Genomic DNA, 231,850 nt, shown 5'->3' with positions numbered 1-231,850 from the left:
GATGTGAGTAACATGTTTTGTACTAAATCACTAAAGTAATTAACCTTTTTGATGATATGGTACGTTATTAAGCTGCATCAAAGCAGGTCCCAGAGCACAAATAATGTTTTCTCTTAAACCACAAGATGGCGCTGTTTAATAACTTTAATAAAGTTTCCTGCTTCAGCAACCAAATGGACCATGTGAGAAAGGCTCTTTATAGTGTTATGAGGTTGGCTCAGTCAATATAAGTCAAATAAATAAAAATTAAAATAGAGTGCATTATTTGATCTACCATGGCATTTTAACAATTTAAATCTCTTAAAATGTTGTTTTGCTAACAATGGTTATCCTTTGATTGGCAGCTAATATCCAGTAAGTGTTTTTGATATCCTCTGGTATGTGGAAAAAGGTGCCCTGAGAGCCTAAGTGAATTAAGGAGGTATATAGTGCTGTTTCTCCCTGTGTTCGTTTTTGACACACTTAAATATCATAAAATAAATGTTAACATTAGACACATGTAACCTGGGTAAATACAAGTATCAGGTTTCAAATCATTTCATTCAATAAATTGGAAAAAGTATCAAAACCAACACGGAGCTGAGAGAAATGTAGACAATGGAGGTCCAAAAGTTACCAGACCTGAGAACATCACTTACATGAAATTGATTAACATATCTCAAGACGCAACACAACAACCCCCGATCTAAGGAAGATCAAAAACAAATAAAGTAATTGACATCCACGAGTTTGGAACAGGTTACAGAGCGCTATCTAAAGCTTTGGGAATCTAACAAACCAAAGGCATTATCAATAAAATGAAAAACCATAGAACAATGGTGAACCTTCCCAGCAGGGGTGGGGATACCCAATTTACTCCAAGAGTGCATTATGCAGGAGGTCAGAAAACAATCCACAACAGCATCTGAAGCATTGTAGATCTCAGTAGCCTCAGTTAAGATTTCATGATGCAAGCAGAAGAGACGGGGTAAAAACTGTATCAATAGGGGAATTCCAAGGCCAAAACCACTGCTGATCAAAAAATATCACAAAAGCCTGTTTCACATTTATCAAACACATCTTGATGGTGTCCAAAACTTTTGGGGAAATATTCTGTGGACTGACAAGAAATCTAACGGAGCATCTGACGGAGCATTTCAGAAAAAAAATGACATACAGACAGTTAAACACGGGTCATGGTGGAGTTTCTTCAGGACATGGGCGACTTGTAACCGATTGAAGCATAAACCTTCCTAAAAGGTGCAGCAATAATCCAGCACACACCACCAAGTCACCCTCTAAATGGCTCACAAAACTAAATGAATGAAACATAATGAAGGTACTGAAGTGGCCTAACCAAAGTCTGATCTTAAATACAATTGAAATGCTGCGGGATGAGCTTAAACGCATCACGTTCCCCAGGTGTTTTGCTTATTGATAGTTTAGGTTCCATGGTATCATGCAATCTTGTCAGTCTTTCACAATTTTAGTATTGTTTATTTGTCTGTAGATAATCTTCCTCCCTCCTTTCCTTTCCTTTCATTATTCAATATTCTGCCCATTATGGATTTAGTTAGTTCTTGTTTCGGTTAGATTTCTATTTTCCTGCTTGTCTTCAGTTCTGTTAGTGAGTTGATTTTGTCAGTGTCTGTTTATTTCATTGTGATGTTTATATCATTGTTAGGTTCTGTTTTCCTACCTACCTCATTGCTCTCCCTCTCCTTCAGCTCATATCTGTCATTTCATCCACCTAAGCTAATTACTTTCACCTCTCTGTTCTCCTCTCATATTTATACTGCAGTTTTTCCCTCAGTCCTTCTCAGAACCTCCGGTATGCTCCCTTTGTTTCTGGTTTTTGCCATTGTCTTGTCCGTAACTTTTGTTATCACCTTCAATATATTGTCATTACTCATTATGACACTATGACAAAACAGGCTGATCCTGCTCATAAACCTTCCAACATGACTGAAATACAATAATACTGCAAAAATACGTTCAAAATTTCTCCAAAGCAATGTAAGATAGTCACTGCCGGCTTTTCCAAACGCCTGTTGTAGCCAAGGATGGCACAGCAGGTGTACACTTACTTTTTTTCACAGGCCATGCTGGTTTGCAGAACTTCTTTGCCTTAATAAATGAAAACATCATTCAAAACTCAAGTTTACGTAGATTATGTTTGCCTGATGCAACCATTTGTTTAATGATCTGCATCATTCAGACATGAAAAAAAAAAAACAGATGTAAGCTGTAAGGGTTTGAATACCTTTTCTCTGTAATGGTAAGTCCTGTTCTAAAGTACTCAGACAAAAAAAAAAGACTTTATCATGTAAACGACAGAGTCCCAAAGTTATTCCACATCCAAGTGTTGTTTCCTGCTTCCCCCACAGGACTCCAGTAACTTCAGTAGGAATTTTGTGGCGAGTGAAGAAGACATTTTAAGTCATTTTCCTAATGACGTTTTCTGAAGGCCAGCATTAAGTGGTGTCAAATAAATAACTGTGTCATGACTTGGAGGTCTCTGGTTATGGTTTTGATTTAGATTCATGTTTTTCTTGTCCTATATTATGTTCAATAGGTCTTGCTATACTCAGTTATTAGTTTTGCCATATTTTTACTTCTTTACGCTTATATTTATTAGATGTTCTATGTTTAGATTTGTTAGATGTTTGTTCTGTGTTTATGTAGTTCTTCACATTTAGTTTCCTAGTTTGTTCTTGTGTTCATTTTTACTTGGAGTCTTGTGCTTGTATTCTTCGTTAGATTTTGTCAAGTTCTAGTCATGTTTTTTGTTCCTAGCATGCCACCATAATTAGTGTCATTCAGTTCACCTGTTTATCCCTATCACTCTCCTTGTTTTCATATCACCTAGCCAAATTTATTCTGGTCAGTTCTATTCACTTCTTATGGGGGAATTATGTTTTGTTCATGCCATGCCATGCCAAGTCTTTTTGTAGTTGTGGTTGATTTGTATCACTGCTGTTTTAAAGCTATAGTTGGTGTTCAGAAACACTTTTTTACAATGTTCCATTGACAATTTCTCAAACATCTAGAGAAGCCTTGAGATCAGAACACAAGCAGATATTAATAAAGGCTAGACAACTGTTTTGAAACTTTGGGATTGGTATTTGCAAGGTTTTTTTCTCAAGCAACAAATAAGGCAAGGCTGGGCAAGTTTTCTATGCAGAACCATTCATAAACAAGGCAATCCAAAGTGCTTTACAGCATATCAGGACAACATAACTACATTTGGACAGAGGTGGTAGAGCAAAGAGGACAAAAATCTTGAAGACAAGCATGAAGTTAGCTTAATATATAAGGTACATCCGAAGGACACTAGACACCAGAGTGCAAAAATAACCTAAGTTGTTCCAACGCCAGAGGGGGTTTGAGGTTTCTCCATTGAGTTCTGGCTCTACCTAAAGCTCTCACCCTGTGAAGTTTTTCTGGAAAACCTACAATGAATTATCTAAGCAAGATGTGCCATTGGCTTTCAAACCCCAAAACACATTAGGGTTAAAACCCCAAAGATCCAGTCCCTCGGCACAATCAGAGTTATGTTGTGTATGCTGTTAAGTGCCAGAAGGACTGTGACCAGTTATGCATCAGGAAAACAAAAGCAGCCTCTGGTCAAAAGGATGGCCTAACACAGAAACAACACCATTGCAACACCACATGGCCTCCGTTAACCGGACCTGCAATCGTACATGGCTGATGTGAGTGGACACGTTAATATTAAATTTTTTGGGAATTTACGGTGCCGTGACAGTGTCTGCACTGTATTCGGTGTGACTCAGGGCTCACACTGACTACAGTGCGGGTTGTGGCCCTGATCCATTTCCAATATGCCACAAACCCCAACTCGCATTGCCCCTAGTGAAACAGCGGCTAGCTGTGACTTCAGCTGCGGGAACGGGGTTCATGAGAACAGAAATTCATATGATCCCTTCAGTAGCTATCCCTCATAGATGATTAAAAAACAGCTATAATTTGAGGGTTTTTTCTTTTCTAATAAAACCCATTATCAGTGCGTATAAATATCTCATCCTCCAAAAGCTCCTCTGTTTCCTCAGGTTTCTGTGTCTCCGTCATGTTTCCACTAGTCAAGTTAGCGTAAAATGGTGGAGTGATTTTATTTTCAAATTCACCAGAACTATATTCTGTATAGTCGCCTCACGTTTCCTGTTTGGTTGGTGAAATTTGGGAGCTTGATTCGGGGTACGCTGCACGCCTTCATCCTCTTCCATAGTCCATAGCATTGATAAGTTGAATATATTGCAAATGATTAGCATGTTGATAATGGTGCAGAATTTGGATGGATTTTAAGCATTTGTATTTAAAAAAAAGACAGCATGAAGATTGTGACACAGAGCTCAGTTCAATATAGGGGTAACACCATTATCAAAATCAGACATACAGACATACTTTAATAATCCCAGAGGGAAATTACTTTTGTTACACGTTCCAGATATACAAACATTTATTTTTATTAATTTTTATTTATATATATATATATATATATATATATATATATATATATATATATATATATATATGTGTGTGTGTGTGTGTGTGTGTGTGTGTGTGTGTGTGTGTGTGTGTGTGTGTGTAACTATAGATCCAAATAAAGTGATTATAGATCTAAATAAAGTGATATTCATCTTTTGCATATTGTTTAGCTAAAAGTTATTTGAATTCTCCTCTCAGTTGCACAATTAAATGTAATTCAACTCGTTTTGATTTCTATAATGCCAATTTACAACAGAGGTCATCTCAAGGCACTTTAATCAAATCATACAGACAGATTGGTCAAAAAGTTTTCTATCTAAGCAAACCCAGCAGATTACATTGAGTGACTAACAAGCAGCATTCACAAAAAGTGTGTAGTGGGTGTCTGCATCATCATTTGGCTGTGCAGCAATCCCTCATTCCGAGCATGCATGCAGCGACAATGGAACCCTTTCACCTAACAATCCCAGCTACATGTTCCAAAAACACAGACAGACCAACAATCTCACCAGTTCAACAGAAATGATGGGACGGAATAAAATGATATGCAAAAGGGGTTTCATGGTTGTGTGTTTATTGCCAAACTACAATCTGAACGGGGCTTATGAAATACTTGGCCAACTCTAGCATTGTTTACGTATAAACACCCCATTCAGACTATTCACAACTTTCTCCATGTCTGGCATGGAGATGGACTCTCTTTTGATAAAACCCAAGTAGATTTTGCCTTTGGCTGTGACACAGAATACTGCATCTTCTTACACATCTAAGTGTTAAAACCTTTAGAGGACATGAAAGAGTCGACATTCTTTTTTGGCACGTTGGGACATGGCACAGAGACAGAACGGAGAGGGGTGGAGGAGGATAATAAATGTAATACCTCCAGAAAAAAAACACTTAGCTACTGACAAGCTGTGACAACATACAGTGGTATATTTCTGTTTTTTTACTGCTTCTATGAAAACTGGAATGTATTTGATGAGTGATTCAACAAGTTCAAATAACCATGAGTATTACTTATCTTTTGTTGCCCAGTAAGGAAAACTGCAACAAGATTGTTAAAACAAACACTCTTCACCAATATTTTGTAATGGCACTCTTGTTGTTTAACAGGTTTTTCAACCTATTCATAGGCATTCATAACTGCACAAAGATATTCTAACCATATCAAAAGTGTATGTCTCTGGGAAACACATTTCACTACTTTTTAAAACTGAATTTAATGTTTGCAGAGCTGTACATTAACAGAAAAAAACACTTTTTGACATAAGGTTTGTTTTCATGGACAAGATCAAACCAAATATATAGGATTGAAATGCAATTATCAATGTATATAGTAGGTCATTTGTGGTCTGGAACAACTGTTAAATAGCTAAAGCAGTCTCATGTGCAGTCTCATGTGCCACCAAAGCAAGGACTGCCAGTGATTGGAATGATTAATTAATTTCCAATACGGAGATGTAGATCATCTCTAGCAGTTTACCTAGAACTAAGTAGGGTTCAATACTAACTAGTAATGTTAGTAGTTCTAACAAATTTGTAGATCAAATAAGCTGGAAACATTTTACCCAGACAGTACAGAGACAGAAAGACAGAACTACACAAGAACATAGACACAGAGGAAGTCATGTCTTTGATTAAATTAAAATTTAATAAGTCACCCTAAGGATTTTTTTGAGACAATAAACCTAAAACATGGCACTTCCTGTTTGAAAACAAGAGCAAAAAATCCTAATCAACAAAGTAAGAAAAATAAATGTTGAAGTGAATTTGAATGTGGTTTGGTTGCTGGTGCTGAAAGAGAAAATATCCAGTGAGTGGCAGTTTTGTGGACAAAAAATATGAGGTCAGAAGAGAATAAGCCACCTTGTTTAAAATGATTTTAAGGCAACAGTGGCTCAAATAATGCCTTGTTTCAACCAAGGTACGCAGAATAACATCTCTGGATGCACAATGCACCCAGCCTTCAAGCATGAGCAGCAGCAGGAGACAACATCAAGTGCCATTTGTGCCAGGATAGAACAGGGAAGTGAGGCTACAGTTCACACACAGGGTCACCAACGTTGGACAATAATAGATGGGAAATGTGTTTACACTTCAATGTCTAGATGGTGGCATCATAATCTTTGTGCAAACCACATTAAAGCATGGATTTATGCTGCTTTGTATCAATGGTCAGGTTAGCTGTGGTGGTGAAACCGTGTGGAGTATATTTTCTTGGAACACTTTAGATCCTTTATCAAGTTATCATTGTTTAAGCCCCATGGCCTATGCTGACCTTTTCCACTCTTCTATGACCACAGCGTACCCACTGGCTACTTCCAATAGAAGTACCTTGCAAAGATTAAATCTATTTAAGTGGGTTTCTTGAACATGACGATGACATTTCCGTACACCAGTGGCATCCAGAGTTTTTCATATGATCCAAAAAAGACATTTTCTCGGATGTGATGAAACGGGAGATTTGCATCCTTAATGTGCAGTAAAGAACTCTGCTGCAAATGTGTGATGCTATCATGTCAATATGGATCAAAATCATATATATATATATATATATATATATATATATATATATATATATATATATATATATATATATAGATATATAATATATAGATATATATATATATATATGATATATATATATATGATATATATGATATATATATGATATATATATGATAATATATATATATATATATATATATATATATATCTATATATATATATATATATATATATATATATATATATATATATATATATATTCATATATATTTCTCAACTTTTATTAAATCTATGCCCCAAAGAATTAAGAAACTTCTAAAGGCAAAATGGGCACCCACCTCCTGGAAAGTGTAAAAGGTGGATATTAATTTACATTTACTTTAAATGCTAAAAATAAATATCAATCAGAGAAAATGTAAAACCAACTATCAGCAGTTTCCCTAGCTAAACTATGTCTGAAGCATTGTTTCTAATTTCTACCCATGAACCTTTTCTTTGAAAGCTAGTCATGGCTCATTTAGCCAGGGTGGGTCCTTTCCCTCTACATTGGACTTTCCAAATGCATATTTAGAGCTATATTTATGTACCAATTTCTCACTCGCAGAACAATCCCCAGCTCTATCTACCTTGCCTCCCTGTGCAGACCAAGATGATGTTTGGACGGCCAGAACACCGAAATACAATATGCAAGAACGCCAACTTTGGATTAAAGTAACAACCTGCTTAAAGAGTCGGTTATTGTTATTTGTCTGTGAGGCTGATGTATTGTCTTTCATTATTTTAACGAGCTGCTTGAAAACTTGTCAAACCCTCAGTGAAAAGAATGCAAATTGCTCACAGACGGTTTGGCTCCACATCAGAAACAGGTCCGCTGCCCAGCCGCCTCTCAGCTGGTAGCTCAGAATCAAAAGCAGCTGGTTTCGTTTGTCTTTCTTCTGTCCTTTACTTTCACATTTACTTTCATCATTTGTAAGGCTAAGTGAGGATTTTACAGAGAGCTAATGTTGCATTTGAACACTTGAAGCATCATATTGGCATAACAGTTCCTTTGTGTTTGTGGACAAATGAAGACAAGGGTGCAGAGGAAGTGAAAGAATTGTGAAATTCTGCCTCGATGGTATGTTTGGTCCCTGACTTGAAATGTTGCAAGTGAGATAGTGTCTGCAATATACTGCCACCGTGTGCAATGTCTATGCTTTATGTAACACTTGGCATTTGTTCCTTTATAAAAAGCTAAATGTTCCTGTCTACCTTCATCCCTCCTCTCATCTTCCCTCCTGTTAGCCAAAATGTTTCGTCATAAGCAGCAAAGGTGAGCCAAAAGGAAATAGCTGCAGCATGGCATGCGTCCAGACTTTCTAAAAGCTGCTGCAGAGCGACCCGCCTTCCTACAAAAAACAAAACAAAAGGCTATAAAAAAGGCAGCACTTTTGTACCAGTAGTACTACAATAAGTTGGATAAATATTGTTCTGCCTTACCAGACTGAAACAGAGGCACACAAGCCACAGCGTTTTGACTTGAAGAGAATGAAAACATTTGCACACCATGTTTCAGTGTTCAATATAATGGAAGTTAATTTTACCCTGAATAATAAAATCCATCCCATTTTGTGACATAATTATATATTTTAATAATATATGTAAATAAAAAAAACTATTCTACTTTAAATATTATAATAATGCTAATTATCTTTATTTATCATTGTAACTTTGTACATTTCAATAAAATTTGTATTCTGCATTTAACACATCGCTTATGGTACAGTGGACTGCCCCTGTGTGGCACCCAGGGCACATTTTGGGGTTAGGAGTCTTGCTCATGGACCCAGAGGGCATTATGTGAGATTCAAACCAGGGAATCTGGTAACTCTGGAAACTTCCCAGGACTCAGCGCCCTGCTCTTACCACTACGCCCCCACTCCTCCACTGCTGCTGTTGGTTTCTGTTATGATTTCTGTACACCTTTATCAGTTTCTTACATTGCTGTGTTAGTGTTCTGGCTAATCTTTTTAAAATACTGTTTTACTGGTTTATTTCTGCACCTTTCTGGAGATCAATCATAACATTCCTATGAGGTTGAAGTCTGTATTTGATTTTTCAGGAAAATGTTCAGAGATTATAAGTCATGTTTCCATAGTACTTTTAGAGTGGTGATGTTTTCCAATTTAAACAAAGTGTTTTTCATATTGTACAATATAAACTATATATCTAACATTGCTCAAGCTAGCCTGAGATGGAGATCTTAGTTTTTGCCAGACCCTGATCTTAATACAGTTTGACCTAGGGTTTAAGAAGTCAGCTCCTTTAAAATGTTTATACATATTCTGTACACTTGTGAATAATATTTCTCATTGTGTAATGATATACTTATAATGCTATTATAACCATTAACAATTAACATTATAACAATTGCTTCTCGAAAGCATGTTTAGTAAATCATGACCAAGTGGAATCTGTTGTGCGTCTTTGTGCAGCTGCGATTAGACGTAAATAACCTTAGACCCTGATAAGGTTTATGTTATTTTTATCATGTCCTGGTACTACGAATCTTATAATTAAACAGGGTATTCTTTACTATTCCCATGACTGGCAAGTCAACTGCATTATTGAACCTAAATAAGTCCTTTTCATTCAAATCTACATTGTGAATTTAAGCTTTTCATTAATAATGAAAGAAAAGTGTTGGAAAACAATAACCCTGAACTCATTAAAATTATATTTGGAAGAGCTTCCTAAACCAAATACTCACCAAAACAGGCTCCATCTTCCTACGTTTAATTCCTCTCACTGCCTGTAGGTGGCAGACTTTCCTGGCAGATGGTCTGACTAACGTGTGTGGTTCAGTAGGTAGACTTGTGGCTTTGGCCCACTGTCTGTTGTGTATGAGGCCATTGTACGAAAGAGGTAAAGATAGCATCTCTCAGTAGACATCACCTTTATAGGCACAAAGAACCCAATGTTCTCGTCCAGCAGCCCATGAATAAAATCACTGCGACTGGCTGTTGATTCGAGTCCCTCTCTCTGTCTGTTTGTTTTCTCATCTTTTTTCCTCCCTTGCCTAATTTCTTCCTCTGTTGCAGTGTTTCTGGCCTTATTACCCCCAAACCACTGACCTCAGCACAATTAGTGCCTCATCATCAAACTGCCCCTAGTGATTTATTTTTCCCCCATATGCATGTGAAGTGTGCACAAATACTACTGGTAATAAACAAAGTAATACAAAAGGAAAATAGTGCAATTTGAAAATCAGCTGAAGGTTCATTTGATTAAACAATGTTTGTTCTATGTTGTACTGTTACTGATTTTTTGTATTGTTTCTTTCCACAGTGCAAAGACATGCAGGTGATTCTAAACTGGCCTAAACTATAGGTGTGCTTGCCTGTATATAGGATATCTTTGTTACTCTAGTAACGTGAAAAATGTGAACCTTGCTTGTTGACCAACATGGTGAACATGGTAAAAATGGTGAATGGTTTAAAAGTGCTAATATTTTTTGTTGCTCTGCCAGTATCTAAACCCTTGACATTGATATCCATTTGCTTCCATGGTAACCTCCACCAGTCGGCTGAAGGTCAAATCAGGTGTCTATTAATTTATCATCACATATTGATGGGATCTGATGAGGTTGCCGCAGGTCGTAAGCGATGACTGACAGGTAATTGTCTCTGGCAGACTGAGAGAGACAATCATCCACATCCAGTAAAGTGCACTGTGCAGATATGTCCCCAGCCAGCCACTTACAGTATGCAAATAAGCTGCATAATAAATAAGTATGTCAACAGAAATATTCTGCATACAGCCTGCACTACACAGTCCATTTGTTTCCTTGTATGTTGTAAATTTTCTTGGGATGCTGTTCCCTCCAAACTTAAAGCTCTGAGAGAAAAAGATCAAACACTGTCTGTGGGAGCACACATATAGTAAATCCTGAAACCAAGCCAAACTGCGTTTTAACCTCTTTCATTTCCATCTTAACACACTCAAATTATTGCATTCCTTACCCCATAACCTGCTTTTTAGAGTTTGAATGGGAAGGGAAAGGATGTCTGAGACAAACAGTTTTTTCGAACAAGCTGTGCATGGAAAATACCCAAACATAAATAAAAGATAAGTGTTTCAGTTGACACATACAAATTATGTTCTTCTGTATAGTGTATTCTTATGTTTTTCCACAGTATAGTTGAGAACAGCTGAATGCTGAAAACAGATTAAATGTTTTTAGAAAAGAATATACAATATATTTTTATCAGCATAAATAAGCTCATAGATGCTCTGGAGTACTTCCTGTTGTAGTTGCACACAGCTACAAGTGGTAAAAATCAATGGACAAGCGAATATCAACATTTTCACACACCAATTAAACATGTTGTGGACATAAAATAATACAAGACTGACAAGTTGTTGGTTTACTTCCAGAACCATCCATTTTGCTGCTAAAGCACTATTTGGAGCATTACTATGTAAAAGAAAAAAAGTTCACCCGTTTTCATTTCTCCAGGATTTCGCACAATTACAGCATCTCTTTGATACATTAACTATACTAATGTTGTTATCCTCAGTTGATCACTTTTATCTTACATCCAAATAAAACTAAGACACTTTTTTTATTAAAAACCAACAATCCTGGCCTTCAACTTCTTCCAGCGCTGTAGGGAACTCCCCAGGATAGAAAAGCGAAGAGACAAATATCTTCCCCTCAGGAAACAGGATGTCCAGACACAGACTAGTGCCCATAGAAAACTTAGACCCCCCTAAACATAATAAGACTTTTTCCAAAACACAATATGGGCCAATCGGAAGCTCAGAGGCCACCCAAACATCTTTTTCCCTTTTGATCATCATCCCATCTTTGTCTTTCATATTACTATAAAAGCAAATGTGTTGCCAATGTAAACAGGCTTTCATCAAGCTCATTCACAAGAGAGAGATTGTGCTTTGATTAAAACAAAATGTAGATTTTGAACTATCTCCTGATTAAACTTGGCCAGGATGTATAGGCCTTTGATGGAGATTTGTAGCCAAATGTGTCACACAAGTAGAAACACAAATTGTTTGGACTGCACAGGTATGGAAAGCTAAAAAGGTCACAATTAACAGTTAACTAATAAAATGTCATGAAAATGTACATTTATGCAGGTGAAAGTTTCATTAAAGCTTGAGATGCACATTTCAAGTAATAAAAATGACAAGGTGGACTGAACTTAAAGGGGAAGAAACAGAGAAAAACAATGGGTGGATAATTAGGTACAGGTGAACTGAGTGAAACAATCAGCTGCAGGAAAAAAGGGGCAATGGACTGGCTGGAGCAGAGGAAAAACTGAATTTGCAAACCGAAGGAGAATAAGAAAATGGCTTTGACATGGGGGAAGGTATCTAAAGTCGGGCGTACACTGTACGAGTTTTTCAGTCGTGGTACTTATATACATCTCAAACTGTGCGACGGAACCGCGGGGTTTAAAAAGTTCACCGCTCACGATCTGTGCGGCGCGACGCTCGGACGAGACCGGACTGCTCACACTGTACGTCGTGTCCCCTCTGGGACCGCTCGCTGTGGTGGCAGAGGCAGGCGAGCGACGGTAGGTGACAGGGACCCAGAGCAGGGGTTCGAGCCCAGCTCTGGCGAGGCCCGCAGGAGGCACCGGGCGTCGGGGGAACGGAGGGGAGAGAGGAGGGACGAGACGCATCGGCGGCCGCGCGGCACGGCAGGTCGCCTGGCCCGCAACCCCCCCCCCAGAAAGCGGAGGAGTGCCGAAACAGGCGGCCAGCGCGTTGCGCGGACCGCGGAGGAGTGCCGAAACAGGTGGCCAGCGCATTGCGCGGACCGGACGGCTCGCCCTCCCCAACACCGGCCGGAGGTTGCTTCAGGGACGCCCGCTTCCCTCCCTCCGCTGGCGGGGACGGAGAGGAGGGGAGGGCGCCCCCTCGTAGCTCTGCTTGAACAGCAGGATGCGCTCACGAAAACCTCACGACAGCCGACTGAATTTCAAACATGTTTGATTTTCACCGATCGTCCGATTCCTGATCGGGAGGTAGTCGTGAGAAGCCAGTCCCCCCTCCTCCCCCCCTCTACGATCAAGCTGGATTCGGCCCGATTCAAAAAATGCTCGCACGACTGAAGAATCGGCCCGAAAAGGGGAAAAACTCGTACAGTGTACGCCCGGCTTTACTAACTAAGAAGTAACACCTCTAACAGATAAAAAAAAACTAACAACAGAAATGAACTAAAACAGGAGTTGAACCTAATCATAGGAATGTCCCAAGCATAATTCTGAACAGGAACTAAACTAAAGGAAGGCAAGTATAAAATAAGGATCTAACAGAAACCGGATCCAACAGATATCAGAATCTAATAATCTTAAACCCTGAACAGAAAATTAAACAGGTAACACATGTGAGGACCTAGGAATGGACAATACACAAATACAGACTGCAGGATCCTCCGGGAACTTCCATAAGTAATCACACCCCTAGGGATCCTGACAAAAAGTATATTTAAAGAAGCTAACACAGGTGTTTTATCTTAAAATTAAGGCCATTAAGTCTGGGTTATACTTGTATTGAACTTTAGAAATGAACGACGTGATCAAGTTTAAATTGTTAAACTGTTAAAATTGTTTAAAACCTTGAAAAAAATTAGAAAAACGAAGAAGGACAAAGTAAAGAGCTTGGGGGGGGGGGAAGTAAAGCAGAATCACTGTTCTATAGCATTCCATTAAAATACATCTCATTATTAGAACAATACTGTGTTTTCTCAAATTAGAGTGAAAATTACCAACAATGAACTCCCATTTAATAACTTAAGACCGATTCAGGGCTTTTAGTACAACCTGAACTTTTTATAAAACGCATCCCATTTAGTTGAAAAGTTAAACTATTGGGAGGATTAAAAATAATTTCCAAATCTTTATCCAATGCTTAGAAAATGTATTATAATTTAAAAATGTGTTGGGAATTATCATTCAATGCACTTCATGGCATTGTACGAGTAATTATTTCTTCTGTGACTTTTGAGTTCCTCTCCCTGGGCTGCAACCTTATTATGATGGAGGGGTTTGAGTGTCCCAATGACCCTAGGAGCTATGCCGTCAGGGGCTTTATGCCCCTAGAAGGGTCACCCAAGTCAGACAGGTCCTAGGTGAGGGACCAGACAAAGAGCAGCCCAAAACCCCCTTATTTTGAGTACAATTAATGGATGTCGTGTTCCCTTGCCCGGACGCAGGTTACTGGGGTGGGTAAGGAGCCTGAGCTAGTGCGCGAGGTTGAGAGGTTCCGACTAGAGATAGTCGGACTTACCTCGATGCATGACTCTGGTTCTGGAACCAGTCTCCTTGAGAGGGGGTGGACATTCTTCCACTCTGGAGGAGCTCTCATCCGACCACTAACTGGTGGTGAGTTGGCTCGGATGGCGGGCGAGGAAGCCGGTCAGACCTGGTAGGCCCTAACGTTTTGTAAGGGTGTGCTGGGAACGTCTGGCAGAGTCCCCAGTGAGACAGAGCTTTAACTCCCACCTCCAGGAGAGCTCTGAACAAGTCCCAAGGGAGGCGGTGGACATTGAGTCTGAGTGGACCATGTTCCGTGCCTCTATTGTTGAGGCAGCTAGTCGAAGCTGTGGCCGCAAGGTTGTCGGTGCATGTCGCGGCAGCAAGCCTCGAACATGCTGGTGGACACCAGCAGTGAGGGAAGCTGCCAAGCTGAAGAAGGAGTCCTATTGGGCTTTATTGGCCTGTGGGACTCCGGAAGCAGCTAATGTGTACCGGCAGTCAAAGCGGGAGGCAGCTCAGCTGGTCGCTGAGGCAAAAACTCGGGCATGGGAAGAGTTCAGAGAGGCCATGGAGAAAGACTTCCGTATGGCTTCGAAGCGATTCTGGTCAATTATCCGGCGTCTCAAGAGAGGGAAGCAGTGCAGTACCAACACTGTTTATAGTGGGGGTGGTGTGCTGCTGACCTCGACTCAGGAAGTCGTGTGTCAGTGGGCGGAATACTTCGAAGACCTCCTTAATCCCACCAACACATCTTCCATTGAGGAAGCAGAGCCTGAGGACTCTGGTTCGGGTTCTCCCATCTCTGGTGCTGAGGTCACCAGGGTGGTTAAAAAGCTCCTCGGTGGCAAGGCTCCGGGGGTGGATGAGATTCGCCCTGAGTACCTTAAGGCTCTGGATGTTGTGGGGCTGTGTTGGTTAACACGACTCTGCAGCATTGCATGGACATCGGAGTCAGTTCCCCTGGATTGGCAGACTGGGGTGGTGGTCCCCCTCTTTAAAAAGGGGGACCGGAGGGTGTGTTCCAACTACAGAGGAATCACACTCTTAAGCCTCTCTGGTAAGGTCTATTCAGGGGTTCTGGAAAGGAGGGTCCATCGGATAGTTGAATCTTGGATTCAGGAACAGCAGTGTGGTTTTCGTTCTGGCCGTGGAACACTGGATCAGCTCTACACCCTCAGCAGGATCCTGGAGGGTGCATGGGAGTTTGCTGAACCAGTCTACATGTGTTTTGTGGATCTGGAGAAGGCATTCGACCGTGTCCCTCGAGGGGTCCTGTGGGGGGTACTCCGGAAGTATGGAGTACTGGATCCTTTAACAAGGGCTGTTAGGTCTCTGTATGACCGGTGTCAGAGTCTGGTCCGCATTGCCGGCAGTAAGTCGGACTCGATTCCGTTGAGAGTTGGACTCCGCTAAGGATGCCCTTTGTCGCTGATTCTGTTTATAACTTTTATTCTGCTGAAAAGTGTCAGTATGAACCTAACCTGAAGAGGGCAAGCCAGCTTTTTAAAGCACAAAGGCACATCACAGGCTTGGTTATATTGGGGTTTCAAGTTGTTTTAATAATAATGAAAATCTTATACTACTAACTAGTCATTGCGGTGTCTAATTTATGTTGTGCCAAACTCTACATTTTGGAAACAAGTCACAGATTTTTTTTGAAGTTACAGTGGAGATCAAGATATCTTTTAACTTGTTGGATTTAAAGATTAGCATTGCTTTAGCCTGTCTTTTAACATTGGTTTTAATAATACCATCTGTTTGAATAATTTATGTAGATAATATAATTATCTAAGATAATTTATGTAAATATCTTTTTCCTCACTGCCAGACAAGTTACCTGTAGTATACAACATCTATTCAAGTAATTTTACAAAGATCTGCAAAACATACTGTAAATTTGTAAACTAATCATTCAGACACACAGTTGGCAATATTGTAGTGTCAAGGGACCAGAGTTGAGCACTGGTCCCCCTTGTTCAATTTCTACATACTCCTCACCCTATGGAGAAATAAATTGTGGCCTTTTATATCCTCCATATAGTTCTGTGGTCTGCAAATTCATGGCTACTTTTGCCTGTGTGAATATTTGAATGTGCTTAACAACAAGCAGGTCTTAATCCACAGCGGTAGAGATATCACCCTGTGTGTTGTCTTAGCAGATCTGCCCATGGCTCTGATTTCAGTGTTTAATAAGAAAATGTTCTACTCTAAGAAGGAGAATGAATGGTAGCTTTGTTAAAGGACCTCCATGTCAACTTGGTTAGGTCATTGAGTTTTTTTTATAATCTCCACTGAATACCTTGCAAAAATGAGAATGATAATTGTATACTTCTCTTTTAAATGTAAATGAGTAAATCAGTTAAAGGATGTGTCTTTTATTCAATTGTTTCCAAATCACAGGAAGAAAAAACTGCAGGGGAGGACAAATTAACCTTTGATCCAGATGGGACGGTCTGAAAGCATGAGTAAGACCCAAGCGTCTGATTCAACAAGGATCCTCAGTGCTGCAGGCCGGATCTACTTTTTTGATTCACAAAACAAATGAGTCCCTGATTTATTCTCTTATGAATGAACTTTAGTGCATTCTTTATTGAGAAACACCCACCTAATTTTCCACCGCTTTAGCTTCAAATTGACGACTGTGTTTTGTTTGTTTTTTTGCCATTTGTGCTATTTTATTTTATTTTAGGGTGTCGATCTCCTGTTGCATAAATCACACATTGTTATAATATGCATGCTAGGACAAGTTTGCTGTCACCACTTGCATGCCCAAGCCTCTGCCATTTCCAACTTAACACCTGAGCGCAATAAATACTTTGCCACCATATTTTGACACTGCAAATGCAGGTTAAGAAAGATTAAAACTACCAAGTCCAAAACACTGTCTCGAAAATACTATGCTTATATTTTGGGTAATTTTCAGTCTCTAGTCTTGACATTAGTAAGTGCTAATTTTCAAAATAACAAGTGAAAAAAGAAGACCAATTTTTTTAACACATTACATACTTGAGTCACTTTCTGAAAAGCCATTATTGGTCAGAGAGGTCCCTGATGTTGACCTCTAGTTGTGGGAGGGCTGGTTTCCAGGGAAACTGCTCAAAGAAACATGACGGGTGGTGAGAAAGGTTAGAAGGAAACAAACAGAGCTGAGGTTTAGTTTGTTTGAGATTCTTGAGTTGAGAAAGCAGTTAACAAAGCCTTTCTAATGGGAACCAACTGAGCGCTAATAAACCTATAGCCAGGCTTGGGCTGAAGGACTGAGGCTGGAGCAAGGGCTTTGCATTTGTTGTGGACATTTAGATCAAGTCTTCTGTTTATTGTGCTTTATTCTCCCAAGTTGAACTGGGGTACATGGGATATATATATATATATATATATATATATATATATATATATATATATATATATATATTAGGGCTGGGCAACGATTACAATTTTTAACCGCGATTAATCGCATAATTTGCCCGATTAATCATGATTAATCGCATTGTATGCCCAAACTCCAAGAATGAATTCAAAAGTAGTGTAAAGAGCACTTTTATTTTAATGTTCTGCTGCCATATGAACAAAAGTGTTGTAACATTTGTAGCACTTATTTTATACTGGATATTTTCAACCCATCTATTGAATTTAGTGCACTAGTTGATCTTTTCTTCATAAGAGAACAGCAAGCACTGCAGCCAAAATATGGCCTTTTTTGACCTGCTGTACATTAGCCGGTCCCTAAGCTTGATGTATCATGAAACTGTTGACCTTTCGGGTTTTGTGTTTTTTATTTTATTATTACAATTAAATAATAATAATAATAATAATAATAATAACAATAATAATAATAATAATAATAATAATAATAATAATAATATAATAATAATAATGTTATGTTCAGTGTTTTTTCGCTAATCCACCTCTTATATATTTCAATCCTTATCTAATTTTGTCTGTGTTGTGTGCACCTGCCTGTTGCTTTAATCCTATAAATTTCCCCGTCGTGGGATAAAAAAAGGATTACCTAATGTTATCTTATCTTAAATAACACTTTTTAATATATGTACTGGGTTCTTTCAAGGTCTTAATTACATGTTATGTGTGGGCTCCAGTAACATATGATAGATAATATCTACTTTGAAAGTTAACATGAACTGCTGCTGAAGATGACCACTGATCTACCTGGATGTTCCATGGAGGACTGAAACGCCTCAGTCAGAGACGTCTGTGGGTCTGTCGGGGCAATGAAAGAAGTTTCGTCTCCTCTCTCCGTTTCTGTGGCTCGACGTTTTCATGTTTTTGCACGTGCTTAGATAAATTTGTTGTGTTTCCACTGAAATTAACCGGCTTTTTACAAAACATACAGCTTGATTTCATTTACGGTATTAAAATAAAGGTGCTACTTCCCCTGTTCACGTTTTTTCGCTGCTGCGGTCTCTCTCAGCTGTTTGTGTGTTAAGTTTGTGTGAGAGCTGAGTGGGCGGGCCAGGCTGAGCCTGCGTGCTGATTGGCTGGCGCCGCTGAGCCATGTACGAGAGGGGAGGGGGAGCACCAGAGTGCTGCCGTGACAGCGTGCTGCAGTCAGCGCGCGTGCTGACTGACACTGACTGAAAGCATGTGAGCAACATGCGTTAATGCACGATAAAATAAATATCGGCGTTAATAGTCTAATGAATTAACGCGAAATTAACGCGTTAACTTGCCCAGCCCTAATGTATATATATATATATATATATATATATATATATATATATATATATATATATATATATATATATATATATATATATATATATTTATATATATCGAGCAAATGATTGCTACAGCGCCCTCTAGCTAACCGGAGGAATATTTATATGAATAAAATCAAGCATCCTAAAGGTTACCGTATTTTTCGGACTATAAGGCACACTTAAAATCCTTACATTTTCTCAAAAATTTATGGTGTGCCTTATAATCCGGTGCGTCTTATATGTGATCACCGTTGTGCTTACCTCTTCATGCGGTACAATGTGCTCAGAAGTCTGTTAAAATGTGTAAGTGCAACTTTGGTTAGCAATGAAGCCGCCCCACTCAATGGATATTCGGACTGATCGGACCCCTGAGCTGTCTACAAGACTGCCTGACTATAATGTCTAAACTACAAGTGCATTTATGTAAGGCATCCCTCGCCCAGAGTACGCCCCAGCAACAATAAATCCAAGTAAGGTAATTCAATATAAAACGTTTGTTTTGGCTACATGCTATACTACTCTGTCCTCCCAACAAAGAAGGATAGCTCTCCCTTTCAGGAGAGAGCTGTGTACGCGGAGGGACGGAGTGATATTACACCCTTGGGAAGAATATTTAATGCGGTGCGGCTTATGTGTGAACAAAGACACACATAGACGTGTTAATTCACAGTGCACCTTATAATCAGGTGCGCCTTATGGTCCAAAATCTGAGCAAATCATTCTTTAAAAATTTATTTTCTCAAATAATCTTTTTTTTAACTCAGTATTTGCATTGTGAATGTGTTGAAACACATACCAAATGTTTTAAATTAGATAAATTATTTTAACCTCATTCCACGTTCTTTAAGTTTAACTTTGGTTCTCTATCTTAGATCTGCAATGAACCAGGACCACTGAATCATTAAGATGATGGTTTTCAACCATTTTAGTTGTCTTTTTTCTTTTGCACATAGTTCCTTAGCTTTTATTTATCTTAATTTTGCTTAGTAGTTTTAGTTCAGTTTCACTAGCCGCATAGAGAGGATTTGTTAATTGAAATATATTGTTTATTCAGAAAAACAGCATTCTATAGTTGTCTTCTCTGGATGTTCATTTTATTTCTGTTAATAAATTCTTGAACTTGAAGAGAATTTGTTACTCCTTTATTCTATATGTGTGCAGAGTTTGCTGTTAAAAGAATGCCAGTGCTCAAATCACTCTTTCAACTATTGTACTAATGTCAGCTGTTTGAGCTGATGTTCACCATACAATACCTAACAGATCGAGAGTTATTTATTAAAACATTAAATAACTTAAAACAGTGTCTAAACGCATAGCATTGTGGACACAGGTCTGAGATGTGTCCAAGAAATGGTTGGGTCCACATTTTATTTTAAAAGGCTTCCACAAACACAAAGTACAGAAAGTGTTGTTTGATCAGCTATCGGTGGAGAAATTATGTAAATCAGCTTTCAGTGATAATTGACTTGCTCTACCTGCTTACCGCTCTAAGGTCGTTAAAGTCAACAAGTTCATATGGAAAGTTGATATGGCAATCACGTTCAATGTGCACTTCTTAAACCTACTTTCAAATTTTTGTTTTCCTTATGAAAGGTTTCAAGGAATACAGAGAGCTACAGCTAACTGGTGAAGCAATCTGCTGGATATCTCAAATGTAATCATAGAAAACAAGTGAAAAAAATTTGTTTACATTTTAAGCAGATGACAAAAAGAGTGCAATTGAATGTGATTGAGTATCATAAGGGTAATAGAATAGAATAGAATAGAATAGAATAGAATAGAATAGAATAGAAAATATCAATTATTGTCCCACAGTGGGGAAATTCAGGTATAACTGCATATAATAGGCATATGGAAGCATGAAGATATACACAACTGTAAAAAACATAAAAACAAATAAATCAGAATATGGGACCATAAGGGCAAATTTACAATATAAAATTGTGTACTCAGATTAAAGAAAGGTGCAACTGAGTGGGGTGATTTTAAAAATGTACAAAGCTTGCATGTATATTTGTGCATAAAAACACTGACAGACTGTTTACAAGAATGAAAGAATTTGGGGGGGCAAGGAGGTAAATACTTATTTGTCATGAATCCTAGGTGTATGACTGTGTTTTTTTCTCCCCTGTTCTTCCTTTTCCTATTGTTTATATTTTTTAGTTGTGGTTTCTTAATTTATGCTTGTGTTAATGCTCATTTTGAGCTATTTCTGTAGGATCTAAGTTAGATTTTTCACAGTTTTTTCTCTTCTTCTCCATTCTGTGTTAATTAGTCTCCCTCCCTCAGCTCTTACCTTTTAGAAGCTAGTTTTCACCTGATTGTTCCCACCTGCTTACTATGATGTTTGTCATTCTTCCCTCAGTATTTAAGCTCTTTGGCTCACAGTACTCAGCACTGGATTCTTCCATTGGACAACCAGATATTCTGTTCCATTGCCAAAACCATATTTCCCCATCATATTCCTGTCTCCATTATACTCCATGTCCTGTTCCTTTTGAGTGGTTCTGTACATTTTTCCTTCATTAATATTAAATATTTTTAACTTTTCAACTCTGGTTTCCGTTTACATATAGACATTATTTCAAACCCGCCATGCCACTTATTGAGTTTATTGGGATCACTGATTGTTATAAAGTCTGACAGCTGCTGGGAGAAAGGATCTGTGATACTGCTCCTTTGTGCACTTAGGATCCCTGAATGAGCTCTCCACCTCTGCAACAGATTATTTCATGGGTTGGGAGACACTGTGCAACAGTGATGTTATTTTTGCTAGTCCTTCTGTGTCCAAACACCTGCAGTGGGCACACCATAAAATTAAATATATGTTTTAAATAAGAAGGTTGTTGGCTGTAAAGTAAAGGTAATGGACTAAACTGTCTAACAGTAAAAGCAAATTTAAGGCAAAAAAAAACAAAAAAACCCAAACACTAAATACGTCAATGAACCCTGGTTTATTTAAATTAAGGATTTCCTGAATGTGCACCACTATTGGTGTTCAAAAACATGCTAATAGCCAATGGTCAGCAGTGACTTTGTTTTACTTTGAGGCTACAGGTAAATCGTGAAAGATCCATCATAAAATTTAAATTACATATAAGGAAAACTTTATTTATATAAATTGGACCAACACTTTTTATTTAAACCTTTCAGTAAAAACATATGTTTCAAAGAAGTCTTCAAAAACTTGAGATCTATGTAGGGGGGTAATGTAGGAGTAACGTAAATGTGCAGTCCCATATTAAACTAACAAACCCCAAGTACCTCCCTCTGTCAATGTTTTTACAGCAAACAAACAGCATGAATTCGCCTGCGTTCTCAAACTATGTGCAGGGGGGACTTCAGCCTTTTTCATACTTGCACTGTGAAAATACAAAGAATCTTTCAGGTATTTTGTAGCCAACAACATAGAAAAACTAATTTTTTCAACTTCTCTGCAAATTTTAAGTCAATTTCCCCCCAGGACAGTTTTATTTACATATCTGGCAGCATATACTTTAAAGTTTTATAAAATTATTTTCTTCTTTCAAAATATTCTGTATTTTATCCATATCAGCAGAGCTTACTCAAAAGGACATTCTTCCAGATTGATTCAAGTTCATTTAATAAAAAATAAGCTTTTAAGATTGGACATTTCTCTCCATGTTCTCAGAGTATACCAACAATTTGTTTTGTATCCAAACTTGCTGGGAGATAAAATAATCACAACTGCCACCCCAACAGAGTTAATCAGCTTCTTCCTTTTTCCCTTCATTGTTTAGAACAAAAACAAGGGGTGGATATTTAGTTTAGCTCTCCTCAAGGTTTCCTCTTCCTCCCTTTAATGAAATGTGAAAATTACCCAAATAAAACTGATGGGATGATACCTACTTACACAGTAGTTGCAAAACATTATGCCTTTTAAGGCTGAGATGACCATATGTTCAGTCCAACTGATAAATATATTTTCCCAATATGAAGATTCTCACAATATTCTACTAAACTGTCCATCCATTGTCTTCAGATTATGTGGGAATGGTTCAAAGAGGTAACTGGTCCAATGAGGAAAGACAGCCATTCCTTGTTTCTACACATACTTTCCAGCTCCTCTTCTATCCCAAGTAATTATCAGGCCTGAAGGGACCAAGAATCAAGAAGAATCAACAACCAAGAGTCTTTATTGTCATTATGTAGCCATAAATACATTTCTGGAGAGACACCGGCTCAGAAGTCACATATAATACACAGACACAAACCAAAAGACATCCATGCAAAAACAAAGAATGAACATTCATGGACAAGACCCTCAACAAAACGCAAGAACACAATATTAAAACTGTTAATTTTAAAGGTAAGCTGCACAGCAGAAAAGATGAAGAGTCATTGGCCTCTATTAGGAAACACGGGAGCACCTCAATGCACTTAAGACAAGGCAAATTTATTTATATAGCACTTTTCAGTAACAAGATGATTCGAAGTGCTGTGAAAACAACTTTCCAAAGTTCAAACTGAGCATCAGAATGGAGAAGAAAGGGTTTTAAAGTGATCTACAAACATGGCATGATTGATGTAAGCATTTTAGAAACTGCTGGTCTACTGGGATTTGTTTCATGCACATCCTCCTGTCAGGAATGCACCAATCGGTTGGAGAAGATAGAAAGTCAGCAGTAGCCACTCTTTACAATGAAGGCATGCCCAGTATCCTCTTTTGTGTACCACAAATAAAACATTAAAGCAGTTGGGATTCAGTATCATAAGACTGCGGACAGGGAAGCATGGCTGTCAGCAGTAAGAACAAAACACTAAGTTGCATTTTGCAAAGGCTCACAAAGATTGGACAGATTGGAAAAATGGTTGGTGGTCAAATGAGTCTCAGTGTTCTGCTGCATTATACAGACGGTGGGGCCAACATTTGATATTAACAAGATGAAAGTGCGGATTCATCGCGGCCTTTATCAGTGGTTCTGGTTGTGGTGTAATGATGTGAGGGATTTACCATAGTACACTTTGTGCCACTTTTGTGATATTTGAGTGTCTTTTAAATACCACAGCCTCTTGGATTGTTATGTTCCAATTTTTATCAAAAGGTACAGCTTAATCATGTAAACGTGCAGGTGTAACAACCCTAAAAAGGGGGATATTGAATAAGTGAGACACTTGTAATGTGCTCAGACCTGTATTGACTGAGTTAGTGCAACTTGGTTACATACAGAATGGTGATCACATCCATAAACACAAGTTCAATTGTCCCACCAACCGTCACAGCACACAAATATGTCAATTACAAATAACATAACATAACAACACAAAATTAGCCAACATACTGTAATATTTTAGATGAACAATAATAATTTAAGTTACAGCAAAATGTTCCAGACTGACAACAGCTGGCCAGGGGAGTTATTCAACTTTAAGGAGGTATTTCCCGAACTTCTGCCACATTTTGGTAAAAGCATCCTGAAAATGAATTAACCAATAAGGAAATGTGCTGTACTATCACAACAAAAAGGTTTAAAGATGCAGCTATACTTTGCAATTTGTTAGAGATTCATAAATATATTTGTCTAAAACTGTTGTAGTGACATGAAAGAGTCGTTAAAACACAAAGTCTACATAGTTAAGATAGCATCCTGGAAACATGATCTATTTCAGTCATGTTGTTTTAAAATGATTCAATAAATGATACATTACCTTAGTCTGTGAGTAGGAAAAGTAACGGTTATTTTTAACCAGATGTATAGTAAGAGCACAGTCTTTATTCCATGGCCAACAGTTCCATTTATGATGCTTTGTCTTGATAAAAGTTAAAATTGCTGATTAATTACACTTAATTGCACTGTGTAATTTGCTTAGAAGACTTCTTTTTCCTGCCAAGCAGTATAATAAACCTTTTTTCAACAGCAAAAGCTTTTGCAGTTTCACACGCTTCCATATAGTGTATTTAATACTGCTGCCATTTATGAAAGCATGTTAAATGTACACACACACATTTTTTGTTTACACACACATGGGGTTTATTCAGGTGGATTTGAGTTGAATTCTTTTACTTGAACACACAACATGATCATTCTTCAACACAACAAAATATAACACCAGGTCTCTTGTTTTTCCACACCTCACCTTCAAGTTTCTGTAAAAATATTTTGGGTTATCATAACCATATGTACGGTACATTAACTCAAACCTGTCCAGGACACTGATCTTTTGTCTACTAATGCAGGTACCCATCTAAGATGGCCCAGTCACCTGTTTGCTTAAAGTTATATTGCTTTGAAAGAACATATTCGCTCTTTACGACAGCATTGCTGTTATTAGTAGCAAAATGAAAAGAAACGTGTGAAGTGATGTTCCTGCCATGTCAGTTAGATAAACATATAATGTCTGCAAACAACAAACAAGGCAGCAGCATTGTTTCTTCTCTCTCTTGTAATTTATTTATTTGTTGCCGGTTTTTTTGTGTTTACCCAACAATTTTCACTTTCGCTAGAGAGGACTTCTAAACATCAGACAGTCCTGTCTAAGCAGTTTTTCTTTATTTTTCATTGACCCTAACTTCACCGAGCTCTCGGGTGGCGACGCAGCCAACAATCCACCTGGCTAATCTTCGTACTATGCCTAACAAAATCAGCAAAATTTTGCTTCTCAACTCTAAAAACTCAGACTTCTGTGGATCTGCTGACCTGTGTTTCACAGAAACCTGGCTCAACTGGCACACCCTGGGCAGCACATTTTGGATGCCAGGCTTCCTTCTGTTTTATGTCTATTTACCTTTTTTGTATATAGTTCTAAAAATGCCTTCAGTGAGAGCAAAGTAGAACCAAAGTCAAATTCCTTGTTGTATGGAGGATGAATCGTCCCACCTAAGGGAGACACTTTCCTCCCTACAGGGAAAGTAGTGGGAAAGTAAAGAGCTAAGAACTTTTTCTGTTTATTTTAACAAATTCAAATGAAAAGTGTATAAATCCCAAAGAGAAATTACGTGTTGTTATAACTCACAATATGCCAGTTTCTTCAAAAAGTTGTTGTAGATACTGATGGCAGTGGGAAGGAAGGATCTTCAGCAGCAGCTGTCTGTCTTAGCAGATTTAAAGAAGCATCTGACTGAAAATACTCTGCATGACAGTCTGACAAAGTTTGCTTCTACTGTTCTTCATTTTATGAAGAATCCTTTTTGCACATTCTCCAGCGGTTCGAGAGGAGTCTCCAGGAGTATGTTATTTTGTACTTGATTCACATCTTATGAATGATATAAGACAAAGTTATTCTTTTCATCAAGAGCTTTAATCAAAATCTGAGGGAAAGTTTCAAATTCGGTGGTTAAGTTACAATCTCTATGGATGAGTACTTTCTCAAAGTTCACTATGTCTTCATGATGCTAAACCTATTAAATAGTCCATTGATTAAAAAATACAAATTGTTTCTTTCCTCTTAGCCAAGACATGATGTCTGATTTAAATAGTTTATCATTCAACACTTTAAGACAAAAAAACACAGAAAACAAATACAATATGATCAATTAGGCAGAGTGCAATAGGCACATTTAGTGTTTTTATGCCTTTTTTTGTTCTTTTTTTACCCAGGGGCATTTATTTACATTATTTAATTACAGTGTTCAGCTGAAGTAAAGTTAAAATACATCAAAAACCGAAGAAAAAAAGAAGAAAAAAAACATGCATGAGTTTATTAAACACAACTTAAAGACAGGAATGGGTTCAAAGAAAGCAAAAAAGAGAAACCCAAAGTCCAAACCTGGAATTTACAGTGGTTGTTCTGAGTTTTAACCAGCTGCAGCTTTATATGACGGGGTATATTATTAGTAAATATTCTTCATCATCAACTTTACCTTTTTAATCCATATCTTTTACCTACTAAGGTTTTCTTCCATGCTTTCCTCCCCAACATCCATCGTTCCCTTCTCTTTTCCACAGCACTGACATCTCCCAGCATTCCTGAAGTACACCACACAGAGCTCCTTTGTGTCAGAGCATCAAGGAGGGAGCACAGAGTCCGGCTTCTTACCGCGTGCTGCTGCAGGAGCTCACCTTAGGACACCACAGAATACTGTGCAACCTTTTCACAAACGTACATGCACACCTTCTGCCCCTTTCTGCTTTAATTTCCTTCCTCCCCCTCTTCCACCAGCCATCTACTTATTCATACCTCTGCTCATTTTTTTTCTTCACCCCCAGTCCCACTGCTTTTGGAAAGTGACCACATTCAACAGTTTTGACTTTCTTCTTTTAAACCTGTGTTTATACAAAAATAGACCCAATCAAAAGGCTATTGATGAGACTCTGAGGTTGCAAAGCAGGAGTTCCAGCAGCAGCAGTGGAGCAGAAGGGATGAAAGGAAAGAGGAATGAGGAGGTGTAGTTTGAAGGGCTGTGCTGTCCTACATGAAATACCTGAGCTGCCAGAATACAGACCTCCACCCTGTTCCCTCACTCTGGTCTTTAACCAGGAGGAATGAGCCCAACCAATGCTGTCAAACAGTTCAGGTTTCAGACATGAAAAACTGATTTCTATGGGAAAGGTGCTACATTTTTATACTCAGTAAAATAAATATAAAAAACAATAAAAATTTCAAAAATGTTTGTTTTATTTTGTTTTTGTTCACAAAAACATGCTGTAACTCTTTTCCACAGAGTATGTCTCATAAAAAAATGCCTCAAATTATTCCATCTAAATATAACATGATTACAGTGTATTAATGTTGTGCAAATAGTTTATTGGATTTAGTGAATCTGGAGTCAGTCACTTTCTAAAGATAAAGAATCACTCAAAGCCACACAGGCACACTAAGAGTAAGAGAAAGGCTAGAATAAAGAGCCTCATAAAAGCACCGACACATCAGTATGTTGTAAAAATGGGAGCCCAAAGGTATAGCACAAAAGTCAGAAAGGCAGAGAAGTGTTGCAGAAAACGACTGGAGATTGAAAATTGTGTTGAACCTCTTTAAGTAAGGACTGTGCACAGTTGTTTGCACTGCTCACTTGCACCAAAAAGTTCCTGGGTTTGAATCCAGGCCGGAGTGTTTCTGCAACAAGTTTGCATGATATACACAGGCATGGGGTCTGTCGGGATACTCCAGCTTTCTCCCACAGTCCGAAAATGTCACATTGAGTTAAAGCTATAGTTGGTAATCCTATTCAGACACATTTTTTTTTGTTATACTGGGTAAAACCGTCTTTCCATCCTGAAAGTAGTCAATACATTATGTATTCAGAAAAAGGATTTTTAAAAAAAAAAAAGATCCCTGTGGGAGCTGCAGGCCTGTAAAAACTCTGACCAACCACTGCCATTCGCACTGAAGAACAGGAATTTGTCATCGTTTTGTCCCTGTTCTCACTCTCCTCTGTCCCTCATGTTCCGGGGGTATCACCTTATCTATTGGTTGCCACACGTCAATCATTCTTACGCGAACATGTAACACCAATGTGCGCGCACATTCCTTGTTAGTTTCTGCTTGCTGGTTGCACATGTGCGTTTCTAGTGTTAATGTATCCAGTTAGCTTAGCGGTTAACTTCGGTGTTAACCGTACAATGTAGCTCTGCTGCTCACACCGTAGACTTTGAACATGGCTGAGAGAGACAAGAAGTAAACTGTGTACAAGTTTATGAGAAGAGGAAGATCTCGGTAGACAGAAGAGCAAGGTAGGCAGTCTGGCACATGTGCAAAAAGGGACTTGGGGAAACTTCTGAAAAAAATCGCTGACCCTATCTTTAACTGGTCACTCCAAATTGCCGTCAGATGTGAACGTATAATAAATTAGACCAATAACAATAAATACAATTTATTTTAAACAGTTGATCAAAGAAGCTAGAAATTAATTCAATCTTATTATCCTGGTTTATGGGTTCATTTCATGCTTTGTCAAGATTCCTCTTGGTGTCCATGGTTGACATTCGTGCTATGAACATTATAGTTACTTGATTCATGTTTCACTTTGCAAACATTTCCCCTCCATAACCAAAGTCAACTTTACTTCCTGTTTTTCTCTTTCACCCGGTTACCTGCTTGCATGGCGTTTGTGTCTTTAAATGATACGTTCATCCGTCACACTACAGCAGCAGTAATGCTGTTAAGATCCTAATATTAGAGAAAGCTTCATGTTGAATGTTTTTACAGACGACATGACTAAACTGCTGACAAAACACACAAAAACAGACTTTATGTTGGTAAATTCAAGTAAAGGAGGCTCAAAATATATTTTTTGTCTCCATTAAGTTGACTTGCTTGTTATTTTTCACACAATGCGCTGAATGTCTGTTCACGTGTTCAGTGGTGTAAGATAGAAATGACCCATTTTATTGGCCTCTGGGTTAATGAGTTCAGCAGGACCCATTTGTGAAATTATCACGTGTAACTCAGAGCCACGATTCTGTAAGACTCTGAGGGACCAAAAGGGAGTAGAGTTTGGATAAAAATGTTGTTTGTCACTCAAGACAAGTCCCTATATTGCATTATATGCAGTCAGCATTATTGGTTAACTTACACTTTTAAAGAGGAATGCTGATGTCTGTTTGCCTGTTGTTCTCTGTTGTTAAAGAACTTCTTCACCTAATTGGACTGCACACTATCATAGCATTTGGCTCATTCCCATAACAGAAACCCTACTCGGGCAGACACAAGACGAGGCACAACATCTAATGCTGCACATGCACACTCTGCACACGTAGTCTGAGTCTGAGAGTTCAGCATTCCTCAGAGGCTTAGATCCCGGCTGAAAAGAATGAGTAGCCACACAGAGGGATCTCCTCACGAGATCGAGAGCCATGTGGCCTGATTTCAGCCAGATTACAGAGCCAGCTAGAGCACTGACCGTGACCTGAAGACTGGGTGGAACGAGCTGAAAGAGAAATAAACTGGCACCACTTCTAAAAACAGGCAGATTGGGGTGCAGAGTTAAACTATGTTATTGTTCATATCTGCTGTATAATCCTTACTGTATTTTGGTATTTCAGCACCAGAAACTGAAAGAAACATGCACTATTCCTTTGAATTGATGGAATAGCGCTTTTAGTAGCTTTTACAGATTAGCAGCAGTCCTGTGTTGAAACAAAAGATAAGACATGTAAATTAAAAAAACAAAAACATGCAGCAAAAAAAAATTAAAATATTTTTTAATCATTAAGTCTAGGTTAAACTCCTTATTAGTTCATTTGAGGCACACTTGTGGAGTTTTTTGGGCAACACCCTAAACATACCACCCTGTTGTGTAGCATTATATGAAAATCAAATAAAACCAAACAGTATACCAGGAAGAAAACGGTAGACTCTCCCACAAGTCTCCAGAAGCCTCAGGGTGCTACTTCATCTGTTCAAACAATTATGTGTTGCAACCCTTGGTCTCATCTGACCATGAGTGAGTGACTCAAGTATAAGTTAAAATGCCTTATAAAGTCCCCCACATTTAAATGCCCAGTACCAGCCTGTAATTGGTTGTGTTTCAGGCTAACACGTTCTGCTGCTTTACACTGCCTGCCGCTGCTGATTGCCCCTGTGAACTAAAATCAGGTCTGACTTTTAACCAACACAAGCAATTACCCCAGTTTTAATCTATTTACATTGGCTATCAGTATGTTTTAGAGTTCATTTTAAAATTTTGGTCTTTACTTTTAGAGCCCTGAGTGCCCAAGCTCCACTTTATATTACCAACCTTTTATAACCATGTTCCCTTTCTGACAGTTCGAGATCCTCCAGCCAAAGGCTGTTAATGGTTCCAGGAACTAATTTCAGGACCAGAGAGGATCGGCCTTTTAAAGCTGTGGCCCCCAGACTGTGCAATGTGTTGCCTATATATTTACGCTGTCTTGACTCTGTTCATTCTTTTAAGAAGCAGCTGAAGACCCACTTGTTCGAACTGGCTTTTTACTAGTTTCTAACTAGTTTTATGGTATGATGTTGCATTTATGTTGTTTTATATTTTTGTATTTTTATTTTGTGTGGTTTTATGGTTGTTTTTACTGTGAAGCTCTTTGTGTTTTTTATCCCGTGATAGGTGCTCAATAAATAAAGATTATTTACTTACTTACTTGCTTACTTACTTACTTACTTACCTGCTTACTTACTTACTTACTTACCTGCTTACTTACTTACTTACTTACTTGCTTACTTACTTACTTACTTACTTACTTACTTACTTACTTGCTTACTTACTTACTTACTTACTTACTTACTTACTTGTGCTCGCCTGATGATCATCTGCCTAACATCCTAAGCTAGTATGCTGAAAGTGACTGTGAATTGATGAAAGCATTGAACCTCTGTGTCTGTCATTCGGTACTTAAATGAATGCTTGTTTTAGAGACTGCCCTTGATTAGACACTTGTTTAAACTGGATTTGGAGAGGCAGTAATGTGCAGTCTGGCACAAAGAGGAAGAAAAAAAGTTCTATAAAACCTAAATAAAAAATAGAAATCCACCTCCTCTTTTGAGTTGGAGTTTAACATCAATTATACTTCAAGTTTTACAGTCTGCAGATGGGTTTAGACCAATTATATCTCCATCAAATATGGTAAGGTTGTAAGGGATATGAATGGCTGGAGTCATTTAAGAAAGTCGTATGCGTAATAAGGCTGACGTGTAAGAGGGCACGGGTCCGAGGAAGCAGCCGAGGAATTCCTTTGGGTGTGAGGAATGTTTGTGTTTGGGAATGGTCTGGTGTCTTGTATGTGTGAGAGCGTAGCGGTGTCTGTATGTCTGTCCCTGACTATGACTAAGCATATATTTGTGTGCGTGTGTGAGAGAGAGCATGTTGGTGAGTGGGCAGGGGTCAGGAGTGCATCATTGTGACAGTGCAGGCTTATATTGATTCAGCTGTGGCAAGTTAGCTGCAACCAGCTTGTGTTGTGAAGGACTTCTGCAACATAATTCACTGCAAGTCTCAATGCTATTCAGGCCAGTACCACGGACTGTGGGGGAACCAGAAGGGACAACCAAAAAAGCAATGAGTAATTTCTGTACTAGGCATATATGGGCAAATTTTGCTCCTGACCTGAAGTTGTGAACCCTTGATTTTTGGTTCATTTGTCTTACTTTCATTTCTCAGTTTGTCACAATTTATATAAAATATCCATATGTCCTAAAATGAGAAAATAAACTCCCAAATTACTGCATAAATTGTTTATAACAGTCTGAAACATCTCTTAACATTTGCACACCTTAGATATTTTTCTCAATTTAAACTAGTGTTGCGCCGATGCCATTTTTTGGCCCCGATACCGATACCATCTGTTTGAAATTGATGTGTGTCTTTATATATGAAGAACTGCATACTACTTAGGGTAGTAGAACTTTTTATTGCCTACCTGGAATGGGTGACAATAGTTGAATAAACTTTCAGTATCGGTGCAACACTAATTTGAACTGAAATTGAGTTGGATATTGCTTAATTGTCTTAAATAGAAATGTTTTGTAAAGGAAACAAAATGAATAAATAAAAAGGATTTTTTTTTTTTATTCTATCAATTTAAGACTGTTTTATCTTGTCCAGACAACTGAGTGAAAAAGAAATCATTTCAGATTTAGATTTATTTTCTGGGTCTCATGTTAATACGCCCCACTTAATTTTTCATGGCCCACTTTAAGGTCCTGCTCCCAACTTGGACAATTACTGATACTGCAATGTGGTCTGTTATAAATATCCATTTTTACTTTAAATAATTCCATCTGGTATAATTTTAAACAACTTTAACAAGTGCATGACACTTTTTTTTACTATTTTTGAGTCCTTTCTGGAGCTAATCTGAAGCAACCCCAGACCTTTTGCCTTTTAAAATTTTTTTTCACGTATTGGTTGCTTTGTCTTTTGTTGTTTTTCTCAGGCCTGCAGGGTTACTGCAGCTGTGCTGACAGCAGCAGACTGTGGACCGCCTTAGCTGGTCTTATTTTAAGAGAATGACTCCAGATGGACTCGAAGACGAGCTGAGGTGGGGAGAGACTTTAAAACCTTTAATGGAGAATGACAGCCTCGAGTACCCCGTCAGTTTTAAAAAGGTGGTGTTTCAAATTCAGAAACATAATCATTGTTGTTACTGATGATAAAGTATAGAGAACCAAGTTCAGCAAGATTTAAGAGGTACAAAAAGGACAAAAAGCAGCTGTTCTGCTTTAAATTAACATTTGAGGTTACCTTTTTTTTCTATCTCACATTGGAGACACAGGAAAACCGTTTGTTTTTCCAGGGTTTAAGCACACCACTCAATGTGTCTTTGTTTTCCAAAGCAAAACTGTCCTCTTTTCCCTTCTGCTGAGCTGAGGATCTGTTTCTTTGGAGACCCTCAGTATAAAACTCCTTAGAGAATCAAAGCTGGCGTGGATGAATATTGTGCCAGAAGTTCTTCTGTTTTCCATAACACCTGTCCTTTTCTGCTAGATTCTCTTCCCTCTCTTTCCTCTTGGATGTATGTGACTCTCATGATTCATTGTTTTTGGCCAAGCAATAACAGTGAATAGGTTCCATTTTCACAAAGGCATTTTTGCCATGAAATGACAGAACTCTACAGTTATCCTAAAAACCTTTTACAGAGAAAAACAATGACTTTGGGGATCCTCAAAAATTTATCAATTCACACTTTTTGGCGCATGTGTTTGTGAGTTTTCTGCACGTGGACAAAACTTTGTAAAAATGCTTCTGTAGCTCAGGGGAGAGCTGTGAAGAGTGATAAATTACCTTCTTGCTTTGGATAGTGTGGTCTGTTTAGAATTTAGAAATGGTTGAAGATCCACATGTTTGCTTGAGGCGAGCAACTTGAGAATGGTTGTTTTTTTAACCTACTACTCATATTGTAAGAAAGGAATTCAGTGTGTTTCCTCAAATTGTCAGATAAACAATTAAAAACCTGTCTTGTAAATGTAATGACTGTGTAAATAATCTATAAAATGGGTTACACTTTGTGAAATGAGTTACTGGAATAAATAAGCTCCTCAAAAATATTCCCATTTATTTAACCATGACAGTACTTTGGGACTGGGCATTAGATCGGAACAGAAACTCTTTCTTCAAAAGAATTTAGCTTTTCAAAAATCCTTGAAATATAACAAGGATCTGTTTAATTCCTAGGTTTCAAGAAGAATATCATTTTGTATGTTCTGTTCAGGAGCTTATGTAATATGAATGAAACATTTAGGACAGTGCAAAAGGATTTGAGGGAATGGGAGCCTCTCAAAAGTGCCAAAGAATCTGCCCATATTCACTTTCTAAGTGCAACCTAGGTACTAATATAATCTGCTCAATGCACCAGCATCATCACTATGGATGGCTTACAAACATACCTGTAGAAAGGTCATCCCTATTAAATGAGACCATAGAAGTCATTTTTGTCAGGACTGTGGTGGTGATCTCTTTTGCAATGGGCTTGGATGTCTGGAGGTCCTGCACTTTCGACTTGGAGTCGGTTTATAAACGCGAAGAGAGGACACCCTCTTTCTGTTGGCTTAAATCTATGTCAGAGATATAGAGAAACAATAACAACAACAAAAAGCATTGGTATATCATTGAGCTTTACTGAAAAATAAACAACCTAGTGCAGCATATATGGCAGCCAGAGTCCACAGGGTTATGAGTTCTAGTTGATCTGGTTGGATCCAGCTCTTTCGTTCAGCAGCAACTTTCTTCTGATTTCAGTTACAAGGAGATTTCTTGAGCAGTACTTGTATTGACTTTGTCAACCAGCAACAATAATATTTAATTTTATTTAATTTTAATAGGATGATGACCTCTCATGACCTGTGATTATGTTATGGTTATAGGACACCAAACTCTGGCATCAATTCAACAGCACAATGGCCACCCAAGATGAAAGTATAAATAGCAGGTCTTTAGCTCAAACCGGAGTTCATGTGGTGACTTGTCCAGTGAAAAGGGGAAAGTCAGGGGAAAATCTATTGTTTTTGTTTGACAAATTATTGGACCAGCACCATACCCAGACAATTAAACCTCTGGTGAGCCATTCATCACAACCCAGATTTTCATTACAGGGCTGGTAGTTGTGTTGCTTCTCTTTAAATAACATTTTGATTTCTTGGTTGGATGTCACTGACATGAAATGATCCACATATATGGATTTGTGTAACATGTTTAGATATGCACCAGTTTATTGTGTGTTGCAGCAAGATACAATAAACTGCAAGCTGTTTTCAAAGCAATTTGTCAGAAGCGTGAAAAGAGAGGACAGGTTAATTCAGGTTTGCTTCACCATTTGTGGGTTTCCAAACAAAGCAAGACAGAAAAGGTTTGGTTTTGGGGGGGGTTATTAAGGCAAGTAATTATAATAATAACATTCGACCATGTGCTAAACAAATACTTTCATTCAGACATATTTCTTGCTTGCTTTCTTCTCTATAGAGGCTGCAGGAGGGTGAAAGAGGGTTGATGGACAGGTCTTGCCTCCATCCAAGCCAACACAGATACACACAACTACATGCTCTAAAACTTTAAGGGCAATTTAGAGCTGCAAATTAACCTAATATGCATTGTTTTAAAGTGTGAGCCTAAACTGTATGATGCAATCTCCACACTCCAAGGCCTCTGTCAAAATTTCACAGAGAACAGATTTCACGATTAAATTAAAACTTACTTGACAGTGCAAACGCACAGGGACCAGGTAGAAAACAACAGGTAACAGGTACGGAACCATGGAAGAGTAATGAGGAACAGCAGAAGAATCCAGCAACGGAGAAAGAGAAGCCAGAAACTTAAATACAACTGGGAAATAATCAACTGGATAAAAATTATTTGGGTAAAAATCAACAAAAGACTAGTCCTCTGGAAGTCCACAAGTCAGGGAACCAACAAAGGTGTCACGATTTGTTTATGATTTTTGGACTGATTGACTGTTTCTCCCCATCCTCTAGTCCACTCTTGTCAGCCACCGCTCAGATCACCCTACTTAGATCACCTGTTCCTCTGCTTATTTATACCTGCCTTAGATCGTCTCACCTGCACTACCTGTATGCAGCTCCTGGTGCCTGTGTGCTCAGCCTGCCAAACCTTTCATTCATATATTCGACCTGCCCTCTGGTTTCTCTGCCAGTGTCTGTGCGCATCGTTGTTTTGCTGTGCCTTCCTGTGAGGTTCTGTTGCCTGCACTGGTGAGCCATCGTCCTGCTAACTCTGGTCGTATTTCAAACTGTTCCTCTTGCCATTTCAGCCACCATCAGCACTGCTCAGTCACCTCCAACCTGTTATGTCTGTCACCATCTCCTCAGTTACAATAAACCTTGTGAGCGCAAAACCGTGTCTGGTTCAAATATCGGGTTCCCAGTGTACCAAGCATAACAGGAAGGCACAAAAACAGAGAATCTATATAAAAAGAAATAAGAACACAAATAACTGTGAATCATGACAGATTTTGGCTTGTCTTCTTCTAGTTATGAAGACACAGTATTGATTGCCAAATGTATCTTAATGTTGTTACTTTGTAAACATATCTTTGTACATATAGAAAGAGCACTGCTGAAAATGAATTATCCAAGAATTGCTATTTACCTCAGCGATCAGTCATTTTTTTCATTGTTGTTATAACTTTATTTATTATACAGTAACACACACATTGTACCATTTTGCACGATCTCCTTCACCCTAATTACCATTCCTGTATTTTTGCTCCAGCAGCTATGATCTAATGATAGTAGTTTACATTAAATTATCAGCTGTCAGGCTTGGGAGTAAGCGACTCCATGAAAAGAAACATGGATGGGTACAAAATTATCATATCTCAGGATGACGTTTGGGTATTACGTTCGGGGTTAAGCTGTCGAAGGAACTAAATGTGACATTTTTAAAGGCAAAATGGAGAAGGAATAACTGGCTGCAGATGTAAAAATTGTTAGTCCTGGCATTTTTGATTGTTCAGGTTGACAATTTTTAACCTAAACTATTTATCCTTACCTTTAGTCAGTAAGTAACATTTATTTATAACACGCCCTTCACAGACACAAATGTGAGTAAATTTTCCATTTAGCAAGTAGATTTCAGAAGGCTAGCTGCCACATGGCGAGTAAATGTTTGTACCAAATAAATCGTGTTTTTCAGTCATCATTTGGGTGGATGCTTCTTTCAGCTCAATGACAACAAACGCGCACGTACACAAACACTCGCATATGTGACATGAGAATGGCAGCAACTGCGTCATGTGTCGTTTGCTAACAACAAGCGTTTAGCTCAGGCAGGATTATGTGGAGGTATTTAGCAGGAGTCAGTCAGACTTACTTTGGCCGGTAAAAAATATGCTTGGCCGGTTAATTTTTACATCTACTGGCCAACTTGGCCAGTGAATCAGGGAGTTAATTTTGAACACTGAGTGCAGGTATAGACATACTATAGTCTCTAAATAAGATGATGCCAGCAATGAGAAAACACTCCCCATCTCAAATAGATTAAAAATAAAATCTTGTTTTTAAGTCTTGTTAATGGTAGACGTATAGAGTTTTGCAATAACACTCAATGTTTTTAGTCAATAGCATGCATTTTTGAAATAATGGAAAATACCATTATAAAAGTTAAAGATTGTACAAATAAAGCAAGTAAAAGCTATTACCCTACTTGGTGTAAATAAATGTGATGGCAAAATGTTCTCCCTACTCAAATTAAATATTGGTATCGCTTTGTATTTTAAAGTCTTCTTCATTTAACCTTTTGTAAGATCAAAACTTAATTCTGTTTAAATAATCTTTGTTGATCTCCTGATTTCTTTGTTTTTCTTTGAATTTCTTCTCCAGTGGCTGATTTAAAAACATTTTCAGAAATTTGCAAGGCTGAACAGAAATGTTCACTCTCATCTTCATACTTAAGAATAAAAGATCATTTTATCCAGCAGTTTACTTTTGTTTTTGACATCTTTGAATTTCCACATACTTCTTTCATCTGCAAGGACCTCTGAAGCCTCAAAGAAGTGTATTCATGGGCCCAGCTTCAACTGATCTCCTGCAGGAAATTAGCTCCATACGTACAAGCCACACCACAGTAGTCTGCTGTCAGATATGGCCTCCAATGTTTTCACTGTGTCACGGTCATCAATTATAAGATGCACGAGGTCCAGGACATGGTTTTAAATGTGCTAAGCTTTGTTTATTGCTGCACAGCCATGATGAAATGTTATCTGATAGAGGAAGTGGAAGCTCGGGTGTAGTGGTGAGAAACTTTCTTTTTAAAAAAAATACTCTGCCCTCTATATGGGTTTATGTGGCTAAACAAAGAATAGATTTTCTTCTGTGAGAATCTTGACAGAAACACTTGAAAACTTACATTTAGCTTTGTGGTGATAAATAAATAAATACAAATGGGCAGGATATTTCACTGAATCCTTTTTGAACTCTTGTAAGATTAATAACAGCATTTAAAACGAATGAGAATGTATACAAAAAAAAAGGAGCTCCTTAAGAGGAAATGTGTTTGAACAATAAATGGACTTCCAGTCATGCGTTTCAGTCATAGCACGAGAATTTACATGGGCCTACATGTCTGTAGGTATGTAACGCGTCTTTGTGTTCTGGTTGTTTGTTTTACTGATTAGAACAGAAACCAGATAACTTTCCTGAGATTTCCCTAACTGGACCTAAAACCTGGTGTAGATGTTCACAGTTTGGACAGTGTTCATACCTGAAGAACCTCAGCTAAACCATTCCTGGAACAGGCAACGACTTTGCATTACAGCGTTTTAATCACTGTTGCTTTACTTTGTTCAGAACATGCTTGCACCATGTTTTGAATGAGTGGAGATACTGCTTTATGAGGAAGAGAGGAGAAAAGCATAAGAGGACACAGCAAGCTGTGTTTCAGAACTGTTCTCACACTTATCTGTTTGGTTTTGTCAGGGGATGTACCAATCAGGATTTGTACCTAAGTCCCAACCCATTGCATTCAAGATTGCCTTAATTCTTAGCAGTTTAGATTTAAAAAGATGTTGCAAACATTCATCAGAGATTTTGGTCCAAAATGTATATTATTGCTGCAGATTTGCTAGCTGCCCGACAAATTCTGCGTCAATTAACGAGACATTTTTTTCCAGTCTGTCTGAAGCCATTTTTTTCTTTCAACCTGTGTGTGTTTAAACCTTGGAGTGGCACTCAGTCTGGTCTTACACTGCTGCAGTCAATCAGTTTCAAGATTTGACACGTTGTGACTTTAGATATGTTTTTCTCCACGCCTTTACTTATAATAGGTCATTTTAGCCAGAGTTGCCTTGCTATCATCTCAAACCAGTCTGCCCATTCTTATCTGACCTCTGGCATCTAGAGGCATTTTCATCCCCGCTGCTGGCACTCACTGCATAGCCAGCAGATTGTCAGTGTCTGAAACGCACAGACCAGCCTGTTTGGAACCACCAACTATCCTGCTTTCAGCCCCATTCTGATACTCGGTTTTAACTTCAACAAGCTGCCTGTACCATGTCTAGATGCTAAAAATCCTTGAGTTGCACCATTTGATTGAATAACCTGTTGTTTGTGTTGTAAAACTGAACAGGTGTACATTAAAAACTGGTTTGCATGTGCTCTAGCAGTGAAAAAGCACTACATTTCATCAGCATTATATGATCTACAGTACCATTGTAATTGTGTCCCACTAACTGATCCATGATGCTGCCCTTTCTCTAAACCATTTTCTCTGCAGCAGCAACAAAATAAATTTCACAAACCGAGTTTCTGCAGGTCAGCCATAAAAGCCTTCTCAAACACAAGGTTAACTTGGCTAAGAAAAGTTCAATGATATATACAATATTTACAGCTCCATCATTTGTTTCTAAATATATATCTTTAGAATATCTTTAGAGTAGTTTGCTAATGTGCCGGGCTAAAGACTGGGGGTTGAATCTCTGTTTTGATGCTAGTTGTTGATAAACTGCTGACAAATTAACACCAAGATTTCTTCTTTTTTGCAAATTTTACATCTTACCATAAAATTTTATGATAGACACTAATCCGTCAGCTGCACAGCTCTCCAACACGCAGGTAGTATTCTGAGATATCCGAACAAAACTAAGAATAGAGTATCTGCCTGACACATTCAAAGAAGAAGCTGCAGCAGCCAATATTGTCTCACCTTCTCTGCAATATATTGAAGACTGAATATTACAAGGGTAAAATCCAAACTTGCTGCATTGTAAAACAATATGTGCACAGCCTGTAATTCCTGTTTGATAGTTATGCACACGAACAAATGCAATGATCCTCAACATTGGAATAGAATAGAATTGCCATTATTGTCCACAATGGGTAAATTTGGACGTGACAATGACGAAAACAAGTAGACAGAAGACACCAGATTTATCTATATGACAACAATGCTACATTTAAAGTTAAGTTGTATAGCAGAAAAGAAAGACTTATCAGAAGGGGGACAATACTATGCAATTATTAATAGATAATAAGCCTTCACAAAAAAGTATTGAAGAGGATTATAATGAACCAGGACATTGCTGTTTTCATTACATTGGAGGATGTTTTCTCCCACCCATTGCCTCTCAGTGGTCTTTTGTTTTATTCAAAATACACAGCTGAACAGAAATGTAAAAAGGTATCTTAAAATAAATTCTTAAATGTGTCTTTTTCTCAAAGGTTTTAGTATTTTAGGAGGTACTATCTGAAGGATAACTCTCTGACTTAAAGGAAAATGTTAGCTAGTGGTTAGTTTACAGTTCAGCTAAATGCCAACTCTTCAACTGTTGTGAAACTCAAATAGGCATGGGAAACAGATGAAAGCGTTCGGCATAGCTATTAGAAAATGGGGCATTTTCTCTATAGTGCATCAAACCAGTAAATCAGCCAGAAAATTACACATCTAGAAACAGTATCCAGAATACAGTAAAGGTTATATACATATACATTTTATTGATGACTTCAAGAAACAAATTAAACGCTATGAAACACTCTCAAAGGTGATTTTATTTCATAAAATATCAGTGCGTAAGTCAAATTAAAGAAATGTGGTCTTTGGAAAGCTTAACTCACAGCCCTGTTAAATGTTGAACCCGACTGGGATGTGGGAACACTGATCACACTGATAGACAAACCAGACAGTTGCAAGAGAAAGGGGGAAAAAATACAGAAAACGAGTGGCATTGACATAACAGATGCTTGGCAATATAAGCAATTATAAAAAGGTAATAATTTATTGTATTGTTAAACCGCTTTTTTCCCCTCAAAATTAAGGTATTCCAGGTTTCTCTCAGCTAACAAGTTAACATATGAACACATATGAAACAAATTAAGTGTTTACATCATACTTTTCAATTTGCTGGGATTTCCTCTGCTAAAATACTCAAAAAATATGCACGAGTTCAGGGAAATATGCAAAGCATTTCAGCTATCTCTACGCAAGCATTTAAAATGCGCATGAATTTTCCACTTCTCCCTCCTCTCTCCCCTTATTTCTCCTCATCATCATTGCTCCCCTCTCTCTCTCTCTCTCTTTCTCTGACTCTCACTGAGGATTCTCAGAACACATGCTTCCACCAGTAAAACCAAACTCTTCCAGAGATTTGGATTACTCCACAACTTCCCCACCCCCAACCACTTCAAGAGATTTCCACAGGTTGTGCCACAGCTTTTCCCTATTTTTCATCAGTTTTTGATTGCCTTTTAACCCCCACTTTCCAGCTGTTCTGACTTTTACTATAAAAGCCATAAAACATACTGTTGTTTATGTCACCCTGTTGGGGTCCATTGCAAGAATTAATATTTTTGTTTCCTTTTCCTAAACAGACATTTTTGAAGTAAAGGCTCGGTAGAGTACTTAGCACTTATGGGCATTCAGTATCTTACTCGATTCAATTCAATTAAATTTTATTTACATAGCGCCTATTCATGATACATGTCATCTCAACGCACTTTACAAAGTCAAATTCAATGAAATTATACCGATTGGTCAAAAAGTTTTACAGCAGATGCAGTTTTATTTAAAGAATCAAGACAACTGCGACTCAGATCACACCAGATTTCATCAGAAAACAATTGCAGTAGTTGTTCAAATGTAAAAGGGTGAAGATAGCAGATTTTTAAGATAGCAGATGATCAGCCTGAGATCATTTTTGGTGACATTAGATTTCACAAATTTCCTCTTGAATCATCTGATTTCTAAGAAATGATTTGTAGCACTGCAGGTAAGATACTGAAAACTTACTAGTACTCACTCAACCTCACTTAAAAACATCTAGGCCATGGCTTTAAGGTAGCTTCACGCTTTGATGTCAGCTGCTGCTAATTCAGACGGATCTGTGTGAGACAGCAGGCAGCCTCTGTAAACATCAATGTTCTGCGTTGTTGACAAATGAGCTCCAAGTCAGACAGAGGACTGTCTCTGAGTCTGAATCATGAACTGAGCTATCCATTCAAACTAACACAAACAAACAAGACTGAGAAAATGGGATATAGGGATCCAACAGTTTACCTCAAGATTCTGCTTTATTCTACTGTGTTGGTTTTAGAATAAAAAGAAACACATTGAAGCCAAAGGGGAAGCATATTACTACAACATTTAAGTTAAATAATTCAATAGTTGTTTTCTTCAAAAAACAAACATTTCTTACTTCTACATATGAAAAAGTTTACTGGCACTATATCTAAATTAAAGTGCCCTTTTTAGCATCCTGTTTCAAACAGGAAAATGCCAATTACTCATAACAGAAACAACTGGGCTTAGAAAACATACTTAACAAATTGAGTTAATTATTTTCACAGCGATGTAAAACATCAATGGACCACACTGTGTTTAGCTGATACAGATTATTTGGTCAGGGTGGAAACACATTTGTCTACAAGTTCCCAGCCTCTTTTCCAGTCCCATTTATAAACATTCAAGTCTATGTGACAAGACGGCAGATTTCATTGCTCTTGATTAAAACTGGTGGGGCAAAAATGTACTCACTTGTATATAAGTCTTTTGATGTTCTCCAATATTCTTATGGTCACGGTGTTCCGTTGAAAAACAAACACTGAAAAGGGTGCCTTTGATCCAGATTACGCTGTTTTTTTACTGCTTTTGATTAATTGATTCAAAGTATTCCTTAATTTGCTGCCTAAAACAAATGCCTAACACTTAACTTTAAACTATTAAAAGACATTTCATATTTTGGGGAACATTTTAATTGACTCTGTATTAACTTTATATTAGAAGGTAAATAGGTAACAAGTGAGTTGGTTCTGGATGATCCCCCATGGAAGCAACAGAGCCATTGGATGTAATGTTATTGTGCCTAAAGGTCATTTTTCAGTGCCAACCCAGCTGCTGATGTCACGACTTTATTTTTTTCTGCAGCAGTCTCACGTGGCCTCAGTTAAAGTCCTCTGCGCCTGTGGATCTCATCCTCCTTCCAACTCCTAGTGTCCCACCTTCTCTCCTTTTTCTGCTGTCTCTTCCCTCACTTTTTTTCTGCATTCCAACTTTCCCACCCACCTTACATTTGACTCTCTCCCAATTTTTTAACAATTCTGCACCTCCCTTCACTGTCTGGCTCACTTTTTTCTCTTTAACTCTGCTTTTCTTTTTCCCAAACTTTCTGATTGTCTTTCCAGACAGACTTCATTCCTAAACAGCAACAGAGTCTCACTGATCTCAAAATTTTCTGCTTCTTTGAAGCAGCTCAGGATTGCTTTTTGTGTTTTCTTTAGTTTTTTTTTTTGCTCTCCAAACAATGTCTGAAAGGATTCAGGTGATCATTCCTGATAATGCTTGTGTCATGTGTTTTCTTTTCTCATCTCCTCAAAACGAGGAGCCTCGTTTCATCACTGCCTAGTTTATCACTGCCTTTAATACATCACTTTAGAGCAGACACGTCTGTTAATTCGGGTTTTTTCAAAAAGTTAAAACGCATTTTAACATACAGAGCCCCCCATAACTACTAGTATTCCATTTAAAGATGTGTAATAATCCATACAATAAATTTATAATTTATTGGAAAAGCATAATTTCTTAAATGCTCAAATTTTGATTGGAATGCATTATTCTGAGAAGTAAAAAAAAAAAAAAAACATTGTTACAAAAATATGTGTTGATCTTTATAAATAAGGAATTGGCTTCAGGAAAATAGTATCTTACCCAAACTAATAAATCAATATTTTTAAAGGTGCATGTTGCAAGTTTTTAAATTAAGTTTATTTTCTTTCCCATGCATGCTCTTAGAATTGACCGCCATGCAAAATGAGCCTCTATAGGCTGGATATTCAGTTCACGAGAGTGTGATTCGAGCCGAATACAGTAACATATAACAGTAATCCTATTTTTTTTTTTTTTCAACTAATGAGTAAAGTAAGGGATGTATGTTGCAAAAACATTGATTAGATTACTGTTACTTTCCTGACAGTAGGCTGCGTTACTAGACCATGATTTTGTTTGTGTCTCATGACAATCACGCATGAGCAGTGCGACATCAGTGGTAACAGACACATATAGCACAAAGATCACAGGACAATGCAGCATTTAATGCTTGGAAGTATTAACATTGAACTTGATTTGGTAAAAGTGACAAAACATTAGAGTCTGACACACACAGAACATGGAAAGATCATATTATTGACACACATGGTAAATTAGGCAAAGGTTTTACACTGGATGCCCTTCTTGACACAACCCTCTACATTTATCCGGACTTGGGACAGGCACAAATAAGACACAGGACACTCTGCTGTTGTACCATTCATAGCATAAATATTATTTTCCCATTTTTCATTAATTGGTATTAAATTTAATTTCTGAAAAGGATTCTCAAGACCCAACATTTTTTGATTCCCAATATAGGTTCCTGATCAAACAGTGGGAACCACTGCATAGTGTATCTACATGCCTGTTGTTTGGAGAACTACCCCCCCCCCCCCAAAAAAAACTTTTGTGTTTTACTATAAAGAAGAATTATATGAGATTAAGCATTTCAGCTACAAATGCTCCAAGTGGAACACAAAGTAGGAATATGTGAAAAAGGCACATTATCCCTACTCTTAAGTATAGTTTAGCCTCTGTGATGCTCTGGGCCTGCATCTCTTCCAGAGGCCCTTGATAGAGTGCATGACACCATGAAATCTTTCAAATGACAGGTGACTTTTTTAAGCAAAAATGTATGTCTTCTACCAGATAACTGAACATAGACTGTGGGTCATATTTTGTCTTTCAGAGGGATATTAATCCAAACCATAAAGTGACAGAAATAATGTACAAGGTACAAAATTAATATTCTTCCAAGTACATTCAATTCCTCAGACCTAAATCCTGTGGAAAACCTGTGAGCCAAAAAAGTGATGCAATAGGATCTGGTACTCTAAAATAGGAAAACTGCACAGACAGGAATACTAAAAGATCACCTTTCTGTATTAGTGAACCTTTTGTAAGTTCATGTACACAAAACTGTGTCAATAATACTACAGAATGCTGCATATGGAAAGCAAAGCAATGCCCATAATGTACCCTTTACATAAGTGACATCATCTCACCTGTTTAAACCTTGAAATTATGAAGCAAACCTAAAGTGTAATATTGTCAAACTGGGTGCAGGTTGCCACAGTGTAGAAAAGGATGACAAGCCATTCTGCAACAATAACTACACAGAACACTAGGCAAGGCAAGGCAAGGCAAATTTATTTGTAAAGTACATTTCAGTACAGATACAATGCAAAGTATACAATGCAAAGTGCTTTACATGATTTAAATACAAGAAAAAAAAACAGTTGGACTACAAAGTTGAACTAATGATGTTTCAGTAAAACAGTTTAACTAGAACAGTCGAAGGCAATCCTAGACAAATATGTTTTTGTTTTCTGCCTCCAGTCTATGAATAGATAATTGTCAGTTTAGCAACGTTTTGCCTTTGATCCCTTTGTTACAAAGGGTTTGAAATCCAACTACAAGATCCCCAACATGCCTCGGACATGTTTTATAGTCTCAGGAGAGCAGTTTATGCCCGACAATCTGCCGAAACATGGCAGAAAATACACACAATTACAAGTTTTGCTTATTCAGGCCAGTTTGTAAAGATGTCAAAAAATTATTTAAAAAAATGAAGAACACATTGTTGCATTTGAAGACGGAAATAACATTACTCAGCTTCACTTTTAATCCTCTATCTAAATATTTAAGTGTTTTTAGCCTAGAAATGTTTCTCTTCAGTTCTGTTGATGCACATGCAAACCACTCGAAATGTTGCATTAAATAAAATAACTCGCTAAACATTTATCCAGCCCAGGCGATGACCACTGTTCTCAGCTCAGCATCAGCCAGTCCCGTTGCATTCTCAGGACAAACCAACTGCTCCTGGCTCCAACAAAGTGTGTGTGTGTGTGTGTGTGTGGGGGGGGGGGGGGGGGGGGGTGTCAAACGTCAAAGCTCAAAGGTCATAACCTGCAAAGAACTGAAGTCTCTTGATGATGCAACTAAGTTGTCATCTGCTGTTCCCGAATGGCTTTTGGGGGAATCTCAGTGTCTGGTGGGACAGGTGAAGGCTTGAACAGGTCAAACTGCAGGCCCGTTTTATGGGACTGATGGGAAAATCCAGGCTGTTCCAGAAGACCATATGCCGTTCTCAGAGGAAGGAATCCAAGACTTTACCACCTCCAACAGTCAGGTATTTCTGCTGTAATGATAACATCTCAAATTTAGAATAAGATTTTTTTCTACTAGACAACCAGCTGTTCATTCTACATTTCAAAATCAGGATACTTCATTAAAGTGCAACACATTTATATTTTGTTAGTAAAAAAATTGCACAGACTTAGATTAGTACCGCAGTATACATCTGGGATTATATTTTGTACTCTGAAAGGTATTTCTTACTGGTTAACTGTATCACACTGGTTTATTTTGGCAGGTTGTAAATTGAGAGAGAGAAAAAAAATCGCATCCCTAAACTTTTAAATAAAGCTCCCCCTGTTTGTTTGTTTGCTTAGTTCACTGGATACTTTTTTTTTGTCTGGACAAATTAATACAGCTTTCTCTTGGAATTTCATTCCTTTTCATTTTCAAGTTTTTAAACTCATTTATAATAAATTGCATGGTTTAAGTCAAAACAGCATTTGGTTCTGATTCAATCTTGGATTTGTGCGTAAAGTATCACTTGGTTACCTATTTGTCTCCCAATCTTTTTATTCCTTGCTTTTTTTCCATTAACATTCATAAATCAGGAAGAGTAAAAACTACTGAAAGCTAGCTTAATATGACAGCTTGATTAAAACCCAAAGCAAGCTGTAGACAGTTGGGAAACTCATCAGAGCCATGACTTAATGCCATGAAGGGAAAACGAGTAAACAGAATGCAAGTCTTTTCAATAGCATCTCTCCTGAAATCAAAGTAATGACCTACTAGGAGCTATTCAGCTACATTTTTTGGGAAATAAAAATATTCAGTTAGAACTATGTGGACACTTGCATACTGTGGACCTTTATTCTTACACTTTGCTTTAGATAACAGATCACACTCTTCACTTTAATGAGCTGAACAGCTTTCCGCTTCTAAAAGAGTTGTGTTCAAACAACTTTAAGTCTGTTAACTGTGTCAGAAATATGGAAATGTTTCGTCAGAGGTAAAATTAAATCTGCTATTGTCTACTTGCTATTTTTCTCAGCGATTAAAAAGATAAAATTGCAACGACAAAAAAATAAAAAGAATAAATCAAATGCAATAACAAGTTCCCATTTATTGAAGTAAAATGAGAAGACCACGGCACAACCGCAAACCTACCAAGACATGGTCCTCCACTTAAACCTGGGGAGTCCAGCTCCAGTCCTCCAAAGCTGTTGTGCTGCATGCCTTTGATGGGCCACAGCTCCAACACATCCAAATCAAACTGAATCACAACCTCATCATGTCACTGAGTTCGTCTCAACTTCCAGTAACTGTAGTAATGAACCATTCATTTCATATGTGTTGAGGCGGGAGAAGATGAAAAACATGCAGGGCTCCGGCCTTTGAGGTCTGAGTTTGAACACCACTGACCTCTGTTCAGAAACACTGTTTATAAGCCCTATACAGGTGCTTCTCAACGAAGTAGAATGTCATTAAAACGTATTTTTCATTTCAATAATCACAATGTAAACAGTGAAACCCATACACTACATATAGCCATTACAAGCGCTGTCTTAAGACGCTGAGCTATGGAGGAATTACTGGAGAGAGCTTGTCTCGTCGAGGAAGGGTTTGTAGACGGGGCTTTGTGCGGCGTCGAAACTACCCGAAGAGTTTCAACCTCGGATGCCTTGTTACAAAGTCACAACACAGGAGCACGAGGAGGGTAAGTGACAACGACAACGTTTCTGACAGGAAAGTTCTGAGAGGTATCTGGGTTGTGCTCTACCCTGAAGGCTAAGCATCAGGCACAGAAGGGTCTACCAGCAGCAGGATAAATCCCCAGCAGCTGATGAGGAAATTACAGCCAGGTGTGTGAAGCTGTGGTCAGCCGCCACACGCTCCAGCAAAGATCGTCTACGGTGAGAGCCTCACACAACTCACACTCACAACAACAGAGCTGTCTCTTCACTGAACTCTAATCCTCACCGATAGACTCTCCTCTCCCTCCTCACACCTACCTCCACTTTGTTATTCTGTTATTTACAAGACTGTAATGTTCACCTGCACTCCTGACTGTTACTATTGTAACAACTATTTAAATGCATCTTGCACTACTCAACTTGACTGAATATTGATTTGCACGGCCGACTGTTTAATCACAGTACCAATTGTTTACATATACATTTGCAATACCGTACTTTAACTGTAATATGCAATTACCTTCCACTGCACTTTAATTTAGATAGCTTCTGTCCGAACTTTATCTATTCATTTTATAGTAATGGCTACCTGTATATCATGCTCACAACTCTGCCTATAGTAATAGCCATCTGTACATATATTCATAGCACATGTAAACTCTGTTATAATAACAACCATCTGTATATTATGCTATTGTACATATCTGTAAAACTCTACTCATGGTAATATCCACCTGTATATTATATTCAGTACATATCCAGCTGTAAATTTAGTTCACAATACTAGTTATCTATATATTATATTCATAGGACAAATATTTCAGTAAAATTCTGTTTATAATAGTATCCATCTCTATATTTATTCAGTTAATAACCAATGACCTGTACTTATGGGACCATTATTTATCCTGCACTTGCTGCTATTGCACTTTTGGTTAGACCTAAACTGCATTTCATTGCCTTGTACCTGTACCTGTGTAATGACAATAAAGTTGAATCTAATCTAATCTAATCTAAAAACACACAGACTTGCCAGGATCATGAGAGGTCAGGCTTCCGTCGTTATCTCTGGTTGTTGAGTTGCTTAAATCAAATACATTTATGGCCCATGTTCAGGACACGTCTGTACCATCTAAATCTTTTAAATCAAACTCTTGAATGAGCTTTGCTTAGTAATATCCTTCTCCACATTGCCGTTATCCTTCTTGCTTGCACACCTTCCTGCCACACTTTTTCCTTTCACTTAACTTATCATTGATAAATATACATCACTATGGGAACACCCCGCTTCTTTAGAAACCTTAGTAGCTTGAGCCTTTTTTTCTGGAAAGCTGTCTAGTCTGTAGTTTTCTCAATGATTGTTCAGTTCTCAACATCATTATAACATACAATCTCTTCATATACTTTTTTTTTTTACCAGTCTTATGTGATATTCAGCTTTTCTGAGAACTTGAAATGTGGATTCTTATCAGCTGTAAGACATGATCAACAAAGTAATGAATACATCTATATGATGTACAGTATTCACTGTTTAATATTCATTTGTGAACCTAAATAATAATTGAGAATATTATAATTTACAGGGGTGCACGGAATCACAACAGGCTGGTATTTTTCAGAGCAAAAAGAGTTGCTCATGATAGGTTTACAGTGAGTGCTTGTGAAGTTTTAGTCAGGTTAAATGCCAAAGAGTTGCCTTAACCTACAGCACCTAAACCATGCTGAGAATTTCCCGATGATTAAGGTGGAGGTGAAACTGGATACACACAGAAAGAGGGGGAAAAAAAAAGTTTGCTTCTTTTTTGGGCTCCTGTCAGCACGTGAGGAGAGGAGTGGTCTGGAACCGGGATAATGGAACCTGGGAGACCAACCGGGAGGGGGAAAAAAGTAAGGGGGGAGTCAGATTTCAGCCTGACAGGGGGTAAAAGAGGGCCGGGCTGATATTTGGGGATATACGAAGATTCATTGAAAGCAACGGGGGCATAAAACCAAAGCGTCTGGCCTGGAGCAGTCGGTGCTGAATTTGTGCTGCAGGTCCGGGTCCTGCCGCTGGATTCCCTCATTGACTATCATCTGGGAAGGGTAAAAGTCAGATGGTCCGTCTTTTGTAACTGGGACACAAAACACTAAACGTACTGGGAGAAGCTTTCGCACCCTTCTCTCTCCTCACTGCATGTCTAATATTTAGACATGTTGAGGTTTTTGGATTCCAGGACTGTACTGCTTCTTGTAGCATCCCAAGTTTGTCTTTTAGCCGTTGTGAGATGTCAGCTGGAAGATGACCGTAAGTGACTGAAATGTATAACTTTATCACAAAGTTCAAGTAGAGCTTTTCCTCTATGCAGCTTTATCCTTACGCACAGAACCTGAAATATTTCTGGGTTTATTCTTAATGTATGTGAGAGTTTTATTGTGTTTTATTGTGCAAAATGTTGTAGGATTATAGGTGCAAAGGTAATAGAGGAAAAGTTTGTCAATATTTGATGATAAAATCTACAGGTGCATGCGCAAAAGACAGATGGAGATCTTTGGAGTCGGAGTGTTATCTTAGCCCTTTGAATTTTATTTATAAGATTTAGCTGTTATTCTGTGTGATAAAAGTTCTATTAATCGTTTTTCGCTTAATGACAGAATAAAAAAGATAAGAGTGGCATATATTACCCTGCACTTTTTCCTAAGGACTTGGCTTTCTTTTCTGAAAGTTAAACTGCATGACACCTGCGGGTGTTTTAGGGGCCTTGGCAGATTCTCCTTAAAACTGCAGATTCACTTAATAAAGAGGGGGGATGGGGGGGAAAAAAGAGTGAAAGGTGGTCGGGCTTAAGGGCCTTTGGTAAAATGTCTTCACATTCCATCCCTGTCAGAGGGCATTCAGGCGAATCCTGGCGTGTTGAGGCGCAAAGGTGATCCTGCCTCTAAAAGTACTCTACAAAACACTTATAGCAATGTCAATTTGAAGTTATCCTCACTGAAACTAAAAAAATATATATCATTATTAAATAATTCCTTATATTCCCCATTTGAGTAAAACTAGAGTGGAATTTACTTGCAACATTGTTTAAATTTAGTATTCCTAAAATAGAGGCAACAACAGGTCATGAGTGCTGTTCCATTTGATTTTAGTTGCTGCCACCTGAAAGATTAATCTGTGACTCTTTGACCAAAAATTAAGAGAGAGAGATTGAACCAATAGGGCATAGAGATGATTGGTAAATATAAGACAAGGACTTCAGACTGATTTTGAAAAGCAAAGTATTCTGCAAAAATCAAACCCGCTGAGCTTTTAAAGCAAACAAAAGGTGTATTTTCTCAGACGAAAGAGGGGAAAAAAAGGAGAGTTGCTATGCCAAAGTAATTTCAAGTGTCAAATTACCCTCTCAGAGAAATACGAGTCTTAATATGAATCAAACATTCTTGTGGAACTGAAGGAGGAGTTTTTCTGGAGGAAAAGTAAAAATCTCTTATTCTGCCACACACACAGTAGCTGACTTTAACTGTGATTCATGGTAGTCAGGTGTATAAACGTAGAACTTTTAAGTACAGATTAAACTTTTATGAGATTAGGAGAACACCATGGTTTCTGTTGCAAGTGTTCATTTTATTCCCATAGAAATAGCCCTTGGAAGCCGTTTCTTTCCTATTTATCATCCATATCTTCTCAGCTACATAGAGGAGCCCTTGTATTAAATATTCCATCTCAGGATAATTGTTTATATGTGAGCCAGTGAGAGGGCAGGTGCAGGCTTTGATAGTATCTTGCCCTGTAAAATTAAACAGCATAACCTCAAGGAATGCACATGAAAGCCACTATTTTCCTCCCTCTAATGGGTTTGAACTGACATCTGACGCAGCCTTGGCCTCCGTAGGGGGGTTAAAACGCTCCCTGTGTTTATACAAACCAATACTCAGTCAGTTGTCCGCTGTGTCCCTTTCCAGAAAGACCCCATTCATTGCTGCTGGGGTCCGTTAGGTTACCTAGACTTAAGTATTGCTCGAAGGTGAATATAGCTACTGTGCTCGCTCCTTCTCCTCTCACCCTCTCTTACCGGTTCATACCTTTAGGCAAATCTTTTGCTGTACCTCTCTGGCTCCAGTCAGAGAATTTCTCCCAGCAGGTGTTCCTGCCAGTCTCTATCAGTCTGGAAAATTTACCTACAGCTCTGTCTATTGTCAGAATTTCGTTTTTGATCTAATTTGGATCATTTGCAGTAGTTGCTTGTCAAAACATTCTTCACATCCCCCTGTGTCCTCCTTGGCAGGTTGTGGTCTAAAGGCAAACAGTTTCCTTTCTTGAATGCAACACTGGTCTCTTATGCTGCCATTTTTTCCCCCTCAATGTAAACTAGTTCTATATTTAGCATCTCAGGGCCTTCTGCTCGTGAAGATACTGAAGTTACTTATTGGAGGTTTCCTGCAAGTATTGCTGAACCTAAATTTGAGTCTGTGGTGTTACACCGCCACCCGGTGGCTACTGTAGAGGTTGCATGTATAGATTAATCACCTGACTAAGAATTGGTAAAAATGGATTGCTTAATTGAAGAACAGTGGAGCTGCAACAGCCATTCCTATAATTTATTAATCAAACTGTAAACTGTTACAAACTAATTCATGCCTGCTTTAATATAAGATATATGTAAAAAAGCCATACCAAATATTTGTCTATACTTTTCCAAGCTGAACTTCCAGAGTTCTTGATCAATGTTTGGCCCATTTTTAAGTGTTGAATTTATAGGTTTATTGTGATTTAATTGGATATAGTTTTAAAATGATGGATGGATGGATGGATGGATGGATGGATGGATGGATGGATGGATGGATGGATGGATGGATGGATGGATGGATGGATGGATGGATGGATGGATGGATGGAGGCTTGGTCAAATGGATGGATGGATGGATAGAACGTTTAGACAATTGAAACTGAAAATAGAATAAAGTTTATAAATTTAAATATTCCCCATAGCTGTCCAGACCTAAGAAAGTAAAATTCTACACTTTTCTGGACTGTGAGGGAGCAAAAACAGGCCTGTCCATTCAGTTTTTTCTATTTTATATTTGAATAAACCTAATTTTGCAATTTAATCTCTAAATATATGCCAAAAAATAAAAACATACAAAAGAAAAACACACAACACCTAACAATCTATTATGATTAGGAGATTTAATGACTTACAAGCTGTTAGTTCTAGTTTTATATATATGCTGCATTCAAATTTTCTTGACGAAAGACACTCAATATCATTAAAGTACGTTCTCTGATGGTTTTCGTTTACAATGTATTGCACTTCAGTGTATTTTTCCTGATTCAGCGTTGATAAGAGAAATTTACTATCCACCAGTGAATTATCTATTTAAATTCATAAAGCAAGCATTTTTTTTGTACTGAACTATCTACTAAAGATCTTTAGTTACAACTATAGAGAAGTGATTGTGGAGAGAAACAGCAAATGTTGTGACTTTCAGTTAATGTCAGCTGTTATTGTGGGTTAATTGCTTTTTTTTTTCTTTTTTACCTGCACCATGCTCTCTGTGCCCTTGACTGGGATCTCTAACACAGAAGTGGAGGATTTTGTCTGTATACATGAAGGAGAGATTCATAAAGACAAGGATATATGGAAACCAGAGCCTTGTCGCATCTGTGTGTGTGACACGGGAACAGTCCTTTGTGATGACATTATCTGCGAGGAGCTAAAAGACTGCCCCACGCCCGAAATCCCATTTGGAGAGTGTTGCCCCATCTGCTCTGCTGACCAGCCGCCACTTTTTGGTTGTAATTTATTTATCTTACACATCTCATAAATAAATTACTGTATGGAATCGTGCTGTTTGCTTTGGTGGGGTGGGAAAGGGAACATTTTAGTGCACTTTTCTGTCCCCGGAGCAAACAGATGATGAGAAATACGCAGCAACAGTGACACATCTAACAGGTTTTCAGTGAAATGCTTAATCTCCCCGTTGTTTTTCCATAGCTGGTGCACCTTGGCCTCGTCTTGTTTAAATACGCCCCTTCCCTGAGTATCATGAAAACATGTGGCAGTGATTAAGGAAATACCTCCGTCAAACAGACACAGCCTCACATTTCTGCTCTATATCCTCTCTGTGGATTTCTGCAGATCTGATGGCAAGAAAATAGCCCGACTCTCTACTGAGAGTTCAGAGTATATGAAGGAGGCCATTCAGGCTGCTCACCTCCAAACTGCCACGGCTTCCTGATAAACAAAGGCCTTAGTATCCCCACACCGGTGGCCAGCTTTGGAAATGTAAATAAAATCGGCTGAAGAGCATCAGTGAAACCTGAGGTGTCACTGTTTGCAATGCATGCTTGTGGGTTTTACTGCTAGAAAAATATAGCACATTTCAAGGCAAAAATTGTTGCTTTTTTATAAGTATGTAACATAGAGAATAATTTATCGCCAGCATACCAGAAATAAGGCTGGTTATTGAAATTCAATGCATGTGGCCAAAAGGCTTAACAGGTATGTTTGGATTTGGACTGATGATGGGATAAATTGAAACCTGTTACATTGATAATGCAAGCATAACCAGCCCTATTTTAAATCAGCTCAAGTTACTTACCATCACTAAGCACCTTTCCAAGCTTTAGTGTTACTAACTTGTTGCAGATTAGCTGTAAAATACTAAATTTCTTTTTTGAAATGCTATAAATTCAAGCTCTTTATGGGACAGTAGATCTACTGAAGCTGTCGTGCTTTCTGCTGTTCCCATTTTTTTTTAAATGCACCTGTTTTGCTTTGCCTTTGAGCTTTTGTAAGATGGTGAGGCAACTTGTCGTAATGGGCTTTTTTTTGTAACAACATGAAAGATTTGGTGGTGGTCTTTAGGATAGTTTATTTCAGGAAATTACAAACCCGTTTCATTCCTTCCCTGTGCACTTTTTTTTCTGTGGGATGCTGGTTTGATCTTGTGAGTTGGTGTTTATGGTTGAACCTGTTCACTAACTGTGATCTGTTTCCGTCTCCAACGTGGGTGAACACCTAACAGGAGTACCGAGAGCTAAGGTGAGACACTTAAAATAACTGTGTTTGTGATCATGACTGTCTGTGTCTGTGAAGTCAAGCCTCTGCCTCTCCCTGAATAGTGGGCAGGGAAGAACCAGTAGTTTAAGGATTTAGATGTGTCTTTGATGTAAAAGAGCGTTGCCAGATGAGTAATACTTATTTCCTGTGCACGCTGTGCCACAGTTAGGCACTCAAACAGAGGCTGTATTTTGCACCTAGAATAAAAATGCAAATTTTTCTTCAAAATGTGATTACAGAGCGAATATAAACCGCCTTAATCATTGTGTTTCTGCTTTACTTTTCTTTTATCAGGGTCAGAAGGGTGAACCTGGAGACATTACAGATGTAAGTTGATACCGCACGGTGTGACAAAGTTAGCTTTTGATTTGGAAATGCTGACCTGATAGCAAAGGCTCTCACATAAAACACGGGTGGTGTAGGAAGAAAGAGCTTTGCTGGGAGAGTCTGAGGCTCAGTGGGTGTAGTACTTCTCTTGTGATCAAAAAGTTCAGGGTTCAAGTCCAGCTTCTGTCTCTCACATGTTGATCTTGCCTGGCCAAGGCACTCAACCCAAAATTGCTCCAGCGTATAAATTCAGTCCATTTACCAGATGTGCACATTCCTGTAACATCTTAAGCATATTGTAAGATTAGGAGAGATGCACCAATCAAATGGTCAGAAGTGGCTAAAGGCCTGATGGGTCCTTTTCTAGAGAGTAGTATATTTAACCTTCTTAGTTGTTTAATCCTAAGAGAAACTGGTGTAAAGCCATCCGCTGGGAAGATGCAAGCTTACAATGCAAATACCCGACTACCCTTAAAACACCCTTCAGATTTTTGGGTGTGAATTTAAAATCTCGGACAGTGACTTAATGGTAAGTCATAAAACTGCTTGCAAAAGAAAGACGAGCGAGAAAGTCGAGGAAGAGGGTGGCTGTAGCAGCCAAGTCCAATAAGACCTCCGTACAATTATCCTAAAGCTCCTTACAGACGACAGAGCGAACCCGCCCCTGTTGCTGCTGCACCTGGAAGCGCTTTGCCCCTCTGAGGGAGCAGAAGTTCATAGCAGGAAATAAACGGCCATTGTTTACTGTAGGTTTCTCCCCATGCTTTGCCTGGAGAAATAAACAATTAAAGGGTCTGTTTCTGATTGGATATAGATAACGTTATTCTTTTTTACTTTGCCTCTTGAGAGAAAATACATCCGGTAAATGCAAACCTTAAGCAGAACCAGTGAAATTACAGTTGTTATTTTATACAAATAAGCTATTTGTTTGATGTTATTTTTCTTTCTTTCTCCAACATAGGTTGTAGGACCAAGAGGACCGGCCGGCCCAATGGTATGTATTATGTCTGCATTTTAAAGTGTTTTCTTTTCCTTTTTTATAGTTTGCTTTGTAAATAGCAGGGTTTCTATTTAGTTATGAAAAGTCCGGAAAAGAACAGAAAAATGTTTATGGAAGAGTTATCAATGTCTGGATAAGTATGGAAAAATGGCTATAGACCAGATTCCTTCCTAATTAAATGTCTGAAATTGCCTGAATTAGTTGAATTAAACAGTTTGCATCCACTTTGGACCCAAAAAGTCTTGATCTACCATGCAAGTCTTTACATTAAAGTTTTAGACATGACTTCCTTGTAAAACCATAAGTGCATTCCTGCACCTGCAGATGTTTTATGGAAAGAGGTTGTTTTTAGACCAAAAACTCTTGAGGAAATAAACAGAGAAAAGTTAATTCTTCTCTTATTTGCTGTCTTATTGCATCTGATGTTTAAGTTTGAATATTTAAATCTCAACCACTGCAGAGCTACTTGTAGTAAATTTGGATTTAATTAATGTTGTGATTTGTCAAAAGGGGTGGATAATTTACCAAGAAAATGAAAATTTTGATTCTGGAAAAGTTTTAAATTTCCAAAGGAAAAACTCATGGGTGCCCCTGAGTTTAAACAGATGATTTAATACCAGTTGCATTGACTGAAAAGTGACACCACAAGAGTTTAAATTCTGCGACGGCTTCTTCATGTCGCCTTTATGGAAATAAATGCTAACGTTACTGCCATCCATCTTGTGCTCATCCAGGGCCCACCGGGAGAGCAGGGACCCCGCGGGCCGAGAGGAGACAAAGGAGAGAAGGTTAGTTTCATATACGTCAAAAATGAGACAATCTTCCGCAGGCTTATGAAGAAAGAACTACTCTCCTTCCCTGCTCTGTTAACAAGTACAGTATGTCCGATTGAATCTGATAGCTGAGGCTCCTGGAGGGCGTGTGTGTTTCATAGCTTGCAGGTTCAGATAATGGTAGCCTTTCATTGAGTACCACAGTCTAACTAGTCATGTGTCGTTTCCATTAGGCTCTGTGGTCTGGGTTGTTTAACAGATGTGAGACTGTTGGGAGACTCGCAATGTAAACGGCGGCGTCACTCAGAGGCCTCGCAGCCGCTAGCTGTGGGAAATCTGCATCCGCTTTGATCGCCTCATTAATGTAACAACACGGATGTTGTAGTAGGCCGCAGGCGAGCGGTTTATGTTGTGTAGTTATCTTGTTTATGCAGATTTAAACATGAGCTGGATTTGTTTTTGGCGAGCAGAAGCTCAGCAGCCTTTTTAGATGTTAAGCACATTTTTTTTTTCTTTGGTTTTGGATCAGCTTGCTGGGTGATTTGTCACTACTTGCACAGAGGTATGCAGTCATGACCTGATACATCACAAGTATGCAACACAACCTGTAGTGAAAGCATTTAAAATTGTTGTTTAAACTTCGAATGTTGTGTCTTGTTGAGTCTAAATGGCATATTTCACTCCCGGTTCGTCGTCGTTGGAACTAGACGAGTCAAGTCATTTCATGTTAACCTGTCTGAGGGCAGTTCAAATGAGGCGTGGGCTGCTGTCAACAGCAGCTTAACGAACACTGTCTGCCAGCAGCCATGAAGATTATACATCCAAGCAGCTCATAGTACCTGACAATTAATGAGTGTTTGATCATAAATACTGTTCTTTAAGACTTTTATTTACTTATATTAGAAGATGGAGACATTAGAGATATCCCTTGCGACTTATTTATCCATTTTACATCAAATGAATTATCACAGTTTTCTGAAATCTTTGTTTACTTGCTGATCAACTTTCCTTTTGCAATATTTTTTATTATTTGCATTCTTAATCATTTAATTTATTCCTAAAGTTTATGTTATAATAATTATCATTTATATTTTATAAAATACTTGAAAATGTTTTGAAGAACCCAGTGTTAGACCATATAATTTATTTTCTATCTATCTCATATTTGCTTTAACTCTGCCCATCTTCTTTAGGGAAGCCCTGGTCCTCGTGGCAGGGATGGCGAACCTGGCACCCCTGGAAACCCCGGACCCCCTGGTCCTCCAGGGCCGAACGGACCCCCTGGCCTTGGTGGAGTAAGTATCTCATGTTTTGGCTGGCAGCCTTGATGTCTGTTAGAACGTAGCAGCTCAACACGAACCCAAGGCAGAGGGTAGAGTAGATGTGACTGGCTGGAATAAGGAGAAAGATAGTCCAAAAAGGACAAAGGATGTGTGAAACTTCAGGACATGGGAGGGGCAGAGAGACACAACGGCATGGAGGCTGTGGGAGAATGGACAAAATGCTTCTCATTCTTCGCAGGAAAAGGAGAGAGAGGAGACTGAAGGGGGGGTGAGTGGCTGAGACAGACCTAAAGAGGGGAAGGGAAGGAGGTTTTTCAGTCCAGGGGTGAGAAGGGTCTTTGTGAAAAATGTTCACATGCCCTCTGTCTCTCCTTTGTCTGCATCAGGATTCACATGATACCCTGAAGCTGACAATCTCTTTAAAGCTGATTCCCGCTGCTGCCAAGATGATGCAAAAAAAAAAAAACTAAATTCAAGGAAGAAACAGGCAACAGAGATAATGACATTGTAAAGAAGTTACTGTTAAGTTTTAAGTTTGGTTGATTTATCTCTGAGTCTACTGAAGCTGAATGTTATGGGATGGATCATTAAGCATGCATGAAGTATCATCAATGTATCATGGCAATCCTTTTAATTAGATTTTTCTCATTTTATGAGCACTCCAGAACCTTTGGAAGTATATTTAAACCATCTTAAAGTCAGACAGACAGGCAGGCAGGCAGATTTTGTTAAAATGTGTGTTTTCTACGTTCCTTAAAGCCCTTATTGTGTTGTATGAAAAGTGCCTCGTAAATAAAGTTTGATTGGCTGATTAGTTGTTGACAGTCTCTCTTTTTGCCCGCTCCAGAACTTTGCTGCTCAGATGGCGGGTGGTTTCGATGAGAAGGCCGGCGGTGCGCAGATGGGTGTGATGCAAGGACCGATGGTGAGAAAGAGGCCACACTGACCCCTGGCACAGCAGCCATGTTGTTCCTTTATGGTCTAACTGAGTGCGTACTGATGCTGCACAGATTGTAAAAAAAAAATCCAGAGAAATATCCAAAGAGTCATTCAAAGCTGGGGACCACGATCATCTCCATACTTTTGGAATTACTGTTTATCTCCATTGAGGTTATTATAAAAAACTGTCTTTGGTGCTGAAACTAACGAAACTAACTAATGAAAATGTTGGTAATTTGTGTTATTTTTCTTGTAATTAGATGTTTCTCTGGTAAACTGAAGTTCAGTCGTAATAATTCATGCATTTTAAAGACTTTTATATATAAAATAACATCACAGCTATTCAAAGTGTCAGTAAGTTCACTGTAGGAGTAATATTTGGATGCTTTTTTGATTATGAACCCAATATTTGAATCAATGCGTCACAAAGTTATTGCTTTTGCATTGGGACTTAGTGGTCCTAAGAGGTGGAGACACCAGTTGCTTCAATTTGTGGGAGACGTTTTTATCCCATTCATTATTCATGGAAGTGTTTACAGGCAAACCGTGGCTGAGGGCACTACCTCTAAAAAAAAAAAAAAAAAAAAAAGGCAACCCCACACATCAGGATGTTCCACCATCAGCACAATGCAGGATTTATGTTAGTGTTCATTGTTTATTCTTCAAGACAGTCCTTTACTACACATTCCACTCTGAAAGGGTTCATCAGAGAAAATAACTGTGACCTAGTCCTCTGCAGTCCAGTCCAGGTACAGTGTGCAGTGGTTCAGGTTGTTCTTAATGATCTTTGTGGATTCTCTCTGCTCCCCTTCTTGACAGCAGAGCAATGTTAAAAAAAAAAAGTTAACATTCACATCTGGCTGTTGCCATTCATGAACAAGTGCTGCCCTTAGTTGAATCCTCTGCAGGAAACACTCCTAGCTCTTGCTGGACTTTCATGGGCACCCTGAAGCTTCACAGCAGCCGGACCTCACTCCCCGAAGTCCTTGATGCTTTGTTAATTGGTTTAATAAGGTACACTATCAGGAGAAATATTCTTCCCTGGAAAGCTCTTTTTATGTAAAAGCCAGCAGGGACAACATATTTTTCCTCGAAGTAACCATGGTCGACAAAAGAAGAGTAATTTGAAGCAGCTTTTAACGCAACCATTCTTCTTCTCTAATTCCGTTAGAAGGACAGATAATGAAAAATGGTGCTTGCAACTCCTTTTCGGATGTGACAAATGAAAACAAAGAATGTTTTTGTGATTGGGTTAGTTTTTATCAACTTTAACTTTGCGGTTTACATTGAATCTAGGCTGGTTTAAAGAATGACCACATAAAATGCAGCCGTAAAAACTAAAACAGGGAATTTATAGAAAAAAAATAAAAAAAAATAAAAGAACTCTGTCAGTCAAAGATTTTCCCTACATTTTCAGCTGAATATTCCCATGGGTAGAAATTAGGTGTTGGAAGGTGAACACATGATCATCATTTTCCTTGTCAGGTTTAAATTCAGCAAAGAACAGACGAAACAACAATGAATTATTTTGAAATGATTTGGGGATTTGGTTAAGATGTAAAAGTGAGTGATTTAACCCATTGATGTTTGACAACGCTTCAGAAGAAGAGTTGTTGCTGAAAACTGGGAAAACAACTATTGACCATTACAGCGACTGTAGCTCAGTGGGTAGAGTCGTCGCTTTGCAATCAATCAGAAATGTTATGGGTTATTGGTTCCAACTTCGTCCGGTCATATGTCAATGTGCCCCTGAGCAAGGCACTTAACCCCAAGTGTCCTACTTAGTGGTCAGGATGACTTGAAAAGCGCTAAATACATTTTGTTACATTTACCTTCTCGACTGGGTCCGAGCCCAGCTTTGGGGGGTGTGGCGGGAGGGAAGGAGGGTGACTAGCGTGGATCAGATGCCCAGTTTTCACTTTCTCACTTTTCACTCCTGATGCTCTCGCCACATGTCTGTCTGACAGTTCTCGACGATACTCTGTCCTTGTTCCGCCAATTCACATTTACTTTGGCACTTTTTCAGCCCCCCGGAGGGAGGACAGCTAATCTGGTCTGATGTTTTATGGAGCCAAAAAATCCTTTACTTCAGCATCAATCCTGCATATATACATACCAAACATTCTAATAGTATTTTTAGTCCAGAGCAGACACACTCAAACACATATCCAGAAATCCTGAGCATAGAAGGCCCCATTGATAAGCTTTTGCTCACTAGGAGCGCAGGCTTCCCATACCCACTGAAAGGTGACTTTCATTCACTTATAAGGGCCACTGTACAGTTCTGTGACATTTACCTTGGCCAGATTCCAGCGTTTTTGATTGAGGGTTCATAAGCAAACCACTAATGAAGGGGAACGGCTGTTAAAGTATAGGTCGGGGTCTTTTTTGGGGTTTTTGTTGTAATAAGAACTTAGTTTTTGAAAGAACTCTAACACAAAGTTGCTGCTGTCTGATGTCTTTTTCTCTTTTGTATATCAGACAGAAAAGCCATTAGGAGCGTCACATATCATCGCCTCAGAATGTAATTCTCTCCTGCTGAGCACTGATGCATGAAGTTAAAGAAAAAAAAATGATTTTGGCGTGTGAATCCAGGCAGAAACTCACACTGAGCAGATTAAGCTTCGCTCAGACAGATCCGAGTTTCCAATGGATATTTAACCCTCGGTTTTCCACCCCAAATTCTCTTTACAACAGACAAATATAGTGGGATTAGTCATTTTTTATCCTTTTGGGAAAAGATAAGCACATCTAATCGGCTTTAAATGCGTAGAAACTCACCTCAAGTAGAAACAAAGCTAAAAGAGGATCAGGTTGTGTGTTTAAAAGAGGTGAAAAGAAGGACGTGTACGAAGAGAAGCTCTGAATGCCAGTGAGGAATTTCCAACAATTTATAGCCTTGACAGGTAGAGCTGTTGAGTATTATGTAGCTTTAGGGTAAAGCAGGTGATATGTCTTTAAAGCTGGGAACTGATTCAAGCGGATAAACATGTAGGTTATATTTCCCTCCAATCTCACTCGGACAGAAATAAGACGTTAAATCTAATTGTTTTTCAGTCTAAATTATGTGTTTGTGTTGCAGCGGTTTTACTGATAGCATTTTGCTTCTCTGATTTCCTCTCTTTCCCTCAGGGCCCCATGGGACCCAGAGGACCACCTGGCCCCACAGGATCACCTGTAAGTACTTGCTTTACTCTGAGCACGCCACACTGATTACCACAGCATACTGATGCTAAGGTGTTTTATCAGTAAAGTGCATGCTGCACTGCACATGCTTCTCTTGAGCCACCTCCTATAGAACATTAAACAGCTGCGTAGACCTTCATAGGACCACGTAGTTTTCAGACTCCAGGAAGCATATTGCATATCACAAGCTGTCAGAGATGAATGTTTACACTCAGCCCTCCTTTAAATCAGACTGTGGGCTATTTTTTTTTTTTTCCGGCACCAGGCAGCTCTCAGAAAAGGCGTTCGTCTCCCAGCTGCAGCCTGCTGAGCTTTTTCCTGTGCCACAACCCAGACAGATTGTTGAACACCTGACAATTTACCTTTCATACTGCCCAGTGGGCTTACAGCCCCCCCCCCCCACACACACACACACACACACACATACATATGCAAACAAACACACCTTTCCTCTTTCCACTGCAACCACACTTTAGCTCTTTCAGCCCTTCCTTCCAGCCTGTAGACAGCGCCACCTGCCCCGCCTCTGTCCTTTGGTATAATCACAGTGATGAGCTCAAAGTCAGAGGTTTGTCGCCTTAACATAGGATGCACATATATAGTGGACTCTTTTTTAAGGATTGCATTACTTTTTTTTCTTTACTGACAACTGTTCTTAATGTAGTGAGCGACTTAAAAAATTTTTTGTTGTTGCTTGTATCTTTTTAGAATTCTTGCTAGTACTTAAACTTGCAATGCAGCTTAGGTTTTCCGGGGTCATTGATGTAGTGTTGTTTGAATTTAAAAAAGGAATACATTTAAATAACAATTTCAATAACAATATGACGTATCACTTTCCAAGTTGATCTTATCCGAGCGGAAAAACTTTTGGAGTATTTGCGGTCATTGATATAGTTCTGCTTCTTAATGAATTAAAGTTTAACGGATGTTGTTTTTCTCATAGATTAAAACAGATTTTGCTCTTATCAGATCACCTTTTTCCTCTCTCAACCTCTCAGGGCCCACAAGGTTTCCAAGGAAGCCCGGGAGAGGCGGGAGAGCCCGGACAAGCTGTAAGTATCCTGCGGTGAAATGTTCCTTCTCCTGGAAGAGCTCTGCAGGGTTTAATACTTTCTAATAAGAAAGTCTCCTGTGTAACCTTCTATCTGCTTTTTAACCTCCTTTGGTGAGAAATCATGTTGTTTTTTGTTTCCTGTTCATGTAAAGGTTATTGGCTTTTATATTTCTTACAAAATAAAAATTACTGTTGTTAACAAGTTTTTTTTTTCTCAATACTACATGTTAGAATGAGTCTCCTGGCCATTCCAAATCTTAGGCCCCTTAGGTCAGCACTCCTGCTTGGAAGATACAGCTTAATTTTCTTCTTGCACACATAAAAGTCCTAAAAAAAACATAAACTCCTGGTTTCTATCATATTAAACTTATAGTGATCTCTAGTTGGTAGTGTGGAATAGAATGGAGAAAGGTTTATTGTTATTAGCCTGAACTGTTAAATTAATCAGCCGCACATCAAACTGTTTTTTACAATTTCAACTAAAACAGATCTGTGTTCAGGCTTGCAATGTGAACTGAAAGCAGCACAATCTCTTGTCTGCATCACATTGTTTGCCACCTGCTGTGTATCTATCTTGTGCCCATGCAGTTGTTACATTTTAAATGCCTCAGATACTCTTTGGCGATCTGGTGATGTTCCTAGTTTGGGCCTCGTATTCTGTGACCCAAACCTGTCATCTAAACGGGGAAAGGCTGGCTCAAATCAGTCCTTGAGTTGCTTTCTGTTTTGCTTTCTTCTTAAAGGGGATCAGTGGGTTTTTCTTCAGTAAGTTCTTTTTAATTTTTTTATTAGCTTTCTCTTCTTTTCCGCTGGAGCCAATCACTGCCCCAACACTTCTTAAGGTCATGGTATCCACCTCTCCCATCCTCCCTATTCCTCTCAGCAGGTTGACAGGATATGGTCTGCCCACTGCTGTGATAATCTGCTGATGTTGAGCTCACACAGACATGCTTTCTCCTTTTAAAATGTGCCAGCACATCATTAAGTGTGATTAGAATCAAAAATCAGCTCCTGAAAATAGTTTGAGGAGTCCCAGTGTTGGCAGTGTGCATTCCTGTGGAAGGTTTAGTTGTGAATGTGAATGTTTTTTCTTTGTGTTTCCTGTCAGGATATATCATTGTAAAATCATTTTGCTTCATTAGCTTGAAAAGATCATTGATCAAAAAGAGGAAAACACATTTGTAATAACAATATGGGGTGCCCTAAATAAGAACCACCTTTACAGTTTGATCTCTAATCTTAGACAAATTAGCAAATCAAAAATAACAGCAGGGATGTAACATGATGGAAAAACAATTGATAATGAAGATTAAAAGTCAAACTATAAAATGTGAAATGTCAAAAAAAGCAAACTAAACTTTGAGGACTTTAGTTTGCATTTTTATATTAGTGTTTTAAGCATTAAAACCTTAATATAAGTAAGGTACGTATTTTGTCTTTTGAGATTTTTCTTAATTTTACACATATTAAATGTAAGAGTCAGACCTTTAAATTTGACTTTGATCTCTATTGAAGTCTTTTTTACATTTATATGTGTTTTATTTTGATCTTCTGTTTTTATCTGATCACTGAAAGGCAGCCACAGATCACAAATTAGCTAAACATTTAGACTGTTTGCTGTTGTCCTCTGCTGGCTACAAATGCAGCTTTAGCGAAAATTCAGACTGAAGAAACACTATTGCCTACCTCCATCAATCAGGGACTCATCCGCCTCCGACGCAAGCCAATCAGCTTTGAACTGCTCCTCCTCAAAGCCAATCAGCATCCTGGGTTCATCTTAAAAAGAACTCCACATCCTCATCTCGGCCTTGTCCTCAGCGAGCAAGCAGTGGCTGCGCGTGTCCGGTTTGGACTCTGTCGACCGGTTTCAACCCACCTCCATCCCCTTCTCCACCATCGTACCAAGCTTCGCCTGGCTTTCCTACGGTGCTCCTTCAACCTCGTTCCTATCAGAGTGTAATTCCTGCTGGACTCTCATGGAATTCCCAGCCACTCATTAAAACGGTCCGGCAGAAGACCGCCATGCTGAGCCTGGTTCTGCCAGAGGTTTCTTCCCAAGGGGGAGTTTTTCTCTCCACAGTCGCTTCATGCTTGCTCATCATGGACAGTTCATGCAAACCTGTGTTTATCAAGTTGGACATCAAGCTCAAACAGATCATCATATGGACTCAACAAACTTTGCTTATCTCCACTCCACCACCAGTTTCAGGCCTGGGGGGAAATATACCTATTCTCATACGCCTGCTAATGCATATTCAAGTATAATTCAGCGTGAATTTTTCCTGCCGAGGTCTGAGCGCCAAACTCTTAAAATATTATATCAATAAAATTCTTCTAATTGCCTTTTCTTTCTGTGTGAGTTTTTCAGATTGAAATAGGAACTGTAACTCATCTTTGATTTCTTTACCCCCCCACTACCCCCCACCCCCTGACTCCATCCCCCTATACAAACAGGGTCCCATGGGTCCCCGTGGCCCCTCTGGCCCTCCCGGAAAACCAGGAGAGGATGTAAGTGTTATTGATTTTTTTTTTTTAAAAAACGTCTTCAATTGCATTTGAATGAAAAAATATTAACAATGGTTTAATATTTAATAGAGCTGAACAATGAATCATATTTGCATCTTTATCATCTTTATCTACAGGCCATTTTTCTTGCTTCTGGTTAATGCAGAGAAAAGTCAACTATGGTTGAAATATCTCGCAATTTAGATTTTTGGCAAAATCATACAGCCCTAATTTTCAATGGATGGTTTAATTGAGAACCTGTTAATTAGAGCATATTATCAGAGTAACAAGATCTGAAACCTTTTTTTTTTTTTGGCAACAACAAAATATAATTTGTGAAAATGTGTGAAATGTGCACTTTCACTCAACATTTATTCATAGAAGCTGTCATCTTTATGAAATTAATCTCTTTCAGTTTCATATTTCTTTTAAATTAGTTTATTCAAATTATTCTTCCTACACTATGTATGTTTTTTTTCTTTTGGTCACTTCAGTCTCAGCAAAACATTTTGACAACCCATCAGTGCAAATATTCTACAATTTAAGAGGCAAAGTGTCCCAGTCTTCCTACGCCCTTTAAAAAAAATTATTAGAGTGCTCATTGCTCACTAAACTATAATCTGTAAATATTCTCAATTTTACTTCGTAATGACTTAAATAAGAACAGAAAGCATTGCTAAAGTGCTTTATTTTATCTTGGCAGATCACACAGCTTATGAAACTGGTCTCCTTGGGCTTATATAAAAAAATATAAATCTAATTTTGCCAGAATATTGCTAAGTAAATCATTCATCTTTGTGATAATGTTACGTAACAAAGACACTCGTTTGACTTTTGAAGTGTGATTCCCGTTTTTGTCCTCATGGTGGCAGCAAACGTGACATTTCATGTTGCGTCCACTAGGAGAGCTCATTGCAGCTGACAACGTTTGCAAAAACAAAACAAAGGCCCGCTAAAAGACTACGCGTACATTTTATATGGTTTATATGATCATATAATATGACATTTTAAATGATTGGCTCTTGTGTGATTGACTTGATTTTTCTCTGTCTTAGGGTGAAGCAGGTAAACCAGGAAAACCAGGTGACCGCGGACCCACTGGACCTCAGGCGAGTTCCTTCAATTTGTTGACTTTTACCAAATCCGTTTGCGTGTACAGGAACCTCAAATAAAACATTTTCACTCAGGAAATGCTACAGTGTGAATTGACTATTGCAAGGAATTTTCTTTTGGGGCAGTTTGTCACTCTAACTCATGTGTCACAACACATGAAATACTTATGTAAAATATGATATAAATATAAATGTAAAACAAATTAAAAGTATTTTTACATTTCACAATGAGTGTATCCAACTAATATATAATTTCACAGAATAAATTATTTTTCTGATTAAGATCTTTATCATCAGTGAGTTACTTGTTTTCCAGTATGTATAAATTACAAGCTGGACCTACTGTAAATTAGCATGCTCGATTGTGTGAAATGAAAGGCACTGGTTTTGCCCTCTTTCCTTCCACTGTAGTGATCTCCAATATTCTTTCTCTCGTTGCACAGGGAGCTCGTGGTTTCCCAGGAACTCCTGGTCTGCCGGGCATTAAGGGACACAGAGTGAGTTTGTCCTTCAAAGTTGTTCTCCCCGAACACGAGCCTCATAATTATCCGATTATTGACTGTAGCTTTTCTGCATCATCACCTTTCCAGGGATATCCAGGACTTGACGGTGCCAAGGGAGAGACTGGTGCTGTTGGTGCTAAGGTGGGATTTGGTTTCTATGTTAGATCCACATGCCTCTCAGTTAGGTTGGACTTTGCTTGGTCAACACTGTGTTTAACATGCGATCATACTGTCAGGACATTTTAAAACATCACTACAACATGAGTCTTTTCTGTAAGTTGTGTTTTGTTATAAATGAAAAGCAAACAAGCTTATTCTTTTCCATCGAATGTTTCAGGTAATCATCTCCAAGTTCCTAGTTTAATGTAAACAAATAAAATAAAAATTTCAAGACTTCTTGATGTCAGAATGTCAAGAAGGAGAGATGGGTGTTTCTGACCACCTTCACCTCAAAATTCAAGTGGCTGCCATGTGTTTAACAGTGAAAAAACAGTGAAAACTGCAGCAATCAGCTGTTTATTTGCATGTCTAACAGCTTGTATCTCATTAATTCTTTGTAAATGCACACATAATCTCTGTTTGTGATCATGTTACTTTATTGTTTCAACGCATAGGACGTAGAAATTTAGTAATGCCTAAAATTATCCCTACTCTGTTCTCCATCAGACAAACGCCAGAGTCCTGACTTGAATCTGAATTTTGAATCTTACCTTTCAAGATATTTCTGTCTCATTTCCTTTCAGACAAAAAGTTCTTAGTTGATTATTTTAGACTCCAAATCTGCCAGGGCTATAAATAGTTGTGCGTGGCTGTTAGCTTGTGGTGCCAGTAGTAATCAGCCTGGTCACTGAGGAGAAAAATGGGCAAATCTGGCTGCAACCAGAACCTTGTTAAGTTGGACTTGAAGTTATTTCCAGACCCTATTTCGTATTTAATAGCTAAATGGAGTAGAGCATTAGCAGCCACCGGTACTTCTCGGCTCTGGGCCAGTTTCTACTGTGGGGGGTTCACAAAATATTCTCAGCTGCACTTCCTGTTTGAGTGGCATCTGTTTATCCTCAAAGACAAAAGTGCTTTAACAACTCCTTTCTCTGTTTGGATTTATGTTAACATTCTAGCTAATTCTCTTCCTATTTACCTTGTAAGTATCTGGTACTCAATAAATAAAATTGAATTGAATTGAATTGAATTGAATTGAATTGAATTGAATTGAATTGAATTGAATTGAATTGAATTGAATATCAAAATCTCCTCTAAGTGCCACTAAAGGCAACCCAGGTACCAGCAGTGGCATTAGATCCACAGCTTGGGAACCATAGTTACAGGGTAAACACACTGTGTTTTACAAAGTACATAAGCATGAAGCATCTTATTTTTCCCGCATAAGACAGTCAAAAGAACAGTTTTAAGTGAGTTTTATCAAATTGTCTTTCCATACTAAAACCTAAATCTCCTTCTTTTTTAGGGTGAGGCTGGAGCCCCAGGAGAGAATGGCGCACCTGGACCCATGGTGTGTGTTTTGGTGGCCGCACAAGAACAGCATACATAAATGCTCTTACTCACAGACGATAAGAGTAATGAAGAGGTGTTAACAGCTTCTTTTTGTGGTTTTGTTTTCTTGCACAGGGACCACGTGGTCTGCCTGGAGAGAGAGGACGTCCCGGGTCCACTGGAGTGGCTGTAGGTGCAGGTTTCTTCTCTAAATGCCCGCACTGGATGCAAATTTAACATACTGTTTGTGGCATGTCATTTTGTTGCCTATATGTTTGTTTTCATTGTCTTCTTTTTATCTACGATGAATTAATGCTGGTTAAGTGAACGTTATTATTTAATGTAGATTTGCAGTAATGCATTGTTTTCTGCTCAGGGAGCACGTGGAAATGACGGCTTGCCTGGTCCTGCTGGTCCTCCAGTGAGTATCATTCAACCATTTCAAAATATTTGCAATTAGACCCAGTAATAGGATGAGTTTGGTGAATGAAAATGGTGTTGGTTTTTTTACCCTCACTTCTCTGGGTTGATATCAAGAGTAGGGTCTGAACCTTAACAAGTGCATATGTGACCTGTTTTTGCTGTCCTTGTAGGGCCCTGTTGGTCCATCTGGAGCTCCGGGCTTCCCTGGATCTCCTGGGTCAAAGGTAGGCCACAAGATTTCCAATGTGTAGCTCCAACCGAGTCATTATGTTTACTTTTGTTTAGTGGTTTTTGGTGTTAGCAGTTTCCCTTTTCTGGTCTTATAAGACATAGCCTTAATAAAAAGGTTTGAATCACTGTCAGTAAATTATTTTCCCAAAAAGGCATGTCATTAACTTCTTACTGTAATCACGTGAACAAGTTCCCTAGAAGATTCCTGTATTGACCTATAGGAACAATTTTGTGGGAAATATAATGACATTTTGAAACAAAGAGAACTCTACTCTGCCACCACTCAGGTAGTAAAATAAAGGAGTATATGTCTTCATCTTTTAATCCCTGTACTGTATTTGAATTTATTTTCTTTCTCTGCTTTGCATATAACTTATTCTTTTACGATGGCAGAAAGACTTGCCTCTCTCATTTGTCTGAAACAATCTCTTAGGATTTGCAAATACTGAACCTCTTCTCAAAATTCAAGAGCTTCCCTTGAAGTTGTCCCAGTATAGGCTGTGGATAAGTGTGTGTGTGTGTGTGTGTTAATGCATTTTAGTGACACACTTAAAAACACGTTATATTTTTTTCAGCAGCCGAGTGTGAGAAACTCTGTGTGACTGTATGAATGTTCCCAGATGGGAAACTATTAAAAAATATCATATTACGTGCTTCTGCTGTCCTTTCAGGAGTTGACTCAGTTTTCTGTGACCTGCTTTTTCTCTCTTTAGCATTTATTTATTACAGTCTCATCTTACTTTTTCTTCTTTCCTGCTTTGAACCTCACAAGAAAAGCTTTGAACCAACTTTAACAGAAAAGAAGTTGGCCACAACACAGTTATCTGAACCTCAGCTGAATAAACTGCACTCCTGAAATGAAAAAAAAAAGTGACAGTTTTATTAAACTTTCTTCATCTAATGCCTAAACTCCTAAGGAATACATTTTATATTCTTATTTTATTTTTTTTGTTGATGCATGTTAACGGTTTTCATTATGCTCTCACCTTCATTTTAGAACCAGTAAAGTATTGCCAACTGAAATGATTTTGTCAAGATGAAAAAAAAAAACTATCGATATCACATTAGTGTATCTTGTACATATAATATTTCTGTTAATGTCATAGTGTTAGGTCTGCAAAATGCTTTGCTATTATTTTCCTTTTGCTACTAAAGGAATTCCATTCAGGATGCTGCATACCAGCAGTAAAATCTTGGCCCTTTGTCCTCAGAAGGAGGGTTTCCAGGACAGCGCTTCTGAATAGAGGCTCAAGTTTTTCAAATGCTTATTCAAAACATCTGCAAATCATATTCACTTGGCTTGGTGGAATAAACCACAGAAAAAGCATTGAAAAGTAAATTTAGTGAGTATTTTGTCCATTTTAATTAAATACATTTTTAGCCACAAACTACAATGGATTCAATTAAAAAAAATCTAGATTAAGATAAGCAATCTTAGAAATGTGACCTGCAATAATACAGACTTTTTAAATTATATCAACACAGAAGCTCAGTACACCCAGGGATTTAATAGTTAGCATCTTTAGACTTTATTAGTTTCTTTCATTGCTGGGGAGAAATTTAGTACCGCATTGTTTCAGTTTTTGTAAAGTTACCTAGAATTAGTTTGTTCACAGCACTATCAAGGTCTTGCCACAGAATTTCAATCAAGTTTGATATCCGGGCTTTGACTAGGCCATTGCACATCTTGATCTTTAATTTTTTTCTTTAATTCTGTTCTACATTTGTTTTGTTGTTTGAGATTATTGTCCTGTTGAGGACTCAGTTAGGGCCAAGCTTAAGCTTTAAGACAAGAACATTTTATTTATTTTGACTGGAGAATAATTTAGTATGTGGCAACAAAGTAAAGTGTTAAATGGTGGAAATTAAAAAAAGAAAATGTTGCCCTGGGCTTAAGGAGGAGTTGAGACAGTTGAGATGGTGGGGAAGACTTGACAGATGGTTGAGAAAGTACAGCAGAAGCTTTGAGAGAAAATTGTTTGGTGTGCACCCAAAAAGATCAGAGAAGATGAGAAAATATGATGGTGAAATGTGCAAAAAAGTATTTTTAATTCAGTATCTTCATATAGCACCAGTTCAATAATACAGACTTTTTAGATTATATCAACACAGAAGCTAAGTACACCCAGGGATTTAATAGTTAGCATCTTTAGACTTTATTAGTTTCTTTCATTTCTGGGGAGAAATTTAGTATCACATTGTTTCAGTTTTTGTAAAGTTACCTAGAATTAGTTTGTTCACAGTTGAGATGGTGGGGAAGACTTGACAGATGGTTGGGAAAGTACAGCAGAAGCTTTGAGAGAAAATTGTTTGGTGTGCACCCAAAAAGATCAGAAAAGATGAGAAAATCTGATGGTGAAATGTGCAAAAAAGTATTTTTAATTCAGTATCTTCATATAGCACCAGTTCACAACAAATACTGTAGAAGCTTAAGGCACTTTTTATTTCCAGTAATAGAGATATTTCATACAATCCAATGAACCAACTAATGCAAATCCAATATAGACAGAAATTCAGTTATCAGTCATCATTATTTTTACATCATACAGTTACATTCTGTTTATAATGCCATGCCAGCTTGTTGAAATATATCTGTGCAAGGGAGGATTGCATTTTATGGTTGCCTTTGCAAGAAAGACATAAGCAAAGACAAAATGGGATAGTCAGGAGATGAAGAAAGTAGACAGGAGTGCTAGGAAGCAATGCATTTGGCAAAAAGAGAAAACACAGCAAAAGAAAAGGCCAAAAGTGGAAAGGAGGACAAAGGAGGGAGAAATGGATTTGTTTTGAGTGGATAAATAAAGAGCGCAAGCTCAAACTGAAATACTAGGTAGAATAATTAAGAATCAAAATAGTGAAAAGATGGATTAAAATATGGGAGGAGTACACAGAGGAGCTAAATAATAAAGATGAGAGGGAATAAAGAGGACAGATGGAGGAAAGTTAGAGGATCAAAAAGTTTTGAGGATTAGTTCAGAGGAAGTGTTGGCAGACAGGAAGAGGATGAAGAGATTACTGAGATGTTCAAGAGACAGGTCTGTGGTCTTTTTAAGCAGAGGCTTTAACACAATCCTAGATACTGTAAGTAGAGTATAGTAAATAATAAAGAAAGGAAATAATTTACTGATATCCAATTCATTTTAAAATATCAAGAATTATTGAGAGCAGAGATTGATGAGCCTTACCATGAACATATTAGAATGTGTGTTTGATGCTAGTTTCAGAAGACAGTCAGAAGGAGTTGCTTGGTTTATTTGTGGATCTTAAGAATGCAGAAACAGCACCATGAAAAACTATTTCCTCCCTTATAGATATGTATGGTGCTTTTGTTTTGTTACGAAATTGCATTTTTTTAGGTACAAATAATTATTTGATCAGGTGTGACTAATCCAAATTAAACTGACCCTATGTGAAAAAAGTTATCCCCTTTGTTAAACTTTATGAATTATCAGTGATTATTATTGGTTCAGTTAGGCAAGTATTAGTCCCTGGCCTGCTGAATCCAGAAATAACTTTAAGGAGGATCCTGCCTGACAATTTGAAGCAGAGAAAAAAGTCAGAAAAAAGCCTAATGAATTTCAAGGATATGTGAGAAATAAAAATGCCTTTTAGGATGATATTTCCACAACAAACATACAACACAAACCCGTGATATACCAAGATCATGGACAATGTGATATTTCAGAGCCAGAAGCTGGAAATACAGAACCAACAGGGAGTGGCTTTAACCTTGCAACATCCACCTGAGCAATGCTTAAGATGTGTGCACAATTTCCCCAGAGGGAAACTCCAAAAGGATTGAGCTCTGTAGTTATTTGTGTAGCGGTATTCTCTCTGGCTGTTCTAATGCCTCTGCTGTTTTGCACCATTCTCAGTTTTCTGTATCAGATCTGTGCATTGATATATTCTTCTGAGCAGACGGATATTGGAGGATAATGCGGTATCTGCTCATTTCATAACTGCAGATTCCTGCTGCAGCATTTTATGTTCTTGCTCTGTATTATATCACTTTGATCCACTCATGGAAGTTAGAAGCTGAACCTTTGTTGTAGGGGTGATACATTTTGTTTTGAGTGTGTGTGGAAATGTAAAAGAGATCATCTGTGAGACCCTTTCTGTTTGTAGTGTTGATGGGAAGGTGGACTGATGAGGATCCACAGGACTGCCCATTTATTGGCTTTAATGTTTGCAGATGACATTGTGATCTGTGATGAGAGCATGGGGCGCACTGAAGAGAGCCTGGAGAGGTGAAAATATGTTCTGGAGAGAATAGGAATGAAAATCACAAGCAGTAGCATTATCCAGTGGTCTGTATTTGGTGTTTTAGCTCTTCTCTGGGACCAGAGGGCAGAACAGATGCATGATGACAAATTGGCTAAGTCAGATATATTTAGAAGCGAAAAGAAGAGGAGGAAGATTATTGGAGAGCAGAGTGTGGAAGTGGATAATGTTCAGGTGGAACGAGTTAAATTAAAGCATTTTGTTTGTGACTTTCCTATTATATGTACTGAAGGATAGCAGCTGATTGACTCGCTGACCTGATTTGATGACATATGGACTGAGTTTTACTTCATGGTTTGTGAGAACTTGCAGTTTATGATTGCCTTAGATTGCTGTGACGATGAGCTTTCCAAAAGTAAAATAACTCTCCTGTTTTTGTTTCCTTTTTTTTTTTTAAAAAAAAGGTTAAAACAGAACAGATCACTTCTTTCTTTAAAGCAGTCACAAAACTTGTAAGTTCTTTAAAGTTGTTGGCAGCACATCAAGCACACGTGGTCATGCAATTTGATCCAGATTTATAACACTGAAAGAAAAAATGAGCATGTTATTTCATCATTTATTAAAAATGAACATTTCCAGTCTTCTCTAAAAACCTGATTGATGTCTCCTTTTAAGTAGAGGGCTTCATTTGCCATTTAATATTAAGGACTTGATGATTTAATCTTATTGGCAAATGGAGGGGGAACGCCCAGGCCTTTTTATGTGCATAGTAGTATTTTCTTATTAAATACGGGCAACAACTCTTTTCTGCTGGCAAAAAAGTAGGTAACTTGTTTTACTTTAGTTTGCCCTCGTTTATCAAAATAATAACTATGGGACAAGTAACACCTCTGATCTATGTGCGAAGGTATTGATATCTGACATAAAAGGAGTCCAGAATGAACCAAAGACAACATGAAGAAGACATTCATCTCAAATTTGAAAGTGACTGGAGCAGAGCAGATGATTATTGTCATGTTAAAAATCTCAAGCAAACACTGACACATTTTATGCATGCTGTCCTTCAGACCCAAATTAGGTAATCACTTTGTAGAACATAAAAGTGAACCAGACTCTTTAGGAAACTGCACAGCTCAAAATGATGTCCCAAACTTTCTCGGATTTTCCTCCAGATGATCTAAGATGAATCTATCTCTCATCTAGTAAACAATTGCAACACTTCAAAGTAGCCTGTGCCTGCTGAAAGACCCCATAGTCCAAAAGCTATTGGACTATGGGGTCCAACAATAAGCTGTACACTCCATAGAGCTGAGCTTTATAAAAAAAGAGTGGCCAGAAAAAGACGTAATTTCTTAGTGTTTTTAAAAAAAAAAGGTACAGTATAATTTTGCCGAAAGATAAGTAGGCGACTCCCCAAAAATGAAGGTGCTCTAGTCAGATGAGACTAAAATTGAAGTTTTTGGCGATCAAGGAAAACACCAGGTCTGCTGCAAACCCAACACATCCTATCACTACAAGAACACAACCCCCACAGTGAGGCATGGTGGTGGCATGGTTATGCTGTGCTCATAGTTCATACAGATAAACAATGAACAAAGGTTGTGTGCTTCTTTCTCTTGCTTTGGTTGGTGAACGAGGAAATGGTCGGATGAAAGGAAAGGGAGGGTTGTTTCTTAGAATGTATTAAAAACAACCAAGTCACCCTCCTTGCAGTTGCAATTGTAGTAAAAGGTGGCTTGCCAAAGTCTTGACTTTGGGGGGTGAACAGTTATGGGCACTGAATTTTCTGTTATTTTGTCTAATGTTTTGTTTCTTTACAAGAAAAAATAATGCATCTTCAAGTTTAAAGACATGTTCAGGAATTTAAAAGAGTCCAAACTCTCAAACTAATCCATTTTAATTCCAGGTTGTGTGACAACAAAACATGAAAAATGCCAATGGGGTTGAAAGCTTTTGCCAGGCACTGTAACCCCAGCAGGACATGTTTTAGAAAGACAAAAATTACCTCAGTGACCACTGATCGCTCTAAAAAAAGTTCAGTTTAATCCAGGAAGGCCTACAATTCCTGCACTTAAATATGCATTCGAGGACTGCATTGCAAACTGTTTAAAGCTTCTTACAAGCTGCTCTTGATCCTCTATTCGGGCTATTAAATGTTTTGTGGAAGCAGTCAGCAACTATTCACTCACACAGATCTGAAGAACAACAGTAAACCTGAAAAAACCTGAGCTCAGTCATGGCAGATCTGGACAGTGGCCCACAGGGTCCAATGCCCCTGGGGAAACTGGCCCTGGCCCCTGTTATGGCCCCTGCACTAAAGACATAATATTAAATCAGTTTCTTACGATGTGCTGACAAAGAAACCATGACTGATATGTCCTTTGGACCATTTTCCTTTTTTTAACTTTACAATTTTACACAAAAAACAGTTTTAAAATGAAGCTGCTTCACTTCTGGCTGCAGCCGTACTGAGATAGGATCACAATTTTCACCTGCTAGATCAGAGCTCTACAACCTGCAGTTCCAGAGCTACAAGTGGATATTTGGCTCTGCAGGTTACTTAATATATTAGACAATTAAATATTGCCCTGTTTTTTATGTTCCATTCTTTTGTTCTGTGCCCCCATGAAAAAAAAAAAAAAAAAACACACTGGCTCCACCCCGGCCCCCCTGCTGAATTTGGTTTAGAGCTGCCACTGGGCACAGTTTATTAAAAATATTTCATAATTTAGAAGCTACATTTGTTTTCCTGTAAACCTTTAAAATCATAAAATTAAATTGATGATTATAAATCATTAAGCAACCCAACTGATATAAAGTTGCTGTACAGGATCTGAGACCCAGCGTGGGATTTGAGTGTATCCTGAGCTCACGTCAAAATTGATAAACCCTGAAATGAGCTGGAAAATGATCATAAAACCTTGACTATGATGAATGAATAAATAACTAAACATACAGACCTGTCTTACTTCTTAAATCAGTGAATAACTCACTAGCTTCTTGTGTGATGTAAATTTAATTAAATTGGACTTTATGTAACTGGTTTTCATTTTAATCTGTTTTTAGCTAGAAAGCTTCCTTAAGAGGAGTGTTATAATTTGGCCCCATGTAGACAAATTAAATTTGATGAAATTGAAATTGAAATAGTTTTAAAAGGTTTGGAGTCTGCTGAGTTTTTCTACCTTTCGTTCTTTCCTTTTGAAATGTAGATGACAAAATGTGTTCTAGTATTCCTGGTGCATCAGATTGAGGATTCTGAATCGTTTTTGAAAAGTGACCACGGTGCTGCAAAGTTTGGATAATCAATTACATGATTGTCCTTTTGTCTCTGTTGTCCTTAGGGTGAAGCAGGTCCCACCGGCGCCCGTGGTCCCGAGGGAGCTCAGGGACCCCGTGGAGAGTCAGGGACTCCTGGATCACCTGGGCCCTCTGGTGCCTCTGTAAGTGATGCCATAAACCAAAACTAGAAACGAAATTCTGTCGTGAAGCATCAAATTAATCCAATATACACTCCAGTCTCCAGTCAGCTCCAAACACACCATATTATGACGATGTATCATATCAGCATATTTACATGTGTTGTCTCTTGTTTTTCCTTGCAGGGTAACCCTGGTACTGATGGTATCCCCGGAGCTAAAGGCTCAGCGGTAAGTCCTCATCTGTTGTTTGTGTAAATTTTAAAACAACGCGTTGCCTTATTTAGCCGCTATATTATAGAGGCGCCACTGATTCACTGAATCTAGAATATGCAATACACATCTCTGATACATTTTCATCTAAAATATCAAAATGTGCGCTTTAATTGTATCAAAATTCTATTAGGCTATCCTTTATTTTGCGAAAAATAGACTATAAAACATCCATTTGGTCGCTTTCTGTAGCTGCAGCAATGCAGATTAATAATGCTTAAATATAGAAGAAAATAAGGATTTACTCCAGTACACTATTTCTAAAGACAACTACATATAATCACCTATTTGGCCTAAATCTACAGTTAAGTGATAATTAATTACATATATTATCTAGTAAATGTATGTCTTTTTTCTCTCTATCTCTCTATAGGGCGCTCCAGGTATTGCAGGAGCTCCTGGTTTCCCAGGACCTCGCGGGCCTCCTGGACCTCAGGGAGCAACTGGACCTCTTGGGCCAAAAGGAACATCTGTACATACTTTATAACTCGATATACTTAAAGATTGATTTTATTGTAGCTCTGTTTTTATTATTATTATTGGAAACTACTTGTCTCCTAATTTCAATAACAGTCCAGAAAGGAAGGTTGCTGCTAATTTCACATCCAAAATGATCGATCTGGAAAACGCTGTCCCTGCTTACTATTTCCCTGTCTCTGCTTTCTCCTCTGGGTTTAGGGAGATCCAGGTATTCCAGGATTCAAGGGAGAGGCTGGACCGAAAGGAGAAATTGTGGGTTTTGTTAATTTGCTCATCTCCATTTACTGTTGTCTCATGGCTCACTTCATGCTCCATGCTCCATATTAAATGTCTGAGTTCATAAGCAGATTTTCAGGCAAATGACAATTGTTCCTTCAGGCGAGGCTGGTGATATTATCTTTCTTCTCCCGCCAACTTGGTGAATGTTTTTCTGTACAAATTAAATCTGTTGACAGGGACCAGCGGGCCCTCAGGGAGCACCTGGCCCACAAGGAGAAGAAGGCAAGAGAGGACCCAGAGGTGAGCCTGGTGCTGCTGGACCTCTGGGACCTCCAGGAGAAAGAGTGAGTGACATAAATCCGTGGAAACCGGGTGTTTTCTAGGCATCATTTCTTATGTAGAACATAATGAACTTTCATTTAACAAGAAGTTTCAAACATCAGACGCAAACTTCTTTAATTGATTAATTTGATCAAACTATATTTATGAATTAGCTGTTTCTGACTTAATTGTGGTTCACCTGGTTATCTCTTGAAGCCTTAATGAGAGTTTAATTAGATGTCTTCTTATTATTTTTTTTATTTGTGATGAAACCAAAACTCAGATTTTCTGTTTTCGGTTTAGGGAGCTCCTGGTAACCGTGGTTTCCCTGGTCAGGATGGCCTGGCTGGTCACAAGGTGAGTTATCAATACAGTTAGATTAACATGTAAGGAATATGCAATGGACATGGTTCTGAACCTCAGATCCAGCAATGAAAAGATTTCAATTACACAGAGTGAAAAGAATAATTTATTCCTGACAGATAACGCTTCGCCTGACTCTTTAATCTCACTCTGATCTACCTTTTGCTGTCTGGTCTCATTTGGTCCTAGTCTGCAGAGTTGACAGCTGGGAAATGATTTTTAATCAAGGTATAGCAAAAGACCAAGAATAAGAGACAGTCTCATTTCTTTAGGTAACTGAAATCTGTGACAATTTTACTAAACATAGGGCTTTAACCCTTTTAATACTTGCCTAAACATCAAAGTCATATAGAAAACTAAACAAAACATTGTGCCACTGTAATATAAATGTATTCCTATGAAATCTTTACTGTCATTATGTGTTACCATTAGGACATTTTTGATGAGACAGACACCGGCACAGAATGCACACAGATTACACACAGACACAACAACAGCTAATCTTTCTACACTTTTTTTTCTGAAATCGGTTGATTGCACTGACCAATAAAACTCCCTGGGAAGTTTAAAGTGTGTAAATAGTCCTTAGCATCTAACAGACTAATTTCTAAGTTAGAAAGTCAGATAGCACTGTATCGCAATAATACCCTCTTGCAGGCACTAAAATAATGTAGTGTCTTTGAGCTCAAATGTGATTATCTCATTGTTGTAAGCACAATTTTTCCTCTTTAAAAATCGTATATTGTGATCATCTTTTTTTAATTCTTGCTGCCTGTTATGATGACGTTAATTTTATTTCTGTATTTGAGTGTCTGCAAAATCTTCAACTAAATATTCAGCTTTGTTGTTGCATATTTATTGCTCTTTGCATTCAAAAATCTCTTTGAAAAAGTTAACATATTCTATTATTTAATTTGTAATTGTCCCTGGTGATGCTTCTAAAATATTATTCTCACCTCTATAATAATTCTCAGATCAAGTTCAATTGCATAACTTTGCTTATAACTTATTAAATAGCATGGTTGATGAAACGTGTAATGAGTCTCTCAACACCTAAGACTTCACTGAATCTTTCCTTTTTTGCTCAAGAGTTTCTTCTGGATTAATTAACCCCGGCTTAATGTAGTTCTGTTTAGTGGTCACAGGATGGCAGCATAGTTCACAGCCCCATCATCCCGACAGTGACCTAGATATGCCATACCACTAAGGCCATATCTCATTTAACATTATCTTCCCATGGACAGTTTCATTTAAAACAAAATGAGTCTATCAGAATTTAATCTTCTCATCTCCAGCATGTCAATAAAGAACTGCTGCACACTTTTAACAGGACAGCCTTATCTCCTTAGAGGCAGAAAATTGTGCCACCTAATCTGTCTAATCAACACCCTGATTTTATTTTCTTGATTTTTTTTTTTTTTTGCAGGGAGCCCCTGGTGAGCGCGGACCCCCTGGAGCCAGCGGTGCCAAGGGAGCCACTGGTGACCCTGGCCGTCCTGGAGAGCCTGGCCTTCCTGGTGCAAGGGTAGGTTCCTCCTGTACACTCAGTGTTTCGCCAGTTCACCCTTTTCAAATCGCACAGGTTAAATCTGAATTAAGTATTGCTCTTATTCTTGCTCACCTAAACATCCAGAACTAAAATCAAAGTCACTAAAAATAAACTAGTTTTCATTCATTCACTCTTTTATTATGAAATAATGTCGTAATACATAGAATATTGACAACGTTCATTAATTGGCCAGCTGATTATTTCATCACACAGTGTTTGCAACCCTGCTTCTGCCTCCTTATGCACATCTGTCATACAAACATAACATAAACAGTTTTTATTTTGGACAGAAACATCTAGTGAAGCTGCTCTCATCCACACGTTGACCTGCTCTAATTGTCAGAAAGCAAAATTAGACTTGATTTTTAATTCCAATCGTCTAGGTTTGATGTCCGCTTAAAAAAAAAAAAAATCCTGATTTCATTTCAGCTGACCAAATCGTCATTCATATAATTTGAATACATCCGGGCGTTATTTTGGCTGTGTTTTCTTCTGCTGTGGTTAGAAGAAATAGTTAGAAGTGACTGGATTAATTAAAGTGCAACTTTATTTTGCTGGTCGTCTCTGCCATCTCTCGTCCTCCCTGCCTGCAGCTGGCTCCCCCCATGAAAATAGCAAAAGCTGGATTAGACCACAAGTCTTTAGTTTAGAATGATTTTAATGATTTCCCCAGTGAATTGTCAACAACAGCCTCCATAAAGACATTTACTTGTGTGAAACAGCTTAAACCAATGCAGATGGATACACACACAGCGGATGATAAGCCAGTCCCTTTGAAATGAAATGTCCCGCATAAAGAACCTAAACTTTGCCTTAAAAGTCTCTTAGTTTACAGAGCCTTAGCTGCAAAAATAGAGTGCTGTTTAATGATGCCAGTGATATCTGTATCCAATTCATGTTTATTGTGTAAAAAGCAGCAACATTGAGATCAAAGGTCCTCGAAACCATTATGGTGCTCATAAACGTGCTTATTTGTGCATTTGTGCATGACGATGCTTGCAGAGCTCTGCCCTTTTTGAACAGAGTTGGGGGTAGGCGGGTGGGCATCGGAAGGAGTGGTTCGCCCGGGGGCACCATTAATGTTAGAGCCACCACTGCATCTGAATATTGGTAGTCTGCAAAAAGACAGTTTACAGCATCCACAATCTCATATAATACCACAGATACAATGTCTCAGAGTCATTAACGAACTAATTAACTAATTCATCAATTCATTAAGTCTTAAAAATACTGCTTATTGTCCAACCACATTATAAAAAAAGTTTTATTTACCTACAAGTTAAATATGGCCTATAATACATGGTCTTGAAGTATTATTTATACCAGTGAAATATGTCCTATGAAATCCAGATTCACATTAACATTAAAGTGCAATATCTTTTTAAAACAAACTGTCCCACCTGAACCAGAAGAGGTCAATATTTATACATTTTTATCAATTGATTGATATAAACTCTCAGCTGATTATGCAACTAGCAGTTTTTTTTCCCCCCTGTATGATGAAAAAAAATGTAGATTTAAAAAATCCATCTACATCTGGTGACATTTTGCAGTGTGCAAGACAACAAGTTCCTTACACTCACTGGTGACGCACTAAATGTGTGCAGCAGAAGAATGCACAATGTTTTGTAATATAATCCATCAAGCAGTGTGCACATACAATTAAAGTAAAAAAACTAGCCTTACATTCAGGGGCTACTATTAAGGCTAAATGCTAATTTTAGATAGAGATTTTGTGTTTTTTGTGTTGCCAGCAGGTAATTTAATGCTGAACCCCTCTTAAATCCTCACTTTCAGCTGTTTTTTCATTTATTTTTTGATTGTAGCTTTCAGATTTAACTAACACTCAATCAGTTTAGACCAAGTGGTGCTCTTATAGTATGTAGACAGAATATATAAATAACATTTGTTCCCTGAAGTTTGATCATAATGAGCAATTTTAATACTCCCTATACAGCACATTTACTCGCTCCTGAAGCGATTAAATCTCTTTACACCTGCATAAGCACATATTGTTGAAGTTACTGGTCAGTTATTAGTTATGTTCTTTAGCTGTCGAACTGCTGCTCCATGCACAAATTGTCAGTCAAATGTGTTACTTCACTGTGGAAAGCTGCATTATGTTTTCCCTCTCCAGACCTGTTTTGTGTATGTTTTAATAGTTCTGTCTCTTGGTTTCATATGTTGTTGTTTTTCTTGCTCTCTTGCAGGGTCTGACTGGTCGTCCTGGTGATGCTGGACCTCAGGGCAAAGTTGGACCTTCTGTAAGTGCAATTTTTGTGTCATAACTGTATAGATGGATCTGAAGTATTTTGTTTATTCATTGTTAGTTTGATGTATTTATTGAATTTATGAATCAAACCAGACCTGGAAGTACTCTAAAACAAAGATTTAAAAAAAAAAGACAAAATGATTACCAGAGGATTTATCTCTTTGACTGTTAGTGTGTTTATTACATACTTGTTACCATTTTGTACTTTCCTACTTTATTTTTCTTTATAGGGAAGAATATTAATAAGGTATGAAGATAAATAGTCACAGAAAATATCAAATATGTAAATACAATTTAATTTAACTTTACACAATTTGGCAAAACTGTTTTATGGCATCATACTTTCAACAATTTCTATTTTACTCCTTGTTTTGCCAAGGCTGACTCCCTCGTTCTCTCTCAAACCAAAATGACTGAGAACAAATTGTTGTTGGACATTATGTGTTTGAGACATAAAACCACATTTTCTACTTTATGAGCATGGAATAGAGGATTTGTCACTTGTCAAAGTGGGTGTGAAAGACTCCCTTGTCACACGGTCAGCACAAAGTTGTCCCTCAACAGACGGGTTCATTTTACACTCAAAGAAAGTAAAGTATGAAATGACCAAAACGGCAAAATTACAAAATCAGTTAGGGCTGAAATCACCAGTGCCAGGAAGAAATCACTATAAATAACAATAACTTAAATTCACATTACAATCGAACCCCAAAAAGACAAAAGAGGCACAACTGACAAAAAAGAAACTGACAAAGAAAAAGAGGTTTTGGATTTGTTTTAGAAGGATGCCATTGACAGAAAAGTCAGTCCTTAAAATAATTTAGAACTTTTCTAACACCTGAGGTGTTTCTACAACGATTGCCTAATAATTCTAAGGACCATCTCTACTTTTATGTTAACATCTTGGCATATAAAACCATCTTTGGCATTAAGTATGATGTGTAAAACAGCAGTTTATAACGGACAAAAATTCACTGGAGTGAGACTGAAACATGCTTATTTTCATATGATTCTACTCTAGTTCTGGTCCTGCACAGTTAGAAGGAAGGCTTTATCTTCAGTAAAAGCTGTAATTTAAAAAGCTGTTTTTGACAAATGGGGTAATTTTTCTATCAAATATAAAACGCCTGCCAAAAAAGAAAAACAGAAACTTCAAAATTCTTCCCCAAAGATTTTTTTAAATTAAAGCAATGCTTAATGCTTTTATATCATTTAGGCAGCTCCGCGGAGGCTGCATGGAGTTAGCTTTCGTCTGTATAAGAAGGAAGATATCATCTAAAAGCAATGACATAAAATCTAATGTGTTTATATCTTTTTTCATATGCAAAGAAATAACCTTACACTACAGGGATGTGTGTTTAATATCTCATATAAAACAGATGGGAAGCGATTCATAATCCAATAATAACTGCAGGAAATGTACACAGCCATCCTTCACCTGCTTTAAAGTGATTTTGGTCACAGCGTTTACATGAAGACTCACAAACAAATAATTCTGACTCAGCTCAGGCGTTTTCTAACTTGATCTTTCTCTACACTGACCTCATGTCACAGCAACGTTAGACTTTCTGTCATATCGAACACGTTTCAGTTTTCACCTGATGTCTGTGAATTTGCCAGGGAGCTCCTGGTGAGGATGGACGTCCAGGACCCCCTGGCCCTCAGGGAGCCAGAGGCCAGCCTGGTGTTATGGGATTCCCCGGACCAAAGGGAGCAACTGTAAGTATTGCATGCAAGGCTAAATCTGTCCACAATGTGGCAAGATGATTGATCTGATCATTATATCTGATTACTATAGATGATTCCTTATTTCCCCTGGTTGAACGTGTATTACAATACAATACCTTGGATTTGCACCATATGCCTTGCTCCCTTGCACCTTTTCTTCTCTAAACAAAGGTGCAGCACTGAGTGTAGCCACAGTGACATTTTGACTGACAAGTACTTCTTACGCCTGTCATTATTAGGGTGAACCCGGCAAATCTGGTGAGAAAGGACTCGCTGGAGCTCCTGGTCTGAGAGTAAGTTGACGTTTTCTACTTTAAATAATATACAAAAACTGTAATTTGGGGGGGATTTTCAGAAAGAAATCCTGTTGCCAGAGTCATGAAGACTTATAATGTATGCCAGAATTAAGATCACAATGAAATATTGATTATTTAGGAAAAATAACTTTCTAAAAACAACAATCTTTTGATTATTTTATGTGTAGAGCTTGGAAGAATCCTATAACGTAAAGCTGTGTTTTTAAACAAAGAAACATTTTGAAGATCTTCTGTTGCAGTGGTGAATTGCATTTATCTGTTATTGCCTGCTCGGTTCAGACTCCCCTAGAGAATTGTGTTTAAAAAAAAAAAAGAAAAGCTCAGTTATACATCTGAGATATCTGTCGGCTAATAACGTCACCTTTGGCTTTGGCTAAACTCATGATATCTATCTTCCTTCACTTCAGGGTCTGCCTGGAAAAGATGGCGAGACGGGCGCGGCTGGACCCCCTGGCCCTGCTGTATGTATCCTCATCTCTCCCATCTGACTCTGTGCAGCTTCAACACTGATGTTATCTCTTCCTCGTCTGAGTCTGTACTTGGGAGCACTCTTCAGTATCTCAGTTTCTCCAGACTGCCTCTACAATTGCCCTGTTTGAAACAAAAAAAGACTCCTCGACACTTATGTCTGAGCATTATGGGATGGCTGACACACAGAACAGCCTGACCGGGACTTCTCAGGACATTTAAAAATGGCGTATTTTACCTGATATTACTTTCATTATACATTTACTTATTCCATGTTTGACAATATAGCCACATTATTGAAACTTATTTTGATATTTTTCCATCAAAGTCCACGTGAATTGCATTAAATGATCCTGATTGAAAGAGGAAACAATTATTAATAATGGATTATGTGTTCAGGGCCCTGCTGGGGAGAGAGGAGAGCAAGGACAGCCAGGTCCCTCCGGCTTCCAGGTAGGCATGTCTGCTTTTACCCATAACTGTCTGAATCTAAAGTGTAAAGAATGTAACTTTTTTTCTAAATCTGTTTTTATCAGCAAACATTTTCCCTCTTTCTTAGACTTAGACATAGACAGACTTTATTGTCATTCAGCTGCACATTCACATTGTACATTTGAGCGAGATTTTGCTGCAAGGCTCCGAGAAGACAAAAGACAAACATTATGAATGTGTACTGTAAAAAAATTAAAAGTATAGAATAAAAAAATATAAAAGAAACAGAAACTCATACAAATATTTCTACATTTGTCAGGAATGTTGCAGGAAATAAAAAAAAAAAGACATTTTGTATGTTTGCATGTTATTATTTCTAATATTTTTATTTTTTTATGAGCTGGGCCAAAATAGTCTCACCATGTCCAGGCATTTTTGAAGACAAGAGGATTTTAAATAATTGCAAATGAAGAACAATCACTGAGCCTTTCCTAATTTCAGTTTCTGCTAAACTGATGAGACACATGATATAGTTTAATAAGCACACAACTGTTTTTATACATGAAAAGTATAATTATTTAGCCGTTGGACTAATACATATTCCACATTGTTGTCTTCAGCGTTAATTTACCAAGCATTTGTTTTTCCATTATCTGAACAGGGTCTTCCCGGACCTCCTGGCCCTCCCGGTGAGGGAGGCAAACCTGGAGACCAGGTTGGTACATTATTTTTTAAAGATAAATACAGCAATCAGTTACAGCGTACCCAGGCACACAGGTTAACAACCTTTTCAGGGAAGGTGCAGAGAAGTTCCTGCGTCTCTTTAGCACCTGTGCTCACATGCATGGGCAATTTCTAAATCATTAGTGACCTTGTGTTATGAAAGATATACAGACTTGTTGGCAGTATATAACTAACTGCTAAAGAAATAAAGACTATTAGTAGTGAATAATAACCGACACCAAGTAATATACTCTCAACAATAACTAGTTTAATGGTTGACAGAGAGAAAATAAATTTTGTTGGCTTTAAACTGATCAATTTTCTACACTCCTCCTGCAGCTAGCTGTGCTGCAATGCTAACATTAGCTTGTATGTTAACCCAAAGACTTATTTAAAAATGTCGTTACAATCTCTTAACTATAAAAAAATACTATGTATATATATATATATATATATATATATGTATGTATGTATGTATGTATATATATATATATATATATATATATATATATATATATATATATATATATATAAAGTATTTTTTATAGTTAAGAGATTGTAACGACATTTTTAAATAAGTCCAACCTAAAATTTTAAGGATAACGTTTTCTGCTCCATTAAGCTGCTCTATCCTTTAGTTGCTGTCTTAGCGTGAACACAGTTCAGCTGTGTCAGATACTGCTGGTACACTAACTTTAATTATGATCTGTCTAAAGATATTTAACACAAAAAGCAAAAAAATAGTTACAAATAAATAAATAATACATTAGCCTGGCAAGGTGATGGACTTACGGCATATACATGGCGTATAAGTCTGGAAAGGAGATAGTAGAGCCTGATTTAAAAGGCGGGACTTTTAGGGTCAGTGTCATCAGCTTAGAATCAATCACATAACTACAGATGTGACACAAAAAACACCAAGTGACACGCTCTGTTTGTGTAATTTATAGTCCTCGAAACATGTCATGCCATGGAGCAAACGCTCCAGTAAACAATTTTTGCTGCTTTGTCTCTAAAATCTGCGGATACACGATATACTCAAATGTACTTTCTTAATTTTCCAAGTCACCAGGCAACCAAAATCTCCATATGTATCTGTTATGATTACAGAAAAGCATTATGGGTAATTCTGCTGCTGAGAGTGATGCAGCGTAAAATCTCACCTCCCGTGCTGTGATTGGTCTGGTCTGTTTCAGACCGTAGAGTACTGACTTACACCCTGTGTGAGTCAGTTTGGCTTGCCAGGCTAATAATTCACCACTGTCTTATTTAAAAAAAAACAAAAAACAAATATCAAGTAGTTTCTGTTAACGGGGATCAGAAAACATTTATATTACAGCAAGGTAATGTTTTGACAACTAAAGTTTTTATGTCTGTCTACTAAATTAGATTTTGCCTCAGTAAGTCAAAGTAATTAAGTTTCTCAATAGTTGCATCGTTCTGGTGACGTTGGCATACACACCCTGATCTTTTGCTGACTTTACTGTCTGTTTCTCTTTTAAGGGCGTTCCAGGAGAAGCCGGAGCTGCTGGTGCCACCGGACCCAGAGTAAGTCCCTTTGAGCTCACTGTAAACCGGTTAGGTCATTACCAGAAAGGGTCTTTAGAGATACACCAGTCAAGAGTGTTTCATCCACTTCTGATATCTGGTTTTAGTTTTTATCTGCCGATTCTGAGTTTGGTGAATTTCAATCCAAGAAAACACTAGTTAAAAATGTAAATATTTATTTTAGCCTCCCCGCTGTGAATGGACAATAGTTCTTTATATCAGGAGCAGAGGCAATTTTACTGGAATGTGTGAAAGAGAGAGACAGACAGACAGACAGACATACAGACAGACAGACAGACAGACAGACAGACAGACAGACAGGGACAGAACAGTCTCTATAAATCAGGGTTTTACTGATGTGTAAATTGAAGACTAAATGATGTCAGGGTTCACATTCCAAACATCTTATTTTAGCTATTAGCAAAGTTAGCCTGTTTAGTTTTGCTAACATTACTAAAACTGCAGTTCCTAGTGAGGGTAGATCTTTACCTTAGCTCTGATATTCCTAAACGGCAGGAAACATTTTATGACAGAGATTAAAAATTCAACATTTGAAACAGAGCACCATGCTGTGTTTCAACTTTCCATCTACATGCAAACAGTTTCACTCATTTGCCTTTCCTGCAGCCTGAATGAACATGTTGCAGGAAATAATTTCCTTTTAAACTGCGTCTTACATCTCCCGTATACTGGAAACAGCGAAGTTGTTACTGAGTGTTCTTCACTCAGTAACAGTATCCAAACTGAAGAGTGTTGCCAGTGGGACCTGTTAGTGCGTATGGATGAGCTGTTCTGATCAGAAAAATATAATTTTTTTTAGTTAGCAGCAGGCAAGCCATGGGTCAGAAGTGATTGTACTGAAAATTATCCAGTTCTGGTCAACATTCGATTTCTCTGTGTATCACTGATGGGTTTAAATTGTTGCTGTTTCCCTTGTCAGGGAGAGCGTGGTTTTCCTGGAGAGAGAGGAGCTGCCGGTCCCCAGGGTTTGCAGGGACCCAGAGGCTTGCCTGGAACCCCTGGAACTGACGGACCCAAGGTGAGTTCAGTCTAGGATTGTTTTCTAGAAAAGCAGGCTTTGATCAGGTGTACCTGCGTAGCTGGTAAGCATGTTATTACGTGTCTTTATTGCCTGTAACAGCAGACACAGAGCAATCTGAGGAGATGACTGACTAACTTATTACCTCTGCCATTTGTTTCATGAGTTTTGTTTTATTTTACTTTTGGTAATTCACAAAAAAAGTTCTTGGAGGAGTCTGGATCTTAATTGTCTGGTGATTTGTCGGAAGATGACGGTCTAATGGAAGTCTAAATTACCTCTGGGTCATGAAACAGCACCCCCATTCAGTCTTCTTGGTGATGAACATTTTATTTCCCAACAGGGAATTAACTTGGTGGTTTGAAACTATTAAAAGACGTTCTAAACTGAAATCTGCTTGCTTTTCTGACTTCGCTCTATTTTTTGCTTAAGATTCAATAAATACTCCAAATAGAGTTAGAAAAAGCATCATAGCTGCACAGTTTTCAACACAACAGAAAACCGGTTTACTCATATAGTTATAGACTTCCAACAAATATGCAAACCGAGATTGGTATAGTTCTGTACCTTAATATCTCCCTTTTCCTGCTATTTTCTTCCCCAGCAAAGCCATCGGCTCACATTCTGTTCCTGCAATATTTACAGCAAGCCTCCGTTTTTGAGTCAAATCATCCATTTTTACATCTGTCCATTCCCTCCACAGCAGCAATTTGTCACTAGTGCACTGAGGGTAGAAAGAGCTCACAGCAGTAGCAGTTCTCTATCTTTTGGTTTATTATCAGCTCAGATTTTAATCCCAGTTTATAGATTTTTTTTTTCCTGTGAGGTCAGACAGGAGTGGATAGAGAGGATGAGGATTAGAGCCAGCATGAGTGTGATGATGGTGATGGGGGTGGGGTGAACAGACATTCTGTAGGTGGTATAAAAAAAAGGAAAAGCAGCAGATTTATTGCAAAAGCCGCACTGCTTTTTACGTCACTCGCTCGGGCTTAAATAAACAGTAGCTTGAAGGTACCCACAGGAAAATTTGCTGTAGCGTGAGCCTTGCTGTTTGCCTTAATGACATGTGATTGGATAGAGATACTGTGCCCTCCACAGCTTCTGCTTCATCTGAAGCTGCAGCAGAAATGGCTCTCTATAAATCCTACAAGTTCGGACCATAAGTGGAGCTGATGCAGCCACTTAAAAAAAAAAAATCAAAGACCTTATTTTCTTTAATCATGTTTTTTGGCTTTGATCTGCAGAATAGAGTTTTTCCTAAAAAGAGAAATAAAAGGCCATAAAGGTCGTCCAACAGATATGCATTTACTTATAATATTGTCTGTTCTTTGATAGCCTTGAATACAAAGCACCATCGCAGAGAAGAGTTTGCTCCTTTGTTTTCTTACTCTCAGATGTCACCATTTTGTTTTGTTTTTGAATGTTTTGTGTGTGTGTTGTTGTTTTTTGTTTTAAATGTATCTAAAAAGGCAATACGTTTTAGCAACATCAATTGAAAAAGTGTCATAAAGCACAAAACGTTCATTTTTAATTAAATGTAAAACACCTGCAGCGGAAGCCTTCAGTGTCATTCATGAAGCTAACGTGAAGTTTCATGAGCTGTCTCAACGGACTGCTACACTTGCACTCAGCCTTCTGCTTTAATCCGTAATCTGATCCGTAACAGGGAGCCATTGGACCTGCTGGTGGTCCAGGAGCACAAGGCCCGCCAGGCCTGCAGGGTATGCCAGGAGAGAGAGGAGCTGCTGGCATTCCTGGACCCAAAGGAGACAGGGTAAGCAGTGACGGGACCGTGTCCTTTTTAAGAAACAGTTTATTTAGACATGAAGCATGTGTTTTGGTTAGATGCTCATTCTTTAAGAGGCAATTAACTGTTTATTTTTTCAACCTCTTCTCCCTGCAGGGTGATGTTGGAGAAAAAGGGCCTGAAGGTGCTCCCGGCAAAGACGGTGGCAGAGTATGAGATTATCACTTATTTTTTTATTTAATTTTTTTAATGACTTCTTAAAACCATAACCATTAAGACAAAACACTTTGATTTTCTCCTAAATGTTTTAATGTTCTCAATAGTGTTTTTGGGGGAATCACAACAGAGCCATATATCATGCTGGTTTCAGTAGTTTTTCTCTCTGCTTTGCAGGGCCTTACTGGTCCAATTGGTCCTCCTGGTCCTGCTGGTCCAAATGGCGAGAAGGTCAGTGATACTTTCTTTCCTTGTGAGAGCGGCTCATTGCTCAAATCAATAGCTAAAGGTGTGAAGGAGTCACTGACTGCCTGATAACTAGTTGTGTATTGCTGGCTTGTTTCTCGTAGGGTGAATCTGGACCTGCTGGACCGTCTGGACCTGCTGGTGTTCGTGGTGCACCCGTGAGTGTTGCAGTTTCAGGGAATTTAAGGCCTTGATCTTAGACATTAAATAAAGGAAAACACCTTTTTTTTTACACAGTACACACAGAACAAACACTATCAGCTACACAGTAAGGATACACTGTATTTGAGCTAATTATCTTGGACCTTTCATTTATTGTAAATTTAGAATCAACTGGGTTAACATGAGTGACTTTTCAATTAACTTTAGGTATAAAATGAGGTATATTTCAATACTATTGCAGTTCTTGCTGAAAACAGCTACAGCTAAATGTTTACCTTATAAGAACCATGACAGTACCTTGCAGTACAGGAGAATGTAACAAGATCCAGAGAGATTAGTAAATCACCTGTTTGCTGCCTTTTTTACAAACTGTAGTACTTTTTAGTAATTTGTAAGTTTGATGTTTTTGACTACATGTTTACTTTATTTTATTTTTTGCTTCACATTCTTCATCTTTCAGGGTGACAGAGGAGAGACTGGACCTCCTGGGCCTGCTGGATTTGCTGGACCTCCTGTAAGTCTAAAAACTGGAATATGAACATCTTATTATTGTATTCTGCTTAGAAATATGACTTCAGAACCAAAATAATGAATAGATAAAGGAATTGTTACAGATTTCTATCCCATCTTACATAGCAATAATTACTTGGATCTAAACAAATGAATAACATTTATTTTATTTACGATAATAATACAAATATCTAATGTTTTGAAAGTGAGAAAGATGAAAAAGTTAAGTTTAACTGTGATACGTCATGCTTTCTCTTTGACATAATTGTGTAAGAACAGTGTAGAGTCTCAGATGTTATAAAATATTGTTGTGTTGCTCTTTGATGTACAAAGTTGTCTGACTGAAATCAGCAAAGTCACAACTAAAAGAGACTTGAGCAACTGGTTCAGCATTAATGGGACCTTTCACAGATTCAAAGGTAGCCACACTATTTGCAATAATGTAGGTGGACCAGCTGGGGCTCAAAGGTAAAATGTAGTAATTTGTTACCTGGGAGGTTTTGGGGTTGATTCCACTCTCTACCTTCTATAAATAGGTTTATACGTGTGACTTAAAGTGTAAAAACACGAGGTAATGGAAAGGTAGTAAGTATAGTGAGCTGTTTCTGTAAATGGGCTCCATGTTGCCCTGTTACAAAGGTTGCTGCTACCTTGGATTTTTTTTTTTTTTTTTTTTTTTTTTTTATTCTGAATTGGTTTAGACATAAAGTTCATATTTGTTAAAAGTAAAAATATAGGTATCTTATTTTGTGAAAACACCTGACATATTGCAACTAAACATAATTTCCTCTTGACAGCGGTGCATCTGCTCCTCAGTGTCTTGTGTATTTTATGTGCTTTATTTTATGAGGAGGAAATCTCTGGATGTGCTGCGTGACTGTCTTAAGATGGTCATTTTCTGAAGAGTCGTGAACTCTGCTCTGCTTGCCATGGGCAGAAATGTTTTTGTTTGTGCTGCAGTGCTCCCTGAAGGCCTAAAGATAACAGGCACTCAGGATAGATTTTCTATTCACCACCTTGTTTCTTGTCCCCCATAAGTTTTTATAATGTTATTTGACTTCTTTTAAGACGTTAGAAGCTGTAGATAATGCGATTATTATAGGTGGACTGGACACATTAGACCTTTTTGGTATTAATGGATGCTTATCCCCAAACTAAGATAAGATATACTTTAATGTCCCAAATGGGGAAACATGTACATACATTTTATCCACGATGCATACATCACAATATAAAGCCTCTATATCATTTAATGTTATTTTAACATTTAGATTGCAGATGGGATATAATGAGTTTTTATTATCTATTTAAAGGTAGAGTCAAATGTTTTGTGTTTTTTTTTTATAACTAGGCAGAGAAATCACATGAAAAAACATCTCTCCTATATCAACTGTGGTCTAGAAGTGAACATGTGCAGCCAGCAAGCGAAAACACACAATGAATGTGCACGCACACTGCAGTTATGTGAGCGCACAGTGATTGGTATGTGGGACAACCAATAGATAAGGCGATACCCACGGAACTTGAGTGAGGTGAGAGCAGGAACAAAACTTTACCGAACCGTAGGGATTGGTCAGAGTTTTTACAGGCCTGCAGCTCCCACAGAGGATGATACTTTTAGGATGGAAGGACCATATCACTCAGTATAACAAAAACAGGATCACCAACAGCTTTAATAGCCCAGTTGTTAGGCTCATCGTTTTTTCCTGGCTCACAGGAGAAATGTCGTGAGCCTGGAAAATTATGAGCCTAACGACTCTCCATTGAGAGGGGCGATCAGTTCTAGGTGAATCTACATGCGAATCTAAGCTCTAACGAGGCCTCCCAAGCAGGTCTATAAAGCTTGGAAAGCCACACTACTCCAGACATTTTAGCCCCATTTATACTACCCGTGTTACACCGATCCTTGCCGTTCCATTTACACTCAATAGTTATCTCCGTTACCGAGTTCGGACCATTCTCGGCACGGTTAAGAAAGGGTAGTGTAAATGGAGCTTTTCAATTGAGAAAGCTTCCTGGATGGGAAGCAAAACGTCTTCAGCTTCAGAATAGAAGTCCAGTTGTTTTGTTTTTTAACCGTTTTTTTGGATTGCTGACATGGGCTAACGTTCAAAGCAGTAACAATTGTTAGATACTATGAATCAATGCTCTCAATGCCCATGATTCCTACTCCTGAGTCTTACTCATCACGGGGGCGACAGGCGTGTGTCTGACTGAGATCCTTTTGTACCTGAGCGCAGGGTTTTGATGACCGTTTCAACCAATCAGAAGATTCAACTGCAATTTTTACTGTTCAACCCTAAGAGGTCAGCAAATATTGCAGAACTAAACAAGTTTACATCAAAATATTAAAAAATGGCCCAGTGACATGAAAGTAGCACCCTTAGGCCCAGTTCATAGAGTTCAACTATAAAAAAAAGTTGATTTTGGGAAAAGTTGCACTTTAAATTCTTTATCTGTTAACTTTGAACAAAAAAACTTTTAAAACATTTTAATTCACAATTACAGTTGAGCTCAATTCAGTTTAGTTATGTGTCAGGGTAATTTGTAAACAGGTAAAGTAATTTACACATATTTGTCCCTATATGCATATATCCCTATATGAGTTATATCCATATATGAATCCAGTTTAAGCCAATCCATATCGTTCCAGTTAGATTCAGATATAATTGCACTCTGTCCAGTTTAGTCCAAAGTATAATTAAATATTATCACTTCCATTTGATCATTTATTGCCATTTGATACAAATTATCCATGTATCTAAGGAGGCCTGGCCAATTAAATCACTGCTTTTGCAGCAAGCATGTGGCGACAGTGGAGAGGAATCCCTCTCTGTTACTAGAATAAAATAGGAGACAGAAAAATACAGAAGTACTGAGCCAGGAGAACTTAATGAATAGTGTCTTCTATTTCTATCAATTAGTTTCTATTTCCATTAAACACACATTTTACATTTTCTTACAAACAGGGATGTACACTGACACTAACAGCATATATTTAATATCCATTTGATATCGGATATACAGTTTTAAACTAACTATTACAGAGATAAAATAAGATTATTCACCTTTAGATGATAACATGGGTATAATTTCTAAAGAAAAAATATTTTACTATAAATACTTAGCAAAAAATTATCCAGGCACAATTAAATGTATCCATTCTAATACACGCATTGGCCTCCAACTTCAAGGTTAGCTCAAAGGAAGTTTCTACAAAATGTGAAAACGTTTAACTTGTTTTTTAATACTTGAAAGTCCATTCATACACTAATACATCAAGGAGAAACATTTTCCAAACTCCTTGTGGTCCTTAGTATTGAATTGCAGCACACATCAACCTGCTATTACTTTTTTATTCTCTGCCATTATTTTTTCATTCTCTGTGTTGATGAGAAAATACAAAAATGTAGAATTTTTAATCAAGTAGAAATGAGAATCAAATTTTCATTACGTTTTCTTCTCATTATAACATGACATCCAGCTGACACAACCTTTCCTTTTTATTGACACTATCTGAAAACATTCAGTCGAGAAGCTGCCTTTGCCAGTCGGTTCCTCCAATTTAATTTCTGTCTTGTTTCCTTAGAGTATAATTATTTGGAAAGAAATGAGTTTGAACACTGTCAGAAGTCATAGCTTGTGTTATTTCTTTTTTATGCTTTAAACAGAAATCAAATGAATGGTTTTCATAACCCAAATCCTTCCAAATTAATTTCATCAATACGTTTTGTTAAAACATTTATCTCAAGGCTTTTTTTCCCTAAAGAATACAACTATGATTAATTATAGATTTTATGTCAAGCTGAGTATCACTGCAAGGTCTGCAAATATTCTTGACTCACAGCTTACATACTGTAACGTCACAGCTCATCACCTGAAAGACCGAAAACAAACAACCAACAGCTTCTGCAGCTATTTCAAAGCTTGTGTCAGTTTTACTCAGGAGGCTGCCGCATTTTTAATCAAGTTTTCTATCAAATAAAACGATAACGAAAGACATCTGCTACAGCGCTTTCACATGGCCATGTAAGAGGATTGATGCCATTTTCCACTTTATTATATTACAGCCATAAACTTCAACACATTTTTAATAAGATTTTATGTGAAATAACAAAAACAGAATACCAGTTCATTGCGAGGTGGAAATAAAAGGATATATGTTTTAGATTCTTTTTGTTACTGAGCTCTGTACAGCCTGTCATCCAAAAATGTAAAGACCATGGCACAACTGCAAAGCCTTCAAGACATGCCTGACAGTCTGAGCTGACAGGCCAGTCAAGGAGCACGTTAATCAAAGGCAGCCAAGAGGCCCATGGTAACTCTGGAGGACCTGCAGAGATCAACAGCTTGGAGAATCTGCCAAAGATGACAACCATTAGTCATGCCCTATCACAACAAGGACTGTTATTGAAAAGTGGAGAGACGAAAGCCATCGTTCAAAGTAAACCACGAGAAGTCCTGTTTAAAGTTTACCCCCAACCCTGTGGAGGTCACAGTAAACATGTGGAGACCAAAACGTAACCTTTTCAACCTACGCCCAAAGCCCAATGTGTGGCAGAAAGCTCTTCACAACATCCTGAACGTACCCCCTCCGCCATGAAGCATGGCGGTAACACTATTATGCTATGCGTTATCTATTCATTTAGCATAGACAATTAATCTGGTCAGAGTTGATGAGAAAATGCCAGGAGCTAATTAGAGGACAACCGTTGAATAAAACCTGGAAGACACTTTAAAATACTTAAAATTTGGGGAAAGGTCCATCTTCTAGCAGAACAGATGACCCTAAACAAACAGCAAGGGGTAAAACAATCATTTATATCACAGCATATTCATTCTTGGCTATTGCTGGTTTTAAGTATTCAGCACTGACTCATTGAGCTCAATACAAATGTGCATTATACTTTTCATGTTTTTCTTTTTTCAATTCATAAACATTTTTGAAAACCAATTGTAATTAACTTGACGATTACTGTATGTGCCACTTTATGATTGATCTCTCACCTGAAAACCCAAGAAAATAGTTTAAACTTGCCTAAGCTACGGCTGAGCATTGATTGTTAATGTCTTTACAGTAAATGTCACTTCCTGCTACTTTCAAAACAAACGTATGCTGTGAAAGCTCATACAGCTTCAAGTGACAGCGGTACAGTTTCACTACAATGGAAAATCCAAAAATGATAAATGGATTAACAACATTTTAGTATTAACATCTAAAAGTAATCTTGCGTTGCACGGACAGAACGTCTAGAAACCAACAGGCAGAATCAACTCATCCCCAGTTTAGAGCAGAGTGTGACAAACAATTATAATTATGCACATCTTTTTTTTATTTTTTTATTCCCAGGGTGCTGATGGACAGCCTGGAACCAAGGGAGAGCAGGGAGAAGCTGGACAGAAGGGAGATGCTGGAGCCCCTGGACCCCAAGGACCATCCGGTGCCCCTGGACCCGCAGTACGTGCCATTATTAACCCAGCTGTTAGCTTTGTTCAGATCTAGGTTAATGAGGACCCAAAAGGTTGAATGTCTGCTGTTTGGGCAGCGGAAACGTCTTTTTTTCTCTCTCATTGTTAAACATTCATACACAGTAAACACCAAATCAGGCTGACAGCTGACCTTGTAGGAGACTGTGATACACCTGCCAGAAGAAATAAAAACATAGCTGAGGCAAACAGCTGTACATGAAACAGAAAACAAAGGTCAGATTCTGATTGATTGTCCTATGTTTTATTCCAGGGTCCTACAGGAGTTTCTGGACCTAAAGGTGCTCGTGGTGCTCAGGGTCCTCCTGTAAGTGTTCTCTTGAGAACATTTGTATTATTTTTGCTTGCTGACGCTTGTACGTGTAGAAACCTTCGTTTTGTGACTTTGTTCATAAGTGATGTTTCTGTTAGGGTGCTACTGGTTTCCCTGGAGCAGCTGGGCGCGTTGGACCTCCTGGCCCCAACGTAAGTTCACAGTTCAGATAACCCCACCGGTGTCCGTCCACTAATAAGAATAACAGTACTGTAATTATTCATAACATGCACAATACAATTCAGATCAAATAAAACAACAGAGAGCTGATCTTTTTGAAAAGATTGAAATAAAAACACCAGAGGTAAACATAACAGCAACCATTAAAATATACATTTAAAGCATAAATAGAAATTGGTAACGAAATGTGAAATATCAAGATGGAAAGATATTCAGGACACACGCAATTTAATTTGAAGTTAGGCTTCTTATGAAAAAAACGCCTTTGCAAGTGATTGAGAAGACAGAAGTGGAAATTAAATAACTTACATTTTTTGTTTATTTAAAGTAGGATAATTGGCAAACACGATGCAGAGGTTTGCAGACTAGTGGCGTTTTTACACAGACAGGAAGGTTAGGTATCGACCTGCCAGCGTGTCAGATCCAGCGGAGCCTACAAAGGCCTCTGTTTGTACATATATATGCAGTTAAGATGAATGTTATTTATAAACCTGACTGATGTAGGATTAATATTAGTTTCATTCGACCAAGACATTTGTTTCTGAAATCACCATTTAATTAAAAAATTGTACTTCATGGCCCAGATTCGAGTCCTGGCCTGTGGACCTTTGTCACGTGTCTTTCCTATCAGTTAGCTATCAAATAAAGGGCACTAGTGCCAAAAAACAAAACAAACTGGTACGTTAAAAATGATTTATGAACTTCTAAATAATCAATAGAAAAACCTTTATAATATGACATCAATCTAACCTTTCTTATATTTAATCAGCTTTTTTCTTCATACCTCCTATCTTTCAACTGACCTCCAGTCATAAGAAAGATGTCGGTCAAATTAAAAGACTAATTTAAACCCGAATCTGCTAGGTTAAAGTATAGCTGCAGCAAGTTCTGGGCCATCTCGCATTTGATATCTTTGATACAGCCATTTGATCCCCCTGTGGTTTAGAGCGATGCCCAGCTGTGTGTTGTCAGGATGGGGATATAAAACTCCCACCATGCTGGCAGACAACATGTCCCAGAAGAAACGTGTGCAAAGTAAACAGGGGAGTCCAAAAAACAGACCTCTGTTCAACCACACTAAGGATAACTTCACACTTGCTACCAACACGTTTAAAGATCCGACCTGCAAAAAAAATAGTAAAATAACATTTAGCCTATATTACAAATGCCAACTTTGTGTTGGAAACGATTCAAGAAAATCCATTGATCAGAAAAAATGTAGCCGCTCTGTTGACTGACATATAATAGTACAGTGTGTGGTGATAAGGCAATCCTGTCAGGTGCAGTTTAAAAAAGAAAAGACGTGTCTGTCAGTGGTGGGGTTTTGTGTTTTTTCTTCCTTATTTGCATGTCAAGTTAATAGGCTGTCGATGTTTATTCTGTAAATCACATAAAATGAGAGATTTATTAGCACTTTTTTGCCATTAGAAGCTCCCCAATTTAACACGAGCATGATCTTTAGGAAAAGACAATATTAGATTAATTTGCCTGGATTTGTTTTCCTGTAGGGAAGTAGCTGTAATGCATTTAACCTCCTTGATCTGACACCTACACATATTCCCACAGCTATTTCTCTTAAACAGCCAGACCTTTTGTTTTTTAGATAATTTCTAATATTAAAGCTAAAGATTAAAGTCTTTAATCATTTAGCACAGGTAAAATGTAAAGGCAACCTTCTTATTTTGACTGTTTTACAGGACCTTTGAATAGGAACATCAGCTTATGGTCATGCTGTATTATTATATATTTTTTTTTCAAATGCTTCTCAGGGTAACCCTGGACCCCCAGGTCCTGCTGGCTCCCCTGGAAAAGATGGACCGAAAGGCGTGAGGGGAGACGGTGGACCTCCAGGCAGACAGGGTGATGCTGGACTGCGCGGTCCTGCAGGAGCTCCGGGAGAGAAAGGAGACGCTGGAGAGGACGGACCTCCTGTGAGTCTGCTCACACAAGCCCCCGGGAGAGAGGCTTTTGTCTAATGTGAAAAATGTGCGACCTTGTTATGCTGAAAATACCACGGTGGTTCCTGTTGCACCCACACATACTGGTGCATGTAGGTGCATGATTTAAAGCAACTCCAAAGAGAAGAAAATAATGGAATGTTTTTGTAGTCTTCATCGTGAGCCACTTTTATGTTTTTTCTCTCCAGCTGGACAGCCAATTTTAGCAGTAATGGACATGCTCATCATTAATACACAGAGCTGTCAGGGTCCATCACCGACTCTAATAGCAGACTAAGACATATGACAGCACAAGGCATCACAATCTGGGAGCAGTGTGATGACAGGACCCCCGGCTTTTACCTCAGAGTTGCACACGCGCGCACACCCAGCAGTTGCTAACAGATGACAAGTTGTGTCAGGATAATGACGGGTCGTGTCCCAGGGGCAGGAAGGTGGTCGGGCTTATCCTGCTGAAACGCTGAGACTGTGCTGCCATGAGACCGTCTCTTCCCAGCGGTCCCGTCCCGTATGTGAAACCCTGAGTCTAGTATCAGCGCATCAAACGGCTTTGTCTGCTGAACGGTGCGTCTCGGCTGTCACTTACGGTCAGGTGTTCACTGTGAACACGGTGTCAGGAGCTGCGAGACATTTTGACAGAGCAGCCTCAAGAGTTGGGAGAAGGCGATGGAGAGATTCATCTGCATCTGCGGCTGGGAATAAAATGTGTCACCATTGAAGGAAAAAGAATGACTACAGACTCAAAATGTTCGGTGTGAGAGACCTATACCACTCCAGCCGTGTTTTTTCTGATGGTTTTCTTTTCCTCTTAGGGTCCACCAGGTCCCTCGGGTCCTCAGGGACTGGCGGGTCAGCGCGGTATCGTTGGTCTGCCCGGACAAAGAGGTGAAAGAGGTTTCCCTGGTCTGCCTGGACCCTCTGTAAGTGACGTGAAATCACAACACATTCAAACATGCAAACCTGAATCTCCCCCAAGGAGAGACATTTAAAGGATTAATTTGTTCAATAAGCTCATGTCCAAAATGAACAGAGAATTTAGAAGATGCCACTTTTTCAGCAACCAGCTTCCTCCTATTTGTTTTACTGTACAGATTTATATCAATTTAAAGTTGATTAAAAAATACAGAATGACAATGTAAAGAAATTTAATTTTGATAAAATATTAAATTTGTTCACGCGATGTAATGTCTATTTTAAATATAAATCTTTAGAGCAAAAAACAAACATCTCAATATTTCTACAGTAGCTGATCCAAGAGTTCAATTAAATTTGACAGAATGTCTGGATTTATACTATTTAGTGCTTTTTATATACCGTTATTTTCTTATAGAAATCAAATCGTCAGTTAATTGACAAATTACATTTTCACATTGATTAAAATGACCTTATTATCAAAAAATTTACAAAAGCAATAAGGTAGAAAACTGGTAGTGAGTATATTCACAAAGTATAATACAATACACGAACACAGTATTACATGAATTAGATCATTAGACTAAAAAAAAAACTGGCAGTTCTGAAAGTTATCATTCCTTCCTAATAGATTTATCTGGTGGGATGTATTTTTATTTTATTTTTTCTTAGCATCCAGTGGTTCCCTGTCACTGTTGCAAGTAACGCTATACCTATTAAACTGTAAGTAATATCATTTTTCACAGCAATAAAGAGAAGACAACAGGTCTAGATGGGAAGAGCAAAGAATTTAAACGCATATTAAGCAAACATTTGATTCAACATGAACAACAAAAAGCATAAAACAGACTAATGAACCATAACAAGAGCTCTTAATGTGACATCAAACATAAAACCCTGCTTTGGTTGTCCTTTCTTCTAATTCTGATTCATTTCTAACATTTGGGAAATATTTTCCACAAACACTATTAAGTCAGTCTCCAGGAGAATTAACATTATCGGGCTGTTCTTGCAAAACCGGTCAAGAGAAAATAATAAAGTGGGATGTAACCTATATCTGCAGCACATAACATTGCTTGTTTTTGCATTTTTTTTCTTTACTAGCTCAAAAAAATTAATTAAACTTCAATACATAAGAGTCACAAAAGCATATTTTTTTTAGCCTTTTAGTCCTAAATTCAGCATCCCCCAAAACCAGAACCTTAAACCAACCCAGCAGTCGTTGTGACTTCAGCTGCACATCAATAAAATGTAGGTCTGTTTCTTTCACTGTTGTCACAAAATCTGACTTTAAACAGACAGACACATAAACACCTTCTAAAGAATTGAAAACTGCTTTTGCAGCAGCTCATGCAAGACTGAATGTCTACTCACAAACACATTTTCTCATGAAGACACACAAACACACACACACACACACACACACACACACACACACACACACACACACAGAGTCAGAAGGTGAAAGCATCACCAACCCTGCTGTCACAGCTCTTAATAAATATTAATGAATCTACCATATGAGCACAATACTGACTGTTTTGGCACTCTGTACAGTAAATGTGGGAAATCAGCAGATGTGCTCTGGACTGACAATCTGTTGTGTCCTAATTTGATCAGAGTCAGAACACATCTCACATCAACCAGGGCTTTTCTCCTCATGTTCCTGTCTGATGGAGATTACACTACGGCATATGATTGAAGAGCTTCCTCCGCTTACATCCAACACTTTTTGATGTATGACATGAACCATGTCCCCTACTTGCAACATCTCAGCAGGCACGGCCCCATCATTAATAATTCACCAGTGTGCATGAAGGAGATTCCAGTAAATCAAAACAAACTCTCCAAGGATTGAGCTTTTAATGGCAGATAGAGCTGCAAATTATGCTTCAGTCATATTCTGCAGGTTTATTCTGTGTATCTGGGCCTCACTGTATTTTCTTTCAAGTTACTGTATTTAAATTTGCTTTGAAATCTTTTCTAATAAGTCACAGTACAAAGTCCAATTTTCAACTGTATTGTAATAAGCTGTTTAAATCCAACAGCTGAATGGATCTGTGCAAACTCCCTGACCATAATGTAATTACTTGGTCATTTTTGTTTCTGGACAGACAAAAACATAAAGGAAACACATCCAATACTACTAGGAAATATTGGTTTTCAGATAAATTAAAAGAGAATATCATGTAGCTGCAAGAAAATACCACGTTTAATATCTAAATTTTGGAATAGTTGTTTTTATACTTCAATATAGCACCAGAAGTAATGCATTTAGGTTGCAGGGTGACAAGAAAGTGTTTCAAGATAAGAATAGTCTGGAGTTTGGGGAAAGAGGTCAACTGTTCAGTCTCTAAACTAAATAATGTGCCTCAGTGGATCTAAAGCAACACCTTTACTAGACTTACAAGCATCTTTTGAAGATTTATGTTTCCTTTTTCTTATCGAAAAAAAATACTAATTTGTGTTACTGTAAAAACAATGAATTTGTATTAGAATATACAGCTGAACATCAGAACCTGAACTGCTTGTAGATCAGAGAGTTGTGTCATTCAAACTATATTTTTTTCAACATACAATAATGAGTCGTCCTTATTCCTCTCAGGGTGAGCCTGGAAAGCAGGGAGCTGCTGGCGGTCCTGGAGACCGTGGACCCCCTGGACCCGTTGGACCACCTGGGCTTACTGGACCAGCTGGGGAACCTGGAAGAGAGGTTAAAAAATAACGAATACAAAACATGTGTTTGATAGACTCATTGAAACTCGAGTTTCTGACTTGGATTTGAATGAAACACTTCAGAACATTATATAATGAAGGAGCAAACAATATTAGCACTGGGATTAAATGGTGGTAACTACATGATAGCAAAGACTAAACAAAAAGCACATTATTAGATTAATAGAGAATGTTAACAGCTGTTCATGCCTTTCAATGTTTTTTATAAAAATACATAATATGGATTTTTGAATGAAATGGGGGGAATCCACTGCTTTACTAATTTAGAAAATAATTTCAAGCAGTTCTTAAGGTTTTTTGAATATTGCTTAAAGTTTCGAAGATAAGAAGATAGCTGTTTAAAGGTCTTGTGTTAAATTAGACCAAAGGTCTGATCCTGTACAGGATTTCAATTCCTAACCTAGAACGGTACGGTCTTAAAGACAGGCTAGATCACAGGCATTTGATGAGAAAATGTATAACCTGACTATCAAGCATTTAAGACTTGGCTTAGATTTGGACTGGATATGCAGCTAGTAATTTAGTTTCACTTTCAAATGAGAAATGGTGAGGCATTGAAATGGCCCACAGTTTGCGTCACTCATACATTTGCATTGTGTCCCATTATTGTGTTTGGCTGCACCGGGGCTCATTATACAGCTAATATTTATTCACGAGGACACCCGGTTAGAATTAATTAACACTCGAATTTTGTCTAACAGGGCAACCCTGGATCTGACGGACCTCCTGGTAGAGACGGTTCTCCTGGAATTAAGGTAAACACAATTTACAAGTGGTCATATCATCTGTAATGCATAATGCTGCTGTAAACCGATTGGCTATTACACTGCAACCACACAACTACCATTGCCATCAAACCAGGTCTGAGTGATCAAGAAACAAAAAACAAAGAACATCTGGGGTTCTGCTGCATGGCACCCCTAGATACTTCTCTATGGGTCGTGGCATCCCACAGATCCCATTTGTACCAGAGGAGACAGAAATACCTCACCTCTGTCATCTTCTTTGGGTCCTTGCTTGGCAATCTTTTGCAGGATCCACTTATGTCCTGCTGATAACTGCATTTATACTGTAGGGAAGAGCTGTCTCCATGTAGGGCTTGTGATTAAACATTGATTGTGTACAATAAAATGTTATTTGTCCAAACAAAAGTGAAAAGTGAAAGGCAGCATGGGGGTTTTCTTTTGGGAGTTTGTGGTGCAGTCTCTGTGTTATTAATATTTTTGCAGCTTTTTACACAGTTTTTAAAAAAATGGCGTTAATTTTCCCCCGTTTAAACAAGTAGAATTACGTTTAGGTTTTTTTTTTTTTTGTTTGTTTGTTTTTTCCAGCTGATGCAGCCAAATAACCTGTGGTAAACTCTGCAGTATTTTTTTTTATCTGTATCATCTAAGACAATCTCCCCAGTTGACACACTGTATCCTCCAAGACAAATTATTAGATAAAGGAGCTATAAGTAAGATATTTACTGTAAAATCAACGTAACTCATTCTCATATCTCAAGTGGGATGGAAGTAACATTCCCTAATCAGTCCTCTCCATCAACAATGTCTTAGTCAATTTTTTTTCCTTTCAAACCTAGAGGTACAGTCCGGAACTACTTCAGTTCAGACTGCAGCTCGTGTTTATTTCCTGGTTCCTGAGCCAATCATATGAGAGTTCCCAGGGTTCCCAAAACAGAGCACAGCGTTTGGTATTTTATTCTGACAAAAGAGCTGCAGCCTGCAAACATGGAAGCCAGTAAGAAAAGCGGACCAGAAATAGAACAGAATACGACAACATATACCTATCCTGTGTAAGTAAGAATTCACAACAGCAACATACCGTTTTCAAACGGCATATTAGATTGTTGTGATTGGCATGCTGTTGTACCGATTTGAGCCACAAGGTATCAGTATTACTTATAGCTCCTTTATATTTTCTCATTCTTATCTTGAAAACTATACACAAAATAAGCCCACGATGTTCACCCTGCTGTTGTATCTTCTAATTTGTAATCTTTTTGCTGCAGGGTGACCGTGGCAACACTGGTCCTGCTGGTGCTCCTGGTGCTCCGGGTTCTCCTGGTGCTCCCGGCCCAGTCGGTCCCACCGGAAAGCAGGGAGACAGAGGGGAGTCTGTGAGTAACGACTCAAACACAAGCAAAGTTATCTCTCAGTCAGATGTTTTCTAAAAACTTCTTTTTTTTTCTTCTTTTTTAAACTTACCAAATAATAAAGGGTTTTATTCCCTGGGGTATATATATATATATATATATATATATATATATATATATATATATATATATATATATATATATATATATATATAGTCAAATGTGCTGTAGCAAGGCTTAATTATTGCTAGACATACAGGCAAATCTGGTGTGTTATTATCTTTACCACTTCTTGTATTTGTTAGGGTGCTCAAGGACCAGCCGGACCTCCAGGACCTGCCGGTGCCAGAGGAATGCCTGTAGGTTTGCCACCAGGACACTTTAGAATGACTTCCAGCCACTACAAACAGAAATGGCCGTTCCTTGTTTAACTTCTGACAGTTTACAATTTTCACAAACAAACAAGGTTTCAATAGGATGTTTACCACTTATTCCTAGGGACCCCAAGGACCCCGCGGTGATAAGGGTGAAGCCGGAGAGTCTGGTGAGAGAGGACAGAAGGGACACAGAGGTTTCACCGGCCTGCAGGGTCTCCCTGGACCACCAGTAAGGAGCCATATTTAATCTAAATATGTCTGTACCTTATTCCTTTGTGGTATGCTCTTTCATTGTTTATTTTATATTTGTCTCTGTGTTTTCTCTGCATTAGGGTCAACCTGGAGACCAGGGTGCCACTGGACCTGCTGGGCCATCTGGACAAAGAGTGCGTACAAACACAACCAACATTTTTGCAATTAAATCTGTAAAACTGATTACATTTCACTTAAATCATCATAATTTTTTAGTACAGCAGTCTAATTAGACTGATTAATTGACAGTTAAATACATTTTGTTAATATGCATGATGCCATACAGTAAACATTCATGTTTTCGCACAAATAAGGTTTATGTTATCAACACCTCCATCTGCAGGGACCACCTGGACCTGTTGGACCTTCTGGAAAAGATGGTGCAAATGGTTTACCAGGACCAATTGGACCCCCTGGACCTCGTGGTCGTTCTGGAGACTCTGGTCCCGCTGTGAGTACTCACAAGAACCTAACACCCTCTTTTTTCTTGTTGATTTTATTCTGCGAACTAGCGTCTACAAAATAGAATAAATGTAAGTACATGTTTACCAGCAATTAATTACCAAAATCAAGGTAAAATTAAACAACCAAACAGAAAAAATGAATATGTGTATCAAACTCACATCCAAGACAGCTGTCAGTGCGGCTCATTATGCTGTTAACTCTGCTAAAAGCATCATATACTGCATTTTTTATTTAGTTAGTTGAAATCACTGCATACAGGCCCTTTCAAATGTATTACCAACATTTTTTCATGCTGTAGCCAAAAAACGTAAGTATTTCTCTAGGATTTTATGTGATAATTAAACTCAAAGTACAGCAGCATATGTTTATGCAGTGGAAGGGTCCACTCTTTTCACTTTATTTTGCCAAATATATATGTCACTAGTGTTCCCATGAATCCAGCACAACAAATTGCCTTCAGAATTCAACCTAATAAGTAAATAGAGTCTACCTTTATTATTTAATCTTAATCCATCTGTTGTGTGAAGCCTCAGAGTTTTATTCGTGAACAAACAGCATCATGAAAAACAATGAAATTAGCAGATAGGACAAGGACAAAGTGGTGGAAAAGTTTAAAGGGCCTATATCAATCAAAATCAGCTTTTTTGAGCTTTTAACTATGGTATAATGCGATTACATCTTCAGAATCATGGCCAAAGTGCTATCTTGCTTAATTCATGCATTTCTGAGTAATTCTCGTGGATTCTGCTTGTTCAGCAGCGGCCTCTCCCTGCCATGGAGAACAAGCGGCCATGACAGGTCTACATAGAGCGGCCATTACCCGTCCTTTATGCTCAAAGATGAGATGAAGGGGCCTTTTAGCACCTGATCTGCACATTAACAGCAACTGCTGTATTTTTAGCTATAGACATGTTGCAAAATCATGTTTTCGGCTGCAAGAGGTCTCGGACTTTGTTCAGCTATCCTAAAGAAGAACATAATTGCCAGGAGTGGTTGGATTAAATTTTTCGGAGCACGTTGGTGTTTGTCTGTGACCGTCACTTCATGATGACTTCTTGGTGAACCTCGGTGAACCATAAGCAAGTCGCTTGCATTCAGACGCTTGCACTGAATGCAAGCGTCTTTCTTTCGGGTTTAAAAAATAGCACCAGAAAAGGACCAATATCTCATAACAAATGAATTCTCTGTAGTGCTAAAGTCAGTATTTCATCATATAAATGCCTATAGTTGACTTTGGAAGCCTTAACCACTGGAATAAAATAAGAGAAGAACGAATGTTTCCTAGTTTTGAATTATTGGACTATATGGTGTACAAGTTGTGAAATTTTGCCAATACACAATATTTTTTCAACTAAATGACAGAGAGACAAAAAAAGTGAACAGCATTCATTTTCTTCATCATGCTTAAATGGGCACAAACTCATCAACAAAAATATAAAGAAAAACTTTGATGCGGTGTTTCAGAAAGAACTATAATTACACTATTGTCATCATTATTTATAATGATATACGTAAAACTATTAGAAAGTAACATTTTAGACACTTTCGCAAATAGTTTTCCTTCTCTTCATTTTTAATATGAAACATTGTAATAAAGGATTATTTAACATTAAAATGGCAGGTATGAAGGAAAGCACTGAAGATTAAAACAACTGGTTTTCAATGCATGCATTGCTCATAATAAAGTATAAAGTCCTAGACAGCACCGAGTACAGAAAATCGCTGCTCAGCTGAAAACATGAGCAATGAGAAAAGCCTTTTTGATGTATTTGTTTTTTATGTAGCACTTATTTAGCCAATCATTCAAAACAAGTTGTTATTCACAATTGTGGCCTTGCAAAAACCCTCTTCAGAAAATTTTGTAAAATTATATGTATATGTCTAGATCAAGAGACGGAAGAATAAATCCTGCAGTGCTTAGCAAAACGAGAATTTAGGAAAGCTGCATTTGCTAAAGTAAAGTAAAACAAATTCTCCCTTTCTGGATTGTGTTTCAGGGCCCCCCTGGAAACCCTGGACCCCCTGGTCCTCCAGGTCCCCCCGGTCCTGGTATCGACATGTCTGCCTTTGCTGGCCTGGGTCGGACAGAAAAGGCTCCCGATCCTCTCAGGTACATGAGGGCCGACCAGGCCGCCGGGAATCTCCGTCAACATGACGCCGAGGTCGATGCCACTCTAAAATCTCTCAACAACCAGATTGAGAATATCCGCAGCCCTGAGGGGTCCAAGAAGAACCCCGCCCGCACCTGCAGGGATCTGAAACTGTGCCATCCCGACTGGAAGAGCGGTGAGTGACAATGAAAGGAATTGGCAAAACTGGGGCAGACTGGGTTCAGACTGGGAAAGTTCATGAGAAATGAGAACTTAACCTAAAATGTAGTTCGTGCTGTAGAGAATGTTTGTCATGTGCTGATCTAGGATCTGTTTTCACAACAGTATGCCAAACTATTCAAGGCATTCCCAATGGGTTGAAGCTTTTAATCAGCTGGACTGGAACAGTGATGCATGGGAGTGATCCCACCCTGGAGGCTAATATTATTTTTTTCTCTGCTTTTATTTAGGTGAGTACTGGATTGATCCCAATCAGGGCTGCACCGTTGATGCAATCAAGGTCTTCTGCAACATGGAGACCGGGGAGTCCTGCGTGAACCCCAAGCCTGCCAAGATCCCACGCAAGAACTGGTGGTCCAGCAAGAGCAAGGACCGCAAACATGTCTGGTTCGGAGAGACAATGAACGGAGGATTCCACGTAAGATCTGCAACCTGTCTCAGTTTTCTTAGTTTATATTACATTAATGTTACTGTTTATGTTTTGACACAGTCAAAAATAGAATAGATGTGCATGTTCATCCTTCTGTGTACAGACTACATGGTTATACATGTGCATGTAATCTTGCCCTAAATTACAGTCATGCAAATTATTAATTTCATTGTTACAAATAAATTCCAAAATGGAATATAAAGTTGAAAACACAACTAGATTTGAAACATTTACCAAAAAAAATATAAGCCAAAGTATCTGCTCCAGAGTTTCTCTTGTGGGTCATTTTTGGAGGTCCCAAAAACCACTGCAAAAATGGTTGCTGTTCTATTCATGTTTTGGGTGCTATTTACTGTGCTTGTTATAAAAAAAACTTTCTGATTAAATTCCCTAAGGGCTTTAAAATAAAATGTATACCGTGCAATAGGGAAAGGGACATGCTTACTTTAAAGCCATGACAGTCTGCTGAAAATCACCAAACCATCAGCCCAGTTCATAATTACAAAGACACCACTGGTTACATAGGTTTCTGATACGATTAAAAGCATTTACGCTGTTCTCATTTGCAAATGTGTATTCGCACACTTCAATCTCTCGGGACTGTCTGGTGAGACATCCATGCAAACTGTGCAATTCTACAACTAAATTATTGCACAGTATTGTAGACTGCTATCTTTTTGACTTGGAAATTAATCCCTTAGCTGCTAAGGACTATATGCACACTTAAGCATATACTGTTAGGCAGTGCAATCAAAAAGTTTGTTAAAAAAACTTTTGGAAAGGTTATGTCTGCATGTTATCTGTAATTATGTGCATTGTGAGCCAGCACCTGCCCCACAAATAATTTCACTATGGTAACACATAATGACGATAAAGCTTCTTGATTCTTGATGACGGGATACCAAAGTATCACATCTTTTAAAAAATTCTAACTAGGGCTGGGCGATAAATCGATTTAATTGATTAATATGAATTTACAATTTTTAAAGATTTTATTTTTGGAAAATCAGGATTTTATTTTGCCAGTGCACTCATTGGGCTTTCATGAAGAGAATAGCATGCGATGCAGAATATATGTTTAGGAAATGTAAATGGGAAACTTTTTTTACCATAATACAAAGCATTTTAATTTACTCATTTATTTCTTTTTTTCAAATTTAGCCATTTAAACGAGTGAAGTGAAGCCTGTCAGCTCATTGTGTAAAACCTCTAGCAGCAAACATTTTGTTAGACTTTCATTGTTTACAACGGCAGGGCAGCCATCTTGGTTTACAAGCATGTTTTATAGCTTGTATTTAGTTGTACTTTGAATTCAGGTCAACTCCCAGACAAAATGCTTGACATAAAAACAAGTTTTTAAAATAATCTCTTACATTTTTTTTGTGAAACAAGAAGGAGGGGAAAAAATCGACTAATCAAATTTGGTATGGTAAAATCTGAGATTTTATTTTTAAGCCATATCGCCCAGCCCTAATTCTAACATACCTGGCAAGAGATGAAACAGCAGCTTTAGCACGGCTACAAGAAATATGTTGTTTTTCACATGCATTTGGATCATTACACAGTTTTTTTCACTTCTTACTTCTAACTAAAATAAAATCTTATGGTCTATAACGCAAGCGAATTTTCTGGTAAAAATTAGTAAAATATTTCTATGAAGAATATGATAACTTTTAGATGGGCATGAAATCAAACCATTCAAAGTATAATTTAAAACACTAGCTGAAGCGCTGGGAACACTACATGATTTATCATTGTGTATCCAATACAGTTCAGTTATGGTGACGACAGCCTGGCGCCCAATACTGCCGCCATTCAGATGACTTTCCTGAGGTTGCTGTCCACCGAGGCGTCCCAAAATCTCACGTACCACTGTAAGAACAGCGTGGCGTACCTGGATGCTGCAACAGGCAACCTGAAGAAGGCCGTGCTGCTGCAGGGCTCCAACGACGTGGAGATCAGGGCCGAGGGCAACAGCCGCTTCACCTACACCGTCATGGAAGATAGTTGCTCGGTATGCACTCTTGCTAGTACGCACATATTTGGAGTCTCTGGGGGTGACGCCTCATGTTTTAAATGTTCTATACGATTGTTTTTCCTTCCTGCAGAGACACACAGGACAGTGGGGTAAGACAGTGATCGAATACAGGTCACAGAAGACCTCCCGACTGCCCATTGTGGACATTGCCCCCATGGACATCGGTGGAGTAGACCAGGAGTTTGGCGTTGACGTTGGGGCGGTTTGCTTCTTGTAGAGGATGAGCAGCTAACAAGAAGAGGAAGAAAAAGTGGCTATTTGGAAACAATACAATAGGAAATGAAAGAGGAGCGCGCTTCAGTAAAAAGGAGAGAAAAAGAAAAATCAAGACACTTTTTGCTCAAATGGGACTTCTTTTTTAAATAAAAAGTGCTTTTCCAAGTCGAACTCCGTAGGATATCTGCACTGAATGGCACCGACAAACTGTCCTTCGTGATCCATCTGCAGCTTTGCCTTCAGTCATCTCTCCCTCCCCCATGGACACCCTTCACTCCCTAAAACTCTCCCTTTTTGGCTAGTTGTGAAAAGACCCCCCCCCCGCCCCCCTCACCCAACTACCCAATGTTGTCTTTGAACAAAAGGAGGAAGTATGATGAGAAAACAGGAACATACCAGGGAACAAGAGAGAAAACAATGTGTTGGTGTTATTTATTTATTGTTTAGCTAAGGGTCCCAGGTGTGCTAGTTTGTTGCAAAATGAAAAATTTATATTTAAAAAAAAAAAAAAACGAAGCCTCATCCACTCACTGACTCCTGTTTTCTGATCATCCCATCATTCCTGTGTCACAAACCAATAAATCATTTTTAGTTCTTTGAAACCAGAAATATTTCAGCATACTGTAGAAACTGCAGACTTTCCTGTTCTTCCAACCATAGTGTGTATCAGAATTATTGTGTACTATAATAAAGTCAATGGTGCTATTGTTGTAAAAAAAAAGTTTGTGTCTTTAAACGACCCGATACTCATATATAGTAACTTGCATATATATATATATATATATATATATATATATATATATATATATATATATATATATATATATATATATGCAGTTCCTAAGTGGCCCTTTCGTCCTGGGATTTTGGATTTCACTGTGAATAAGGACCCTTCTCACATGAATACTAAATTAATCAGTGTAGTTAGGATCAAGTGTATTAATGTTTTTAAAACATTCGATTAGGCTTTTTAATACTACCTCACCGTAAAAATAAAGTAAGAAACAAAAACATATCTAAACTTAGTTTACAGACAGATATTGTAATATATTTGGCAATATGAGACCAGTCTGCTTCCCCTCCACCTGTGTGACCTGCATCCCTCTCGGGGTGTCCCCTCCTGCCCCCTCACACAGCACACGGCCTCTGCTTCGATGTACAAACACACGCACCTTAAGTGATTTTGGGTGTATTTCACTGATGCGCCGATTCCAAGTCCAGCGCAGAGGGTTTCAAATGTGTGAGGTTGTGTATATTTTTTATTATTAATAATAGAATTATTGTTAATAATAATAGCAATATTAATTATATAATTATCATTATGATCTTGACTTGTTTTTGTTACGTTTTAATTAATGTAAATTGGAAATAAACGACGAAAACCAAGTACCAGACTGAAGTTGAGTTTTATTGAATTTCAGGTTAATATATAGTTGGAATTTATTATTATTCATACATCAGGGTTCTCGCAGACTGGCAGAACGTCAAGCTCTTATGAAAAACTGTTTATTTTTGATGCATGTCAATATGTGTCAAATAATGCTGTTTAAAGTGTCTGCTAGTTTAAAAATTCATTAAGCTTTTAAAATGAAGGTTACGTTTTTTTCTCCCTAGACTATTTCAGTGTAGGCTGGTGACTTTGAAAAAACATCTGCTTCCAGCCAAAGGTATATCTTACAAAGCTTTGATTTGTAACCATCTCTCTATAAAAACAGGACCAATAGTTAATGAACCGTGCCAAACGCTTTTCTAAATTCCCTCTGATTGGCTTGGAAGGATTTTGTGAAGTCAGACTAAAGAAATAAAAAAACCTGCACTGAGAAGACAGAAAGATATACCAGTTGGAATAAAAAAAAACTAGTCTGATCCCCTTTGTTTCAAAATCCAGTTTTGTAAAGGGTTTCGTTTACCGTCTAATCTTCAGAGTTACTGCAAGCTCAGTTTTGTTTTACCTCAGCACACATGCAGAAGAGACAAGCGAGCTTATATGGCAAGAAAAACTTCAGGTATTGTTTACAATTTGGTTTTGAAATCCAGAAAGATAAACCACACGTTCAACGGCTGTTTCACATGAAACTAGCTGGTGCCTTCCTGGCGAGGGGATCTTGATGCCGGGGCAAACAGTTGTGGTGATGAGATTTCCCCCTCATCTTAGCTGGGGAACAGTACTTTCAGAACCATACAGTGGCCTGCAATAGTCACTACTTTATAGAGTCTCCTTTTGCAGCAATTCCAGCTGCATGTCACTTGGGAGCTCGCTGCACCTTGCCACCGGGATTTTTGCCCATTCTTCAAAGCAGAATTGCTCCAGCTCCTTCATGTTGGATGGTTTTCACTTGTGAACAGCGATATTCAATCTCAATTGGATTGTGTTCTGGGCTTTGACTAGACCATTCCAACACATTTAAATGTTTCTTCTTAAACCACGAGTGTTGCTTTAGCAGTGTGCTTCAGGTCATTGTCCTCCTGGAAGGTGAACCTCCACCCCAGTGTCAAACCACAAGTTGACTGGCAGGCTTTTGCTCAAGAATTTCCCTGCATTTAATACCATCTTTCCATCGACTTGGACCAGTTTCCCAGTCCCTGAAGCTGAAAAACATCCCCACAGCATAATGCTGCCATCACCATGTTTCAGGATGGCGCTCTGATGGGATATGCTGGGTTTGTGCCAGACATCGTGTTTTTCTCAGTGGCAGAAAAGTTAAATTTTAGTCTCATCTGACCGGAGCACCTTCCTGCCCAAGAGCCACTGCTCTTCACTTCTTGTGTTTAACATTAAGTTATGGCTTTTTTTTGACCACCTTTCCATAAAGTCCAGCTCTATGGAATATACATCTTACTGGGCTCCCGTGGAGAGATCCTTTAGTTTCTGCTTCAGACCAATGCCACTCCTTCAGGGTTACCTTTCTCTCAGATTAAGAGAGCTGCTTGGTCTTTGTGAAGTGATGTTTCCTGCTTAGTGCTCAACCAAAACAGGTTGTTCATACTGACAGATTATGTGACACCTAGAGTTCATTTCACTAATTATGTGACTTTTGAAGGCAGTTGGTTGCACCAGACCTTTGAAGGGCTTCATAGCAAAGGGGGCGCTAAAACAGTTTTTATTTCCTTACATATTCTGTATATATTTTCCTCATTTCACTTCACCATCTTAGATTTTCTTTTTGTAGCTACATCTATCTTCCCATCAACTTTAAACAGCTTTCCGGTACCAGCTGGAGATAAGGATTTCCAAAACGTGACGCTGTAATCCCATGTTCCACCAATAGATGGCATATTTAAGAGAACGTGCAGTGCTTGTTAGTGTAACGTGCATTCAGCCCTTTTCCTCTGATACATACGAAAATAAACCCACTAATCCTAACCCTTGAAATAAACAGCATAATGATGGTCAAAAAATGTAAGAAGAATTATGTTATAAGATTATATCCTTAGCATTTTACCATGGAGCAGTGTTCAGTCTATGATCTGAAAATGGAAACAGTATAGCACACCTGCCAGCCCACCGAGTCAAAGCTGTCCATCTAAACTGACAGACTGGGACAGAACCGCCTTCAATCAGTGGAGTAGCTTAGAGCCTCATAGTAACTCTGGAGGAACGGCACAGATCTACGACTCAAGTGGGAGATTTTCTTTTGTTGACAAAACAAGTATTAGTCACACAAGTCCATGTGTAACGGTTTTACTTGTTACTTTTAAACTACATGCAAAACACTAGGTGTGTATGTAAATGAAACTGAACATTACCCTGAAAACACCATCCCAACAGCAACAAATGGTGGTGGAACCATCATGCTGTGGGATTGATTTTCCCAGAGCATGATGGGACAGGAATATTCTGAGTTAATAGGAAGATAGGTGGAGCTAAACACAGGATTGTCCTGAAAGAAAAAATGTTGGAGGCTTCAAAAATGTGGGATTAGGACCAAGATTACCCCTTCAGCAGAACAACAGGTGCTAGGGTATAATGGGATGGTTTAGATTTCAGCATGTTAATGTATTAGAATGGGCCAGTCAAATTTTATAGCTAAATTTAATTGAGAATCTGTTGAATAGAAAAATACACTTCATCTTTTTTTTAAGCTTTTTTAGATTTGTCAGAAGTGTATATTTTTTCATCCACTTCACAATCAGACACTATATGTTGTTCTGCTGTTTTGGTCCATCACAAAAAGCTCAATGAAATACAACGATCTTATTGTAATGCGACTGAATGTGAAAAATCTCAAGGTTATGACTGCTTTTGCAAGGCACTGCAAACATGTTTATTTAGATTGGAATCATTTGTTTTGATCAAACATGAAAGTAAAAAAAATTATGTGAAGAAAAATACAACGGCAAAAAAATTAAAACACTTAGTTAAAGACTATAGAGAGTGGACATGTTTGCATTTTAAATTGGGTTGGGTTGTCAGCATTATCAGCAAGCAAAAATGGATCTGAAGGTTTAAATAATACAAAATGTTCGTCGAAGGCAGCAGAAATAGTTTTCATTAAATTAAGATATATGATTTGTGACTAACAGTGAACACCCACATTGCTACACACACTTTGCTCACTTCGGTTTTAAAGGTCAGAGAGGTGTCCAACCACATTTCCCCCCTTTAGCCTTTGGTTTATCTACATGATAACGACTGACTCTAATTTACAGTGTCTGAGCAGACATTGTTCAGCCAGCCTCTCTCTGTGGGTTACAAAACATGCATACAACATTTAGCACATCACAATTCACAGAGAGGCAACCTATTCTGAGTTCTGCTCCTGCACTCACAATGGATCAATTGTCTGGTAAAATCCAGGTATAGTTACATCTTAACAGTCTGATCTAGCAGTCTGAACACGTGTTAAACATAAATCAGTCCATTTAATTCTCTATTAACTCTTTATTTTCGCAAAAATTAAAAAAAACACAACTTGATTTTCATGACCAATTTATGGAAACATTGACCAACATATAAGTAGACATCATTTTCAGCAACAGGAAAAACGATTGAAAATAAAAAATAAAAAAGATTTATGGCTTTAGATGCACCCTCCGATTTCTGCAACACCAAAGATTTTTCTTAGTATGTACGTTACATCTAGTTTTGACACTATTCACAAGGCATGGGCTGGTATGAGACTCTCAGATATCAAATTCCCGTCCTTGAGGGCCGGTGTCCTGCAACTGTTAGATGTGTATCTTATCAAAGCACACAAATCACATAATTAGGTCATTAGCAGACATTTTTGTGGAAATTGGATACCATGGTTTCACATTATCGTATTCCAGCCTACAGGCAGCTGCTTGAAAAGCACATCATCTCTAAAAATAGTTTCAAAACAGTGTTAGCTTAATAAGAGTAATGGGGTTAATGTCCCTCAGTTTCCTGATCACAACGTTCTGCGTTTCCCGTTAACAGGAAGAAATGCCAGAAAGTCACATTTGCATTTCTTAGGAGCAAGAAAAAGTGAAGCAGCCCTCTAACAGCCAGCTGTTTGGCAGTGTGCAGCAGCAGGTGGGTGAGGGGAACCACAGAGTTTGTCTATACTAGAGGAAAGTCTGGGGATTCTAGCAGTTTTCTGGCACCCCATTTAAAAGAAACTTCAAATCTCAGGAATGGTGAGATGGAAAGTTTTAGCTACTTTTAGATCATAAGTTTTTCAAACCGCCCCATGCCAACAATACACCAACATGAAAACTTTTACGGTCTGACTGAAAAAGAAAATAACCGACACAACACTACACTTACATACATTTTATTTTCATTCACATTGTGTTGATGGCAGTATGCTGATTTTCCACAATCACAGATTCTAGTTCTTCATCTTAATTTACTTTTTTTTTAAAAAGGATTTGTGTTATTTGAATGTCAAGAATAGACAAAATCAACAAACACTATGATTTGGTCAATTGATTTTTTTCAGTTTGTACACGTTTTTGGCAAAGATAATATTGTAAAGAACGCCTGATGTTGTGACACCTTGTAATGGAGAAGATAATTTAGCTTTTATTATTAATTTCCTGACCAAATTGGAAGTTATTGCCCTAAATGCATGTTTATATACTTGCAAATAGAGATAGTTATTTTTTTACATTTCTTATTGTTGAAGAGGAAAGACATTCATGTTTAAATATAACACTAACCTAAACCCTTTGAGGAAATTACAGTTATTTGCACAGTAAATATGATTACAACACCCTCAACATAAATCAATTAAAACATGGCTGTTAATCCAGTGGGGTTTAGCTCAATATGTGGAGAAAGCTGGAGAAGAAATTCATTAATTTTCACAAGGCAAGCTTTGGACATTTTAACAAAATGAATAGTTCTTTTAATAATGAATGATGTGCTTATTTTCTCTACGGCTTTAAAAATAGAGTCTAGTCTGATAGAGCCACTGTGTTAAGAGGACTTAAACTGTTGGAACCAATAGTTCCAACGTGAATAAATATGAAAAAATATTTATACATGTTCATTATTAAAACAAAATTGGAAATGAATAAATCCATGTATCCATATCCATGCACCTATTTCAGATATTTCAATAATTTATTAATATATTTATTAATTACATTTCTTGTTTGTTTGAATTTGGAGTCCTTATATGTCGAAATTGTATCTGACGGTTTCAGTATTTATTAAATGAATTCATGCTTGCTTTCCTGCAGTACACCATTAAATTCTCATTACTCTCACTGTGGCTTGTCAAATATAGTATGACCTCTGTAACCACTGGTGGAACTGATGTGCCCACAGTATTAAGATAGTTTAAAAAAAGTAGTGAAAACATGTAAATTATGTCTGTATATAAAATCCCACATTTATCAAAACATACTACATATTCATTAAATTATTTCAGATTTAGTTTTGAATTGAAGTGTTCATTTCATGTTTGAGCCTTTTGTTGAACTCTGTTGGACCCTTAAGGGCCAACGATGGACATGAACTAAAGCAATGATCAGTTCAGAGGGTAAAACCAGGGCTATCAAAGTAAGACTGGCTGTGACAATGCCTAAACACACACACACACACACACACACACACACACACACACAAACACACACACATAAACCAAGCAGCAAGGAAAGGACACACATCTGAATTTGCACACCTGACAAACACACTCTAACTGATTAGTGCCTTTCAAGTGTTCATTAGGGGTCAGCTGGTCAGCGTCTCCTAATTAGAGCCTAATGAAAGATAAAAGAGCACAATATGAGGCATGGCGGGAGAAGAAAAGAGGGGCTACAAAGGGAGACAGAATGAAAGTTCAAAATATTTCTTTCTCCACACGTAGTCTTGTTTCATCTTTACCTCTGCTGCGCTTTTATAACTGCTTCTATTCTCTCAATGCAGACAGTACAAGTTAAGAAATACATAATTTTTCGTACTAAAACTGAAAAAAGAAAATGCAATAAGAAAATAAATGTGTAGAAAAAGAACTCCAAAGGAATAATCGAGGGGTTGTAAAAGGGTCATTTCCTCTGCGCAGTCATCCAGCACAGTCGGCCTACAGTAACTCAGTGTTTGAGAGTCTCGCTCCGTAAAGATGCCGCCTGATTAATGAGATTGAACAGCATCCAGCTTAGAAACCGGTGCTCAGAGTGTCTGTCTCCGTAGGGGTCTTACGTGGGCTGGGTAGACTCTTCAGGTACTCCAAATGCCTGCGGGCCTCGGCCTGGTTCTGCCGAACGTAGTACACAACGTACACAATGACCATGAAGAACCACACAAACATGGTCACCAGCATGGCTACATCTGTGGTCTTCCTCTGCAGACTGCAGAAGTTCACGCCGGAATCCAGCAGTTTGACCAGCGGCTGACCCGCGTGCTCGCCCGGTGATCCCGGGTCCTCCCACCGGCTCCCCTCACCCACGCCCCGCACAGAGCTCTCGCAGATGATCCCGTTCACCGTCTCGGGCTCCAGGTTCAGAGTCTCCATCAGCTCCTGTAGGGTGCAGTCACAGTGCCAGGGATTGTGGTACAGCCGCATCTTGGCGCGAGTGGACCCAAATTCCTCCCTGCTGGCCTGCCTCAGCTGGTTATGTGAGAGGTCCAGCAGGCGCAGGTCGGATCCCAGATGCCGCAGAGCCCCGGAGGAGAGAGAGTCGATGCGGTTGTGGGACAGGTAGAGGTCCCGCAGGTGGACCAGGTGGCTGAAGGCACTCTCTGGGATGTTCCTGATGTAGTTGCGCTCCAGGTGTAGGGAAACAGTCTCCGGGGGGATCCCTTCAGGGACTTCCCGCAGTCCTGCGTCTGAGCACAACACAGTGGCTGTGTCCCAGGCACAGTGGCATCTGTCTGGGCACTGCGGGGTTGCTTGACCCCATAGAGTTGAGAACAAGAGCAACACGCACAGCCATGAGCAGAGATCCAGCCCTTCACCTGTCCCCCTTCCTCTTCCTCCACTGGTGGCGGCGCATCTCTTCTCACACAAGCCTGTGCACATCGCCTCACCATATCCCCATGACAGACACCAGTTCCCGATCAGACTCGTCGCAGCGATGCAATAGGAGAGCCCGGCAGGATGGGGCACAGCGGGATCAGAGAAGAAATCCTGCAAACACATGTGATCAAAATGAGCATATGTGCAGAGCATAATGCAGAGGAGTAAATGCTCACGAATGACAGAAATGAAAGGAGCTAAAGATCTATTCGGCACAAAGATGTCTTTATGGGGCAGCACCGTATTAAATCATGTAAAGACACAATTATGTGCATGACAAACACCGTATATGGTGGTTGACTGTAATAATTTCAGATTTATGGAAGATGCAACGATGCATTTAACCGCTGTGGCTTGCCCTTCTAATCACAGTCTAAGCAGCTGTAATGATAGCCTAAGTGGCCTAGTAAGGTTGCAAACCCCTTTTTGCATTTCTGCATTAGAGGGACATAAATCATCAAATGCGATTATCTCAACTCCGTCCTCCCTACTTTCTGTTCTGTCCTCCAAGCCCAGAATAAAAGGTATCATATTATCCTGATCAATACATTTTCATCTCATTTACCCTTCTATTTATGTCTCTATGATACCAGGGCTGCTTAATCATGCTGCAAGGGTTAGGCGTGCTACGCTCTGTAGAGACAGAGGCTAGAAAGAGAGGAATCAATAGCCCAAGTATTGCCTGTTAGACTATAAAGGATAAGAACATCAATCCTGGTTGATTCTCATAGTGTCAATAAGCAACAATATTGGGAAAACATCATCCTGTGTGGTCTGGGTGCTGCCATCTGCTCACCGCTCCCGCATTTAGAAGGCAAAAGTTTAAAAAAAGCAAAGATAAGGGCACAAAACGACTGCTGAATATGATCCATGTTTAATATGAGTTAAACTATTTCCAAACCAACAAGCCTCACCGTTGTGAGTTCTTTTGTGTTTTTAGTCTGTTTGGCTCTGTAGATGTTTTGTTGTAGTTTTGTTTTTTTGTTTTTTTACAATTCAATCAGATGTTTCCAGAGCCGCTTTATTTTCCTGAGACAAGTGCAGCCTTCCTAAAGCTCATGTTTCTATAGCACAGAAATCTCAACAGAGTGCTTGAATTTGATTACAAGAATACCCTCTCAAATGTCAAGCACCCCGTGTTTTCATAATAAAACCAAAACTGTCATGTGTCTCTACTCTTCACTGGAAATAGAAATATTATGCTTACAGGCTGGAACCTGAGACTTTTAAATCTGTCCTAGATCTGTCTGATATGTTTGGATTAAACTGGGAAAAAGCCCGGTGTGTCCACCAAACTGTGGTAAAAGAAATAAAAAATTCCAGGCACTACACATGGTTTTTATTAATGTAGTGAATTAATGTATGCTAATCTTCCATTTGCAAAATAATCATCTGGAGCCAGGAAAACAATGGGAATTGAAAGGGAAACGGAGGCAAAAGAAAATACAATTAAATGGTGAATTAAATAGATTTAATAGGTGAATTATGTTTAGCATTTAGAGGAAATTTCAGACACTATAGGATGAAGTTCAAAACGTTTGCAATGCAATTAGACTTAAACCGCCTTAATTTAGGTGAAGGCTGCCTTAATGTTTCAAACGGTTATGATAAAAATAAAAGAGTTTTGTTTTTCGTTTCATGCGTCTCAACTTTTGCATGGATACATCATACATACATTACACAACTTATAATGTAAATGTTTCTGCAAACAGAACAGCGGCAACTGATAGAGATAAAAATAAAATAACATTTTACGCACACAGTACGCAATGCTCGGCAAACAAACTTACCTTTAAAAACAGTTTAATATGAAGTTTGAATCCATATGGAGGCTGGAAGCGCGGTTGTTTTCAGACTCCGTTCGCGGTTTATGTTCGCATTTCGTCCAAACCCGTCTTCCCTGTGCGGATCCACGCGCGGAAACGCTGCGCTCTGCTGCCTGCACACGGCTCCATCGCGGACTGTCTCAGCGGTGGAGGCAGTTTTAGCCGTAAAGATGTGGGGCAAACTCTCTCTCCTCCTCCTCCTCCTCTCTTTCCCTCTCCCTGGCGGGTGTTTGTAAGAGGCAAATCCAAACACGGAGGGGGTGTGCCATCATCATCTCTACCTGCCCCCGGCATCCATCTCGCTTTTCTGAGAACACCCCGGGTACCTCGCTATTAACTTAATTACCTTTTGCCATAATTAGATTCTTAGAATCAGTCTTCCAGAAAAGCTGATTGAAAGAGGACAGGTACTTGGAGAGATAAGTTAGAGATAGAATACAAATAAGTAATAGAATCACGTACGGACCACACACAGTGCCAGCAGCCACCCAGTCAAAGATGCGTAAAGCCTTACAATAAATTACTTATTTTATTGCAGTTACACACTCTTACACTGAAAAGTTGAAGCTAACTTCATTTTCAGAACAGTTATTCAGTGGGGAATGTAAGGCAATAACTGTTCACAATAAAAGTGTTGGGATAATAATTGCTCTCCCTGCTGTTATTTCTTTGTGCAAACCCAAATTTTAAACATTTCACAGGGTTGGTGCATGCAGAGAGAGAGAGAGAGAGAGAGAGAGAGAGAGAGAGAGAGAGAGAGATCTCTGACTGACTCTCTTTTTTCCACAGGAGTTCTGTCTGCGGAGTGTGATGAAAAAAAAAGCAGATTTTTAATTCATGTCTACAGGAAACCACTTGATTTTAACTGTTTTGGACCATAACATGTGCTTGTATAAGAAAGAGGTGCCATGATGCCATGGACTCTGCCAAGATCCCCAGGGCCTTTGGCAGAGAGATGTCCCCACAGCATCACAGATCCTCCATCATACTTCACACTGGGAATAAGGAGCTTTTCACTATGTTTAGTAAAAGTCTCAGATGCAAATTCTCTTTATAAACGATTTTTATGCTTATTGGGAAAAGGCTTTTTTGACGTGACTCCCAAAAACCCAATTCGCCTGTAGACAGCGTCATCCACCAGATAGTTGTTATGGTCGCTTGATGACCCCAAGATGTCGTTCTCCAACAGGTTTGAACCTCACTTACCATCCAGTTTGTCGTGCAACTTAAAGCGTAGAGCATACATTTAGTTAATGCTTCTATTACATTTACTTCAAAGGTATTGTTTGGGGAATGGCACCAAAAGGGATTTTGTTCAAACCAATGTTTTCAACACATTTTTTTTTCGGACTCAATAAATGTGGTCAAATTAAAAGTAAAAAGCAATAATTTGCTTCTCCAATAAAAGTTTAAACCTTTTATCGCATCTTTACCAGGCAGCCAGTAAATGAAGCCGGAAATATTTGTATTCAATTCTTCAGCCTTCCTATTTGACTTGAGCTATATCACCTCTGTCTGAAAGCAAAATTGAAACATATCAGTCATTGAAGGTGGATGCCAAGTTAAAGGAAAGGCTTTATGACCTATAAGTGATGGATTGCCTCCAGAGGGAAGAGTACCAAATCAATATAAAACTGTCAGGAGCGATTACCTTCATCCCATGACAAATATCGGTCCTGATGGGATAAGCCTCTTCCAGGTAACTGAGTCATTTAATTTAAAAGTGGAAGTTATGTTAATCATACTTCACAGGCATAAAATCTAGTCATAAGAGAGTTTTTGGATCATGTTCTGTCTAAGAACTATCATAAGAACAATGAAGGAGGAAAGACGTAGTGAAACAATGGTGTTCTAGTTTCACTGACTTGTAGAACATATTTATAGCTTTCGTTTTTTAAATAATTCAGCACCATCTTACTTAATCGACCTGCTAAACACCCAAACACAGCAAAGCGAAACATGATCAGACGGCCACTTTTAAAATGACAGTAACATTAATATTAAAATGCTACAAGGGATATCATTTTGTAGTAGTTGCTTCAAAGATGTAGAAAAATAAATCACCTCTCCGTGCTACATTCAAACAGTCCAGCTAATTAAACCTCATCTTTAAACAAGTCTCTTGTCTTCAACTAACTCACTATTCTTTATACTTTGTCTGTTATTTCAAATTATGTGTATATTGACAGATTTTTACTTTACAATGGGTTTTTTAACTGTTACCTTCACTTGTGTTTAATTTTATTCTGCTGTATAAGCATTTTGACATCAGCATCAGAATCAATGCAAAGCTACATTTAAATTTACTTATGGCAATATTTAGTTAACCTAGACCATCTAGCTACATTAAAAAAACTGTATTTTCCCCCTCACATTGCTATTCTTTTTTGCCACACTTGAATGTTTCAGATCAAACAAATTTTAACATTAGATAATTATAACCTGAGTAAATATAAAAGGTAGTTTCCAAATCAGAGTCATTGCATTAGCTAACCAAGTCCCATGCGAAGAAGGGATTCTTCCCTAAACATGATGACGGATTCTGCCTCCTTTAGCAGAAACAACTGACATCAAGTTTTGCAGTTAGTCTGCCAGAGAGTCTTTTACAACGCTGTCAAAGCATCTTAAGTCCAGACTTTAACTCGACGACTCCAAAAGCTTCCTTTTTTAGAGACATTTAGAGGTGCACTTGCTGGTGTGCTTTCGATCACCGTGTGGCTTCTGGGGACATTATAGCCTGCTTCATACATACACAGGTTCTATTAAAGCTGATTTCTTGATTCTGTAGGTCTGGCAATAATGTTGATGAATGCGTTTAAGTTTTCACAGGTGACAATAAATATCAAAACCAGAACAAATGTGAAACGACTACGGAGTTCAAAGAGTTGAACTACAAAACTACGGTGAAGACGACAGCACAGCTAGATGCTGAAACAAGTAAGAGAAGTAAAAGTTTTTAAATCTCATCTTATTACTTATACTTTACTCTTAGTAACTATAAGTAATCTATTACTCTTAAAGTCATAAGACTGTTGACTATCTTTTTGACTTTTTCCCATGTGGCAGCCGTTTCCTCATATGTGTATTGATGTTTTCACTTGATAAAATGTAATGTTTGTTACTGCTCTCACAAACCGGTAATCATTTCGATGTGTTTATGATGTTTTTATGTTTTCATGATGTAAAGCACTTTGAACTGCCTTGCTGCTGAAATGTGCTATACAAATAAACTTGACTTGTTTAAACATTGGCAATAATATTCACTATCACAAACACTCCTCTAGCAATGAGTCAGTTGGTGCAAGTTTCTGTAACAGTGTTTGTAACTCTTCGAGACAAACAAAAGTGGAAGTGAATGAATAAGCATGTGCAGAAATAAGACTGTCTTCTAATGTTGAATGCATTGTTTAAAAATCTCAAAGCCGCCAGAAAATGTTGCATGTGAGAATTTCTCTTGTTGCACATAATTGTTAAAAGTGGAAAACCCTTTACTTTTCTCATTAAAGATAGTCATCAGTGATTCCACAGGCTCATCGTTTGCCCTGTGCCATCGTGATCTGAATCAAAATTGACTTTGTTTGGCCACAACTGTGTGCACAATGAAGGAATTTGACTTTGGTTACTACGATCACAGCATACCTGCAGATCCACTCATCCATCCATCCATCCATTCATCCGTCTTCTTCCGCTTATCCGGGGTCAGGTCGCGGGGGTAACAGCTTCAGTAGGGAGGCCCAGACGTCCCTCTCTCCAGCCACTTGGGCCAGCTCCTCAGGAGGAACCCCAAGGCGTTCCCAGGCCAGCCGGGAGACATAGTCCCTCCAGCATGTCCTGGGTCTTCCCCTGGGCCTCCTCCTGGTGGGACGTGCCCGGAACACCTCACCAGGGAGGCATCCAGGAGGCATCCTGACCAGATGCCCGAGCCACCTCAACTGGCTCCTCTCGATGTGGAGGAGCAGCGGCTCTACTCTGAGTCCTCCCCGGATGACTGAGCTCCTCACCCTATCTCTAAGGGAGAGCCCAGACACACTACGGAGAAAACTCATTTCAGCCGCTTGTATCCGGGATCTCGTTCTTTCGGTCACGACCCAAAGCTCGTGACCATAGATGAGGGTAGGAACGTAGATCGACCGGTAAATCGAGAGCTTCGCCTTTTGGCTCAGTTCAGTCTTCTACCTGTATGATTTGCTAGAACTGACTCTGTAGTATATCTTGACAGGACATGTGTTGTGAATCGGTGCTATATAAATAAACCGAATTTAACTGAATAAATAAACTCCAGTGAGTTAAATCTGAATGAACTGTGTCCCGCAGAAAAATGTCAATATTTTTATAGAAAAAAGATTATCTGCACTGTAACCGCTACAACATTCATAGTAGATGTGAAACTGTGAAAGGGAAATGTTCAAGTCAGTCACAGTTGAATGCACAGCTGTACTGCTGGATAGAGCCAAAAGAAAACAGCGTTATAAGGAAGACATGGCTGTTGTGATCATTTCTCGTTTTGTCCTTGCGTACACCTGGAGGTCGAGCAGAGAGGGGCCTAATCCGTGACAGTGTACAGAGAGCCACTGTATATCAAGTCGAAAATGAAGATTGACATGGACAGGCACGGCAAGCAAGTGCACTAAATTACAAACACGAGGGAGTCAGGACACCTGGCAACCTTGAGTTTCACAGGAATCAACATGAAATTTCCATGTGAACGGGGGGGGAAAAAAAACAGAAAACACATGCAGAGGTACCAAAAAGCACAATATATGTGCTGCAGGGAGATTATATTTATGGGATCTACTTTAGACCAAGTGGCTTTCTTATCTTTTACTGTAGGCAGTAACGATATTGGCCCTTCAACAGGCGAGCCCCCAGGGGGAAAAGGGACTGAGCTATCAGTCGGGATAGCTCCTAGTATCCCTCATCTACTCCTCAGCATGTCCCACTTCCAGGAGCCTGCTAAAATCTATAGCCATTCCACCCCTGACAACTATAGTGCAGAATGCTGCAACTCCAGTGCTTCTCTTCTGCTGCTTTACAGATTAATACTGGTGAATACCGTGCCCTTGATAGGATATTGTCTCTCTGTTTGCCAAAGGGACAGCTGTGGATAAACCGAGCTTGTAGGTTTTCAGCTAGAAAACAATAGCGTACATAATAAGGAAGCAAATAATGCCAGAGAGAGAGAGAGTCTATTTTTCTGGTTCTTGACTGAGAATGAAACACATGGTGATGGGTAAGAAGTTTAATTTTGCAGGAGGAAAAACAGAAAAAAAATAAAAACTAGGGAGAAAAAAAAAGAGGGAACATGAAGTTTGTATCTTGGATGGTCTGTCAGGGAGAGCCTCCAAAAGATGTACATGACTATAAGCAGTCTGCTGCTGACATTGTTGACAGTGTGAAGTCTTCTGGAAAACCCGACTGCAGTGAAGTGGAGCAGTTCAGCATCATCTGTTTGGGTTGGCCGCTGTCCTCAGAGAGGGAAACCCTGCATGAACCTTAAAACAAATGTGTAAACAGCTGTCAGAGACAAAAATATATATATAAATAAATAAACCTGACAGCCAGTGGAAGAAATGCATGCATGCACGTCAATGTCAAAAAATAAAAGATGAATAAAATCCCTGTTTTGGTGGGAAGATCTGTTGAGTTTACCTACACTCATCATTGGAGCAATTGTTATTAATGGAGGGCTTTTATTGGCTATCCATTTCTTTATTACAAGGTACCTTAACAAATTTCAGAAAACAAGAACTGGGTGTACAAGTTTTGATTAATGGTAGATTTTCTCAATTCCAAAAAGACTAAATTATATACATATGCGCTCACTAATATTTGGTTAAAAGTCACTATGTTTTTTATAGTAGGTTTGTCTTCATAGTAGTACTAAGAGGAGGATTTGAAATTCAAAAACATGAAGCAAATTAGCTATAATGTAAAGGAGATATGCACCTTAGTATTTGTTTAGAATAAAAGCTATTCAAAATTAAGTTGCAGGAGCGACAATTTTGAGCAGATGAGCAGATTACAGTGAACCAATAAGACCCGGCAGTTAATTATAATTAATTTATTAGTTAATTATGTTGTCTACAATTTACCTCTCAAGTCAGAAAATTGATCTGGGAATAAAATCAAACCCAACATAACCATATTCTAGTTGCAAGCCAGGAAACCAGTTTAAATTACCATTAGCAATACAAGCTAAAAGCAGGCAATGACACATTTAAGGACTGTGTTGTTGTTGTTGTTGTTGTCTAATTATTAACAAATGGAGAAGATTTATTACAGTGACATGTGGCACAATTGCAAATTGTTTATTACAGCTACTGCTCTGTTTTAAACACACATCATCCATACTACATTTTGAGTTTGGTGTTTTTTTCCCTCTTAAAATTCTGACATCAGACAGTATTCCTGTTTAATTTTCCAACTTGGAAATTTGAATAAGCTTGGCTTTTTCCTTTCTTGTGACAAAATCAATAGACAGGAAACAGTACAACACATTTGTTTTTCCACTGTTTGAAATTCAATTTTATACGGTAATACTTTGAAATTTCAGTATTTAATTAGATTTTTCAAGACAGTGAGAACCTCTGAGGTTGAGGATCTTAGATATTTGTTATCTTTTTTTTTTTTTTTTTTTTTGGTTCCCAGTTTTGAAGTGTTTGGTATCATTGTCCTGTTGAATTAAATAATTATGTTTCTGTTTCAAACATCTAGCTGTGTATCTAAAGAGCTAGATGAAGATTTAGTACTTTATCATTATTCCACCTAGTGGATGGAATAATGATAAAGAAGAGCAGCACCAATCTCAGCAAAACAGGCGGTCAGCACGACACCACCATCACCATGCTTCACAGTTGATGTAGTGTTCTCAGGTCTGAAATCGTCACCTTGGCTTCTCCGAACATAATTCTTGTCTTGAGGTACAACTCTCCAATCTTTGCATGATTTTGTTCATTAAGGCATCTGCGAATTTCTCTCCTGTTGGTGTCCATTTTGGAGCTACTGTTTCTTTCTTGTTCAATTTAGTTCACTATGGACAGTGAACACTAATGCGACTTGAACTTTGAACCCAATTTCATTTCAATTGAGGGGGACAGACAGGTCAAAACCCAAACACAGTAGGGTACTCCTTAAAATTGCATTTGGATGGATAATGCAGGATAACATTAAGATTCAAAGTTTCAAAGAGTTTTTATAATCTCTTATGCCACTCCGGTTCAGTGTACACATAATGAAGGCAAACAGACAGACAAACTGGCAATGAACAAGGGTTACAGTGTTTTATTTTTCTTTGTAGTGTTCAAGAGAGATTAAAAAATAAAAAGATGATTTAAAAGTTGTATGAACTAGTTGTCCTTCATGAGTCACAGATAATGAGGTAATAAGGTGCTTATTGTGCAATGATGATTTGAGGCTTCATCAACAAAAGTGTGCAGTGCATACTAGGTGCATTAAGCCCCTAGTATGGGTGAAAACTGTTTAAAAAAGGACTATCCTTACAGCGAGTATGTATATTTCTAACCTACTGAAAGTTTTTTTTAATTCATAGAAATTTTATCATCAGAAAATTGTATTTCAAATGCATCATTAAAAACCCAAAATTAATACAACACTTATGCCATTGCTGTGTGTATGCCAGTAGATTTCTCCTTTATATTATGTCTAATATGAGGTAAGGTATGGGCCCAAAAACAGTAGGTCAGGCTTATAAGTGCAGGTTTTCTGCTGAGGCACTTAGTTGTTTGGCCAACTGTGCCAATACTTGCTCCAGTAGGAGTCGCCCAGAAATGCTTACAACTAAAGGAGCAGTGCAGGTTCACTTACTTGCTGTGTCATTGGAAACTGTAGTGTAGATGGAAAACTCCGCTCTGCTGACAAAACAAAGTATTAACAATTTTTGCTTCGTAGGTAAGGTGGGTAAACAGGCAAACGTTGTATAGTGCCGGCAGGTTCTGTACGCAGAAAACAGGAAAAATAAACATAAATGCAAAAAAGGGGAAAGAGAGCACATCAGGCCATCTAGTTTAATGTGCACAGCAATCAAGGAAGTGCTAGCGAACACGAATAAGCTTGAGATTGTGCGTGTAAGGGTAAAGTGGCAAACAGAAAATAAAATCCATCCACTGCTGGCTGCCGTTCAATTCCCCCCCTCTTGTCAGATTGATGTTTGTTTCACCGCATCTCCAATTACACTGTTCTGATACACCTCCACTGCTTCCTGTTCTGTTCAGGGAGGGAAGTTGTTGGGAGAAAAAGTTATCTTCTGCATCCCCCCAGAGAAAGCAGCCATACTTGGCATTAAGTAAAAGATGGACCACGTGACTTTAAAAGGCTATCACACGGTAGGCTAGATTAGATTGATACTTTGGATTCAGTCCAGCACAGAGTGATAGCACCGACGAAGTGGGCATGTGAGTAAGTGTGCACTTCTTAGACAAAGGGAAAAAAAATCAGAAAGATGAGATGTAAGACTGCCTTCTTATCACAACTGGTGGAGTTCACTTAAATCAGTCGCTTTCCTGCCACAAGTTTGGGTTTTCAGCATATAGTCCACCGTTTGTCAATACGTTTTAAATTAGGGTTTTGGGAAAGCTAATCCAAAAGATTAATGTTAGCCTGCCTCTATCCATTCCCAAAATAGTCCTGATGGGTTTGGGATCTCTTTGAATCCATCGTCCTTCTAAGTTAGGAAAAAACGAGGAAACTGAAAACTGCTGGAAGACCGGTGTGATTATCCAGCGTGAAGCAAGTTTTATATCACGGACGGAGAGGCCGTTGAGCAAGAATGTTCAGCCTCTGTACTGAAAATTTCAGCTGCCCACATGGACGACCCAAATGAGATCTAGAGAAACGTTTCACCGTCTGTTCGAAACAATGGCTGAGAACAAACGAATATATTTAGAGGGGACAAATTAAGGCCTGCAAACTATAAACCATACCAACTGCCAAGCATGAGGGTGGCACCATAATGCTGAGGGCTGGTTTGGTTTCCATTTTTACAAACCCGTAGCCCTAAGTAGATGAAAGATTGCTTTCCCAATTCTCCAGCTTTACCTCAAATCATGAGCTAACTGAATAAAACATGGATGCAAACTAGGGGCTCCAAATGGATCATGATAAAAAAAAAAATGCAGAAACAGAAAACGGGGTTTAGAACCGGTTGTACAGTGGCGCAGTTGGTAGCACTGTTGCCGTTTCTGCAAGAAGGTCCTGGATTTGAATCTAAGGTTCGACTCTGTGTCTTTCTGCAAGGGGTTTGCATGTTCTCCTTGTGCATGCATGGGTTCTCCCCAGGTACTCCAGTTGCCTCCCACAGTCCAAAAACATGACTGTTGGGTTAATTGCTTACTCTGAATTGCCCTTAGGTGTGAGAATATCTGTGCATGGTTGTACCCTCCCTTTCGCCCATTCACCGCTGGAGATAGGCACCAGCACCCAAACGGCCTTGCTCAGATAAGCAAGTACAGATAATGGATGGTTTCAGAACAGATACAGCAGGCTGATGTCAGGCTTCCAGAAAGCCCCAACTTCAATAGACACAGATTAGTGGAGCCAATCTAACAAAATCAGTTTCTTCTAGAGGAGTGGTCTTAGTTCCTGACAAAAAAAATGTATGCCAAGTACAAAAAGTGTGTGTTCAAGTTGCCAATTGCTAATGGCCATATGCAGCTCCAGAAAAAAAAAAGTATTTCTTTTCTAAAAATAGGCATCTCTACACAACAGCAATTCTGTATCAGTGTCTGCTCAATTACAGCTATTTTTCATAGCTTGAAAAGTGAAACTATTCTGCACCGCTGAATACTAGAAATGAAGCAGAGCAACGGAGAGCAGCTGTAAGCAACATGCCACTTATATTTCTCCCCCTTGCTGTGGCATTTACACAGCAACTCCTGCAATGATAGTAAAATAAAATGTCACGCAGAGCCACAGAGGCACAAGGTCAGCTTGGTGAGAGCACACAATAAGAGAGCAGCCGGGGGAGAAAATAAGAGTATTAATGAGAAAATTTAGGGCACGTCCACTGAGTTTATTAGAGGAAAATTGACTGTGCCAATAACCTTGTCAAGGCCATGGATGCAACAAAGAACACCTCTCTGTGGCGTTCGAAGATTTAATTTCTCTGAATTAATCAGACATCATTACTGACGCTTTGATCCTGGAGCTGGAGTAAGTGGCGTCAGAATCTCTTTGTTGCGCCGTGGTTAATGTCAGCAATGCTGGAAATGAAAGGAAGAACCACCGTCCAGGTGTGTATATAAATCATCCCTTGAAGGTAAAGCCATGGTATTCACAGGCTTTGAAGATGCAGGAGCTGATCTATTGGATGGCAACGTATTAACTCGGCTGAGGTGAAAACAAAAGAATAGGGCAGAGGCAGAAATACTGTTTATTTATTGATGTTTTTAACCGAGCAGTAAATACAATTACAAACATGAAAGTGGCCTTTACAACAGCAGAAAACCCAACCGCATCCACAGAACAGGTAGATAGAACATGATTTAACAAAACCACTATAATCTATACCAACGCGTTCATCGTTGATGCTCTATAAAACGTTGGCTGCTCTTTCTCAACGTTCAGCTGCTTCCGTTTGCAGGTGACTGGGCGGCAGCCTGCAGGGTCCTCCTGGCCATCTCCAGGGCTCCTTCCTGGGTCTTGTTGCCGCCAATAAATCCTCCGGCATGGACAAAGATGCAGCCCTTAATCCCACTGAGCTCTGATAGCGCTTCATCTCGCACACCACGCCACTCCTCCGGAAGGGACAGCCTGGGAACAGGGATAGAGGGGTGAGCTGGTCAAACAGATGGACGCCACATGGTCAGCTGTTCACTTCCTGTTTACTCTTCAGTTTTATAAAAAAAAAAAAAGAAAAAGAAAAAAAAGGCAGAACAAAAAAAAAAGAAATCTGGAATAAGAAATCAAAAGTTAACTGGTGAAATAATTTTATCAGCTTCTTTGACTTTTCCGTTACTCCTTAATAACTCACACAGCAGCTGAATTCAGGTTCTAGTCAAGTTCTGCAAACCCATCGGTTTATCCATCAGTTACGGTCCATAGATTCTTTAAATGTTTAAAACGGAGAACGCTTCAAATGGTGGCCAATCTTTTAAGGAGCGGTCATCTAAGTAGGTTCATCCCTAGGGCTGTGCATAAAAATTGATACAAAGATTAGTATCGATGTTTTTAAAAATGATTTAATAATCGATATTCTGGCTTTCAATATCTATATACCTCCCAACCCCTAGAGGGCGATATTACATCGTGCCATTACTGTTCACAGCGAGGAAGTGCAAGTGAGACAAATTTGTGGAACGGCCGACAGGATTTTAGAAGCGCCTTCGTCCCTAAAATCAGACGTTTGGGCACATTTTTGGTTTCCGTGATAAGTTAAATGCATTTAACTAAATGCACTTTATATCCTTGTTAATATATCAGTGTTCAATAAATTGAACATAAAATACAATATTTGGCTGATTTTGATGATTGAATGACTGAGCATTAATTTTAAAGTAATAAATATCGATATTGGAGTCAAATCAAGCAGAGCTATATCGAGAATCGTATTGAATCGGCTCATCCTAGATGATACCCAGCCCTATTCATCCCAGTGTCACTGAGCAATGTTCAAACATTACAGAAAGTCTTGAGGCTTCCTCTCAGACTCTATGGGTCTCAGTTAACATGTTAGGTGTTAAAACTTAACAAATATGGCTTGTTGGGAGAAGTTGCCTTAAGAAAGTCTCTTCAATTAAATAAATAAAACAACAACACTGCAGTAGAGCTTACATTAGCTAAGCTGCATATGGGAAAAAATGCTCCTTAATAAGGCAAAAATGGGTTGGCCATAATGCCCAGAATGTATTTCAAATGTCATTACAAACACTGTCCTTACATCAAGATTAGGGTTTCTAAACATTTGTTTTTCTTATTTCTAAATTCCATATTTTTCCAGTTAGATTTCATGATTTCTGTCAGTTTTTGGTCCATTTTTAGAATGCACCAACAAATGTTCACACAGCTGAGTTCATGGCGAGTTAATGGCAGATAAGTCTGCAAAAACCAAAGACTGCAATGAAGAATGGACGGATGGATGAACTGATTTGCTGACAAACAGACATGTTGATGGGAGATGGTCAGGTGCACTGATGAATATACGGAAAGACAGGTTGATGGACGGACTGTCGGATGTTCATCTTTTATGGAAAAACCATCTTTAATTGTAGCAAGTTTTATATATTGGAGCCCATGTGTGAAGTATGAAAAAACAATCTACATTCAAAAGCTTTTAAGTCCTATTCCTGTTTCTAAAATATTTAAGATGCTTAATGGTAATAAAATTTACCCAGGGAAATACATTTTAAACTAACCAATACAAGCCCAAAATATATATGAGCCCTGAGTTGTATACAATTATAGACTCATGATTTAATATATACAATACATTAATTTATTTAAAGGGATTCTGATATTTGTGATGTAGATAATGGGAGAAATAGTCCTGAAATACAGATATTTTTCAAGACCACTAATTTTTTTTCCCATACTTTCAGACCTGGAAAATACTTTAAGCAAATGTCATACTTTTACAGATTATTTAAGACCATTTAGAACTTGTAAAAACAATTTAGCAATGTCTGAGACAAAGTTCAGGGCTCAATCTGAAATATTGAACTATTGTGACTAGACCATAAAACTGCGATATAATGCATCACTGCAAACATGAATAAACTAAAGCTATGCTGTAAAAATAAGTAGGGATTCATATGTAAACTTAATAATTGTGAGTTAAAACATCATAAATAAGATAACGTCTTGAAGGTATTGCTGCTTAAAGTGGTCCTACAAAGCTTTATGATGCACCTTCCTAGAAGCACACAATTTAAGGACCTTTAATGAGGTAAAGTTCTACCCTTGAACATTTAACAGGCCACTTCACAGTCCACTTTTAAAACTCATCTGAAAACAATTTTACTCACTGGCCTTCAACCCAACTGAGATTTGATTTCACTTATTGTTTACTGGCATGGTTTTTATCTGTGTTTGAATCATTTTATTGTGTTTTGCAGCAAGTTTCTTAATTTATCATCATGTGCTTAGTTTTTCCATTTTATCCCTTAGTGGAATTTTATTACTTTTGATGTTCAGCATTTTGTGTCAGCTGTGGCTGTTAAAGCGCTTTATAAATAAAACTGATGATGATGATGATGAAAGTGAGTTTATATTTAATTCTGTCCCAATTAATTAAAAAAGCTGATATAAACATAGTGTACTTTTAACTGTGAATTGTATAATTATCAAGTGAAAAGCTGAAATAAAGAACATTTAACTGTATTTGCAAACGAAAAAGAAATCGATCAAGAAGCCATAAAATGACGACAATAAATTCCCTTCAATATTTCCGCACGGCTTTGCACAGCAAGTCGCATTGTCCTCCTCTTTTCAAATTCAATGACCAGAAAAACAAGAGACGAGCAGCTGCCATCAAACGCACCATGTGAAAGGAACCTTTGCACACAGCAAATCTAGCATCGGCGGCAGCAAACACAGCAAGCAAAAAAAAAAAAAAAAAAACATAATTCAGCTTTATTCTTCTCCAGCAATGTGGAAAATCACGAGTCGACGAAGTGGCAGGAGAGCCGTACTGTGTCGGAGTCTACAAGCAATCTTACAAAGTGCAGGAAAAATATTAGCTCTGCGAGGGTTTATGAGCTGACCTCCAGCAAGCGTCTCTGGATGAGGCATATGGAAGCTGACAATTCATAAAATGTGGAGCAGCTCATTTACCACCTACTGCATGTAATACACACGCCTGTCAACGACAGCATGGCCAATCGTTTAAAACGCATTACTACCGGTAGTTATCTTGAGTGTGCGCATCCGTGTGTCATTTCTACTTTGATGGGGTTATAATCTCCATTATGTTAGTTCCCAGCTCCCCTCAAAGGACTGTTATGTTTAGCAATTTTCACTCTGATTTAATTCTGACTCTGCACTTCATTGCTCACCTCTTCCATTTTAACGCTCTCTGAAATAGGCTTTAAATTACTTCAAATGCATCAAAACCCTAAAAGAAAATGGCCCAACATCCAGAAAATATTCTCCCTCTTCTTACTTGAACATGGGTTGAATTAGGGATGCATGCGTATAAACTTGTCAAAAAAAAAAAAATAAGCTGACACCTGTCAAAACACAGTTTCAAGTAGTTCCGAGGAGCTTTTTATATTTTCATCTAAGAATTGATACGTGCGTGCATCTCAAACGTTTTGACACATTCCGAATACAAGTACCATCTCTTAATTTTTTTTATACACATGGGGATAAGCAACCAAGAAAATAATAATCTCCATCTAAGCTCCAAGTAAATACGCTCTTAAACTTGCAATTACTCTAAGGAGAGCAGCATTTCAAACCTATTAGGACTGTCACACGACCACCTAAGGTGTAGAGCGTGGCAAAGCTGCTCAATAATCTCTGTTAAAGAATCAACAAATCGATTGCTCCACAGTATGGCTGGAAAACAACTCAGAGGAAAGGTCAACAGGGATGGTAATGAGTGAAGGAGTGGAAGGAGGAGGGGAATGACTGCTGCTGCTATTGTTATGACAGATAAGGAAGCTTCTTTTCCCACGGTGACCATCCTAAAAATATGACCTCAATTAGCAAATTACCATCTCAAGTGAGACGACCTCCACAGTCAGTGATTCATAAATAATATACATTATTTTAATGTAAATACACTAGAGAGAAAGAATCTTTAGTATATGTTTGAAACAACTCCATACAATTAGGGACATTATGCTGTACCGAACCTAATACAGGCTTTTAGTATAAATGTACATACCATAGTTAAACATACAGACTGTTAATGTATTGAACCAAATGAAATTCATGTTGTACAAATAAACAAATTAGTTTATTCGTTTGCCTTTTTGAATTAAGGCAAGGGAAGCTTATTTATAAGCCACTTTTCAGTAACAAGACGATTCAAAGTGCTGTACATGAACAGAAAAACAGAGGGACATATATTACATAAAAAAGAAAAACATCACATTAAAGTAATAAGCTAAGTAAATCCTTCACTAGACTTCTTTAGTTTCATTGAAATGAGCTTCATCACTAACATTCAAAGCTTGTTTCTATTTATACATTAACAAACATACAGAAAGCATGAAATCACAGTACTTAATTGTTTCTATTCATGACAATAAACTAGATAAATCTTTGGGGGTTTGGGATCTAAAGTAATTTTGTCCAACTTTCTAAAGCTACAACTAGAATAACTTCTTTAGTTTCATTGGTATAAGAATAGGCTAAGTAAATCCTTGACTAGACTTCTTTAGCTTCACTGGAACAACCTTAACCACTAACATTCAAAGCTAATGATGGAACATTATCAGGCAGTTCAGTAGCGCTCTCATCCAGGTCCCAGATGTCACAGAAAGTGGGGGCACAGCGTCTTGTTTACATAACATACAGGAGAAATTATGATTATCTGTCTTTCAAGGCCAACACGGGGGAGCCAGTTCGCATTACAGCATTTGTTTCGGGCAGGAAGTCTCTTTTTTCTGTCTGCCTTAAAGTCTCACTGGTGCTTCTCAAATGTCGATTCCAAACAGCCAGATTTGTGGTCTTTCTGCCAAAGATCTTCTCTAAGATCTATTCCATCCCGCCAGTGATGGTTTGCAGTTCTGATCACACCGCATTTCAGTCTGAGTGTTGAATGCACAACATATACCTCACGTAGGAAGCCTTGCCGTTTTTGAAATTTCTCGATACCCCAGGTAACCGCCAAAGGCAAAAAGTAGAAATCCTGTTATCATAAATCCAATTATGTACGCATTATCAATATACTCGACCGATAAAATGGACAGACATGTGATCCTGCACCAAGGAGTCCACTGTGTGTCCAAATGTCCCGCAGGGGTCGTCTCGTTAAGAAAATTTGAGCATTTGCATTGAGAGACCAGCTGACCAGATCCATAATTTACAATTCAGAGGATGTGTAAAGAGAGGCTCCAAAAAGATTGATGGAAGCAGAAGCAGGGCAGATACGGGGGAGAGAGAGGGGAAAGGAGAAAAGAGGAGAAAGAAAAGCGTCCGCCTTCACGAGAGCAAGAAGAAAGAAGTACATATATCTTATTGTACTACAGACTTGAGCTATTTCACGAACACACATGAGCGATTCTTTTGCCCTTAACTGTTCAACTAAACAGGCAAACGGTTTGTAGTACAGTTTCAGTGTGACATGCATGAAAGACAAAGAGCAAATGTCATATTTTAGAGCCAGAAACCAACCATACATCCAACCATACATAAGGAGAGAGAGGACAGTCATACACGAGACGGTCAAAAAGGCGTTACAGGACATCAAAAGGACAGACAAAAAGAATTTAAGGAACAGTACTGCATAAGAGATTTTATAAAAAAAGATAAGGGCACATGAGTTTCAAACATTTAATTACTAAGATTAATTGATCAAAAGCTGCTGTAAGCAACAATATTTTCAGTCCTGATTTAAAAGAAACAACAGTTTGGTGTTGGGGAGCACCTTGTTCAGTTCTGTTCATGAGAACATTGAGCAAGCTGGTCTTTGAAGACCTGAGAGGTTTATACGGTCTTTTTACCCCAAAAACGTGCAACACAGAAAATGTGGGATTCATATGCCAACAGCTGTAGTGTGGCCGACTTTGTCCTTGAAATCATTTCTTGGCAGCTGCATCACTGTAGTGTGGTTAAACTACAAGAGTAAAACTGATTATGGGCAGGAAAGTGAGACTGTGACTGCTTTTAAACAGCAAAACACCGTCATAAAGAAGTGCAGCAAAACCATAGGGATAAGTCTTGCGGTGCTCTCTCAGCACTACCTGACAAGAGTTACAGGGAAGTCTAAGGCTATCCTTGCTGACCCAAGCCACCCTCTTTTCTATAATTACAGGTTGCTGCCATCTGCTCACAGCTACACGTGATGAAGTGCCATACGAAAAGGTCTAAATGTTCATTTGTCCCCGTTAGTGTCAGTCTGATTAATAATTTGACCTGGTGGGCCCACATAGAAGCAGTAGCAGTCTATGTTTGAACTCTGGCTGTATCATGAATGTTGTGTTTTTGTCAATTGTTTGTTCTTCCTGCTGCATTTGCTCTTGCTGGCTGCAAAACAAACTGACCATTAGGGACCACAAAGTTTATCTTTTACTCACTGCTGGTATGTTTAAAACGATCATTGTACGTATCACTGATGCACACTTTTCTGGTGACAGTTGTTGGTAGGAATGGGAGCCAATTTGGATCAGAACCATAAAAAGAAATCATACCAGCTATCTGAATACTGTTGGATGTATTTATTTTTAAATAATATTTCTAAGCGATTCTTCACCACTGCTGTTAATTACAGACTGACTGAGCGCAGCCTTTAAATCCATGGGTTAGAGATTTCACATGAATTTCTATTCCTTGCTGAACAAATTATTACCATAAAAATCTTAGCCTAATGAACTTACATTAGAGTTGCACGCTTGGCTATCAGTACCTTCGCCCTGCGAGGCTACATTATACTTTGCACTTATGCATAAAGTTCAGTGTTGCGCAAAGAGGTCACTCTTCATTAACTGTCTACTGTTGTGCAGTGTTTTTTTTGTTATCCTTTTATTGAACAAAAACTTTGGGCAGGATGGATACTACTACAATTTCTAGCTACATAGCCGAACACAGTTCTGAAATACATAATATATGCTTTGTTAATATAAATACCCATAAATGCTAAATAAGAGTTGTGCTGCACGATATTAAGAAAAGTTGTGACATGCTATAATATTAGTAAGTGCTGCAATAAAAATACAGCTTGCAATAAATACAGAATAACATTTTAAAGTGTTAATGTCTTTCTGCTTTACTTGTGATGTTTTGACAATGAAACAACTTAGCTGTAGTTTATCAACTTTACCACCTCTTTACCATCTCAAACATTTTATGTTGCATTAAACAGCAAATGTCACCACACATATTAAAACCCTTTTAAAACAGGTTTTATATATACATACATATTTATATATATATATATATATATATATATATATATACACACATATATATACACACATATATATACACACACACACACACACACACACACACACAGCAAAAACGAATCTAAAAATAAGTAAAATGTTCTTAAAATTTGTGTTTTTTCCTAGATTTGAGCCAGTAAAAAAGATAATCTGCCAATGGAAGTAGTATTTTGAACCTTAAAATAAGATAATTAGATATACTGCACTTGAAATAAGATGATGGAGATGAGTTGCTCCTATTTTAAGAGCAATATCTTATTCTATTGGCAGATCATCTCATTTACCTGCTCAAATCTAGGACAAAAACACAAATTTTAAGAACATTTTATTTATTTTTAGATCTAATAATAATATCTTGGAAAGAAGCAACTAGTGGCAAATAAGTTTCACATATCAGTCAATGTTTTCTTTTGGCTATGTATTGGCACAAAAGCTAAGAAAAAGACAAAAATCAAGAAAACAATGGAAGAAAACACAATAAAAATATTAACATGCTTCAGTAGCATAAGGCCACTGTAGAAAAGTGACAGCAGCCACTTTTCTTGCTGAAATAAAGGTGTTTATTTGGGTTGCCTCACAATGCCTTCAGTCTATAGTAGCATTTGGTATATATACAGTGGTGTACAAGACATTTCTAAAGAAAGAATGCTTTCACTCCCATCTTCCTTCTGCTGGCTCACATTTCCTTAGCAATGTGATGCAGATAAAAATAGACCTCTTTCGCCCCAGGTGCAGTAGCAGGGACACAGGCGATAACAACACCCCTTTTGCAGAGTCGGCACAAGCCTACTGGGAGGAAACAGGCCACCCAGAGAAGAGCCATCTGGAGCTATGTTTTTTTTTTAATCCTTCTTATAGGCATTGTTTTCATGTTGCTCCCCACCAACCAGCATGTTTGCATGAAATTAAATCTTTGAGGCGCTCTGTGGCCACAAACAGGTGCCTTGTCTTTTAAGTTCAAACACACTGCTGCCGGATAGGATTCTGCAGAGGTGTGGAAAATGTCTAGCAGGAGGATGAAGAGGAGAATGGCAGAAAGTGTGAAAGCTTAGAAAGTGAGATAGTAGATGAAGAAGAAGAATTGGGGAAGGAGAGAAAATAGGAATAATAGGACGGAGCAAGACAGATTGGGAAAAAGTGATGAAATGTAAGAGGATAATAATGGGACAGGCACAGAAAACTCACGAGAGAAAGAAGGAGCTGAGAAGCTGTGGAGAAAAAAAACACTAATTGGAAAGCTGGAAAAGAGTGAGATTGCAGAAAGAGGCGAAAATAGAAAATATCTAACATCACACCAACTGGTCAGACCAGGAGAAAAATCAAAAACCTTTTCAGCTTCCTGCGTCTGTGAGCACGGTTTGGTTAGATGCTCCCCTGCTGCTTTCAAGAATCTCACGATCATTAATGAGCCCAGTGAATCCGGGACCAAAAACAGCTACGTGTGACTCCATCACAGGTGTAGGAGAGAGATATTTAAAGAACGGTGCGGTGAAGAGGTTAGAGATGCTATCTAGCTTGACAACATTGGCTCAATTCCAGCAAGAGGTCAGTGCAACTAAAGAAAAAAAAGAAACCAAGCACATCTCACTAACTGTCCAATAGATGCCAAATGTACAAAGAAAACATACTGTTATTAAACCTGACACCTTTTAACGTTATTTATAGATTTTATTTCAAAGTGCAACAAGAATTTTAATTAAAATTAAAATCTGTCTTGTCATCTTTCCTCTTAAATGTTCTTTAGATGCTACTGCGTTGATAATGTGGTAACTTTCAGCTAATCTACATGCAACTGAATAAATCTATACAGTGGCTACATCTGTTCATCAGAAAGAGTGCTGGACTGGTGTATATCAAAATTTCAATAGATTTGAAGCTGTAGCTTTCTAAAACTGTAATTTACCTTACCGATGCTTGCTCATCTGTTATGCTTTTCCTAAAACAAAAGTTTAACTTGCAGAGGAGAGAGCGGCTTTAACTTGGCTTTAACAGTCAATAAACACAGTAAAACAGAAGCTGATATGTTTAAAAAAAAAAAGGTTTTCTGAGGAGCGATGCCCGCTTAACGGTCTTAAAATGCCCTGCTGTGTTTAACTTTCATAAGTAAAAGCTTAATAATTTTCAATATGTGAAAAAAAAACAATTAAGAAGGCATAAGTTCGTCTGGTCATACCGTTAATTTTAAGATATTTTATCCCGCTGGATAATTTAGAGTAAAAATTTTCACTGGTACTTTTCACAATACGTCTTTGGTGATAAGCTTCATTTCTTGAGGTTGGAGGGCCTCCATGTCATCACCCTAATCATTAGCTTCATCCACAGATTCTCTATCAGATCCCAGTTGTTACTCTGGCTGAGCCAGTCCAAAATGCTAAAAATACTCCCAGTTATAAGACGAGCCACTGAAATTCAGAGAAAAAAATATTGTAGATTCCTTCATAGTTATAATAACAAGTAACATCAGCAATAAAATACTTTAGTCTCACTAAACATCATGAGCAAGATTTGGACATGCATTGACATACAAAGACAAAGCAGTCTCACCAACTGCATTAATTGGCTTTTTTTCTGCCTCATTTTTCACAATATTATCTGCTGTCATTTTACCTGATTAACTAAATGAATTTGGACCGATCTTATGAACTTTTATTACGTTTACCTTTAAACATTTCCAGGTGATGAAGGCAGAAAATAACCCGAGTCTCCCGGGCATCATAGGTTATTTTTTTAGACGAACTAAATTAATCTTTGCCAACACAAACCTCCAATCTAAAAGTATAATAAGCAGGATTATGCCTAAAATTTTAATTAAATGTCCCCAATCAGCTTCAGGAACACATAGTTGTGTGGCAACTTGAAATCGTTTGCCGTTTTCACTTACAAATAATCCTGGGGTGAGACCAGAAATCAGCTGCAGGGAGGCGAGAGATAAAGACTTCATTTAAGGTTTTATAGAATTAGCTTTAATTAAAGCTTACTAAATATACTTCTGGTCAATTGTCTTGACTAAAGCCTAAAAATCAGGTAACAACGAGCTGCCAGTTACTTACGCAGCATCTGTAGCTTCATTTTTCTCTCGGATATAAAATAAATCAACTAATAAGTTCAGCAACTAACAGGCTTTTAGGATTACATAAAAACAATCAACTATTTACGTCAACTTCTGCCTTGTATGACAAAAAAAGGGGAAATTCTGTAATCAGAATGCTGACGAGTAGTTATGCCATAAGGTCAATCAGTAAATGGTCATCTTAAAATGTTACTGATTTGTTATTCAAAAGATGAGACGGTTCAGACCGTGATATGAAATAACATTTCCCAATTTAGAAAAGGTTTGACCAGCTGTTGATTTTTTGGCTCTCTTGACAACAGTTTTGACTGTGCAACAAAGGTTTGAAAAAAATGCCAATAATCAAACCATATCCTCCAAGAGTGGACTAGCAGCTCCGCTAACTAAGCGATCGCAATGCTGCTGACAGCATGGATGCTAAGTGTGTTGGATCCAAAAGGATCTCTGCAAATTGCTGCAACAAAGTCAACACACTCCATGACATAAAAAAAATACCAAACCAAACTCTATTGCACATGTTAATCAGTATCCACCACCTGCAAACTGCATCCAGACCTGGTTATGCTGGTTGTTGGGAAGCTGAATGATGTCGTACGTTCTTTGTCTGGTTTGAGTGCAGACTGTGCATAAAAAAAAAAAAGCTCCGACATCATATTTACAGAGGAGAAGAAGGGAGAAGAAAAAATACAAACTGCAGCATCTAAGGTTTATTTTAGTAAATCCTGAGCACAACTTGTGAAAAAAAATAAATAAATAAGTAAATAAATAAAATGAACTTTTGCCTTAAAGGGCCTATAAAAGGGCTCAATATAAAGTGGAACTGCATTGCTTTGGACTGAATTCCTTACTAATTTACACTCATATCACCCTTTTTACCTGTTATAAAGTACGTCTGAAAGCAACTCGTTTTGGTGCGGTCCCTTTAAATTAAAAAAAAGACACTTTATCATCCCCTCCCACCCACAGGTTGCAGAGCGTTCCACTCCACCCATTCGGCCATTTCTGTTGTATGCTGGGGCATTGTGTAATGAACAACTGAACATTTTTGACTTATCTAATTGTAGCTAAAAATTGCTCCAACAAATTAAATTTGGAGATTTGTGAGAAAGTACATGAACTTCTTAAGCAGTTAGGCAGAAAATACTGTGGCGTAATTGCCTTAGAAAACGTAATATAAAACAGAGAAAACTGAACGACTTGAGAAATATGACCCAAAAATAATATGAAGATATCTAGGAAGCAACTGGAGATACTACATTAAATTTTTCTGCATTTGTAGAGACTCCAAGTACACAACGAAATGTATTTACGGGCTAAAAAAAAGTGGATTTTGTATAATGTGTCCCCTTTAAGAGCTTTCTATCATCAACTCACATAGATGAGTGCACAGATTTTGGATTTTGCATGCATGATTACTTCTGACTGCATCTGCAAAAGGTCCATGTTAAAAGAGCCCTGTCGAGCAAATTCTATTTATTTTACCTTGTCAGGTGTGCACAAAGCGTAAAAAGCACTCTATATACAATTCTATGTAACTTACATCCTGTCACTCTTCTGATAAGCGTGTGAAACCAAGCCAAAGCAATTGTCCATATAGGAAGGAAATTATGAAGATGGTGACTCGGTAATGAAAACATCAAAGCAAAGAAGTGCTATATGTGGATTTTAGTGTAAACATACAGTACGGAAAGGGAAACCATGTATGCCAAAAGCATAGTTTGCAGAAATTAGCCAAATATTGAAACACTCTTAAAGAGAAATGCAAGTTTGACACAAACCGTCCAGAAATAGCTGCACTGACATACGCTGATGTACATCAGCAAGCACCAGGAATAAACTAATCATTTATGACCAGAGACAGAACATTTTGCTCTTGCTGGAAGTGACAGTGATATATTAATGAACTAATTAAATTACGCTAAAGTTTAAATACAATCTATTTGAATTGTAATATTTTTCAGTGCTCTTAATTTATTTTAAAAGGAAGTGGCTATTATTAAGAGGTTTGTGTGTTTGATATCTGACTAGACAGTAAAACGACATGTGGTGTGTTTTCCTGTCATTTCTGTTCTACTTTAGTATTTTAGTAGGGCTGCCCCTCTACATATATGTACATCCAAATTCTGTTAAACAGAAATTGACTTTTTGAGGAGTCCGTATGGCATTCACATTCTCAACAGGATGATGAGATAATGCCACAAAATGCTAATTTCAGTTGATCTATAGAGTACGAATCCCATACTCATTAATATTAATGAAAACTCTAATACGTTTAGGTAGTAGCTCTAAGTAAATGCAGCTGTCAAATAGGAAACGTGTCGCCTGACTTCATCGGGGTCTAATTAACAGCGGGGAGTGAAAAACCATGCACGCGAGTGAGAGGTGTGTGCCAGAAAAAGAAGGGACTCTGGTGGCTTCATCAAAGTGTTGATTGTGTTTACATCTTTCAGCTCCGCGGAGAGCGCTGCGAGAACAAAACTACTGTCCCGACTACTCGCAAACGAGTAAAAAAAAAACACAAGTTATTCTGCCTTTGTAGGAGGTACACCCTCGCCGGGTAACATGTTTATGCTTGGTGAGCTGCTGTCAAATGGTCCACTAGGCATTAAAAGGCAAATTGTATTCCGTCGTTCGTCTCTTTCACCAGAGCTCAACGCGCTTCAACACAAAGAAAGCTCTTGAAACGCGGTCTTAGACTGTTCAGTGGGAAGGTTTCTGTGCGAGTCAGAGCCACAACACTCCAGAGGGTGGAAGCTGCTTGATTTCTGCAAAGGTGACTTCCTTGAGATGTTCCCTACACACGTACAATCCAAAGTTGTGTCACATACAGCAGATGTGGCCTTTAACTGACCTTTAACAACAAATAAAAGCAACTAAATTCTCGAGGTGTGTGTCTCAATAATATATATATTTATACACACACACACACACACACACACACCGTATATAGACATTAAACAGAAACACACCTGTTTTGGAAGGTGTTGAGCCCTGCAGGGACACACTGGACCCGCCACTGGCCGTTCTGGTCTGGGTAAAGGACAAACTTGATGGGAGTCTCCACGCCGAGCTGTTGCTCTAGCGCGAACAGATGCTCCTTCCAGGGACAGCCACCCTGAGAGAACAGCAACACCTCTCCACTGGGATCAACCTGGAGACAACAAAGAGGGGGGGAAACTTCCATCAGTGAATTTTCTTCCTAGCCTACCATATCAGATGTTTTGCCACTGAGAGCTGTCTGAGAAGTTGATATGAAAAAAATGTGGATGAAAAAGGGAAAACTTGCTGGCGGATGACTGAGATGAACCATCTGTTTTTACAGTCTGTCTCCGGCTAGCTTCAACCAATCAGATTAACAGAGTGGAACCAATTAAAAAATAGCAAATTCTTAACTTAATCAGAGAAGAGAGGAGTGAAAACATCCTCTCTGTCAAGATGTAAACTTTAGTAGCGTTTTTCTCTTCTCTTTCCTAGTCAGGAAAACATGCAACATTGGATTGATACTGCACCCAAACAAGCATCTCCAGACACAACTAAAGCAATCTGGCCAGAGTTTAATTGTCATGATGTTGACATGAATATTTTTTAATGACCTTAATCTTTATGAATTTATGTTTTTTTTTTTTATTGATAGAGGGCAGCCAAGTTCTGCCCCAATCCAAAGTAATAGTTTTTTTTTTTTTTTTTTAGACATGTCGGCTCAAACTGATTTGAGCTATTTGTACTGTGTTTGTCAAAGTTTTTAAAGGTTTCAAAAGCCAGAATTGTCTAAACTATGGCAGTACTTCAAGATGGGCAATGATAAACAGTAAGTTTTGATGTCTGAAAGGTTTTATGACGAACACCATACATGAAGAGCTCCAGATGTTATTCAAGGGCTACTGATGAGCTGACCATAAAGACAAAGTCAGGTTTTTTTAAGCTGCTAAGTGAACTCAATGGACTTAGACAAGTTGTCTGCTAAATTTTCTACTAAATAAATGTTTGAGAAAACCTTTAAGGCCACATTTTGGCCGATTATTGCTGTGCCCGCATGTGATAATGTGCACACTTTGTGCAGCCAATTGGAATAATTCTATTTCATCTCGTTTTAATCACATTTAATTATCGAGATAATGTTAAGATTAAAATAAAATGCACTTAAACCAGTCAAACTAATAAACATAAAGATCTAAGGGATGCAGAAAGAATTATCCCACTGAAAAACAACAAGTGGATATTTCTTTTCTATTTAACAAAATCAATTATTTTGTAGGATTCCTGGGAATGTTGCAGTTTTATTAAAGGGTTTAATTAAAGGGTAACCTGGCCAGCCAGATCGATAATGTGTAGCACGCTAGTTCTGCACATCAGCAATCTGGGACTGCTCCATTTGAATGTGTTTGGGGAAAGGAGGGAAATTCAGCTGAACTCTGAGCTGATTGGGCGAAGAGACTAGTGCCCGCCTACCAAAGGTTGGTTTTAGCCAGTCACGTTGTCAAATTAAAATGTACGCAGCAGGCGTTATGAAGCTAAGCTAGTCAAGGCACATCTTGCAGTTCAAATACCAAAGAAGAAACCATGGATCCTAACTAAAAAGATTTGATAGCAGCAGATAAGCTTGTGGCCTGCTATTTGACATTGATAACACTCCAGCAATTTATGTCAATGTGTAACCATTAAGTGCTTCATTTATTTGTTTTTCATGCGGGAGGTGGCAATTTATGCATATATTTCATGATTTTTAAAATGTAAATCTTTAACATTTTATTTAAATCTTGAAGGCTGTGAACACGTCTTTTAGGCACGGGAAACATACTGAAAATCGCCCCCTTGTGGCAAGGCAGAAACAGAAAAAAAACTGAGTTAATAGCATTTAAGTTGAAACGTAAATATTCTTCCTCATCATTGACAGCAAACATGAATTTTTCAAGATAACCTCACCATCCTAAAATGTTTGGTTTACAATTCTTTTGTTTTTTTCAGTGCATTAATAAATACACATTTGTTCTATTTAACAAAAAGGGGAAAATAAACCTTGAGGCACAGCCCTGTTACCTGATGTCTCTCTTTGACCGCTTGTTCAACAATTGTTCGAGCCGGCAGCCAGGAGGACTTGTAGAAATCCAAACGGTCCAGGAACTCCTCCCCAACCATCTTCAGAGCCTTCCGGAAACCCTCCTTGTAATAAATAATAATAAAAGTTAATTTCAAAGCTCCATGGTGGACTGTGTTAAGAGCACGATGAAGATGCATTCATCTAAATTACATCTTCGTAAACAAACAACGACATACATGTTGCAGACAGATGTCTTTTTTTGGCCAAGGAAAATAAAGACCACAATAGGGGGTTTTCAGTGACGTCACTGGTCAGCTTCCGGTCCGCCATCTTGGGTGGCATATTATCATATAATATCGCGAATGGATAAGTACGCCAGCACGCTAGAGCCACCAGATAAGGACGTATATCTGAGGAAATGTTCCATGATCGACCATATGGACCCCTATGCCCTCCACGGTGTCTTGTTTAGCACTAATCCAGATGATTGGCCAAATGTAGACCCCGGATATAGTGCATTACAGTGAAAACCCTCTGCACACTCTTGAGGAAATGAGAGCTTACAAGGATCTAGAGGCTCACAAGCAGTTCACATCTGGTTGGGTACGAGATGTAGAAGTTTATGTACATGAAGGAAATCGCCATCATACGTGGACGGGTGAGTTTTAATAAGATGGTAAAAATGTAAACAATCCGACGCAAATGCGACGAAAATGCGTGACAGCTTCTGCGGTGGCTGACGGCCGGCGGTGGCTGACGGCCGGCGGTGCGCGAAAGCGCTTGGCTGCAGGGCCGATCGACGCCGCTTGCAGCTTTAATTATTTAAGCAGAACAATGACCAGTGCAAAATTAAGTTGTATTTACCGTATTTACGCCGGTAGGCTTTTGCCTATCGGCGTAACCCGGAAGTAGCGTGGACGTCACTTTGCATATCAGACGTTTTATCATTAATAAGCGCACAGTAAGAGAACTTAATTCTATTTTTGGATGTATTGATATTTATTGATACTATCGTGGAACCAACAGATGAGAAAATGGTAAAACTAACAATCCCAACAATACAGTCAGTTTGTTCAAGCATAATTAATTGGTATTTATCTAATAAATCCAAATTCTTATCATAAGAAAAAAAAAATCAAGATAACAATAAGCATTTCAATAAATACCCATCTCTAACAGCAATAAAGATTGAAATTTGCTATATTGTGCAGCTCTAGAAAGGATATAGAGATGCATTCAGCTTTCACATTAAGAGCTCTGTTGGAGCAATTTTACAGAAAACACCTGACAGCATATTGTGGCAGTCTGATACTGATAATTGTTCACTTTAAGATAAAATCCATACTGGTACATCCTTAAAGGGATCTAAGAAAATAGCTGTGCAGTGTTTGTCGTCTAGAACCTCAACAAAGTCTTTATTTACTTTTAAGTGCACTGTGTCCTGTTCTAAAGAAAGAACAGAAAAGGTTTGACAATTTGTCATAATTACTAGAGCATCTTAGTAGCTCTTCTGAGAGGTTCAAAGATTTTAACAAGAGTGGGCAATTTTGGATAAAGGCAGGTTTAGCTCTGCTGAACCACCTGCTTTAAATAAGGGGAGCCTAATGGAGGTTTTCAAAATGAAAGGAATCTCATTTGTCTCCAGGGAAAGGTTGAAAAGAAAAGTCTGATTTTGCTCATTTTAAGTGAAAGAAATATAAACCCACTTATGTTTAAAAATTCTTTGGCTCATTATTTTCACAACATGATATCTACAAATCGACTGTGTGTCACATGAAATAAAACGCGGAACAAAGGTATCCACACACAGCTCGACAGTGTAGGGCAGGGAGGGCTCCAATCTGTATGCATCTTTTGGACGGTCATGGATGGAGGAGACGGAAATCCATTAAGTTTTTCAATTATGAAAAAACAGCCACTGCTAAAAGCTCACAGGTTAGTCTACCATAAATCCATCTCAGTTTTCCAGTGGCTCAGAGACGGCTCGCCAGAACGATCAGCTGCTGTGGAAATTGGGGGAAAAGTACAGGGACAAAAAAATAATAATTGTGTGAGCTGAATTGTAAAAAAAAAACAAATAGGCCAACTTGTCCCCTGAGAGTCCTTACAATGGAAAAAGAAACCATTGGCACAGTCAACATATTTGCAAGACTGGGCAGCCCATATCTCATGAGAGCTTTCTGGAAACAGGTGATGATTCCCTGAAGACATTCCCATCCTGCACTAATGAGACAGAAAAGTGACACCGGGTTGTTGCAGAGTCGGTTTCTGTTCGGCTTTAAAAACGAACCTCTGGACACTAATTGCTTTGCATCCGTTTTCCTACTTGCAAACCCTTTCAGCCCATTTAGGATTTTTTGTGTCAAGACAGCTTGTTCCTTATGTGTGTCATTATAATTACGTGGGATTTCTTTAACGCAGGAATCCTCTGCGTGCAAAAGATATATATCCGATATCAAAGCAAAACAAAAGGGTGGTTTCAGGCAGTTGAAAATGTATAAAGCGAGGAGGTTATTCATCAACCCTAATGGAAGTTAGGGTCATTTTGTCATTATGCTGAAGCATAATTAGACAAGATCAATATCACTGAATATGAATGGTTCTTTCTGTTATTAAACGTTGTTCTGAGCCAAACAAGCTTCTAAAAACAAACCAGTTGGTCATCATTATTACACATTAGATTTAAAAAAAAAAAAAAAGCTTTCATGCTTCAAATGCCTTAGATGTAATGCATAAGTTGCATTTAGCATGCATGGATCTATAAATATGTAAATTGCTCCTAGCCTCCGTTTCCATTTTCTGCTGGTAAGTGCAGCAAACCTTCACCTTTGCTTCAAACGCGTACAACTATGCTTAACAATAAATGGCAGGGTAAAGAATCGGGGTAGTTCAGTGTTGTGTTCAAAGCAGAAACAAAAAGCGACTAAGGTCAAAGACAAGAGGACAAAACTGTTTTAAGATATTATCTTCAAAAGGTATAGGTATTATGGTTTTTGACTTGAAATTGGTGTCTGCTTCCTTTTCAACAGATATGGACGGAAAAAAAATGAAAAGTGAAAAGAAATTAAAAAAATATTTTTAAATGTATAAACCTGAATGTGTGATTTATGCTTTTTTTGTACTGATTTTTTTTATTAAATTGATTTATGCTGCGTTGTTATTCTAGGACTGTTTAATTCAATGTGATTTACATGTTAAAAATTTACATCTGAAATTTAACATATTAGATCAGTTCTGTAACTTATGCAGCTCTCTGTACAGTGTGGGAGAATACAAAACGAATTAAATATAGTTGTCGAAGATAACTGCAGGGAAGAAGTTGACAAAATATTTCCTTGGAAGTTTTATAAAGTCTGAACTGAGTCAGAAGATCTTACTTGTGTTTCAATCCTGGTGGGAAAAAAAAGACTGAAATACACGCATAGTTTACCGATTACTGCCCAGTATAAAGCTTTTCAGTGCAGCCCTTATTTTTAGTCAACATTTAACAAACAAAAATGTAAACAAAAGTAAGGAAATGCATCAACAACTGTAAATAAATCGGCATCGAAGTTTTTTAAACAGCAGCGGAAACCAGTTGTGTTTTCCATCCCTCTCCATGTGAGAGTAAGCTGCACATGCACAGTCACATGCGCCCACCTCAGTATCCTGACTCTTGCTGTTCCAGCGTGGATTCAGATGTGCGACACGTGCACTCAGCGTGGAGGAGACGGCGTAGCGAGCCTCTCCGTCAAACTGCGAGATGCCGTTGTCCACAGCATCCACCTCCTCCACAAAGTTCTCGTACAGCTGGAAGCAAGCGAGACACGCTCAGTACTTTGAATCAGTAAGGATAATCCACTTTCTGCTTTTTCTTTAAACATTAAATCTGTTTGAGATTGACAAAGCCATTAAACACCAAAAGGGCATACATGGGGAAAAAAAACTTACTGAGACAACTCCATTGTGAATAAGACAGAAAACGTAGAGACAATAAATGCAGGGTTTAAAGGAGACTAATAGAATCTTATCTGGGGGAGAAATTTTGAGTCTTCAGTACATAGGAAGGTCAAACACCAAAGAGCTGACATTTTGCGAGAGGCTTGCGTGCGAAACAAAGCTCTGGGGCAAAAATAGACGTTCGGCTCGTCTAAACCAGCTGAGGACAAGACGCGAAACACACGAAAATGAATTACGCCTCAGCTACATGCAAAAGGATTATCTATGGCTTTAAACACAGAGACACATCAAACGAGTCTAGACGAAATGACTAAACGGCACTGATATTTATGTTGACCTGAGCTTTAGCAGCCGAACGCTGCCTGCTGAGTGTTTCTGTTTCCCCGTCTTTGGAAACACATTAAATCAAATCATTTCAGTCCTCATCCCTTACTGACAATAATCAAGAGCAGGCACATATAGACTAAACCAGGGGTGTCAAACATACGGCCCCGAACAATTTAGTCCGGCCCTGTGGCTAAATGCATCATCATTATCAAAAGAAAAAAGAAAAAAAGAAATGGCAATAAGAATTGTCTTAATGCCAAAAAGAGCTCATCAGATTTGACTTTCACAAGTGGAGCAGTACTGCTTTTGCCATAGTGCTCCGCTTGTTTTATGAATGTGAATAGTTTTATTATGATTCATGCGGGGAATATCTCAAATGATATAGACACTACAATGGCAAAGTAGGAGAGGAAAGGAAGAACAAGAAGGAAAAAAAAACAAAAGGTGAAAGAAAGAGGAGATAAAGGGAAGAGAATGATAAAACAATTATTGAAAAAAACATGTACTTTGTTTAATTGAAAATATGCAGTTCCTATATTGTCCACGAGGGTTGCTGTGTTTTAATTAGCAGATTAAGCTTCAGTTGTGGGAAAATTTAAATAATTTCTTAATTTTTATCTGTTTGATGTGTTTTGTCATGTAGGACAGTGTTTTTAAGTTCCAAAAAATGTGAATAAATGTTTTTCAACATTGTATAATCACTGTGATCAGGTCTTATGCATAATGCACAAGTAAATGTTTAACTGAGTAAAAGTATTGTTGAAATTGCACATACTTTTCTTAAAAACGCTGAGGTTATTCATAATATATTGTGTAAAAGTGAAATTAATTTAATATAAAAATCAACAACAAGTCCACTTTTATTAGTTCTATTTAATCTTGCAATGAGTTAACTCGTGTGGCCCTCTTGAGTTCAGATTAAGCTGTATGCGGCCCCTAAACCAAAATGAGTTTGACACCCCTGGACTAAACAGTAACAAAAGGAGCATTTTACAATTCTTAGAGCACCATTGTTTTGTTTTGTTTTTATTGTAGGTTGTACACTTTTTACTCTAACCTGATTAAATGGGAGAGCCCATTTAATCAGCTTTTTGTCGCCATAGCCTTTGATTTTTTGACGAAAAACTCACTGTACTCCTTTAAGCAGATCAGACAGTAAACAAACCGGAGGAAAATCCGTTTTTTACTGTTACTATAGTAAATTAAACACGATCAGAGGAAATAGACTGGCAGCCGTGTATCTTTTATCGCTTCTGTTCTCACCTTGTCAAAGAGCACCTCCAGCTGCCCGTCGTCCTCCTTCAGCTGCGTCAGCTGGGCCAGCAGTCGACGGCCAAAGTGCAGATAGACCAGACCGGCGGAGCTGAGCTTGGTCACCCACGGCTTCTCTGGACACAGACTGTGGAAGTTCTCTGTGAAAGTCCTGAAGGGAGAGAGGATCATCTATTAGCTCAAAACAGCACCACCAAAGCGTTCTCTGTATGACCACGATACTGTTCTGCACAAAGAGAGCAAAATATTTAATTCACCACAGTTTCTTAAAGTTAGACTAGGTGAGAAAACATCTGGTCAGAACAACAGTCAGCTTGACGAGCGCTGACTGCTGACCAGCTGGTTGGAAATTCAAATATCCGATCTTATTCTGATGAAGTGAACACACCAGACTGAGTGAAAACAAAACTCATTGGTGTAGATGCGGTTATTGAGGGGAAAAAAAAGACTGGAAGGTACCTGCTTGCAGAACGAGCCTGATGGAGCCACAGAGACGAGAGCGGCTACTTAACACTGGGATCAACCGATGGAGGTTTTTTTTAAGGCCGATGCGGATACAGATTATTTTGACATCTGTCTAACCGATCCTCAATATGTGCTGCTGATTATCTGGGGCGATTCTTAAAGCCGATATAGCTTTTTCTTCCTCCATTTTCATGAGAAAAAAAATTATACAATCATAACATGTTACACAAGTCTCAATTTAAACAAAAAACAAACAAACAAAGATTAGATGTGAGTTTTTATAGCGCGTTCCATTTGTCCTCAGTAGTTGGATTTCCCACCTCCGGGTCAGAAACTTTAACTAGAACAGCCCCTAAAGTCGGCATTACGAGTCGGAAAATCGTGCGACAGGATGGTACCCGACTTTTGTATTCACTTACTTAAAGGAATATTTAATATTTTATATTTACTAGGGGTGTGCAAAATATTCGTCATGACGATGCATCGCAATTCTAATTTCCTTGATCTACTGCATCGATTCTTGACGCCAAGTATCGATTATTAATTTTAAAAAATTAATAATTAAAATTGCATGAATGGTTGGCGAACATCAGCCAAAAACAAGTGGAATACAACTTCATTGGTTTAAAAGACCAGTGAGGCCATGTAAACGGCACTGATTATCCTTATTTTGTTCCCAAAAAAAAGTTAAAAACAAAGCAACTGGACTTGTTTTCCGTAGTTGAAGACGTCCTTATTTTGTTATTTTAAGTTTTATAAATCCTAAGCACTTTTTGTCAGTGTGTCCAGTCCAATAATAATAATATTTGTGTCCAGTAACAGTAATATGTGTTGTCATGGCAATACCTCCAAAAGTCATTTCAATAAATACAGCTATAGATGAATTCAGTTGTTTTCAGTTATGTATCAATTGAAGACACTATCCATACACAGTCAGCCAGCCACTGGTAATGGCTGTAATTTTTTCTAACAGTATTCAGTGAAAATATCGCAATGCATCGTGATACATCGCAATAATTCAAGTATCGTGATGCATTGTGATAGAATCGGATCGTGGCATGTGAATCGTGATTTGAATCGAATCGTGACTTCTTTGGCAATACCCACCCCTAATATTTACATGTTTAGAAATAGGCCTGTAGAGGATAAATTAGAGCCAGTCTCAACGATCAATAGGAACAGACCCTGCTTATGAATGCTGAGCAGCTTTTTGCATTTTTCCACTGGTATTTTGATTATTCATCTTTGGTCATGAGCTTAAATATGTTGGGAAATACCTTTTAAGGCATAGCTGTAAATCCATTACTACCAGTGGACATTTCAGAGAAAATAACATGTCAAAACATCCTCTATAAAATACAAAGTACAACAAAGAAAATGTAAATGGATTTCCAACAGCAAAGGTTATGGAGCTACACTTCATTAACTGATCAATAATTAGTGTGAGAGCCTCTAAAACGTATATATGTTCTGCAGGTTCTGAGCCCTGAAGCTTTCAAGCATGTGTTCATACAAATGTTGGGAGAGGAAACTGTTCACATCATCCTGGAAGGGTTACAGGGCTGTTTCTGAGCAGTTTGCAGGCCATCATCTTACAGACAACAGGATTCCCTAGCGGAAAAAGACTCAAAAGAGTTGTCAATCTTCCTGGCGGGGTTGCTCTCGCAATTTTGCCACAAGGTCAGAGCAAGCAATGTTCAGGGGAACTGCAAAAAGCATAAAAATGTAAAAAATGTTCTTGACAGTACAACTGGGAGAATATTTAACATGTATGGCAAATAGGGCGACCAAGGGAAAGACCGTTTATGAGAAAAGAACATTGCAGCACGATACAAGTTTGCAAAGTGCATCCAAAGAAACACCAGTTTGTAGAGTCAAACATGTAAATAGCATTCTGCTAGTTGGGGGATTGTGTGTTTTCTTTTTGGTAGGAGTGTTCGCATGTGGGGCTGCAAACAAATCCATCAAAAGTCGGATAAATTGATGGAAAGCTGTTCAAAAGAATGGGCCCAAATTGCTCGACATTGATAACATCACTCAGAAAATGATTACTCAGGTCGTTGCTGCTAAAAGTGATTCTAGTTGACATTGTATTGAGGTTTACTTACAATTACAGTAATTTAAATCTTAGTTACTGTTAGCTAACTGAAGTTTTTAAACAGCTGTCTCAAGATGTTGTACGACAACAAGAGACTGCTGCACAGATGTCTGTCACGAAATGCTAAAATGCAGAACTGCTGTTAAGGTTATGTACTTGACCTTAACGCTATTATTTGATCTCATCTTTTGTGTTTGTCAATTCAATTCAATTCAATTTTATTTATATAGCGCCAATTCATGAAACATGTCATCTCGAGGCACTTTACAAAGTAAAAATCAGTCAGATTATACAGATTGGTCAAAAATGTCCTATATAAGGGAACTCATTGTTTGTCCAATGAGTTGCATTTTTATCCCCCACCCCCCCAGCATGTCCTTAAGCGTGAGCACACACAGTCGCTGCAGGTCACCCCTCAGACACGTGCTGAGTTGGGTGGGCTCCAGCCATGAGCTACTGCTGGTCATTTAATTCAATCTTAATTAGGATGCTTTGGCTACAGCGCAGCAGAAAGCAGCACGTCAAATGAATGAGTGACATGCTGGGGAAGTAGGGGGCAATCACAGCCATTAAAGGGCTAATTGGTTGAGCTATGTCAATATGGAGGGTATTGGAATTATAGGGCGAGAGGAAAGAAAATCCCTAGCTGAAAACGGAGAAAGCCGACCATTTTCATATTTGCCACAAAAAAGTCATCAGATGTGCTCATGTGACATAAATCTTACAGCATGTGTCACACTGAAGCATAAGAGGGAAAGATAAAAGGAAACAGATGGAAGTGTTTTTGCAGAAAAAGTTTTGAACAAACTTTAGATGCGTATGTTTACAAGCTAAACTACTTTATGTTTCTGATCCCTCTAATCATTAGAAGGATTGCTTTAAGCTCTGTGTGTGTGTGTGTGTGTGTGTGTGTGTGTGTGTGTGTGTGTGTGTGTGTGTGTGTGTGTGTGTGTGTGTGTGTGAACGCTTCATGGACTTAAAGCATTAAAAGAAACATCCAGCTTCTTGAAACCATCAATGATAGAAAATTAGACTTGAGAAAGGGGGCAGCAAATTTAAAGCAAATTTTTTTGCTTTAAATTGATTTCAAGAATATTTTAAATGCGACAAAAATCCAAACATCATTATTCACTGTTTGTGTTTTATATTTTAAAGGGAGGCTTATATCACAACATGTTATAGCTCTCCTACAGATTGCCGTAGGACAATCTTGGGCACCACCACCTTCTGTGGATCAGGCTTGTTCCATCAGATTGTGCAGATATCACAGAGATGTTAATTCAAACTACAACCTAAAAGGATGTCAGAAGCCAGGTCAATGCATTGTTATTTAATGAAAGGACCGTCAGAGCAGATTTTGTGGAGCTGCAGGGTGCTTTGTCGTATGACATCAGAGTTGAATGCACTTATCGAAGCCAGACCGCTATAAATGTCAGAGCCTCTCCTCCTTCAGTGCTGAAACACAATTATGGTTTAATTCCTTCGGCTTTAATGTTGTCACTTTAAAGTGTATTATAATAACAGGAACCTAAAATGCCAAATAAATTAAAATCTGGTGAGATCGCATTAAAATTCTCTGTGAATACAAGTGGTTTGGGCAGCATGCGGTGTCTGCAGGTCCGGTTTTCATGCAGAGGTGCGACCTCTAAACTACATTTCAATTCCAAGTTCATAATGGTATACCACTCCTTCAGTCCAGCAATGAAAGGAGCAACTTGCACAGTTTGAAGAAATAAAATTCATGCTGTATTCTGATTTGCTAGGAAAGAACAGAGAGTTTGTTTGCAGACGAGTAACAACCTCTTTAATCCCTGCCAAATCTTAATCCTGGATATTTTGCCTTTTTTTTCCGTTGATGTTCGGGAAAACTGCTTCCTCTTCTTACACACGTGTCATGTTTTGGTTAATAACCTTCAGAGATTAAAAGTTTCTTACTTTAAAAGCAGTCTTGGGGTAAAGCTTAGAATTAAGAAGACACCATGACTTCCCCATTCTAGAGTTGGTATGGAACAAAAATTGTCTGATGTGCCTTTAACACGATGAGAGCAAACATGCCCTTTATAATGTACAGTAAAACACGAGGATTCACTCTGACTTATGAAAAACGTGGTGCACTACAAACAACAGAAAGATGAAATCTAAAGAGAATAAAAAAACATCAGACCTGCACTTTATTCCAACGTTCTAAATGTTAATTTAAAAAAAAAAACCTGCACTTTAGTTTATGTGATAATCAGAAAACAAGAGGGCTTCTTTCTGTTGAGAATTTAATGGAGAGTCAGGTTGAGTTGCGCAAGGGCTCCCCTCTCTGCACGCAGTGAGGAGCGCACAATATCTCAAAGAGAAGGCAAGATCATAAAGTTCATACATGTTGTATACACTAGAAATTAAAACATGTAATAAAGTTACAATGAATGGTTTTGAAAGGGTGGGGGTAGAAACTGTGGGTTAGACTTTCAGACCCTCCTACGGTTAGATGACCATTAACTCATCTCTGCTGGGTTAACCTTGATCCCAGCAGGAGAACTTGTCAATTTAGGTCAAAATGTTGTCAGAATCTGTAGCTGGCAGCTGTTTTGGCCTCTGAGCAAATATTCACCTCACTTCAGGTATTTACCCCAACCTTAAAGAAAATTTTTTTCTTTAACTTAACTGCCTTGTCAAATGTTAGAGTTCTGAAACGGATATGTTCTGAATTTTATCAATTGTGCCTGTTAAAATTTAAGTGTGACATGAAAATATTGTACTTCACTTCTAAATATGAGAAATGCAAGAATTAAAAGGATTGCAATCGACCCAAATGAGAAACTAAACAACAAAAACAACACGTAACCCTTATACAGTCTTACTGACCGACGTGAGACATTCGGATTTAAATATTAATGTATGCATTGCAGGGATCGCACAGTAGCGCTGTTGCCATGCAGCAAGAAGGTCCTGGGTTCAAGTCCTACCCTTGCCCTGGGTCTTTGCATGCGTGGGTTCTCTCCTGCTTCCTCCCACAGTCCAAAAAACACTGTTTTTCTTCTTAGGTGTGAGTGTGTGTGAGAATGGTTGTTTGTCCTGTTTGTCTCTGTGTTGCCCTGCGATAGACTGGCGACCTGTCCAGGGTGTACCCCGCCTCTCTCCCATTGACAGCTGGAGATAGGCACCAGCACTCCTCGTGACCCCACAAGGGTTAGAAGATGGATGAATGTACGCATTGCAAATTGTGTGGCAGTAGGAATTGCTTGCTCAGAAAAGTTTAAAGAAGCAATAGAGATAAAATCATCTCCTTTGTTAGGCATTAGCCACTTTAAACTGTCACTTCCAAAAACAAAAAAATAATGCATTTTTGTGAAATTAAACTTAAAAATGCTTTTAGCTAACAAACATTTAGTAGCATGTTAGCGAAGGCTAACAGGCCCCCTAATTGTACATTGCGGATATTGTTAGGATACGATAATAAGCTAATAATAGCATATTAACTAACTAATAATAATAACTTATTTGCTTTCACTAACTGCTGTTACGTAACATGCTAAAAGTAGCATGTTAACTAACGCTAACACATTACCTAATAGTATTAGACTAACTTTACATAATGTATGATAGAAGGAATCGTTATATATATATATATAAATATCTAAAGAATAGATTCCTAGACACCTGTCACTATAAAGAACAGCTGCAAAGATTTTTGCACTTTACCTCAATGTAATTGTTATATTTATCTGTTTTTTTAATCTATTTGTTTTATGTCGTGTCCCTTTAACGATTCTCCCACAGTTAAAAATAGCTTAGAAATGCCACCTTGTTTTAGTGTAAGCTATTTAATAAAAAAAACAAAACAAATATATTTTATTATGAATCACAATCAGTTTAGCATCTTTGAAAAAGCAAAAAAAAAAAAAAAAAACTTGTTTGCTTCTTTGTATAAAAAAAAAAAAAAAACGGATATCACTATCTGTCTGACGCCCCACAAATCAGTTCATCTTAGCTTTGCACAGTATAATGACTGGAAACATGGAACCAGTAATTGACTGGGTCTAAATTGACTGCAAGTGATTACAGGTCAGTCATCAAACTACCGTCTTCTTTCAGTTGACCCTTTTAAGGGCCTCCAGAGTGGATTACCTCTATCTCATCCTGTCCGTAGCATCCTCTTCCATCACCCCAGCTCTCTTAATATCCCCCTTCACTACATCTATAATCCTTATCTCTTGGTTCCCCATTGGTAGCTTCATATCTAACGTCCTTTTTCCAGTTCATCTAATACTCCTCCACTCCTACTGGTTTGTTTCTCAACCGCTAAACCTAAGCTCTTTCTCTTATAAACTCAATCGTGCTACCATAATATACAATTTTAACTTAATTTTAACTAGTGTATGACAAAGAGCTCATGAAAGGCTTAAATTCATGTCTTCATTGTATCGATGCAGCTGTCAAGCTCATGTGTCTAATTGTCCGTTTTTTCCAACATTCAGCCCACTTATAGTCTTTCTTTTTGTTACAATCATCGTCAGCATATGGACATGACAGCCACATTCTCCTGTGGCATCTGACTGAGTCGTGCCAGCCTCTGAGCCTCGTGAACCAACAGCAGGGGGGAGGATCGATTGAAGGCGCACTAATTACCACTAACCGTCTAAGAGCACAAGATCTCTGACATATACGTTTATCACCATAGCCATAAAAGCCATTTCTGACTGCCATCAGTAACAAAACACATGGAATAGGCTATTTACACGTGACGAGACTTCAGTAAAATCGGTTCTTAGAACGTTTGCAAGGAAAACACAACGCCTGACCTTTCATGGTTCAAACAGAGACAGACTGACTCAATATTTCAGAACAGGAACCAACGGGAGAGTTACTCCGAAGATCTAGATAATGAAAACATCCTTAATCGTAACATCTTGACGTTATAGTAATAAAAACACACTGGCACAATGAATTATGTTAGGGACAGAAAACACTATGTGTAATAAATTAGATTAATAACAGTGTGGGCTCAAAGATAGGGCAAACTAGCACATCATAATCTAAGTCTGTTAATGTTATAAAGCTACATTTCTGTCTAGCAGATACATTACTAAAACACAGACCTGAAATTGGCCTTTTTTACTCCACGATGTTTCAAACATACACCAGAAAGGGAAAAAAAAGCCTGGTGGAATATCTTGCCTTTAATTTGCCTTATTGGCATCAGGCACCAGCAACATTATCAGTAACTGAACTAGAATCCAGTGGAGAAATGCTCCGAATATTTAGTATTTTTCTAAATCTTCAATCAAAAAACCTGTGCACTGAAGATGAAAGAGATCATCACTTGTAGCATCAGCACACAGCTGAACTTCCAGCTGACAGAGACAGGGAGAAACTCACAGTGTGCATGACCCGGGCTGCAGACTGCTCAGCCTTATATACAGCTTATGTCCTAATCAGTGAACGGTTTGGCATTTTGTTTTGCTCTGTGATAAAAACATTTACAGTACACATAATATAATGAAAGAAGAAGAAAAAAAAACACTCATCAGCTAAAATCTTAGGAAATGTAGAACAAACTGATAAAACTATATCAATTTGTCAATTAAATTTCCTCCAAAATTCAACTTCCTACTTTAAAACACTTGAAATGTTCTCACAACTTAATTTAGAAGTGAATATAATTAGATTATCTGCAAATCAAGGGCTATTTTTACTTGCATTTTATAAAGCTTACTCAGCTTTTTAGTAAGGCTGCTCATGAATCTGCAAATATATCTGAAATGCAGCTATCAGTATGAACGACACTAAAGGCACAACTGAAATGTCAGGAATTCACACTTTGCATGGCAATAATATATTTCAGCTGTTCCATGGACTCTCACTTCAGTAGATGTCCACTTTGGACAGTGGCAAAAAATGTAAGGTGAAAAAGTGTGCTGAAATTCTTTTAATAACAGATGAGGAGGAGAGAGAGACATGAGGAAAATACTGATTTCTCACACCTGATATTGTGATTCGAAGCCATTAACAAAAATTCCAAATTTTTAGAGATACACCAGAGGTTGGAATCTGCCAGGTTCCCTCTTATGTATTAAGATCCTTAATCCTAATAATCCTAATAATCCTAATAATAATAATAATAATAATAATAATAATAATAATAATAATAATAATCAGAGGAATAACAACAAAAATGGTAATAGATTTTTTAACCCAGATCAGCAGGTCTCAAAGAAAATCAGAAATTTCTAGCAGCCTGCAAAAGCTCCATTGGAGGAGCTCTACTAATTTTAAGCAGGCCTAATGGTTAGGAAATCAGTTTATAAATGAAATCAATAAAGCCCAGAGGTCAGAAGGAGAGCTGACCATTTGAGCTAACAAAAGAAGTGTGGAGCAATAGACGAAGAACAGGTCTATCACGTGTATAGCAGAGACATCTAGAACCAAAAATGAGAAACCAGGAAGAGAGCAGAGCACAAAGAGTAGGGTGCTGGTCATTTCCCTCTTTCCACTATGTCATACTTATTCAGTTTTGCCCTCTGGAGCAGTAAGTCTGTAACAACCATGCGTCGGTATAACCCACCCTGGGGACATTTGTACTTGCTTTTCCTTGTACTTTGCCTTTCCTTTCTCCAATAGCTAAAATCTACAGCCAGGAGGTAACTTAAAGATGAAAAGCTATTTTGTATCGTTAAAAATTTCAAGCTTTTATTTCTTGTAGTTTCGATGATTTTGGCTTAAAATTCAGTGTATCAGATAAGTAGATTACATAAGATCAACAGCATAAAACAAAACTAAACCAAAATGTCAGGCTTCAGAAAGGTATGTTCATTTCTATTCACACAATACTTGGTCTGGTCTCCTTTTGCATGAATTACTGCATAAATGAGGCGCAGCATGGAGGTGTGTGGATCTGCTGAGTTGTAATGGAAGCCCAGGTGGCTTTTAAAGCAACCTTCATGTCATCTGCATTGTTGAGTCCATCTTACGTTTGACAATGCCTCATAAAATCACGGTTAAATTCTTTTGAGACAGACACTGGCCAATCAAGCAGTGTGACATCATGGCCATTAAACCAGCCTTTGGTACCTTTGACAGTGTTGGCTGGAGCCCAGTTATGAAGGAAAATGAAAATAAATTTTGGCAACAGGAAAGATGCTTCCAGCTCATGCGTGCCAATGCCTTGACTCCAGCCTCAGTCCAATCCTTATGAAGCTGCCCTAAATTATTCGATGGATTTTGGGTGAAAACATCTCAAGGTTGTGGTTATCCCTGTTGCACCGTAACTTCCTATGAATGTGCTTGGATTTAGCACTCGGTGAAAAACCACCTTATTTAGCAATGACCTTTTGTAGATTTCCCTCCCTGTGGAGGGTGTCAATGGCTGCCTTGTGGACATCTGCCGTACCAGCAGTCTTTCCCATGACTGTATCGCCTTTTAGAGACTCGGGAAACCTTTGCTCAAAACAGTTTTGAGTTAATTAGCTGATTAGAGTGTAGTGCCATGACATAAGAATTTCCTTTATTGTCCCATAATGGGGAAGTTATGGACCGAAAGTAGCAAAGACACAGATGTTACACACAAGTTATAGTAATAACAAAAACAAGCTAATTTAAGCTACTGTTAGTACTAAAGGACCAGAGAAAGAGCTTATCAGAAAGGCCAAAATAAAACTAAAAATAAACACCAGAGTAAGTATTGCACAATTATTGATAATATGGCATACTCACGTAAAAAAAAAAAAAATCGAATATTCAAGTTGAACAGTGAGAAAAACGGCAGCCTATTTACAGAACAATATGAGGTAATATGCAATATGCATGATAAAAAAACAACAACATCTCAAAGTAGCTAAGGTGTGCGCCTTAGCATTTGAGAGATAGAGGAAGATGTTTCCAATATTTAACTTTTTCAAAGTATTATAATTCATCTTTGGGGTCTCATTATCTGTAAGCCATAATAATAATAAAGGCTTGGAATAATTCACTCTGTATGGGATAATTCTATATAACATGTGTGTTTAACTTTCTGAAATGAAGGACAATATTTTTTGACATTTTTACACAAAATTCAACTTTTTTTTGTACCTGTATACTGATGTACAAAGGATAAGTATATGCATACAAATGTGCTTCGAGCTGCCAAACGGAAGCAGGCTGGGATAAAATATTACCTCTGGTGGTGATCATAGCGATGCCTCTTGGAGTCAAATTCTCCTCCCACGTCAACAACAATATCACATTCTGCCAGCAGTGCTGCGTCTCTTGTCCGAACAATTTCAGCATCCTGAGGGAAGAATCATTAAAAGTATTTTTGGTTACCGTATTTTTTAAAGATACAATATTTTAAGTTAGAAACTGCACTTGCAAATAATATTTGTAGCAAGTTGAATTGATTTTCCACATCCTATATTCTGACACCGTGGCGTGTACAGATATAGGGAAATGGTAAGGACGTTGTGATGATCCAAAACAGATGCGTCTACCCTTCTGGGAAATAAACCAAAAATCACACTTTACTCAAGGTTTTATCTTTCTGTTAGTTCTGCTATTACAAATTCCCTAAAGTCTTTTTTTTCTGGCTTTGTGGACTACATTTAGATTATTGTTTTAAAGTTCAATTTGGATTGTACTACATTTTACCCAACACAAATGGGTAAAATGTTTCACTTCTTAAATAACGGCTTCTTTCAGAATGCTATTTTATACCAAAAACAGGCCACTAACAAAAACATGACATCAACAAAATCGCACATATGGGAAAAGTTGATTTTGGAGTAAAACTTTTCAATAGAATTTACCTCCAAAGTGTGCAGAAGAGTTCCTGGGACTATTTGTTCAACACCACAGCGCCCCCTCGTGGCGCGTTGAAGTACACACAACAAGCAGCGGGCACAGACTTTAGAAGTACCCGCGGAAGCTGTAATTAATCGCTGGCTGTACCTACCGCGTACTCCGGCAGCTGACGGAGAAAGAAGCAGGCCAGCACCTCGTCGCAGTGGAAGGTCCCGTTGTGTGTTCCGATCTTTTTAACAGTCATGTTGTCGGTGCGGATCCTCTTCGCGTCAGTGGACATAAATCGTCGCTCTACGCCCGAAATGTTCACAGAGCTAAAACGACCCCAGCTGGACAGTACACGTAAGCTCGTTAAAGACCGAAAATGTTTTTTGTTTGCTACCGAAGGAGATATTTTTGCTAATCTAAGCGCAACACCTCGTGCACACCACATTCGGGATAAATCCACACGACAAGCGGTGTTGGCGGGCACATTCAGCTGCCGGACCGGATGTGACGTACATGTTATGTCATGTGTGGGGAAGGAGTTACTTTTCTTACATGTTTACGTTTTTAATAAATGCAGGTAATTATAAACATTAGTATAACATCACAGTTACCTGAATCAAACTAAAATTAAATATATATATTTTTATAAACAGCGGGTATTGTGTCCAATGACATGTATTGACAGTAGATGGCGCTCCAACCCTAAAATATTCCGACCAATGTACTGTAGATTTGAAGGGAATGAAATGCTGCAGCCTACTTATGTCTCTGCTATTACATTAAAAGTCAGATACCAACATAAAGGCTTTAGTTGATTGTATCTTTAATACTTTATTGGATGGTTGTGCTGATTTTTTTTACATTTATCTTTGCAGGTGAAGAAGCAGACAAGATGTTGTATTGTTCTCTCCCTTTTTGTCCACTTTCTTTCACCTTTTCTCTTCTTCCCCCTTTTTCTCTTCTACCTTCTTGTTTTAGTGTCCATATAACACGAAATATTCCCTGCATAAATTATAATAAAGCTACTTGCATGTATAAATCAAGTGGAGCGCTTGTGAAAGATCCGCTTGTGAAAGCAAAATCTGTTGGGCTCTTTTTGGCATTAAGACAACAATTCTTATTGCCACATTGCCAGATAGGACACTATTAAAAAATAATAATAAAAATAAAAGTCAAATACCATGAAGAACGAGAAGAGCAATTTCCAAATAATCTAGAATTATTTATTTCAAAACATAATTTAAGAATTTAACCTATAATTTTTTTTGAAATGTATAATTTAATTTTATAAATTGTTTCATTGTTCGATCATTGTGTTTGATATTCGTTTATTTTGTAATTGTTTATGCATATTCTATCATAGAAGATGATTTGAGAGTAACACACCGCAAAATCCAATGAACCCGTAGTATCCGTGTTAATGGCAGTAAATGCATTTAGTTATTGTCAATCAAAAGTAGTTATGAAAGTCTCCCCAGGGTGTTTCCGAAAATTTACCCATAAAATATTTTTTTCATACTTTTCGTGAAAACAATTGGAATAAATTCTCGTTCCAAATCACATTCTCGCGGCATTGCCTTCAAGGTTTATTGACGAGGTAATTAACCAGATGGGACCTATCTACAGATGTGGTGCCCTTTCCAAGTAGCAAACAACTTTATCAAATCAACCCACCTCGAAAAATAAGATTGTATCAATCTAACTGCACAGGATATGTTTTTATTGTTAGGATTATTGCGTATTTGTTTCCTCCAGAGTATGATTCATGGCCCTGATATTTTTAACATCCCCTGAATTGTTGAACTACAATACATCCACACATGGTTTACGAGAGAGAGAGAGAGAGAGAGAGAGAGAAAACATGTTGTTGGAGAGGTGCACTTTATAACATTATTTTCAGAATAATCTGGACTGGGGATGTTGGATTACTTCATAACACTGGGTGGAGCCCGTGGGCCATTGAAGGACTTCATCGGCAGGTTGTCAAGACTTTATTTTAGCTTAATGAAATCGATGGTCATTGATTTAGAGTGATTTTTCAGAGTGTACAGAGCTGTTATTTCAAAAGATTTCCGACAGCCAACTCCTGAAAATGTGTCAAATCTTAGTTACTTCTATTTACAATTAAACACGTAAATATTTCTGTATATTTGTTAACTTAGAAATGGTAAAAAAGAAAAAAAAAGTCCATACTTCTGCAGGCTACTATGGTTTATTTTACTATTCTCTGGCATTCATTGGGGCCTCATAGATCAGAACCATGGACAGTACCTCACTGAAACGGCTGCCTTAACTTTCGGACACAATAAGCTGTAGTGGTATTATAACCTGTCTCTCGACTCTTGATGTTTTGTTTGCAGGGAGATGATGCATTTGTACCATCCTTAATTAGGGTGGAAACAAGGCAAAAGCAACATCAGAGCAAGAAGAATTTTACTTCTTGTCTTTTTTTATTAAAAAAAAAAACTCAAATCAAATATATGTGCAGAATATGAGAAAACTAAGTTCACGCCATGATCTAATAATTAGTTCTAGAAACCAATAATATGAGGTAATTCTTCTGTGTGATCCTATCAATATGGCTTTAGTTTATTAGGCTGTGAAGGAATTTGTTTATGATGGACTTGATGTTCCTATATTTACTCTCATTCACAGAAAAGTTCACGGTCAACTTCATTACTTCAAACTCCCCACATTATGTAACTATATAACATGTCTTAATCATTGTTCCTCCAACCCGGAGCTTGAGATATGGTATAACTAAGTATTGTCATGTGTTAAAAAACATGTATGTTCTGGTCTCATGTATTGTATGTTTACCACATGTACATACTAATACTCTACAAGGACTGAATGGTTACCAGATTGATGATCGTCGCTGTTTGTTCTCCAAGATCTTTGCAGACGTTCCTATTTGTGATTGTAGTAACAGACATCCGAATGCTCCGGATAAGCAATCTGAAGTCATAATTTTTCATGATCTTTTGTCTCTCTCAAACTATTTATGGATTTAATCTAAAGATATTGCCACTATAATACTGTATAAAATAATCACTTAACCATGTTCCTGTCTTTCCAGAGTAAAACAGTTCACTTCTTATAATTTGTTTAGAATTTGTTTTCAATCTGTAAACGATGCTCAAACAAACTTCTGTTACCTCTGCCATTCACATAATCCTGAGCTCGTAGGGACATCAGCTTCATCATAGCAGTATTGTATAAAATTGTCCCTCAGCTGAATTAATTACTCTTAATATTGCTAATATGCTAGCCAGTGAAGCAAATCATTTGCATAATTCTGCCTAATTACAGACCGGTACTCCTCTAGAATACAAATTTGAGAGGAAATATGTGACGCATATATTAGACTAAAGAAAGATTATATCACTTTGTATTTTTGGACAGAAAAGGGAAATCTAAGTGGAGCAGAATAACTAAATACGGCTTCTTCCTGTTTGGTCCTGGTTCTAGGTATGCAGAGTAGGTTTAAACCAGGAGATTTTAGTGGTCTGGAGGGTTGATACACTGATAACAGGTCTGTGATGTATTTCAGTGCTAACCCATTCTTTAATTTATAGACTAAAATAAATACTTTAAAGTCTATTCTCTGAGATACAGGGAGCCAGAGTAAGGACTTTAGAACTGGGGTAATTTGCTCTACTTTCTTAGTCTTAGTGAGGACACGGGCAGCAGCGTTCTGGATCAACTGCAGCTGTCTGATCGACCTTTTAGGCAGACCTGTGAAAACACCGTTGCGAACTAAAAATGCATGGATTAGTTTTTACAGATCCTGGAAATGTTCTTCAGGTGATAGAAGGCCGACCTTGTAATTGTCTTTAGATGCTTTTGGAGGTTTAGGTCTGAGTACATCACTACACCCAGATTTCGGGCCTGATCAGTAATTACTAGCTGAAGCAGCTGAAGCTGTGTGCTAACTCTTGATCGCTTCTCTATTGGACCAAACATTGTTATTTCAGTTTTGTTTTTATTCAACTGAAGAACATCTTTGGCACATTCAGGCATTGACTTCTTCTAAGTATTTACTTTACTTTACTTGTTAACCTTCTGACCATACAACTAAGTTAGGTGTTAATTTTGGGCATAACATTACATTTAGGCCAGGCTGATTTATTTTCATATTTGTGGTAGAAGAACTGTCAAAAGAATGGGTGAAGGCTTCTGCAGATTTTTCTGAGATAACTGCAACTTTTAGTATCTGGTAGTTATTTAGATTTGCTGTGTGTTATTGAATGTGCAATAAGGTACAAAAAGAAATTGGGACCAAATTCTTTCTGCGCTTACTTTCAATACTTTCAAGATTTTGACATTCCTGGGTCCAAAATATAATGTTGGTTTTGTTGTATAGTATTTATATTTAAAGCCACTTTCTTCATTTCTGAAGGAGGTCCCCAAAATCTTCCAATGCTAAAACTTACAAAGAATCTATGAAAATATGTGAAATAAAATGTGCAGGTGAAATACAGGGCTATTCAGTTTCACTGCAGGGGCCACAGCAGCCCCTACCTCTTCCCAAAAATTTGGTGAATCATCATCACGAGCAAAAAGACATAAACCAACCTGACGGAGCATCTCCCCACAGCTACAGCACTCCTTACATCTCCAATCAGCCAGCCTGTTTTCCATTGGCTATCGTCACACCATCAGATTGAGTTGTAGGTGGAGACCAAAGAGACGTCACTGTGCCTGGGAGTTTTTTTTAACCTCCCTCCCTGTTCCTTCCAGTTTTACACAGCAGTGATGGGAAATGAACCCACAGTACAGCGTGTTTCCTTAAAAGGAAGAGCAGAGCATCGCTCGATGTAAAGTCAATTATTTGTAGTCAGACGAGGGGACGTCACCTCAACCGATGTCAACAACACAGGTTTTGCTGTTTTGGCTGTTAACTAAAACAACAAAGAAGCATAGATTAAGTATATATATATATATTGTTATGTTTCTGTAATTACTCAAACCAACATTATAGCTTTAAATATCATTGAGCAGCAATATTAAATGTGTTTACTTAAAAGGGTTATTCCTTGCGTCAGAAACATTTTGAGCTTATAAATATTTTTGATTATTTGAATTAGTCATTATCTTTGAGGCTTTTCTTTTATGTTGTGAACAAGCTGTTTATCATTACAGATCAATGTTTCTCATCTTAAACCCCCAGAGAGAAAAGTACCTTCATATCTGCCGTTTTACCACAAAACATTAATGAGACACAAACCAGTTTCCCTGCAGACAAAATTTAAAGATCCCCACTCCTGCACATAAAAACACCCTAAATATGGTCAGTATAATTACCAACACCTCCTACCAAACAGTTGGTGAGGTACTGCACTCAAGGGCTATTTGAGAACTGTACTTAATCCAATGATAATTTTGAGCGTGGTTTACACATATTATCCCTTTAATTGCTACCCGTACTGTGCAATTATACCATCACCAATTACATGGTTGCAGTTTACTTGCCCGTCTAAGCATTCTGTTCCCTCTACTAGATTGCCTTTATCAGCATGAACAAGAGAAGCCACCAAAAACTCACACTAATGGTTCCTTCACTGTCATAATGACTTAATTACATGCACAGAGGAAGGGAGACACTGGATGGCGGTGATCAGTTAGGGAGCAGCTTGCACAGGAGGTCCTCAGGATTGAAGGTGATGTCGCTGATGGAGGTGTGTGAGGAGTCCTTCCTCCATTAGAATGCAGAGCGTGTTCTCCAGCGTGAGTCACCGCTGCTGCTCCCCACCGCCACCATCCCAGCCACCTCACAGTACCCCCAGCATTGAAGTGCAGTCACCACCTAATATTACGCCTCTGACTTCACACCAGCCAACTGAGGATTCAGTTTCTACGGCAACATGGGCCAGACTCCTCCCCCGCTCATCTCCATCAAACACCCACCCACCCTTCGCCTCTCTCTGGTCTTCTTCCCCTTCTTCCCAGCACAGAGCACGTGACTTTCAGGAAGGCTTCTCCAGCCTCCTCCTTTATTGTTTTTAACCCTCTCCTGACCGAGCCACTGCCAGAGGCTCTTAGCAGCTGGCAGATCCCCCTCCCTGTTTCTGAGGAGGTTTCAAAGCAAGATCAGGCATTTCTCTAATCTCCTAGAAAAACAGGGCAACAATAGACCTGAGTGTTGGATTTACATATTTTTCAGCATAACACCATCAGTCATTGTGTTTTCTGGAAGAACTGTTAAGGTTGCTTCCATTTGAGCTCTAGGAAGTTTTTTATTGGATTTGTTTAAACAGTTTGCAGATAGTGACAGGTGAAAGTTCCTACATTTAAAATAACACTAACTCCAAATGTTATTTTCACCCTCTGCTTTGTTTTCATTGTGTCCCGCCACTACAAGTAATGGTTCCCAGGTTTTGAAACTACCTACACAATTTTATTTATATAGCACCAATTCACAACACATGCCATCTCAAGGCACTTTGCAAGTAAAATTCAATCAAATCATGTAGACAAGATTGGTCAAAAAAATTTCCTCTCTAAGGAAACCCATCAGATTGCATCAAGTCTTGACAAGCAGCATTCACTCCTCCTGCAAGAGCGTAGAGCCACAGTGGACAGTCGTCTGCATAGTTGATGGATTTGCAGCAATCCCTCATACCAAGCATACCAAGAATGAACTAAATCCACAATGAGCAGAATACCAAATTATGACAGGAAACAAGAAGTAAGTACAGAATAAACAGATGAATAAACAATACAAAAAAGGTGAAAAAAAAACAGAAAGATGCATGATCCTCAGGAACCTAAATCATCAATAAACTAACACCTGGGGATAGTGACAAATGGACATTAGCATCTGAGAGACAGTGTAAATGATTATTCGTCAGATTAAGAACCCATGCAACCATTAGCATGTTTGTAAACACTTATTGAGTTTGTTGTGAGCAGCAGAGATTATAAAGTCTAACTGTGGCTGGGATGATGGACCTGCAGAAGCGCACCTCTGAGCATCTAAGATGCAGCAGTTCTCCAGTTCTGCAACAGTTGCATGCACGGGGTGGGAGACATTGTCCATCAGTGATGTTATTTTTCTTACAAGTCTTCTGTCTCGCACCACCTGCACTGGGTTCAGGAGTCATCCTAGGACAGAGCTGGCCGTCCTAATTGTGTTTACCCAGCCACTTCCTGTCAGCTACAGATAAGCTGCTGCTCCAACAAACCACAACAGAGAAGATGGCTGACCACAGAGTTAGAAAAAGGAGTGCCCCCTTGCACTCCAAAAGACCAAAGGGCAACAAGTACCACAGCAACTAGCCAGAGCCTGCAGTCAAAAAAGATAAAAGTGATTTACAAAGCTCCATGTAAAGGGATCAGGGATCTAATTATTTTAAGAGTGCCTTCAAACTTTAAACCAACCAGAGTTTGTGTCCTCAGATAATGCGTTTCATATGAGCATGTAGGAAACTCATCTAAACTCGGATACAGACCAATTCATGCAGACTTTGGTCCATCTGAAGCTGTGGGTCTCCTTTCACTTGTAAGTGAACCCTGGTACAGTTAGCTAAGAGTGTGAAAGCAAAGAGACAATCTGGCAAACCAAAAAAATAAATAAAAATAAACCAAAGAAAGGAAGTGAGTTCTCTAATTTCCAGTCAGATAATTCATGTAAAAACTGCTAGATGGTCGCTGCCTGTGTAACCACAGCATCTAATACAGGGCATGATCTCCTGATTTCTCCCACAAGCAGCTGCATTACCGGCATGATAATGTCCAGGAGACTTGGTCTGTCTTTAAAAGATGAAAGTGAACCAAACCAAATGAAGCTCATTTTATACAGGATACACAATAAAGCATTGCCCTGGGTCTTCTGTTCTCCTTGTGCATGCGTGGGTTCTCTCCAGGTACTCCGGCTTCCACCCACAGTCCAAAAAACATGACTGTTAGGTTAATCTAAATTCTCCTTAGATGTGAGTGTGTGCGTGAATGGTTGTTTGTCCTGTTTGTCTCTGTGTTGCCATGCGGCGATAGACTGGCGACAGATCCTGGATATAGGCACCAGCACCTCTCGCGACCCCACAACGGATAGACGTGTTAGAAAATGGATGGATAGATGGATGTTATGTCAAGGATGAAAGGACAATTGTCAAATGCACTCACTGATTAAAAGCTTTTTTCTATGTGAAAACCTCTGTACACGCTGCAAAGCATAAGGGTTATGTGCATAGGAATTGCATCTGTAACAGCATGCCCTAAATCCAGAACAAGCTAACCAGAATGCTCTTTTAGGTATTTTTTTCTCAGTTAATATTCCTCTTAAAAGTTTTAATTCTAGGGTTAACTTAGTGTAGTCTTCTGTTTGGGTGGTTTTTGGTCGTTGAATGTAGATGTTTTAACTATTCAGGATGTTAAAAGGCAAGAAAAACACACATTCCGCGTTCTATAGATATAGACACGTTTAGTGACCACTGGTGAGCACGATGGGGCGTTTAAAGATAACTTGAATTTTGCACTGGAGCTTGTAAAGACCAAAGCACAGAAATCTGTTATTCTGCTGGTCAAAATTAACACTGTGTTTGTTGGATGTGTAAATAAGTCCTCATCACTTTTCTGTAACATCTTCATGCTGTATGTGAAGGCGTGGTGCTGTAATGCAAACAATATCAAATGATGTAATGGAATAATAACGCTCACCAATTTGAAGCGGTTTTTAAAACAAGGAGGAAGCTTAACATCCGGCGGTGATCTCACCTGAATCTTGCCTCATTGGCACAACCGACTCCTCAGCATCCTCTGCAGACAAGGCTTGGTCGCGCGCGCGCATGTGTGTGTGTGTGTGTGTGTGTGTGTGTGTGTGTGTGTGTGTGTGTGTGTGCGTGCACGTGTGTATTTGTGTGCACCTTTGTGTGCATGCTTGTGTGTGAATGGGTAAACTTCATGAATGAAAAGTCTTCTTCCTGAGCTGCAGACAGGGAGGTGAGATCATCCTGCTGAAATGGAGAATCCCCCCCCCCCTCCACCCACCCACCCCCATCCACAACACCCTCCCACCCACCAATACTGGTTGGCGCCAGTCTTAATGAATCCCAATGCTGAATGATGCACATTTTTAGGGACAACCTGATTAATGATTGCATTGGCCAGTATTACACTGTAATGCATGTTACCACATGACAAATACGTATCCATATTAAAAAAAATGTGTCTTCTTTTATGCTTCAGAAATATGATGTTAGTCCACTGCTAGTTAATATGAGGAAAAAAGCAGGGTGCTACTTATCTTTGCTTCATTTGTTTATATTCTCTTCAGGACTTAGGTTAAGTGGATTTGATGATTGGCCACCTATTCAGCTCTGTATGAGTGAAAGTGACGATGAGTAACACAAGAGGCTCTTGATGAGAACCCATAAATAGGCTCAAAGCTTCAAAGAGACAGAATCTGCCCTCCCCCTCATTCTCTAGTTTAAATCCAACCCCATGCGAACATGCAAACACACCTCTCCTCTCCTCTACCACCTTCCCCCCACATCCTCACTGGGACAATCTGTGTCCACTTGGCGCTGGTCCTCACACCACATACTGTACAGTCACAATCTGAGGTGCCTACATGCGAACACGTGACATTCCTCTCTACATTTTCCACTGCAGACTTCTGCTAAATCCCTCCTGCAGATAATGATGCATTTCGCCAAGCGGTGCAGCATTTTACATCGGCTATTTGGCGAGGTGCCACAGTGTGCTGCAGTTCTTTTAAAGGTCTCAGAATAATTCATTTAGTCTTACATTAAAAATTGCTGCTGAATGTGTGATGTCAAAATATTACTTTTCAATCTTGTTAAAACCGGGCGTCGTTGTGGAGTGAAGTTTTTTAGATATCCTGCAGCTTTCATATCCTAAAAAAAATTAAAAATTACTTCTATGAAATAATGACAATGTGTTTACAGTTTTAATTCTACAATGTGCAATATTTAGACACATATATTTAACAATTTATACAGAAATATATTTCATTTCTGCAATGTACATAACACCCAGGACTGCACACCTTACCTGGTAATGTTTACACTGTACATATATGTATATATATATATATATAATCTTACCTGTTAATGTTTACACTGTACATATATGTATATATATATATATATATATATATATATATATATATATATATATATATATATATATATATATATAATCTTACCTGTTAATGTTTACACTGTACATATATATATATATATATATATATATATATATATATATATATATATCAAAAAAATAATATATATATATATATATATATATATATATATTATTTTTTTGATAATTGATATTTTGATATTTCTGCACTGTTTGGAGGTGGCTTTAATCTCATTGTACATGTGTGTAGTGGCAATAAAAGGCATTCTGATTCTGGTTCTGATTCTCTCATAACGTTCCCCATAACAAGAACATAAGCCGTGTTCAACATCAGAAGCTGCAGTGAAGACCCTCGAAGCCTGAACACAGAGAAACTTTCTTACAAATGTGAGTCCCAATAAATAAATTATGAGGAGAATTTTTCAGAAGAATATTAAAAAATCTACACAACAAAGAGCGCTCTGCTGTTCAGACCGCCTTGAGAAAGAGTAGGGTCAGGAATCATAGATGGCTGGAATAGTTAACTGCTTCTATTTCTCCGCTTCATTTTCATGTAACATTAAATGGAGCATGAAACTTTCATGAACCCAATTTTCAGCTCTGACTCATTGCCTGTTATATGAGCATTTAAGATGAAGAACTGCAGACCTAAAGTAATAAGGAGGGAAAATAGTGTTTCACTTGAATTCATGCAGATATTGTTAAATACTTATATCTTGGTGTCATACAGTTGTTTCATTAAAGATTTTTTTTTATCAATGTATGGCGAATGGACTAAACTTATATGGCACTTTTCCAGTCATACTGACCCCTCAAAGTGTTTCACACTATAGCCACATTCACCCAATCACACTCACCAGTACACAACTTGGGGTTAAGTGCCTTGCTAGGGGCACATTGACATGTGACAGGGGGAAGTGAGAATCAAACCCACAAACTTCTGATTGCACAACGACTAATCTACCCATTGAGCCACAGTCACCCCATTATGTGTTCTTTGTTTTTGTTTATGTTTGTTTTTTTGCGGGGTAGAGGGTTCCAGAAGGTTTTGTTCTGCTTTCTGTTTCCTGTTAGATGGTTCAATTGGAGATTATGACATAAACACTTTTTCACTTTTTCTTGATCTTTGTGAAAAATGCACATCTTGAAGAGCACATATATTTTTCTTAAACTTTACTTTTCAGTTCTGTTTGGGCTTGCAGCTTCAATAGTTGAGTTCATTTCTGCGACAAAGCAATGTAATTAAAAAAAAAAAAAAAAAAGCGTCAACAGAATAAAACAAACACAAGTGAGCCAAAAACACAGGTGACAGTCCCCAAAGAGAGATGACGTTTCATGGAGCACTGAATCAAAATGGCCTTCTAAAACAAAGTTCACAAGCCTCAGATTTATGTGATGGTTTGTTTAGTCAGGAGTCAGAAGTCAGGAGAAATGTTATGTGGGAGCAATAACTTGAAGACCTAACAGACTAACACCTCACACTAAGTTTCAAAGCAACTACTTGCATAAAATATTATAAGAATAATATTCTGTCAACATTCAGGCAGGAACTTAAATTTTATCCCATTTTCTAGTCACAGCTTAGTCACTAAAATTCTTTTTATTACCAAGCTGAGAAATCATTGTCTAAAATATCATAGCAGTGAATGACAGCAACTAAAACGTTCCCTTTTTTTTTTTTTACACATGATTAGTCTGTGTTTTATTTGTGCAGTATAAGCCTTGTGCAGGTGCATCTCAATGAATTAGAATATTATTGAAAAGTTAATTTATTTTAATAACTTAAATTCACTAAATGAAACACCTTAAAGAGATTAATTTAAACCCAGACTGATGTTTAAGATACAGCATTTGCTAAATATGATAAGTTAAAGCAAATACAAACACAAAGATTCATGTCTTATAATATTACCTTTTAAATATTTTAATTCAGACAAGTAGGCTTTATCAAAAGTATGTTTAATACCAGCTGAAAGGTTATAATTTTCAAAAGGTACTTTTAATCCGACAAGCAAGCCTCATCATAACGCATATTTTAATCTGCTAAAATGTATTCCTTTGTTCTTCTGTATGGGTTGAATCTTTCCCATTTTCAAGTTTGGTAATGTAAAAAGTACCAATTTCTTTTTCTTTTGCGTAAGGCTTCATGATACCCTCAGAAACAAAAATACTTTCCCCAATTCAGTAAATTCTATGTATCGGAAAAGAAAATCTGACACACACCCATAACACCACTTATATCATTATAGTTAATAATGCTAAGTAAAAGATGAAACTTTTTGTTAGGTATACCTAATAAGGTATATTAGTTTGTTAAACTCAGATAATACACTCACATAATGTCTTCACTATAGGATATAGAACAAGTGAATTTAAACAGTTTTTTTTTTATTTTAAACCAGTGGTGTAGCGTCAGATGAAGTACTAAAATAGTGTTTACATAGATATGAATGCATACAAAATTAGTAGGGTGGAAAAATACAGGTTAACTATAATTTCTGAATATTGTGAGATAAGTTATATCACTGGTAAAAAAAAAAAAAAAAAAAATACAAAGCTGTAGGCATCTTTCCAACACATTACAAAGGTTGGCCACACTACAGCCATGTGACTGTCAAAATCTTAATTCAATGACACTGTCAACACACTCAGAGTCTAAAAGTCCAACTGGAATTCAGTATTCCTCGACAAACATGGGGCTTTGATGTAAAAAGTAACTTCAGCCAATCCCAAACAAGAGGCGGCAGAAAAATTATTTAACATACTTTATACAATGTCTTTCTTACGGCTCTGAGACTGAGAAGCTGCAGCTATGGGTTAAAAATGCATAGGGAATGCTTGATGAGAACAGTTATTAATTTATTTAATAAGAAATTTTGGAATGACAGAGGACACATGCAAAGTAAAACCCACAGCAACACAATGTACTTCATTACCCAGGAAACTTCATGGTCACCAACAACAATTCAGGCCCACTACTTTGGAATGGGCCATACCGTATGGCTGCTGACTCTACCAGAGCCATTTGCTGTTGCCATGACATAAACTGTGTTATTTCCTTATCCTTTAGCCTTGAGTTACTGTTGCCAAGTGTCCCATTTTTATCATGCAAAAGCAATAAACGGTTAAAATGGGGAGAGCAGCTTCTTGAATTTCACGCTTTTCCTGCACTGGGAATCTTTGGGGACAGTAATATCACTTTCTGGCTCTCTTCTGTGCCAATAAACCTACACATGCTTAGCATATTCCCCAAAAGATTTTTGATAAAAACTATCATCTTTCTGTTTATAACAATAGGTTATGTTCTGCTATTCCAGGCAGCACCTCATTCTCTATATATGAATGTTGCAGAGTTGTGTGTCTCTAAAGACCCCTTTACAGTTGAAAAAGTTAAATACAACTAAAATAAATGACGTTTCTGCTTTGCATAACAACGGGTAGACCAAATATAATGTAATTATGTTTCATGCTTTCAGGATTTCTTGGTTTTCCGACTCTAAAACATAGTGATGTTTAAGGTTTAATGTAGAAACGTAAAGAATGACTAATATCTGGAGCTGTGTTTTCGTAATCATCAGCACAGGTGGAGAGAACAGAGAGGCTTTCACTGCTTGTTTTTGTGGAGATCTGTTGCATGCGCGTTAGTCGAGGTTTCCCCCACCGTCTACAAGCAGCACGATGAGGTCATCGTTATGGGTTTAAGCCCAACATGGGCTTAATCTGGGAGATAAGGGTTGGATTTGGATTTAGCTCTCAAAAAAGGGTCATGGAGCTGTAACTGTTTAGGCTCTGCAGTTATACAGAATTTAAACATGGAATCCCCTAATCGTTCATGAAGCATTCAAGAAGTTTCTCACTTTTTACTCTGATTTCTTGATCTGGTTGTTCTTTCTCTTTTTATACTGCACACAAACCACAGATTTTGTCTCAAAGGGCTGTGAAACTAACTAAAATCTGAAATGCTCTTTAAAGCTGTACAGGTTTTGTCTAAAAACAAAGGTATTAAACTAAATGTATCATTAGGATCCTTACTATGTTTGTCCTTATGATTTATGTGTAATATAAACACATACTATAATAAGTTTACAACAAAGTGGATTCTTTCTTATAGCAAATTGTTTGCTGCTTTTACTTTATGTGTGTTATCCAGGGTTTAGTTTTATAAGTCACCTACAACATGTGTGAAGGATGTGTTTTAGAACCACAACAAATGGGCGACTGATTTAAGCAATTTTCAAAAAGGCTAAATTGTGACGGCTAGAAATTTGGGCCAGAGTCTCTGTGGGGTGAGCATGTATCATGTTGGACTGTCTACGGGGCCAAGGCTCATTGAAAGAGCAAGGAATAGCCTTTTTGGTCTGATCCAACAGATGAGCTACAGTAGAGCCACTTGCTGAAGAAAACAATGTCTGCTCTGACAGAGAGGTGTCAGAATATACAGCACATAACCCTTTGTTGTGCATCAGGGTGCGTAGTCAAAGTAGCTACGGTTACGTTGACCTGGGTGATCGAAATAAAGGGATGATTGGAATAAAAATGTGTCATGCAACACGGTAATCGGAATAATGAACTTGTATTCTGAAATAGATGGTTGGTTTTATAATCCCATCATGTAAACGCTTGTCAGGATCAAGTTATGCTGAATGTGGCAAGCTGACCTGAGTGCGAAGTGTGCCCCAAGTCACCATGACGTATTTGTGTTTTGAATGGCTAGACCTTAGCTCCATCCAAATACGTCTAAATGTAGCACCTAGCTCCTGTTCCATGACCTTTCATGGGATCAACAGTGAGAGCTCTATCATGTGTAGGAAAGGAGCTTTGGACTGCTGTGCCGGTTTCACACAACCTTTAACTCATACATCATCACCCGACTGAAACACACATTGGCGATTCTAGTCAAATCCGGGCCTGCAGTCTTCTCTTCTCTACGGACATTTGCGTTAATTTCCGTAAGATGGGCTGTGTTTATACTGTACATCATGTCACGCAAAGGATTGTGGGATTCCTTATAGCTTCTTAGCGCCGGTAAGGGACATCACAAGGTTCCTATGTGAGAAGAAACATACAGGCTTCTTTTCCTACCTCCTTCCTTACTGACTGCACTATTCGGACAGCACTTATCATGGCGACCGCTGACGCACTTCCGCTTTGGCCAAAGAGTCCTTACCCAAAAGATGGATTCGAATAGAGCCTCAATGTCGGGAAGCAAAACTGTCTGTGCTCCCAAAACAACCCTTATATTAAAAACATTAAAAGAGCTCAAAACTTTTAGTTATTCAGTAATGTTTCAATCGTAATTAGAACCTGGTGCAACTTCATCCAGGCAGCTCGAAACAAACTTGTACACTACGAGACGAGACGGAAGTACTTTTTCTTCTGTCTGTGTGTGTGTTTATTGATAACACTGCATGTCAGTGGCTCTGTTCTGAATAAAGACAGTTAGACTACATATAACTGAATGATTACTTTTTATTACAATTTTAACCCCCCATGTCATGCCACCCAGGATTGTGAGCCATATCTCTCATATCAAAGGCTGCTATAAAACAAAACGTGATTTGTGTTGGAAGACCGGTTGTTTGCAATCATCGTTTCCATCAATTAAATTTGCTCAAAAGATACTGAACTCTTCACGTGGAAGGTTCCTCTCAGACGGCATGCAGCTCCTTAAAAACAGGGTCAGCCGTAGAGATTGGAGACGATAATAATGGGAAAACCTGCCCTTCATCTCCGGGCTGTGCCAGACGGAGCTGGCAGATTATGCGGCAATTAAAGCGCCCTCCATACCCAGCGCGTTAATAGGGTTTGAAGGGATTTACATGGTGCTGTCCAGTCAAATGCTGCATGCCTTGGGAATGACATCATTTTGATCACCTCACATACCAGCTGACCTCCTCCTCCCTGTTCTACAGTGAGGTCTCACTCGCACACAAACCCCTCTGTTGCCTGTATACACCTGCGCTGGTCCCGTGTCTCACCGGGGCTCAGCGCGTCACGGCGCAACTCTTCTCCGATTGGAGGAGGCCTCGAACCCCTCCCTCCCGTCTTTCTCTCCTCTCCCCCCATCAGTCCTGTTTACTACATGAGACCCTGGTATAAAGTCCCGAGTTTGCGCAGACTGTGTCCTCAGAAGGTGGTGGAAAAGAAGCAGGAGGAGGAGGAGCAGGGAGCAGGAAAAGCGTTTAGTTTTTTTGGTTCTGTTCGCCGTTCGTTGGATTTAACAGCTGCCGAGGAGGCGCGCTGGATGCAGAGGACGAGGGAGGAAGGCGCAGAAAAGACGAACCGACCCCCTCTGAGGTGGCTATCATTTGAAATACGACCCCAAACTATCGAGGAATAGACATGCGATCAATAGCGATGGAGTCCTGCAGTCCGCGCTGAGGTAGGAACCTTGCGTTTTGCAATCGTAGAAGAGGAGAGGAGAACAGAAACGGGCGTCTTCCTTTATTATTGTCATGCCACAGTCAGATTGTGTTTTTATTTGATGCTGTCGGCGGAGGCAGCGGGGGTGGGAGGAGAGGCGGCGATGCGCTTCGGAAACATCCTGGAAGCAGTGGCCTGTAACAGCGCGCTGCGTCCTCCTCCTCCTCCTCCTCCTCCTCCTCCTCCTGCAGCCCCAGCAGCTGATGCCTCCATCACTCCAGTAAGGCAGGACTGTTAGGAAGCAGGATCAGTCGGATGTGAATGATGTGCTTCACCAGATGTGTCTGACTTGTGGGGGCTTCTGCAGGCGCAGAAAATTATAATGACGAAGATCTTTTTTTTTTTTTTTTTTCAGCTTCTCTGGGTTAATGATTCCTGCAGTCAGTTTCTTATTTGCTCTGTGCCATCTGCATGGCTAATATCAGAATTAAGAATAATAATTGCATCTGTGGGATGCAGAAAGCCTGCTGACAGCTCATGCATCAGATATTATCGAACATAATAGACTCAATCATCTACTGAATAGTGGGAAATCAGACTCTGGTAGAAAAATAACTAAGGTGCTCTTTTAAAATGTTCTGCTGATATAGAAACTGATCGTCTCCAATTTTGGTGTCCCTTAAAATAATATTGACTATTTCTCTTAATGCACTGTAAACTGTCATGGATTTTAGTTGGTGTCATCGTTTATCCGAACATGTAGAATCTGTTCCCTCTTTGTCCTCTTCATCAATAAAAGCCCTACAGCCTGGAGACGCTTAAAAAAAAGCTTCTGACATGTAATAATGTGTTTCCTTCCCTTATTAAGCGTTCAGACGCTGTTGTCCTTGGAGACACGCAGAGCTTTGAAGAAGCAGGCAAAATTCAATAACTTGTGTGTTTTTTCCACACACAAGTGATGTTGCTTCATGTAAACAACCAACTGTGGCCCCATAGAGCCCTACTTTTGTTGCACTCCTACTCCTTGATGTTTTTACCGTCATGTTCTGGCACCAGTAGTTGTCAGTTCAGTAAAAAAATGTATTTATTTATGTGTTTATTTATTGTGCTCTTAATCACGTTTAACAGTGGCGCCCTCAGATTGAGGCGCAGACAGGATGCTCTTTTGTCCTTCATTGCCTGAGCCTGTTCATAAATCTTTTATTGGGTAAACGGTGATTAACAAATAGACAAATCTGTTGTCACACCTGGTAAAAGTATTAATGTAAAAATTTTTGGTGCAGTAACAACATCTGACATGGTTAGAAAAATCTAGCTTTTGATTCATTGTTTTGAGAATATCACTCAAATCACAGCAGCATGAAGCCTTTTGCTACAACATTTCACCAGGTAGCAGGATATGAACAGAAGGATCTTTGTCTATTCATCTTTGCACAAACGTTCTACATCTCCTGAGACCTGAGTCATGTCTTATGGTCTCTTCTCTTATGGAACTGAGATATCCAGGAAAGATCGCAGATTTGTTTTCTGGGAAATCATCATTATCCAGCTGAAAGAACCAATAAAGATCAATTTTCAGTTTATTAAGAGAGACCTCAAGGTTGTTGCAATCGAGTTCCTGATGTCATTCACTCTAGCTAAATTCATCGGGCCTTTAGAAGAGAGAAACAAGCTCAAACCATCGCACGCCCTCTAAGATACTTAAACTTGGGCATGAGGTGCTTTTCCACATATTGACCTTTTGTTTTACCACAGACCCACATGAAATATTTACTACAAAAAGTTCAGCGTTGGTCTCATCTGACCAGATCGCACACTTCCAGTTAAAGCCTCCCCAAGATGTCCCTGGAGTTTTCTAACACTGAGCTGTGAAGATTTATTTACATCCTCACTGCTCCTCACTGTGCATGGTTTCAAAATAGAATTGAATAGAATAGAATAGAATAGAATAATCCTAAGTGGGACAACAACAACTCTCAGTTCACAGAATCATAAAGAGTAGACAAATTGAGGCACACAGAAACATACATAAATAATAATAGGTCCATGTCCAGCCTAGAGGCCAGCGGCGGTGTCACAGCATATATAACACCCAAGGTAAACAGAAACAGAAAATAAGAACAGAAAGTACTGGACTAATAATTGGATGTTCCTACGGGGGGGGGGGGGGGGGGGGGGTGATGACTGAGGATCTACACCAGCATCTAGCCTTTGGTCTGAGTAGCCTGCATATGTTCAAAATCCCAAGAATCCCAAAGACAGGTAGTTTGTTTCAATTTGTGTGAACTAAATGTAACTGCAGTATTCCTTGTTGCTTATTATTATCTTTTAATTCTTTTTGCTGTACTTCCTTGGCCTTCTTGTCACCTTGCAGCAAGAAGGTTTAAATCCTGGCCTGGGGTCTTTGTGCATGTAGTTTTCATGTTCCTCCCTGTGCATGCATTGGTTTCTCTCCTCCCACGGTCCAAAAGCATGACTGTCGGGGTAATTGGTCCCTCCAAATTATGTGTAAGTGTTTGTGGGCATGGTTGTGTTGCTCTGTGATGGACTGCCCGCCTGTCCAGGGTGTCCCCTCAACTGTTGCCCCCACAATCCTGCATGAATAAGCAGGTATAGACAGAAACACTGGTTAACTTTAAAAGTAAAGTTAAAAATGTTAACATTTTATTAATTTTAAACTGATTGTTTGAGGAGTACCAAAAATGTGGGACTTTACAAAAAGCTAATATATCTTAAAGCAATAAAAGGTTTCATTTTTCTCAAAATTTCGGTGTGAAATGATGCTACTTTGGTACAAGCTGAATTAATTTGAAAGCTTTTAACACATCTTCGTCCAGCAATTTCTCCACGTGTGAGCTTCTGAGTCTCCCTGTCCTGACCACGTAGAAGAGGGGAGATCATTCTCTCTTCCACCTGTGCTGAGCAGACTCTTACCAGTCTGGTGTGAGAAATGTCAAACATAATGAATCATCTAAAGTGCGCGATATTTTGTGTCATCGTGTTTAATCTGTGAGTTTTTCACACAGTTTGTGATGTAGGAAGTCTCTGAACTTGGCAAGCATAAAAACTTTGAAACGCTTTCTCCGCAGTTCATGATAGCTTAGCAAGCGCACTGAGCCCACTAGAATGACGGATCATTCAAGCTAATTTTTTCATGTTTACATCCGTCTTTTTTGCTCTCTTTGCAGCTTCCATTGCTCTGGTCTTTTTGATGGCGCTCGTTCATGAACCCCGTGCTTCCTCCCCCTCCCTCTCTGGCTTCAACACACCCATCTCCGACCCGCCGTCCTTTCGCCGGCTCGATGCCGAGACCCCCTGCACCCCGGAAATGGACCTGACCCCGACCCAATGTGTCCTTCGGAACGTCCTCTCCATAGACACAGGGGGGGCCGTGGAGCACGGCGGAGGAGGAGGAGGAGAGGGGAAGACTCCTGGGCACAACCAGACACCTGGCGATGAACAACAGGAGCACTTTGCCAACAGTGTGCTGAAACTCCACGAGCACGAGGGCAGCTGTGGGAGGAATGAGGGAGACGGGCAAGATCTGGACGGCTCTGTGGTCAGGAGCCAGGCGGACGCCAGGTTGCAGTGCCAGTCCACGGGAGGGGGCGGGGGGTTTCTGGAGGGGCTGTTTGGGTGTCTGCGGCCTGTCTGGACTATGATTGGCAAAGCTTACTCCACGGAGCACAAACACGACCTGGACGGTAAGTGTGTTTCCGTACGAAGGGCGCGCGCCTCCATAAACTTCAGGCTTAATGGTGGCTTTAATTTCGATCACGAAAAGCAACCACTTTCCCCAATTAAATTCTCCAGTTAAGCTTTGATATGCTAATTAAATGATCTTATCTCCCGGTTTAATTACATTAAGCAGTGGGTATAAAAACGACTCCCACAAAGCGATGTTGTAAATAAACACTTTCCCTGACAGGACTGAGCTGCATCCAGAGCAGGAGACTCTATCAAAGCTGCAGCGTGCTTATTTTCCCCTGACACCCCAGATCCCCCCCACCAACTCATCCCAGCCCATCCATTTATTTGCCTGCTCGTGCCCACCTCCCACTAGCACCACCCACCCCCTCAGTGAAACCCACTCCCTGTGACGCTGTGTTGTTTATGTCTGCAGCCACTACAAAAGCACAAGGCTCCCCTGAGACTCCTCTGCCAAATCTGCTTCATGAATTATGCATGGCCACGCTCTGACCCCGCGCCTCTCATCTCTATTAACGCAAACCTGACACGCAGGCACGAGGACAGATGCATGCACACAGAAACTTATCTGCAATTAGAAACACTGGTATTAGCATTTTAAGTCAGATAAGATGCCGAACGCGATAGGATAATATTGCACCTCACACCAGAGACGAGGCTGGCAGCTTTACACTTTTCGCCGGCTGCATTGCCTTCTGATGTTTTATCGCCCGTTGACTTCAGTGTTTCCCCTCATCTCCCCTCCTCCTGTCTCTTATTGTCTCTCCTTTTCATCCTGTTCTGTTATCACTCCCAGCCCATCTGCACCCCAGTGCTCGCCTCCTCTATTAAACAGCGCCGCTTGCACAACTGAACCGCTTTCCAACTTGTAACAATTCCTTATTTTCAGCCTTTGTCTGGGAATTTATTTTGTTTTGCAGTGGAAATCAGAGGGGAACATTTTTATCTTGTTACTGATCGTAGGGACATAGAGCCGAGGAGACCCTCGCATGTCAAATCTGGACTGATCTCTTTACTATAAAAAAAATTTGAGAAGCTCATTAGAGGCGGAGCACTCAATCGATCACTGCTGGACATTAATCATTTATATCATCCTCATTAATATGATAAATGTGTCTCAGTACAGCTCACTCTGCTGTTGTTCTCCCCGGGTTAAGAACAGCAGCAGAGCGAATGGGTTATAGTAGCAGTCTATCTTCTGCCACAGACCCCTGCAGTAGGGGAATCCCCCCTCCCCCCACCCCCCACCCCGTCTTCATGCTGACTGTCTCCTCACTTACCAACACCAGTTGTACCTCTCCACCTCTCCACTCACCCTACAACCAGCCATTAGCCTCTCAAATCCTCTCCTTCCTCCAAACCCCTTCTGAGTTGTTGGACCCCTGTTCCGCGTCGGCCCCACAATGGCACTAAGCAGGATTTAGGAGGCTGAGGGAGAATTACCCACAGGAGATTAGAGCTTCCCTGTCTGTCGGCCTGCTTGCACACCCCAGTCGCAGGTTAGGAGGTTCATCAAGGTGTCGGCTGAGGTCAGGCGTTGTTTTGGCTTCCTTACGATTTCTTTTATGCTTCATGGCAGGACGACTTCCATCGAGGTGTTTTTCAGTCAAACTTTGCCTTCTTTTTCAGTTTGTGTTGAGTCTTTCTGTAAAATCCTCCCTCATTTTTTATTAACAAAATGTCTCAGTAAATGTCTTCATTATCCTTTCTTTGTTTGTGTCAAGCCTGCCAGGGCCTTGCACCATGATGTTCCCATCTCCAAAGATGCCTGTTGGTGTATTTGTTTTATGATGTGTAATGTCATTTTCAGAGTTTGATTTTAGTTGTCGCCAGACTGCATTGTCCTTCGATTGCATTGCCTTGCCCAGCTATTTTGCAGCTACATTTAAATGGTCTCAGCATGCTTTTTCTTTAGCAGAGGGCATTGCATATTAGGTGTTGATCAAGGCTTTTATGGCAGAATAAATTATTATTATTTTCGTTAAGAGACTTTACCACTTCCAGGTCTTTTTATGGCTCTCCACTAGGGATCCGTGGCTCCTGGATAACTCTTCTGATTATGTTTTCGACTACTCTGTCAGAAATCTTGCAGGAAGGATTTGTTCATGATTGGTTTATGGTCAAATATTATGTTTTCCACATAAGATTCTTACGCTCACTGGAACATTCCGAAGTTTATAAGGAGTTTGTGCCTTCAGTGAGTTGTATGAAGGATCATTTGCACAAAATGAAATAGGTTTGCTAGGTCAGAAGTACTTTCTTATTATTTAGTGATTGTAGATCCAAACATAGATCATGTGTGGGGTTCCTCAAGACATCTGTCTCAGCCCACTTTTATTCAACATTTATGTTATGGCAGCAGATCCTGTAGCTGTCATTCTTGGAAAAGTAAAGGACATGTACAAAAACTTGAATTTAACAAAAAAATCCTTATCTAGAAAAATGCCAGAAAAACAGCCAACAAGCAAAACTGCAAAAATAAGAATAAACAGTTCTTGTTCTACAATTTCTTCATATTATTTGCAGTAAACACAGCAGCCGTGGTCCAAAACCACTGTATTGATGCGTTCTTCTGTGATCCCTCTTCATCTGTGTTTTTCATTCTATTCAAGCTCACAGGAAGTAATTATTTCAAAATAAAAGTCTGAATTTCACGATAAATAAAACTTGAACTTGTGATTAACTCACTTACTGTTAATGATAAAAAAAATAAAACACAAAAGGTTTGGTACAAAAATAAAACCTATGCAATTCTTATGTATGCTCTAGCGATCCTTCTTGCTCAGGTTTTAGTTTACAACAACATCTTTTACAATATCTACACTATAGAACATGCTGATGACACACAACTTTATATTTCTGTCACCACTTAAACATAATCCACTACAATCAGTGTTTTCCATCATCAATGAATGGTTGGGCCACGACTATCTTCAGCATAACAAAGAAAAGACAGAGGTCTTTTTTTTGGGCCATAGAAATGTGTGGTAAGAAAAACCACACATGTGTTCTTTAGACTCTATGAGTCTAAAGAACACAGGGCATACAAAAAACCTGGGTATAACTACCACCTTGAAAACACTTCAAAATATAGTTTCATATGAAAACAGGACACAGTGGTGCTTGATCAATCAGGCAGCTACAGTTTATTCACGTGGCTGCCAGAATCCTGACAAAAACTAGGATAATGGTTCACTTTACACTAGACCCTGAGTACCTGCATTGGCTCCCTGTTTGTAAAATAATAGAATTTAAAATCATGTTAATGGTCTACAGACAACTCAGATTTCCAAATCAGGTAATAATCATGTTGTCCCCTCAAGTTGTTTGAGACCTGTTCACTCAGTGTTTTTTCCTGGACCAGAGCTAAATAAAGAGGGCGGAGCCTTTGGGTTTCTACGCTCCTCAGCTCTGGGACCAACTCCCTGGAAATCTAAAATATCCAGAACTGATTGGCTTCTTTAAATCAAGACTGAAAACACCACTGTTCATTACAGCTTCCAATTATAGATTATAGGTTTCATTATCAATTTCATGATGTCTCAGCTCTTCATTTGCTTATATTTTCTTGTGTTAAAATTTCTTCCTTCATGACACATTTTAAGTTTTTAGTTTGTAATCCATGTTTTTCATGCAACTGGAGTTTTGTATCAGTGTTTCTTTGCTTACATCCAAAGCATAAGGAATTTCCCTGTGAAGGGATGTTGCAAAACAAATAAATTTGCTTTCAATTGTGTGATAAAATCTTCTATAGGCCATTATTCAGGACTCACTGTGTCATTAAATTGTACAATACATAACTTAATGTTTGGACCTGTTTTTTTTTTGTATGTGTGGGTTGCTTGGGTTAGTGACAATATCTGGGGCAAATTTCATGTCATGTTATAAATATATGTACCGAAAAAACAAAAGCTGATGCATTTCACACTTTTTCCTCCTACTGATATAGCAGTGATATAGCAATGTGGATTCTTTTGAAATACTTTTTCAAATTATACACAGCAAACACTTATTGTATAATGCATTGTCCTAAATTTAAATTTTTTTAAGTAATGTTGCTTTGCAAAAAGAATTGGGGACTTTCAAACTGCTAAACATTATAGCAATCTATCTTCTTCTTGGCCTTGTTAAAGTGAAGCAAGACTCACTAAGAATAGAATGAGGATTCTCAGACATGAAGTTGCCTCAGTGTTTCATCATTCGAGTAAAACTGATCTGGACCCAATGGAGGTCAGTACAATGATCCCACTGTAATTAGGACTTACCTCACTGGGTAACCTCACCTAGAACTTTTGTCTTTCTCTTTATGTCACTTCAGAGGAGTGGGAAGTCCCGTTTGAGGAGATTTCGGACCTGCAGTGGGTGGGCAGCGGAGCCCAGGGCGCTGTGTTTCTGGGCAAACTCCACGGGCAGGAAGTGGCCGTGAAAAAAGTGCGAAACATCAAGGAGACTGATATCAAGCACCTGCGGAAGCTCAAGCACCCCAACATAATCACTTTCAAGTAGGTAGACATGATTGTTTGGCCTTTTATTGCCCGAGAAAACAGATTTTTGGCTGAAATTAATAACAGATTATAAATGATATCCCCACTTGTCTGAAAGGGATATTTTTGGTTATTCTCTGGACTCAAACTTTGTACTTTTAGATGACAGTGTTTACATGTTTGAAGGGCAAAAATTGCATAAATTCACAGTTAAAAAAAATCATAGTTAACCAAGTTGAGACACATGTAAAACAAATATTTGTTACATCGTAAATACATGATTCAGTAATTCTTTTTGAAATCATCAATTACATTGTGAATACATCATATGCTGTAAAGTCTGTAAGTCTGTAAGTCCTTATTTTGCTAAAAAAAATTAAAGGTCTGTGCTATAGTGCTTCATGTAAGACCTCATCTGTCTAAAAACAAGGTGATTGGCCTTCATTTGAGATTCTGGGCATTTCAACCAATCAAATGTTAGGGCCTGCTTGGCACTATGGCAATAAACCTCCTACTTTAACTGATCCAATTTTTGTCAGATGAAAAAAAAAAAGTTACTGGTTGTCTTAAGGGGTGTTATAGGGATAACCTGTTATCAAATGTTAGAGTAAAAATTATGGAGACAGGACTTCTGTGTGACTATTTAAACACCCGTAGCCATTTAAAAGCAAGCAATAATTAATGCATGCTTTGTCTCATGTAAATTTGCCGGAGTTTAGTTGTGGATAATTGATGTTCAATCACTTGTTAATGCTTGTCAAGCAGTTAATTAAAGAGGACAATTGATGGCTTGAATGAGCAGTACAGCCGAATATCATCAGCAAAAAACATGATAGGAAATTATCTGACCTAAATGAAGAACATAAAAAATAATAGAACCCTAGGGAACTCCACATAAGAGTGGTGCATCCAGTGTTATTCAGCATAATATATATTCATTTTTTACTCACTTTAGTCCTTTGGAGTGAAACTAGTTCAGTTTTATCAAAGACATTGTGGTCTTTAACACCTTCTCTCTATTTTCTCAGAGGGATCTGTACTCAGGCTCCTTGTTACTGCATTATCATGGAGTACTGTGCTCAGGGACAGCTGTACGAAGTCCTGAGAGCGGGCAGGAAGATCACGCCCTCCCTGCTCATGGACTGGGCCATGGGCATCGCCGGGGGCATGAACTACCTTCATCTCCACAAGATCATCCACAGAGATCTCAAGTCACCCAAGTGAGTTTGCAAATAATTTACAGATTGACTACAGCAATGTAATCTCAATGGTGGAGAAAACCTGGAAGGTAGGTCCAAAATTATTTATCCAGGGAATAGGCTAAGTGTCTAAAAATGGCTTTTTAAAGTTAACTATAAAATCTGCAGATTTAGTTGTCAGTGTGTAGTAAGGATTGTTACCCTGAGTTTTTTGAAAACAATAAAAAGATACATTTATAACTGGGGGAAAAAAATCTCCACTAACTGCAGAATATCTAACTTAATACATGTTTGTTTTTGCTGGTTTCAATTAAACATAAATATTGCGTTCCAGCATGCTTATAACCTACGACGATGCAGTGAAGATCTCCGATTTCGGAACGTCCAAGGAGCTTATAGACAAGAGCACGAAGATGTCTTTTGCTGGGACCGTGGCCTGGATGGCTCCTGAGGTCATCCGCAATGAACCCGTTTCAGAGAAGGTGGATATTTGGTAGGTGTCATGACCCTCTTGAACTGCGCTTTTCCCCTTTGTGATCCCTTAAAGAATTTCCCCCCGATGATTTGTCTTTTCAGCCATCAAATCAGCATAGAATCTCATTAGCTGCAGTCGACCACAGCGCAGCGCAAAGGATCCTATTTCGTGAAAATCTATTCAGTATGATGTATAATATCTCATTACATGAAACTCTATAGGGTCTCTGCCATATCTGATGGGATGCCCTATGTTCAGCTTTAATCCCCCCATACACACACACAAACACACCTCACTACATTTTCTACCTCCCTATTTCTCCTTTACTACAATCCCTCCATCAGTCTTCCTCTCCATCCTGAAAGGAACGCCAGCTAATTTAATAATTGATCTGCCAGATGCTGCAGTGCTTAGGAGAGACTGGAATAACCTTCCAAGCCTTCGGATGGGCTGGCCCTCAGCCAGCAGTGCATTAGCTGCGAAGTGAAAATAGGATTAAAAAGCTTTTGATGCAAAAAAGAAAGCAAAGCCGGCTGTGTAGTGTACATTTTTGCTTAAATCTATGTAAATCACTTGAGAGGAGTCCACAGCACAAAAGGAGTAAGGGAGAAGCACGGTGGGGTTAAGCATGGTCAGATGTTGTACATATTTTATTTTTTGTTGTTTAACAGAGTAGCAGCTGGGGCACATCCTTATTATGCAATGAAAAATTACAATTAAAACATTTCGGTAGAAAGAAAACTGTATACTGGGATAATTATATAAATAGCAGATGTTTTTGTTTTGCTGTTATGGGGGGTGAGGCTTGTAGAGGAGATTAGAAAGCTTATAAATCGATGTTAAACAAACTAATTTGGCATGCATCACATCAAAATACACATTATAATGTGTTTTGTGATGTAAAGATTTCATTTTTGCTATTTGTCACAAATGTTATGCCTCTAGTACATCTTAGGACACCCAAAGCTTTCTATTGCTGTTGTTATTTTGCAATAAAACATTTGTTTATCAGGAGAATATTCACATCCAGGGGTTCAATTGTAAGCCATCTCCCAAACCTTTCTTTTCATGTGTGCTCCTGAAAAAAATCTCAGCATTCAAAGCCTGAAAAGCCTTTTCCCTTTTGCCTTGCCCCAGCTCCAAAGAAACAACTTTAATAATCTACATTTTTAAATACATTTATAAATGTATTATACACGGGATTCAGCCTCATCTTTAGTTATTCGGTAAATTGAATATTGGCTCATTACGAGTAAAACATGAATAAAATGCTTTATTAGAACAGTTGTAAATTTATTCCAAACCATCAATCATGGACAGGGCCTGTTTCAGACAAAATGGCTCATGCAGCAACCACAGCTGGTGCGTCTTCAAGATGATGCCGAAGGCTATTAAAAAAATAGGTATTATAGCTCAGTATTTTTACTTCTTTTGAGTTTATATAATATATATAATATAATAATTTTTCTTCACGATAATGGTGAAGTGAGGAGAATTTATACGTTTATATTTATATTCTTCTTGGTGTCAGGTCTTCTCTTCATGGGTGTTAACACCTTGAAAAATAAGTGTGGGGCTAAAGGGATGCTAAAAATACACTTGCATTATTACATGTGATGCAACTGGCACCTTGGTTACCGCACACGAAAGCCAGGAGGAGTCACTTAGAGCAGTTGCTGTAGTTACCATCCCCCTGGGCTTGTTGTCGAGTCCTCACATTAAAACACAAATCCAAGAATTAAGAAATGTTTTTTTGCCTATTTGTGTCAACAAGTTCCTGTAAATTATTTAATGTATCACTGTAATCTGCGAAGAAGTAGAAAACAATGTTTGCATTGTTCTGTTTCAGACTAAGCAGTGCTATTTTCATAACACAAAATTGACAGAAAACATCGAGAATTAAGATTTTATTGAGTTGGGAATTTAAAATTGTCTCGTTTTTCTTGGCTGCCTTTCATCTGTTCAGCCTACATCAGTATCAACGTGTCTGAAAGGAACTGTGTCCCATTTTCCTGAAGGTCATTTGGCGTTGTGCTGTGGGAGATGCTGACGGGGGAGGTGCCCTACAAGGACGTGGACTCCTCGGCTATCATCTGGGGAGTGGGAAACAACAGTCTGCAGCTGCCTGTGCCGGATAGCTGTCCGGACGGCTTCAAGCTGCTCCTGAGGCAATGCTGGTGAGGAAGATGAAATGATAAAAAAAAAAAAAAGAAAAATCAAAGACATTATTTACACAGACGGTCAGTAAAATACGAATGCACCCGTTTTACAGGAACTGCAAGCCGAGAAACAGGCCCTCATTTCGACAGATCCTCCTGCATCTTGATATTGCCTCTGCAGACATACTATCTACCCCACAAGAAACTTACTTTCAATCTCAGGTGAGCTATTTTTATGGTGGAGAAAAACAGAACTGCCATATATTTGGTTTACCAATATGACTGTAAAAATAAAAAAGGAGCCCCTTATTTAATTTTATTTCATGTTTTTCATATGCAGTCCTGTGAAAAGAAATTGGATCTGTTGTAGATTTATTGAGTTTTTGCTTTTTTTGTCACATTTAAATGTTTAAGATACTAAAAAAAATGTATTAACAGATAAAGACAAAATGAGTAAATACAAAAAGCAGGGTTCAAACCATGGTTTAATTAATTAGGGAATAAAGCTATCTAAACTAACCTGGCCCTGGATATAAATGTAACAGATCCATGAAGCTAAAAAATGATTGCGCCACATGTGATTGGCTGCAACCACCACCTTCAAACATTTGTGGTAATGAGTCTTTTACATCGTGGAGAAAACTTCACCCACTCTCTGCAGGATTGTTTTAATTCAGCTACAATGTAGAGCTTTTGAACATAACACGTTTATATTCCTGACACAGAATCCCAATTCAAACTCAACTGGATTCAAGTGAGGACTTTGACTAGGCCACTCCAAACCTTTACTTGTTTTTTCGTTTGTTTCTTTGTGGAGCCATTTAAAGGTGGACCTCCAGGTCTGCTTTGGATTATTGTCTTGCTGCAAAACCCAAATGTGCTTGAGTTTGGGTTTTTTTCTGTTCGAGAGCAGAATTTATGGTTCCCTAAAGCAGCAAAGCAGTCCCAGACCATTACACTATCAGCGGTTAATTTGACTGTCATTACGATGGGTTTCACTTTGTCCCGTCAGTCCACAGAATAGTATCCCCCAAGTCTAGGTGATACTTTTTTGTTTAGCTTATTAGACACGTGCCCTTTGAGGCTCATCTTTTCTTGAATTTCTTTAGCCGATGTGATGCATTTTGAGATATTTTAGCCTACTTCATGTTGTCAGACAGGCTCTGTTTATAAAATTTTGTTTGACATATGGGAAATGCATAGCAATCAAGCCTGTGTGTTGTTCATGAAATTAAACCAAAGATATGGTTAATGACAAATAATTCATGATTTTACAGGGAGCAGTTTATTTTCACAGGGAGCCAGGTTGGTTTCGGTGGCTCTTTTCCCACTAAATAAATAAAACCAATGTTTGACAGCAATATTTTTCTTTTTGTTCGGGTTGTCACTGTCTAGCATTAAAATTGGTTCAATAACCTGAAACATTTATGTGTAACAAACAAGCAAAAATAGAGGAAGTCTATAAGGGGGAAAACACTTTATTGCAGCATAATTTATGGTTATATTTTATACATATAGACAGAAATGGAGGACTGATTCTACTTTTATGAAACACATTTTATATATTTATCTATGGGAAATCTATTCATTAAGTCAGATAGGAAAATAAATGAACATTTAGTGAAGTGCACATGAGCTCTGTATGTCTCCCCTGCCAGCATCACTAATTCTTGTTTTGCTGACAAGCTGCCAGCGTTTTTTCTCCAGCCTGCTGCAGTAACTATATGCAGTGGCAAGTGCACAGCTGCACCCGGGCCCCAGGTCTCCAGGGAGCCCACTAATAATACCTGTCCTTTCAATCACACATGCATTATTGTTGGTCTCTTTCTTCCCCCCTCCTTTTCCCTCCGTGTCACATGTTTGTGCTGATTTGTGGTCTTTTATTTAAGCTTCGGTTCACAGGTCAAGGAAAGAACCTTTTTTTTCAGATCAAGTGTGATGGGGAAGGACGCCGTGTGTCTACCTGTGTCCGGGTGGGGGATGGGAGCTTAGTGCAAATGTGTTAGACATAAAAGATTGACTATAGGAGGTTTGGGAAGGTATAGTTGTATGAAAAATATGTTGTCGTGGGTATTCATTTTATAACTCATCTAGTCTGGTTAAATGGTATCATGCAAAGCGTAAACTTCCACTTATCCTTCATCCTTTATTTTTCCCTGCCCCCATCCCGCGGTTGAATCCCTGCCCAGTTTTTTCTCCTCTCTGCCCCATAATGGATTTTTCTTGTGACATTAGAAAGAAGTATTTGCTGCCAGAGTGTATTGATTGCTTTAATGGTAGAGAGCAGAGCAAAGAGAGTGGGAAAAAAAAGAGGGGACTGGAGACGTAGGTTAGTGTGCACTGAGTCCATTAGGTTAATAAGAAGAGCATCTCATGTGTGCGAGTGGAATACACATGCATGTGCCTGCGCGCGCTCATAAATCTGACTTACTTAGTCCTTTGATATGACAGGTATCAGATAACAGCTGTCATGCTCTGCTGCACACCAGAAAATGCCCATGCCACATTTTTTTTTCTTTGGGATCCACGTCAGGTCAGTGTAAGCTTGGTTTTGCTCTTTGGTTATTGATTATTATCTGACAGCTTAATGGGTTTGGTTTTAGTGACCAAAAAAAAAAACTAAAAACTAATTGCTCTGCAAATTGAAAGCGTTTCTCCCTCTAAATCAAGGCGCAAAGAAGTCGTCTTACGGTGTTGGTAGCATTTCATGCTAATGTTCGACATGTGAACTTGACTCACGGTTAATTGTCTCGGTGGAAATGAGAGAACTGACAAAATACTCCAAATTTCAAAAGGCGAAGGAGTTTAAAAAAAAACGTGTATGAAAGAGTTTAGTAATAAAGCACGTCCGTGGCTGGTTTCCTGCAGTGTCTTCACACAAATCACTGTTAGAATGATATTTCTTCACCCGTTAGTTTTGCATCACTTTAACGCATTTGCCGCGTACTTCATGCTTGTGTTCAGAGCAGCAAAAACATTTCTGGATCTCGTTTTCCCTGCTGCACATTCTGACCCCAATGCATTATTATCTCTGGTGATTGTAAATGCATATTTGCATCATATTTTTCCCAGTTCCTTTTCCAGACTGTGTGACCGTTTGTTGCAGAAACCTAAAGACTCCTCATCACAAAGACAAGTTTTGTGCTTGACACTTCACAGTGTGCGGTTGCTCGGGGTCATTAGCACTAGCTTTTGACATTATTTTTCTGTGTTTCTCCAGGCGGAGTGGAGGGACGAGGTGAGGCATCACTTTGAGAAGATCAAGTCTGAGGGGACGTGTCTTCACAGGCTGGATGAGGAGCTCATTAAACGACGCAGAGAGGAACTAAGGTTAGTTTCGCCACAACCTAGAGAAAGATGCTGTCAACTTCAGAGTGCCTTTTCATTCAGCTTCTCTTCGTTAACGCTTTGTAAAAAAAAAAAAAAAAAACTTTTACTGCAGTTATAGTCTCTACCAACTGTGTCCATTGTTCACATCGGACATTTTCGATCATTGGATTTCAGCTGGACTTTATCTGAGCTATTCTAGCACATAAATGTGGTCTGATCCAGCATTCCTTTGTAGCTCTGGCAAGATGTTTAAGGTCATCGATCTGATGAAAGGTGAAACCTCACCTCAGTCGGACTTATTCTGCAGCGTCTAACAAGTTTTCTTCCCTGATTGCCCCGTATTTACCTCCTACCCACTCTGTCCCTTCTGAAGAAAGGCCTCCCCAAAGCATGATGCTGCCACCACCATGCCTAATCATGAGAATTATGTGTTCAAAAAGGGTTACATTTGTCTTATCTGACCTGAGGAGCTTTGGTCCATCATATTAACTCCCAACAAAATACATTAAAATTTGTGGCGTAGCAAAATACGTAAAACTTCAAGGACATTGTAAGGGGGGGGGGGGGGGGGGGGTTGTAGAGAGGCTATAAGCAGTGAGCGAACTCTGAGCAGCCTGAGCTTGGAGAAACTTAGAGACGTTCTCCCCAGAGCCATGAACAAATGACTCATCAGGAAAGACGGTTCTAGGGAGCGGCTCACATGAATGTTCTTTTTTGAAAGCCTTTACATTGCTGTGCTGTTAGCAATAGATAATTATTAACATACATGGATTTAATGATTAGTGTTCAGCTGCTAAATAAATAAATTATTTTAAAGGACTTGGAGACAAGCTGGGTACTAAAGCAATAAAGCCCAGTCATGGGTTCACTTTATATATAAAGAAATAGTAAACACTGATCCTTAATGAGTACTAAATTTGCTATATATAATATTGCTTGGTGGTAGAAATGGTTTATATAATGGGTTGTGTTGTATGTCTTTCAGGACATGACTCCGATCTGAATATTTCTGATGTCTTTATACATTTAACATTAGATTTTAATATACTTTCTCCTTATTAGGACTGTAAATATGCGTAACTTTTGATACGTGTTGCTCTGTGTATGCGTCCGTTGTTTTGTTAGTTAATGTGCCGTGTTTTAACAAAGGCATTTAAAATGTCAGGCAATTTCCTGTGTGGATGAAGATTAAATTATTATCATTAAACCTTTATTTATATCAGTCTCATTGAGACACAAGTTCCTTATTTACAAGAGAAACCAGTTAAAGCAAACATCTCTGGGTTACTTTTATTATTAATAGTTCTTTGAGTCTTTTTTATATTAAAAACATTTGACAATGGAAATTAGAAACAACTATATTAAATAATCTCTTCATAATTCATACTTTGCATGCTCAGATTTAAATATAGCTGCCATTGTTACAGTCATTGTTGTAGATAATGCATGTGTCTGGAGTCTGGACATTATTGAGCTTTTCTTCTACACGCAGGCATGCGCTGGACATCCGGGAGCACTACGAACGGAAACTGGAGCGAGCCAATAATCTCTACATGGAGCTTAACGCTATTATGCTGCAGCTGGAGATCAAAGAGAAGGAGCTGTTCAAGTATGAAAACATCGCTGCTCGTTTCTTCCATTTAATAGGATTTTTTTTTAAATAATCAAATAAGCTTCTACCTCATGCAAGTTAAAATTATACCTGTTGTAAACCTGAGCGCTGAAGAGGCTTTGCAGTTTACTGTAGATGTTTTGTACTACTTTTTTTAATAGGGTCATTTCTCATCACAGGGCACAGACCTTTGTCTCTCTCTGTATCCGTTTTAATTGGTGATGTCTTTTTTGTTTGAACGGCAGGAGGGAGCAGTCGCTGGACAAGAAGTACCCCGGCTGCTTCAAGCACCACAGCTCCAGGCAGTCGGCTTCCTCCAACTCCATGGAGAAGCTCATGAAGAAACGCAACGTACCACAGAAGCTTCCTTCACACAGCAAGAGGTAAAGCAGCGAAGGAAAAAGTTACCGCCGCCGTACGCGAATGCTTGACCAGACACATTACGTGCATGCAAATACCAAATCAACCAACGAGCATGTTGGTGTTGCAGCGTTTGAGGTGACGAGGTTCGTTTTTCCACGGAAATTACATTTCTGACATCTTTGTTTGAAACTATGGTATAGTTGGATTTTTTAATTTAATTTTATTTATTTTTATGTTAATGAAAAATAAGGGAATTAAAAGTGTAGTTTTACTGTTGTCATTTAACCAAAATAGGAGTCAATGCACACAAAGGTGACTGGCACAGAAAAGCGTTATTGATAAGAAACAAATCAACAAGATAAGATGATAAGTTAAGATAAGATAAGATAAGCTAAGAAAAGAAAAGAAAAGAAAAGATAAGATAAGATAAGATAAGATAAGATAAGAAAAGAAAAGAAAAGAAAAGAAAAGAAAAGATAAGCAAAGAAAAGAAAAGAAAAGAAAAGAAAAGATAAGATAAGATAAGATAAGATAAGATAAGATAAGATAGGACTTTATTGATCTCACAGTGGAGAAATTTACTTGTCACACATCGGCTTAATAAACAAAAAGAAAGCTGCCAAAATGAGGAAAGGTGCATAAGGTTTTAGGTATATACAGTGTGTCCACATATGTACAGTGTATCAAAAATAAAAATAAAATAAAAGCACAGGGGAAATAAGCAGATATTTAGGGTGACTTATGTACGCTCAAGTGACTTATATACAATGGAGTGACGTTTTACATTAACTGGTACCAGGTAAGAGCAACAGTGAGGTAGTGAAATATCTGTACAGCTGAAGTTGTAATTTAAATGTATTATTTCACAGGTTATTGCACAGTGTCTTAAATAGAATTGCACAGTAGTTATTACAGTTACAGTTATAGTTACAGTGCAACAAGTTGAATGTTTCCAGTGTCTCAAGCAGTTGCAGCATGAAAAGGGGAAAAGGTTAGAAACATATCACGTTTGATCTGTTTACAGACCAGACTTATTAAAGTCAGAAGTCATCCTACCCAAACTGGACTCGTCCATGACCCAGGTCACCATCCCCAACAAAGGCTCCACGTCCCCTGGCCGCACCCGCCGAGGAAAGCCGCGCTACAGGAAGGCCGGCAAAGGCAGCAGCAGCGACCTGGCTCAGCTGAAAGCCACCCTGTCCTCGTCTCTAGCGATGATCAACGCCACCTCGTCGGTCCCCAGCAGCAAGCACCGTCTGGACCCCACAGCCACCATCAGGGGCCTCCAGCATGACCTGCTGCTCAAGAAGATGTCGTCCTCCAGCCCCGATCTCATCTCCACCACCCTGGAGGCAGAAGGCCGGAGGAAGGGGCAGCTGAGGCCCGGGCTGGACAGAGCGGGCAGCCAGAGCGCCTCGGCCGGGTTAGAGGACAGCGGCGAGACGGAGGGGCAGAGGGAGCGGCAGGACGTGGGTGTGGGGGGCGATGACCTGGCAGAGACGCCCCCGCGTAGCAACACGCCCAGCGAGGACGCAGCGTCCATCCCGTTCTCCAGCAGCCCCGACTCCCCTTGTGGAAGAGGGGCGGCGGCAGGAAGGGCATCTGTGCTGGGCAATGTCCGGGTCTCGCATGACGGCGAGGACAAGGAGGAGGGGACGGTGATCACGCGCTCACCCAGGAGTCAGCGCCGCCTCACGCCCGCGGCGCTGCTGTACAGGGCGGCCGTCACACGCAGCCAGGTAAGTCGGTTCTAGCTGCTCCCGTTCAATTCAATTCAATTCAATTTTATTTATATAGCGCCAAATCATGAAACATGTCATCTCAAGGCACTTTACAAAGTCAAGTTCAATCATATTATACAGATTGGGTCAGATTATACAGATTGGTCAAAAATGTCCTATATAAGGAAACCAGTTGATTGCATCAAAGTCCCGACAAGCAGCATTAACTCCTGGGGAAGCGTAGAGCCACAGGAAGAGTCATCTGCATTGTACATGGCTTTGCTGCAATCCCTCATACTGAGCAAGCATGAAGCGACAGTGGGAAGAAAAACCACCCATTAACGGGAAGGAAAAACCTCCGGCAGAACCGGGCTCAGTATGAACGGTCATCTGCCTCGACCGACTGGGGTTACAGAAGGTTAAAACCACTTTCACAGAGCTACTTTCTAGCTCCAGCTTAAAAGAGAGCAGGAACCAGGAAGATGCTTTAGAATAATAAAACAACAGAGAGATTACAAAAGTCATTCCGACATTTCAGCAAAATGTGCATGTAGATTGTAGATGTCCCTATAAAGTGTTGACAAACACTTCAGGTGTTTTACCACAATGACTAGTTATTAGTTGGTAATAAAGGTGCAGATAGGAACATCTTCATGTTTTTCTCTTGCAGAATCCACTAATGTGGGATCACAACCAGACGATTTAAGCAGCCGGCTTTAGAGAAAACAAACAAGTTTTATATCCTAATCAATGGCACGTGCGCTTATGGGAGGTTTAAGAAGAGAAGCTGTACTTTTTCATTTCTGCATCACTTTTAAGTTTCAAAAAAGTCAACATGATCCCTAAAATGCCTCCTCTCATGAAACAGCTCAAAAATCCTCAATAGAGTGAGATTACTGGTAATCTATATGTGCCGGTTGATGCTTTACCCCACAGAGACGTGGGCTCTCTTCAGAGGAAGAGGAGGGAGAAGTGGACAGTGAGGTCGAGCTGCCCAGGAGAAGGTGAGAAAAGTTATGAATTAATTTAGAAATGTAATTTCCATGGTAATAAAAAAATTGTTAGCCATCCAACTGCAAATTTAACATTTAATAATCCAACTGCACAGACAGATCAGCTGGTTGTATCATGTCATTAGAATTGAATCCAGACTCTTTTTTTCTACTAATTAGATAAAATACTTAATACTTAGAAATGTAAAACCAAGCGAAAGCACTGTTTTTTGGGTTTTTTTGTAATTAAAACATGTCCATTTTACCTCATTAAACAAAATAAGGAAAACAGAGCTTCTATTATTTTAAAGAACAATTTTATTAGAAACAAGTTTAATTTGTAAGTAAAATGTCTGGATAAAAACAGTCAAATTTGTAACTAAGTGGACAAGATTTCTTTTTTTATTTTAGTTAAATATTCAGCACTAATATTTATAGTCTTTACGGCTGACAAATTTCAAAGCGACTTTAACTACATCATTAAATTGTAAAGTTGAATTAAATAGTGTATAATCCGATGCATCTCAATAGATTAGAACGTTGTCAACAAGTTATTTAATTTCTTTAGGTCGGTTCAAAAGGTGAAACTATATATAGATTCATTATAATGCTGAGTTGATAAATGTGCAGCCGACAGTCACTGACACCCAGCCTCCACGAGGAGGGTAGCCAATAAAGCTCATCGCTACTGACGCTAACTTTTCACAAAGTCCTGTATCAAAGCATATAAATGGAAAATTGTGCGGAATGAAAATAATGGTTGAAAAATGTGCACAACAGAAATAACCAAGGACTTGAGACGATTATAAAGCAACGCTTTTTCAAGTGTTTGTAGAAGATTCACAGCTTGTGAAACTGACCAAAAAGACCAGCATGTGGTTTAATGGTCATAGTATTTCTGCACTTGATTGGCCCGAAAACTCGCTTGACCTAAATCCCATCAAAAAAAAAAAACTATGGAGTAATTTCAAGAAGATGTGAGACATCAGACCCAACAAGGCAGATGAGCTAAAAGTCGCTACTAAAGCAATCTGGGCTTCCTGAACACCTCCGCAGAGCCACAGGCGGATCGCCTCCATGCCACGCTGCACTGACGCAGTAATTCATGCAAAAGGGTGCCTGACCAAATATGGATATACTGTATAGTACAGAGACATACTTCTCAGTAGTCAACATTTTGTATTAAAATATTATTTCTATATATTTGATTTATATAATATACACATTTTCTGAAAAATTTAATTTGGGGTTTTAAAATTGCGTAAACACATTTAAAAGTGCATTTCACTTTTTGAATTGAATAAATTAAATAAATAACTTTTCAGTGATGCTCTTTTTACGTTATTGAGACGCACCTGTATGTGTTGAATAAAGCAAAGATTTTAGTTTTAAAACGTCTGAAAAAAGTTAAATACTGGGTGCAGTGGTGTGGCAGGCGTAGAGCCCGCAACCCACACCTGGAGACCTCCATCCTCAACGCGGTGGTCCCCGGTTTGAGTCCCAGCCTGTGGACCTTTGCAGCATGACTTTCATCTCCCTCGACCCCATTTTGAAAATAAGGCATTTCGCTTTAAATTTAACTGGACTAAAAGAAACAATTAAAAAAAATTCCTCCTGGGAAAAATATTTCAAATGATTACAATTGTTGACATGATGGCAACTTTTTTTCACACTGACATCCGTCTGGCTCTTGATGACGACTTAATGTTTCTGATCACATTTATGTCTCTGGTCTGTTTCCACACAGGCGGCCGGTGAGCATCTCCAAATGTCAGTCGCTTTCAAACTTTAGCTTAGAAAACTTGTCGGTGTCAGACGGAGAGGAGGGAAACACCACAGACCATTCCCACAGCGGCACGCCCGACGTAGTCAGCACCAACACGGACGAGCGCCTGGACGACAAAAGCGACGACCTGCTGTCTCAGGGCTCAGAGATCCCGGCCGACCCGTGCGATCCGAGCCAGCTGGGCTCTGACGGGCTATCTGAACGAGAAGCTGAAGTACGACAAGTCAGAACGCAGCTCGCTTTGAGTGAACATAATTATGAGGTAGGTCAGAAGTACAGACTAAATGAGTTAGTTCAACTTTATTTGAAAAAAAAAAAACAGCTATGGAGGGTTAATATGAGTAGTCAGTGTTTTACCTCTGACAGCAATCAGAGATCCAAGAGCTAGTATGACTGGGACAAAGCTTAATTAAAGCTTCAAAACACCTTGAATTTTACTATTTTTGTGGCCGTTTATTGCTAAAAACCCTAATTTAGAACCTTTGACATCAATCACAGTTTTATGTTAGACATCAGTTATGTCTGGGGACAATTTTGGTTTTATTAAGGCTAAATAATAATAATTTTCCAAACCACAAATTGCAAAATGGATTGTGTTGAGTGTCCCCAATAAGGAAAAAAAAAAGAAAAATGGTGTAGATGACATTAAACAGCTTTGGCCACAGTCCTGCTAGTTGTTAATGTCACTCCCCCTGTGAGAAACTCTATTTTTTTCTCTTAACAGTGACAACTTTGTAAGATACTGACTGTCTTTTCTGATCGGGAGTGTCTCCACAGAATCCCGCGTCAGAAAATCAAAACCTTACGCAGTGAGGCTGAGTGTGCTAACCCAGAGAACTTGTGTCTCGTTGACCTAGCAGGGCCTGTACGACGACTCGGACTGCGACAGCGCAGAACTGGACCACTCGTGCGGCGCGGAGCCCAGCCAGCCTCCGACCCACTGGTGAAAACCGCACATCTTGAACCCGCGAGATCCGAACAACTGGCCCTCTGCGTCCTTCTTTCACTCTGTCAGACATTAGCAAAACCCACGAAGGGAACCACTGGGGAGGGGCAGTGAATGGAGAAAGGAGAGGAAAGCCGTATCAGAAAGCCTGAATTACAGATCACACACATGCGAAACCAGAGGATCGGCCGCGTTGACGGACGACAGACGGAGCTGCTCTCTGTTTTCCGCACCAAAGCAGCTTTGCTAAAATCTATCCTGAAGCATCTCGGCAAGAGACGCAGCAATCAGAGAGGCCAGTAACAAGACTATCCGTTCACATCTCCTGTCATCTTCCATGTTGGTTTTTTATATTTATTTCTTTATTTTATAACATCCAGTGAAAATACAATTAGGAGATTCTTTCAGGGTTTTTTATAGCAGGTGTGGCCTGCACTTATTTCTTAAGATCTACTGTGTCATAGCCCATTTCCTTTAAACATTATGCACTTATTTATTATTTTACTGTGAAATGAATGAGGAAAAAAAAAAGTTTACATTTTATGTTGTTTGCAATTATTTATTAATAGTTTTTTTGATTTTCTACTTCCTTCCATCGTCATTGGTAATATAAGATGTAAAATGAACAAATTTTTTTATACTTGAGATTGTATAATCGAAGGTGCTGACGTTTCTCAGCAGGTGGCGCTATTATATAAGAACCTCATAAAGCTTTTGCTGGTAGAATGTAACTTTACCTGCTGTTCATGTCTGATCTTTAACATAAAATGAAAGAAAATAGTATTGCAGTATTGAAGTATTTTGCAGGGAGGTAAAAAAAAAATAAAAACGTGTTTTTGGAGAGTTTGGAGGGTTTGTAATATTTATAAAGCATGCTTGTAATTAAAAAAAGTATGCATATTTAAGATGTTTGGATATTTCAGTGCAGAAAATATAGTTTTTGTGATCCATTAAATCAAACCTTAGATGAACAAATGCTGAAAGAGAAAGTCCGCTCATACAGGCGCATCTCAATAACTTGGAATAACATCTGAAAGGTCATTTATTTCAGTGAAACTTCTGATTCATTACAAACAAATCCATATTTCTCAATAACGTCTTCAGATTCATTTTGATGAACACGACTTGGAGATAAGGAAAACCCAAAACTCTGCTCCTCTGAAAGTTACATTATAGAGGGAATTTAGAAATAGGATTTATAATCCAGAAATCTTGGGTCCTTTTTGAATGTATTGCTTTAAATCCAATGTGACGTGAAAGTCATCTGCATGTGTTGCTTTAATAGCAGCCTTCAGATCATCTGATTGTTGGGCATGATGTCAGATTTTCTCCAAATACTACGTTTGGCAGCATGAACAGCACCAATGCCCTGCTGGGAAATGAAATCTCCATAAAGCTTTTCCTGCTTCTTTGTGCACCTTTTTTTTTTTTTTACCACTTGCCCTTAGTTTCATCTAGCCTTCATCTTTAATGTTTGCCTTTTTGTGGCTTACTCTTCTTATAGGGGGGTGTCAGTGACGTGTCAAGTCAAGGCACAAATCTTCTAGATGATTAAGCATCCCATGACATTTGTGAATTAAAAATCCTTATTTCATTATTCGTCTGTGGAGATGGTTCGTGGTATATTCTAATAAAATGCATTTGGGGTTTTACTAGCTCTAAGCCATAATCATCAAAATGAACAGAAAACAAATTCATTGAATTAATTAAAACTAATTTAAGTTAAATTGAGAAAACTTCAAATGATATTCTGATTTACTTAGATGCAACTGTATTTAAACCCGTTTTGGTAAATAACAAATGAAGCGTTATTGTCAGTCTCCAATAACTGGTATGTGGCAAATTGTTTGCAGATCAGAACTGAGTTTTGTATCGCTAATACAAAAAAAATGAATCTGAATTTCTATTGAATGTGATATTGTTCCACAAAAGGAAATGTGAACAAATATTTTTGCCGACTTGTTAATGCAAAGATGATAAATGTGGAAAAATGTTTTTTTTTGTTGTTTTTTTGCCATGTCATAAAATTGGCATGGACTGTTAAATGAAACCATGCATCCCGATACTCAGCATTAACCAAGAACACAAAGCTTTACAAACATCTATTGTTCCAACGCTTGCACTAACAATGCACTCCAAGTCCAAGATTTGAGCCTTTTAATGGTCCATTTTATTCAGCCAAGAATCAAGTGAGGAAACTGGTGCTGAAGTTCTCCTGTCTTTTTACCTTGCACTTGGTTTTAGATCTGTTCCACATATCGATGCCCGGTCAGAACACTTAATAAGCTAAAAATATGCAGCTTTTTGTCAGTCAGGTGTTTTGTTTCCAGTTTACATTTGTGGAGCTTTTATAATCCATTTACCCCCCCTTAAATTTTAACGTTGGAAATGCTTAAACAGGATAAAATGTTGCCAATGAGCCAAACGACTGCCCTCTAGTGTCCTGAGGTAAATATAACACTGGGCTCGCCTGAAACATTTTCTACTGCATTATTGTAACTGTACGATAAATATATTTAAGAAACAATTTTAAAATAAAACCCGACTTGCAAAATCTCAAGCTGTGTTTTCAAGTGCTTTAATAGGAGGAAAAAAACAGGAGGCTTGTGGTTTGAGCATTTCAACATCTTTATTTCTGCATTTTTTTAAACAATGTGGCACCCAGGTCTACAGTCTCAAAGAACGTGCACAATTTGTTTTTCTTTTCGCTTTCTGTCCTGCAAATAAAAAATAAAATAGGTTCTGAGTTGAGCAAAGCAAAGAGCAGGAATTTAGTGTTAACTCACAACCCTTTTTCTTTGTCTACTTCATACGGGTTTGCTCCTAAAGCCTCATTTACATTTATTAGACAAAAAAAAAAAAATCAGTGTCCGGAAGTTATTTCCACTTTGGTAGTTAAAAAAAATAATTCTTCCATTTAAAACAAATATTCCAACTTTTTTTCCTTTTTTCAGTATATATCAATTTATACAAAAGAAAAAAGTGAGGACAACCCTCTGATCCTGATCCCTTGAGCCAAGCCTGAAACACCCCCCCCCCTCCCCCACCCCGCCCCAAAAAAGAAATTCCCAAACCAGCAAAATAATCAACAAAATGATCTGAGGACCAGGAGAGGAGGGGAAAAATACAACGGAATGACACGTGGAGGAGAGAAAACAAGACCTGCTTTGTAATACACGTCTGAATAAATTAATAATCCATGTGTGTGAACATTTGTCTTCATAACCAAATATATTCTTCGATAGTGCGGCTACAGCTACTGTCTTCTCATCGGGTGATATTACGTGTAACAAGCACTTCGGATGCACTTCAGTTGAAGACGGTGACACAGGGTGAGGATGCTGTGTATTCTTAAAGCAAGTAAATACATGAAAACCCCATCAGGTACCAATAAAAGGGAAACAAAACAAAAAAAAATCATGTATATGGACAGAATAATACAGTCACTCTATTCTTTACTTTTGATACGTTTTATTTTTCCTCTTTAAAGAAAAAAAGAAATGACTGTACAGAACTAAATCTATATGCCCTAAATCAGAGTTTTCCAACTCTATACTCTTCTGTCATGGTGAGAGAGAAAAAAAAAAAACTGAAGAGGCAGAGAGAAAATAAGCCTAATAACATTAAAATCTGTAACTCGACTCAAAAATGGGAATTAAAAACCTAATTTTTCTGCTTCTTTTTCACTAAAACCAAACCCAAAACAAAAAGAAAATAAATAAGGAACTCAGCAGATCAAATCAACTGACATGATATCATGAGGAAAAAAAAAAAAAAAAAAAAAAAAAAAAAAAGGATATACATTATATAAACTCTGAAGTTGTATAGTTGCATTTCCTGAATTTTACGGTTGCCGATGATAGAAAAGTGTGATTTTAGGGCAGACGCTGTCTTATCAGTTGGCTGCCAGTCCTGTGGCCTCAGAGGAAAGCCTGGAGAAAACAGATACACACCCAGAGAGCAGGGGAGGAGAGAGAGAGAGAGAGAGAGAGAGAGAGGAAGGCATGCAATCAGACAGAACAGAGAAAACATCAATATTTACTCCACATTATTACACCATTACCATAAAAACCTCTGGAAGGAGGTCATCTGGCTTTATACACCAGGAAATGTTGTGCTCTTACAGACAACCACGTCTAGCTCAGGGGAGGTTGTATTACGAATAAAAAAAACATTTCAAATCAGCAGGTGATAAAAAAAAAAAAAACTACATCCAAATAAATTAACTAGCAAATAATTGTGTGTTAAATAATCATAAACTTAGTAAGGGTATTCAACTATTCATGGCAGCAATAAAGCTGCACAGGCTGAGCAGAACCTCTACAAAAACAGGAGCAAACAGCCGGCAAGCTCTTCTCAAAGCTGCATTACCACTAACTAGTTTAATTTCCCTTTTTTTTTTTTTTTTACTAACAGAATTTAAAAAGTTAAATAGGATTGACAGCTAGGCTCATAGGTTTTCATACCCCTGGGGAACTTAAATCTGATGTCATATTCATTTAACCAGGAAGTTTGCTTTCTGATCAGAAAAGACAAGCATTTCACAAACAGACGATATTGTTCCAAGGGGTAACATTTTTTTTTTTATATATATTTGTATTTATTTACATTTTAACAAACAAAAAAATGCCATGCTGATAACTATTTCTACCCTCCTGAATAATCAATTGAAAAGCCTTTTGGGCGTTATAGCAAACCCTCTAATTGCTCACCAACTTTTAGGACAGGTCCAGATATATTTTTCAATAAAGGGAAAACATGGGCATATTTAAAGCTTTCTAAAGGGGATGTATCATGCAAAATATACTTTTTTTTAGCCCTTAAATACATTTCTTGTGTACTTGGAGTCTCTAAGAGTGCAGAAAATGTGAACGTAGTCTCTCCAGGAGCAGCGCAGATATCTTTCTATTCTTTTTGGGGTCACATTTTTCAAGCTGTTCGGTTTTCTAGAACACGTTTTGAACAATTATGTCGCAATACTTGCTACGGTGCGGCTAAACGAGGGCATGGACGTATGGCTAAACAATTTCACTTTTGCTGCCAATATGTGGTCCAAGTTTGAGGATGATGAAGCTACGAGTGGATAAGTGAAAATGTTCAGTTGTTGGATGCATTAGCCCACATAATTCATTACGCCGTGCCGCAGCATACAACAAAAATGGCCGAAAGGGGTGGAGTGGAACGCTCTGCGACCTGGAAGGGGAGGCGGGGTGTGAAGTTCCTCATTTAGATTTAAGACCGCAACCAAAACAAGTTGCTCTCAGACGCGCCTCAGAGGTAAAAGAAAGAAAATGGCCTATGGTTTCTCATTACTGCCACCCACTGGACTGAAGGTGAACAGCAGCCTTCTGCACAACCTCCCCATTCGTCATTACGTTGATTTAAATAAATGACCCGCTGCAATGGAAATGCATCTACTTAAAAGCACCACGCTTTCATTTACCCCGGGAAACCAAATCCTCGGGCTTTCGACGGAACGGGGGCTGATGACGAGGAATTCAGACCAAAAATGTTGCAGTTCCACTTGATACAGACCATACCTTAATGATGTAAATGTGAAAAGGAAGGATTTAAAGGCATGACACGTCCCCTTTAATGTCTGAAAATTGAGATAAGTCTTTTTAAGAGCACGAAGAAGCCGAGGTAAAAGGCCACAGCTTATTCTCGTACAAGTCCATATCGACAACTTTTCACAGCAGCCAATCAAAAAGGCTTTGAGCGGGACTCCCATTGGACTCCATTGTGAGCTAAACGCCGAAGCTTTAAAGTCCCGGAGGTAGGACGCTTTTGTTCATCTTTGCCCTTCTTGAAATGGGAGGGGGACTACCCAACGTCGTTTTGGTGTCTAATTATTAGATTTTTTTCGATTTTTAATATCAACAAAACCGAAAGCATGACTATGTGGCTTTGATACCTGAGGGAGGATCTACTTTGATTTAAAAATCGCTTTTGTTTCTCTTTCCTTACGTTAGCGAACGATTTACAACGAGACAACCCTTTATGTAAACTAAGAACAGTCACTTTAAAAATAACTAAGAGTAAACTAATCCCACAAGTAGAACGTGACATCTTAAAAGGAGCCGCTACCTGAGCAGAGCTTACACAAAGAGAGAGAGAGAGAGAGATTCGGTTAAATTATTCCCTGTCCATGCTAATTTCAAAGTCCTTTAAAAATATAACGCACCCGACGTGTCACATTTTAAAGAGACAGGTAGAGTCAAGCTACAGATATTTGTTTTATAAATATGGCGTTAACCACCTCTGGCTTTGTAACAGGGGGGCTGCTTTGTGCTGTAAGCGAGGCAAATGGCGCAGCCAGATACAAAAGCAGGTGCAGGTGCAGACGACAAAGAGCACTGTCAGCACTTCAGGAGGACATGACTTATGTTTCCTTCATTAGTAAGGGGAGAGCCTTCGCCTTTTGGACTTGGAGCCCAGCTCAGAGGCAACTTTGGGCTCAGCGGGGATCGGGTGTGGGGCGTTACTGGCCCCACTGACAACGTGGAGGGCCAGGAGAGGCAGGGGCTTGAGACTGAGGAGGCTGGACACACAGGCGGGGGAGCTTGGGAGCAGGGAGTCGGTGGAGGAGGAAGAGGAGGAGGAGGAAGAGGAAGGAGGTGGCCCTGGAGCCAACAAGGACAGAGGGATGGAGGCTGTAGGGGGCGCCACACAGGAGGAAGAGGAAGAAGAGGAGGAGGAAGAGGAGAAGGAGGAGGTAGCGGCAGAGGAGGTGGTGGTGGTAGTAGTAGTAGTAGTAGTAGTGGTAGTAGTAGTAGAGGTGGAAGGAGGGCACAAGCTGGTCTGTTCAGGGTTCAAGGAGGAGGAGGAGGAGGAGGGAGGAGGTTTAGAGGACTCTACACTGTAGAAAGAGAGACAAGGAGAGAGGGACAACACAGTCGGGATGGGTCACAGGGCAGGCTGGTGAGCAATGGGTGAGGGGAGGGGGGGGGGGGGGTTCAGGGAGGAGGAGGGATGGGGTCGGGTGCGGGGGATAAAATAAAAATCACTCAGGGATGCGACCAAAACACCACGTTTTATTAGTAAAGAATGAGTTAAGCTAGGAGTAAGATGACTCATCATGTCTGTAGTGATGGATCAACGTGGGAGTAAAGGGTTAGGAAGGCTGATTGAGACGAAAACACACCGAGAAAAAAGACGGTCGGCATCAAAACTGAGCAAAGCTACTGAAGCTGATTCAGATGGATGCAGGTTTGCCGTTTGCATATACATAAAATACATAAAAATCTGTGTTTTGTTGTTTTCCTTTGCAACATTAAAAAGACAAAATGTGATCCAGCACAACAGCATGACAACAGGTACAAATGTTCATCTGTACCTTTTATTTTAAATGTTGAATTCATTTTCAGCGATGAATGACAATCTTGCACAGCTTTTTACCACTATGGGGCGGGCGTAACCCTTGTTCGCCGTATCTCACCTTGCATTGATGAGGTACTCCGCCAGGCTGATGCTGGCCGGCGAGCCTGTGATGGTCACCTGCCGGTCGGTCGATCCGTCCACCGGATTTGCGATCTTGATCTGGGCGCCGGACATTTGCCGGATCTCGTTGATCTTGGCTCCTTGGCGGCCAATGATGCATCCGATCAGCTGGTGGACAGAAAGGAAGAGAGAGACAAACGTACATCGCCGTTTTTTAATACTCCAGGCGCCACAGTTTCAACACAGGTTTTTAAAAATGCATCTTTCCACCAGTAATTCGGTGACTAGAGCATTAAAGCGTTCTGCAGGAACCAAAACTAAAGAACCAGTTGAGATTTAGTGAAGAAATATCGTTTGATAGCGGGGAAGTTTAGATGAAGTTTGCAATTCGGATACTCAGTACTCAGTATTTTAAGTGATTTTAGAGCTAGCAAATGTACTCTGAGGTCTGTTTTTTGTCACCAAAAGGTTTCACTGACACCAGAACCGTGATGATAATTTAAATATCCGAATTTAATCCATTACATTTAAATCCGAAGCCATTCTAATACAACACAGATCATATTCTTGGACACCGTAAACACATTTTTCTTTCTTCTCGGCAAACACGCGTCACAGAAATCAAGCATTTGGTGATTCAAGAAAACTCATTCCTTTTGCTGTATAGAAACTGATCAGCTGCTGATTCTGACCACCGTTTTTGGGTCAATTTAATAAGAGATTAAATTTAATTGTGTTGTTTGTGTTGCAGCAGTAAAAACTCTGATCAAAACTAATAAATCATTACACTACCTTTAAAAAAAAAAAACAGCACGTTGAACATAATACGACTGATGCGTAGCTTTTAGAAGTCAGTCCCATGTTGTGATCACAATGGTCCCAGAAACTGAGCGTTACTTTACCTAAATTACTAAAAAAAAAAAAAAAAAAAAAAAAAAAAATCAAGCCAAAAATACCCAGAATCTCACCTGGGCTTTTCATGTGCAACACCCCAGGTATCCCCCCTTACAGCTAAACTAATAACATGCTTTAGGTAAAAGTTAAGTGAAGGTCAAACTTACATCGTTAGGAATGGTCATCTCATGGGAACTGGTCTGAGCAGAAGCATCTATCCCTGACAAGAAAAACACGTAAGCAAAACCAGCAACAACATACGAACGCAGGGGCACGAATTAGCTTCAACTGCAGCTCTGACCGACATCCAAAGCAGTATCACGGCTTCAGAGGTGAAATTTGACAGAAAATGAACTAGCCTGGTAAAGCGCTTCTGTTTTTTGTCCTTTTGACAACATCTAAGTACAACACCACTGTTATTACTACTACAACTACTACTAATAATAATAATATTACAGATTTTAATAAAGTAAATTCCAATGCTCTTAGATAAGCATTTATTTTTTATGCAGACAATATTTTTGTTATACAATATATATTTTGCACTGCCAACATTGCTGAACTTTTACAATCCATTTAAATTTAAAAGTACACAACTGAACATTTACTGTATTTTGGCACCATTATTATGTTGTGCAGCCAACATTGAACTTTTCAAATTAATGCCTTTTTGCACCATTATTTTTGCACCATAAACATGGTGGAACATCTTTCTCCTGCACTGTTACATTCTTATCACTACTGCACTTTATATTATGTTATTTTATTTCAATTGCAATCTAATTACATTGTCGTAAGCTGTATGCAACAGAATTTCGTTTTGTATGCACTCTGCACATACAAAATGACAATAAAGTTTGTCTAAGTCTAAGATGAGGAATAAAGTCTGGAAGAACAAACAGCCCTCTATATTGTTTTTCCAGACATCAGACTTGACCAATACTTGAATCACATACCATATTTTTATTTTATTTATTTATAGACTCTGTTTTTAGGGGACCTATGTAATCTTTTTCTTTCAAAAAGCTGCACGGAAATCTAATTTCTATGTCAATAAATGGACACTGGAGTACGCCAGGCCTTTTTTTAAAATGCTACAATCCGTTGTTTTCCAGTGAAAGGTGACGCCCTCAACACTTCTGTGAATGTGACAGCGACATTGTCAATGGGAAAACGTTTGAGTCGGATCAGCCGGGACGGTGCCGTGAAAGCCCACAGGCCTCGCTGTGCCGCATACCAGTGAATCCCTGGTTGCCTGGTGCAATAGGGAACGGGCTCTGCTGCATAGCCAGCTGGTGAAGCTTGGTGAGCTGTGGAGAAATAGCAGCAGAGGAAGACTGTGAGAGTGAGAGGAGGAGGCGGGGAGAGAAGAAACAGAGGAAATGGGAAAAAAACACAGGAAGAGGGGGGGGAAAAAACAGAGCACATAAAAATCACAATCAGTACAGACGGCTACACAAAGAAGCGCAAACAAAGAAAAACTGATCTTTAGATGGCTTATTTCTCTCTCTGAGCTCCCTCTATGTACCTATGAGTCTGCCTACGTGGGAAAACCTAATGTCATTTCCTTTCTAGTGAGGCTCCACCCCTCGATAAACTTTTCCTGCCTTCCCTGGGGTCCAAACAAAGCCACAACGCACACGAAAAGGAGCGCTCCCTACGGAGGGGATTTCCTAACCAAAACAAGACCCCAACATGACCCGGGACTGAATTTAGCTCCAAAAGAGCTGAGGGGAAACTTTTACGTTGCATCTAAAAACACATCACAGGTTTAACAATCAGTAACCGTTGAACAGTGATCAAATATATTTAGGTAAGTATTTGAACTGTTAAAAGGTTCCCATCTGATATATTTTGGTCTGATTGCGACTCTGGATAGAGGAGGAGATATAAAGCTGCTCCAGGCTCTACTGGCAATCAGTAAAAAAATAACAACAAGAAAATGGTTAAATCCAGCCCCCACCCAACATTAGAAGATTGATTTAGCATTGTTATATATATATATATATATATATATATATATATATATATATATATATATATATATATATATATATATATATATATATATATATATATATATGAAAAGTTAACATTTTCTTTAAGAACCCTTTTATCCCACTTTCAAAGTGATTTTATATAATTTTTGGATCCTAACTATATCAAGGCTCTGTATTGACCTGAAATTGGAAAATAAAATTTGTTTTTCTCACCGAATATGTAAATGGTACCTTGGTACCTCCCAGTTAACGCTACCATGTTGTATTTTTTTTGTATGTAAAAATCAAGAAAAGCACTCATTTGTGTGTCAAAACAGATTGTAATGTTTTTCATCCTTTTCAATAAAATATGAATGTGACAAAAAGTTCCCATCAGAGATTAAGACTAATCATCACAGAACCTGACCAAACCTTTCTATAAAAAAATAAATATAAAAAGCATTGATTGTATGCAGTAAAAGGAGGCCAGAGGACAAGGTAACAAAAGGAAAAGACAGAACAGTGTGCTTATCCAGGACAGACCAATAAATGAGACAATGCTGCACAGAGAGGAGAAACAGGGAGGAGTGAGCAGCAGGGACAGATCATTATTCATGGACCAGTGGAGAGTCTGGACAAACAAACAACAAATGTCAATTCAACTTGCTTCTGACAAAGCAGATACTGACAAAAGTCAAGACTCTGCTCTAAATGATTGATCTAAAAAAAAATTAATTAAGTATAAACAAAGCAACATTAAAGGTGCATTGCGCAAGTTTTGAAGTCAATTATTATTTATTTCCTTTCCCATATATGCCCTTACAATTGCCTGACGTGTAAAATTTGTTATCTTCTATTTACCGTAGCTGCGTCTAGTGGCCCCATTAGTCAGTTTAAGAGGCAGATTCTGGTCGAATCCTCTGGGCACTTTCGTCCAAACGGTTCGAACTGTTGTTCAATTGTTACTTTGTCGAGTCTCCGTTGTCACTGAGGCATTAGAGAACACCGACTGTTTTAGAGATGGACCACAAAAGACCAGCAACAATAAAAAGTAAATAACGGGGCAGTTTTCAAGCTATGGAGGGAGATCCGTTCTGCCCTGGTTGGCCCTCTTTTTGCTAAAAATATAAGATGCTGTAAGATGCTGTGACAGAGATCTTTTATTTCTGACAAAATTTGTATCTTCTTCGCCTGGAGCGCAAATCCAATCAACTCTGCCTCATTTCTACTTGCAAACAACTATTTGATAACAATCCGCGGCGTTCATGCGCTGGTTCGGTCGTCTATCTCTGCGCTACTGGCGACTTAGGGGAGCCGTGATTCCCTTTCCACTTCAGTCGTACAGACGGCTGCGGCTGGCTCATTCTGGCTGCAAACCCCCGCCAAGAAGCTTAGACCTGCAGACGAAGACAGAGGACAGCGGACTCACAGACGACGCCGTCTGTGAGACTGAAGAAGTGGGAAGGCAATCACGGCTTCCTCACGTTACTGGAGAACAAATGGTGCTTTCACGGTGAAGTCGGCAATAAAACATGAAGAAGAAAAAAAAAAGACGAGTAGTTGCTTTTTTGAAAATGAATAAATCGGTGGAGCAGAGGTCTGAAAAGGCGCCGATAACAGCGCTGCTGTGAGAGAGAGCATCAGCCTCCTTACATATATTTTAAAATATTTCTATATAATATTATATAACAAAATAATATTTCTAACTTTCTTACCTCAGAAGACATTACACCTCTAAATAAATAAAAAAAAATACGTGAAGTCCTAACGGTTAGCTTTATTTTTCTCCCATGTCGCTACACTGGCGTTATTACAACTTGCCGCCAGAGGGGGCAGACGTGAGCAAGAATCCTGGAACTTGTGCAATGCACCTTTAAGGGTATATTTAACTGTAGTTACATGTAGGTAAAACACTGCATGGGTAGGTGGGTGATTCCTTATTCTGGGAGACGACAGCTGTAATTATGAGTGGGAGTGGAAGCATGGGGGGGGGGGGGGGGGGTGGGGGGTGGAAAACATGTTCCTACTGCACTTACATCTGGCTGTGGGATCGCGTGCTGTCCTTGTACAGCATAGGCCTGAAAGATACGGAAACAAATGCTTTCATAGGCCTCACGTCTGGTTTGATTGGTTAACTTACTTCTCCAGGTCCGTCACCAATAGATCAAAAAGTCAACTTGATGATACTCAGATAAATATAAAACATGCACTACTTGTCCAAAGTCTCCACATTTCTGAGAGTGAAGAAGTCTTTTTTTGTTACGGTACATCAGAATAAGGGGGTGTGGGGCGGGGATCCAAACAGGAGATCGTTATAAAGAACACAACACAGTATTTAGTAAGTTTAAAGACTAATGTTATGAGAATGAGCACCAGAGAGTGATTTAGGTCTAGACCAAGATGAAAGGGAAACGAGTAACAAATCTGTTAACTTAGAACTAAAGAGGAAACAGGGTGGGGGGGGGGGGGTTAAAGTCTTTACGATGAAAGAAAAAACATTTAAGGAAAAACAAGTCTTCATCTACAGCTTTCCTTGTGCTCCAAGTTTTCAGTAAATCATTCATCAGTTTTATCAAGATGAACACAAACTGAAGGACCTCTTTAAGATAAACAGGATGTGAGCTCCTCCAAAGTCACAAACCACATTTAAATTCATATGATTCTTAGTCATTTCATATTTACTGTGTTTTTATGAAAAATCATCAGCAGACAGAAACATATTTTAAATAACGGTTCCCAATAACCCCAAATCTTTTTAGTAGTCGACATAAGGAGGGCATAAAATCCTCTATAAATGAGCCCTGCATCCATCAGAAAAGTCGTGTGTACCTGTCCGCCTGCAAAGATGACGGGTGATCCCGAAGGCTTGGGTCGGTAGGGGATGGTGACCCCCTTAGGGGGAGACTGTACGGGGGGAAAGGTAAGTTTTATTACAGTATCAACAGCATTATTCAACATAATGTTAAAAGCATTATGATGACAAACAAAACATTCAGGCAATACAAATTCTGACTATTCCTGATCCTGCAAGTCATCCTTAAAGATCCTATCAGAGCACAGCAGCTCAGTGTCTCTGCACCATTTGTTTGCATGAGCCTGTCACCAGTACCAAGGTTTATAAAAGCTACAAGTTTTGAAGCGCTTAAACTTGACCTGATACTAATCCTACGGTTTGAGTCTGAAGCCAGGGAAGGTGCCGGAGTGATTGCAGTTTTATCCGGCTGTATGGAGCAATGCATTGCTGCATTTCCTACCCATTATTGCACACTGGGTAGAAAAAAAACTACTACTGCTTTTACTGTGTTTGTAATTCAAGGCAACGTGAAAGCCACAATGTGGAAACTAAAGAGAAAGTAGCTGACAGTAGGCTGGATGAGGACACTAAACAACCGGCTTGCTACGATATCAGCTTTTTATTCCTTCATTGTTACTCTATAAAAGAGCAGAAGAGTAAAAAGCTAGAGCATTCTGCACAATAAGCATTTCCTCGAAAGCCAATACAAAATTTAGCAACTGTTTATCCTTAATGTTTGCATAAAGTCAATCTGCAAAAATTCAAATGAAAAAAAAAAGCTAGATAATTAGAGCGGTACTAATTGACAAATTATTGCAACAGCATTAGATTTGTGTTTAAACATTGTGAAATCGCTGTTATTTTCCTGACAGTTATCACACTGAGAATCTCGTACTGGTTCGAGCTGACATAGCAACACTGCAAAAAAGAACTAAAAGTAAGTAACATTTTTATTGAAATTTGTGTATTTTACCTTGATTTGAGCAGTTAGATAACTCTATTTGCCAATGGAATTAGTATATTTACCCCTAAAATAAGATAGTTAGATACCTTGCACCTGAAATAAGATAATGGAGATTAATTGTTCCTATTTTTAGTGCCAAAAATCTTATCCCATTGGCAAATACTCTTATTTACCTGCTTAAATCAAGGAATAATACACTAATTTCAATACATTTTTACTTACTTTTGGTTCCCTTTTTGCAGTGAACGAGTGCGCCTTCGTCATAACCCACTCACCTCAAGCATGACCACGCAGATCTGCTTAACGCACTCAATTATCGACTGTGGAGTTCCAGCGATGGTGATGGCACGCTCTGTGGAGTTGGGAAGCATGTCTCCTGCCACTTGTACCTGAGCACCGGTAGACTTGAACGCACAAGAGGGGGCGAAAATGACATTAATGTGGAATTTACACAAGAAGCGCAACCTGTAAAAGGGGAACAATGGTTTTGCCGTTTTTCATTTTAGGGCGTACCTCTCGAATTTCCTTGATCTTGCAGCCACCTTTCCCAATGAGTGAGCCACACTGGCTGGCAGGCACTACGATGCGTAGGGTCACTGGGGGCTTGCTGGTGGCTGTGCTGTTCGTCATTGAGCTGCTGATATCCTGGTACGAAACATAAAAAAAAAAAAAAGTTATTCCATCTCGAAACTGACTTGGTCCGCCGTTGAGCTGTAATAACCAAAGCCTACCTCTTCCAGCTTCTCTATGATCATGGAGAACGCTTTAAAGATGGCCGTCGTCGGGCCTGCCAAAGTGATGATCCGTTCAGGGCAATTGCCTTCGGAGATGTTGATTCGAGCGCCACTCTAGAAACAGAAAACAAGCACAGACATTAGCGAAAGCCTTCAGAGCCCCTTGAATAAAAAAAAAAAAAAAAAAAAGAGGACCGACTGTGAGGTGATCTACTAATAACACGACTTGTACAATGAAAGAAACACACTAAGCTTTAAAGACCTCACCTCTTCTCTCATCTTCTTCACAGATTCACCTTTCTGTGTGCAGAGAATCGGACATGTTTAATATTTAAAAATAGAAAACCAAAATAACAGTAGAAGAACAATCTTACCTTTCCGATTATGCTTCCAACCTCCTGCCATAAAAAATAAAAAAATCATATTAATAAAATATTTTAGGACAGATGAGTTTTAATTCATCAAGACAATACAAGTGTGTTTATAAGCTTTTAACTATAGAAGAATTGGAGCTTAATGATAACCTCTAAAGATAAATAAAAAACTTTATGTCCAGGTTTCAGAGCCAGCAGGCAACATGGGATTTCACAGTCCAAGTGTTAAAAACCAGCACTAGCTAGAGTTAGCATCTGATGCACCGTGATTTATCACCAAAACCAGTTCAACGCTCGAGCCAAGACTAGCAGGATTATTCGACATTAAAGGAAAAGCTGCAGTGAAACACATTTAGGGATTTTGGAGTAAAACATTGATTCATGTACATTTCTGATGTGTCGGTGAGAGCCAGTTTGAGCTTGACATAATGTATATATATAGTTGTAAATAACTTAATAGATCTCAGGAAATTACGTCTACTTTGCTTAAAAAAAACAAAACGTTTCTCTTAAAACAACGTAATTTAGCACAGCCTGAGTGGAGTGACGTTTTCAGCTTTAAAATCCGTCCTCAGCAGGCTACAGCAAAACTCACAACATGGAGCGTGTGTGGCGCTATGCTGTTGTCAGAAAGGCCCAGATGGCCTGGGGACAAATGCCAGGAAATGCCTCAGGCTGTGAATTATGAAGCATGGGATGGTGAGAAAATGGGGGGAAAAAATGGAAAAGCGAGTACAAGCTATAACAATCCAGAGACAAAACATGGGTATTACATGGGTCTGTACATCTTATCAGCATCCTTCAATGAAAAAAAGCACAAGGTAGATTTTATTAGAGATGCACCAATCAGAACTTTACTGCACTTGACCAACTTCTGATTTGTTCTTTTTTTTATCCTAAGGACCACAAATATTTCCTTTTATAGTCCCACCAAGGGGAAATTTCTCAAACACATTAACACATAGAATAAGAAAAATTAGGAAGCAGTAGTTTTAATCCAACAGAAAGCACAGGCCCCTAATCTCCCGTAATTTTTTTATTGATCTAACAAAAAAAATGCATCAGGAGCACAGTGTACTGATCGATGCGTGTAAAGACTAAAAACAGTGGAAGATCTAAGCTTTGATACATTTAATGAGTGTAGAAAAAATATAACTTAGACTTTTTTCCAATTTCCGATCTGCTGGTCAGCAGTTAGGGCTGACGAAAGGAAAATTTCAGTCTCTGGAGAATTGATTGGTGCATCTCAAAACTGGATTCAATAAAAGAGTCTTCTTAGAAAGCCCAGCATAAACACTAGAAGGATCCACGTAAATCAGAGCTGAAGAGAATTTCTTTCAATAAAATCAGCACTATAAAAGCGCTAAAAAAGGTGCCTTGCTTTTGTGCCCCCTGGCCTTAACAAAAAATATATTGCCTAAATTGTTCCTCTTCAATTTCTCCAATTGTGAGGGGTTTTTTTTGGATTCTTGTAGCAATCACTGATGTATTTCTAAAACACATTTAGGTAAAACATTCTCCATTGAAAACCCTTAAAAACATCACGCTTTACGCAGAGAAGCCCAAAGTCAGCCTTTCCCTGTTCTCTTAAGATGCTGCTTTCTCTAATCCCAGTTCTAGTCCTTTCCGGTTCATTCATCATAGACAACATCAGGTCCAGAAATAAAACACCTAACTGTATGAGACTGCCTACGCGAGCAGCTGCGGAGTGACCTCACCTTGCCGTGCATGAGCAGCCTTATGGTAAGGGTGACATTGAGTCCGCCTTCAATCACTCCGGAGTCCATGACTGCAACAGTAGTGGTCCGTACAGAACTGGGGGTCTTTGGTCACAGAGGTGGATCTGAGGGGTATCAATTATAATAATAATAAAAAAAAAACATTAGGCATCTGGATGAAAAGGAAAATGTAAGATATAAAATTGCCATATCACGGCACATATATGTTAAATTTGCTAAACAGACAAGACATTGTAGTTTTGCTTCATATAGATACTTTTATTAAAAACTCATAAATCTATAAGTGGCAACTTGCAGCTGGAATAGTTGTCTTGCAACTAAGGTTGTGGGTTCAATTCCTGGTTTCCTTACCCATGTCACTCCTTGATGTGCCCTAGAGCAAGGCGCTTAACCCCAAAGTCACCTACCGATCTTTTGATATGTTTATGCTTTAGAACAGTGGTTCCCAATCCTGGTCCTCAACTACCCCTATCCTGTTTTAGGTGTCTCCTCGCTGACACACACACCTGACTCAAATGAACAGGTGATTAAGAGGCGGCTGCAGCCATGGATGGAGTCACATCTAGAACATGCAGGGCAGGGGTACTGAGGACCAGGGTTGGGAACCACTGCTTTATAGAGAGTGGGTAAATGTGGCCATAGTGTAAAGCGCTTTGAATGGTCAGTGTGACTAGAACAGCGCTATATAAACCCATTTATATTAAATACCATTTAATCAACTGATTAAACAGTAATCAGGCAAACGGTCGTACACAATTACATAATTGGTTCACACATCGCTACTGAAAACGTTTATTATATAGGAGACGAGAGATTTAAAAAAAAAAAAAAAAAAAAATCCGTAGGTTGGATGTAGTCTTTTTAAACATTTGAACGCTGATCCATATCACCAGCTTCCTGGGAAGTGATCTATACTAAATCCATTCCTTCCAGAGGTGAAATTACCTATGGCGACGATGTTCGTTAGCTTCGTTACCAAGTTTACTAAGATGCCCTGTTCTTGTCTAAGGGCTCGTCGGGACGAGTTGGTGATTTGTAACGAACACATCATATGCAATTGTTTTAAAGCGAAGGCGTTAACTGCTTGTTTTGAAGATCCCGTTCAAAGTGAGATTTAAAATATTTTAAAAAGGTAGACGAAAGTCTCTTAGCCCTCTATTAGCCGTGCTAGGAAAATGAATGAAGCATGCGTGCGCTTGCTAGCATACATAGCCTGTTAGCTTAATTCGCCAACATTACTAAGACAGTATAATCACAAAGAGGATGAGTTTGAATTGCATTTCCGTTATCTCTTCGGCAAACCTGCTCAGTAAAGTGTGGAAATAATTGTCTGAAAGCGGCACAGAGGGACTCTTTGTTGTAGTTCTTTAAAGTAAGCTAGGCTAAGCTAAGCTAGCCACATCACTCCGAACGCAGATTGCGTGCTCATCGTCCTCGCGCGGCCTATTTAGCACGCTGCACGGGCGCGATTTGTTTCCGCTACTTCTGATTTTAACAAATGCGTTAGAAAATAAAGACACATCGGCGAAATCTCACCTTGTTTGAGCGCTGCTGGCTGACCGGGGGGAGGGTTGGGGTTGTAAGGGTAGAAGGGGAGAGGTTCGGGAGGGTAAAAACCCGGGGGAGAGTTTAAAAAGGACTCGGGGAAGAGGGAAGAGTGATGCGAGATCGAGCTCCACTCCTTTACACAAAGACAACAAAACTGTAACCTTTGAACTGCCACCCTTCACCCATCACAAACCCTCACCACCGCCACCCTGGAGGTTGACGTGAAGATGCTCCAGAAACATATACGCGTCATGTTGCCGTAGTTAAAACAACAGTTACACTTTAAACAAAATTTTGTTTTTGTTTGTTTGTTAAAAAAATAATGCATAATGAAAATGTCCGTGATTAAACGCACATTTGCAATCAGCACATTCAATTGAAGATTTATTTTTAAAATTAGATCAAAATGAGCAAATCTTAGTCAGGGTTTGACAGTTATTAAATAAGATATTTAAAATTTAAAGACCCACTAGTGGGCATGATACTTACTGCAACAATTAGCCTGCCTTACGAAAACAAGTTTTTACACTAACGATGACCTTTGTCATATTTTGTCAAGTTCCAGCCACAAAGTTTAAGGTATTTTTATTTGTATGTGTTTTGTATTGACTAAAATGTATTATTTATTTATTTTTAAACTAAATACAGTTCACTCTAGATGTCTGTAATTTGATTGCAGTATAAATACAATGTTTTATAAAAGAACATTAGTAAGCAAACATTTCTAAAGATCACAAAAAAAACTCCAAACATAGAGTTTAAAGTATCCTTACATTATGAATAAATTTCCCGAGGATTGCGCATCTCCCAGAGAGCTAAACAGTCTATTATCTGTAATGGAAAGAGTACGACCCACCTGCAAACCTAACAAGATATGATTGTCCACCTAAACTGAGACTGGACGATAAGAGAATTGGTCAGAGAAGGAGGAGTTGTAGATAGAGAGCCACAACTCAGTTGGGAGAATACGTATGTTGACAGGACAGACATAACTTGCGTTGTCCACCTTTTGACCTACATGCAAATCACTATGTGTGGAGCAAAACTAAACTGCACATTGTCCTGGACACATCGTGCCCACACTGAAACATGGCGGTAATGGTATCATGGTGTGGGGAGTCTTTTCTTCAGCAAACAAAGGGAAGCTAGCCAGAGTGAATGTGAGGATGGAGGCAGCTAAATAAAAATCAGAATCAGTTTTATTTGCCATTAGTTTGTGCGCAAAAAACAAGGAACTTGACTTTGGTTTCACTTTCCTCACAGTGAAGACATTTTAAATGTAAATATATGAGAAGGAAAATATTTTTGTTAATGTGTTTATTCCGTTTTTTTTTTAAGAGAATGCCATGAGTGAAGTATGGAGGGCATCCCTCCTGCCGTCTTGGATATTCAAGCCGAGCAACATAGTACTGCAAAGAAAAAATGTTAGAGGCAGCAAAAGACTTCAGAGTGGGGCAGATATTCACCTTTCAGCAGGACAAGAGCCCTAAACATTCTGCCAAAAGCTCCAACGAACTGCCTGACAATCTGTGGCAAGATTTGAAAGTCGATGCTCACAGATGCCTTCCGTCTAATCTGGCTGCATTTATTTCGCAAATTGGCAAAAAACCTCAATCTGTAGTTGTGCAAAGCTGGTAGAGACGTACGCCAAAAGACTTGCAGCTGTTATTACAGCGATTGGTGGCTCTACAAAGAATTGACTCCAGAAAGCTGAATATACAGTATTGGCATGCCACAATTTTCAGATTTATATTTTTAATTCAACTTTAAACACATCCAGAATGTCGTCTTGGTCTGTCACATAAATCTACAAAAATACATGGACGTTTGTGATTGTAACATAAAACATGAAGCGATGTAAATACCTTTGCAAGGCACTCTAAACACCCTAGAAAAGGCAGTTTATCCAATTATGTAGAAATATTTAAAAAAAATATATTTTAATAAGTTATAAATGTAAATGGAAGGAATAGATTTTGTTGTGTCAATGCTCAGCATAACATGTAAACTGTATCCTAACAGTGATATACTACTGTAACAAAACAAATGACCAAAACTATTATGATGTATCAATCTACAAATTTAAGTAAAAGACAACTTTCTGTCTCTGTTGTGACAACAAATAACATCAAACAGCAACAGTAAATTGATCCAAACAGCAAAACATATACCCCCCCCCCCCCCCCATGCAAAACTGAAATAACCTGGTGCACACAATTTAATGTCATAAATTCCCCAGAAGTGACATTATGACATCTTGTACTTGTGCATTTAATAAGTTAAGTGAGTCGCATTTTTGGAAGCAGCGTTCACTGAAAGCTGGAGCTCTCCATCTGAGAAAGGGGGTCTCTGAAATCCCTCACCCCTACTTGCTTAATCTGAGTCACTGCTGCTGCTGGAGGACTGTAAAGGAAAAAAAAATAGCGTGCATAAATATTTTAACAAACACAAACAACGCATTTTTTATTTGACAGAGAAATAAATCTAATAAATTAGAAACTATTAACAGTTACATACTATTTAAACAGGGGCATGGGTTCAAAACCTAGAACTAGCAAAGGTCATAGGCAGGTCAAATTAAGCATTAATGGGTAAATAAATTAGATTAACCAACTAGGTGAACAGTATAATTTCACTTAAAGCTGGCCTTTTTTCTAACAATACACCTCAAGTTTCATAATACCAGGATGCCATCAAACTTATTGGAGAGTTATGCTCTTCTAAAAAAACAAGACTTGGCATAAATGTTATTTGAAAATTCACTGCATAAATGGAGTCTTTTGATTTGCAGCAAACTAAAGTTGTTTATTCACGACTGAATTTCTATTTCCTTTTGGGTTAACAATGGATGTTCCCAGACTAACCTGTCATAGCATTATTATCTAAGCCAAAACAATATCATTATTTTAATTTACTCATACCCCCATTTAATCTCTGAGTTTAACCAAGCCTCACCTTGCCATATTTGTAGTGACCATTCATGCGATATTTGTGAGCCTTTTTCATCTTTTTCCTCATCTTCTTATTTGCTTTATGTTCTAATAATCCAATCCCTGCTGCCATCCCTCCAGCCAATAATCCAGCCACAGGGTTAAACCCATGATTGTGATGATGATAATGATGACCTTTGTGGTGGCCATGAAAGAAACCTTTTGGTGAGTGCAGGAATGGACCTGGATGAACACCTCTGTGATGGAATGGATTTCCTACAGGATACATGGGACATGCATGAGGTCCAGGAGCTCCATGAGGCATCACCCCTGGAGCCCCATGGGGAATCATAGCTGGGTTCATGGGAGCTGGGTAGTGGACTGCAGGATATTGGCCTGCAGGATACTGGGCTCCAGGATACTGGGCCCCAGGATACTGGCCTCCAGGATACTGGCCCCCAGAATACCCAGGATATGGACCCTGAGGGTAGGCTCCAGGTCCAGGGGTGGTAAAATGTGGAGCACTGTAACCAGGAGGGAAAGCAAGATTTTCTTGACCCATTGGAGGGGCAGGAGGACCTAACACAGAAAAGAAGCACAATTACACACCTACTACTCCATAAAAGTGATTATATAATAAAATGTAGTAAAGGCTTGGTGTGTGTACCTTGATTTGGCCACATAGCTTGTGTATTAGCGTGTTCAGATGATAAATAAGTCTCAGAAAAATGTCCTGGAAAAACAGAAAATATATGGATTTCAGAATTTGACAAAATCCAAAAGTGAAGATTGGTACTTTTCAACACCTCTCTCTTATTTTACAAACATATTAAGCGACGGAGCTTATTAAAAACTACTTATTTAATTTTCTAAGTTAAAACAACTAATTTATTAGGTCATCGAGCAGTTTGTAACAAAGAGAAAATCTAGCAAAATAAGAGAGAAAAGCAGCGAACACGATTTTAAAGAGCTACGAGCTGCCAGCTAATCAAGACTGGTTGAAACAAGCTGACAGTTTGCCATCAGAACTGCTTTGATTGAAATGAATGTTACCTAGTTATAAGCATATATACAGGTGGATCTCAAAAATATTATTTATTCCAGCAATATAATTTCATAAGTGAAAATGATTAATCAGAAAGTGTTGTACTTTAAGTGTTTATTTCTATAAAGCTTGATTATTATGACTAGCAGTTGTGGAAACCATAATAAACTAGTTCTTAATGCAGCAGTCTGTGACCTGCACAGTTATGGGGAATACTTCTAATTTTATAGATGTCCAAGTTATGCTACTCTCCATAAGTAAGTAAAGCCATAAAAAGGTCATTATTGAAGAAAATGGCTGTTCACAGATTCCTGTATCCAAACATCTTTGTGAAAGTTAAGTGGAAGGACAAAATGTAACAGAAAAGGGTTCACAGAAAACAGTGATAAAACCAGCTTTGACAGATTGTGAAGCCTTGCCTGCGCTGAGAAAAAAAAGGACTGGATTGTTGCTCAGTGGTACAATACCTCCTTTCTCATGAGCATAAAATGTACTATTCATGGGCATAGTTTTAATTAATTAATTAAATTTAACTAAATGTTAAAAATGCCTTCCCCTGATGAGTGACAGCACCTAATTATCCTCCTAAACAAACGAAAGGCATGACCACTTTACACTTCATAATGAAGATATTGCTGTTTTAAAAATGTAAATAATAATAATAATAATATGGCTTCTAAATTTAACTCAAGCGTGTTAACCCACACATATAAACTATTTGAAAGCACAATTGTTTCATTAAGTCACAATCAGTGTTCAAACTCTTTAACAGCCAGCATTTTCTCCATTCACCACAGTTTTACTAAAACAAACACCAAACAAAAACAAAAAACAATCTTGAAATAGTTTCAGTCTAACAATATTTCACATAACAGCAAAGCTCCCGTGTCTGGAAACATTAGTTTGCAGGTTTACCTGAGAATGTTGCCTCTGTTCTCGGAGCGTCTTGTTTGTCTTCCGTGTTGAAGGTGCATTAAAATGCAACAGGAAGCCACGCCCCCTTAAAGGTACGTTGCGTACGTAACGGCAACAATGCCGCAGCTGACACGGAATGAAAGTTGAAGAACTTGTTCTGGTTTTTCGACAGCAGTTGCTAAAGAACACCGTCGAGGATGTTTCCACAGGGAGGGGAAATGAGGAGATAATGCTGAAACACCCTTGACTTGTACCTGTGTGTTCAAGAATGTCATGGACATGACGTCATGGACCCACTGTGTCATAGAAATGCACAGACTCACATGCGTTATAAAATAACACAATCTAACCCATGTGCCAGATTAAGAAATACTTTTGGGGGGGGGGGGGGGGGGGGGGGGGGAGAACCGTAGAATGAGAATACAATTTAACTTGCTCAGCTGAAAAAGAAGTATAAAAAATTTTCAAAAAGAGAAAGAAATACCTATTAAGACAGTCTTAACAGTCTTTTAGTGGTTGTATACTTTTATAGTCAAAAGTAAAAATACTTCATGCAGATCTAATTACTTTTTTATTAAAAAAACCCTAATTGTTTGATATATTAGGTAAAATTAAAGACTGCTGTGCTTGTGTCTTTGACTGAGTCATACCCGTATGACAATGAGTCAGCAAGTCCGAACACAGTAATAGAGGAAAAACTAAATATATATATTTAATCGGTGACTTTATCAATGATGGGTTTGCACTTGTCTTTGTATTATGGACAAATTATAACACAAAAACTTTAACATAACTTAATTTAAACTAAATAGAGGTTCTATTTTTTATTAACGATAGCAAAAGGAAAAAAGAACACAGGCAAATTATGTGAACCCCAGCTAACCCCACAGCTAAATTTAAAACTATTTTAACATTGTTGCGAACCTTTTAGCATCAAATAACAGAATATTCTATAACACACCTACAGTGGAAATAAAAGATTTACACACCCCTACAGGAATGTTTTGATGCAACACAACAATATATATCACAGGACAAAGAGGAAAACTCTTAGGGATAAAGGTAATGAGTGACTAATCTGTCCACAACACAGTGCTCATGTGATACAGGAATTCAGCACCAACAATGTGCTTGGAGTTACTTCTTTCATCGATTAGCAAACACAGTCAATACTTTCCAGCTCAGGTCATAAAGAAAATTAAAACCGCAAGCGGTGATGATCGGCCCTCGCAGCAAAGCGCCGCTCTGGCCTATTGGCCACCGCTGGGATTTGCGCACCACCGGCCGGCCGCCACCGCAGATGCTGTCACGCATTTTGCCCGCCCGTCCACTGGGCGATTCACACGAACGTGTTCGGCAGCGCTCCCCCACGACTCACAAAAAATCTGGTGCAGATCGCTCGATGCAGCGAGGAGATACAGCCGTTGAATAATGATAATGCATTTGGCCACCGGACTGGACTAAATCGTTCAGCGGGCTGGATTCGGCCCGCGGGCCGTAGCATTGACACCCCTGGTTTAAACATTAGTATACAAATTTAATCAAAGGTATCTTACTAGCTGTTAATCCAGCTTCATGTGAAAAGTTAACAAAACCTTTTTAGTTATTTAAAGTTAATTATTTCATGTGTTTAAGGGTTTCGTTTCTTGCATTAAGACAGCTTTTATGAAAGTTTGACAGTTAAATTGGTGGATACACACCCAAAAGTAATAATGTAAAATTAACACTTTAGCAATTGGAATATTGCTAAAGTAACACGTTAGCAATATTCCACATGTGTATGTTGTGTACAAACTTTAGTAATTTCTAACAGACCACTTCACTCTCAGAAAGCAGGTCTGCTGGTGGTTCCTAAAGTCTGTAAAACCAGAATGGTAGGCAGATCCTTTAGCTATCATGCTCCTCTCCAGTGGAACCAACTCCCAGTTTTGGTCCGTGACGCAGACACCCTGTCTACTTTTAAGACTAATCCTAAAACTTTCCTTTTTCCATCCATCCATCGTCTTTCGCTTATCCGGGGTCAGGTCGCGGGGGTAGCAGCTTCAAGAGGGAGGCCCAGACCTTCCTCTCCCCAGCCACTTGGGCCACTTCCTCCGGGGGAATCCCAAAGCGTTCCCAGGCCAGCAGAGTCTCTCCAGCGTGTCCTGGGTCTTCCCCTGGGCCTCCTCCCAGGGGGACATGCCCAGAACACCTCACCAGGGAGGCGTCCAGGAGGCATCCTGATCAGATGCCCGAGCCACCTCAACTGGCTCCTCTCCACGTGGAGGAGCAGCGGCTCTACTCTGAGTCCTCCCCGGATGACTGAGCTCCTCACCCTATCTCTAAGGAAGAGCCCAGACACACTACGGAGAAAACTCATTTCAGCCGCTTGTATCCAGGATCTCGTTCTTTCGGTCACGACCCAAAGCTCGTGACCATAGATGAGGGTAGGAACGTAGATCTACTGGTAAATCGAGAGCTTGGCCTTTTGGCTCAGCTCTCTCTTCACCACAACGGACCGGTACAGCGCCCGGTTCACAGCAGACGTCGCACCAATCCGCCTGTCGATCTCCCGCTCCATCTTCCCCTCATTCGTGAACAAGACCCCAAGATACTTGAACTCCTCCACTAGAAGCTGGCTCTTGGGACTTTCCTTTTTGACAAAGCTTATAGTTAGAGTGGTTCATGTTACCCTGAGCTACCTCTATAGTTATACTGCTATAGGCTTAGGCTGCTGAAGGACATCAGGGTCTATTGTTCTTCGATTTTGCATGACTGTTGTCATTTCAGCTTTTAACTTTTTGTTTTTTCTATTTTTTCTTCATAGTAGGTACACCTGGTCTGGCGTTCTGTTAGCTGTGACATCATCCAGGGAAGACAGATCACCTGTTATTACCATCTAATGTAAAACAGATTACTGGATCAATGTGTGCTTCTGTGCTTTTTTGTCTGTCTTGTTGTGTCTCTTCTCTGTCTTTTGTAACCCCCAGTCGGTCAAAGCAGATTACCGTTCATACTGAGCCCGGTTCTGCTGGAGGTTTTTCCTTCCTGTTAATGGGGAGTTTTTCCTTCTGCTGTCACTTCATGCTTGATCAGTATGAGGGATTGCTGCAAAGCCATGTACAATGCAAACGACTCTCCCTGTGGCTCTACGCTTCTTCAGGAGTGAATGCTGCTTGTTACGACTTTGATGCAATCAACTGGTTCCCTTATATAGGAATTTCTTTTACCAATCTGGATAATCTGACTTAATACGTATAATCTGATTGATTTTGACATTGTAAACTGCCTTTAGATGACATGCAGGCATGGACTGGTAATCGGGCGTACCGGGCATTTTCCCGGTGGGCCGACGTGCTGTTTGGGCCGGTAGACCCGACATGTATATTAATAATATGTATTATTATTATTATTATTATTTTATATATCAGTCTTGTTAAATTTGCATAATGCATAAAGACAAATAAAATCAGCAGCGCAAGAGTCTGTTCCGATCATCCGGCCCTTACCACGGGCTACTGCAGCCCATTGCTTATCATCCCTGACAGTCTAAAGGGCTAGGCCAATCATAAAGTAGAAAAACACCTTTGTGGAACTTTGTGCAGCGGTGGTCACAGTAGTAATGGATAAGAAACGCAAGGGAGGCGCAGAGAAACTGCACGAAAAAAAGAAACGAGTTCTTCAAACGGACGCTGCGAAATGTGTCAAACTGACTGACACGTTCCCAACAGCAGGCCCTTCATCTGCTCCGTTGTCTGATGTAAAATATAGTGGTGGTGGTGGTGGTGGTGGTTGTAGTCAGTAACGTGCGGTAGGGTAGCTGGTGAGGCACTGACTTCATCAGAGTCAGATTTACAAATATATACACTCTACAGAGTAGACTCGTTGCAAAGTGCTGAAGGAGACTGATTGAGCCAAATTAATTCACCAAGAGACATGGAAAAATATT

At 38.8% G+C, this 231,850-nt stretch overlaps 6 protein-coding genes across 13 annotated transcripts; 2 read left to right on the top strand and 4 right to left on the bottom strand.

Annotated features, from left to right (window-relative positions):
• Positions 1-50,108: 50,108 nt before the first annotated feature.
• On the top strand, positions 50,109-112,762 carry col2a1b (collagen, type II, alpha 1b). Of its 3 annotated transcripts, none has more exons than XM_021319897.2 (54): positions 50,109-50,423; positions 53,699-53,905; positions 55,141-55,157; positions 55,470-55,502; positions 56,464-56,496; positions 57,237-57,290; positions 58,469-58,570; positions 59,406-59,483; positions 62,630-62,674; positions 63,682-63,735; positions 66,192-66,245; positions 67,298-67,351; positions 67,798-67,851; positions 67,945-67,998; positions 69,323-69,367; positions 69,484-69,537; positions 69,725-69,769; positions 69,942-69,995; positions 77,565-77,663; positions 77,826-77,870; positions 78,286-78,384; positions 78,591-78,644; positions 78,848-78,955; positions 79,236-79,289; positions 80,722-80,820; positions 83,055-83,108; positions 84,737-84,835; positions 85,084-85,137; positions 85,569-85,622; positions 86,029-86,082; positions 86,723-86,776; positions 88,288-88,332; positions 89,273-89,371; positions 91,038-91,145; positions 91,275-91,328; positions 91,512-91,565; positions 91,685-91,738; positions 92,203-92,256; positions 97,603-97,710; positions 97,993-98,046; positions 98,151-98,204; positions 100,002-100,163; positions 101,003-101,110; positions 103,708-103,815; positions 104,540-104,593; positions 105,850-105,957; positions 106,239-106,292; positions 106,432-106,539; positions 106,643-106,696; positions 106,906-107,013; positions 109,025-109,313; positions 109,588-109,775; positions 111,559-111,801; positions 111,896-112,762. In XM_021319897.2, the coding sequence occupies exons 1-54, from the start codon at positions 50,330-50,332 to the stop codon at positions 112,040-112,042; spliced, it is 4,473 nt and encodes a 1,490-aa protein (XP_021175572.2). In that variant the 5' UTR covers positions 50,109-50,329; the 3' UTR covers positions 112,043-112,762. The 3 variants fall into 3 exon arrangements, with proteins under 3 accessions (XP_021175572.2, XP_021175571.2, XP_021175573.2); XM_021319896.2 differs by having other exon boundaries at positions 53,696-53,905; XM_021319898.2 differs by lacking the exon at positions 53,699-53,905.
• Positions 112,763-117,869: 5,107 nt separating this feature from the next.
• On the bottom strand, positions 117,870-122,581 carry LOC105930886 (leucine-rich repeat-containing protein 3). Its single transcript, XM_012869290.3, has 2 exons — positions 122,261-122,581; positions 117,870-120,581 (listed from the first exon to the last, which is right to left on the bottom strand). The coding sequence occupies exon 2, from the start codon at positions 120,471-120,473 to the stop codon at positions 119,610-119,612; it is 864 nt and encodes a 287-aa protein (XP_012724744.2). The 5' UTR covers positions 120,474-120,581; positions 122,261-122,581; the 3' UTR covers positions 117,870-119,609.
• A 10,084-nt stretch (positions 122,582-132,665) lies between these two features.
• On the bottom strand, positions 132,666-165,829 carry myg1 (myg1 exonuclease). The gene is made up of 7 exons (XM_036151933.1): positions 165,488-165,829; positions 164,715-164,827; positions 153,999-154,158; positions 152,109-152,258; positions 148,469-148,591; positions 146,401-146,582; positions 132,666-133,063 (listed from the first exon to the last, which is right to left on the bottom strand). Exons 1-7 carry the CDS (start codon positions 165,767-165,769, stop codon positions 132,874-132,876), a joined length of 1,200 nt encoding a protein of 399 aa, XP_036007826.1. The 5' UTR covers positions 165,770-165,829; the 3' UTR covers positions 132,666-132,873.
• A 15,656-nt stretch (positions 165,830-181,485) lies between these two features.
• LOC105930897 (mitogen-activated protein kinase kinase kinase 12) lies at positions 181,486-205,471 on the top strand. Of its 2 annotated transcripts, none has more exons than XM_012869322.3 (14): positions 181,486-181,810; positions 184,980-185,495; positions 189,818-190,001; positions 191,012-191,203; positions 191,517-191,675; positions 193,676-193,834; positions 193,930-194,038; positions 197,037-197,146; positions 198,639-198,755; positions 199,004-199,141; positions 200,146-200,860; positions 201,779-201,846; positions 203,582-203,882; positions 204,478-205,471. In XM_012869322.3, exons 2-14 carry the CDS (start codon positions 185,003-185,005, stop codon positions 204,565-204,567), a joined length of 2,835 nt encoding a protein of 944 aa, XP_012724776.2. In that variant the 5' UTR covers positions 181,486-181,810; positions 184,980-185,002; the 3' UTR covers positions 204,568-205,471. The 2 variants fall into 2 exon arrangements, with proteins under 2 accessions (XP_012724776.2, XP_012724777.2); XM_012869323.3 differs by having other exon boundaries at positions 181,487-181,810; positions 204,481-205,471.
• Positions 205,472-207,176: 1,705 nt separating this feature from the next.
• LOC105930883 (poly(rC)-binding protein 2) lies at positions 207,177-223,241 on the bottom strand. 5 transcript variants are annotated; one of them, XM_036151930.1, is made up of 13 exons: positions 223,021-223,228; positions 221,464-221,588; positions 219,746-219,769; positions 219,639-219,671; positions 219,369-219,485; positions 219,151-219,282; positions 218,913-219,041; positions 217,709-217,783; positions 216,916-216,957; positions 214,138-214,237; positions 213,068-213,120; positions 212,005-212,174; positions 207,177-208,498 (listed from the first exon to the last, which is right to left on the bottom strand). In XM_036151930.1, exons 2-13 carry the CDS (start codon positions 221,530-221,532, stop codon positions 208,462-208,464), a joined length of 981 nt encoding a protein of 326 aa, XP_036007823.1. In that variant the 5' UTR covers positions 221,533-221,588; positions 223,021-223,228; the 3' UTR covers positions 207,177-208,461. The 5 variants fall into 5 exon arrangements, with proteins under 5 accessions (XP_036007823.1, XP_036007824.1, XP_036007821.1 ...); XM_036151931.1 differs by having other exon boundaries at positions 214,138-214,210; XM_036151928.1 differs by lacking the exon at positions 207,177-208,498 and adding an exon at positions 208,975-211,425 and having other exon boundaries at positions 223,021-223,240.
• A 1,821-nt stretch (positions 223,242-225,062) lies between these two features.
• LOC105930898 (proline-rich protein 13) lies at positions 225,063-228,035 on the bottom strand. Its single transcript, XM_012869324.3, has 4 exons — positions 227,923-228,035; positions 226,630-226,695; positions 225,988-226,541; positions 225,063-225,435 (listed from the first exon to the last, which is right to left on the bottom strand). The coding sequence occupies exons 2-4, from the start codon at positions 226,643-226,645 to the stop codon at positions 225,406-225,408; spliced, it is 600 nt and encodes a 199-aa protein (XP_012724778.2). The 5' UTR covers positions 226,646-226,695; positions 227,923-228,035; the 3' UTR covers positions 225,063-225,405.
• Between the last annotated feature and the right edge of the window lie 3,815 nt (positions 228,036-231,850).

The sequence above is a fragment of the Fundulus heteroclitus genome, chromosome 20, assembly GCF_011125445.2.
Source record: "Fundulus heteroclitus isolate FHET01 chromosome 20, MU-UCD_Fhet_4.1, whole genome shotgun sequence".
NCBI lineage: Eukaryota > Metazoa > Chordata > Actinopteri > Cyprinodontiformes > Fundulidae > Fundulus > Fundulus heteroclitus.
Note: the sequence above shows the minus strand (reverse complement) of the source record. Positions and strands in the feature narration are given on the sequence as shown.

What these genes read in the sequence shown, in the direction of transcription:
- col2a1b (XM_021319896.2), top strand. Translation starts at nt 50,330, where the DNA reads ATGTTGAGGTTTTTGGATTCCAGGACTGTACTGCTTCTTGTAGCATCC. An exon ending in CCGGCAAAGACGGTGGCAGA is followed by an intron (nt 91,329 to 91,511) that starts GTATGAGATTAT and finishes TCTGCTTTGCAG; the next exon opens with GGCCTTACTGGTCCAATTGG. An exon ending in ACGGTTCTCCTGGAATTAAG is followed by an intron (nt 104,594 to 105,849) that starts GTAAACACAATT and finishes TTTTTGCTGCAG; the next exon opens with GGTGACCGTGGCAACACTGG.
- LOC105930886 (XM_012869290.3), bottom strand. Translation starts at nt 120,473, where the DNA reads ATGTGCACAGGCTTGTGTGAGAAGAGATGCGCCGCCACCAGTGGAGGA.
- myg1 (XM_036151933.1), bottom strand. Translation starts at nt 165,769, where the DNA reads ATGTGGTGTGCACGAGGTGTTGCGCTTAGATTAGCAAAAATATCTCCT. An exon ending in CGCTATGATCACCACCAGAG is followed by an intron (nt 154,159 to 164,714) that starts GTAATATTTTAT and finishes CTCTCCCTTCAG; the next exon opens with GACTTTCACAGAGAACTTCC. An exon ending in TGGAGGTGCTCTTTGACAAG is followed by an intron (nt 152,259 to 153,998) that starts GTGAGAACAGAA and finishes GCTTGCTTCCAG; the next exon opens with CTGTACGAGAACTTTGTGGA.
- LOC105930897 (XM_012869322.3), top strand. Translation starts at nt 185,003, where the DNA reads ATGGCGCTCGTTCATGAACCCCGTGCTTCCTCCCCCTCCCTCTCTGGC. An exon ending in CTGCTCCTGAGGCAATGCTG is followed by an intron (nt 193,835 to 193,929) that starts GTGAGGAAGATG and finishes CCCGTTTTACAG; the next exon opens with GAACTGCAAGCCGAGAAACA. An exon ending in CTTCCTTCACACAGCAAGAG is followed by an intron (nt 199,142 to 200,145) that starts GTAAAGCAGCGA and finishes ATCTGTTTACAG; the next exon opens with ACCAGACTTATTAAAGTCAG.
- LOC105930883 (XM_036151928.1), bottom strand. Translation starts at nt 221,532, where the DNA reads ATGGACTCCGGAGTGATTGAAGGCGGACTCAATGTCACCCTTACCATA. An exon ending in GGCTGCTCATGCACGGCAAG is followed by an intron (nt 219,770 to 221,463) that starts GTGAGGTCACTC and finishes TTTTTATGGCAG; the next exon opens with GAGGTTGGAAGCATAATCGG. An exon ending in AGGCAACCAGGGATTCACTG is followed by an intron (nt 213,121 to 214,137) that starts GTATGCGGCACA and finishes TTTTCTTGTCAG; the next exon opens with GGATAGATGCTTCTGCTCAG.
- LOC105930898 (XM_012869324.3), bottom strand. An exon ending in GTCACTACAAATATGGCAAG is followed by an intron (nt 225,436 to 225,987) that starts GTGAGGCTTGGT and finishes TTTCCTTTACAG; the next exon opens with TCCTCCAGCAGCAGCAGTGA.